The 288,358-nt window shown below is 38.9% G+C and overlaps 1 protein-coding gene across 1 annotated transcript; it reads right to left on the bottom strand.

Annotated features, from left to right (window-relative positions):
* Positions 1 to 162,576: 162,576 nt before the first annotated feature.
* On the bottom strand, positions 162,577 to 163,935 carry LOC145052572 (uncharacterized). Its single transcript, XM_079000407.1, has one exon. The coding sequence runs from the start codon at positions 163,891 to 163,893 to the stop codon at positions 162,628 to 162,630; it is 1,266 nt and encodes a 421-aa protein (XP_078856533.1). The 5' UTR covers positions 163,894 to 163,935; the 3' UTR covers positions 162,577 to 162,627.
* Between the last annotated feature and the right edge of the window lie 124,423 nt (positions 163,936 to 288,358).

The following is a 288,358-nucleotide window of genomic DNA, read 5'->3' as shown; positions in this document are numbered from 1 at the left end:
CCATCAGCTTTTTGAATTCAACTGTTAAGCTAGGATTCGTTGAGCCAAAGATGATATCATCGACATAGATTTGAACAATCATAAGGTGGTTACCTTCCTTCTTATGAAATAAGGTTGGGTCAACCGAACCTTGTTTGAATTTGGACAACTTTAAAAACTTGGTTAGCATTTCATACCAGGCCCTAGGTGCTTGTTTCAGTCCATAAACCGCTTTGTCTAGAATATAGGAGTGATTGGGGTATTTTTCATTGACGACTCCTGGAGGTTGCTCTACGTACACCGTTTCTTCAAGTTCTCTATTTATAAATGCGCACTTTACATCCATTTGGTAGACCTCAAAGTTCTTGTGTGCAACATAGGCAAGAAATATTCTAACAGATTCCAGCCTAGCTACAGGAGCAAAGGGTTCCTCATAATAGATTCCTTCCTCCTAGCAGTATCCTTTCACCACTAGACGAGCTTTGTTTCTTATCAGATTGCCTTCCTTGTCCATTTTATTTCTGAAGACCCATTTGAGACCAACAACCGAGGCATCTTTATGAGTTGGAATGAGGCGCCAAACCTTATTTCTTTCGAACTCATTAAGTTCGTCTTGCATAGCTTAAACCCAATCAGAGTGATCAAGAGCAGTGTTAACTGTCTTTGGTTCAACTTTTGAGACGAAAGAGTTAAACATAAAGAACTCTACTTTTGAGAATAGAGATGTTTTCTTTGCCTTCAGTTGAGATCGGGTCAGGACCTTTTCAGAGACATTACCCACAACCTGTGAAACAGGATGATCTCTAGTCCATTTGACAAGAGGAGGGTAATTTGGATCATATGATGGATCCAATTCAGCATTTACCATCTCTTCTAATTCAGATTGACTGTCATCGTCATAAAACATATCGGCATTCTCCCCCTCGACTAATGAGCTTTCAGGTGTATCTTGACTTTCCGGTGCTACAGGACTTTCGGGTGGTGTTGAGTTTTCGGGTGCTACAGTACCTTCGGGTGCAGTAGAGCTTTCGGGAGCTACAATACCTTCGGGTGCAGTAGAGCTTTCGGGAGCTACAGTACCTTCGGGTGCAGTAGAGCTTTCGGGAGTAGCTGGAGAAGAGTTCTCCCCATCAACTTGTGAGCTCGGTTGTTTTGAAGAAGATGGATTCTCCCCCTCAACTGAAGCACCGTGCTGAGGAGGTTCATTTGGAACTGATTTTCCTTCACCCATTCGTTTGGTGGCATCTTCAACGAGTTGCTTCAGATGGTCTACTTTGTTTTCTGCAGCATTGGCTTCTCAGAGAGTAGCCTTCTCTGGTTCATCGAATAACTCTACAAACTGCTCAAACAAATTTGCAATCAAGGCTGTGACTTGGCCTATTTGAGAGAAAATTTATCCAATTGTTTCTTTAGTGGCCTTCAGCTTTTTGACATAGCTGTCATCGAAAGTCACATAATACGTTTCTTAAATCTTCCTCGAACGCTTGTTTAAAACCCTGTATGCTTTTGAAGTGAGAGAGTATCCCAGAAAAATCCCTTGATCGGCTTTAACGTCGAACTTGTTACGATGTTCTTTGGAGTTGAAGATGAAGCATCATGAGCCGAATACATGGAAGAATTTGACGTTTGGCTTCCTGTTGTTGATGATCTCATAAGGAGTGAGAGTGAAACGCTTATTGAGATAGGACATGTTTTGGATAAAACATGTTGCAGCAATAGCATCAACAAAAAATATAAAGGTAGAGAAGAGAAATTTAGCATGGTTCGGGCCGCCTCATACAAAGATCGGTTTCGTCTTTCGACAATCCAGTTTTGTTGAGGGGTGTAGGGGCTGAGAAGTTGTGACTGGTTCCTTTTTCTACCAAAAAGTCTTCAAATTCTTTATTTTTGAACTCCCGCCCGTTGTCGCTTCTGATGTTGCGAACGACTTTCCTCAGTTGCACTTCAACCTGCTTGATAAACATCTTTAGCTTGAGAGTTGCCTCAGATTTGTGCTTCAGAAAAACACCCATGTAAACCGTGAAAAGTCATCGACAATAACAAGAATATACTTGCTACCGCCAATGCTTTCGATAGATGATGGACCACACAAGTCAATGTGAATTAACTCAAGTGGGTCAACAACTTTAGTGTTTATAATGGATGAGTGACTTTGACGACTCTGCTTCCCCATTTCACACGCAGCACACAAATGTTCTCGATCGAACTTGAGCAATGGAAGACCCCGAACATGACCTCCGGTGACAAGTTTGTTGATATCCTTGAAGTTGAGATGGGAGAGCCTTCGGTGCCACAACCAGCTTTCGTCAGAATGTGCTTTGGATAACAGACAGATAGCTGGATTCCCTTTGATATGTCTAAGATTAAGAGGAAACATTTCGCCTTTGCGCTCTGATTTGAGAATCACTCTTTTTGTTTTCTTCTCTATTATTTCCGAACCCTCATCGTCAAAAGAAACTTTAAGAATGGTACCTCCAACAAGATGAGATACACTGATGAGGTTGTGCTGTAGCCCTTCAACATATGCAAGCATTCTAATCGTGAAGCCTTCATTTGTTATCATACCATAACCCTTGATTGTGCCGTATGAGTTGTTCCCGAATTTGACATCCCCGCCGTTTGGAAGAGATCGATATTCCCTTAGCTCTTCCTCCCTTCCTGTCATGTGACGTGAGCAGCCACTGTCAATATACCATTCTTTGTCGAACTGCTCGTCACTGATAACCTGCAAAAATCAAGCAGATTTAGGAACCCAAAGTTTCTTGGGTCCATGTGAGCCTTTCACAGGAACAGGAATAGTAAGAGAAATGTCAACCAGATATGTTCTTTTTATTAAAGTCGTTTCATCTTTCTTCTTAATGGTGAAAACTTTAATTTTGTTAACATTTGTTACAGTCTGTTTGGATTCAGGTTTAGGCGTTTGGACCTTGGAATGCTTTTGATCATTCTTGACTGAGGAAACCTTCAATTTTCCTTTCAAATCTGTTGAAGGTTTTGGATTTTGAGTTTGAATAGAATTGGATTTAGAATGGGGTTGAGAAGAATTAGAAGAATTAGAACGAGAGAATTTAGACTGAGAAGTTTTCTTGACTTGAGGTTCTAAGTGACCTTTTTGTTTTTGGTCATTAGTGGGACAGAACCTTGAACTTTGGTCGCTTTTGCTCTCGGAATCTAAACTTGCATTCAGTCAAATCTTCGCAAGACGTGAAAGGCAAAGGAAAGATGGTTTCGTAGTCTAAAGTTCCTCTAAAAAGATCTAAATCGAACCTTAAGCAAGTTTAGAAAAAGGTTGTTAAACAGCAAATCTAGAATAATCAATAGAAACCATCCACCAAGGATGCTAACTTAAAAGATAGTAGGATTAGTGTTTTTAAAATCACAAAGAAAGACAAAACAACATTAATAAAGCGAACATATCGGGTTCATCCTTCTATTTATTTTCCTGTGAAAAACTCATGAGGGCCCAAACAACTTTGGGTTCCTAAATCTGCTTAACTTTTGCAGGTAATATGTGATGAGAAGTTTGACTTATAATGGTACATCGACAGTGGCTGCTCACGTCATATGACAGGAAGGAAGGAAGAGTTGCGAGAGTACATATAACTGAAAGACAGTGAAGAGTAAAGTATGGAAACAACTCACTTGGATAGATTAAAGGATATGGAATGATCACTAACAGAGAATTTTCTATTTGCAAAGTGGCATATGTAGAGGGATTGGAGCACAATCTGATATGTGTTTTGCAGTTAGTTGTTGGCACAAGATTGAATGTTTCGTTTGATGACGAAGGATCAGAAATCGATGAGAAAAAGACAAATTCAGTACTTCTGAAGTCAAAACGCAAATGCGAAATGTACCCATTGAACATGAATCATATTCGAGGGAAGCCTGCCATTTTCCTGCTGACAAAAGCACCTATAGATGATAGTTGGCTTTGGTATTGAAGACTTTTCCATCTTAACTTCAAAGATATCAACAAGCTTGTTCTTAGTGATCATGTGCGAGGGTTTCCTATGTTAAAATACGATAAGGACCATGTCTGTGCTGCATGCGAAAAAGGGAAGCAAAGCAGAAAGAGTCATCCAACTGTAGTGAATACGAAAGTCATTGAGTCACTCTAACTTTTCCACATCGACCTCTATGGTCCTTCTACAATTGAAAGTATTGGTGGTAATAAGTATATTCTTGTTATTGTAGATGATTTTCCTCGTTTCACTTGGGTGTACTTTCTTAAGAAGAAATTTTATGCCAGTCCAAAGTTAAAAGACTTCATAAAGTAGATTGAGTTACAATTTCGAAAGCTAGTTCACAACATTCATTACCCAAATGGGTTGGAGTTCAAAAACCAAGTGTTTGAAGAATTTCTAACTATGAAAGGAGTAAATCATAACTTTTTTGCTGCTTACTCCACAACTGAATGGGGTTGTTGAAAGGCGAAACCGCTCATTGTTTGAAGCTGCTAGAACCATGCTTTCTTTTGCGAATATGTCTCTCTATTTTGGGCCGATGTGATAGGGACTGCATGCTTCTCCCAAAACCATTCAATCCTCAACAAGTGTTTTTTCTGTCACTCTTTATGAAATCATAAACAAACGAAAACCTAAAGTAAAGTTTTTCCATGTGTCTAGTTCCAAGTGTTTCATTTTCAACTCTAAAAAAATGAACAAATTTGATGAGAATGATGACGAAGGTATCTTTTTGGAATATTCGCTGACCTCCAAAGCATAAAGGTTTCTCAACAAAAAGTCCAAACGGATTAAAGAAACCTACTATGTCACATTCAATGATAATTATTTAAATAGGATTCTGAAAGCTGATAGCCAAACCAAGGAGATCTTTCCACAAGCGAATGCAACAATAATTCCTCTCTCTACTCACTACGACGAATTTATGAGTCTTTTTGATGAACCAGAAAAAGCAATTTTGTCTGAGTCCAAGGCAGCTAACAACAAAGTCGATGAATTGAAGAAAATCATAGATGATGCTACAAAAGAAATGGAATAGGAGAATCCCACTCCGAAAGATCATGAAGGTCCATCGCAATCTTCAGATGCGAATGCTATAGTCTAGGGGGAAAGTTCAATTTCAATCTCCTCACATAAGACACATGTTGAGAGGGAGAATGAAACCCTTGATGTTAGCTTAGATCCACCTTTCCAAGGGGAGAAATCGAATCTAGAAGATGGCGATTATACATCTTTCGAGGGGGAGAATGGAAATGTGAATGATGATTTGGATGTGCAATCAGAATTTGAAGAAGTGAATGCGGAATTGGATCCACCATATGATCCAAACTACCCTTCATTACCCAAATGGACCAAAGACCATCTGAAATCTTAAGTCAATGGAGATTCTTCTTAAGATTTTCTTACAAGAGCTCATCAAAAGGCGAAGCAAACTACACTTTTCTCTAAAGTGGAATTTTTGATGTTCAATTCGTTTATCTCCAAAATTCAACCTAAAAACGTTCAAATTGCTCTTGATCACTCTGATTGGGTGCACGCTATGTAGGAAGAGCTCAATGAGTTCGAACGAATCAAGGTCTGGAGATTTATTCCCACTCCAAAGGATGCCTTCGTAATTGGTCTCAAATGGGTATTTCGCAACAAGTTAGACAAAGAAGGAAACATCATACGAAACAAGGCATGATTGGTTGTTAAGGGATACTGCCAGGAAGAAGACATCGACTATGAAGAAACCTTCGCACCAGCTGGAAGGTTGGAATTTGTTCGTATCTTCTTGGCTTACGCAACACATAAGAATTTTGAAGTATACTAGATCGATGTCAAATGTGCATTTTTAAATGGGGAACTTAAACAAATAATGTATGTGGAACAACCAATGGGGTTTATAAAAGAAAATTATCCTACAACCACTTCTACATTTTGTACAAAGCAGTCCATGGTCTGAACCAAGATCCAAGAGCCTGGTACAAAACTGTTACTCGTTTTTTGAAACAGGTTAAGTTTAAACAAGGTTCGGTCGACCAAACCTTCCTTCGCAAGAAATATGGTGACCACTAGATGATCGTCTAAATCTACGTTGATGAAATTATTTTCGATTCAACTAACCCATGCTTAACTGCTCAGTTCTGAAAATTGATGGAAACGAGGTTTGAGATGAGCTCCATGGGTCTGATTAACTTTTTCCTTGGCTTGGTCACTTTCGCATAGCAGAGGTACACTATTTTCTGTTGAACCACCTCATACTCTTCTCCATCACTTTCGCATTCACCAATGTAACCCTCGAGACTCTCATATATTAACTCTGAGGTTTATGGTTACACAATTTCTTTGTTTATGATCTTCAATTCGTTATCAAACGAATTGAGTGAAAGCTAAAATACAACACACTTATACTTTCGTGGTCTGTACCAAGAAATCTCCTTTTCTTTTGCGAGATCTTAATGAAATGTTCTAGACCTAAGACATTTCTACCCAATAGGTCTAGTTTTTTTTTTTTTGAGATTTTAATGTGAATGCATGTCACTTTAAATAATTCCAAAACTTACTTGTTCAATTGACTACACCGGTCAAACTAGTACTCCATTCGAACTTTCAGAATTATATCATGTTTCGTAGTTTCGTTGAAGATAGAACCACCCAATAAAACCTTTAAAATATGCCTTTCATTATTTCTTAATAAACAGGTGATCGTAATTCAACGGGGAACCACACAGACACTTCTTAGTCTCTCTTGACTTCGAAGGAATAGATATTTGCCCGGGATCCACTGTTTTGTGTCTTAAACAAGACATCACTAAAGTCCCACACATGTGTATTGGTTTAATTCTTTATCATTGACACACTTTTCCTCGAAGATCCTTGTGAATTTCAAAAGGTTGGTTCATGGCACTCACATTTATTTTCTGTTTTGCACTTCAAATCAAGTTTACTTAAAAGCGAAAGTTCGTATCTACATGCGACAGGTGGTACTTAATTTAACTGCGAAAGTGAGAAACAGAAGCGGCAATTCTAATGGATAAGATTTCAAATGGGCACGTGAAACTTGAAAGGACGCCTGGTTTTCGCTAGGCTGACACTTTTTTCTGACGTAACAGTTCTCACATCGCGTCTTTTTAGGAGATGTTTCAGAGGAGAAAACACAACCGTCACCATATTTTCTCTCTCTTGGTTAATGGTATAAAGGGTTTTCCGACGCTTCATCGTTCCTTACCATTATCAAAAGAATTCCAAACTCTCAAGGCAATTTTTCTCTTTAATGTTCATCATCTTCTTCAACAAGCATCCATGGCCGCATCATCAGAAATCCCTTTAGTTCAAGATGAATCTGCTTAGTCGTCGCCTCTTGTGATCAAGCCAAATCAAAACTTGATTCTTGATATCGATCCTCTCATGTATGATAGTCTCTTGCTACCCATTGTCGAGTGATTGAAATACTCACCTCTGGTTAAAGCTTTGACCACATCAGTGGTTGTTCTGCTGTCTTTCCTGTCAAAGGCTTACTCATCTGCTTGCTACATCAAGGAAGAACAAAGGATCACCTTAGAAGTTCACAACCAGAAAACCTCAATCACTAAGTCCCGATTTTGCTCCTTGCTAGGGCTTGCTCAGACTGACGATATGGTAGACCTTGATTCCATCTCAATCACCGCCATCATGGAGATGTTCTTCCAAATGCAGTACAAAGAAACCCTAACTACCATCTCAAAATTCAGGAAGCTCAATCTGCCAACGCAACGGAATGGGCTCTTCACTCTTTTGTTCAAGAGTTCTTCAGAGCGTGTGTTTGGCTCAGATTGTGCTAGTAAGTTATTTATGACCATTATGTATGGGATCTACACTAGAACCAACATCGATTTTGGGACTGTTTTTGGGTTGTGTTGGTTCAAAGTACGCATTCTACAACTTGACACAAGGAACTTTCTTGTGCTCACTTCTGGACAATAGTTCTTCAAAGGGCAATCGAGAATCTCCAGATACCGGAGATGCAAGACAACTTCATGTCTACCATCTCAATATTTCACACCACCAATATCATCATTGCTGACAACTCCACGTTCTCATATGTTGGTTTGATTCCTGATGCCATGTTTCGCGACGTTCTTGCAGCAAACAAAATTCTAGAGGCTTACAAAAAACTTCCAGTTTAATGCTTTCATCCTTTGACTCCTGAGATGCAATCAATAATTGATGAAGCTAATAAACCAAAGAAAGGAGGGTAGAAAGGACGTAAGAAAGGAGAAAAGAAACAAAGTGCTAAAAAGGGTCTGTCTGAACCAACTAAAACCCCTACGAAATGAAAGGCACAAGTTGGCTCAGCTACACCAGCTCTGACTCTAATAAAGAAGCAAAAGATAAAGAAGGAAACTCGTAGGCCTAGATATCCAACTCCAAGTGATAATAAAGGTTCGTAGTCTGACTCAGATGTTCGCGTTGAAGGGGATGTGCCAATCCAAAACGAAGACACTGCACCAACTTCACAACTTGAGGTTTTGCAACAAATTTTGATGAATCCTGAGGTAACTATTGAGATTCCTGTCTCAGTTCCTGTTTCTACTGATTTCATTGAGTATGTCTCCATTCCTTCTCCCACTGCCACTGTTTCCATACCCATCACTATTGCTCCATGCCCACCTGTCACTTGGGCGTTTCACAACCCCCACCCATTTTTGCCGATTCCACCTCCACACCAAAAACCTTTGTTGAGCCTTCTATTTCTGTGAACGCATCTGATGTTGGGGGGGGGGGCAGGAGCTTCAGGTTTTGTAAATGGTCATATCACAATGCCCATTTCCCATCTTCACCAAAAGGACCCAGATATGATATACGGTGATGATGAGGATGACTTCGCAGGATTCACCTACAATCCATTTAACATTGGGACTGAAAGTGATGACGAAGCTCCCGTTCCAAGAGGGCAACTCAAGGAAATACATGAAAAACTGGACTCACTGCTTCACGCTTCAAAGGCATTATCCACTAATAATTATTCTCAAGCACCGGTCAAAGCCTTTCTTGAGACCCTTACGAAAGATCACTTTGCCAACCTTGAAAAAATGAACAAGTTGATAGATGGTCATGCCACTGTTTACAACAACACGACTGAAACAGTAGAGAAACTAATTACTGATGCAAGGGTATTCATGGACAAGTTTGAAATCTCCTTTGACTTCAACACTGTGAAGGCTAGTGAAGTCATTTCTAGCATGGGCTACACCCTTAAACTTGAGAAGGCGAAACTACAACAGGTTCGCACTGGTCTTAAAACTGACCATGATCAGTTCAATTCATCCATCTACACGCAAATATCTAAGCTTCAAGATGATCTAGCTATGGAGAGAAAAATAATGGAAGCTCTTGATGTCAAGACCAAAAAGGTGAAAGTCTTGATAGTCAAACTTGAGAATGTTGAGAAACAAGCCAATGATTTGTTATCCGAAAAAGCAGCTATGAAAAGTTGTATCGCAGATGTTACTGGCATGTTTCGGATATCATTGAGACTCGAGACTCAATGATTACGATCACGGTGAAGAAACATCTTGCTGAGAAATTAAGGCTCGTCTTCTCCGTGCTTCATAGACTAGAAAGTGTTCCGGGATATAACTTTATTCCGAAACAAGGGGGAGAAGGTGTGTCACAATCCAAGAAGGAAGACCCCAAACCTTCAGCCAAGTACACCGTAAAAAGAGAATCTAAGCCTAAAGGCAAAGAAAAAAATTTCAGTGAAGAACCTATTATTGACAACAGTGAAGATGAAGAGCCTGATGAGAACGAGCTGAAAAGAAGAAAGGTACGTGAAGCTAAAATGGATGAGCATCAAATAATAATCCGTGAGGCTGAAGCGAAAGAGAAAGTGGAATGCGAAGCTCAGGTCACACTTGAAAGCCGAAAGCTTTTATTTCCAGAGTGGACTCTGAAGCAAATTCAGAATGAAGCTGTGGATTTGTTGAGTCAATATTATCTAGAACCAGTTGTGTTATTCGAGCTTCAGAATACACAGGATTCGCACCTGGACCTTCCAATAACTCTGAAAGCCTTCAAGTTTCGCTCTTTTGTAAAAGTAGCGAATGTCCCATCCACTAATAACGACGTTGATCATTTGGTCTTTTTGTTTTATCTGAAGCATATGAAGCCACAATACGAAAAATGGAGTGCTAACAAGATTACTACAGTGAAGGTCACAGGTCCAATCGAAACCGACAGCTTCCTAAATGCGAAGTTCAAGGTTGTGAGAGGTTCTGCTAGTTAGATTCACAAATTCACTTTCGCATACCTACCTTGCCTCAATCCCTATGATTGGATCATGTTTTACAATTTATTTCTAAGAGACGGACAGATGTACGACCCCGTTATTGCTCACCTCAAACTGATGATAGTTTCGTGTCTTTAAGAGGTAGCAAAATGGATGTGGAAATAGTTGATGCACTATGAAGAAAGCCCTCTATTCTCCGTAAAGAAGATCTATAAGGTTCTAAGAAGTTGAAACCTAGGAAGATATACAAAGAAGGATGGTATGTGGTATCTCAGGCGCGAGAACGAAACGATGCAGACTTTCATAAGGGCTGTTTCTTCCTCCTTGATAAACATTTGTACACTACCTCTTGCCTTGAGTATATTTTGGACATGGTGAACAAATACAAGGACAACAACAAGGGAGACAAAGAGTGCTTTTCGGATATGATTCAATGGTACATCCAGGTTGGCAAGGTTCTTCGGAGCGTCATTCCGAATGTTTTTGAAGTGCAGAAGCAAACCCAACCTTGATGGACTCTCACCTCAATTGACGCAAAGGGGGAGAATATTGGGTATTTGTGTTGCGTCGTTACGGTTATTTATTTATTCTATTTCGTAAATGGGATTGGGCTTGTCCACCCATCATTTATTTTTTGGTTTATAGCATATAAGGTGTTGGGTTTTGAGCATTCTAACACTCCTATGGTGTACATGAAACCCTATAAACCTTGGATCTATCTTTTCTCTATAATACATGCAAATAAGAACTTTCCAAGGCTTTAATCCTAACTAGCATATTATGAAGTTCTTATACTACAAAGTACTAGTTAGATGACATACCTTTTGATGTAGCTTGATGTCTTCAAGCTTTAAGAGCTTAGCCCCAATAGTGTGGAAGCCTCAAATGGAATCACAAATCACCAAAACACCTTGGAAGACTTTAGAGAATATGGATACTTGGTTCTCTCTAGTGAAATTGGCTAGCCCTTCTTAGTGTACCACACTAGTGCCAATTTCACCAACCAAGGACATCTTTATATAGTGTGGAGGATTAGGGTTAAACCCTAATACCCATGACCTTTCATTTCCTAGGATCCATGGGTTAAACACTCGATGGACTATCCATGGAAGCTTAGCCCAACCTAAATGAACTTGGCCCATTGCATATATATAAGAGTCCATATTTAATTAGTTCCTTTTGATCACTTAATTAATTATAAATTAATTCTTGATCAATACTAATTAAATAATATGATTGCATATTAATATATTAGAACTTATAATATATTAATATTAATCATAAACATACTATTCTCAAAAGATTATCCATATAAATTGTGTCGGTGAAGTGCAACCCAAATGGACCATGTCGGGTCGGGTCAAGTACATACCAAATATAGTTATGGACTTAGACATTAATCCAACATTCTCCCACTTGGATAAGTCTAAAACTATTATTGCGTATGACTTCAAACCTAACTGGCAATCGTAGCTCTTAAAGCCGCTGTCGAACTCTGATCTTGTCAACGAACTTGTCCATTAGATAAGGGATCATATATTCCTCCATTCTAGATATCATATGGACTGAGACATGGATTATAATCATTCTCTCTGTCCATTTGTTGTTTCCCGATTTCTGATTTATGACGACTGACTAATTGAACAAATCAAATCAGTCCTGGCCCGGCCGAGCACTTCCATTTGTCATCATCAAATCTGTGACAACCCGATATTTCAACTCTTTGTAATGACCTAAAAGGGTCAAGTATTGTAACCACTTTTGAGTAATAAAATTTACTTTCATAATAAAATGTACAAATAGTTCTATTTAAATTCCTTCTATGTTTAAATGTCTTTAAACCATGATCGTACGTAAAAAGAACGCCCAAATCCGACTTTATATATTGAAGTTATGATTTTTCCAAGTTCAGCTTAGCAACAGACAGCTAAAAACTCGAATCGGAGATCGAGCGACTTTTGGCCGGAATGACCTAAACGAGAATCGAAGGTCTCGACAATGGTATTTCAGCGGTAAAAAGTCTGGCAAGAACCGACGTCAGATAAAGAAGTTATGAATTTTTGAAGAAATTCCTTAAACACGATGAGTTATAAAATAAATAATAAAAATAATTTCGGAATTTGCCAACAGAGTCTAAACAAAAGTTGTAGAGCGTAGTCTCACCTACGCGTGGATGTAAAGACCATCGAAAACGGAGTTCGTATGAAGAAGATATGAATTTTTGAAGTTTATTAAATAAATTATATATTTATTTAAATCAAAATTCAAGCCTTATCCGAAGAGGAGTCAGCGTCCTCATCCGAGGTACGCGCTGCGTACCCCTGTACGCCATGCGTACCCGAGAGACTTGGCCTCTGATCGTCCACGTCGCCCTATCCGAGGCTTCCGACCCGTTCGACCGACCCGTCCGACCCGCTGTCCCATCCGACCCGCCGTCCCATCCGACCCGCCGCTCCATCCGATCCGTCCCATCCGAAGCCGAGGCAGTGAAGGCTTCGGTCATGCATGATGTACGCGTACGCGCTGCGTACGAGCGTACGCCCTGCGTACGAGGCTTCTCAGGCCCTCCTATAAATAGAATGCGAGGGCTTCCGAGAAAAATGCTCATTTCTCTCCTTTCTCTCACAATCTTGCCTCGTTTTCCGTGCCCGTTCAAACCCGAAGCTCTGGTCTTTTTGCTCAAGTCCCGAGGGTCGATTTTACTCCCGAGATTCCCGAGAATCCCGAGGAAAATCCGTTTCCCGAGACGAAACTCTGCCCGGTTTTCCATCTCGCTATCTCCAAACTTTCAAGTGAGTTCATACCCCTTAATTTACCTTTTAAATATTTTATAAATTCTTTTATATGCTTTCAAGGGGTGGATTACAAGTAAAACACACGAGTATTATCGTGTGTTACATAAAGAACTCTTTTATACGCTGTTATATATCCAAATCACATGCGATTTACAAACTTTTAAGGAACTTTCATATATATAACATATGTTAAAATAGCATTCTATCTTTTGAAATATAAATTTGTTGTAATGCATGTATAAACTAAACTTTTCGTAGATTATACTTGTCTATCTTAGACTCTACACCAAAAATCTATGCTTTCATAAACAAATGATTCCTTTTCTAGGTATTTCTAAACAAACGAGACACACTGTTAGAAAACTATAATAGGTATAGTTTTACGAACAAATTTCTAACTCTTATGTACTAGAAACATGAATTTCAAGAAGTCACTTTCGTATACAAAAACAAACGTAACATTTTAACAAGTAGATCTGTTTTTATACCACGGTTTTGTGAGACACTAACTTCATGTACGTTCGAGTACACATTTCAAGTCCTGTATTATATACCAGAATCCCTTGGAGGGGGAGCATGGTGTTTGTGTATAGATCTATACGGGCTTGACAACCCGCGCCCTGACTCTTAACTGAAGTCCACCGTTTGGGGTGACAAACGTCATAACATTCCAACGCCTGAAGAACATTGTGTATAGGCATTCCGAGTCAATAGTATGGTTATAAAACTCACATGGGGTATTAAAAATGCATTGATTTACTAAGTTTTTCAAACACATTGGTTATTTTACACTTACATACATTTTAGAAACAAACATTGGTCCTGAGTGAAGGCTACTTTTATACTAGTAGAAAATATAGGATTTTCTAAACACAAACAAACAAAGACAAAACATTTCATTTCATACAAACATTGTCACTTCAATACTTATGAAACTCACCGGCTTAAATGCTGATCTACTCTTTCAAAATTACTTGTATGTCCCAGGAAATCAGTAATTTCAGGTATTCATTACGCTTTTGATGAAGGGATGCTGCGGCGCCAGTTAAATCTCGTATTTTTGACATCATATTGTAATTGGTTTTGAACATGTAACTTTAGACAAATGTTAACTTTCAATTATATATATGATGGTTGTATTGCTTTCTTTACTATGTATTCATTTGTTACGTTACCACATGAAGTCATCCGCCCCCGAACGTTTCCGCCGTTCAGGTTTGGGGGTGTGACAAAATCATCGAGGGGCCCACAGATATCGCTTTTATCCTGAAGGTAAAAGGAATGGATAAACTTCGACTCATATGGCTTGTTCTACTACTTGTTAAATCATACACAAAGGCACGTTTTATAGCACTGAGTTACCAAATGCGTTTTCGTGCAATCAATGTACTATAAACTCATAGTAACAACTCATATCTCTAGGTTTGAAGAATATAAGATATTATCGTCTCATGATCACTCGTGATAAAATCCATGAAGTGATTCCAATGAGCGCGGGTTGAATCCAATACTCAGAACTTATGAGCACTCATGAATGTGGTATCCCTTTGTCCAACACCTTAGACCTTTACAAGCCAACCTATAACAGTCTTAATTCATATCTACTTCCAACATATGACCGACTGTGGATGGTTTGAATAAGTTAGTCATTCCGAAAGAATAACCCAGTTTATTCGGGAAGTCAAAACATGCAAAGTGAAACACAATAATAATTGAAATCAATATGGTATCAAAACCTATGAACATAAATAAAACACCTTTTATTTATCACCATATGATTACACATTATTCATTGTATACTGTTTCAGCTATCAACATTATTCTTGAATTTAAAACAATAGTTGTCCCATGCTCCAAGCATGTACACTATGTTTTCTAAACACTAGTCATGCCATACACCAAGTATGCATACTATGTTTGTCTATGATCTTTACTTTGTGAACTAGATCAATTGAACATAACTTCAATGATTCTCTTTTCACACTCCCAAATCCTTACTGCAAATACAAGAATTCCAAATTAATGTCATTTACTGAAATCTGTTAGATTCTAAACTTATATGCATTGATCCTCTTGTAATGATTATGAACAAAGTCAGAAAGACTTGACAACAATCATTACAGAGTATTCCAAAGGAAATCAGCTCCATGGAAACATCCTTCTTGCATTAAGTTTCCTAATCTTAAACAGATTGAAAATTCTAACTTTGAAACATTTCCAGATTCCATTTTGACTATCACTTCTGAACAAGAGTTGCCTCCTTACAGACTATGTCAATATGGTCCTTCCAGAATTATCACTATACTTCCAACTATCCTTGAGCACCCAATCTTTGGTAAACCTTAGATTGTCCTCGACAATTGTTTAATCCTTTTAGTCATATCCAGTTCTAAACCTTTTCCCTTCTTAATGCCCCAGGCATTTGGAAAATTTTAGAAAGGATGAATATAGCACATGTAATCGATCCTTCATCCGAAGCATATAGGACACGATTCATGATGTCTCACATAAAGACTAAACCATTCTTTCGCTATAATATTTCTATTTCAATTTGCCAAGTTCTCATAATTCAGATTATGAAAAGGGATGCCATAATCATAATAGAATTTTAGAACGCAAATAATGGACCCATATACAGAATTTCCTTATGTTGAGCCATTCCAACATGAAATTCATATATATATATATATATATATATATATATATATATATATATATATATATATATATATCCTTGACTAAATGATTAAAACCTCACGATCTAAGCTTATAGATTTGAGATGAAGTATAATATCCTCTCCTTTAAGTATAGCAAAACAACTCTTTCCCAATTGAAACTTTTGTTTTCTATAATTAACATTGCTAGCTTGCAATACTTATCATAATTATCATGCTCCCACTAACATGATGATTATTAGCATAACACTTATGCTCCCACTAGCTTTGACATGTACTCAGAAATCAGCTAGGCTTCTAGAAATCAATACTTCATTGACTTTCTTACCAAAGTTCATATTTCTGTTACTAGATTGTTTTGATAAGACTTTATCAAAATCATACACCTTCCCTTAGATAGCACACTTGTGTATCTAAACAATTATGAACAGGGATGCCGTAATCATAATGATTAGACCTTTTTGCCACTTCTCACAAGTCCAGGTTAGTGTGCCGATAAACCACACACGCTCCACTAACAACTTTGAGAATGCAAATATCACAATTGCTATCTAGCTAAAATCTACTTAGTGAAAGTGTTTCCTCTCCATCATTTTCATGAATCGGAGAGAAACCTTATGACACATAGATTTACTGGTGTATGTGTTCTTATCCATGTGAATTGTCAAAACCATAGTCACAAGACAGGGATAATGACAAATCTAAACTCATATGGATTGAACTCAATCTTAACTTCTTGCCACCTGGCAGCTCAAGGGTCTGCCATTGCTTCCAAGTTGTTGTGAAACACATTGAGAACTCTAAGAACTCATATGCAAAGCCAACTTTAACTGGAATGAGTACATAATATGTCAACACGATAGGTTATAAACCTCAAGTCGTGTGCTAGTGAAGAACTTCAGGTTCTATTCTTGATTAGTTCTTGAGACTTTCAAGACCTTTAAGACTCCCACTGTCCTCTTGACAAATAAGACTCCCTTGTCAAACATCCAAGAGATAGTGCAGATTCTAATCAAGATAAACACTTCACACAATTGGCCTTAGTTGGTCTTTGTTTTATCCAAAACATCACAACTTACCAATTTCAAATGTACAAGAGTAGAAAACTTTTACTCTGAAAAGTGTTTTAAACCTTCTTTGAGACATGTCACTCAAGTTACAATCTTGGAGTATGACTCTAAGACTTGTATTGGACGAAGTATGACTCATCTTCTTGATTTAACCCTTTCAACAATTCAAGTTCCACTTCTCAGTCATAAGAATACACTAAGATTTCCATAGAGAACAAACTTTGATATGGTTTCTTAATCATTAGATGATCACAAAAACTGATACTAAAGTACTCTCCCATCTTTTCAGATTTGAGAAACTTTTATCCTTCTGCCTAATTTGATTCTTCTTATTCGCTCTGTCATACATTGGAACCTTTTTCCAATATCTCATAGTTACCCTTAAGCTTGTAAGTATAATCATATTTACTGAGCTTTAGTGAACTATGACGAATAACCTTATCAATCTTTTGTGGTGGACTTAACTAGTGCACAAGACTATGTACTCGATCCCTTAGTCTGTTACTTGACTCACACATCCATGTGAACAAGTAATTAGTCTTAATTTTCCAATACTTGAAAGTTCTCATTCATCATGCTATACAACTTGCATGATTCCAAGTTCCGGTCCAATTGAAACTTGGGTGATGAGAATCTTTCCTTAGTTGGTAAATTTAGACATTACCACAAATGAAAGAATCAATCTCATATTTCCACTCTTGCTATTAATGGAATCATATAAGCAACAATTTATCCTCAAATGCCATTGCAAGGATATTTTAAAATAAATAAAATCAAAAATTTCTTTTATTTTAAAACTTTGTGGAAAAACTTATCCTTACAATCCATATGAAAACTTGTTGTTATCTATTCCTAAGCAATATCTCATAACTCCTAAGAAGTAGCTCAAGAATCCGATCTTCAAACTACGCGATAGAAATCCATCTATGCGATCAGATTCAACATATTCTTTCTTTAAGTTTCTTCACTTTTCTTTGATTCTTAAAACATCACCATGTGACCCAGTCACATCATGTATCTAGAATCTCAGAATAGAAACTTAGCAGAGTTAGATAGTGGACCTTACCTGAAGTAGAGTAAAACTTATTGACTTTAACATCCTTAGGTAAATTTGGCAGCTTCCCAACCAATGCCCCTTTCTTTGGCAATATAAACATATGGACCCTTTGATAATGGTACACGGGACTATCACAAACTTAGCTTTTTTCTTTACCATTTGGTCAACCGAGTTGACTATGGCCGATCCCTTTCCGTTGGGAAGAGAATGCTTTTCTAGATTTCCTGTGTCACTATTGTCAATGTCCATCAAGTTTTAAGGAAGTTGATCTTATCAAATAGATAAGATCATTAAGGGTCTTGTCATAGTCTACTTCATAGGTGTTCCAAAAGAACTCAGTATGTGACTTAGAAAGTAGTTGAACCACCAACTTTCTCAAGACTTTGACACCCAACTCTCCCGGCTTGTCAATATGTGACTACATCTCCAAGATGTGATCACACCTAGACCTTGCCTTGCCAATAGGGCTTGAGTGACCTTGAACTTGTGGGTTAAGGAGAATATTTGGAGGAGATGAAAGAAGTATGATTTCCATGGGACATCATCTTCATTTATGAAAGCTTGTTTCAAGAGAGTTGGGAAGATCATAGATGTCTAAACCAGACATCTTTTGGGAGATATTCAAGATAGTTGATCTTAAGTCCTTAATATGACACCCAATATGAAATATTAAGGCTAGGACCCAACAAACTATTTTATAACTTAGAAGAGGTATGCCGTAATCCAAGCTATAAAATATTTGAAGGTAGGTGAATGACGATTCACCAATTTCCACCAAGATAAACGAAATGTATTATTAGGTTTTAATTGGTTTTGAAACTCCTAGATCTTTGAGATTTATTGAACTGTTCAATGGCATGTTTCAATCTCGAGTGTGCCCTTCAGGTTTTGTGATTGGGATGCCGAGGATCACAAAACAAGGTGTGAAGTAACCATGCAAATTACTTGGTACCCTTAAGTGTTTACTGCTCAATCGATGTGCCGGTTAACCACACACGCTCCATCGATACTATGATAAACATTAAGTTACCCTTTGCCTACCTTGTTATATACGAGTTAGTGTGTCGGTTAACCACACACGCTCCACTAACCGACTTAAACAAAGGGCAAAGTGTAATTTCATGGATTAGCACCTTATTCACATTTTCCTAAGTAACTAAGATTGGGTATTATTAAGAGTTTAGTTACTTAGTATTTATCATTAATACTTTTAATGAAGGGAGAATTATAGTCCTGTCAAACCCTCGTTCGGCTAACGACCCTCCACCAGTCAAGCAAGCGGTGGGTGAGAGTGGACACCCATTAAGTTGCCATTTTATAGGGAACAACCTTATACCCACCTTATAGACCGGCTTCGTGAATGAGGCGTACTAGCGGTAAGACTGACTTTACTCTTATATATATATATATATATATATATATATATATATATATTATTAACTTATAATATTATAAAGTATAAGGGTTGAATTTTAACTCTTTAAAATTCTAACGGCTAACTTGGAATTAAAGTATTCATTAGAGAAAACTTTACAAATTCCAAAACTTGAGGGCAAGTTTTGAAACTATTCAAAACTAATTAATTCCATAACTTATGTGTTTAAAGTAGTTTTAATCCAAAAACTCTTCAAGTTCCATAACTTGAGGACAAGTTATGGAAGACTTTAAACTAATAAAAGAATTAACTTTTCTTTATTTTATAACTTATGGAATTAATTAAGGTTACACTTTATTTATTTATTTATTAATGAAGTGACTCTTGAACCTCCATAACTTAAGGACAAGACTCTTCATCTTTTTTAACCATTTCCAACTTTTATGAGTTTTATGAAACTTAAATGTGACTTTTCATATAACTTTAGGACAAGTTACAAAAACACATTTTAGAATCAACTCTTAGACTAATTTGGATTGAAAACAACTATTTCACTCAACTTTTCTATTAATCTAAGCAACTAATAAGAACAAGATAATTCAAATCAAACTTTTTTCATGTAATTAGTCTAAACCTTAAACTAATACAAAACATGAATATATTAACAATTATCTTTGAAATTGGATTAGCATGAACATTACCACTTCAAAAACAAGTTTATAAGTTCAAAAACATCTTAGGGTAATGTTCCTAGTCCAATTCCATCCAAAAAAGTCGAATTTATGCTGTCTGGGGGTCCAACTCGTCGAGTGCATGAACCAACTCGGCGAGTTGGATAGATTTGATCACTTTTTAGGCATGTACTCGCCGAGTCTCCTGATGGACTCGCCGAGTCTCCTGATGGACTCGCCGAGTCTGATGATTAGACAGCAACAATTTCGATTTTTTAAGCAATTTTGCAAGTATAACAAGAAAACAAGCCTAGGCTCTGATACCACTGTTGGGTTTTGAGCATTCTAACACTCCTATGGTGTACATGCAACCCTATAAACCTTGGATCTATCTTTTCTCTATAATACATGCAAATAAGAACTTTCCAAGGCTTTAATCCTAACTAGCATATTATGAAGTTCTTATACTACAAAGTACTAGTTAGATGACATACCTTTTGATGTAGCTTGATGTCTTCAAGCTTTAAGAGCTTAGCCCCAATAGTGTGGAAGCCTCAAATGGAATCACAAATCACCAAAACACCTTGGAAGACTTTAGAGAATATGGATACTTGGTTCTCTCTAGTGAAATTGGCTAGCCCTTCTTAGTGTACCATACTAGTGCCAATTTCACCAACCAAGGACACCTTTATATAGTGTGGAGGATTAGGGTTAAACCCTAATACCCATGACCTTTCATTTCCTAGGATCCATGGGTTAAACACTCCATGGACTATCCACGAAAGCTTAGCCCAACCTAAATGAACTTGGCCCATTCCATATATAGAAGAGTCCATATTTAATTAGTTCCTTTTGATCACTTAATTAATTATAAATTAATTCTTGATCAATACTAATTAAATAATATGATTCCATATTAATATATTAGAACTTATAATATATTAATATTAATCATAAACATACTATTCTCAAAAGATTGTCCATATAAATTGTGTTGATGAAGTGCAACCCAAATGGACCATGCCGGGTCGGGTCAAGTACGTACCAAATATAGTTATGGACTTAGACATTAATCCAACATAAGGTCCATGCATGCATCGTGTTTTGTAACATTGGAAATAATCTTGTAACCCTACATGCCTTAACAATAGCAATTCTTCATCGAGTTCTTCTAAGGTTGTGGCTTATAATCAATCAACATATTTTGATCTATTTACCTTGTTCTTATTCTTTACCTGTTTGAAAATATTCGATCTTACTAGGATTCAATCCTATTATTTTCGAAGCCTAAAATTCCATTTAATAGGTCTAAAAAGAAAGTTGAGAAGAATGTGGTCAAACAACAAATCCAAAATAATCAAAAGAAAATATCACAAAGGATAATAACCTAAAAGATAATAGGATCACTATTTTTCAAATTAAAAAGAAAAATAGCAGCACCTTGGTTAAAAGTTCTTATTTAGTTGCTGTTGCTATTACGTTTCATGCTTCTGTGAAAGCCTCACGTGGACCTAAACAACTTTGGGTTCCTAAATTTCTTTTATTTTTGTAGGTGATTCGTGATAAGCAGTTTGACTTGAATGGTATATCGACAGTGGCTGCTTGCGTCACATGACAAGATGAAATGAAGAACTGCGAGAGTTTAGGGCATTAAAAGATGGTGGAAGAGTATAATTTAGAAATAGTTCACTTGGAGAAATAAAAGGTTATGGAATGACCACAAATGCGGACTATACCATTCGCAAGGTTGCATACATGGAAGGCTTACAACACAATCTCATAAGTGTTTCGCAGTTGGTTGCTGGTACTAGATTGAAACTTTCGTTTGATGATGAAGGTTCTAAGATTATCTAAAAGCAGACCAAAACAGTGCTCCTAAAGTCAAAGCGCAAAGGAAAGATGTATCCACTCAATCTGAATCCCATCGAACGGAAACCTTCCATCTGTCTATTTACGAAAGCTTCTACATATGACAGCTGGTTATGGCACCGTAGACTTTTGCAACTTAATTTCAAAGACATCAATAAAAATTTTCTTGGTGATCATGTGCGAGGGCTTCCCCTCTTAAAGTTTGATAAAGAACATGTATGTGTAGCCTGTGAACTGAGGAAGCATAGCAAGAAGAGTCATCCAATAGTTGTGAATACGAAATTCATAAAACCACTTGAACTCTTGCATATATACCTTTATGTTACTTCTACAATTGAAAGCATTGGTGGTAACAAATATGTACTTGTAATTGTTGATAATTTTTCTAGATTTACCTGGGTGCATATTCTTAAGCAGAAATCTGAAGCCACTCCCAAGCTCAAGGATTTTATAAATCAGATAAAGATACAACTGCGAAAGCTGGTTCGTAACATTCGTAGTGACAACGGGTTAGAATTGAAAAACCAAGAATTTCAACAATTTCTTAATACAAAAGGAGTAACTCAGAACTTCTCGGGTCCTTACACTTCGCAACAAACGAGTTCGCTGAAAGATGAAACCGCTTGTTGTGCGAAGCTACGAGAACCATGTTATCATTTGTGAATCCACCTCTTTACTTCTAGGACGATTCTATAGGAACTGCCTGCTATACACAAAATCAATCAATCCTCAATATGAGATTATCTGTTACTCCCTATGAGATTATAAATAATCGAAAACCTAATGTCAAGTTCTTTCATGTGTTTTGTTCTAGGTGTTTTATATTCAATTCTAAGGCGCAAAGGAACAAATTTTATGTGAAGAGTGACGAAGGTATTTTCTTGGGGTATTCTCTGACTTCTAAGTCATATAGGGTTGTCAGCAAAAAGTCCAAAAAGATAGAAGAAACCTACTATTTCACATTCAATGACAATTATTTGATGAAGTATTAAAAGAATGACAGTCAATCAAAGGAGATTTTTCCAAGCTGAATCCAGAAAAGGCAATCTCCTCGGAATCCAAAGCAGCAGACAACAAGAAAGATAAATTGAAAATGATTATTATTGATGCTGCAAAAGATATGGAACAGGAGCACCCCACGCCGAAAGACTCTGAAATTTTGTCTCAATTAAAAGATACAAATGTTGCACTATAGGGGAGGGGGGTTGTACTTCAACCTCCTCATCTCATACACATGTTTAGGGAAGATTAAGATCCCTAAAATCAGCTTAGAACCACCATTACAGGGGCATAATCCGATTCCAAAAGAACAAATACATACATCATTTGAGGGGGAGAATGAAAATATGAATGATGATTCGGATGTGCAGTCATAGTTTGATGATATAAATATTGAACTGGATCCAACATATGATCCAAATTATCCTCTGTTGGCCCAATAGACCAAAGATCATCCAAAAACTCAAGTAATAGAATATTCATCTTTTGGAGTACTTATGAGAGCACAACAAAAGGCAATGCGAACTGCATTGTTATCTAAAGCGGAGCAAGCAATGCAGGAGGAGCTCAATGAATTTGAACGAAACAAGGTCTGGAGACTTATTCCCACTCCAAAAGATGCATATGTTATTGGTCTAAAATGGTTATTTCATAACAAGCTAGCCAAAGAGGGAAATGTGATTCTAAACAAGGTGCGATTAGTAGTTAAGGGATATTGACAGGAAGAAGGCATAGATTACGAAGAAATATCCGCACCAGTTGCATGACTGGTATTAGTTTGCATATTCTCGGCATAAGCAGCACACTAGAACTTTGAAGTATATCAGATGGATGTGAAGTGTGCCTTTCTAAATGGGGACTATAAGAAATAGTGTATGTGCAACAACCACCAGGTGTTGGGTCAAAATATGGTTTATACTTTACTTTTCTAGGTAAATGTATTTTCTGTAATATTTTATGAGTTTAAGGTCAGGTTTACGGTTAGTAGGTGTTTACGGCCGTGAACCCATTCACGGCCCATGTTCACCAAGCCCATGTTTCTCATGTATAAATATAGGTGTAAGGGGTGAGGAGTAGATTAATGAACATAAGAGAATAAAGGAGCTTATGTGTGTGTATTTGAAGGTGTTTTAGAGAGAGAAAAGGGAGTGTGTGTGTGTGTGTGTTAGTGTGTGTGGATCTTGTATTTGGATCTACATTCTAATCATTAATACATACAAAATTTATCATCTTCTTCTTCTCCTTCTCCTTCTCTTCTATTTGATCTGACATCATCCGTTTGATTGGGATTTCGCACCATCAAACGAACCTGATTGATGCACAAGCTTTTTGGGGCATACAATTGGTATAAGAGCTTGGATTGTGTCAGTCAATTTTGTCAGATATGGAGCTTATTTCATCTTACTTTTGAAGGATTTATGTGTTTTTTGATTGATCTCTGAAAATTAGGGGGGGTTTGTTCTTCATGTTTTTGATAAAATAAGTTTTTGATCGTGTATTGGAGCAAAAAGGGGTGAAAATGCTGTTTTTCACGTAATCTGTGACGAGTTTATGGCCCGGGGAGTTTCCGGCCGGAGTTTGTAGCCGACCAGAGTTTACGGCCGGCGGTTTGCGGCCAGCGGTTTATGTCTTGGAGGACGGCTCGACAACGCAGCTTTGTTTACAGCTTGCAACAACGTTCAACAAAAAATAGGAGGTCAAATTGAGGGTGTTGGGGTTCGAACCCGGGTCCTCAGGTTCTTCAACAAACGCGTCTTACCACTTGAGCCAAGCTCCTTGTTGGTTTAAACCTTCGAAATTTTTTCGAAATTTTGTCACTTTTAACCCCAAAATTAAATTTCTTTTATTTTTTAAATTCCTTTTGACTTTTTCAAGTTTGACTTTTTAAATTTGACTTTTAAGGTTGACTTTTGAGGTTTATAGTCAACTGGAATTTTTGAATTTGACTATTAATTTGGCTTCTAGTTGTCATTTTAATGGTTTTTGAGGTCTACGAGGGAATTAAAGACATGAAAGAGAGTCGTCAGGAGATGTTATGACAAAACTTCAACATGTTCAATTATATCCCTGGAGAAACCCTGGAATCTCAGTTGCAGCGATTTACCACACTCACTATTGAGATGAATATAGCTGGGATCTTCTTGACCAAATCTAAGATAAACAAAAAGCTATTGAATTCACTTCCGAAATCGTGGGATATGAACGTAGCTGTCATCAAGAAGACAAAGATATCAATCGTCTTTGTATTGCTGATGTAATTGAAGAACTTGACGCTTTGAAGTATGGAAAAACAATGAGTTGTGCAAACATCCCGGTCAATGAAGTTTCATGCTCTCAATCATGTGAAGCTATGATTAAACTTCTTCGTGAACAAATTGATTTATTAAAAAGAGAAGATGAGGACCTGACATATGAAGGATATCAACTCAGGAAAGGACAGAACCCCTAAAAGCTGAATTAGAAGCAAAAACCAAAGACTTTAGGAGGATTCAGGAAGACTACAATAACAAATGTGAATACTATGACTATATCAAGAAATAGAATGCTGAGTTAATTACTGAGCTTCATACATTAAAAAGCAAATATGAAACTACAAAATTTGATTTTAAAAAATATGATGTATAAGGCGAAGTTGTTGCGAACATGATAGACCATTGTTTGGAATTTAAAATAGTGACAACCAGAAATTTCCATTTGTACGAACCTTATCTATTCAATAGAAGCTAGTCCAGTTTCAGTGATTTTCATTAGGGTTTAAGTTTAAGGAGATATCAGGAGAGTGGATGCTCCTGGACTTGTGAAATTTGAACATTCCAAGTTTCATAACATTACAGTCCAATATCCTGAATAAAAATATTTTCTGCCAAAATATTCCAGGACTATAAATAGTTTTCTGAATTAAATTAATTCATTATTCACAATTCCAAATAGTGAAAAGCCACTTTCTCTCTGACGGATCTTCGGGTTTTCATCCCTGATTGTGAGTCTACTTTCCTAGATGTGTTTCATTACTTGTTATATGCTTTATAACATCAATTACATGTCTAAACAGCAAGATCCGGGAGTTTACCGCCCAAGAACGTTCTTGGGGAGTAAACTCCAAAATGGAGCTTTAAGGCTACCTAGTCCCATTTCCTTGATAGACAACTTGTTAAGGACTTAGTGTATGATCTTTAGAGACTAGAAAGCAATCAAGAAACACAAGTAATAGGAGTTTACGGCCAAGGACTTTTCTTGGGCCGTAAACCCCTTTTCAAGGGCTTTTAGTGCCCTAAACCACCCCTAAAGCTTAAGGACATTAACCCTCAAATGCTTGTGACTATTTTAGACATCAAAACACTTCAAAATCATTAAGTTATAGGAGTTTACGGCCAAGAATATCTCTTGGGCCGTAAACCCCTTTTCCTAGGGTAAAAATGCACCACAAACACCCCTAAGGCCTTAAGACAATTACCTTTGAACACCTAGGACTTGAATGGGGAGTAAAAGACATCAAGAACATCCCTTAAAGGGAGTTTACGGCCAAGGAACATTACTTGGGCCGTAAACTCCAAGTGAAGGCACAAATGTGTGCCTCTTGTCCCCTTTAGCCTTAGATAAAAACATGGAAGCTATCCTACATGTGCAAGGGCCTCAAATGAATTAAAAACCATCACCCCATAGGAGTTTATGGCCGTAAACTCTAGGGGACATGGACATTAGGCCGTAAACTCCCCTATGGAGCATTCTAGGGCCTTAAACTACTTCAAGGTTTATTCCAACAAAGCTAGGCTAATTCTAGGATCAAGATAACACCTTAAAACACCCAAAACCACCAAGTGAGGAGTTCACGGCCATAAACCCATGAGTTTACGGCCGTAAACTCCAAAGGGTGGGGTTTGTTGGGTGGTGAACTCTTATACAAGGTCATTTGATGCTTCAAACCCTTTTGCCTTGTCCCGTAGCAACATAGATGCAACCATTAGGACCTTTAACACTTATGAAAAGTGTTTACATGTTCCTAAGTGTCTTAACTTATTTGTTAAGTTATTATTTGGCTAATTAGTTTTATATATGCTTATTATATGATAACTAGGCTCGTGCGTGTAAACAAGTCTCCGTTTGCCACCTAGCACGGTATCCGACACTACAATTCAAACAGCTCACCACAGGTGAGTTCATACCCCTTTAATCAACCTTTGAAATGATTTTAAATGTTTTAAATACTTTATGGGGGGGGGGAATACAAGTCAAATACTTATAGTTATTGCTTCAATCACATGTGATTGCATTTAATCACATGTGATTAATAACTAGGAAACCAATGATTTTTACCACTGTTCAAACTGTTTAACAAACTGCTTTACTTTGAAATGTTTTACAAACTCTTTTACTATCCAAACTTATTTACAAACTGTGATTCAAACAAATGTTTCTTATACTTAAACTGTTTTATCAACTTATGCCTTCAAATTGTTTTATAGCTTGACATCAAGTCGATCTTCTCTTGAAATTATATATATGTTTCAAATGTCTTATGAAAACTTATTTATGCCTTTATATATATTCAATTGCATGCCCATATATGTATAGATGTATGAATAATGTTTAAAGGACTTAGGAAGGCCATCCGCGCTATTTCCTTTTCGCGCCTTGAGATGTGGTCTGGTGGGATTTCGGGTGACCATCCGAAGGTCGTTTCAATATTAGTTATATATCATATATACATATATAGACATAAAAGTACTTCCATATTCATACTTATCAGTACATCAATAGTTAGTTACCATCGGGGTAACACAGGAATATATGCAGCTATACTAGAAACATGTACATATACAACTATACTAGAAACATGAACATATACAACTATATTAGAAACAAGTACATATACAACTATACTAGAAACATGAACATATGCAGCTATACTAGAAACAAGTACATATACAGCTATACTAGAAACATGAACATATACAGCTATACTAGAAACAAGTACATATACAGCTATACTAGAAACAAGTACATATACAGCTACACTAGAAACATGAGCATATACAGCTATACTAGAAACATGAACATATACAACTATACTAGAACAAGAAACATTACATATACATGAATACATTAACAATTGTGATCCACTGTGTCGGAGCATGCCTTAAATGTCATGGCCCGAGTTGTAGCCAGAATTCTCTTGGAGGGAGAGCGTGAGTTTGCGTATAGATCTATACTGGATTGACCATCCTACACCTTGCTGCTAGCTACAGCCGGACTTGCAAGTCTGCGGGTGACAAACGTCATTTCTTTATTACGACCATTCATTATGTCGTTGTTACCAGTCGATAGCATGGTGCAATTTATCACATTATACCTTAATATAAATCCGGTTTAAGGTAGTTAGTACAAGAATAGTTCTTATTATACAAAACTACAGTACTACAATGATTTACCCATTACATATTTTAGTGATAATCTCACTTAAGCATTAATGTACAAACTATATTTTATTAAATGATAGTTATACTTGGGTAATTACACACTTTTACATCAAACGAGTATACAAGACAGTTGAGCCTTGGTAGAAGGTTACTTTTATAGAAAATATAGGAATTTCTGAGAGATTCAAACTTTTACAAACACTTTCAAACATTTACTTACATTTTCACAAACTTATACATTGAGACAGGTTCAAACGTTTTTGACAACAAACATTGACACTAAAATACTTATGAACTCACCAGCTTAATGCTGATAAACTCTTTCAAAATAACTTGTATTCTCAGGTCATCAGTAGACAGGTACCGATGCCAGCTTTTGAGAAGATGGAGTGCATTCAAGACTCATCTCATATTATTTTGTATTACATTATTTTGGTGTCTATAACTGTACAGAACAGACTTGTATTAAAATTATATATTTAATGCAATGGATGATGTTGTTTGCTTATTTACATTTATTGTGTTGTGATACTATACATGACGTCCTCCGCCCCAGAACGTTTCCGCCGTTCTTGGTTTTGGGGTGTGACAAAAATAACCAGCAAAAGGGTCTAGGGTATGATAGTGTTCTTCCACCTTTCAATCATGTGACATCCCCAAAATCACGGCCAGAAAAGACCTATTTTCATTTATGCTTTTAAAATAATTTCAGAGTAAATCCTTTTGATTTGAAAGTGTTGCGGAATTTGTTCCCAAAACAAAACATGATAAAATAATATTTATCAACGCATTTCATCAAGAGATGCATTATCATTATATAATTAAAACTCAGGATGTCATGTTCCGATACAGACCATAAAGCATAAACGATAACATTACAAGTCATTCAACAAATATATACATATACAGACTTGTAAATAAAACAACTCGATGATTCATCCATCTTATGCCCTTGCGCCACTTCCTGTAATACAAATAAAACTGAGTGGGTCAGGCTTGGGAGCCTGGTGAGCATATAGGGTTTTCAACCCACAATAAATAAATTATATTTAATTTCACCAACAATTCACTATCCCGATTACCCATTCCCGTTATCCTCACTTTACGTCCCTAAAACAACATCTATCTCAAGGGACCTAATCTACGATTTTCATCGGGACGGACATTACTGCTTATGGGTTTCCTCAACAATAAATATCCTAAAGGCAACCATGAGGGGGATAGAGTACACCGGTGAACACATCGTTCACAACACCTACAGGTTATGAACCTGCTAGCGTTCCACAAGACTGTCTAGAAGGAGTCTGCGGTCGTTATCCATACTCCGCTGAATAACTAGATCAACAACAACAACATCGAGGCCACTCATCTGTTTATTACACACAAACTATCTACCCATGTTCTACCCAACATATAAGTAGATAAAAATATGTATTTTTATACATAGTTTAAAACCTGTATAGCATTTTCAATCAATATATATTCCACATAACAGATGAGGCACACCCACATAACACATATTTCATAGAAAACAAATCAGATCTATGAGATTGAAGAGAGTGAATACACATTCACGCACATAACAACAAAATTAACACATAACACGTATTTCGTATAAAATACTTCATAATTATGCATTAGAAGAAAGTAACTACACACTCACACATATAAACCACAATATACTTAATACACTCGAACCATACTTGTATTATTATCGTGTTTATGAAAGGTAGTATACACTCACTTGATTAGAAGATGATCAGACAACACTACTGTTTGCAGAAGTAGTAACCCTCAGCAGATCTGGAAGATCTCTACAAAAATCGAACTTCTCGCAGGCAGAGCTTCGGCTTGGGAATTGCACTTCTCGGGATCTCAGGACTTGCTTCGGGGCTTGAGAATGATACCGGGGCTTCGGGGTACTTCTGGCATGCAAATCGATATAAAACGGGAGAGAGAAGAGAGAAAAGAGCAAAAGAAGTCGGCTGCCCTCGCATCCTCTTTATAGGAGGCTGGAGCCTCGGAGTATGTGGGGCGTACACCTATATGCGGGGTGTACTCGTCCGAAATCGTCATGGCGTTCTGCATCCGAAGAACTCGAGTGCGAAGTTCGTCATGCTTTGCTGTACGCGGGGCGTACTTCGGATATGCCCGCTGACTCCCCTTCGGATTTAATAATTAAATTTAATTATTAATTCTTTAATAAACTTTGAAAACTCATATCTCCTTCATACGAACTCCATTTTCGACGTTCATTATATCCACGCGTAGGTGAGACTACGCTCTACAACTTTCGTTTAGACTTCATCGGCTAATTTTGAATTTATTTTTATTATTTATTTTTAATAGGCCGGGACAGAAAAACTTCGTTATAAATTCATAACTTCTTCGTTTGACGTCCGTTCTCGCCTAACTTTTTATCGCTTCGATACCAACAACGAGATCTTCGATTCTCGTTTAGCTTGCTTCGGCTAAAAACCGCTCGATCTTAAATCGAGTATTTCGGGCTGCATACCGCTAAGTCGAAACTTCGATAAATCATAACTTCCTCATACGAAGTCAGATTTGGGCGTTCTATATATATTCGGAAACCTCGTTTCAACTACTACAACATTATCCAAGGATATTACGTTTATTTTACACTTAAATTTTGATGCTTATTATTATTCTTAATTAATGAAACCACATAATTAAGCAATTAAGCACAAACCACATAATACTCAGATAATACACTCTTATTATTTCAAAACGGGTTGCAAAGGTTAACCTAGACTATTACATTGCTAAAAATGGCAAGCCTGGAAACATAGGCGTTACAATTCTCTCCACCTTAGAATGATTCCATCCCCGGAATCACACATCAACAAACAAATGCATATAGCGACCCATCATGTCACTCTCCGTTTCCCAAGTGAGATTCGGCCCATTCGTGTGTTTCCATCGGACAAGCACTAACTCGACCATCTTGCATCGCAAATTCTTAGTCTTTCGGTCAACAATTGCCTCTGGTTCTTCAATCAACCTTTTGTTCTCATCGATTCTCAACTCCGAAAGTGGAATCATGTCGGGAACTTCCCCCATGAACTTCCTCAAATAAAACACATGAAAAGTGTTATGAATTCCATTCAGTTCTTCTGGTAGTTCGAGCTTGTAAGCTTGGTTCCCAATCCTCTGAAGAACTTTAAATGGTCCAATAAACCTTGGACTTAATTTTCCCCTTTTACCAAATCTTATAAGTCCCTTCCACGGCGAGACTTTAAGCAAAACTGAATCTCCAACTTCGAAAGTCATCGGTCTTCGCTTGTTGTCAGCATAATTCTTTTGACGATCATGAGCTGCTAACATTCTTTCCATAATTATTTTCAACTTTTCAGCAGTTTGATGAACCATCTCCGGTCCCATAAACTGCTTTTCCCCAGCCTCAAGCCAACAAGACAGCGTATGACACTTTTGTCCATACAAAGCTTGGTAAGGTGCCCTCTTAATGCTCGAGTGAAAACTATTATTATAGGAAAATTCTACCAATGGTAAATGTTCATCCCAATTACCTAGGAATTCCAAGGTACATGCTCTTAGCATATCTTCAAGTGTTTGTATCGTTCGTTCGCTCCGACCATCAGTCTGCGGATGGTAAGTTGTACTTAAACACAACTTGGTACCCAATTCCTCTTGTAGACTTTTCCAAAATCGTGAGGTGAAACGGCTATCACGATTCGACACAATCGTTAATGGAACACCGTGAAGCCTCACAATTTTCTTCACGTAGGAATTCGCAAGGTTTTCCATAGACCATTTCTCCTTGGCCGCTATGAAATGCGCACTCATAGTGAATCGATCAACGACCACCCAAATCATGTCGTGACCATTCTTTGTTCTGGGCAGTTTAGTGACAAAATCCATAGCAATGTCTTCCCACTTACCCATAGGCACAGGCAATGGTTCTAAACTCACGTACGGTTTCTGATGTTGTGTCTTTACTCTCGCGCAAGTCACACACTCAGCCACATACTTTGCAACATCAAGCTTCATCGTCGGCCACCAGTAGTAGGGTTTTAGGTCCCTATACATTTTAGTGCTACCAGGATGAATCGAGTAGATGGTCTTGTGAGCTTCTTCCATCAGAAGATCTCTGATTCCTCTGAACTTAGGTACCCAAATCCGACCTTGGAATACCTTCAGTCCATGACCGTTTGTATCAAACACCAACGTTTTTCCCAAACGTTCCTCCCTTCGGTCATTCTTCTCAGAAGCTTCCTCTTGAGCTTTCTTTATACTTTCCACAATTGTCGAGACAACTTCAATTCTCAACGCTCTTGGCCTTTTCCTTTCAAGATTGACCTTTCGACTGAGAGCATCAGCAACAACATTAGCTTTACCGGGGTGGTAAAGTATCTCACAGTCGTAGTCTTTAAGTAATTCTAGCCAACGTCGTTGCCTCATATTCAATTCCTTCTGATTAAAGAGATATTGGAGACTCTTATGATCAGTGAAAAGTTTGCACTTCGTGCCATAGAGGTAATGCCTCCATATTTTCAGAGCGAAAACTACCGCTGCCAACTCCAAATCATGAGTCGGGTAATTCTTTTCATGCTCTTTCAGCTGTCGAGATGCATATGCTATCACCTTTTCTCTTTGGGTCAGAACACAAGCCAATCCAACGCCAGACGCATCGCTATAGATAGCGAAGTCTTCAACTCCATCGGGTAGAGAATGTATCGGTGCCTTGCATACCTTCATCTTTAGCTTCTCGAATGCTTCTTTATGCTTATCACTCCAAGAATAAGTAGCTCCTTTATGGGTCAAAGCTGTTAATGGAGTAGGAATCGAAGAAAAGCATTGGATAAACCTTCGGTAATATTTGGCTAATCCTAAAAAGCTTCGGATCTCCGTGGGACTTTTCGGTTGTTCCCACTTCATCACAACTTCGATCTTCGCTGGATCAACCATTATCCCTTCTTAGTTGTCCACGTGACCCAAGAATTGGACTTCACGAATCCAAAAATCACATTTGGAGAACTTCACATACAACTTCTCCTTCTTCAAGACTTCTAACACTTCTCGTAAGTGTCTGCCATGCTCTTCATGGCTCTTTGAATAAATCAGAATGTTGTCAATGAACACTATCACAGATTTATCTAGGAACGGATTACAAACCCTATTCATCAAACCCATGAATGCTGTTGGAGCATTGGTTAGTCCAAACGGCATAACCAAAAACTCGTAGTGTCCATATCGTGTTCTGAATGCAGTCTTCTCTATGTCCTGCTCTCTTACTTTCAGCTGATGATATCCTGACCTTAGATCGATCTTCGAGAAATAGCTCGAACCTTGCAATTGATCAAACAGGTCATCAATCCTTGGAAACGGATATCTATTCTTTATTGTTGCCTTGTTCAGCTCTCTATAATCAATGCACATTCTCATACTTCCGTCTTTCTTCTTTACAAATAACACCGGAGCTCAAGGTGATGAACTAGGTCTAATGAAACCTTTGTCCAATAACTCCTGAAGTTGCACCATTAGCTCTTTCATCACCGTCGGTGCTAATCGATAAGGTGCTTTTGCAATTGGCGTTGTTCCTGGCAACAAGTCTATATGAAATTCCACTTGTCGATCAGGCGGTAATCCAGGAAGATCTTCGGGAAATACTTCCGGATAATCAAACACAGCTGGAATACTCTACATCACCTTCTTTTCCTTCTTAGCATCAATCACGAATGCTAAATATGATGTACATCCCTTGGTCAAACACTTTTTGGCTTTCATTAGGGAAATGATTCCAGAATTCACTTTGCGTTTGTCCCTATACACCATAAACGAATCTTTCCCAGGCGGGTTTACTTTAACTAATTTCTTCTTGCATAAAATTTCGGCGTCATTGGCGCTAAGCCAATCCATTCCCAACATGATGTCGAAACCATTTAGTTCGATAGGCAATAATTCCTCGAGAAACTTATTCCCATTAAGGTCAATTAAGATGTTTTTCATATGATGGCTAATAGGTACAAACTTGCCACTAGCAACTTCGACTAATAAGGCATTATCTAGTCTAACAACAGGAAAAGCTAGTTTTCTACCAAATTCATGCGATATAAAGGAGTAGTTGGCTCCAGAATCAAATAAAATTTGGGCAAGCAATGTGTTTACGAGAAAGGTACCTGAAGCGACATCAGCTTCATCTTTAGCAGCTTCCAGTGTCATCTGGAATGCTCTCGCCTTTGGCTTTGGCGGAATGTGGGGTCTAGCTGCCTCCTTCTTCTTCGGGCAGTCCCTTGACAGGTGTCCCTCCTCACCACAACCATAGCAAACTTTCTTAGAGAGGGTACACTCATTGGCATAGTGCCCTGGCTTTCCCCATTTGTAGCATGTGTTCGCTACCTCACATTTTCCATGATGCTTCTTCTTACATTTGTCGCACCATTTTGCTTCGCCTCCACTTCCCCTCGAATCAGACTTTGACAACTTGTTTTTCTTGTTGGAACCTGAAGTTCCATCGAACTTCCTCTTTTCACCAACATCTATCCTTTCCAGACCCTTTTCCTTCTGCTGGACCTCCATATTCTTAGCTGCACGAACAACCGTTTTCAGAGTAGTTGCCATTTTGACTGTCGGACGAAAGTCGGCAGGTAGTCCATTAGCAAACCTCTCAATCTTAGAGAGTTCCGTTGGCACTAGGTACGGAAATAACTTCATTTTCTCAGTGAATGCAGTAGCATAGTCATCTATGCTCATCCTCCCCTTCTTCAAGTTTTGGAACTCATTGCTCAGATCAATCAGATCTATCTCTGAACAATACTTCACCCTTAGTTGTTCCAAGAACTCCTCCCATGACATTTTCAGGGCTTCTCCTCGTGGCATAATGATGAGTTAATAAAAACTCGATGATCGATTAGATCTTCATAACAGGTAAGCGATGAACGTAAAAAACAGTTAAACAAAACACAAGTATGAATCAAAGCGTGTCGAATGATTAGATTACTTGATCCTCAGCAAAGTTCGACTAAGAACTTCCACTGTAGAGGATTCTAGGGTTACAAAATAAGAACGATGATCTTGCTGAACAATACTATTCTTAATCAATACTAATCATCTTGTTCTAAGATGCATGCAAACATCTATTTATACTAAACCCTAGAAAACTCACGGATGGACAGGCCCATACCAGAGATATACATTGGACAAGCTAACGAGCCCAATAGACGCAACACAAAATACGACCCAATAATCTTCCCCTTTGCGTCAATTTGGAGCGAGACTACTTCTTCTTCTTGCTTGGGCCAACAGCGGGAACCTTCTTTGTTGTATCAAACAGACGTCAGATAAGTGCAAGGATAGTCTGTCTGAACCGAATGTACCATTGAATCATATCATCAAAGTACTTTATATCATCCGCTGTGTTCTGCTTGCATCGATGGATGATCCCTAAAACATGTTCCAAACAAGCAGTGGTGTAGAGATGTTTATCAGCCAAAGCGAAAAGACATTTCTGTCCTTCGTTCCTGGTAAACATGACTGAGTTTCTCTTTGGGTCAATCTTCCCCATCTACGTCATGTTGAGATCACTGGCAGATCCAACAGGAGATATGGTAGGCTTCTTCTTGAATACGCTCGCTATCTCCTGATCCATCAAAGCAACTTCCATGACATAGCAAACAAGCATTCTCTTAAAATGGTCGATGATTGGACCATATTCTGCTTCGTTTGTAAGAAGAATGTTGTGCAAGATAATCCAGTCATGGGGATTAAGGTTGGGAAGATCTGCAAGTGAGATGGCATGTTCGGTCTTGGCAGATCCCCGTAGTACCTTGAACCGAACGTTGGTGAAGTTGCCTTCCCTGTACGGCTTCAGGACCCGAACATTGATGATTTTCTGAGCGCTCCAAGTTTGGTATTGGGGTTGAGATGCCCTCAGATAAAATTCAACTAAGTCCCGATCAACCTGTGGATGAGGATAAGGGAACTCTGCAATGTTGGAAAAGGCATGAAAAATAAACGCCTTTCGGGTCAGTGGCATGTCGAACTGAGAGTCGACAGTGTTAGAACAATCTAAAGAGATTACAGGTTCTAGCCACAAGATACTTGGTGTTTCGATGGCTTCTTTAATCAGCTTCTCAAGAGTCCATGGAGGAAAAAGAGTTTTCCTGCTCTCGAGAAGGTCGTGGGCTTCTTTCTGTCTTCTTTCGGCTTCTTCAACCTCTCTAGCCACACGAGCACTGATGTCAGCCTCTTTATCACCACCTTGTCGCTTCAGTAGGTCGGCTATTGTCTCCTTATCATCTTCATCGCTCTCCTTATCTATCTTTTTGCCCTTGTCTTTCACACTGGAACCGGAGGCTTGGCCTACTAGAGGTTCGGTTGTGTGTGTTGCTGTTCAAGTAGGAGGCAGTTAAGACATAGTTTCCTTTTCTCCCCCTTGTTTCAGAATGGACATGAAATCAAGGAGCCCCTCAATTTTGCTATAGAGAGGTCGGGAGCAAGCTTCTCTGTAAGGTCACACCTCACAGTATAATTGAGGATTGGATCATGTGCTTCAAGGATGTTTGAGATTGCTGAGTGGACATCCGAAACACACAATTTAACCACCTCTCTTTCAGATCGAAGAGACTCAATCTCCTGTTGAGAGTTGGAGAGTTGAATGCTCTTGACCTTCAGAGCGGTAGTCTTCCTTGCAAGAGCATCCATTAGAGAGTTCTTGGCAGCTAAGTCTTCTTGAAGCTTGGAGAGACGCTCTTCAATGGTTGTTCTGAAAGCTGAGTTGTCGTCAGAAATTGTTTGACGAAGTGAAGCAAATGACTTCAGCTCAGATGCGACTGATGTAGCTAGCTGGGTGACAATGGGTTCCAGCATTGTCGATGTAGCTTCAGCGGTTTCCTGTAATGACTTCAACAGGGAAGAAGCATCAGTGAATAGTTTATCGACTTATTCGGTCGCTGCCTCACATGCTTTGGTTGAGGCGTCGATGGCTGCAGTGGCGGAATTAATAAAAACTTGATGAGCTTTGGAAAAAGCGTCAACAATTTTCTGAACGACAGCTTCAGAGATGGAGGATTGAGATGTGGAAGATGAGGCGATGAGCGAATCCATTTTGTCATGTAGCTCCTTGAGATGCCTCTTTGTGACGGGAGCATCGTCATCATCATCACTCTGAACTTGAAATGGACTGTAGTAGACCTAATCAAAAGTCATATCCGCCCCACCAAGGAGTGGTTCTTCATCCTCTGATGCATGAGCATGAGAAGATGGTGGGGGTGAAGCTTGAGGCTCGGTAGTAGTAGTAGTAGGTTTGGGTTAGGTTGTCTGTTTGGTTGTTGGAGTGGGTTCGGGTGCTGAGGTGGATTCGGGTGCGTCAGTATGAACCCCCGTATCAGATACGTTGGTTCTCACTTCTGCAGTGGTGGTGGTGGTTGCTTCGGTAAATATGGGTGGTGGTACTGGGATGGAAGTGGATGGTATTTTGGTGCTGGAAGTTATGGGGGGAATATAAATGGGAATAGTAACTTGTGGAGAGGAGATAGGAGAAGTGGAAATAGGAATCTCTGGTGTAGGCGAACGTGGTGGAGTGTTACCACGAGGAGAGCCTTCAGAAGCAGAACTCTCTTCCTCGGATTCGCTTGAGGATGAAGCGATAATCAGTTTACGCCTCGGTTGGGTTTTTCTCCTCTTCTGCATTGGAGGGGACTGGGCGGCTCTGGTGGTTTTTCTCTTCCTGGGAGATGGGCCTTTTTCTCCCTTTGGAACCTGCTTCCCCTTATCAGCCTCGTGGATCAATATTAGCCACCACCTTTTATAACGACCAATCCTAAAAAAATGCCTTGAAATTAATGAAACTAGAATTTTGGAAAATCAAAAAGATTTTCGTGCTGACTGTGTAAAAGAAAAAGAAATAAAGCAACACTTTTGGAGGGATTATGTGATGTCAATAAAGACACGAAACAATGGATCCCGGGCACGAATCTCTTCCTTCAAAGTCAAGAGAGACCTTAAGGTGTTTGTGTGGTTTCCCGTTGAATAACGATCAGACACTTATTAAGAAGTGTTGAAAGGCTTCTTTTAATTAGGCTTATGAGGGTGGCTTTCGCTTCGATTCAGAATTCCTAATCTTGATATAAGACAGAAAGCGAACGAAGTACTTGTGAGACCAATGTAGTCTGTTGAACAAGTAGGTTGGAGATTATGTAAGTGGCAAGGTAAACTAATGTATGTGAAATCTCAAAAAAAAATTAAAACTGGATCCCTAGGAAAGAAATATTATTGGATGTAATAATTTCATAGGAATCTCTCAAAAAAATAGAGATTTCACGTTGTACCCTCATGGATAAGTCTGTCAATTCATTAGTGAAAGCTAGAGCAAATTAATTGTTCACCGTCAATTTTAGTATGTATTGAATTGTGGGTTTCACTTAGTACGTAGTGACACGAAGCTAAGATCATGAACACAGAAATTGTGCAACCATAAACCTCAGTGGTAATAGCTGAGAGTTTCAAGGGTTATGTTTGTGAAGCGAATGAGATGGAGAAAAGTAATGTAGGTGGTGTAAAGAAACCAAAGTACCTCTGCTATAAAAATAGGGACCAAGCAAACATCTCTTATCTCATGTGAGAAGAGAGTGAGCTAGCTCATGATTAGAATAATTATGAGAGCATAATTGGGAAGACAAGGTTTGTTTGTAACAAGTCAGTAAGGCTATTATTCAGAATCAGATGAGACTTTGGACACATACAGCAGCATGCTTCTAGGGACACTTCGCTTAGTGAAATGATTTACCCACAAAGAGACATAAAAAAAATAAGAGATAAAATAAAAAAAAAATTGGAATTTTTGAATTTACAAAAGAAATAGAAAAAAAAAATAAAAAGATAAAAAATATTTTGGAGTTTTTGATAAAAAAAAAAATAAGACATAAAAAAAATGAATACAAAAAAATGTTGGAGCCGAACCCGAGCGTTCGGTCTATTTCAGTTGAGAAAAAAAAATTTGGAACCAAACCCGAGCGTTCGGTCTATTTCGGGTGAGAAAAATTTTGGAACCGAACCCGAACGTTCGGTCTATTTCGGTTGCCAAAAAAAAATTAAGTTAGAAAAAGAAAAGAACTTTGCCAATAAGATAAATGAATTTGGATAAATAATACAAAAGATTTACAACCAAAGAAACTACCATTGAGTGATAAGCGAAGATCAGGTGATACAACCGAACCCGAGCGTTCGGTTCATTTCGGTACACCAGAACGAGACCTGAACCCGAGCGTTCGGTTCATTTCGGCATACATGAGACCTGAACCCGAACGTTCGGTCTATTTCGCTTCTTACTTTTGATCTTGAGAGGTAATTTTTGGTACTGACTCCGATTCCATCATTCCAAGCCCTTGTAGAATTTTGTTGAAAGAAGCTTCAGGAAGAGCTTTGGTGAAGATGTCAGCCAGTTGATCAGTGGTTCGAACAAAATGAATTTCGACGTTCCCATCTTCCACATGATCCTTAATGAAGTGATACCTCAGTGCTATGTTCTTAGTCTTGGAGTGTTGCACTGGGTTATGACAGATCCTAATTGCACTTTTAGAGTCGCAATACAGTGGGATTTTTTTTCATATTGAGTCCATAGTCCCTGAGCTGGCTTTGGATCCAAATCACTTGAGATGTACAGGAGGCGGTTGCGATGTATTCTGCTTCAACGGTAGACAGAGATACACAAGTCTGTTTCTTTGATTGCCAGCTGACCAACTTTCCGTCAAGGAATTGGCAGCCTCCAGTGGTGCTTTTCCTGTCTAGGCCACAACCTCCAAGGTCTGCATCTGAGTAGGCTTGAACGAAGAATCCTGAGTTGGATGGATACCATAATCCCAGAGAGGTAGTTTGTTTCAGATACCGGAGAATGTTCTTCACTGCATGCATATGAGGTTCACGAGGATTCGCCTAAAATCTAGCACAGTAACAAACAGAAAACATTATATCAGGCCTGCTAGCAGTAAGGTACATTAAAGAACCGATCATTTGGCGATATAGTGTAATATCAACTGTACGCTTATCCAAGGATGGAGTGAGCTTGATGCCGAACGCCAATGGGACTTTAAACTTTGAGTCTCCCATCATGCCGATTTTAGCAAGGAGAGTCTTGGTGTAGGCTTCCTGGTTAATAAAGATGCCTTCGGGTCCCTGTCTAATATTTAAACCAAGGAAAAAGTTAATCGGACCCATTGAGCTCATTTTAAATTTAGTCTCCATCAGATTTCTAAATTCAGTTGTTAATCTAGGATTCGTTGAGCCAAAGATGATATCATCAACATAGATTTGAACAATCATAAGGTGGTTACCTTCCTTCTTACGAAAGAAGGTTGGGTCAACCGAACCTTGTTTGAATTTGCACATCTTTAAAAACTTGGTTAGCGTTTCATACCAGGCCCTAGGTGCTTGTTTCAGTCCATAAACCGCTTTGTCCAGAATATAGCAGTGATTGGGTTATTTTTCATTGACGAATCCCGGAGGTTGCTCCACGTACACTGTTTCTTCAAGTTCTCCATTTAGAAATGTGCACTTTACATCCATTTGGTAGACCTCAAAGTTCTTGTGTGCAGCATAGACAAGAAATATTCTAACAGATTCCAGCCTAGCTATATGAGCAAAAGTTTCCTCATAATCGATTCCTTCCTCCTGGCAGTATCCTTTCACCACTAGACGAGCTTTGTTTCTTATCACATTGCCTTCATTGTCCATTTTATTTCTGAAGACCCATTTGAGACCAACAACCGAGGCATCTTTAGGAGTTGGAATGAGGCGCCAAACCTTATTTCTTTTGAACTCATTAAGTTCGTCATGCATAGCTTGAACCCAATCAGAGTGATCAAGAGCAGTGTTTACTGTCTTTGGTTCAACTTTTGAGACGAAAGAGTTAAACATACAGAACTCTACTTTTGAGAATAGAGATGTTTGCTTTGCGTTCAGTTGAGATCGGATCAGGACCTTTTCAGAGACATTACCCACAACCTGTGAAACAGGATGATCTCTAGTCCATTTGACAAGAGGAGGGTAATTTGGATCATAGGATGGATCCAATTCAGCATTTACCATCTCTTCTAATTCTGATTGACTGTCATCGTCATAAAACATATCGACATTCTCCCCCTCGACTGATGAGCTTGCAGGTGTATCTTGACTTTCCGGTGCTACAGGACTTTCGGGTGGTGTTGAGCTTTCGGGTGCTACAGTACCTTCGGGTGTAGTAGAGCTTTCGGGAGTAGCTGGAGAAGAGTTCTCCCCCTTAACTTGTGAGCTCGGCTGTTTTGAAGAGCACTGCTGTTTTGAAGAAGATGGATTCTCCGCCTCAACTAAAGCATCGTGCTGAGGAGGTTCATTGGGAACGGATTCTCCTTCACTCATTCGTTTGGTAGCGTCCTCGACGAGTTGCTTCAGATGGTCTACTTTGTTGTCTGTAGCATTGGCTTCAGAGAGAGTAGCCTTCTCTGGTTCATCGAATAACTCTACAAACTGCTCAAACAAATTTGCAATCGAGGCTGTGACTTGGCCTGTTTGAGAGAAAATTTCTCCAATTGTTTCTTCAGTGGCCTACTACTTTTTGACATAGCTGTCATCGAAAGTCACATAATACATTTCTTCAATCATCCTCGAACGCTTGTTTAAATCCCTGTATTCTTTTGAAGTGAGAGAGTATCCCAGAAAAATCCCTTCATCGGCTTTAATGTCGAACTTGTTACGATGTTCTTTGGTGTTGAAGATGAAGCATCGTGAGCCGAATACATGGAAGAATTTGATGTTTGGATTCCTATTGTTAATGATCTCATAAGGAGTGAGAGTGAAACGCTTATTGAGATAGGACCTGTTCTGCATAAAACATGCTGCAGCAATAGCATCAGCCCAAAAATATAAAGGTAGAGAAGCGAAACTTAGCATGGTTCGGGCCGCCTCACACAAAGATCGGTTTTGTCTTTCGACAATACCGTTTTGTTGAGGGGTGTAGGGGGCTGAGAAGTTGTGACTGGTTCCTTTTTCTGCCAAAAAGTCTTCAAATTCTTTATTTTTGAACTCCAGCCGGTTGTCGCTTCTGATGTTGCGAACGACTTTCCTCAGTTGCACTTCAACCTGCTTGATAAACATCTTTAGCTTGAGAGTTGCCTCAGATTTGTGCTTCAGAAAGAACACCCATGTAAATCGTGAAAAGTCATCGACAATAACAAGAATATACTTGCTACCGCCAATGCTTTCGAAAGATGATGTACCACACAAGTCAATGTGAATTAACTCAAGTGGATCAACAACTTTAGTGTTTATAATGGATGGGTGACTTTGACGATTCTGCTTCCCCATTTCACATGCAGTACACAAATGTTCTCGATCCGAACATGGGCAATGGAAGACCCCGAACATGACCTCCGGTGAGAAGTTTGTTGATATCCTTGAAGTTGAGATGGGAGAGCCTTCAGTGCCACAACCAGCTTTCGTCAGGATGTGCTTTGGATAACAGAAAGATAGTTGGTTCCCTTTGATAGGTCTGAGATTAAGAGCAAACATTTCGCCTTTGCCCACTGATTTGAGAATCACTCTTTTTGTTTTCTTCTCTATTATTTTCAAACCCTCATCGTCAAAAGAAACTTTAAGAATGGTACCTCCAACAAGCTGATATACACTGATGAGGTTGTGCTGAAGCCCTTCAACATACGCAACTTTTCTAATCGTGAAGTCTCCATTTGTTATCATCCCATAACCCTTGATTGTGTCGTATGAGTTGTTCCCGAATTTGATATTCCCGCCATTTGGAAGAGATCGAAATTCCCTCAGCTCTTCCTTCCTTCCTGTCATGTGACATGAGCAGCCACTATCAATATACCATTCTTCGTCGAACTGCTCGTCACTGATAACCTACAAAAATCAAGCAGATTTAGGAACCCAAAGTTTCTTGGGTCCACGTGAGCCTTTCACAGGAAAAGGAATAGTAAGAGAGATGTCAACTAGATATGTTCTTTTTATTAAAGTTGTTTCATCTTTCTTCTTAATGGTGAAAACTTTAATTTAGTTAGGATTTGTTACAGTCAGTTTGGATTCAGGTGTTGGCGTTTGTGCCTTGGACTGCTTTTGATCATTCTTGACTGAGGAAACCTTCGATTTTCCTTTCAAATCTGTTGAAGATTTTGGATTTTGAGTTCGAACAGAATAGGATTTAGAATGGGGTTGAGAAGAATTAGAGGAATTAGAACGAGAGAATTTAGACTGAGAAGTTTTCTTGACATGAGGTTCTAAGTGACCTTTTTGTTTTTGGTCATTAGTGGGACCGAACCTTGAACTTTGGTCGCTTTTGCTCTCGGAATTGAACCTATGCTTTCGGTAGCTAGTGTTCTCAGAACCGAACCTTTCCCTTCGGTTGTTATTCCTTTCAGAACCGAACCTGTTCTTTCGATTGTTATTATTTTTCAGAACCGAACCTGTCCTTTCGGTTGTTATTACTTTCTTGCGGCCTGACAGCACTTTTCTCTGACTTTGAATTTTTGTCATGATAAGAGAAATGGGCGTTTGAGATCGCCAAAACTGTTTTTGCTCTAAGAGATTCTTTTTGTATCTCAGATTCCATTGCCGCTTTTGATCCTTCACTTGCTTCGGCTGTCGATGGATGTTGGCTTTTTGCTTTTGCTTCCTGTCAGCCGGTTCACTTTTAACAGATGATGTTTCGCTTGAAGGAGTGACTTCTTCTACAGGAACTTCTTTTGTACCAGTAGTACTTGGCACATCGAAGTTGTCAGGCTTGTTTAGTGGCTTTGGCACATATATACCTTTGGTTTTCCAGGATGTCCGCTCTGACAGACCAACGGTTTCGTCAGCATTATCTATAGGAGTAGACCAGAAAAACTCGTCACAGCCATCTGCATTATCTTCGTTTACTATGGCGGTGATTTCGGCTGTCTGATGTTCGGTTACTCCTGTGACCTTATACACCTGATTTGGTGTTGTTCGTATCTTTTGGTAAACAACAGCCTTTTCTTCAAGAATCAGGGACTTATTTTGGGACAAACGAGCAAACTCCATAGAATTTTCAGAAATAATATTTTTGTGGTTTTCGGGTTCGCTCTTGACAAACTCAGAACAGTCGACTTCATCCTTTACAGAAATTACGCTCATATCATCATCCTCATTAAACTCAGATGCATTTTCAACATCAATTTTATTTTCTGAGCTCAAGTTGGCATTCAATGAGTCAAATTTTTGTATGGTTTCGGTCCTAAGTTTCAGTTTATCATTTTCGTCCAAAAGATTTTTCAGCATGTCCTTATGGTCTTTGGACTTTATAAAAGATTCGATTTTGTCCAGACGATACATATAAGTCGGATTAACATCATCAGAGGAAACCACACTTTCGCAATTATATGCTTCAACATCGATTTCATCCTCCTTAAACACAAGGAAGGGCAAAATCATGCGATGAATTTTCTGCCCTATTTCACAGTTCAAATGAAGTTGAGTGATGTTAGCATAAAGACGCTTAGCAATTAAACAAAAAACATTTCTCTATTTCAAAAGTTTTAAATTGTCTCTTTGCAAATAAATGTTTTCGTCCTTAGATTTAATCAGCTCCAACTCCTTCAACTCTATCCACATCCTCCGTTCCTCACTCTTGGATGACACCCTGCTTATTTGGTCAGTTAGGTTAGAATTGGTGACCCGTGTTTGAGTTAAGCTGCTATCTAGATTTGAGATTCTTGAATTTAAGCTTTTTAATTCTTTTTCATATGAATTTTGTGGGACTTTGAATGAAACAAAAATGGATTGTACCTTCTTGATCAATTCATCAAGCTCATTGATCTGCACACTGAGAGGTTTTGCTGTGAAACATAAGTCCTCTCGCTCCTTGGTGTCCTCATTCCCACCGTCTGTATATTATCCCCTCATTTGACATACATCCATCACCATCAAGCACTTCCCACTGCTTTCATCACCTCTAGCCACATACGCCTTTCCATGAGATGGTTTCCTGACTTCATCATCCTCTGAGTCGGTTGACCAAACCTGCACGCCACCGAACTCATCATCCGCTACCGAACCCTACACAATTAAAGCATTCATTGAAGGGTTAGTGGCATCTTTCTTTCTCTTGATCTCTTCCAGCTTTTTCATCAACACAGCTTCTTCATCTTTTTCTTCATCCTTTTCTGCCATTTTCTTTAGGACACAATCTTTGGCATAGTGGTTCTTTCCTCCACAGTAGTAGCAGTTCACACCAGAATCACCTTCAACTTTCGCCTCATTCTTTGGTTCTTCTGCCTTCGGTTCCTCCCTAACTTTTTCAGAACTATAGCTTCCCTGCCAATTTCGGTTCTTATTGTTAGGGAACCTTTTCTTAATGAACCTCTTTGGATTCGATACCATCATTGCTTAATCTTCAGAGGTAAGATCATAGTCTTCTAACTTGAGATCTTCTTCTACCACACTTTTGATTTTAGACAGGAGTGCCAAAGACCCCAAACCTGAAACCACATTTTTCTCTTGGAAGACAATCATTTCTTGAGATTTCAGAATCCCTACCAACTTTGCCAATGAACAAGATTTAAATGCTCATGAGCTTTAACAGTGGATACAACCGCTCTCCACTCGGATCCAAGGCCATTCAAAAAGGTTACTTTTTGTTCAATCAGCTTCCTTTCTACATCGTGTTTGATCATCTTGCTAAGAAGATGATTGAAGCGATCAAACGTCTGAGTAACAGTTTCATCAGCATTCTGCTTAAATTCACCAAACTCAGACAAAATCAAGGTCTGAATAGAATTCTCCAAATCTTCGTTAGTGGAATATAGCTCTCGCAGCCTATCCCAGACTTCTTTAGCTGTGCTGCATGAACTTACCAGCCAAAATGTATCTGATTGAAGAGCGAATCGAATCAGTCTCAATGATTTAATATTGCACTAAAACTTTTCCTTTTCGTCTTGAGCAACATCCTTTACGTCCTTTAACAGATCATTATACTCTTTCTGAGTTTTAATGATTTTTGACGTTCCCGAGTGATCAAACGGTCCATAAATGATTGCCTCCCAAATAAGGTATCCATTGTCTTCCGATCTGATGACATAATCTTCAAAGTGATGCGCCCAAACTTCGTAATCCTAGGTGTAAAGAATAGGAATCTTCGTCGTTGATCCAATGCTATTTGTGATGTTGATGGGATTAGATTGTGACTCGTCCATGCTTGATCGTTTAATCTGTTTGAAAGATCAGACTTGTAATATGTAATATTAGGGCAACACAAATAAATGTTGAGTTACGTCAATAATGGAATGACGACTCAATAAATATTAGTTAATGCGGAATAACCCTAATTGCAAAATCTTTCACAGAAAAGATGTGTATGAATTACACAACCTCCTGCTCTGATACCAATTGATGAGTTAATAAAAACTCGATGATCGATTAGATCTTCGTAACAAGTAAGCGATGAACGTAAAAAACAGTTAAACAAAACACAAGTATGAATCAAAACGTGTCGAATGATTAGATTACTCGATCCTCAGCAGAGCTCAACTAAGAACTTCCACTGTAGAGGATTCTAGGGTTACAAAATAAGAACGATGATCTTGCTGAACAAAACTATTCTTAATCAATACTAATCATCTCGTTCTAAGATGCATGCAAACATCTATATATACTAAACCCTACAAAACTCACGGATGGACAGGCCCATATCGGAGATATACATTGGACAAGCTAACGAGCCCAATAGACGCAAAACAAAATACGACACAACACATAGTATCTGCCAACAACTTCCACCAACTCAAGACTCCAGTCTTCAGTAGTCTAACTGCGAAAACAGTCTTCTGTTTGTTGCTACACTCGCAACTTTCAAATACCATCTCCATTTCGGAGATCCAATTCATTATCTCAACAGGCTTTGGGCTTCCAGAAAGACTTGGCGGCTTGGCGCCCAAGAAATTCTTGTACATTCTCCCATCCTTGTTGTTTCTCCTTTCCAGATCGTTCCTTCGTTCTCCTTGAGTCCCAACTTGACTCATAATGCGACTATTGTTCCCTTCCTCCGATTGCTCGGGAATCAATTCGGGTTCCTCAATAGGCATGATAGGTTCATCCCTATTATCATGCAACATCTGTCGCATCTCATCCCTTTGTTCGGCTAACATAGCCCGAATCATGGCTTGCACCCCAGCCATCGTTATTGGTTCTGGTGGTTCTGCTACAACATGTATTTGCTCAATCACTGGCGGTTGATTCCTGTTTTCATCCGCGTTTCCAACGCCACTCCTTGTTCTCAACATTTTTGATCTACACACCGAATAAGGTGAAATTAGATCCTCATTCATGATCCGGTCGGCAACAGACCGTAGATCTATTAACGTAGGCATACGCTTACAATCCTACACACATAAGGTTTCCAGATCCGGTCGGCAACAGACCGTAGATCCGAACAATTAATATCATATATGGAAACATATAACATTTAGCACATAAAGCATTTTAGGCAACTTTCCTAAAATAAACTAGTGCTCGTGTCTAAAATCCAACAGACACACACCTCACAATCTCTACGTAGCATCCTAAGTTTAAGTGTAGAAATCCTATAAATTCCTAGTTCTCTTAAACTAATGCTCTGATACCAACTGTGACATCCCCAAAATCACGGCTAGAAAAGACCGATTTTCATTTATGCTTTTAAAATAATTTCAGAGTAAATCCATTTGATTTGAAAGTGTTGTGGAATTTGTTCCCAAAACAAAACATGATAAAATAATATTTATCAAAGCATTTCATCAAGAGATGCATTTTCATTATATAATCAAAACTCGAGATGTCATGTTCCGATACAGACCATAAAGCATGAACGATAACATTACAAGTCATTCAACAAATATATACATATACAGACTTGTAAACAAAACAACTCGATGATTCATCCATCTTACGCCCTTGCGCCACTTCCTGTAATACAAATAAAACTGAGTGGGTCAAGCTTGGGAGCCTGGTGAGCATATAGGGTTTTCAACCCACAATAAATAAATTGTATTTAATTTCACCAACCAATCACTATCCCGATTACCCATTCCCGTTATCCTCACTTTACGTCCCTAAAACAACATCTATCTCAAGGGACCTAATCTAGGATTTTCATCGGGATGGACATTACTGCTAAGGGGTTTCCTCAACAATAGATATCCTAAAGGCAACCATAAGAGGGATAGAGTACACCGGTGAACACATCGTTCACAACACCTACAGGTTATGAACCTACTAGCGTTCCACAAGACTGTCTAGAAGGAGTCTGTGGTCGTTATCCATACTCCATTGAATAACTAGATCAACAACAACAACATCGACGCCTCTCATCTGTTTATTACACACCAACTATCTACCCATGTTCTGCCCAACATATTAGTAGATAAAAATATATATTTTTATACATAGTTTAAAACATGTATAGCATTTTCTTTCAATATATATTCCACATAACAGATGAGGCACACCCACATAACATGTATTTCATAGAAAACAAATCAGATCTATGAGACTGAAGAGAGTGAATATACATTCACGCACATAACAACAAAATTATACACATAACACGTATTTCGTATAAAATACTTCATAATTATGCGTTAGAAGAAAGTAACTACACACTCACACATATAAACAACAATATACTTAATACACTCAAACCATACTTGTATTATTATCGTGTTTATGAAAGGTAGTATACACTCACATGATCAGAAGATGATCAGATAGCACTACAGCTTGCAGAAGTAGTAATCCTCAGCAGATCTGGAAGATCTCTACAAAAATCCAACTTCTCACGGGCAGAGCTTCGGCTTGGGAATCGCGCATCTTGGGATCTCGGGACTTGCTTCGGGGCTTGAGAATGATACCTGGGCTTCGGGGTACTTCTGGCATGCAAATCGAGGTAAAAAGGGAGAGAGAAGAGAGAAAACAACAAAAGAACTCGGCTGCCCTTGCATCCTATTTATAGGAGGCTGGAGCCTGGGAGTATGCGGGGCGTACGCATATACGTGGGGCGTACTCGTCCGAAATCATCATGGCGTTCGTCATCCGAAGAACTCGAGTGCGAAGGTCGTCATGCTTCGCTGTACGCAGGGCGTACAGCAGTACGCTGGGCGTACTTCGGATATGTCTGGTGACTCCCCTTCGGATAATGCCGGATTTAATAATTAAATTTAATTATTAATTCTTTAATAAACTTCGAAAACTCATATCTCCTTCATACGAACTCCGTTTTCGACGTTCTTTATATCCACGCGTAGGTGAGACTACGCTCTACAACTTTTGTTTATACTTCGTCGGCCAATTTTGAATTTATTTTTATTATTTGTCTTTAATAGCCGGGACAGAAAAACTTAATTATAAATTCATAACTTCTTTGTTTGACGTCCGTTCTCGCCTAACTTTTTATCGCTTCGATACCAACAACGAGATCTTCCATTCTCGTTTAGTTTGCTTTGGCTAAAAACCGCTCGATCTTAAATTGAGTATTTTGGGCTGCATACCGCTAATTCGAAACTTCGATAAATCATAACTTCCTGATACGAAGTCAGATTTGGGCATTCTATATATATTCGGAAACCTCGTTTCAACTACTACAACATTATCCAAAGATATTAAGTTTATTTTACACATAAATTTTGACGCTTATTTTTATTGTTAATTAATCAAACCACATAATTAAGCAATTAAGCACAAAACACATAATACTCAAATAATACACTCTTATTATTTCAAAACGGGTTACAAAGGTTAACCTAGACTATTACATTGCTAAAAATGGAAAGCCCGGAAACACAGGTGCTACAAATCATAACTACACATCCATCCCTATGACATGGGAAGAAATTGATAAGGAGACACATCTTCATTATGGAAAGCCATCTAGATTTGTGTCAGGAGGTATTCAGGTTGAAGATTCTAATGTTTCTACTTTATGTGTAGGTAAAGTAGCTGAAGATGAGAACAAGGGGAAAACCATTGAACAAACCAACATCTCATTGAGCTCTGAATCTGTTACTTCAAACTCAATTGCTTCTGATCAACCTGCTGTTGAGAAATACAGGCCACCAATTCCAGTGAAACAGAGTGCCTGTTGTAATTATGCTTGTGGGAACACTAAGAGACAAGGCAAGGATACGCCACCAGGGGCTGGAAGAAACAACTTCCCAGTGAAGAAAAATACTTGTTTTCACTGTGGAACACCTGGACACATTGCATGAAATTGTCCTAATCGCGCATACGTTCCCAACTATGCATAAGGCTGGAAGAACGCGCCAAGTAGGAGATACTTCAAAAGAAACCCTTCAAGGTCACGTTTAGACAATGGTGACTGGAACGCACAGAAGGCCAAGAATGAAACCCACAAGGACAAGAATATGAATCCCAAGGGAAAGAAGGGAATGTCGGCCAAGAAGCCCAATCCAATAGATGCTCCAATGAAACAAAGACCGGTTAGGTCAAAGTCATCTCAATGGCCAACATCAAGATCAAAAGCAAGTACTGAGCAAGCCATCAAATCGAAAAAGAAATGGGTTAAACCCAACTACAAATGGGTTCCAAAGGCTCACTCTCCCAAATCTTCTAACGGTTCTAGTATTTCTACATCTTCTATTTATGATAAACATTATATGTCATGGGAGAGAGTACTTTGCAATGATGACAAAAGTCGACCCCATTTCAAAATGGATTAGGTTCCAAAGACCAACTGATCCTGCTCTGTATCAGAGCAGCTATGGAGGCATATCATCAGACTTCAGTTTGTTGGTAGTGGCTATTCCAGGCACATGATATGGAGGCATCTCTCAACTATACAACACTCATAACATTGTTTGAGAGTATGTGTCCTTGCACGAAGGGAAGAAAGGAAGTGATCACTCATGGGGTTAGTGCTTAATGACATGAAGAATTTTCGGATCTGTTCTGAGATTATGTGTGCTATTCTCAGACCTTCTGGACACAAATTCAATCGGTGACTTACGGTTTGAGTTTTCTTCTCTATACTCCTGAGTTTATCTTAATTTGATTCATTTTAAAGACAATCTTTTATAGTTTTTGTTTGTAAGTATTGTTTGGGAAGTGATATCAAGAAAGTGATAACGAGCAGTCTAAAACTAGTGTAACGGACTAAATCTGAATTGTCTAGACTCTGTGATCAATGTGCTGGTAGGCACGAAGGATTTAAAAGTGTGGATTTAGATAGGATTGTTTGGACTGACCATACGATGCTCGGGTAGATTGAGCAGTGAGATAAACATGGGAACCTACAGGATACACTACATTAATACACATCTAGAACTGTGGCTTAACTTTTCCTTGATGTATGGACTTATGTCCTTAATTCTGGTTCTGATAGGGCGATTGGGGGGGGGGGGGTTCTAATAAAGTAGGTCTATAGGAAATTATTTTCTTGCTTTCTATATGTCAGTCATATATTGCCTCCTCTGCGTGATCGGAAGATCCGACTTGAATTCAACATATGCAACTCTATTTCTAGGCACCTCCTTATCTATGAAATTGTTCGTATCTATGAGCCATATGTTGTCCCCTCTGCGTGATTGGAAGATCCGACCTGGGACACAACATATGCAACACCCTACTATCTCTATAACCTTCTATCTTAGTTAGCCATATGTTGTCCCCTCTGCGTGATTGAAAGAGATCCGACCTGGGACACAACATATGCATCTACCTCTAAATTTGTCTTCTTCCTCAATAATTGTTTACTCACCTAAAGTAAGGAGTTCTTTGGACGTTCTTGATAACCAGGGTATATCGGGAAGTGGGGAACACGTTCTAGTGCAACTAAAATTGAACCATTTAGAGGTTGTCTGTAGATCTCGTAGCTTAATTTAAGTGGACAACAGTACTCGTGGTCTTCGTCAGCTAAATGTTTTATTTAGAAAAGTTTGTCGATATCCTTCATGTTTAAGTGGACCACAACACTGACAATTGACCATATCTATTCATGAAAGTCATGGTACCGATAAACAAGTTCAGCCTGTCTCACAACTTTGATCCCAAATATTTTTCTTTTTGTTAAATTTGTTCATAGTTTTCCTCTATGCACAAATTTATTCGGAGAATTAAAAAAAAACATTTGAAAATTTAAACAAAAATAAAATAAAATAAAATAAAATAAAATCAGAAAACTCAAAATAAAAAAAATTGTGTTAAATTCTGTTTTATTTCTTGTTCAAGAAAATCAAAAATCCAAAAATATTTTTGTTTCTGTTTATTTTTTTTCAGAAAATATGAAAAACCCCAAAATATTGTGTGCTAAATCTTCTTCTAGTTTTGTTTTGTCTTGAAAAATGAATTAAGGTGAAGATGAAACTCATTGAGTTTGTGTCGACGATTTTTGAGCCAAGGTTTCATCCGTGATCATCGAAGAATTCTCATTCGAAGTTGCAAGAAATGAAGATTATTCTTTAGACATTCAATCTTTCAACCCCAGAAGCAAGGTGAAACTGAAATTGAAGATTATGTAATGGATTGCATTGAAGCCTCCTCAATCAGTGTGTTGCTATCATGAACCTGCTGAAGTGATCCAGACAATTTGTTCTCTCTGAAGATTCTCAAGCTGAACGCGCTATCTTTCAAGAATCAGTACATCAAGCATCCTCACCAAATGTGCGTTCAATGTCAAATTCTGAAGAAAAGCCCAACTGCTCAAGATGAGGTCATTCATTGAAGATTCATCAAGTTCATCTTGAAGTTGTGACGAATTTGAAGATTAATGTTGAAGCCAAGCTCTCGATGAAGATTGACAAGAAAAGTCAGCTACTTTTTAGGGGGAGCTTGTTGGGTCATTTAGAAAAGAAAATTATAAACCAAGGGAGAGATTGTTGGGTCAAAATATGGTTTATATATTACTTTTCTAGGCAAATGTATTTTTCTGTAATATTTTATGAGTTTAAGGTCAGGTTTACGGTCAGTGGATGTTTATGGCCGTAAACCCATTCACGACCCATGTTCACCAATCCCATGTTTCTCATGTATAAATATAGGTATAAGGGGTGAGGAGTAGATTGATTAATAGAAGAGAATAGAGGAGCTTATGTGTGTGTATTTGAAGGTGTTCTAAAGAGAGAAAAGAGAGTGTGTGTTAGTGTGTGTGAATCTTGTATTTGGATCTACATTCTAATCATCAATACATACAAGATTCATCATCATCTTCTTCTTCTTCTCTTCTATTTGATCAGACATCATCCGTTTGATTGGGATTTCACACCATCAAACGAATTTGATTAATAGACAGGCTTTTTAGGGACTTACACCTGGGTTCATAAACGAAAAATATTTGAACCATTTTTATATTCTGGACAAAGAAGTTTATGGTCTAAATCAAGCTCCAAGACCTTGTTACAAAACTCTAACTCTCTTATTAAAACATGCTAAATTTAAACAAGGGTTGGTCAACCCAACCTACTTTCAAAAGAAAGATGGTGAGCACTTGATGATCGTCCAAGTTTATGTTGATTACATCATCTTTCGATCAACTAACCCTAGCTTAACTACTAAGTTCCGAAAGTTGATGAACTAAGTTTGAAATGAGCTCCATGGGTCCGATTAAATTTTTCATTGGTTTGAATATAAGATAGATTCACAAAGGTATCTTTATTAATCAGGAGGCTTATACAAAGACTTTACTTGCTAATTTTCAAATGGTAGGATATTTGAAGGTAAAGGTTCCAATGGCATTCAGAACGAAACTAACACCATCTCTGGATAAACCAGCTGCTGATATGACACTCTATCGTCAAATGATAGGTTCATTGATGTTTCTAATAGCTAGTCGTCAAGACATCATGTTTTATGTTTGCTATTGTGTCAGGTTTCAAGTGAATCCTCGCGAACCCCACATGACTGCAATGAAGGATATCTTCTGGTATCTCAAATGAGCATCCTCGCTAGGAATATGGTACGCTTCAAGTTCAGGTTTCTTTTTTCAAGCATTTTCAAATGTTGATCTCGGAGGTTGCGATTTAGATCAAAAGAGTACAACAGGAGGTTGTGAATTTCTTTATGGAAAGCTCGTAAGTTGGCAATCTAAAAAGAAAACTTTTGTATCCCTATGAACTGTTAAAGCGGAGTACATAGCCGCTGCCTCTTGTACTTAACAAGTTATCTGGATTCAAAGTCAACTTCGTGACTATGGCATCAATATGAAGTGAATCCCTCCATATGGTGATTCTGAGAGCGTCATTAGCATTTTTCACAACCTAGTACAACATTCAAAGACCAAATACATTGTACTAAGGAATCACTCCAAGAAAGATCGTTTGGAAGATGGAATTGTCGAGATACCCTTTGTTAGATCCGCTGATCAGCTGGTCGACATCTTCAGAAAAGCCTTGCCTGAAAAAACCTGTAATCGCACCCTTCAAGGCATAGTAATGATACAGGTTGAATTTGTCCCAAAAATACCTTCACAGTCATAAGGTTTTAATAGACCTGCAAATTGGTGCGAATTCTCGCAGTGACTTGCAGTCGACTGTTCACATTGTGAATTGGTGCGAATGTTCATAATGTCTCGCGGTCTACTATTTATTTGTGTTTTGGGACTTCATAAATCGTTTGTACATTTTCTTTATTGCTATTTATTTATTTCTATTTTTATTTCTTTTTCAGAAAATCAAAAATCCAAAAATATTTTATTTCTTTCAGTTTATTTCTTTTTTAGAAAAACAAAAATACCAAAATATTTTATTTATTTCCATCACTTACTTCTTTTCGTAAAATAATAAAAAATACAAAATATATTAGATAATTGAGCAGGTTTGAAGGCACATTTCTTGGTGATCTCAATTATGAATGATGGGGAAGGTATAAATTTCCTAATCTACGCACTAGTTAAGTGTCTCTAGAAGCATGTTGCTGCATGTAGTTCGAAGCCTCAAAGACTCTATGTTGAACCCTTAATGATTGATAACACCAGTCGTTTCTTCCCAATCAGACTATTTATTCACATAAGTGGTGAGCTACTATACTCTTCTCATATTGACCTAAGATTTCACTTCTTGGTCGCTTTTGAATAGCAAAGGTACATTATTCTTTGGAACCACCTCCTACGACTTCTCCATCACTGAGGTTTATGGTTACAAAAAACTTTGTGTTTATGATCTTAAATTTGTTATCACCATGAATTGAGTGAAACCCAAAATCCAATACATATTTGAAAATTGGTTGTAAACAACACATATGTTCTATATTTTTCACAAAGGAGTTAATGAATGTCCACCTTCATGGTCAGTACCCTGAAATCTCTTTTTCTTTTTGTGCGATCTTAATGAAATGTTCTAGTCCTAAGAGGTTTCTTCCCAATAGATCCAATTTTTATTTTTTCTTGAGATTTCTATACTTATCCAAGTCACTTAAAATGATTCCAAATCATACTTGTTCTTATCTCTACACTATTCAGACAAGTACTTCATTCGAACATTCAGACTTATGTCAAGTTTTGTAGTTTTGTTGAAGATGAAGCCAACCTTTAAGCATAATGAAAATAAGCCTTTCATTGTTTCTCAACAAATAGATGGTTGTAATTCAACGGGAAACCACACAAACATTTTAGAGTCTCTCTTGACTCCGAAGGAAGCGATCATTTCCCGGGATCCATCTACTTCATGTCTTAATAGACATCACCAGAATCCCTCAGAATAATCTTGGTTTATTTCTTTATCTTCGGCACATTCTCGCACGGAGATCCTTGTGATTTTCCAAAGTATGGTTAGTGGTACTCATGATTGCTTTCAGTTTCGCAGAAGAATTGATGGCGATTAAATTGTGAAAGTTCGTATCTGAATTGGTTGTGAAAGGACGTAACTGAAACTGCATTTTAAAAGGATAACTTATGAAAATTTGAAACGGACGCTGATGTGACGCTGCCTAACACACGTCATAGCTGTCAATCATGCCTTTTTAGGTGTGTTTACAGTATACGATGCAACCAACCGCCAAATTTCTCTCTCTTACTATACAGTATAAAATGATTTTGACGGTTCAATATTCATTATCATTTTCAAAATAAATCAAAATCCTCCCCACGATTATTCTCTTACTGTTCATCATCTCCTTCATCAAGTATCCATGGTAGCTTCATCAGAAACCCCCTCTGTCGCAGAATAAATGGTGCAATCAACCATTATCAACATCAAGGCAAACGAAAATCTTATTCTAGACCTTGATCCTGCCAAATACGATGATTTTCTTCAACCTCTCGTCAAGTGCCTCCGGTATTCCCACTGGTCATCGCACTGACGAAATCTGAAATCGTTCCCTTGGTGCATCTGTCCAATGCCTATTCAACAACTGGTTACCAAAAAGGTGAGGAGATGATTACGTTCAAAATATATAACAAGAAAACCCACATCACCAAATCCCAGTTTTGTAGCCTGCTAGGGCTTCCTCAAGGTCGTGACCTAGTTGACCCTGAGACCGTCTCCAACTCTTCCATCTTGGAGTTGTTTTATAAAATGGGATACAGAGAAGTTTTGACTACTATATCACTGTTCAAGAAGCCAAATTTGACACCGATGTGGAATGGATTGTTTAGCCTTTTTTTCAAAAGCTTCTCTGAGAGGGTAACCGCTCCGATTGTGCAAGCATGCTCTTCATGAAGATTATGTATGGTATCTTTTTGGGAATCAATCTTGACTATGGCTCAGTGCTTTGGGCTTAATTGGTCCAAAGTACTCTTTCGATAACACGACACAGTGAGATATCCTATGCTTGTTTTTGGACTCTCGTTTTTCAATGGGCCATTGATCGGTACTAGATTCGTGTATGGCTGCTATTCATATATTCCACACCAAAAACATAATATTGGCTGATACTTCCAGATTTTCATTCATTGGCTCAATCCTTGAGGCGATGCTTTACAACAAACCTATAGCGAGTGAAGTTATGTGAACCTATCGCGGTCTACCAGCCTCTGGCCCTCACCCACTGACCGATGAAGTATGAAAGGTCCTTGAAGAGGCAGACAAACCAAAGAAGGGCGGAAAGAATACAAGCTACGAAAGATGGTCCATCTGAACAAGCCAAAATGCCAAAGCAGAAGGTAAAACGAGTGCCTCAAAGACCATGTACTCCCACGCTAGGTAACCATGAAGATTCGCAGTCCAACACTGTTTCGGAGATTCCAGTTCAAGAAGATGTTCACAATGAACATGATGATAATACTGCTACTTAACAACCACAGGTTTAGGAGGCTAGAACAACGAACCCGGAGGTAACTTTTCAAATGCTAACATCTTTTCCCTATTTTAGATGACTTTTTCCAAAGTTTTACTCGTCCTCAATCGCTTATTACCACTACCACACCCATTACCATCGCAACATGTCCTCCTATGGGTGTTTCACAACCCCAAGTTACTACTGCTTAATTCACCCCATTGTTTACCTATTCAACAACCACCAAAACCACTGCCACTACTGACCCTCCAGTTTCTATCAATGCATCTGATGCGGGGGCATGTGCTTTAGGTTTCACTTTTGGTCCTTCTATATCACCCATCTCACCTCTACACCAAGATGATCCAAATACTATTTACGGTGATTGTGAAGATGAATTTGGAGTTTTCACCTACATTTCGTTCAATATCCCAACAGAGAGTGATAATGAAGCTCCAATCACCATAGTTAAAGGAATTATCTAACATGTAGGATTCCTTGATTGAATCCACTAAAACATCCTCTAGTGGTGATTACTCTGAAGAAATTGTCAAGGCCTTCATTGAGACGCTAACGAAGGAACATTATGTGAAACTTGACAAGACCAATCAAGCTGTTGAGGCTTCAGCTTCAGTATGCAAGGAGACGAACAAAAAAGTCGATAAACTAATCACTGATGGTCATTCCTTTATGCGTACCTTTTATAAATTCTTTGAGAAAAATACTTCAAAGGCGAATGCAGTAATTTCCTGTCTTGGATCAACCCTTCGTACTGAGAAGGATGCTTTAGGAAAGGTTCGAACTGGCATCCAATCAGAAAACTCTGAGCTCAACTCCTCCATCTCTTCCAAAATAGACAAGCATCATGAAGACTTTGCTATGGAGAACAAGATTATGCACAAGCTCACAGTCAAGACAGAAAAAGTGAAGGTTCTGACTGTCAAGCTGGAATAGGTTGAGAAGCAGATAAATACACTATTATCCGAAAAGGCAGTTATGAGGAGTTGTGTTGCAGATGTGAATGCCTTACTCTCAGATATTATTGAGACTCATGACTCTTTAATCATGACAACTGTTAAGAAGCATCTGGCTGAAAAACTTAGGCCTATATTTACGATGCTCAACAGGATTAAAGGTGTTTCGGAGTCTGACACACTTCCGAAACAAGGGGAAGACCCTGTGAAGCAATCAAAGGAAGAAACTCCGAAACTAGCAGATACAACTGTGAAGCCAACTATTAAGCCAAAGTCAGAAAACGAACTGACGGATAATGTAGCATCGGGTTCGAATGGCAAAGAAAAGCTCATTGATGAAAGAATCATTGATGACAGTGAATAAGAAGAGTTTGATGAGAACGACCTGAAACGAAGGACGACTCGTGAAGTTCAGATCGATGAACACAACCAAATTTTGAGAGAAGCAGAAGAGAATGAAAAAGTTGAACGAGAAGCTCAAGTCACTTTGGAAAGTAGAAAGCTTTTATTTCTATTGTGGAATTTGGAGATATACATGATCAAGGCTATAGAAAGTCCAAGTGAACATTGGTTAGATCCTGTTGCATCTTTCGAGTTACAGAACACACAAGATTTTCAGCTTCATCTTCCAATAACACCGAAAGCCTTCACGTTTCGTAGCTTCGTCAAAGTTGCGAACGTTCCTCTGACTGACAGTGGTGCTGACCATTTTCTCTTCTCATTCTACTTAAGGAACATGGAGCCTCAATATGAAACCTAGAGTGCAGAAAAGATAATTGTTGTGAAGGGGGACATTGTTGGGTCTTAAGTGTTGCTTCATTGTAGGTTTATAGTTTAATCCATTTTGTATCCGGTGTGGGCATGTCCACCTGTTAATTACTATTATGGTTTTACTATTTAATGTGTATGCATGCACCATATCTAGTAGTCATCATTCTTCTAAAAGCTACACAACCTTTATAGTAGCAGTTCTTCATCAAGCCCTTCTAAGGCTGTGATTATGAATCATTTTACACATTTGATCTTAGTTATATGTTCTTAAATCTTTTAGCTATTTGAATATAATCGATCATTAAATATTTATTCTTAAGAAAGCTGATGAGGGTGAAGGTCTTGGGGCCATAAAGATGTTTAAATAGGGTGTAAACCCAAAATCTTAGGGTTTGAAACCCTCGCACGTACGCCTAGAGTACATGCTCTACACCTAATGTACTAAGCCCTGTGCATGTAAGCCTTGCATACGAAGCCAACACCCAACATACTAAGTCCCGACCCAAAATTATCAAAATGTCACTATGGTCCATTTTGCAATCCTTCTCAAGTACATGGGCCAAAAATGTATTACTTTTTCATACATAGGGTTAAAATTGAAATTACATCATCATCGGGGTGTTACAATTCTCCCCACTTGAGCTAGAACTCGTCCTCGAAGTTCGATGCTGCGAATAACATGGGGTGCTGAACCATGTCTGCCTCTGGCTCTGGCTCCCAGGTCCACTCAGAGCCATTCTGACATTGTCATTGAACCTTTACCAAAGGTATCTCCTTGTTGCATAGGACCTTCATTTTTCTCTCCACCACCACTACTAGCCTCTCAATATAAATAAGGCGCTCATCGACCTGAATATCATCCAAAGGAACCACTGCCTCATCATCCATCACGCACTTCCGCAACTTCAAGACAGGGAAAGTGCTATGGATCTGAATGAGCTCACCCAGTAATTCTAACCGGTAGGCTACCCTGCCCACCCTAGTAATCAAACAAAACAGACCAATATACCAGGGACCCAATTTCCCCCTCTTCCTGAAGAGTATTACACCCTTCAAGGGTGATACCTTCAGTAGTACCATATCGTCGACCTAAAACTATAACTTTGATCAACTCTAGTCAGCATAGCTCTACTTGATCTAATGGATGAGCTATGTAGTCGAGAGGACTACCTCAATGCTCACCATGACTTTATTACAAACCTCCGCCCAAAAAACTGGGTTACAACATTTCTGACCATATAAAAGCTCGAAGGGCGTTGCACCAATGGTAGGGTGATAAATGTTCTTGTAGGACAACTCTACAAGAGGTAGGTAGAAATCACAACTCCTACCAAAATATATGACACAAGCCTAAAACATATCCTCAAGTGTATGGATTGTCTTCTCAGTATGTCGATCGGTCTGCGGAAAATAAACAATGTTGAAATGTACCATCGTACCTAGCCCTCATGGAAGTTCTGCCAAAATCGTGAAGTGAATCGAAAATCTCGGTCTGATGAACTGCTTGCCAAATAGCTCCAAAGCTGAGAGGATAACTCATTCATCTCATGCGGTGCCAAACGGTATGACACCTTGGCAGTCGGAGCCACACCTAGCACTAGGCCAATCCTGAACTCAACTGCGTCTCAGGAGGCACATCGAGTACCACCTCCAGAAACACATCATCAAACTCGCTAACAACTGGTACATCTTAAAAAGATGCCTGCTCCATAACCTATGCATCAACCACATAGGCAAGATAACCCATACAACCATAGTGAATATATTGTCGAGCCCTGGCATCCGAGCAAAATCCTAACTAATCCTTGTACCCTCTCCATAGATTACCACTTCTCCCCCACTTAGGGTTCGAACTACCACTTGTTGACCCTCACAGTCAATCATAATACCAAGCCTACTCAACCAATCCATCCCTACTATCACGCATACATCCCTCATGGGGATAAGAATCATATCAATCAGATAAGGCACCCCAAAGATCTCCAAGTGACAACCCTGATACACTATTGATGTAAAAATCCCATGTCCATTTGCGATAGAAACCCGCAACAGACACTAAAACTCAACGCGGGTCATATCGAAATCCCTACTAAAAGACTGAGCTACAAAGGACCCACTCGCGCCTGAGTCGAATTCCACCAAAGCAAGAAATGAATTCACTAAGAATGTACCTATTAGAAACACAAACTAAAGCACACCAAAAAATAACTAAAAAAATGATAAATGGAAACATACGAGTAAGGACGTATGGTGCCGCCCTAGCCTCCTTTGCCATGAACTGAAAAACGCAACCTGGAGCCCTCGGGGGCTCCGCCCTACCGTGGTGACCATCGGTGATCCGCAAAGTAGTTGGTGCTAGAGCCTGTGTTGGTCCCCCAGTGAGCAAAGGAGAGTTGGGCTTCACATGGCCAACCTGATCACAGTGATAACAGATCCTAGTGGTCATTTTTTGAACCTACTAGCGACAATCATTGGAAAAATGCTGCTCCTTGCCACATTTGAGGCACCCAAAAGTAGATCGGCAAGGACCTTCATGAACCCTACCGCACTTACCACATGTGCAGCCCCTCTGACTCCCAAGTCTCACATCAGCGGCCTTGAACCGCTTCGTCGCAGGCTACGAATGCTCTGAAGCCTACCTCTGCGCCCTCGTCTAGAGCTATAACTCAATCGCCCACCTCCTGGCAGTCTCCTGTAACTCCATAAGTGTACCATACAGCTGAGGAGACATAAACTAGCAGAGGTTCGTCTTGAGCATGCTCATGTATCGGGCCATCTGAGTTTGCTCAGAAGCAACAAACTCAGGACTAAATATTGCTCTCTCAGTGAACATCTTGGTGATCTTTTTCACCAACTTAGTCCCTTACCTCAAGTCGAAGTACTCCTCGGCCAATCTCTCCCTCTCAACCAATGGAACATATCTCATGCGAAACATCTCAGAGAACTGCTCCATTGAGACATAACCCTTTGTTTCGGAGTGTAAGAACCAGCAACCAACCTCCACCAATCATTCACCCCCAACCAAAGAAGGTTTTGGTCGCACTTGACCTTCTGGTCAGCTGGTTAGTAGCAAGTAAAGAAACATCCATTGACATCGAAAAACCACCTCATAGCAATGGTCGGATCCTGAACCCCATCAACCATTGGGGGCTTCGTATTGTCGAAGTCTTAGCAATAGAAGGCTCGTTCTCCACGAACCCCAGCGGCCGCAATGCCTGTGGTAGCTGCAACAATAGTAGCCTCAGTAAGTGTCGTATAACAGTCATTAAATTACGTAATCATGGCGGTCTTGATAGACCCGAGCATTTCCGGTATCTACCTTTGGATAATAGTCAAAACCTCATAATAAATCAATGCCCTAATCTCATCCTAAGTCAACCCCGACCTATCCTAGCCACTTGCTCCAACTCTTGACTCAAACCTTCTTGTGACCAGCATACTGAAATATAAATCAGAAAATATTAAATGAGGCACATCTTCATACCATACGAGGTATTCTAAAAAACTACCATTGAATTTTTGACTTCCCTACTACGCATACATATCTTGTGCTTCCGGTAGTACCAGCCCATAATACATCCACACCTACTCGTAATTGTATCAGAAGACCATCACAACGATCCTAACAGCACTCACTAGAATATGTATACATCCAATTCTCATACCCTAGAGAAAGGCTAGACATTCCTCAACTGGCTTGTTGCTTACACATAACCCATTAATGAAACTTCCACCAACCATACAACACTCGTGTATGCTAATTATACATAACATTGTAAATTTAAAATACGAAGGCATTCCAAGGTACAAAATAAATTCAAGTTCTTGGGCTTGCCCGAAATGTTAGTACAGGTTCAAGATATAATATTGGTAAGTGAAAAATTTTACCCACAACGCTATCAATAATGAACTTTCATATGCTTTAACATGGTTTTAGTTCGAATTATATTAAAAAGAAGTATCATGAAAAAATTAGAGTCCCTCTGATTGTAGAAGACATAACGTGTAGTAATGAGATAGTTGATGTTATTGATGATGCGTTATAGAGACCGCAAATATAAAGCCTATTAATAATTTAAAAGTTTGCAAGGGTATGCAGATGTGGAGAGAGCAAGGGTGCAATCCTCCACGGGTATGGATACACGGTATTGGAATGCTACTGTTGACAATTTCTTAACAGAGAAACATCAAAAAAGTTCTAATGCATACACAAATGTCAAAATAAGCAAGTCATTAAGAATTGTGGAGGGACAAGCACCTACAATAGAGCTTGTTTCAAGAAAGTAAGTTACAATAATGTTTATTCAAGTATAATATATTTTCTTATGTTTATTCAAGTATAACATATTTTTTTATGTTAAACAAAATTTGAATAGACTTGAAGCATATCACCAAGCACATGCTAATAATTCAATAAGCAAGAAATTTGTTGATCGTTTAGTCACACAACAATATGTAAGTTTTTATTACTTAAAAGTGAAGTTGTGTAACACTACAAAATTCAAGGAAATTTAAAAATTTGAAAATCAACCATTAGTCAACATTGTTTACAAAGGTGTCATAGTTTCAGAAGAATTATTTAAAATCAGAGTTTTCCCAAGACCTAGTGAGATAAAACATGAAGCTATGCATGATCATACTTGTGCCTTCCCACGATCCTTAGAAATACTTGAAACAATAAACTAAAAATTGTAACCAAAATCTTAGTGACTTTCCCTAAAGTACCAACACATACATACATAAACAACATATACTAGGTCCACAGCTAAAAAGACTGGATTACCCTTAAGCCCATAGTATGAATTAGGCATGCCAATCGGGCCCTCAACTCATATCTGGATTGCTCCTAAGCCCACATTATGAGTCTGGCATGCCAATCGTGTCCTCAGCTCATATCTGGATTGCTCCAGGTTTGGTTGGCTACCATACAAAGCAGTACAACGTCAACCCAATAATACTACCTCGACATAATCATAACAGATAACATATACCAATAAACAACTAAACGTGCATTTTTTAACAGATCAGTATAGCATAGCAACATCCTATAACAGGACACATAATCTACTAGGCCGGCATTGGTGCCTTCAACCCCCAAGTATATTGAGTAAAACTCACCTCTCAGTGGAATGCAAGCCGAATAATTCCTTTTCCAAAAAATCGGCTCAACGATCACCTAACCAAAACCAAGGACCTAATCTCAATTAACAACTCAAAATAATAAAAATACCCTTGGTCAAAAACGTTTATAATCAGCAAAATCCACTGATTCAACCCAGTCGATTGAATTTAGGCCTCGTACGTAGGTCGTACTTCATATGTGTTCAGAGCATACTCTAGTCTGAGGCATCGGGGCTCAACCTGCATACGCGCATCATACCATTTGGTATGCCCGACATACATACAGTTTTCCTTCTTAACCACTTAAGAGCTTAATACTTCGACTTTTTACATCCAATTGCAGATCTAAGGCATAAATACAACTAAGAGTCATAAATTTTCCAACTTTATGACTTTTCATGCCCATTTAGTGCTTAATACAAACAATCCAAACTTCTTAACACCTAAAGACCTTCTAGATCATGCACGGGGAGGAACAAAGCATCAAGTTCTCATTTTTATGCCTTAAGACCCCTCATTGGTTTAAATGGACAACTTATTTGATCAAGAGCGTGGCAAGCTTCAGAATCACAAAGGTTGGGACCAAAAATGCCCTAAACGGATGAATATCTAGATCTACAAGAAAGGATGATCAAGCTTCCTCCAAGCTCCAATGTCCTTCTACAACTTTCTTCTTCTTCAAGAATACAATAAAAATAGACAAATTTGCTCAAAATTCACTCTTCTCACATAAGTTAGCTAAAGGCACGATTCTTAGGTGGCAACTGATGAGGGTGAAGGTCGTGGGGCAATAATGGTGTCCAAGTACGGTCTAAACACTAAATCTGAGGGTTTGAAACCCTCGCACGTACGCCCTGCGTATGCAGTCTATGCCTAATATACTAAGCCCTTCAAATGTATGCCTTGCATACGAAGCATACATCCAACATACTAAGTCCTGGCCCAAAATTACCAAAATGCCACTATCGTTGATTTTGCAATCCTTCTCATGCACATAGGCCAAATGCAATATTTCTTCATACTAGGGTTAAAAGTAGTTTTACATCATCATCGAGATGTTACAATTCTCCCCACTAGAACTATACTTCGTCCTCGAAGTCCGATGCTGCGAATAACTTAGGGTAATTCTCCCGCATCTCCGCCTCCGGCTCCCAGGTCTACTCAGAGCCTTTCCGATGCTGCCAGTAAACCTTTACCAAAGGTATCCTATTGTTGCATAGGACCTTCATCTTTCTCTCCACACCACCACTGATGTCTTAATGTAATTCAGGCACTCATCAACTTCAATATCATCCAATGGGACCACTGCCTCATCGTCCATCATGGACTTCTGCAACTGCGAGACATTGAAAGTGTTATGGATTTGACTGAGCTCACTTGGTAAATCGAACTGGTAGGTTACCCTGCCCACCGTGGAAATCACATAGAATAGACAAGTATATTAGGGACCCAATTTCCCCCTCTTCGTGAAGCGTATTACACCCTTACAGGGTGATACCTTTAGTAGTACCAAATCGCCGACCTAAAACTCTATCTTTGATTCACACTGGTCGGCATAACTCTTCTGGCAACTCTTAGATGTGTGCAATATCTACCTGATCTGAAGGATAAGCTCAATATTCTGGAGGACTACCTCAGTGCTCCCCATAACTTTGTGCCGAACAACTAGGGTACGACATTTTTGACCCTACAAAAGCTTGAAGGTCGGTGCACCAATGGTGGAGTGATAACTAGTGTTGTAGGAGAACTCTATGAGAGGCAGGTAGAAATCCCAACTCCCACCAAAATCTATGACACATGCCCGTAACATATCGTTAATTGTCTGTGTGGTCTTGTCACTCTGTCCATCGGTCTGCGGATGATAAGTAGTGCTGAAATGTAACCTAGTACCCAGTACCTCGTGGAACTTCTGCCAAATTGTGAAGTGAATCGAGCATCTCAATCTGATGAACTACTTACCTAATAGCTCTTGAATCTAAGAGGATAAGTGATATACCTTAGTTGGTGCCAAAAGGTACGACATCTTGGTAATCGGAGCCACACCTAGCACTAGGTCAATCCTGAACTCAACCTGCCTCCCGGGAGGCACACCAGGTAACTTCTCCGGAAACACATCATCAAACTCCCTAAAGACTGAAACATCTTAAAACGATGCCTGCTCCCCAACTTGTGTGTCAACCACATAGGAAAGATAACCCATACAACCATGGTAAATATATTGTCAAGACCTGGCATCCGAGAAAAACACTAACCAATCCTGGTACCCTCTCCATAGATGACCAGTTCCCCACCACTTGTTGTTCGAACTACCACTCGCTCACCCTCGCAGTCAATCATAACACCAAACCTACTCAGCCAATCCATCCTTACTATCACGTATACATTCTCCATGCGGATAGGAATCAAATCAATCAGATAAGGCACCCCAAAGATCTCCAAGACACAACCCTAATATACTCTGGATGTAGAAATCCCATACTCGTTTGTAATAAAAACTCATAATGGACACTAAAACTTGCCAAGGATCATATCTAAATCCATACTAAACGATTGAGCTACAAATGTCTGATTCCCGCCCGATTCGAATAACACAATATATGGAAAAGAATTCACTAATAATGTACCTATCAGAAACACAAACATAAGCATACCATAAAATAATTTATAAAATGATAAATGGAAACTTACCAGTAAGGACGTCTGACGCCGCCCTGACCTCTTCTGCCGTGATCTGAAAAGCATGACCTTGAACCCTCGGGGGCTCTGCCTTACCTGACGCCTATCAGTGATCCACAAAGTAGTTGCCTCTATAGCCTACATCGGTCCCCCCAGTGAGAAAAGGATAGGTGGCCTTCACATTGCCAATGTGCTCAATGTTATAACAGATCCTAGGATTAGGTGCTGGAACTTGCTCGTGACAGTCCTTGGTGTAATTCCCCTCCTTCCCACATTTGTGGCACCCAAAAGTAGATCTGGAAGGAACCTCATGAACCCTGACGTGCTTTCCACAAATGCAGCCCCTCTGACTCCCAGATTTCACATCAGTTGCCTTAAACTCCATCTTCGCTGGCTACAAGTGCATCAGAGCCTGCCTCCGCTCCCTCATCTATAGCTCTAGCTCAATCTCCCACCTCGTAGCGGCCTCATGTAACTCCTCAAGTGTACGAAAGTGCTGAGTAGACACAAACTAGCAGATGTACGTCTTAAGCATGTTAATGTACCGGGTCATCTGAGTTTTGTCAAAAGCAGCAAACTCAGGACAAAACAGTGCTCTCTCAGTAAACATTTGGTTGATCTTTTCCACAGACTTAGTCCCCTACCTCAAGTCTAAGTACTCCTCAGCCAATCTCTCCCTCTCAACCAATATAATATATCTTGTCCGAAACATCTCAGAGAACTGTTCCGATGAGATAGAAACTCTATGCTTTAGACTGTAAGAGCTAGCAACCAACCTCCACCAATCATTCGCCCAAACCTAAGAAGGTTCACGGCGCACTTGTCCTTCTGGTCAGCTAGGTAGGAGCAAGTAAAGAAACATCCATTTACATCACATAACCACCTTATAGCCATGTTCGGATCCTGATCCCCGTTGAACACCAGGGGATTTGTATTGTCGAATTCCTAGTAGTATAAGGCTCGGTCTCCATGAAACCAACCAGGAACATCCCAAAATTCAAGGCCAAAAATTTTGTTTTAATTAAGTTATTATATAAAACCATCAATATAAAAACATTCGTATTAATATCTCATGTCAATATCCAAGTGTCAAAAATCAAAACATATTATCATAAAACCATATCAGAGTGAAATCCCAAGGATCCCATGTGCAGAAAACATAGTGTGATGTGTTGCGATCCGGCCGACTCCTTTCCTTTGAAAACAAGTACCTGAAACCAAAACTGTAAACCATAAGCACAAAGTGTAGTGAGTTCCCCCCATCATACCACATACCACATAATCATATAATATACATATATTGTTAGTTATAGATGGGTGCCCGACCTACCCTTTCGGTCCTCTTAACCGGATACTGCCTAGCATATCTAGGTGCTGGCCTCCCCTTTGGTCCTATCGACTGGTGAGTGGGGACTATTTCACCCCTACTACTACCACATAATATCATATCACATATTTCATAATCTGTCTAGCATAGTTGGGTGCTAATCTACCCCTTCGACCCTATCAACCGATAACCGGGGACTATTTCACCCCCTACTACTACTATCACATAACATAATATCATGCTAGCACATAAACATAACAGGTAGTAGCAAACATAGACAATTATCGCAAAGACAATCATCTAACAACAACTCATACTGGTGGGTCGGCATTGTGGCCGTAGACCCACCGCTACTAAAAGGTAACTCACCTCGCACTGCTGAAGTCCCATTGACTCAACCCCACACTGCTGAAGTCCCGCAAACTCGACCCTAGCTGTTGGATGACAGATTTTCCGATCTGTTAATTTCAAAACATCACCCAATTAATAATTAGGTCCCAACAGATAACCAATAGTACATTCTTTGGATAATTACTACATTACCCCAAGCTTGGCTCATTCAAGCCCAAGGCCCAATCCATAGGTCCAAAAGTCAACTATGAGTCAAAGCCCATCGTATGGCCCAATTTTCTAAATTAGGCCAAAGCCTATACATGGTCTTATTCTAAGGCCCAACATTATATAATCATTAAGGCCCCACTATGGCCTATATAAGGCCCAATTTTCCAAATAGGGCCGAAACCCCTTACATGGGCCTTACCCTTGGCCCATTAAATTATCCAACATAATTGTTTGTTTTTGGATGGCCCATTATTATCTCAATCATCAAAGCCCGATAAAAGGCCAAACTATAAACCCAAGTGAGATTAGGTTTTCACATAACATGATGATTAGGGTTAAGTGTCCTACTTAACCCATTAAGGACTCAATCCACTAAGGACTTAATACATTATGTCCTATATTGCTTAGATTAGTCTTTGCCAATGACTATTATTTAATATTTCAAACTATTAAATAATTCTCGTGTGTGTGTCCCGATTAGTTCTCAGAATTAGAGTTTTATGCCCTTAAGGTTTTCCAAACCAAACACTAGCCCATTAGCGCATTGGTTGGACATTTAGGTCACTATGGGCCTTATTGGTCCCATTAGGGTATCGTTGGGTTAACTAGGGTCCATTAGACCCATTAGGGTTTCCTTAAGCCCATTAATCAAACGTTTGGGCTTTTATGTCCATTAAGCTTCTTCGGGCTTATTAGGATCTATGTCCCTTGTCCAAACACCACAAACAAGTCACCATACAATGAGGCACACCGCCACCCGACATAGTGGCCGGTGGCGGAAGGAGGTGGCAGCCACCACCCTAAGGTTGTGGTTTACAACTTCTTTCCATTATTCCATTTTTACAATTTACAATGAAATCATGAAATAACAAACACACATTATACTAAAATAAACACACATATACACACACACCGGCGGCACATGGCGGCAGCCACCATCTCACGGTGGCGGTTGTGGCCATTCCCGATTTTCCAGCCAAACAAAACACCCATACACACACTACTGATAGCAGCTTGTGAAAGACATCCATCCACCCACCTGGTGGCGTCCGGCGGTGGTGATAACATGAAATGGCGGACAGCAGCAGCAAACACCGGTGGTTTGCGATGATAGCCTCCACCTCACGGTGGTGGCGATGGTCTCTTGATTCCTGCCCACAAAATGTTCGCTGCTTCATTAATAGCTTCCATAATGACCCCTAAAGCTAACACTCATGCATTCAACCACCTATAAGGCGGCAACACATCGCTAGAATGTCACAGAAACAACGACCAATGGCGGCAGCGGCCCAAAACAGCGACTAAAGGGCTGCTGGCGACAGCAACCGGTGTATACGGTGCCGAATCATCGAGAGTAGCGAATGAGAAGAGAGGGAGAGGTGGCAGATGGGCTTACCATCGATTTTACGGTTACTCACGACCCTCGCAGCAGCAAAACCCCACTCGATCCTCGGTCTTGGCGGCCATCTCAATGAACACGTCGTTTCCGATAGCGGGGCTGCGACTGCGGCGATCCTTAGCGAGGCAGTAGCCGTTGAACTCGTTCCAAATGCTGCGGCGGCTGGGGAGGTGACGATCTAGGGTTACACTTCAGTAATACAACAGGAGGGAAGAAATATGTCGAGTTAATGTCCCGCTCCCATCAAACATAAGCCTTTATACAATTGACGAGTTTAGTCCCTCCCCATGAAAAACTTTTCAACCAAGCTCCGAAATTTACTGTTTAGACCCTCAGCCTTAAAATCCTTCCAAGTTAGGTACAAAAGTTACCAAACAGCCCCCAATATCTTATTTATGACATAGTCAACCCTTCCACCTGATTTCCTTTTAAATTAATTCCAAGTAATTACCACGGAGCCCCTGTCTTCATAAATATTTATAAAATGGTTCCCAAACACACACTATTAACCCCCGACTTATTGAAATGTGGCAATTAACTCCTCGAACCCAACACCCTGCATATATAATTATTTATTTTAGGCTACCATTCGTTCGTTAATTTATTTATTTAACTAATAAATAAATGGGTGTTACAACTCTCCCCCACATAAATTAGATTTCGTTACCTACCCAACCACTCTAATAACATGGTCACCATTTTGGGCACACCCTAGCCTTCCCAGGGTAGCCATGACCAATCCTCGTAAAGCCCTACAATCCACAGGCGAACTAATTCCTCGCAACAAGATCACATCTACTCATCCAAATTCAGCTGTTTCGAGATGGCATGGATCCCTTACAGACCACTCTTACTGAATCATAATGGTTGAATCTAGTCCACTAGTTTCTTTGCTGCCTACTCATCTCCTGATAACTCAGGGCTCCCACTAAAAAAACAGAATCACATATCCACTTATCCCTGTGATTCACTTATACTTAGCCAAAACTCAGATAATCTCGTTGCAAGTGACTTACCACTTCCCAATCAACCAGCTATTTCGTCCGTATTTGCAACCTGAAATGCTAATACTAACACTGCCCAAACGCTAAAACAGTCCGAACACTGAACTGCCTGAAGCAGTATGTTGCCACAAGGGTGCTTTCCAAAATCTAACGAGACCTGCCTGGTCTCAATTCATCCGTCCGTCATCTGAATTTACCGGGTCCCATCCCGGTCGCCGAGCTAAAAGGGCTCCCACTTGGTCGTCTCACACGACTTCTAAACAAAATCCTTCTTTGGAACTAGTTGCCACTAGTTATCATGCCACTGTGGTTCTAACAACCTCCTGACCCAATCGATCGGGTCCATGCGTCGAATCCTGTCATCATCAAATCCAAGGCTAAAAGTGATCACCATCTAACCGATGGTAGCCTTATACCACAAGCAATCTTATACAGCCCATTGCTTTCCTGATCCCATAACTGCAGTGACGTTCCAACTGTCGTATGGTTGGCTCAACCAGATCTAATCCGTTGGGTAATCCCAAAATCCAATCCATGGATTTCCATATCCTCACTGTTGCACCTAAACTGGTGGGTACTACTGTTCCTTTCACGTCCTAACAACACACTCATGCTATCTACCAACCTAGTGAATGCTACGACTACACCCGCAGACTTACAACACTCTATCGCTATCTGCCTGCTTGTGAATGCTACGTCTACACCCGCAGACTTACAACACTTTCCATACTACCTGATCACTAGTAAATGCTACGGCTACCCCCGTAGTCTTACAACACTTTCCAAACTATCTTACTGCTAGTGAATGCTATGGTTACCCCCGTAGTCTTACAACACTTTCCATACTGGGTCGAACATGCACTCAACCTAACACACAACTAAACTTGAGTACTAACCGGAACTCTAACGTGGTTCCCGAAACCTGCAGTAACATGACCCCATTGTATCAGTACCGCACTCATGCCCTTGATCAAAGCGTCACAGTAAATCACGAAATCATCTACACCCTCTGGCAGGGTGAGAATCGGTGCCTCGCACAACCGTTGTCTGAGAGTTTCAAAGGCTGCCTGCTGCTCAGGCCCCCAGCGAAAGGCCATCGACTTCTTAGCCAGTCGGGTCAAAGGAACCGTAATCTCGGAGAAGTCCCGTACAAATCTCTAGTAATAACCCTCTAAACCCAAGAAACTCCAAATCTCAGACGGAGACCTCGGAATCTTCCACTGCGTCACGACCTCTATATTGGTCGGATCGAGTAGAATACCATTTTGGTTGACAGGGTGCCTAAGAGATTGCACCCCGCGCAAACAGTACTCCCAGTTGGAGAACTTTATAAAATTCTCTCCCCCACTTAGATTCGACTATGTCTTCACATTACATGAGAATTGAAGGATTCCCAATCCTTCTCGCTTCCTAATATCCCACTGATGACATCTTGTGCCTGCCAATGCTAGCGCTTAATCGCCGATTAAACCTTGAGATCTCCCATCCTCAGAAATCTCGATGAGTACTCTTGAAATATGATCCAGTCTGACACCTCAATCCATCTAACATGTTGTCAATTGAAGACCTTAATCTTCACTCTAGCTGATGAATCCTTGTTCCCACTCCAAATCTTGCAATACCACTGAACTCTAACCGAACACAGCCCATGAGAAAATACAATTCTCTTGAGTCTCCGATGACCAACCACTTATGTGCCTAGCACCCGCAACTGACACTACCCTCTTCATCTTACTAGTGTTGTCCTAGCAACAGTAATGCCTTGAACTCCAAAGTTCATCCATAGACAATTACCGGCCATACCTGAACCAAGATAGAACCCCTGAACGTTGACTTCACTGGAGAACTATCACTCCAACCCTAACCGATTATCCTCTAAATAACACTCCAAAGAAGATCACGACAAAGATTCGGAATGATAACGGTACGCACGGAACCCACTCCGCATGATGTATCTCTCTGTGGGTTCATCAAGGACCTTTCGGCATGTAGGATGGCATATATGATCCTTGGTAACCCAAACACTAGCAGAAAACTGACCCGAGGTCTGTCTTTTCCAAACTCACTCACAATTCCAAAGCTGTACGTATTCCAAACATCCATCTAATATCATAGAAGATGACATACCAGCAACATCTGGAGGAATACTGACCCCCTTCTGCTGACATAACCAATCCTGCTACCCAGTAGCAGCCTAAACCCTTGGAGTGAAAAACTCCCTCATGTACTTTCTCGTACGCGCTACACTGACTTAGGCCATGCTAGTCTTTCACCCGATGATCAGAAGTCATGGGTCTGTTCCCGGGACTCTCTACTATATGCACCTGGCACGCACTTCTCTTTCCAGGGTGCTCCCAAATCGATCCCGCATCTGCAACTCTTGGAGATCATATCCTTCAGGGTCTGACACCCTGTCATGCTCACTAGCTTGCTTGCCAAAGGCTAAGCTGCAGCAACTGGAACATCCTCTATCCCTAAATTGGGTCAGTAACTCCTTCCCAAAGATTCTCAGATTCTCCAAGACTCTCACTCATTCGAGTATGGATGCTATGATTTCAGTAGTACGGGCCCAATACTACCTTCCACACATATCCATACTTTCCTCAGCAATCCTCCCGAATCCTCCAATTCACTTCCTCAAACTGGTACTCTCAAGTCTCAATCATCCTCACCACTAACCTACTAAAACATATCCTATGCTTCCATAGGTTCCCATACCCACCCAGTCCTCAACTGCTGAAAGATTCCCAGTAATGTCAACTAGCTACCTCATGAAGATAGCCACATGAAACAGAGATCAGATAATCTTTCGATTAAAAGACCCATCCCTAGAACGGTTGGACTCAGACAAGAGTTGCGCAATAGGGTCAAGTCTCTCACTCTGAGATTATCCGGCATGTGTCCCATGTGACCTAACATATTCACTTAATACCTAGCTCACATTACTAAGAGTTCCACAAAGCACAGAGCAAGCAACATTCAGACAATGGAAAATCTAACCATTATATTCCAATCAGATCATTCTATCATCTAATCAGGAATCTGTACATGCAATTCAAAGGCTCATACAATTAGGCATAACCTAAATAGGCTATCCTATTACTAGCTGATCAGTAGTAGCATGCAAGTTTACAAGCATATACAATAGGCATATAAGTGATGGGTTTTGAGCATTCTAACACTTCCTAAGTGTACATGCAACCCTAATAACCTTGAATCTATGTTTTCTCTATATACATGCAAATTTCTTTTTCAAGGTTATTTCCTAACTAGCATGGCATTGGGATTACATAAAGTATAAAAACTAGTAGAAATACATACCTTGTTGTTGCTTGGATTCCTTCAAGACTTTGTAAGCCTAGCACCCCAAATGTTGTGCCTCAAATGTTTCACACAACACTACGAACTTAGAATAACTTGAGAGAATGTCACTTAGCCTCAAAAACCGGTTATGCCCTCTTATAAATACCCTTGTGTTGATTTTGCATACTATAGGGTTTGTTTTATAGTGTGTCATAATTAGGAGTTACAAATGTAAACCCTAATTGTCATGACTCTTCATTTCTCATGACCCATGGGTTTGTAACTCCCATGGATTATCCATGGATCTTCATATGGTTATAACTAAACCCATAAACCATGGAACATTAATCCACCATAAAAGAATTGATGATTGTCATAATCAACCCTATATATTTAATTAGTCTCGCTTTCATCACCAAATTAATACTAGATTTATACATGATCAATACTAATTAAATAATACTATTATTAATATATTAGAACTTATAATATATTAATAATCACAAGTGTACTTTCTCTCATTTTGTCTAACCAGGTATTGCAATGCCATGCAACCCAAATGGACCATGCCGAGTCGGGTCAAGTACATACCAAATAAAGTTATGGACTTAGACACTATATCCAACAGTCTCCCACTTGGATAAGTCTAATAACTATATTTGCAAATATGACTTCAAAATCCGACTAGCAATGGTAGCTCTTTCAAAGTCTCTCGGAACTGAGATGATGATAATACGCCATTTAAGATAAGTGATCATATAATCCTCTATTCTAATGATATCAGTCGGACAAACACATGGAACATGGCCTTACTTATTGTCCAACATTTGTTTCTCGATCTCTGATTTGTTTCGACATAGAACTAAACTGAACACACTAATTAGGTTCTGACTGGGCCTGGTACATAGGTCAAAACCAAATCATCGAGGGGCCCAGATATCGCTTCTATTTCTAGAAGGAACATATAAACTTCAATTGATATGCTTGTACTAACTACTTGTTGAATTATTCACAAAGGCACGTTTTATAACATCGAGTTACCAATGCATTTTCGTACAATCAATGAATAACCAACTCATAGTCAACAACTCATATCTCTAGGTTTGAAGATTTATATGATATTACCGTCTCACGATCACTCGAGATGAATTCCATGAAGTGATGCAAGTGAGCGTGGGTTGAATCCAATACTCAACCATTATGAGTCTTCATGAATTTTGTAGCAACCATTGCATTTTCTAAGGCACTTTAGAAAAATCATACAAGCCAAATTCATGACAGTCTTGATTCATATCTACTTCCAACATATGACTGATTGTGGATGGTTTGAATAATATGATATATACCATAACATAATTATTCTAGAAGTTAAAACTTGCAAAGTGAAACACAAGAATAATACTAATCTTATATGGCCCCAACACTTTGAGTGTAAATAAAAGCACCTTTTATTTAGCACGATATTGATTACTTATTATTTATGTTTCAATTAGTCATCTTTATGCTTGAATTAAAACATTAGTTGTCGCATGCTCCAAGCATGTACACTATGTTTTTCCAAACAACAATTATGTCATACTCCAAGTATGCATACTATGTTTACATATGGTCCTCTCTTTGTGAAATAGATCAATTGACAATATTCCAATGATGCTCATTTCACAATTCCAATCCTTGTTTTAAATGCAAGAATACCAAACTCTTGCCATTTACGGTAATCTGTTAGATTCTAAGCTTATATGCAATGATCCCCTTGTAATGACTATGCACAGAAGTCACAAAGACTTGGCAACGGACATTACAAAGTATTCCAATGGAAAACAATTCCATGGAAATGAAGTCTCAAATTCAAAGTACATTCCTTTGAGCATCCTTCTCAACATTAAGTTCTTTAATCTTACACAGATTCAAAGAATAAATTCCACATATGGACACAATTCCATATTACTATTTTGACCATCACTTCTGAACAAGAGTTGCCTCTTTTCAAAATATGTCAATATGGTCCTTACTCTATACTTCTAATTGTCCATGAGCAGCCAATCTTTGGTAAACCTCAGATTGTCCTTGACAATTTTGCTTAATCATTTTAGTCATTTCCAGTTCTATTCCTTTTTCCATCTTAATGCCCTAGGCATTTCAAAAACTTAGAATGGATGAATATTATAGAACATGTAATCAAACCTATACCCAAATCATATGGGACATGATTTATGCTATAAAATTTTTTATTTTCCATGTTTTCAAATTTCGAACTATGAAGAGGGATGCTGTAATCATAATCGAATATTGAGAACGCAACATATATAGAATTACCTTATGTTGAACCATTCCAGCATAACATTCATATATATTCTTGCCTAAAGTGGATTAAATTCTCAATCTAAGCTTGTAGAATTGGAGTGAAGTATAAAATGCTCTACCTTAATTATAGCAAAACAACTTTTTCAAGGCGAATTGAAACTTTTGTTTTCTATAATTAATATTGCTGACTTGCAACACTTAACATAATAATTATGCTTCCACTAGCATGATGATTATTATCTTACTAGCATAACACTTTTGCTCCCACTAGCTTTGACATGTATTCAGAGATCAGCTGGACTTTTAGAAACCAACACTTTATTGACTTTTCTACCAAAGTTCAGATTTCTGATACGCAATATCTTTGATAACATTTATCAAAACCATACACCTTTCCTTAGATGGCTCACTTGTGTGTCTAAACAATTATGAAGAGGGATGTCGTAATCATAATGTTTAGACCTTTTGTCATTCTCACAATTGCTATCTACTTAGTGAAAGAGTTTCCTTACCATCAATTTCATGAATCGCAGAGAAACCTTATGAAACTTAGATTTTTATGGTGTATGTGTTCCTATCCATGTGAATTTGTCATAACCATAATCACAAGACAAGGTTAGTGAAAAATCCAAACTCATATGGACTGAACTTGTTCAATCTTAATTTCTTGCCACCTGGTAGCACAATGCCCACCATTGCTTCCGGGTTGTTATGCAAGCAATTGAGAACTCATAGCACTCACAAGCATAATAAACTTTTAACTAGAATAGATACAGAAATAAGAATATGTGAACATAATAGGTTACAAACCTCAAGTCGTGGGCTAGTGATTAACAAAACTCTTGATTAGTTCTTGAAACTATTTCAGAATCTTTTAGACTCCCACTGTCCTCTTGACATATAAGACTTCTCTTTGTCAAGAACCATTCGTTGACAATACAAATATTCAAGAGCTAGTGCGGATTCTTATAAAGTTAAACACTTCTCACTATTGGTCTTTGTTGGTCTTTGTTTTATCCAAAACATCACAACTTACCAATCTCAAATGTACAAGAATAGGAAACATCTTACTCTATATTTGACAAGTGTTATGAACTTTCTAAAGTCTATGTCACTCAAGTTACAATCTTGGAGTATAACTCCAGAATTTGTTTTTGGAACGAAGTATGAATTATCTTTTGATTTAACCATTTCAACAATTCACGATTCCTCTCGTCCGGCAACAAACACACTAAGGTGTCCTTAGAGGATCAATTGTGATATGGTTCCATAATCAATAAGATAATCATAAAACAAAATACACAAGTACTCTCCCATCTCTTCAGATTGGAGAAACTTTTATCTTTCTGCCTTATTTGATTCTTCTTATTCATTCTGCCATACACTGAAACTTTTCCAATGTTTCAGAATTACACTTAAACTCGTAAAAATAACCATATTTACTAAACTTTAGTAAATCATAACGAATAATCTTATCTACCTTTGTGGTGGACCTGACTAGTGTACAACTTAATTTACCCGATCCTGTACTCCTTCGCTTGACTCACATGCGAATGTGAACAAGGAATTAGTCTTAATTTACCAAAGATGAAAATTCTCATTAATCACACAATACAACTTGCATGATTCCAAGCTTCTATCCAATTGAAACTTGGGTGATGAGAATCTTTCCTAATTTGGTAAATTATGACACTACCACTAATGAAAGAATCAAATCCATTTACCCATATTGCTTATCAATGGAAACATATAAGCAACAACCTTTTTCACAAATGCCATTGTAAGGATACTTAAAATAAATAAAATCAAAACCATTTTTCTTTTATTTTAAAACTTTGCGGAAAACATATCCTTACAATCCATATGGAAAACTTGTGGTTATCTATTCCTAAGCAATATATCATAACTCTTAAGTAACAACTCAAAATTCTGGTCACCTAACCATGCGATCAAAATCCATCTTCACGATCAGAATCAACATATACTTCCTTTAAGTTTCTTCACTCTTCTTTGATTCTTAAAACATCAATATGTGACCCAGTCACATCATGCAATAAGAATCTCAGAATAGAAACTTAATAAAGTTAGATAATGGACTTTACCTAAAGCCGAGTCAAACATTTGAGGTTACTATCCTTATGGACTTTTAGGTAAATTTGGCAGCTTCGCAACCAATGCCCTTCCTTTGGCAACAGTACACAGACTTAGCCTTTCTCTTTACCATTTGGTCAACCAAGTTGACTATGGCCAATCCCTTTCAATTGGGAAGAGAAAGTTTTTTTGGACTTCCAATGTTACCATTGTCAATGTCCATGGAATTTGATCTTCCAATTAAATTTTGCTTTACCAATGCTCCAAATCATTGTTGATTCAGCATCGTCAAGCAAATAGGTAAGCTCATTAAGGGTCATGTCGTGATCTATCATCAAGGAGTGACTGAAGAACCAAGTCAACAACCAGCTACCTCGAGATTTCGACGCCCGACTCTCCCAGCTTGTCAATATTGGACTTAATCTCCAAGACCTAAGCACATATAGACTTTGTTTGCCAATAGGGATTGAGTGACTTAGAACTTACCAGGTCTTGAAACTTGTGGGATAGGGAGTTTTATTGGAGGAGGTGGAGGAAGTGAAGTATGATTTCCAATCCCACTAATGCACAACAAAGGGATTGATCTTTCACCGTGGCTGCCATTTGGGATATCATCTTCATTAGGAAGCTTGTACCTAAAGATTTGGGAATACCATAGCTGTCTAAACTAGACATCTCTAATGGGAGAAATTCAAGTTAGCTAATTTAAAGTCCTTAATATAACACCTAATATGAAATATTAAGTCTAGGATCCAACCACCTATTTATAACTAGAAGAGGGATGTCGTAATCCAAGTTACAAAATAGTTGAAGGTAGGTAAATGATGATTTACCAATTTCCACCATAAGAACAAAATTTTTTATTATTAGGTTTTATTGGTTTTGAAACTCCTAGATCTTTTGAGATACATTGAACTTTCAATGGCATGTTTGAATCTCGATTGTGCCCACTCAAGTTTGTGACTGGAATGCCGAGGATCACAAACAAGGTGTGAATAACTATACAAATTGACTTGGTACCCTTAACTTTATCACCTAATCGATTTGTCGGTTAGCAACACAGCTCCACCAATCTATAATAAGGTCAAGTTACCCCTTGCTACACTTACTAGTCCTTGTTAGTGTGCCGATTAACCACACACGCTCCACTAACGACTTGGTAAGGTACAAAGTGTAATTTTATGGGTTAGCACCAAATTCACATTTTCCTAAAGTAACTAAGATTGGTAATTGTTAAAGTATAGTTACTTTATAATTTCATTATAGTTGTAATGAGGATTAAGGTCCTATCCTACCTTTTTCGGCTAACGAACCTCCACCAGTCAAGGAAGCGGCGGGTGAGAGTGGACACCCATTAAACACCATTTTATAGGCAATAACCTTATACCCCCTTATAGACCGACTTCGTGAATGAGTACTACTAATGTTAAGATTGACTTATTCTTATACATATCTATATAATAAAAATTATAATAATAGTATAAGGGTGTATTTTAAACATTTAAAATACTTGGTGGTTTAATCTATTAATTAAACTATACTCTTAATTTAGTTACACTTAAACCATGTATTTATGGAATTATTAACTCTTTTAATTAAGCACTTTAATTAATTTAATGAAGTCCATAAAGTTTGAATTTTTAACCCTTTTTAAAAAAAAATAAGGTTTAATTTGGAATTAAAGTATTAAAGTGTAAGACTTTTCAATTTCCAAAACTTGAGGGAAAGATTTGAAACTATTCCAAGTCTCTTCAATTTGTAACTTTTGAGTTTTATTGGTTCATAAAAATGAAGACTCTTCTTTTTATGAAACCTCTTTAGTTCTTTAATCACAATTTAAAGAAGTGACTTTTGGTTATCCATAACTTGAGGACAAGTTATGGACACCATCATTGCCATTAAGATCATGAATTAAACACACATGGAGGTTACACATAATTCCTATGATCTTCTAAAACTCATAAGAACACAAATTCATGTCAAACAATTTCAAGAAATCATATAAACATATACAATACTTGAAAATTGATAAAAGTCATGTAAAATGGGTTAACATAATCATTATCATTTTGAAAAATAGATTTTACGAGTCCAAAACAGATTGAGATAATGATTTTAATCCATTTCGAGCAACAAATATTCATATCAACAACTCGAAGAATCATAAAACAAAAAACATGTAACACTTGAAACTTTGATAATAAACATTTATTTGGATGAGAATAAACATTAACATAACATAAAAATCCAGTTTTAAGAAAAAAAACACTTTGTTGTAATGATTCTAATCAAAACAAGCCAAAAACAAAAAAAAAAAAAAAATCACTGAACAGTCACCACCTTGTGGTAAAATTTACCACCTCGTGGCAAACTGGCAGATTCCAGAAAAACGATTTTTATTGCAAATTCCATCAAGTATCAAGAAAACAATCCTAGGCTCTGATACCACTGATGGGTTTTGAGCATTCTGACACTTCCTAAGTATACATGCAACCCTAATGACCTTGAATCTATGTTTTCTCTATATACATGCAAATTTCTTTTTCAAGGTTACTTCCTAACTATCATGGCTTGGGGATTACATAAAACATAAAAACTAGTAGAAATACATACCTTGTTGTTTCTTGGATTCCTTCAAGACTTTGTGAGCCTAGCACCCCAAATGTTGTGCCTCAAATATTTCACACAACACTACAAACTTGGAGTAACTTGAGAGAATGTCACTTAGCCTCAAAAACTGGTTATGACCTCTTATGAATACCCTTGTGCCGATTTTGCATGCTATAGGGTTTCTTTTGTAGTGTGTCATAATTAGGAGTTACAAATGTAAACCCTAATTGTCATGACTCTTCATTTCTCATGACCCATGGGTTTGTAACTCCCATGGACTATCCATGGAGCTCCATATGGTTATAACTAAACCCATAAACCATGGATAATTAATCCACCATAAAAGAATTGATGATTGTCATAATCAACCCTATATATTTAATTAGTCTCACTTTGATCACCAAATTAATACTAGATTAATACTTGATCAATACTAATAAAATAATACTATTATTAATATATTAGAACTTATAATATATTAATAATCACAAGTGTACTTTCTCTTATTTTGTCTATCCAAGTATTGCAATGCCATGCAACCCAAATGGACTATGTCGGTTCGGGTCAAGTACATACCAAATAAAGTTATGGACATAGACACTATATCCAACAATAAGGCATCCTCCTAGTTCCTTAGCACTAATCTAGCATGCAATTCTCATAACCATATCATAACATAACATGTATGGGTATCTTGGGGAAAACTTACTTGAGCTCGGCTGATTGCACGCATCACACACTTTGTTCTTTTCAAAGTTGTTTTCTCTTTCAAACACTTTTCAAACTTCTTTTCATAAAATGATTTTACTTTTGAAAATTTTCATACCAAGTCCTTAGCTTGATTTCAGACTCACCCGAGAGTGTGTACGAATCCCTCAAACCAAGGCTCTGATACCGACTTGGAACATCCCAAAATTCAAGGCCAAAAATTTCGTTTTAATTAAGTTATTATATAAACCATCAGTATAAAAACATTCATATTAATATCTTTTGTCAAAATCCAAGTTTCAATAATCAAAACATATTATCATAAGAACATATCAGAGTGAAATCCGAAAGATCTCATGCGCGGAAAACATAGTGTGATGCGCTGCGATCAGGCCGGCTCCTTTCCTTTGAAAACGAGTATCTGAAACCAAACTGTAAACCGTAAGCACAAAGCTTAGTGAGTTCCCCCATCATACCACATACCACACAATCATATAACATACATGTACTGTCATGCATATCTGGGTGCCCGACCTACCCCTTCGGTCCTCTTGACCGGATACTGCCTAGCATATCTAGGTGTTGGCCTCCCCTTCGATCCTGTCGACTGGTAAGTGGGGACTATTTCACCCCTACTACTACCACATAATATCATATCACATATATCATAATCTATCTAGCATAGTTGGGTACTAATCTACCCCTTCGGCCCTATCGACCGGTAACCATGGATTATTTCACCCCCTACTACCACTATCACATAACATCATATCATGCTAGCACATAAACATAACAGGTAGTAGCAAACACAGACAATTATCACAAAGACGATCATCTAACAACAACTCCTACTGGTGGGCCGACATTGTGGTCGTAGACCCACCGCTACTAGAAGGTAACTCACCTCGCACTGCTGAAGTCCCGTAGACTCAACCCCACACTGCTGAAGTCCCGCAGACTCGACCCCAACTGCTGGATGACAAATTTCCGATCTGTCAATATCAAAACGTCACCCAATTAATAATTGGGTCCCAACACATAACCAATGGTACATTCTTTGGATAATTACTACATTACCCCAAGCTTGGCTCATTCAAGCCCAAGGCCCAATCCATAGGCCCCAAAGTCAACTATGAGTCAAAGCCCATCATATGGCCCAATTTCCCAAATTGGGCCCAAGCCTATACGTGGTCTTATTCTAAGGCCCAACATTATATAATCATTAAGGCCCGACTATGGCCCATATATGGCCTAATTTTCTAAATTGGGCCTAAACCCCTTACATGGGCCATACCATAGGCCCGTTAAATTATCCAAGCCTAATTGTTTGTTTTTGGATGGCCCATTAATATCTTAATCATCAAAGCCTGATAAAAGGCCCAACTATAAACCCAAGTCCGATTAGGTTTTCACATAACATGATGATTAGGGTTAAGTGTCCTACTTAATCCATTAAGGACTTAATCCACTAAGGACTTAAGCCATTAAGTCCTATATTGCTTAGATTAGTCTTGGCCAATGATTATCATTTAATATTTCAAACTATTAAATAATTCTCGTTTGTGTGTCCCAATTAGTTCTCAGAATTAGGGTTTTATGCTCTTATGGTTTTCCAAACACAACACTAGCCCATTAGCCCATTGGTTGGGCTTTTAGGGCACTATAGGCCTTATTGGGCCCATTAGGGTCTCTTTGGGTTAACTAGGGTCTATTAGACCCATTAGGGTTTTCTTAAGCCCATTAATCAAATGTTTGGGCTTCTATGTCCATTAAGCTTCTTCGGGCCCATTAGGGTCTATGTCCCTTGTCCAAACACAAAAAACAAGTCACAATACAACGACGCACACCGCCACCCGACACGGGGGTCAGTGGCGGCAGGAGGCGGCAGCCACCACCCTAAGGTGGTGGTTTTCAACTTCTTTCCATTATTCCATTTTTACAATTTACAATGAACTCACGAAATAACAAACACACATTATACTAAAAGAAACACACACACACACACACACATCGACGACACATGCCGGCAGCCACCATCTCACGGTGACAGTGGTGGCCATTCCCGATTTTCCAGCCAAACAAAACAGGCATACATACACTATTGATAGCAGCTTGTGAAATAGATCCAGCCACCCACCTGGTGGCATACGGCGGTGGTGATAACGTGAAATGGCGGACAGCAGCAGCAAACACTGGTGGTTTGCAGTGACAGCTACCACCTCACGGTGATGGCGATGATCTCTTGATTCCTGCCCACAAAATGTACGCTGCTTCATTATTAGCTTTTAAAATGACCCATAAAGTGAACACTCATGCATTCAACCACCTATAAGGCAGCAACACATCGCCGGAATGTGACAAAAATGGCGACCAATGGCGGCAGTGGCCCGAAACGGTGACTAAAGAGCTGTTGGCGGCAGCAACCGGCATATACGGTGCCAAATCACCGAGAATAGTGAAGGAGAAGAGAGGGAGAGGCGGAAGATAGGCTTACCATCGATTTTACGGTGACTCACGACCATCATAGCAGCAAAACCCCACTCAATTGTCGGTCTTTGTAACACCCGTCAAAATTAGGTCAATAACAATCACATGTGATTATGCCAATCATGTAATGTGATTATGTTAACCTAGTAATGTGGTAAGAATGTTATACAATTCATGATAAAGTATGAAATTTCATACAAAATTTATGATACAACTCAAAGTATACATCAACATGATTCCAAAAATATAGACAACATCTAAATCTGACTTCGCATGAAGAAGTTATGATAGACCGAACACTATAAATCTCTATAATAAGAGGAATTTAAAATAGACTTAGAACTAGCTATTTAAGTCTAAAAGATAGTGTAGTTCTCGTAAATACCTACGTGTGCATATAAAGAACGTCAAAAACGGAGTTCGTACGCAAAAGTTATGGCATTCCGAAAATTTAGCTTTTCAAAACCCTAAACTAGCTAATTCACGACGTGAGTTTTATGACGCTCACGAAATTTTGTCATAATTCGGAATCTAGAAGCTGCGGGAGGATAAGATCCAATTGACGACGTGAGTTTTATGACACTCAATACGTGAGGAGTAATTATGTCATAAATCGGAATCTAGAAGTTGCGAGAGGATAAGATCCAAAATTCACGATGTGAGTTTTCTGACACTCACGACGTGAGGTGTTACATGGCCCCCTTTCGAAGCTAGGGACGCACATGGCAAATCTACAGAGTGAACCATGAGACTCACGACGTGAGTTTTATGACACTCACGACGTTACTGTCATAAAATCTTACTATAAATAGAGGTTTCGACCCATTCACTTCCTTACACCATTTCCTTTCTTCCTGTCTTACTTGCTGAAGCCCACTTGCATCCCGAGCCCCGGCAAACTCGCACGCTGACTGTTTCACTTAGATATCATAAAAATCACACTAAAAGGGTGAGTTTCATGGCCCCACTTTCTAAAATTTTCGGGGGAAAACGCATGCTAAATATTTTATATACCTTAATATTATGCCTATATGATAGTATATTAGTATTAACGTAGATAGTTATATTAACTAGGATATAGTTATTTTAAATATAATATTCTGAATATAAACAACTATTATCAACTTGTTAGCATGTTATTATATTAATGTAGATCTTGAGTTATACTTAGGATTCTATATATATTTTGTGTGCGATATAGTTCCGAAATTATATTCAAAAGTTTTATATGTTAAGTTATATAGTATGTTGCAATTAATAGTTTTATGTCAAGATAAAACTAGATATGTTATACGTTGTTATTATTTGTTTTATGTCAAGATAAAACTAGAAACATTATATGTTGTTATTATTGGTTTTATGTCATGATAAAACCTGGTTTTACTTCAAGTTATAGTTGTTATACTGCCTAAATGTTATGAAATTAGGAGTAATGTTTAAAAGCATATTCTAGTAACTTAGGCTTTTAGACATTAAAATGCTTTTGTTGTTAGAACTATAGAATGCCGTCAAAGTCTACCTGAGCTACTGTATTCATAATCTAAGATTGGGATCTTAGTCAAAGTCGTCCTACCTGTATTCGTTAATCTCGTGTGAGCGAGGAAGTCTTGTATAATTAGTATACGGGTTGACCACCCCACTTGTGACTGTTAGCTACAGTCAACCAAAAACATGTGATGAACTACCGCAAGGTGTGATCCTTGTACTACCACAAGGCGTAATTCTTGTACTACCGCAAGGTGTGATCCTTGTACTACCGCAAGGTTTAATCCTTGTACTACCGCAAGGTGTAATTCTTGTACTACCGCAAGGTGTGATCCTTGTACTACCGTAAGGTGTAATCCTTGTACTACCGCAATGTGTGATTCTTGTGATAATAATAGGATGTATATGACTATGTCATACAGTCACAACTACAGACTCATGTTAGCAACTTTTTAGAAACATTATACTTCATCGTTGTACAAGTATTAATGTTAAGTATAAGTTTCCCCTACTTATACCCTAGGTACTACTTGTATATTAAGTAGATAATTATACCTAGCACACATACTCGTATAGAATTGAAATAGATTTATACGTAGTGGTTTTACTCGTATAGAATTGAAATAAGATTTATACATAGCAACTCTCGTTTGTATAGAATTACAAACACTTATATTCATAGTATATGAGACTTATAGGTAAACTACACATTTGGTAAGTAAACTTTTATACCTAGGATATATATACTAAACGTTGGAGAGTCGAAATGATACTTTCAAAACTATACTTTTGAACTTGGAAAATGTATTATTTTTATATGGAGTCAAAACCTGTGGACTCACCAACTTTATGTTGACGTATTTTAAATTGCATGTGTTTTCAGGAAGTTGATAACTATGATACGAGAAATGATGTTACACTGCCCGGTGTTTCTGTTGACGGCCGGGGTGTGACAGATTGGTATCAGAGCTATTAACTATAGTGAATTAGTACTTTCTTAGGAAAGAACGACTATAGTTTAAGGCTTACTCTGTTAGGTTTAGGTATATCCCTTAACCTACAAATAAAAAGTATTAGTAATTACACTACTGAAGGACTACTTACAGGAGCGGTGACAAGGATAGACATGTCTATTTGGGTTGCTGGATTTCAGAACGGCTATATGCTAAAATGATCCTACGCTTTCGACTGGCTTGACTGGCCGGTGCCGTATCAGCTAGACCTGAAGAAACAAACAATAATTAATAATACTCGTAAATACAACAAACACAAAGATATAGAGTTATGTATGAACTCAGTCCCTCGATGAGAACACATGTATAAACCAAAAATATAGAAAACCCAAACCCTCAATAAGAATTCAACACAATGTTTTTGGTCAAACTACTTAGTCGAGTTTTATTGTACATGGGATGAACCTCAACTAAATGTAGACTGATCACCCACGTTTAATTATGGTTAGACCGATGCACAACTAAAATTGGATATGATGTTTGATAGACTAAAACACATGAAGATTCTAAAAGATTAAAGATAGATCTCAGATCAGGATACCATCAACTTGGAGTACGAGAAGACGATGTTCCGAAAACAACATTTAGGACTCGGTATGGTTAATCTAAGTTCCTATTTAAGCCTTTGGATTGAACAACAATCCAACAATGTTTAAGTACCTCATGAATAGTGTTTGCAAACCGTACATGGATAAATTTGTGATAGTAGTTATCGATGATATATTGATATATTCACAAACCAAGGAAGAACACGGTCAACACTTGCAAATAATCTTGGAACTACTAAGAAAAGAAAAATTGTATGCCAAATTCTCCGAATATGAATTTCGGATTAGAGAAGTACAAATTTTTAGAACATGTAGTTAGTAACAAAGGGATTCATGTCCAACCCTCCAAGATTGAAGCAATTAATTATTGGAAGCACCAAAGACGCCAATAGAAGTGCGACAATTATTAGGACTTTCTGTCTATTACTGTAAAGTCATAGAAAATTTCTCCAAAATAGCCAAGCCGCTTACAACACTAACGCAGAAGGATACGAAGTTCAACTGGGAAGACAAACAAGAAGCTGTCTTTCAGAAACTAAAGCAAATGATCTGTAGTGCACCAATCCTATCCTTTCCAGAGGGAACAAAAGATTTTGTTGTATACCGCGACATATCAAATCATGGATTGGGATGTGTGTTGATGCAAAGAGGAAAAGTTATCGCCAACGCATCATGAAAACTTATAGTGCATGAGAATAATTATACTACCCATGACCTTGAATTGGGAGCTGTAGTTTTTGCACTGGGAAGTTGGAGACACACAATTGGCCAGAGAACATATAGGTGATACCTTATGTTCTGAGCTAGAAATAATCCACGAGACAACTCAAAAGATCGTGCAAATTAAGATTAAAGGAAGCATGTGATCGTCAAAAGAGCTATGCTGACGTAAGACGTAAGCCTTTAGAATTCCAAGTTGGAGATAAAGTAATATTGAAGGTCTCTCCTTGGAAAACCGTGATTCAATTCGAGAAACGAGGCAAACTAAACCAGCGATATATAGGACCTTTGAAATTTTAGCAAGAATTGGTTCTATTGCATACCAACTCAAGTTACCTCAAGAGATAAATTTCGGGACAAAATTTCTTTAACGGGGGGAGAATGTAACACCCTTCAAAATTAGGTCAATAACAATCACATATGATTATGCCAATCATGTAATATGATTATGTTAACCTAGTAATGTGGTAATAATGTTATACAATTCATGATAAAGTATGAAATTTCATACATAATTTATGATACAACTCAAAGTATATATCCACACGATTCCAAAAATATAGAGAACATCTAAATCTGACTTCGCATGAAGAAGTTATGATAGACGGAACACTATAAATCTCTATAATAAAAGGAATTTAAAATAGACTTAGAACTAGCTACTTAAGTCTAAAAGATAGTTGTAGTGCTCTTAAATACCTACACGTGCATATAAAGAACGTCAAAAACGGAGTTCGTATGCAAAAGTTATGGCATTCCGAAAATTTAGCTTTTAAAAACCCTAAACTAGCTAATTCACGACGTGAGTTTTATGACGCTCACGACAGTCTGTCATAAATCGGAATCTAGAAGCTGCGAGAGGATAAGATCCAATTCACGACGTGAGTGTTATGACACTCACGACGTGAGGAGAAATTCTGTCATAAATCGGAATCTAGAAGCTGCGAGAGGATAAGATCCAAAATTCACGACGTGAGTTTTATGACACTCACGACGTGAGGCGTCACATGGCCACCTTTCGAAGCTAGGGACGCACATGGCAAGTCTACAGAGTGAATCATGAGACTCACGACGTGAGTGTCATAAAATCTTACTATAAATAGAGGCTTCGACTCATTCACTTGCTTACACCATTTCCTTTCTTCCCCTCTTACTTGCTGAAGCCCTCTTGCATCCCGAGCCCCCGCGAACTCGCACGCTGACTGTTTCGCTTAGATATCATAAAAATCACACTAAAAAGGTGAATTTCATGGCCCCACTTTCTAAAATTTTCGGGGGAAAACGCATGCTAAATATTGTATATACGTTAATATTATGTCTATATGATAGTATATTAGTATTAACGTAGATAGTTATATTAACCGAAATATAGTTATTTTAAATATAATATTCTGAATATAAACAACTATTCTCAACATGTTAGCATGTTATTATATTAATGTAGATCTTGAGTTATACTTAGGTTCTATATATATTTTATGTGCGATATAGTTCCGAAGATATATTCAGAAGTTTTATATGTTAAGTTATATAATATGTTGCAATTAATAGTTTTATGTCAAGATAAAACTAGATATGTTATATGTTGTTATTATTAGTTTTATGTCAAGATAAAACAAGATATGTTGTTATTGTTAGTTTTATGTCAAGATAAAACAAGAAACATTATATGTTGTTATTATTGGTTTTATGTCATGATAAAACCTGGTTTTACTTCAAGTTATAGTTGTTATACTGCCTAAATGTTATAAAATTAGGAGTAATGTTTAAAAGCATAGCCTAGTAACTTAGGCTTTTAGACATTAAAATGCTTTTGTTGTTAGAACTATAGAATGCCGTCAAAGTCTACCTGATCTACTGTATTCATCATCTAAGATTGGGGATCTTAGTGAAAGTCCTCTGACCTGTACTCGCTAATCTCGTGCGAGCGAGGAAGTCGTGTATAATTAGTATACGGGTTGACCACCCCACTTGTGACTGTTAGCTATAGTCAACCAAAAACAAGTGATGAACTACCCTTTTATTTGTTATTGTTCCGGCGTCGATGAAACATGCGGAAACTACCGCAAGGTGTGCTCCTTGTACTACCACAAGGTGTAATTCTTGTACTACCACAAGGTGTGATCCTTGTACTACCGCAAGGTGTAATCCTTGTACTACCGCAAGGTGTAATTCTTGTACTACCGTAAGGTGTGATCCTTGTACTACCGCAACGTGTAACCCTTGTACTACCACAATGTGTGATTCTTGTGATAATAATAGGATGTATATGACTATGTCATACAGTCACAACTACAGACTCATGGTAGCAACTTGTTAGAAACATTATACTTCGTCGCTGTACAAGGATTAATGTTAAGTATAAGTTTCCCCTACTTATACCCCAAGTACTACTTGTATATTAAGTAGATAATTATACCTAGTGCACATACTCATATAGAATTGAAATAGATTTATACGCAGTGGTTTTACTCGTATAGAATTGAAATAAGATTTATACGTAGCAACTCTCGTTTGTATGGAATTACAAACACTTATATCCATAGTATATGAGACTTATAGGTAAACTACTTATTTGGTAAGTAAACTTTTATACCTAGGATATATATACTAAACGTTGGAGCGTCGAAATGATACTTTCAAAACTATACTTTTGAACTTGGGAAATGTATTATTTTTATATGGAGTCAAAACCTGTGGACTCACCAACTTTATTTTGACGTATTTTAAATTGCATGTGATTTCAGGAAGTTGATAACTATGATACGAGAAATGACGTTACACTGCCCGGAAGTTGTACATATACGGTATATGTGCCCGGATAAAGGTCACAACCTCAGAAGAAATCAATGCCCTGGTCTCATCCTCAGTCAACCCCGACCTATCCTGGCCACTCGTTCTAGCTCCTGAGTCGAACCTCCTCATGACCACCATATAGAAATTCTAAAAGACAAAACCCTAGAGTTTGTGAATTCACTGCTACCCGTACGGGTTCTATGCTTCCGATAGTACAGGCCAATGCTACATTCCACACCTACTCGTATTTATATCAGAAGATCATCAAAACGACCCTAACAACACTCATTAGAGTACACATACATCCTATTCTCATCCCTTAGAGAGAGGCTAGACATTCGTAAACTTGTTGGTTGCTTACACATAACCCATCCATGAAACTTGCGCCAACGCTACAACACTCATGTATACAAATTATACATAACACTGGATTCTATAGACAGTCAAAAACTTGATTCTACCCTAAGCCCTTCATCAAAGAAGAATAGGAAATAAGGCTAAACCAAACATTCTTAGGCTATAGAATCTTAGTTATGTACAACTATGATGCATACGCTAAGCAACTACATTAATGTTCTCAATTCTATACATGAAAGAATCCTAGACTATCATGCATCAATTATCAGAAAATTCTACCATGTAATTCCGGAAGATGCCTAGCCTTCCACTAGGATTATGTTCTAACACAAACATAATTTCAAATAACAGTTCGGGTAACTTGGGGTATACTTTCTTACTCCGGCTAATCGCATACATCACATCCTTCCGCGCGTACTTCTAAAAAACAATTTTTTTCGTTAAAAACAACAAACTTTTAAAATTCACTAGCTTGAGTCAGTATTCACACGAATTTTCATCCAATTCTCAAAAACCAAGGCTTTGATACCAACTTCTAACACTTCAAAATTCAAGGAAATTTCAAATTTTGAAAATCAAGAATTAGTCAGTGTCTTTTATAAAAAGAGTCATTGTTTCAAAAGCATTATTTCAAATAAGATTTTTCCCAAGACTCAGTGACATAAAACAGGAAGTTGTGTACGATCACGCCTTTACCTTCTCACGATCATCAGAATTGCTTCAAATTATAAACTAAAAATTTTAAGTGAAAGCATAGTGCGTTTTTCCCCAAAGTACCAACACACACATACATATAACAACATATACTGGGTCTACATCTAAAAATATTGGATTACCCTTGAGCTCATAGTATGATTCTTGCATGCCACTCAGGACCTCAACTCATATTTGGATTGCTCCCAAGCCCACATTATGAGTCTAGCAAGCCAATCGGGACCTCATCTCATATCTAGATTGCTCCCAGGTTTGTTGGCTACCGTACAAAGAAGTACAAGCTCAACCCAATCATACTATGTCAACATTAGCATAACAGATAAATATATACTAGCAAACAGCTAACGCGTGCATGTCTTAACAGATCACTATAGCATAACAACATCTTATAAAATTATACATAATATGTTGGGCCAGCATTGGTGCCTTTGACCGCAAGTATAGTGAGGAAAACTCACCTCTCAGTCGGAATGCAAGCTAAATAATTAACTGTTCCGAAAAATCGACTCAACGACCAACTAACCAAAACTAAGGACCTAATCTCAATTAACAGGTCAAAATATGTTGCAACTAGCATCTTAGGGCCAGGATTTCCTATCCACATACAAGATAGTTCCTTGTGATACATCCATAATTGGGCCCTAGTTGGGCGGAAGTTGACTATTCAACACTGATTTGCGCCCTAAGAAACTTAGTGGGCCTTATTCGGCCGTGAACATCTTCTTATATCCTTATGGGCCGCAAATCACTATTAGAGCCCTTATTGGGCCAAATTCTCAAATAGGCCAATCATTAGGCCCAAAACACCGAATGGGCCCTTTTGCGCTGAAAACTCATCCAAATTCGCCTTCATGGACCGAAAACCCGTATTAGGCCTTCTTTGGCCGGAAATCCTTTATGGGCTATCGGTTCTTGGTTATACTTAAAAAAAAAGAGAAAAAGATGTCATTAATTTGAATTGTGACACCTCATAATTATCTATCATGAAAACATGAAAATTGCATCACATGCATATAGGTAATTTGGTGTTAACACCCAAGTAATAGCCTTCTTAATCTCTCTCATCCCTCCTCTATAAGATCAGTTGAGACCACCCATAACTCTCTCACTTCTCATTCTAATTCTGACTCATATCTTCCTTCCTCTCTAAACTTTCAAGAGCTCTCTCATTTTCCTCCATGAAACCGTGAGATTGAGTGTGTTTTCAAGAGGTTTTCATCAAGTTTCATCCTTTTGGTAAGATGATAAATACACTTAAGTTGTTACATTCCATTCTATGCTAAGATTATCCCTCATAATCACCTTATTTTCGTGATCATACTTCTAAAACACTCTAAGTTTCGAAAACTCTTCCCAAAGGAAAATTCAAGGCCAAAAGCATCCTTCCTCTTCATCTTCAAAATTGATCAAAACCGAAGGTGAGCTACATACCCCTTTTTTTCATGATTTTCCATGACTAGGGGGATACAAGTTTGGTTTTGTGTAAAATCTTTTTATTTATGCTTGCATGTGTGTATTTTCATGGTATGTTGTGTGATATGTTATGAAACTATGTTAAACACTCATAAACTCGAAATATCTTGCAAGTTTTGAAGATATTAGGAAACAAGTTACCTTATGTAACTTACTATGATGCTTGAAAAGATTAAACATGTTAAAAGTTACTAGAAACCAAAAGAAAGTATACAAAGGGGCCATACTTGACAATAAAGATAAAAAAAATGAGTTTTATTTGATATTTTCGGTTTTAATGGGCCTAATGTGTCATTTTTTATAAAATTGGGCATTTAATGTCATTCACGGTTTTATGGCCAAAAGTGCTATTTTTTATATAATGGACTTTATTTGACATTCACGGTTTTATTGGGACAAAAGTGTCATTTTTGATAAAAATGGGCTTTATTTGACATTCACAGTTTATTGGGTAAAAGTGTCATTTTTAATAAAAATGGGCTTTATTTGACATTCACAGTTTGATTGGGCTAAAAGTGTCATTTTTTATAAAGATGGGCTTTTATAGTGAATTTCGGTATTTTTGGGCTAAATGGTCATTTTTGGTAAAAATGGACCTTTTATGACATTTTCATTTACAATGGGCCAAAAATGATCTATTTAACAAAATTAGACCAAAAATGACTTTTTATATAAAATGAGCCAAAATTGGATCACATAGTAAAATGGGCCACCTATAACAATTTGGACCAAAAATTGGGCCTTATTGTCAATTTTATGTTTTTGGGCCTCTCATGAACTTATCATTAACAATCGACTATTCTGATAACATCGATGAAACAACGAACTATTCCGACACTCTCGATAAAAATGATTACATTTTTATTATTTATGAACTACAGTAAAAAAAATATACACTCGTAACATTATTTTAATGCTAAAATAAGAAACACACTATTCGTGTAAAAATTTCGTTAAGGCTCTTGTAAGACACATCTTGATCGTATCTACCTTAGTGTACACTGTAAATCTTGTAGTTATAACCAAAGTCTCCTGGAGGGAGAACGAGAATTTGTGTATAGATCTATACAGGGTTGACACCCCACACTTGAGTTACTCGCTACAGCTAAGACTGGCCGGTGTAGGGTGACAAATGTCTTCTCAGAAACCGACACCTAAAGAACGTCAAGACAGGCACTCCGTCATATTAGTATAGTTATAAGGACTCACATAGAGAATAACAAACACTATTATAAGTTTTATGCTGAATTTACATACCACTCAGTTTTGCAAAGTATAAACATTGTGTTGATTATTTGTACTATCCACCTCACTCCCGTCTTTGGGTTTAAGACCACAATTACACATGACACAGAAAATACAAGATTATCTAGGAATCACTCTCTATACATTTTTCAAACAAGATAAAACAAGGATACACATGCTATAATACAAGATTTGAAACAAAACCCACAAACTATTTTTGTAGAAAATATCGGATTTTCTAGAGAGTTCAAACCAATGTACAGTTTTCATCTAAACACGCTCATAAACTCACAAATATTTTATATGTTGACGCTTTTCAAAATAAATTGCATTTTCAGGAACTCATTAAGCTGGTTGGCACCTTTGGACTTTTGGGATATTGTTGTATTTTGTTTTCATCATACACTTGATATTTTTGGGATGTAATTTTATCAGCAAACACAATGATGTAAACTATGTATGTTGTTATATTCTATGCATGGTGATGATGATGTCTATGTTTCATTTATACACACTTGTTATGATATTACAAAATAAAGTCATTCGCCCTAGGACGTTTCTGCTGTTCCGGTTCAGGGGTGTGACAGATTGGTATCAGAGCGTTGTTTATAGTGAACTAGCATATCTAACCATATAAGATATGCAATTATAAATACAATGGGACTAAAACACTGAGAATAAAGATAAGAAACACTTCAAAGTTTTCGGAGGAGTTGGACATCGCAATTAAACCCAGACAGTTATGTAATCATATTGGGGATAAATATAGCCTTATCGACTATATTTATTCAAAATACAACCAACATGTGTTTCGGAGTGATTGGGTGGACAATTAACGAATCTAAAACATTTCAACCTAATACCCAAAGGATTGATGAACTGAACATAAACAAATAAAATGCTATAGGGGTATTTTAATAGTAAGAGAAACCTTTATTGTATTTTCTTATATTTCCTTTTCGTATTTATACTCTCGTGCAGACGCTGTGGTCGGCTACCACCATCGGTGAACCCTACTTCCCAAAGAGGAGGAGACAAAAGAAGAACCCATGGAGGACGCCAAAGAACTGGAAGAGGAACTTGCGGAACCAGGAGATCTTGATGAGGACGAACTCGACGAGAGTAATGCGGATGACTCGGGCGCGGAGTCCAAAGTCATCAAACCGCCCTACATGGCACGAGTGCCGGCATATAGGATGGGCCGCCACGGCCCGATGCCCCCATGGGAGTATGTCATTTGGAGATGGACCAGAGACCAAGGGGTACGAACACCCTTTGGCATGGACCAGGGAATGTTCGACGTTCGACATCGAGGGTCGGCCGACCGTGCCCTCCCTATTGTTGTCAGGAGGACACAATGCATTGGGGAGCAGGCCCAAACGACTGCCGCTCAGATGGAGGCAATGAGAGCTGTCGTGGAGCATGCCGAGAGACAGACTCGGGAGGTAGTGAAGGACTACCAGGAGAGGACGGTAGCGTTCAAGGCCCGACTACGTGCCACTGAGCGCCATTTGGCCAGGCTTCAGGATGTGTCCACCTCATCAACAGCACCACCGTAGAGCTCCTGTTGTGAGTAGGACCCATCCTACCCACCATATGCTCTTGATGTTATCTCTTTTTCCTTTTGTTTGTGTATGTAGGGTTAACCCCTCAATTAAGTAATTACACTACTCGATGGGGTTGTTATGCTGCTTGACTATTATCTCATGTACTGTAGGCCTTATAAAGGCCAAATTTTCATGTAACGTGTACCAAACTTTTATTAGTAATGAAAAAGTGTGTTTTATTTGTGATGTTGTTATTTGCTATGAGTTCTATTTTCATTATTTCTTGATACTGTATAATTTCACTTATAAGCACAACCGAACCACCGCAACCATTCGATAATAAAGGAATTTGGAACCAAAAACTATCATATACTCATCATCCTTTTGATCCATGAAAGAAGATGCCTTGAAAATATGTGTGCAGAAACAACAATACCGCTGCACCACCGCCACTACCACCACTATCACAACCAGTGATAAACATTGCAGCTTGTCAGGATGCAGTCTCGGCTATAGTCACTACATCGTTGGCTCACATCCACAATAGAAACAATGGAGTTGGAAATGCTCAAGGAACAGGAAGCTCCAATCATGTAATGAATCAAGTACCTACGAAAGCATGCACTTATAAAGATTTATCTAATGCAAAACCCCGAACATTCAACAGAACCAGTGGGGTGATAACTTTGAAGCACCGAATCATGAAGATCGAGTCAGTCTTCAAAATATGTGAATGCCCTGAAGAGAGTAAACTGAAGTTCACAACCTGTATGTTTCTCGATCGAGCGCTCTCATGGTGGAATGGCCATGTTGAGGCCTTTACACTTCCAGTTGCAAATGCCATGCCGTGGGAGGAAATCAAGGAGATGTTGTTAGCTGAATATTGTCCCCGTGGAGAAATACAGAAACTAGAACACGAGTTATGGAATCTTACTATGAAAAACTCAAATATTGAAGCCTATATCGCTAGGTTCAGCAAGCTAGCACTTCTGTGTCCGGGAATGATAACCTCGGAGGGAAAGAAAATCGAACTTTTCATTTGGTGGTTAACTCCTGCAATTCAAGGAAAAGTGATTGCAGCAAACCCGGAAACTTTCGATAGTTCAAAACGTCTAGCTCAAAAGCTTTTTGATCATGGAAACAAGAAATGCACCAAGACTACAGACACAGGAGCCAATAGGGAAGGAGGCAACAAGAAGAACACGAGAAATAAAAGGAAAGAGAGACAATCTTCGAATTATTCTAAGAAACACAAAACGATAACGGTTCACGCTGCTACTACTCCGATCATACAAACCCCAACTGTAACCACCACAACTGCACCAACACCCGCGAAACCCTATGCTGGTTCCCACCCGAAGTGTGACAAGTTTAGTGTCCATCATGTTGGGTCATGCAAGGACTTCCAATGCACAAAGTGCAGTAGAAAACATCACATTTCCTGATATTGCAAAGCACCACCGTGAAAAAACAACCCTCAACCCGACAATGTCGGGGCCATTCGCACATGTTACGGAAGTGGAGAGGCTGGCAATTTCAAGCGGAATTGTCCAAAAGCTAACAACCAGTGTGTCGGGGGATCCGACAGGGTACTAAAATCGGGGCAGGGTGAAGCAGTTCGAGATCTAGCTGTTGTCACTCGTAGGTTTCTCTTAAACAACACTTATGCATGCATTTTGTTCGATAGTAGGGCTGAACGGATTTCGTGAGTCACAAATTCAAACACCTACTAAATCAACAACACCAAAAGCTAAGAGAAGCGATCACGTTGGAGATGGGTAATGGGAAGACCGAAACAACCAAAGATATATACGTGGGACGCACGTTAACACTAAAAAACCACTCATTTTTTAATCGACTTAATGTCGGTTAATAATTGAAGTTTTCATGTGATAATTGGTATGGACTGGTTAAGCCCCCACCATGCAGATATTATGAGCCATGAAAAGGTCGTTCGCCTTCATCTATCCACCAAAGAAACTCTAATCATTTACGGCGATAAACCTGGTGTAAACCTTCGTCTTATCTCATGCATCAAGTGACAAAAGTGCTTGCACCAGAAAAATTATGCCTTTCTAGCCCATATGGTGGACAAACAGAAAGGGGAAAAGAACATTAACAATATTCCGGATGTGCACAACTTTCCAGACGTATTCCCGCAAGATCTCCCGGGGATACCTCCCGAGATTTAGGTTGAATTTTGAATTGACCTGATACCTGGAGCCACATCAATTGCCAAATCACCTTATAGGTTATCCCCTGCGGAAATGCAGGAGTTATCGAGACAACTAAGCGAACTCCTCGACAAAGGGTTTATAAGGCCAAGCTTCTCACCCTGGAGAGCTCCGGTCTTGTTTGTCACGAAGAAGGATGGATCTTTCGGAATGTGCATCGATTATCGGGAGTTAAGCAAGCTCACTATCAAGAACCGATACCCTCTCCCTCGGATTGATGATCTATTTGACCAGCTTCAAGGAGCCACTTACTTTTCCAAAATCGATCTACGTTCCGGATATCACCAACTACGGGTCCAAGAAGAAAATATCCCCAAAACTGCCTTCCGAACCCGCTACAGACATTTCGAGTTCATGGTAATGCCCTTGGGTCTAACAATTGCACCTGCAATATTTATGGACATCATAAACCGAGTTTGCCAACTATTCCTCGTCAACTTTGTAATCGTCTCCATCGATGACATACTCGTTTATTCACGAAGCAAGGAAGTGCACAGTCAATATCTAAGGCAGGTCTTGGAAGCTCTAAGGGCAGAGAAGTTGTACGAAAAATTCTCCAAATGCGAGTTCTGGATTCGCAGTGTGGATTTCTTGAGGCATGTAGTAAGTGAGTAAGGGATACATGTGGACCCTTCTATGATTAAGGCTATTGTGGGCTGGGCAACCCTAAAGACGCTAACGGAGATCAGACAATTCTTGGGCCTTGCTGGTTATTATAGAAGGTTCATTTAGAATTTCTCCAAAATTGCCAAGCCTCTCAAGACTCTCACCCAAAAATGCGTACCCTTCAACCGGGATGCAAAATAAGAAGTTGCTTTCCAAACTATGAAGCAGGCCCTCTGCAGTGCTCCGATCTTGACGCTTCCTGAAGAAATGGAAGATTTCGTAGTATATTGCGATGCTTCCAACCAAGGTTTCGGTTGTATGCTAATGTAGCGTGGAAAGGTGATTGCCTACGCGTCCAGGCAACTGAAAAACCACGAGGTGAATTATACTACCCATGATCTCAAGCTAGGAGTGGTGGTCTTTTCTTTAAAAATTTGGAGGCACTATCTATATGGAACAAAGTGAAAATTTTACACAAACCACAAAAGCCTCCAGCATATTCTAAATCAAAAGAATTTGAACATGAGGCATCGAAGATGGGTCGAGTTGCTTAACGACTAAGAATGTGAGATCAAGTATCATCTTGACAAATCTAATGTGGTGGCCGACACCTTAAGCAGAAAAGAATACTCAGGCCGTCGAGTAAAAACACTAACAATTACCATTCATTCCCACCTGACTTCACAAATCAAGGAAGCTTAACTAGAAGGCTTGAAGCCGAAGAACGCCACGAACGAAGCACTGCGTGGGATGGAAAAGAATATTGAAATCAAAGAAGATGGAGTTTACTATTTCATGAATCGAATCTGGATCCCAAAATTTGGAGGGTTGAGGGACGTAGTCATGAATGAAGCACACAAGACATGATACTCCATCCATCCGGGTTCCGATAAGATGTACCTGGATATCAAACAACATTATTGTTTGGCGAACATGAAGTCAGAGATTGCTACCTACGTGGGCAAGTGCCTGACTTGCGTAAAGCTTAAGGTAGAATATCATAAGCACTCGAGATTATTACAACAACAGTGATACCCGAGTGAAAATGGGAACGACTAACGATGGATTTTATAACCAAATTGCCTAAATTGGCTGACGGACTGGATGCCATTTGTGTGATTGTCGATCGGTTGACTAAATCCGCCCATTTCCTACCAATAAAAGAAACATACAAAAACGGAGAGATTAACTCGAATCTACATAAAGGAGGTGGTGAGACTTCATGGAGTGCCGATATCTATCATTTATGACTGAGATAGTAGATTCACCTCACGATTATGGCAGTCACTCTAGAAAGCAATGGGGATCCAAGTTGATAAGAGTACTGCCTACCACCCCCAGATCAACGGTCAAAGTGAGTGAACCATTCAAACACTGGAAGATATGCTACAAGCTTGTGTGAAATATTTGGCAACGCATGGGATACCCACTTGCCAATAATAGAATTTTCCTACAACAACAGCTACCACACAAGCATTAAAGTCGCTTCCTTTGAGTCCTTGTATGGTCGGAAATGCAGATCACCGTTGGGCTGAAAAGTGGGAGACACCCAATTGGCAAGAGGCCAAACACCTAACATCACTATCACCAGACCTGAGATCATCCGAGAAACGACTGAGAAGATCGTCCAAATCAGGTGACGACTCCAAGCATCTCGGGATAGACAGAAGAGCTACACAGACAAAAGAGGAAATCCACTAGAGTTCTAATTAGGGGATCGCGTGCTTTTAAAATTCTCTCCCTGGAAAGGGATGGTATGGTTTGGAAAGCGGGGAAAGCAAAATCCACGATACATCGGACCATTCGAGATTCTTGCCAGTATCGGTCTGGTGGCCTACAAGTTGCAGCTACCCTTGGAGCTCAGCAACATACACCTTGGATTTCCCATGTCAAACCTTAAAAAGTGTCTATTGGATGAAACCCTTGTTGTTCCACTCGATGCGATTCAGGTGAACAATAATCTTCTGTTCATTGAAGAACCGGTCGAAATCACTGATAGGGAAGTGAAGTGTAACATTCGGATTCCCAGGTACCTATGTTAAGAATTTATACTGAATATGTGAGAGGGACTCGGCGAGTAGGCGCTCAGACTCGCCGAGTGGGATCGCGCATCTACCAGACCCTTGAGAGAAACCCTAATAGTGTTTGAGCATTTATGAGAGAGAAGAAGCCATTATTTGACATTTAAGGGTTGGTTTTGCAAGAAGAAGTTGATTCCCGCTTAGAGGAGACCATGGAGGTTGCATATTTATGGATTTCAAGCAGAGGACATCATCTTTGAAGTAGCATATCGTCCCTCTTTCTGTTTTGTTAAAGAATCCATGGATCTAGGGCTTCCTATACCCTTTATTCGAATGATTTGTTGGGAATATGGTCCCTTATCATGTTTAGACTTCAGATCTGGACCCATAGTGGTCAAGAGAATGTTATCCATCTTGCTTTATGTTGAGTTATGGATGAAATGGACTTAGGATGTTGTATTTGGGGCTATTTCTTCAAGTGGAGTTATTTGGAAATTGCATGAGTATCAAGATCAAACCATTACGTGTTTATTGAGCTTGGGAAGGTCAGATCGATGGATAACAGGAAAATATCTGACCTCAGAAGGTCATTTGAGTTTGAACATGGCAGCAACTCGCCGACTCCATAAGTGGACTCGACGAGTCGAGTCGGGGTTCCCCCGCGATTCGTGACAGGTGTAACACGTCTAGTGGAATGATGACTCGATGAGTCAAGACAGGCTAAAAGGATTCAGAGAACCTGCATGGACTCGCCGAGTCGCCCATGTGTAGTCGACGAGTCGGGTCAAAGCTTGACCGTTGACTTTAGGGTTTTGGTCAAAACTAATTCAGGAGAATTCAGGGTAGGGTAGAATGGCCTTCTACTGAGTTTGTAGAGATGAGATCATGAGAGAATTCTGATCAGTATGTTATTTGTGATTATGTGACCGAAAGGTCTTGTATGCTATAATGTACCTGGAAGGGTACTTATGTATGACCGGAAGGTCTTGTATGCTATATGTGATTATGTGATATGTGTGACCGGGAGGTCTTATATTATATGAGATGTATGTGTTATATGCGGTTAAGTGATATGTATATGATATGTATGTTATGAATGGTAAGGACCGGAAGGTCAAGATGATATGGGCCAGAAGGTCAAGGGGTTATGGACCGGAAGGTCGATGCGAGTAGGACCGGAAGGTCTACCGGGATTCAACACGGAAGTCCCCTGAGACATATTGATTGGAACATCCTACAGAGTCATGGCCTGGAAAGGCATATGTGTAGTATGTGGTATTTTGGGGAACTCACTAAGCATTTATGCTTATAGTTGTTGTGTTATGTGTTTCAAGTAATAGCGAGGATCGCGGGAAGGCGCCGGCATGATCTGTACACAATCATACAGATTATGTTGAGATCCTGGGAATTGTTTTGTTATGATAACATTGGATACATTATGTTTTGATATTGTTTTTGATGATTAAATGTACGAGTTAATAATGAAAATTTATGTTGTTACAAGTTGGTATCAGAGCCATGGTTTGCGGGATTCAGGTGCATCTTCGGATGAATCTGAACTCAAACCGAGGATTTGAGGAAGTTTTTCATAAAATAAACAATTTTTCTAAGGGAGTAAAAGATTTTGAGAAAAGCAAAAGGAAGCAGTGTGTACGATCAGCCAGCGCCTGAACGGTGATTTCCCAAAATACCCTTACATTATGTGTTATGAGATATATTATGATATGATATGCATGCTAGAGTTGGCTAGGTATTCATCTTAGCACTAGAATGGCCTGATTTTGTGATGCCTTAGCATAGGAAGGAATTTTGTTGCTATGGGATGCTTGAGAGCGAGTAGGTAGCAGTGAGGAGGTGTTAAGAGGTCTACCAAAGGGTAGCCTATGCTAGTGAGATATAGATTACTTGTGATCTGGGATCCAAGGAGGAAGACTTAGGGTGAATACCGATGTGGTGTAGACGGTAGTATAGGACCCGTACTACTGAAGACACCAGAGTAGTGCGCACTCTAAGTAAGAATCCTTTGGGAACTAGGGAACAGGTAGGGTCCAGTTATCGAGTGCGAGCCTACTCGAGCGAGTCTCTGATATTATTAAGTTGTATTTCAGAGACATCATGGTTGGGACACGCCACAGACCTGAAGTGAGCGGTGTGAGTGACGAGGAGCTTCTTCAGATGATCCACGATGAGGTGGCAGCGGCGATCCGAGCCGAGATTCCGAAGATGTTTGGGTCTATGAAGACCACATTGATTGAGACTTTTGATGAGTGATATGCAGCGGTGACTGAGGCTGCGGCTGCTGCAGCTACTGCAGCTGTGGTTGCTGCCAGGCCTCAGGGAGGTGACTCATTGTTGTTTTGGGAGTTCAGCAACATGAAGCCAGCTGAGTTTTATGGGACACAGGATCCTATCACTGCGATGAGATGGATTGCTGATATTGAGGGATTCTTCTACACGTGTTCGTGTCCGGAGCATCTGAGGGTACGGTTCGTGGTGAACCAGCTTCGCTTGGGAACGAAGGACTGGTGGAAGTTCGTGACGGCAAGCTTCACTGTTGCAGAGATTTCAGAGGTGACCTGGGAGAGGTTCACCACCATATTTAGAGATGAGTATGTTCCCTCGGTGGAGAGGGAACGGTTGGTTCATGAGTTCTTGACCCTCAAACAGGGTACTGATTATGTTACTGTGGTTACAAAGAAGTTTCATGAGAGGGCGATGTTCTGCCCTGAGTAGGTGTCTTCTGAGCAGACACGTATGAGCCGGTATTTGGGCATTTTGAGGAGAGACATTCGGGAGTTCGTGTCGAACTCGACTTACTGTACATTTGATGAGCTCCAGGAAAATGCCCGGAAGAGGGAGATTGAGTTGGAGACTCAGGCCAAGGAGGAGGCTGAGTCTCAGAAGATGGATCGACGGCCGGCACAGTCTCAGCCGACAGCCAAGCGGGCCAGTTCCGCTGATACCAGATCTGGAGGCCAGAAGGGCCGCACTTGTAGGAAGTGCGACAAGGGACATGATGGGGTCTGTCGATCAGGTACTTGCTACAAATGTGGCAAAGAGGAGCATATCTCCAAGGATTGTCCCAAGGGATTTATGGTTTGCTTTCATTGCAACCAGACAGGCCATCGGAAGGTCGAGTGCCTGCAGTTACTTCAGGGATCAGCACAGGGATCTGCACTTGCTGCTAGAGTTACCGAGGTTCGGCCAGTGAAGGCCGAGGCAACGAAAGCTCGCGGGAGAGCTTTCCAGTTGACAGTGGAGGAGATCCGCGTAGCGCCCGATGTTGTGGATGGTATGTATTCTTTATTGATTCATGTTGAGTTGAGATATTGTTCTTATATGATGATATGCGTAGGTACTTTTCTTCTGAGTTATGTACCTGCCTTAGTGTTATTTGACTCGGGTGCGAGTCGATCGTTTGTGTCGATAGCGTTTAGTCGGCACATCGGCAGCTGACAAGAGGCTTTGAGTCGACCTCTACAAGTTTCCATAGCTGACGAGCGAGCGGTGTATGCTACGAAGGTGATATGACGATGTGTACTCGAGATCTTCGGTGTTGAGTTCCCGATAGATCTGGTCTCGATAGTAATGGGGGACATGTGTGTCATAGTGGGCATGGATTGGTTGAGCCGATTTGGGGCTGTGATAGACTACGAGTGGCAGTTGGTGACGATGCAAGTCCCTAGTGGGGGAGTACTTATGGTGTACGGCGAGGGTACTCGAGGTGGTTCGGCGTTCTGTTCGGCTGCCAGAGCAAGACAGAGTTTACAACAGGGCTGCAGTCGGTTCGTAGCCTATGTGATGGACACACGAGAGTCCGCTAGGAGGCCATGTTCGATTGAGGACGTTACGATAGTGCACGAGTTCCTGGATGTTTTTCCTGAGGAGTTTCCGGGTGTGCCTTTCGAGTGGCAGGTAGAGTTCCGCATTGATTTGGTCCCGGGGGCAACACCTATCGCCAAGGCGCCTTATCGTCTTCCACCGCCAGAGATGCAAGAGTTATCCTCGCAGCTTCAGGAGCTGCTGGGGAAGGGGTTTATTAGACCAAGTAGTTCCCCTTGGGGAGCGCCGATCCTTTTTGTCAAGAAAAAGGATGGTTCACATCGGATGTGCATTGATTACCGGGAGTTGAATACATCCCTTACCGATGATCGATAATTTGTTCGATCAGCTACATGGAGCGTCTTGGTTTTCCAAGATTGATCTGAGGTCGGGATATCATCAGATGAGGGTGCATGATGAGGATATCCAGAAGACGGCGTTCAGGACTCGTTATGGGCATTACAAGTTTGTGGTGATGCCTTTAGGGCTCACCAATGCATCGACGGTGTTCATGGATTTCATGAATAGGGTGTGCAGGTCGATGTTAGATCGTTCGATGATTGTGTTCATTGATGATATATTGGTGTATTCAAGATCCAGAGAGCAGCATGAGGACCATTTGAGGGAGATCCTCGGAGTTCTGAGATCGGACAGGCTTTATGCCAAATTCTCCAAGTGCGAGTTCTAGTTATGGGAGGTCCAGTTCTTGGGGCACCTCGTCAACTAGAATGGGATTTTGGTCGATCCGGCCAAGATTGAGGCAGTCATGAGGTGGGAGGTTCCGAGATCGCCCACCGAGATCAGGAGCTTTCTAGGATTGGCCGGCTTGTTGAATCATGGAAGTGACCCTCTTGAACTTAGCTACCGCAACCATTTCACTACCGCAACCGCATCAGCACCCGGAGTCAGCTACCACAGTCATTAGCTAGATTACTTTAATTATCTTTTATGTAATACACTCAATTATCCTGTATGCCTTACATGACTGCTTATAGAGTTGTAATCTAGTGTAGTTCTATGTCTCTATAAATAGAGACTTATTCTCCTATATTGAATATCTCTCCTGATCACTGATAACATCTGCATTTCATCTAAATACAAATTCTAAAGTTATCATTCTATCACTCTTCACTCTCCACTTCTTACTTAAACATAGCTGATTATAATCAATCTTTGGAGCAAGTCCTTGTGACTTATTCACTAAGTTTGATCTCACTTACTAACATTGGTTTGAATGCATTCCAAGTTATGAATCAACTTAAGTGTATTCTTGATATAACAATTGTTGTCATTTACATTACTTTAGTTACTGCACCTAACTCGCTAACTTCTAACTATTAATATTATTGTTGAGCTAACAGATCCTTCGAGATTAACTATTCCGCTATATACTTGTTCTAACCATTTTGTTCAAGTGTGTCTCAAAGTCTTTCCCTCAACAATTGGTATCAGAGCCATAGTGGTTGCTTTTTGAAAATCGAAACTATGATTTTTCAAAGAGCCCTCTATACCACTGAATCTCATCTCTAAACAAAAAATTCAAATGGCACAATCATTATCACTGAATGTTTCCAACAGTGTTGGTGGTTCCAATCGAGCCCCAATACTGGTTGCAAATGAGTATCATCACTGGTATCAAAGGATGGAAAGATATCTCAGACGACTTGGTAGAGATGTCTGGAGATCTATAGAAGAAGGACCCCACGTTCTAGTCCTACCCCTGTCCAAACTGATGAAGCCACAGCAAGGCTTGGAGGAGGTCAACCAGCTTTGAATCGTCCCATAAAAGAAGATCTAGAAAAGATGGAAAATGCTGCTACTGCCTTTTATGAAATCTCTTGTGGAGTTACTCATGACAACTTCGACATCATCATAAATTGCAAATCAGCAAAGGAAATTTGGGATGTTCTCAAAAACTTGTACGAAGGTTCAGAGCAGGCTCAAGACAAAAAGCTCACTACAACACTCAACGAATTCAATAACTTCAAAGCCCACTCCGGTGAAAGTTTGGAAGACTCATTTAAAACGTTCAACTTGATTGACACAAAACTGTCCAATGCGGGTAGCATCCGCAGCAATCATGAAACAAATCTGCAGTTTCTTAATGGCTTAGGAAGACACTGGACAATAGCCAAAATGATTGTACAAGGTGAAAGGAAGATTCACTCTTTATCTCTCTATAAGCTTTCTGGAGAATTGCAAGCCCAAGGGTCCACTTTACTCAAGGACTTTCAGACTTTAGAGGACCACTCGCATTAGTAGCCCAATCACCTCACATTCAAACCTATCCCACCTCGTATGACTCTCCACCGCAGTCATATGAAGCTGACTCAGAATATGACGATGAAGAAGAGTTTCACAATGCTATTGCTCTTATCAGTCAGAAATTCAATCGCTTACCACCTTCATTTCGAAAAAACCAACAATTCAATCGACCACCTTTCAACCGCAACTTTAAAAACAATCACTTCCGTTCCACCAAAAACCCTCTCCCTCCACCGCAGTCTCAACATACTCAGTCCAAAGAAGATAAGAGTGACGTCATCATATGTCACAAGTGCAACAACGAAAACCATTTTGCCAAAGATTGCAAGGCAAACATAGTGAAAGATAGAGCCTTCTATCTCCGAATGGCTCAAGAACTGGAAGATAAAGAAAAGGGAAAGGCCTACGTTGCTCAAGTGAAGAGGAATCATCAAGTGTGGTCATCAGGAGACGAAGATGAAGATGTTCATAGCAAAGGGAAAGGCAAGATCTGTATGGTACCAACTGCTGATGAAGACGGCTCAACCAATCTAAAGAAGAACCATTGCTATATGGCTAAAGATGGAACTCTCAGCATTGTGGAAAAGGTAAAACTCATGATTCAAACTTTAAATTACAACATGCATGATTGTCAACCTTTCATAGACACACTCAATGACACTTGTGTTGTTGTCCTTACAGACTACATAAAATCCCTAGATGAGAAGAACATCACTTCGCAGGAGATGTTCCATGTTAAAGGACGTTTGGACAATAAGATAATCAAAATGGCAATGTTAGAGAAGGATTTAATGCTAGAAAAAGATGCTAGAATGCTTAGTGAAACCCAATTAGAAATAGCCTTAAATAAGAGATATCTAGCACAGAATGAAATTGTACGTTTAAATCTGTTAATTGAAAAGTTGTTTAATGAAACTGAGGCCATTGAGAATCTTTTTAATAATGGGAATGTTGATAACACTTTTAACTGGGGTAGGTCCAATGGTTACCCAACCACAACAGACTCATCACCTCGGTTCACACCGAAACGTCCCTATGTCCCACCTGACCGCAAGTTCTTGTTTCCAGTCAATGACAAAACATTTCCTGAGGATATCCAAGCCCACTTTGGAAAACTTCATGATCTGAGTAATAATTGTGTTATAGAAGAAATTCTCCCTGAATCTTTTACTCATGTTAACAACACAGATTCTCAGACATCATCCGTAGTCAATGAAGAAATTGTTATTGAAAGTCCTGAAGTCTCTTTAGACTTCCCATACTTATAGTCTGACCACAGTGTTCCTGACCGCAGTCACGTACTACAATCTATTCCTTTGTCCGATATCAAATGTCCCATAGACGTGTCCACTAAGACTTAATCTGCGGTAGTTCAAAGCACTTCACCACTTATTAAAGTCAAAAGCTCTGTGATCATTGAGCCAATTAATCATGAATTACCAATTGAAAATTTTGAATTTGGTCAATGTTCTAAAAGTCCTGATGTCTCAAGTTTAGATGAATAGAGTCATTATTTTTCAAAATCCTCAAAAGATTCTAGGAAACCGCAATTAAATATCACTGACTGCGGTTCTCCTAAAACCAAAGCAAAAAGAGTATTTAAAGAAGAATTTTGCTCTCGTGGCAAGCAACAGGAAATTTGCTCAAAAGTTAAGAAATCTGTGAAATGTCCTAAGTCAAAAAGCCCTGACAAATTTAGTCTTTAAAATTATCATTTCAAGAAAACTGTTTCCAAGAAAACAAAAAGAAAGGAGTTCACTATTTCTGACAATACTAAAAAAATATCCAAATATGAGGATAAGTCTTTTCGATCAAATGGATTTCAAATCTATTTTATCCATGATCCAAAATGGAAAGGTATCTTACCCACTCCAACCTTTTTCAGTGTCAATTTCAAAATCTCAAAAGTGGAAAGGAATTTTGCCAACTCCAGCACTCAAAAGGTCATCTCAAATGTTTAAGAAATCACATAACAAAATCTCTAAACGTGCCTTCACACCTGCCAGACCTGCACAAAACACCTTTTCAAGACACACAAACAAAAGGGACAAATCTCACAATCCTCGGAATGGACCAAAACATACCTTTTCTCCAAAACCTCAGACCAGGTCAAATGTCAGTGAAAATGACAAAAAGTTCTCTTGTCAATGTCAATGTAAAAGAATTCAAAGAACTTCAAACACCCAGGATTCCAGGTTCAATTCTAATCTCTCCAAAAGTACTCGTAGTTACTGACAATCTCACAAAACTCCAAAGAACTTCAAACACCCAGGACTAGGCTTGAAAGTTGACATAAAACCTGTCCTTGCCACCTCGTATCATACATCGATTAACACATCGTATGTGACCCCGGGCTCCAAACTCGCTTGGGTGCCCAAACTAACCACTTAGTTTTTGTAGGCTTTCTGCAAGGAGGATCAAGAAGAAGAATGGTTGATCAAGAGTGCCTGCTCCTTGCACATGACCGGAAGGTTAGAGTACCTTTGGGATTTCAGGCCTATATACAATGGTGGAAATGTCAATTTTGGAAACAATGCAAATGGCATCATACGAGGCTACGGTGTACTCACCATGGGGAACTTTATGTAGAAAGCCTTAAACAAAATCTCATCAGTGTTGGCCAACTATGTAAAGCAGGACATCGAGTGGCGTTTGATGATCAATTTTGTTACATAATGACAAATGACATAAGCACTTGCTTAATAAAGTTACAATCCAAAAACACAATGTATCCTCTGGTATCTCTCTGATCATTAGTAAACCGCAACTGTGTTTTCTCTCTAAAGTTGTATCCGAAGTCAGCTGGCTATGGCACCGCAAGCTAGCTCATATCAACTTCAGATACATCAACAATCTGGTCGCTGGAGAACTAGTCCGCGGTCTCCCTATTCTTAAATTCAGTAACGATACTCTCTGTCCAGCTTTTGAATGTGAAAAACATGTTAAAGCAAGTCACCCTCTGATTGGATTCGTCTATTACAGAACCACTGGAATTATTGCACATTGACCTCTGCGTCCCTCAACTGTAGCCAGTCTCCACCACAAGAAATACATACTGGTTGTTGTTGATGACTTCACTTGCTTCACATGGGTCTTCTTCCTCATACTCAAATCCGAAACACCGAAGATTCTCATAAACTTCATCAAAGAAATAGAACTTCAGATCAAGCTTCCAGATAGATGCGTCCGCAGTGATAATGGAACCGAGTTCACTAATCATCTTCTCAACAGTTTCTTGCTGTCCAATGGTATTTCTCACAACTTCTCAGCACCCTACACACCGCAACAAAATGGTGTAGTAGAAAGAAGAAACCGCACATTAGTAGAAGCAGCCAGATCCATGCTTAACTTCGCCCACCTTCCTCTCTACTTCTGGGCTGAAGCTGTAGCAACCGCATGCTTTGTCCAAAACCAAAACATTGTGTACAAACGTCACAACAAAACACCATACGAGGGTCTTAACAACCGCAAGCTGAATGTTCGTTTCTTTCATATTTTTGGATGTAGATGCTTCGTGATCAACAATAGAGACCAGCTTAACAAGTTTGCACCTAAGTCTTATGAAGGCATTTTCCTTGGTTATTCCACTAACAAGGTTGCTTATCAAGTGGTTATCAGGCGTACAAGGCTGATCATTGAAAGCTTTGATGTGAAATTCGATGATTCTCACATTCGCGATGTCCTCCATCCACTGAAACCACCGCAATCATGGAATGTGACATTCCTGCCTCTTCTGGTTCTTTAAATCTAGTTGAAGTCAATTATGATGATCTCTTCGAACCTATTGAAACGGCAAAACTATCCAAAGTTCTTGTGTCTCCAGCAGCTTAACAACAACATGCTGATATTTCTGGACCATCTCCATCCGAAGTAGTATCTCTCAATACTTGCACCTCTCTGGTTGAGGAAGAATGCTCTACTGCAGATCTACCCGCAACCATTGAGGTTCCAGTACTTAATGATACTCAAATTCCTGCACGCAGACAATCATTACCATCAAACGTATCTTCGGATTCGTATGATGAACTCATCGAAAATATTGACACTAGAACCGATCCGAGAATTGTCACTCTCCCATCCGCAGTCCAGAGGGAACCCTCTCAAGTTCCAGATAGACTCCCTTTAATAATCCAGGGGGAACCTATCAAATAAAATGTCTCTCTCGCTCCAACATATCAAAATGACTCAGCAGGCTGTTCCCAAATCCAGGGGGAACTTCCTCCCCAATCCGAAGCAACCTCTGATATTGAAAATATTCCTTCAACCGCAGCTGCTGATCATCTGATGCCTCGTCTACATGTATGGACGAAGGATCACCCACCAGGCTAAATTAATGGCAACCCGTCCGTAGGTATCCAGACTCGATCTGCCAAAGATTTATCTGATCGTTGTCACTATACAGCATTTATGTCCGCGGTCGAACCTCGATCTATCAAAGAAGCTTTATTGGAAACAGATTGGATTTCTGCAATGCAAGAAGAACTGGAAGAATTTGAAAGAAACAAAGTGTGGCAACCTGTTCCCATTCCACAAGGTCATACTATTGTTGGTACAAGATGGGTTTTCAAGAACAAGCTAGATGAATCGGGTGCGGTTATCAGAAATAAGGCAAGGCTAGTTGCTAAAGGTTATAGTCAACTGGAAGGTGTTGACTACGATGAGACATACGCTCCGGTAGCTAGAATGGAAGCAATCTGAATCTTCTTAGCATATGTTTCTCACAAAAACATCAAAGTACACCAAATGGACGTTAAGAGTGATTTTCTCAATGGGGAATTAAAAGAAGAGGCTTATCTTTAACAACCTCCTAGATTTGAAAGTATCGAGTTCCTTGATCACTGCTACAAGCTTCAGAAAGCAGTCTACGATCTGAAGCAAGCCCCTAGAGCTTGGTATGAAACTTTTTCTAAGTTCTTAGTCTCTTCAGGCTACAAAAGAAGAGTGATTGACCCCACACTCTTTAGAAAAGCAAACAGGACTCACCTTATGCTTGGACAAATATATGTGGATGATATCATTTTCGGATCATCTGATCAAGGATTGGTGGATGAATTTGCTAAGATAATGAAAAACAAGTTTCAAATGAGCAAGAATAGAGAGATTAACTTCTTTCTAGGTCTTCAAGTCAAACAAATTCAGCAAGGGATATTAATTCATCAAGAGAAATACACCGCTGAACTTCTGAAGAAATACTCTATGGACAAATGCTCTTCGGTTAAGGTCCCTATGGCCTTCAGATATAAGATCTCTACTGGTCCCTCTGGTGAATTTGTGGATCACAAGACTTATAAAGGTATCACTGGCTCGCTAATGTATCTCACCGCAAGCAGACTTGGCATTGTCTTCGCAACTGGTGTGTGTGCAAGGTACCAGGATGACCCAAAAGTGTCACACATGAACGCAGCCAAAAAAATTCTTCGGTACCTAAAATGAAGCAAATCTCTTGGTCTATGGTACCCCGCAGGCAATGACTTCAGTCTTCAAGCATTTACTGATGTGGATCATGCCGGATGCAAACTTGATCGAAAAAGTACATCTGGTGGATGTCAATTTTTAGGAGGAAGACTTGTCAGCTGGTCCTCAAGAAAACAAAGTTATGTTTCTTTATCTATCGCAAAAGTAGAATACGTGACCGCAGCCAGCTGTTGATCCCAAGTCTTTGGATGAAGACACAACTGTTAGACTACAGATACAGGATGCTGCGGATACCAATTTACTATGACTCTGAAAGTGCCATAGCGATCTCTCATAATCCTATTCAGCACTCCAAGACGAAACATATTAAGCTACGGTATCACTTCATCAAAGATCATATTCTAAAAGGTAATATTGAACTCATCTTTGTTCCTACTCATGAGGAGATTGCTGATGTTTTTACAAAAGCACTTGACTCTTCAAAACTCAATGTGTTCCTACAAATGTTGGGAATGATGAATCTGGATCCTAAATTCTTCTTGAATTAACTCGTACCGCAGACCTTCCTGGTCCCCATTGCGGTCCTTACTGAAAATTATTTATAATAGATGGTTTTGGAACATCCCCCGTTCTACAGTCAATGTACCGCAACCATATATTATATGTATCTTTCATTGGTCGTTTTTGTTTGTGTTTACTAATTTTTGTACAAGTGCTTCTCTCAGCTTCTCATTGCAGTCTTTACCTTGGTCATCCACGATGACATTTCCAACCGCAATGAAGTTTTCATCTGCAATCGTCGTGATAATTTCTCAACTGTTTTACCAACATGTGAACCTTTGTGTGCTATTTAATGATCCTTCATTGAATAAAATAAAACATTCTCCTTAGAAACTGTCACTTTCTCTTTCTGAATAATCCTTTTATCAGACCTATTTTAGGAATGATGACAAAAAGAACTTATTTCCAGTAAACTCATCCTTAACTTGTCCTTTCCTCTCCCCAACACGTCCCATCGGTTACCTCTTCCTCTCCCATCACCACCACGATTACCTGACGTATAGACATGCGTCTGACTTTACATTAAATGCAAACCCTTTTTTGGAAATCTTCCAAAATCTTTTACAACCCGTTTTAATTATATGTGGCTGAGATTTAATCCAAAATTCATCGATTCCCCCCGAAAACCCCAATCGACGTTTTACCCTATTCTACCATTTACCTAGGGTTAAACATTTTTTTTCTTGCACCCCTTTTATAAACTCATCTCCTTCACTAAATTCGCTTTACGCTTTCTGAATACCGATCATTCCCTCTCAAAACCATCAAGAATTATGTGTTCTACTTCTTCTTCAAACACTTTCCAACTTCAACAATGGTGAAATCAGGAGTTTCAAAGAAGCAATCCAAGGCTTCTGGTTCGGTGAATCCAACAGGCTCAGACACTCCTTCAGTCACATCAAGCAATTTCAGGGCAGTGTTTGAAGATCATCCTTCATCCAATGCTCCCATCAAGCTCATGATCAAGTTCTCAAGAACCACCCTCTGTTTGGTCCGTTTGATGCATTTACAGACGTTGTTCCAGTTTCTACTCTCTTCAACAGCGCTTTTTCTTCTTATCGCCCACTGGAAAACCCTTAAGAAGTTCATCTCAATCTCATTAACGGTTCTTTGGTCATGTTGTCCAAAGAAATGTTCCTCACAGCCATTAACCTTCTGGTTCATCCATCCATCAAATTCTTCTCACCATTAATGGCTGACATCACATCCGCACTCTACAGATGGGGTATCAAAAACCAATTCGAGGAATTGGTGAGTTCAAAAAGAACCAGTTGCCTGTGGTTTGGCAGTTTGTGTGCCACTTTGTCATCCGCTGCTTATCCGGCAGAACCGAAGGCATTGAGAACATGGGACTCAAGCTCTTGGAATTGGTATGGAGCATCTTCACCGGACGCGACGTCAACTATCGGCAAATTCTTTGGGATGATTTCATTCAGTACATTCCCAAGGAGCACCCGATGGAAAACCCAACCGAGCTCACATTTGCAACATTTTGGTCTCTCTACATATCAGACCTACATGCTGACGCTGGGATAGATATAGGTAGTGACATAAACTTCTTCGTTACTAAGGATCTTAAAAGGTAACTCCCTTCTTCTGATCAAACTCTATTTGGACCGATCGGCAGGCTTCCCACTCATATCCTTTCTTCTCTTGGTCCTGAGACTGTTGATGTCTCAAACCACATTGAGGCTACGGAGGGTATTTCCCCATACCCTTCTACCCCATCTCTTCTATCCGCAGCCGTTAACCCTAAGGGTACCGGAGTCCCCTCTGCCACTACGTTATCCAACCTTGCTCAAAGAAGAAAGCAGTTAGCATCCAATAAGAAACAAAGAACACCTAAGAAGGATGCTCCCAAACAACCCGCACCCACCAAGAAACACAAAACCTAAACAACCATTGTATCTAGCAGTGATTTAGAAAAAGACAGGCAACCGATATCTGTCCTCAAGAAAAGAAAAACCACCACTACCTCTAGCTGTATGCGTGACCGGACCGATGGTGAAGACTCTCAAAAGCCTCCAATAGTCCTTGGGGTGGCCACAGACCCATTCATCACCACCATCATTTTTCAGTCAGACTCATAAAGTGAGTCTAATTCTGATTCTAATCATCGTGGAGACACCCCTCTGTTATCATCCCAAAGGGATGATACTGGTTCTCGCCCTAAGGTCTCCAGGGCTTCCCTACTGCATTTTTTTTCTCCAGAGGAGTTGCACTCCATCCTTATTTCTGTCACCCAAACACTACAAATACATTCCCATCCGCAGGGTAATTCTTCAGCCCATGCCAGAACTGAGTTGAGGCCAGACTTGACCACGGGTCAAGGAGACCAAGGACACTCAGGAAATCCTACTCTGCTTTCATCTTTTACAGGTGGTTTAGGCACGGTGAGCATTAATGTGCTAGGATCCGTGAACCCAAGGGACACCTTGGTGTGAAATCAAGGAATTGATGGTAGTAACTCTAGCGATTCTTGGAATCGTTATCAACCAACGACCGCAGCTGAAATCAAGAAGTATGAAGCCTTCCGAAGGGCTTTCCAAGCTTGAGAGGAGCAACAAATCAAGCAGCAGCAGCAGCAGAAAGAACAGGAGATCCAGTCCGTTGCTAGGTATTGGGTAAACACCATTAGTAATGCCCATACTGTAGCAACCATTCAAAAGATTCAACACTGGATGGATGAAATGGCAGAAACACTTCTCAAAGCACAAGATTTAGTTGAACCCGCAGGTCCCTCGAACGTTCCTCCTACTCCAACTTCCATCCCAGTCAATCCATCACAAGATGAAGAACCCGCAATCTCAATCAGCCCTGCTCCTACTTTTGGTCTGGATGATGACGACTTTCAGGAAGTGAACAGACCCTCTCCATCAGATGATGACTTCATGATGTTTGAGGAAGGTGAAGAATCAAGTGGTTCCCATCACTCCACCTTCAAACCCAAAAAAGAAGAAGAAGAAGAATGAGGTGACCAGAAAAGAATTGTTATCCCTTCAAGCCAAAGTCGATCAGATCTTGGTTGCGGTTAAGCCAACTCAACCGCAACCTGAAGACACTCCTGGACCTCAGTCTCTGATTGAAAAAATAGAGCGTCTAGAAACAAGGGAACGCATGACTACTGAATGCAGATCTCTTAAAGTATAGATGGGGATCCGGTCCCTTGACAATAACCACAAGGCTGACCATAAAGAATTCTTGGCTGCAGCAGAACCTCTCATCACAGAGGTGACCACAATCAAAACGGATCTCCAGGCCGCCATCGCGGATCAAGCTTCTCAGTCTCAGAAAGTGATAGATGAGACTCATAATTCTTATGAGTCCACTATCTTTATTCTTCAAACAACAATCAACAGACTGCAGAAATCTCTTTCCTCCAACTTCCATGACCCTGAGATCCTCCAACTTACCAAAGAAATCCACAAGTTGCTCTTTAGCTCCTCCACCCCAAACAATTCCCAATTGGCAGAACTCCTAAAAGCTCAATTCCACGAAGTTTTCGCCAAAGTGGATGGACTTCGGCAATGGCTTAAGGAAGCACCTGCGTTGCATTCCTCAAGAGGGGGAAGTGAAGAAGAGGAAGAAGTCCATCACTCTGATACTGCCTTTCATCAGAGTCCCCCCATCATCACTAACAAAATTCCCACACCACAATCATCTCAGCATATTCCCAAAAAGCCTGAAACTCCTCCTCACTTCAAAAATCTTGAGGAGAACATATCCTCAGCAAGCCCAACTGATTCCCCTACCACAGCCCAAAAAAAAAGAGACTGGAGGTCAGCTAAACTTGCTGAAAAATCTGGAGGCTAAGTGGTTTCGACACTGTCATATATGAAACTCTTATCAACTCTTGGGACAATCCTCACCGAAGGCTGCTAGATGAAGATTATATTTCCCACCTCACTTATGCAGAACCTCCTTCGGATGGCTATTGGGATGTTCCCATTTCACTCAATGCCAAATACTTCACAGTATATGAGAAGTTTGACCAAAGCCTTCCTGATGCCAAGAGACTGCCTATGGAGTTTGAAAGACTTGCACAATTCTTTACTAAACATTCCTCCCCCACAGAGCACATCTTGTCCAATGATAGGCCATCCGCAGTGGTGAACTACAAACCTCGGAGATTCATGAAAGCAGAATTCTTCCAATACACCCTCACCCGAAGGGGAGATTACTATGTCCGCACCCAAGCAGACTTTCCCCACATGAATCCGGAAAAAGTCTTTCTCATAGCCAAAGTATTTCAGAACAAGGCTGAGAAGCATCCAAAAATGAAGACTGCACTTGATCGAGTCAACAACTTCTTGAGAGAAGCTGTGTGCGACTTTGCCAAAATTGATGTGGACATCTATCCCGTCATCTCCAAGAAATTTGATCTACCACCTCTCGACCCCGCACCTATGCCCACCGAAGGCTTTGCTAATAGATCACTAGGTGCAACTAACTTCCCAGAGCATGGCATCATTTTCAAAAGGAAAATTGACAATGTCAAATTCTTTATTCCCATAAGTGCCATGAACCGCCTAACCAAGAAAAAGCTTGACATCTGCCGGACTGCAGTTGAAAGATCGAAGCATACTACCATAGAAGTCAAGTTTGAGATTACAAGAAGAATCACATGGCTGGAAAACATTAGGAAGTTCTAGTGGATTTTGATCAAGTTACTCAAACTTGATAGCTAAACCAAACTTAAAGAGGTCACTTAGGGGGAAATTGTTGAATCATGGAAGTGACCCTCTTGAACTTAGCTACCGCAACCGCATCAGCACACGGATTCAACTACCACAGTCATTAGCTAGATTACTTTATTTGTCTTTTATGTAATACACTCTATTATCCTGTATGCCATGCAAGAATGCTTATAGAGTTGTAATCTAGTGTAGTTCTATGTCTCTATAAATAGAGACTTATTCTCCTGTATCGAATATCTCTCTGGATCACTGATAACATATGCATTTCATCTGAATACAAATTCTAAAGTTATCATTCTATCACTCTTCACTCTCAACTTCTTACTTAACCGTATCTGATTTAATCACTCTTCGGAGAAAGTCCTTATGACTTATTCACTAAGTTTGTTCTCACTTACTAACATTGGTTTGAATGCATTGCAAGTTATGAATCAACATAAGTGTATTCTTGATATAACAATTGTTGTCATTTACATTACTTTACTTTCCGTATCTAACTCGCTAACTTCTAACTATTAATATTATTGTTGAGCTAACAGATCCTTCGAGATTAACTATTCCGCTATATACTTGTTCTAACCATTTTGTTCAAGTGTGTCTCAAAGTTTTTCTCTCAACACGGCTATTATCGGGGATTTATCAGGGATTTCTCCAAGATCGTCGTGCCACTCACCAGGTTGACCCGGAAGGGTGTTGCTTTTTCATGGGGTCCAGAGCAACAGACCTCGTTTGATACACTTTGCCAAAAATTATGCGAAGCCCTTGTATTAGCCCTCCCAAAAGGGATGGAGGATTTTGTGGTATATTGTGACGCATCGATATCAGGGTTGGGTGCGGTGGTTATGCAGAGGGGGCATGTGATAGTGTATGCATCAAGGCAGCTGAAGCCTCATGAGGCGAGATATCCCACCCACGATCTGGAGTTGGGGTAGTGGTGTTTGCCCTCAATAGTTGGCGTCATTATTTATATGGGGTTCGGTGTACCATATACACGGACCACAAGTTCCTAAAGTATTTGATGGATCAGCCCAATCTGAATGTGCATCAGAGGAGATAGTTGGACGTGGTAAATGATTTTGATTGTGAGATCATGTACCACTCGGGAAAAGCTATGGTTGTAGCTGATGCGCTGAGCCGAAGGGCGGAGAGTGCCCCGATTCGAGGCACTTGTATGAGATTGAGAATGATGACTCCATTGTTGGACACCATTCGGGAGGCCCGGGCTGAGGTCGTGAGGCCGGAGAACTGAAAGAGGGAGCGGTTGATTGGACAAGTATCAGGGTTTCTTACCGATAGTCGAGGACTGATGACCTTTCAAGGTCCGATTTGGGTGTCGTATGTAGGCGGGGCACGTACCATTCTAATGGAGGAGGCGCATAGATCGAGATTCTCGATCCATCCCAGGACCACAAAGATGTATTTTGACCTGAAGAAAGATTATTGGTGTCCTTGTATGAAGAGGGATGTCGCGTGGTTTGTCGAGAGTTGCTTGACCCAAGGTTAAGGCCGAGCACCAGCACCCGCATGGCAAGTTGTAGCAGCTTGAGGTTCCCCAGTGGAAGTGGGAACATATTGTCATGGACTTCATCATCAAATTGCCAAGAACCGCAAGGGGTGTCGATGCAATTTGGGTGATCGTCGACCGGCTGACAAAGAGCGCGCATTTTCTTACTATCAGTGAGAGATCTTATGCCGAGAGGTTGGCAGAGTTGTAAGTGAGGAAGGTGGTATCGCATCATGGAGTGCTGATCCCGATTGTGTTAGATTGAGATGTACTTTTCACTTTCAGGTTCTTGAAGAAGTTCCATGAGGAGTTGGGTACGAGATTGCATTTCAGTACCACCTACCACCCCCAGATGGACGGACAGAGTGAGCGGACGATTCAAACGCTCAAGGTCATGAACCGAGCATGTGTCTTGGACTTCGGAGGAAGTTGGGACACGTATATGCCGTTGGCTGAGTTTTCCTACAACAATAGCCACCATTTAAGTATTGGTATGCCTCCCTTCGACTTGTTGTATGGGAGGAGGTGTCGGAATCCCATTTGCTGGGGAGACGTAGGGCAGCGTGTGATGGGTAGACTGAGATAGTACTTCAGACGGAAGAGCAGATACAACGGGTTAGACAGAGGTTACTGATGGCTCAGAGTCGTCAGAAGAGTTATGCAGATCGGCGAGAGTCCGAGCTGGAGTTCCAGGTGGGGGACTTTGTACTCCTGAAAGTATCTCCTTGGAAAGGAGTGATCCGATTTAGGAAGAGGGGCAAGCTGGGGCCCAGTACATCGGTCCATTTATGGTGACAGAAAGGGTGGGCAAGGGAGCATATCGGTTAGAGCTACTTGCGGAATTGAGCCGGATTCATGATACCTTCCACGTGTCGCAGTTGAGAAAATGTATAGCCGACGAGTCGACGGTGGTACCGCTGGGGGATATTCAGGTGGATGCGAGCCCAAATTATGCGGAAAGGCCAGTCGCAATTCGGGAGCGGAAGATCAAAGTTCTGAGGAACAAGGAGGTGTCACTAGTTCAGGTCAAGTGTCAACATCGGAAGGTGTCCGAGCTGACCTGGGAGTCGGAGTTGGAGACACTGGAGCAGCATCCAGAGTTGTATGTCAAACAGGACTTTGAGGGCGAAGTCTGATTCTAGTGGAGGAGAATTGTAACATCTGGATTCCCAGGTACCCTATGTTATGAATTTATATTGAATATGTGAGAGGGACTCGGCGAGTAGGCGCTCAGACTCGCCGAGTGGGATCGCGCATCTTTTGGTCTGATTTAATGAAGGACTCGGCGACTTCATGAGCGGACTCGGTGAGTCTGTCATGTTAAAGGAAACCCTAATTTCTCGGGTTTGAGACCTATTTAAGGACCCTTATAGCCACTATTTGCGGCTACCATACCCTTAAGAGAAACCCTAATAGTGTTTGAGCATTTGTGAGAGAGAAGAAGCCATTATTTGACCTTTGTGGGTTGGTTTTGCAAGAAGAAGTTGATTCCAGCTTAGAGGAGACCAAGGAGGTTTCATATTTGTGGATTTCAAGCAGAGGGCATCATCTTTGAGGTAGCATATCAACCGTCTTTCAATTTTGTTAAAGAATCCATGGATCTAGGGTTTCCTATACCCTTTATTGGGATGATTTGCTGGGAATATGGTCCCTTATCATGTTTAGACTTCAGATCTGGACCCATAGTGGTCCTGAGAATGTTATCCATCTTGCTTTATGTTGAGTTATGGAAGAAATGGACTGAGGATGTTGTACTTGGGGCTATTTCCTCAAGTAGAGATATTTGGACATTACATGAGTATCAATATCGGACCTTTACATGTTTATTGATCTTGGGAAGTTCAGATCTATGGATTAGAGGAATAGATCTTACCTCAAAAGGTCATTTGAGTTTGAGCATGGTGGCAACTCGCTGAGTCCATAAGTGGACTAGACGAGTCGATTCGGGGTTGCCCCGCAATTCATGATAGGTGTAATCCGTCGAGTGGAATGATGACTCGACGAGTCAAGAGATGCTGAAAGGATTCAGAGAACCGGCATGGACTCGCCGAGTCGCCCATGTGCACTCGACAAGTCGGGTCAAAGCTTGACCATTGACTTTCATTGACTTTAGGGTTTTGGTCAAGACTAATTCAGGAGAGTTCAGGGTAGGGTAGAATGGCCTTCTACCCAGTTTGTAGAGATGAGATCATGACAGAATTCTGATTAGGATGTTATTTGAATAATAGGAGGAGGCTAAGTCGGGACGTTGAGCACGAGATTTTATCCGACTTCATTGAGGTGAGTCTTCTGTCTATATTGTACCTGGAAGGGTACTTATGTATGACCGGGAGGTATTGTATGTTATATGCTATTATATGATATGTGTGACCGGGAGGTCTTATATGATATGAGATGTATGTGCTATATGTGGTTAAGTGATATGTATATGATATGTATGTTATGAATGGTAAGAACCGGAAGGTGAAGATGATATAGGCGGAAGGTCAAGGGGTTATGGACTGGAAGGTTGATGCGAATAGGACCGGAAGGTGTACCAGGATTCGGGACGAAAGTCCCCTGAGACATATGGATCGGAAGATCCTACAGAGTCATGGCCTGGAAAGGCGTATGTGTAGTATGTGATATTTTGGGGAACTCACTAAGCATTTATGCTTAGAGTTGTTGTGTTAAGTGTTTCAGGTACTAGCGAGGATCGCGGGAAGGCGCTGACATGATCCGTACACACTTATAGAGATTATGTTGAGATTCTAGAAATTGTTTTGTTATGATAACATTGGATACATTATGTTCTGATATTGTTTTTGATGATTAAAAGTACGATTTAAAAATGAAAAATTGTTTTGAAAATTTACGTTGCTACATGAAGCGTATGAAGCAAAGCCGCATTCCTATTGTAAAAGTAAGATGGAGTGCAAAACACGGACCTGAGTTCACATGGGAACGCGAGGATCAAATGATGCAGAAATACCCTCACCTCTTTTCTAGCGCTTAAGGATATCTCACGAAAGAATTTCGGGAGGAAATTCCCTCTTACGGGGGGATGATGTCACAACTAGCATCTTAGGGCCAGGATTTCCTATCCATGTACAAAATAGTTCCTCGTGTAACTATATGATACTATGATAATTCAATACGATATCAGTTGATACATCCAAAACTTGAGTTGAGTGAAAACATACTCGTGAAACTCTAAACTTAAACCATTAAGCTCTATTCATCCAACTTTGGGTTTTGGCCTTGAGTTCTCAATTCAAACCTTTTAATGGACCAAAACTTTCTAACTAACACGAAAACGAAGCAATTAAAAAACGAATAACACGACACAACACGACAAAAATAACATAATATAACAATTCGTGTATTTAAATAATATTTAATCACACATAACACGACAAACACGAAAAACACGTCAAATAAATGCTAAATCGTGTCAATATCGTGTCGAATTTTGAACACGAACACAACATCTTTTTTTTACACTTGACACGAACACGACACAAACACGAATTCGAATTTCAGTTTCGAGCCAATTCGTTTCATGTCGTGTATTTTTGTCGTGTCGTGTCAACAATTGCCACCCCTAATTGGGCCCAAATGGGCCGATAACCACTCAACTTGGGTCTTTTAGGCTGAGAACCCACAATTTGGCCCTAGTTGGGCCGAAGTTGACTACTCAACACTGATTTGGGTCCTAAGACACTTAGTGGGCCGCCGTGAACATCTTTTTAGATCCTTATGGGTCGCAAATCACTATTGTAGCTCTTATTGGGCCAAATTCTCAAATGGGCCAACCATTAGGCCCAAAATCCCTAATGGGCTCTATTAGGCCGAAAACTCATCCAAATTAGCCTTCATGGACCGAAAACCTATATTGGGCCTTCTTGGGCCGAGAATCCTTTATGGGCTATTGGTTCTCGGTTATACATCAAAAAAAAGAGAAAAAAAGATGAAATAGCCTTCTAAATCTCTCTCCTCCCTCCTCTCTAAGATCGGCCGAGACCACGCATATCTCTCTCACTTCTCATTCCAACTCTCACTCACATCATCTTTCCTCTCTAAAGTTTCATGAGCTCTCTCATTTTCCTCCAAGAAACCATGAGATTATTTGTGTTTTCAAGCGGTTTTCATCAAGTTTCATCCTTTTGGGAATATTGTAACTATACTCAAGTTGTTACATTCCATTCTATGTTAAGATTATCCCTCATACTCACCTTATTTTTGTGATCATACTTCTAGAACCCTCTAAGTTTCGAAAACTCTTCCCAAAGGAGAATTCAAGGCTGAAAACATCCTTCCTCTTCATCCTCAAAACTGATCAAAACCCAAGGTGAGCTTCATACACCTTTTTTTCGTGATTTTGTATCACTAGGGGGAAACAAGGTTGGTTTTGTGTAAAATCTTTTTATTTATGCTTGCATGTGTGTATTTTCATGGTATGTTGTGTGATATGTTATGAAACTATGTTAAACACTCATAAACTCGAAATCTCTTGCAAGTTTTGAAGATATTAGGAAACAAGTTACTTTATGTAACTCACTATGACGCTTGGAATGATTAAACATGTTAAAAGTTACTACAAAACCAAAGAAAGTATACAGAGGGGCCATACTTGACAATAAAAATAAAAAAATGACTTTTATTTGATATTCTCGGTTTTAATGGGCCTAAAGTGTCATTTTTGATAAAAATGGGCTTTAAATGTTATTCACGATATTATGGGCCAAAAGTGTTATTTTTGATAAAAAAGAAATGGGCCTTATTTGACATTCACCGTTTTATTGGGCCAAAAGTGTCATTTTTGATTTTTATTTGACATTCAAGGTTTATTGGGCCAAAAGTGTCATTTTTTATAAGAATGGGCTTTATTTGACATTCACGGTTTTATTGGGCTAAAAGTGTCATTTTTCATAAAGATGGGCTTTAATTGTAAATTTTGGGCTAAATGGTCATTTTTGGTAAAAATGGACTTTTTATGACATTTTCATTTACAATGGGCCAAAAATGAACTATTTAACAAACTTTGGCCAAAAATAACTTTTTATATAAAATGGGCCAAAATTGGATCACTTACTAAAATGGGCCACTTATAACAATTTGGACCAAAAATTGGCCCTTATATGGCCCTTCTATCGATGAAACAACGAACTATTCTGACACTCTTGATAAAAATGATTACATTTTTATCATTTATGAGCTATAGTAAAAATATATACACTTGTTACATTATTTTAACACTAAAATAATGAAACACATTATTCGCATAAAAATTTCGTTAAGGCTCTTGTGAGACGCATCTTCAACATACCTACCTAAGTGTACATCATAAGTCCTGTAGTTATAACCAGAGTCTCCTAGAGGGAGGACGAGAATTTGTATATAGATCTATATAGGGTTGACACCCCACAGCTGAGCTGCTCGCTAAAGCTAGACAGACCAGTCGAGGGTGACAAATGTCTTCTCAGAATCCGATGCTTAAAGAACATCAAGACAGGCGCTCCATCATATTAGTATGGTTATAACGACTCACATAGAGAATAACAAAAACTATTATAAGTTTTACGCTGAATTTACATACCACTCAGTTTTGCAAAGTATAAACACTGTGTTAATTATTTGTACTATCCACCTCACTCCAGTCTTTGGGCAATTGCTCATGACACAGAAAATACAGGATTTTCTGGGAATCACTCTCTATACATTTATCAAACAAGATAGAACAAGGATACAAATGCTATAATACAAGATTTGAAATAAAACTCACAAACTATTTTTATAGAAACTATCGGTTTTTCTAGAGATTTTAAACCAATGTAAAGTTTTCATATAAACAAGCTTATGAACTCACCAACATTTTATATCTTGACGCTTTTCAAAATAACTTGTATTCTTAGGAACTCATTAAGCAGGTTGGCACCTTAGTACTTTTGGGATGTTGATGTATTTTGTTTTCATCATACACTTGATATTTTTGGGATGTAATTTTATCAACAAACACAATGATGTACACTATGTTTGTTGTTATATTTTATTCATGGTGATGATGATGTGGGGCGTACTTAGGATGTATGCGGAGCGTACTCGAGTCTGAGGCATCGGGGCTCAATCGGCGTACACGCAGTGTACCATTCAGTATGCCTAACAAACATACAGTTTTCCTTCTTAAGCACTTAAGAGCTTAATACTTTGACTTCTAACATCCAATTGTAGTTCTAAGACCTAAATACCACTAAAAGTCATAAAGTTTCTAACTGTATGACTTTTCATGCCCAATAAGTGATTAATACAAAGAATCCTAACATCTAAAAACCTTCTAGATCATGCATGGTGAGGAACTATGTTGGACAAGGTGTATAAGTTATGACTTATTAATATATTATAAGTTCTAATATATTAACATGAAATCATATTATTTAATTAGTCTTGATCTAAACTTAATTTAGTGATCAAATGTGTGACTAATTAAATATGGACTCTTGTATTTATTTAGTTTGGGATTAATGCTTATTTAGAATGGGCTAGGCTTGCATGGTAAGTCCATGGATAGTCCATGGAGCTTTAACCCATGGATCTCATGGAAATGAAAGGTCATGGGTATTAGGTTTTACATGGATGTAACACTAATCCATCACACTATATAAAGGAGTCATTGGCACTTGAAATTGACTTGTTTTTGTGTGAGAACAAGGGTGGGCCGATTTCTAGAAGTGTTCTATTATTCTCTCAATTTTCCAAGATTTGTGGTGATTTGTGATTTCAATTTGAGGCATCCACATTATTAGTGCTAGGCTCTCAAACTCCAAGCAATCAACCATTATCAAAAGGTATGTAACTCTACTATCTTTTTATGTTTCAAAGTTCCCTATTCCATGCTAGTTAGGTTAAGAACCTTGGAAAAGCAAATTTGCATCTATCATAGTACAACATAGATCCAAGGTTTCTTGGGTTGCATGCACACCTTAGGAGTGTTAGAATGCTCAAAACGCATCATTGGTATCAGAGCCTAGGCTTGTTTTCTTGATACTTGAATCCAACTTGTTGGAAAAATCAATAAAACTTCTTTTTGCAAGGTGAACTCGTCGAGTCCATGGGGGGACTTGACAAGTCCATGTGATAATTCATCCTACTCATCGAGTAAGTTCTTGCACTAGACGAGTAGGAGCCCCCGAATGGAGTTTTTCAAGTTTTGCTGCTGGAAATGGACTAGAAACATTACCCTAAACTGTTTTGGTCTTATAAAATTTGTTTTAGATGATGTAATGGTTATACTAATTCATTTTCAATAGCTATTATCAAAATTTCAAGTCTTATATGTATTTTTTATGATTCTTGAAATTGTTGATATGAATGTTCTTACACTTCTGAGTTTAGAAGATCATAGGAATTATTTGCAACTTGCTTGGTAGTTTAATTCTTGATCTTGATGTGTTTTAATGGAATCCATAAGTTTTCCTCAACTTATGGATTACCAAAAGTGTTTCTTTTAAAGTCCATTAATAAACACATAGGTTACATAAAATGAAAAGTCTCACATTTTAATAAACCATTAACTCATAAGTTATGAAAGACGGAAAGTTTTGAAAGTTACAAAACTTGCCCTCAAGTTTTGGAACTGTAGGGTCAATTAGGTGTTGCGTCTTGGGCTCGGTTCATAGTCCAATTTTGTATCCGGATTGGGCCTGTCCGTCCGTGATTTATTTATTAGGGTTTAGTATTTATAGATGCTTGCATGCATCTTTGTACGTAAGATTTTGGATTCGATAATTCGCAGCGAATATTTTTTATCGATTATAACCCTAAACAACCTCTACAGCGGAAGTTCGTTATCGAGCTCAGCTGAGGCGTGAATCTATTGAATCATTCAGCATATTTTGATTCATTCCTGTGTCTGATATTTCAGTTTTGCATTATTGTGATTAACCTGTTTAAGATCTAAACGATCAAAGAGTTTTTCAATTCATCAATTGGTATTAGAGCGGGAGACTGTGTAATTCATACACATCTTTTCTGTGAAAGAAGTGATTAGGGTTTATTCCGCATTCATTGATATTTATTGAGCCGTCACTCCATAATTAACGTATCTCATTAATTATCCATCTTGCCCTAATATTACGTATTACAAAGTCTGATCTTATAACATGTTAAACAATCAAGCATGGACGATTCTCAATCCAATCCCATCAACATCTCTAACAACATCGGATCAACAACCAAGATTGCAATCCTCTACACTCAAGACTATGAAGTGTGGATGCACCACTTTGAAGATTACGTTATTGGATCTGAAGATAATGGGTATCTGATATGTGAAGCTCTCAGATCTGGCCCTTTCACTCATTCAAGCACTTCAAGAATCATTAAAACTCAAAAGGAGTATAATGATCTGTTAAAAGATGTGAAAGACGTCGCTCAGCACGAAAAGGAGAAGTTCCAATGCAACATTAAGGCATTGAGACTAATTCAATTCGGTCTTCAATCTAACATGTTTCGATTAGTAAGTTCTTGTGGTACAGCAAAGGAAATTTGGGATCGGCTGCGAGAGCTGTACTCCACAGATGAAGATCTGGAGCACTCAATTCAGACCCTACTTCTCTTTGAATTTGGAGAGTTCAAGCAGAAGCCAGATGAGGTTGTTACACAAACATTTAATCGGTTCAATCATCTTCTCATCAAGATGATCAAACATGACATTGAAAGGAAGCTCATCGAACAAAAGGTGACTTTCTTGAATGGCCTAAGACCCGAATGGAGAGCAGTTGTGTCGACGGTTAAAGCGCATGAGCAGTTCAAATCGTATTCTTTGGCAAAACTTGTGGGGATTCTGAAATCCCAGGAAAAGATTGTGTTACAAGAGAAAAGCATGGTTTCAAACTTGGGGTCTTTGGCGCTTCTGTCCAAAGGTAAAAATGCAGCAGAAGAAGAAGAAGATTTGAATCTGGGAGACTACGATTTAACAGCTGAAGACTATGATATGATGGTGTCAAATCCCAGAAGGTTCATTAAGAAGAAGTTCCCTACCAACAAGAACCGAAATTGGCAGGGAAGCTACAGCTCTGAAAAGGTGAAAGAGGAGCCGAAGGTTGAAGAATCAAAGAAAGAAGTGATGGGTGAAGTTGACTCTGGTGTCAGTTGTTTTTACTGTGGTAGGAAAAATCACTACGCAAAATATTGCATGTTGAAGAAGATGGAAGAGAAAGATGAGGAAAAGGATGAGGAAGCAAGTCTCCTGAAAAGACTGGAGGAGATTAAGAGGAAGAAAGCTGCTATTAATCCCTCAATGAATGCTCTTGTTGTGCAGGATTCGGTAGATGATGATGAGTTTAGTAGCATACAGGTGTGGTCAACCAACTCAGAAGATGATGAAGTGAGAAAGCCTTCTCATGGAAAGGCTTATGTGGCGAAGAGTGGTGATGTTGGTGGAAGATGTCTGATGGTGACAGATGTATCCCAGATGAGAGGATACAACACTGATGGTGGAAATGAAGTGAATGAGGAGCGAGAGGACGTGTGCTTTACAACGAAGCCTCTCAGTGTGCAGATCAGTGAGCTAGATGAACTGATCAAGAAGGTACAATCCATTTTTGTTTTGTTTAAAATTCCACAAACATCATATGAAAAGGAATTAAATAACTTGAATTCAAGAATTTCAAATCTAGATAGTTGTTTAACTGAAACATGTGTCACAAATTCTAATCTAACTAACCAACTAAGCAGGGTATCATCCAAGAGTGAGGAGCAGAAGGAGTTGGAGCTGGTTAAAACTAGGCATGAAAATATCTATTTGCAAAGAGACAATTTTAAATTGTTAAAACAGAGGAATGTTTTTTGTTTAATTGCAAAAAGACATTATATTAACATTACTCAGCTGCATTTAGACTGTGAAACAGGCCAGAAGATACATCACATGATTTTGCCCTTCCTTGAGTTAAAGGAAGATGAAATCGATGCCGAAGCATACAACTGTGAAAGTGTTGTATCTTCAGATGATGTAAATCCCACTTATATGTATGGTCTGGACAAAATTGAATCTTTTATAAAGTCCAAAGACCATAAGGACATGCTTAAGAATCTTTTGGATGAAAATGATAAGTTGAAACTCAGGGTCGAAACTATACAAAACTTTGTCTCATTGAGTACCAAATTGAGTTCAGAAAATAAAATTGATGTTGAAAATGTATCTGAACTTAATGAGGACGATGACATGAGTGAAATCTCTTTAGAGGATGAGGTTGACTGTTCAGAGTTCATTAGGAGCGAACCTGAAAACCACAAAAATTTGATTTCTGAAAATTCCATGGAATTCGCTCGTCTGTCCAAAAATAAGTCCCCAATCCTTAAAGAAAAGGGCGTTGTATACCAAAAGGTTAGGACCACTCCCAATAAGGTTTATAAGGTCACAGGAGTAACCGAACATCAGATAGTCGAACTCACTGCCATAATGAATAAAGATAATGCAGATGGCTGTGATGAGTTTTTCCAGTCTGCACCGATAGACAACACAGATGAGACAGTTGGTTTGTCGGAGCGAACACCATGGAAGGCCAAAGGTAGATATGTGGCAGAACCACTTAATAAACCTACCAATTTTGACGTGCCCAGTTCCAGCGGCACAAAATAGGTTCCAGTGGAATATGTCTCCTCAACTAGCGAAACATCTTCCGTGAAAAGTGAACCTGTTGCTCAGAAGCCGAAACAGAACGCAAATATTCATAGACAACCGAAACAGGTGAAAAATCAAAAGCAGCAGAGAAATCTGAGATACAAGAAAAATCTCTCAAAGCGAAAGCAAATTTGGCGCTCCCAAAATCCTCACTATACTCACTTTCACAGAAACTCCAAGCCAAAAGGTGAAGAAAATAAGAGTAAAAGGAGCTTCGTTCCATCAGATCAAAAGAACCAGAAGAAGACTTTCGGGCCACAGAAAGAACAAAACCGAAAGGATAGGCTCGGTCCCGAAAGTAACAACAACCGAAAGGCTGGTTTTGGTCCACCAAACAACAACATACAAAGACCAGAGTTCAGCCCATCAAGCTTTTACAGTAAAAGACCAGCTTCGGTCCAGCAACTCACAGCAACCGGAAAAACAGTTTCGATCCATCATCAAACAGCAACTGAAGGTCCAGGTTCGGTCCCTCAAATGACCACGACCGAAAGGGTCATTTCGAACCTCAAGTCAGGAAAGATTCTCATTCTAATTTCTTTCCCTCTAATTCTTCTAGTTCTCGTTCTCCTTCTAAGCCTAATTCTCGTCCTACACCAAACTCACAACCGTCGAAGGATTTGAAAGGAAAAATGAATATTTCCTTAGAAAATGAAGACCGAAAGCAAGCTAAAGTCCAAACGCCCGAACTTGAATCCAAAAAACCTGCATCTAACTCCAATAAAATCAAAGTGTTTACCATTAAGAGGAAAGATGAAACAACCTTAATAAAACGAACATATCTTGTTGATGTTTCTCTTATTATTCCAGTTTCTGTAAAAGGCTCACGTGGACCCAATAAACTTTGGGTTCCTAAATCTGCTTAGTTTTTGCAGGTTATAAGTGACGAGCAGTTCGACAAAGAATGGTACATAGACAGTGGCTGCTCACGTCACATGACAGGAGGGAAGGAAGAGCTAAGGGAGTTTTGGTCACTTCAAAACGGTGTCAACGTCAAGTTTGGTAACAACTCTTATGGAACGATAAAGGGTTATGGGATGATAACCAATGGAGACTTTACAATCAGGAAAGCGGCGTATGTAGAGGGGTTGCAGCATAACCTCATCAGTGTGTCTCAACTGGTGGGAGGTACAGCTCTCAAAGTCTCATTCGATGACGAAGGTTCAGAGATAATAGAGAAAAAATCCAACAAAGTTATTCTCAAATCAGAACGAAAAGGTGAAATGTTCCCCCTGAATCTCTAACCAATCAAAGGCAATCCAGCAATATGTCTTTTCTCCAAAGCCCATTTAGACGAAAGTTGGTTGTGGCACCGAAGGCTCTCACATCTCAACTTCAAAGACATCAACAAGCTAGTCATAGGTGGTCATGTTCGGGGACTTCCACTGCTTAAGTTTGATCAAGAACACTTATGTGTTGCATGTGAAATGGGGAAACAAAGTCGCCAAAGTCACCCAATAATCATAAACACTAAAGTTGTTGAACCACTTGAGTTACTTCACATCGACTTATGTGGTCCATCATCAATCGAGAGCATTGGTGGTAACAAGTACATCCTTGTTATTTTTGATGAATTCTCACGATTTACTTGGGTATTCTTTCTAAAGCACAAATCTGAGGCGACTCCCAAACTGAAGATCTTTATCAAGCAAGTCGAAGTGCAACTGAGAAAAGTCATTCGAAACATCAGGAGCGACAATGGACTAGAATTCAAGAACAAAGAATTCGAAGATTTCTTAGCAGAAAAAGGCACCAGTCACAATTTCTCAGCCCCCTATACACCTCAACAGAACGGAATTGTCGAAAGGCGAAACTGATCCCTGTGTGAGGCAGCCCGAACCATGCTAAGTTTTTCTTCCCTTCCTCTATATTTCTGGGCTGACACCATTGTTGCAGCTTGTTTTACACAAAACAGATCATATCTCAACAAGCGTTTCTCTCTCACCCCTTATGAGATTATTAACAACAGGAAGCCGAATGTCAAGTTCTTTCACGTGTTCGGTTCAAGGTGCTTCATCTTCAAATCTAAAGAACATCGCAACAAGTTTGATGTCAAAGCTGATGAAGGCATCTTTCTAAGATATTCGCTTACTTTAAAGGCATACAAGGTTTTGAATAAGTGTTCTAAAATAATTGAAGAAACCTATTATGTGACATTCGATGACAATTACGTCAAGAAGTTGAAGTCTACTGAAGAAGCAATTGGAGAGATTTTCTCTCAAACAGGTCAAGTCACAGCCTCAATCGCTAATCTATTTGACCAGTTCATGGATCTATTTGATGAACCTGAGAAAGTTGCTCATTCTGAGGCCATGGCAACAGACAACAAGATTGATCACCTTAAGAAGATTGTTGAAGATGCAGCCAAACAAATTGGAGAAGAAGAACCAGTTCGAAAAGATCCTCCCCAGAGCGGTACTTCTGTCGAGGGGGAGAATCATTTTTTTTCAAATCAACAAGAGTCACATATCCAGGGGGAGAATCCAGTCTTTGATGGACCCGAAAGTCTGGGAGCACCCAAAAGCCCAGTTGCACCCGAAAGTCCGGTTGTACCCGAAAGTCCAGTGACAACCGAAAGTCCGGATCAGCCTGAAAGCCCAGTCGAAGAAAGATTTTTTGGTTCACATCCAAATGATTCATCATCTGTCGAGGGGGAGAATTCTGATATACTCTATGACGATGATGTTCAATCAGAGTTGGAAGAAATGGTAAATGTTGAATTGGATCCATCTTATGATCAAAATTACCCTCCTCTCACCAAATGGACCAGAGATCATCCTATATCTCAAATAGTGGGTGATACATCAGAAAAGGTTCTAACTCGATCACAACTGAAGGCGAAGCAAACTGCTCTATTCTCCAAAGTAGAATATTGCATGTTTAATTCTTTCATCTCCAAAATAGAGTCGAAGACCGTCAATGTTGCCCTTAATCATTCTAATTGGGTTCAGGCAATGCAAGACGAACTCAATGAGTTTGAAAGAAATAAGGTCTGGAGACTCATTCCAACAACAAAAGATGCCTCGGTTGTCGGTCTCAAATGGGTGTTTAGAATCAAAATGGACAAGGAGGGAAACATTATCCGGAATAAGGCTCGGCTAGTGGTGAAAGGATATTGCCAGGAAGAGGGAATCGATTACGAAGAAACATTCGCTCCGGTGGCAAGGCTGGAATCCGTTCGAATATTTCTTGGCTATGTTGAACACAAAAACTTTAAGGTCTACCAGATGGATGTGAAGTGTGCCTAACTGAATGGGGAACTTGAAGAAACCGTGTACGTGGAGCAACCTCTTGGTTTTGTAAATGAAAAGCATCCAGATCACTGCTACATCTTGGATAAGGCTGTTTATGGTCTGAAACAAGCACCTAGGGCATGGTACGAAACATTAACTAAGTTTTTAAAGATGTCTAAATTCAAACAAGGTTCGGTTGACCCAACCTTCTTTCGTAAAAAGGAAGGTAGCCACCTTATGATCGTTCAAATCTATGTTAATGATATCATCTTTGGCTCAACGAATCCTAGCCTAACAGTTGGATTCACAAAGTTGATGGAGACTAAATTTGAAATGAGCTCAATGGGTCCGATTAACTCTTTCCTTGGCTTAAATATTAGACAGGGACCCGAAGGCATCTTTTTCAACCAGGAAGCATATACGAAGATTCTCCTTGCCAAGTTCGGCATGATGGGAGACTCATAGGTCAAAGTCCCTATGGCGTTCGGCACCAAGCTCACACCATCTTTGGAAAAACCAGCAGTCGACATAACGCTTTATCGCCAAATGATTCGTTCTCTGATGTACCACACAGCTAGCAGGCCTGATATAATGTTTTCAGTGTGTTATTGTGCCAGGTTTCAAGCAAATCCTCGTGAACCTCACATGTTGGCAGTGAAGAATATATTCCGGTATTTGAAGCGAACCACCTCTCTCGGTCTCTGGTATCCCTCAAACTCAGGTTTCTTCATTTAAGCCTACTCAGATGCAGACCTAGGAGGATGTGGTCTAGACCAGAAAAGCACTACAGGAGGCTGTCAATTCCTCGACGGGAAGTTGGTGAACTGGCAATCTAAGAAACAAACATGTGTTTCTCTATCTATAGCCAAAGCAGAGTACATTGCAGCTGCCTCGTGCACATCTCAAGTGATTTGGATCCAAAGCCATCTACGGGATTATGGACTCAATATGAAAAAGATCTGACTATATTGCGACTCAGAAAGTGCAATTAGGATCTGTCATAACCCAGTGCAACATTCCAAGACGAAGCATATAGCACTGAGGTATCACTTTATTAAGGATCATGTGGAGGATGGAAATGTAGAGACTCACTTTGTTCGAACCAATGATCAACTGGCCGACATCTTCACCAAAGCCCTTCCTGAAGCAAGTTTCAATAAAATTCTACAAGGCCTAGGTATGATGGAACCGGAGTCAGTACGAAAAACACCTTCTCAAAACTAAACGTTGGAAGCGAAATGAACCGAACGCTCGGTCTATTTCGGGTTCGGTTCACACGGGAACCGAAATGAACCGAACGCTCGGTCTATTTCGGGTTCGGTCCCATTGCACTTATTTTCATTTATCTCAAAAAGGTGATATCTTTGGTTGTATACATTTGTACAATAGTTTTTCCAAAAATTCCAAAAATATATTAAGGAACCGAAATGAACCGAGCATTCGGTCTATTTCGGGTTCGGTTCCAAAAAAAAATTTCTGTTTGGTTTGTTTTGTTTTTCTCTTTACAAAAATATCAAAATTTCCAAAAATATTTTCTTTTTCTTTTTGTCTAGACTTCTATTTATATTAACAGTTTATGGAATATCGATGGGGCAGGTATCATTCTCACACTTTTTACTAGCTAAGTCTCCCTAGAAGCATGCTGTTGCATGTGGTCCAAAGCCTCAACTGATTTTGAATAAAGCCGTATCGACTCGGTATACACAAATCTTGTCTTCTCAATTAGGCTGCTACATTTATTCTAATCATGAGCTAACTTACTCTTTTCTCATATGAGTTAAGAGTTTTCTGCTTGGTCACTATTTTTATAGTAGAGGTACTTTGGTTTCCTTAAACCACCTCAAAAAAAATTCTCCATCATATTCGCTTCATACATGTAACCCTTGAGACTCTCAGAAATTACCACTGAGGTTTATGGTTACACAATCTCTGTGTTTGTGATCTTAGCTTCGTGTCACTACGTGCTAAGTGAAACCCATAATTCAATACCCACTATGCATTGACGGTGAACAATTAAATTTGCTCTAGCTTTCACTTATGAATTAACGAATCCACCCAAGTGGTTGTACCATGAAATCTCTATTTTCCTTTTGTGTGATTCTTATGAAATTGTTACATACCATAACATTTCTTCCCATAGAATCCAGTTTTAAATTTTCTTGAGATTTCACACCAAGCATTTCCAACAAAGTCATTAAAATATTGTCCAAACCTACTTGTTCAACAGACCACATTGGTCTCACAAGTACTTCATTCGGTTTCTATCTTATGTCAAGATCAAGAATTCTGAACTGAAGTGAAAGCCACTCTTATAAGCCTCATTAAAAGATGCCTTTCAACACTTCTTAACAAGTGTTTGATCGTAATTCAACGGGAAACCACACAAACACTTTAAAGTCTCTCTTGACTTTGAAGGAAGAGATTCCTGCTTGGGATCCACTGTTTCGTGTCTATATTGACATCACAATTTCCCACATATATCTTGCTATATTTCTTTATTTTTGACACTCTATGCACGAAAATCTTTTTGATTTTCCAAAAGTCTGGTTTGGTTCACTACAAGCTATTTTTATAGTTCTGGTCTTTAATGCTATATTCTCAACGGGATGTTGTGGTTTATCTATGTGTTTGCCTTTATTTAGTGAAGATAGCTCATTTTAAAGATAAGATGATGACTCAGCCGGGAGACTAAAGGTTTCAGGAATTCAAAAAGGCATTTGTTGGGAAGACGTGCAAAATGGAAACGTTTTTCTCTCTCATGCATAATCATAGGAGCTACTAACTGTCACGCGTCAATCAACTCAGGAACCAATTCGTTTTTCAAGAAGATTTGGGGGCGGATTTTTCTCTCACCTCTACACACGGTATAAAAGGTAAACCCTAAGTTCTTTTACCTCTTTACTGCACCCAATTTTCTGAGAGCAAACAAAGACGTTTTTCTACCACTGTTCATCTCCTTCCTCAAAGCACTCATCAATGGCGGATTCCTCCTCTGTTCATGAAACCTCCCATATTCTCCCAATCCGACCCCAGCAAAGCTTGGTCATTGATCTCACCCCATATTCGTACGATGCCTTCATGTACCCTATAGTGGAGTGTCTGAAACACTCTCCATTGGTTCTCGCACTGACCAAAGTCGAAATCATACCTATGGAGTGTTTATCCCAGATTTTTTCTACTGCCCACTATGACAAGTCTGTTGATCGACTTTTCTTCGACATTCTTGATACCAAAACCTCCATCTCAAAACAGCGATTCTGCTCGCTTCTAGGGTTTGAACCTGATGAGTCGAGGGTTAACCCTGAGTCGATTTCTGTGGGACAGTTGTTTTCCATGTTTTACAACATGGGTTACACCGAAATCCTGACCACCGTCACGAAGTTCAAGAAATCGTGTCTTCCTCCTCAGTGGAATGGCTTCTTCACGATACTCTTCAAGGGTCTATCAGAGAGGAGTGCAGGTTCTAATGGGGCTAGTCGTCTGTTCATGACGATTCTCTATGGGTTGTACAATGGCGTCAATCTCGATTATGGCTCACTTTTAAGGCAGCAGTTAGTCCAAAGCCTTGCCTCTACATCTCGCCATTCTGAAATTTCATATGCAAGGTTCTTGTAACAACGTAAATTTTCAAACAAATTTTTTTCATTTCAAAATAAAGTATTTTCATTCAAACAAGGCATAAACATTCCAAGTGTCATGTCAAAATACAAATCATATGAATCTCAAGATCACAAAACATCTATCAGTGTGTACAGATCACGCCGGCGCCTTCCCACGGTCCTCGCTAGTACCTGAAACACATACATAACAACTGTAAGCATAAATGCTTAGTGAGTTCCCCAAAATACAACTTACGCACATACGCCTTTCCAGGCCCTGACCTTCCGGTCCATGTGTATCAGGGGACTTCCGTCCCTGCTGGGTAAACCTTCCGGTCCTACCCGCGCCAACCTTACGGTCCACATTACACGCCTTCCGGCCCATAACATAATGCCTTCCGGCCCACATAAACATACATAGCACGCATAACAATTAACTTACCACATATAGCACATATATCACATATCATATCCAACCTTCCGGTCACACAGTCAAACCCTTCCGGGTACGGTATAGTGAGAAGACTCACCTCGTGAATATCGAAAGCTAGCAAATCCCGAAGTCACTCGTGCTTGATCCGCCGAGCTACAATCTCCCTATAACATCATACATCTCTTATTAACACTTTTATCTTCTAAGTTTGACTAACCCTAAGAAGTCAAACATAGGTCAACTCTGGTCAACGGTCAACGGTCAACTTGACCGGACTCGGCGAGTGCTAGGGCGACTCGGCGAGTCTACACGTTCTCACCAATTCTCTAAGATTCCCTTTCTACACGTCGAGTATCCCCCTTGACTCGACGAGTTCCTCCTGGAAGAATCGCGGGGCCACCCCGACTCAACTCGCCGAGTCTGAAGAACAACTCGGCGAGTCCCAGTTAATCTTCAAGCTACTCGCCGAGTCTGTTCATCGGACTCGGCGAGTCCATGCCATGCAACCGCTCAAACTGCTTTCTAAGGTCAGATCTGCTCCGGCAATTCATAGGTCTGGCCTTCCTAGACTGGTTCATCACGTAAAGTCCTTATTTCGGTGCTCATGATACACCCCATGACTCATAATTGACGTTTTAACCTAAGGCATAAGGATTCCAATCCAAAACCTCCATTGATTCCCGAAATGCTCAGGCATGGGACATTCTGGACTTCCAAGGGTCCCAATATAGGGTTCCAATCGCTTGGGGGACTAAGGAAACACTCAATCTAGCCACAAAAGGGTTCAATAAACCCTAAATCCATATACACATCAACATAGAAGAATGCAACTCGAAAATATTACCTGAATAACGTTGCTCTGTGTCCCTAATCCTCAGAATGTGGCTTCTCTTGTTGTTCCCTTAACCAAGCCTCCTCCTCCTTGCAAAATAACACTTCCAAGATCAATAATGGTCTTCTACCTTGCTCCAGATGCTCACAATCAAATTAGGGTTTCTGTCAAAGGACTAGGATGAACAATGACGGCCATAAGGCCCCTTATATATGTCCCGAACCTAGACGGTTAGGGTTTCGCTAAACAGCGCAGACTCGCCGAGTCCATATCCGGACTCGTCGAGTCCAGTCGCGAACCCGCGACCAGATCCGCGATCCTACTCGGCGAGTCTGAGCTCCAACTCGCCGAGTCCCCTCTTAAAACACCCAACAATCATAAATATAACGATACCTGGAATTCCGGGCTGTTACAGTTCTGGACGCTCGTCACCAAATGGGCTATGGACAAGTACCATGTCCCCATTGTGGCTACATCTCCACTCTCATCTATTGGCATCTTCCACACTACAAATATCATTATGGCAGATCCTTCCAAGTTTCAGTTTGTTGGCTCAATTCTTGAGTCGATGTGTGCGTGTGTATCAGGGGAGAGTCGCATCATCAAGACCTACAAGGAGATTCTTCCTTCGGATCCCAGAGAGCTCACTCCAGAGATGATTCAGTCTATCCATGACGCCGACAAGCCTGCTCCTAGAGGCAAGAAACCAGAAAAAGGGAAAGACAAGAAGGTGGTCAAAGGAGCGAAAGGCCCTTCTCCTAAGAAGCAAAAACCAACTAAGGTAGCCCAATCACCTCCACCAAAGAAGAGGAAAACCCAGCCCAGGCGAAAACTCATTCTTGCCTCTTCATCCAGTGAATTTGAGGATAAGAGTTTAGACATAGAGGAGTCGTTTCGTGGTGACACTCCTCCCTGTTCGCCTTCACCTGAGGTACTAGTTTCAACCAAACTTGTCTCTCCTCCCCCAAAAACTATCTCTATTTCCATTCCCCCCATAACCTTCACTACTCATATTCCACCCACTTCTATTCCTGTACCATCTCCTATTTTCTCAGACGCTACAACAACAACCACTGGAGTTCGAACCAACGTATCTGATACGGGGGCTCGTACTTCAGCACCCAAACCTACACCTGCAACCGAACATACTTCTACACCCGAACCTACTACCACAACTGAACCTCCACCTTCTCCTTCCTCTCCCAATTACTACGCAGATACCGAGACTTTTCTTGGAGGGGAAGACATTACCTTTGATTCTGTCTTCTACAGTCCCTACCAGGTTCAAAGTGATGATGACGATGATGCTCCTGCCACCAAAAAGCACATCAAGGAACTTCATGAGAAAATTGATAGTCTCATCGCTTCCTCCTCCTCCTCTCGATCCAATATCTCAGAGGCTGCCATTCAGGCGCTAGTTGATTCTTTCACCAAGGCACATGAAGCCTCTATCAACTCCGCCACTGCTGCTATAGAAGCCTCTACAAAGGCCTATGTTGCTACAACCGAAAAAGTCGAGAAACTATTTCACGATGCTAACAGTCTTTTACAATCTTTACAGGGGGCTATTAAATCCAATGCAGCGAAGGTCGATTCCATTGTTGAGAAGCTGGCTACTTCTTTTGCATCCGAACAGAAACTCTTTTCCAGTCTTCGTCAGACTCTTAAAGCTGACAATAAATCTTTTTAGGCAGCTGTTGAGGAGCGATTGACCAAGCTCCAAGAAGACCTTGCTTTGGAGAACTTTGTGATGGATGTGCTTGCTCGCAAAACCACTACTCTAAAGGTCAAGAGTTTTCAGCTTTCCCAATCAGAAAAGGAGGTTGCGTCTCTTCGATCTGAGCAAGCGGTCATTTCAACTTGTGTTTTGGATGTCCACGGAGCCCTCTCCAACATTATTGAAGCACACGACCCAATCCTGAACTACTTAGTGAGCCGAACTCTAGCCGAGAATCTTGCTCCTGCCCTTGACCTGCTCAGCAAAATTGAGGGGCTTCCTGAGTTTGTGGCCCATCCAAAACAAGGGGGAGAAGGAGTTTCAAAGGGGGAAAATCAATCTGAACCGCCTCCTACTTCTACATCAACTTCAGCTAAAGCAACTGAACCTCAAACAACTGGTCAGGCTTCAGGTTTGGATGCTCAAGATAAAGGGAAAAAGGTTCTTGGTGAAAGTGATGGTGATGATGACAAAGAGACCATTGCTGATCTCTGGAAGAAACAGGCCAGGGATAAGGATTCAGACATGAGTGCTCGGATTGCTAGAGAGGCAGAAGCAAACAAAAGGAAGATGAAGGAGGCTCATGATCTCCTAGAAAATCGAAAAATTATATTTCCTCCGTGGACTCTCGAGAAGCTTATCAAAGAAGCTATCGATACCCCCGGCATCCTCCTGGCTTGAACCAGTTATTTCCTTGGACAGGGTTAATTCTGTCGACTCTCAGTTCGACACGCCCTTGACCCGAAAGGCCTTCATATTTCATGCATTTTCCCACGTTGCTGATGTCCCTCATCCTCACCCGAAGATCGATAGGGAGCTTGTTGAATTCTATCTGAGGTCTGCTCAGCCTCAGTATCAGACGTGGAGTGCGTAGAAGATCATCAATGTTTGCGTCCTCAAACCCTTTCGGGAGGGCAACTTCACAAATGTCGGCTTCAAAGTGTTGAGGGGGTCAGCTAAAACCGAACATGTCATTTCACTCGCTGATCTTCCTAACCTGAATCCACATGATTGGATCATCCTGCATAACATCCTCCTCACTAATGAAGCTGAATATGGGCCGATCATATATCACTTCAAGAGGATGTTGGTTTGCTACATCATGGAGGTTGCCAAGATGGATCAGGAGATTGCAAGTGTCTTCAAGAAGAAGCCCACCATCTCCCCAGTTGGTTCTGCGAGTGATTTGAACAAAATGCAGATGGGGAGGATTGATCCAAAGCAAAACTCAGTCATGTTCACCAAAAATGAAGGCCAAACATGTCTGTTCGCCTTGGCTGACAAGCATCTATATACCACTTCGTGCTTGGAACATGTTCTGGGGATCATCAATCGGTGCAAGCAGAATTCTGAAGATGACAAGAAGTATTTCGATGATATGATTCAGTGGTACATTCGTTTCAGACAAACCATCCTTGCCATCATTCCTCGTCTGTTCGATACCATGAAGAAAGTTCCCGCAGCTGGACCCAACAAGCCTAAGTAGAGTCTCCCTCCAATTGACGCAAAGGGGGAGATTGTAGGGTCCATTAGGTGTTGCGTCTTGGGCTCAGTTCATAGTCCAATTTTGTATCCGGATTGGGCCTGTCCATCCGTGATTTATTTATTAGGGTTTAGTATTTATAGATGCTTGCATGCATCTTTGTACGTAAGATTTTGGAGTCGATAATTCACAGCGAATATCTTTTATCAATTGTAACCCTAAACAGCCTCTACAGCGGAAGTTCTTTATCGAGCTCTGCTGAGGCGTGAATCTATTGAATCATTCAGCATATTTTGATTCATTCCTATGTTTGATATTTCAGTTTTGCATTATTGTGATTAACCTGTTTAAGATCTAAACGATCAAAGAGTTTTTCAACTCATCAGGAACATGTAAAGTCTCACACACTTTGATAAAACTTTAGTTCCAACCCCTAGAATTTTAAAAGTTAAAATTCAACCCTAATACTTTATAATATTATAAGTTCAATAATATATATATATATATATATATATATATATATATATATATATATATATGTGTGTGTGTGTGTGTGTGTGTGTATAAGAACAAGTCATTTTACCATAAGTATGCCTCATTCACGAAGCTGGTCTATAAGGGGGGTATAAGGTTGTTGCCTATAGAATGGCAGCTTAATGGGTGTCCACTCTCACCCACCGCTTCCTTAAGTGGTGGAGGGTCGTTAGCCGCACGGGTAGGACAATAACTTTAAATCCTCATTAAAAGTATGATAATTATAAAGTATCTAAATGTTTTCATAAATTCTCAATCATAGTTACTTTAGGAAAATGTGAATAAGGTGCTAACCCATGAAATTACACTTTGCAAGGTAGGAAAAGGGTAGCTTAAGGTTTATCATAGATCGATGGAGCACGTGTGGTTAACCGGCACATCGGTTAGGTGATTAACATTAAGAGTACTAAGTAATTTGCATGGTTACTTCACACCTTGTTTTTTGATCCTCGACGTACCATTCACAAAACTTGAAGGGCACATTCGAGATTAAAAAATGACATTGAGAAGTTCAATGAATCTCAAAACGATCTAGGAGTTTCAAAAACCTATTAAATTATTTAGTTTTTATGGTGGAAATTCATGAATCGTCATTCACCTACCTTCAAGTATATTATTGCTTGGATTACGGCATCCCTCTTGTAAGTTATAAAATATTGTGTTGGGTCCTAGCCTTAATATTACACTTGGGTGTCTTATTAAGGACTATCTTTATATCTAATCTAAACTTGTCTTTCTTCTTTTTCAGATGTCTTCCAAAAATGCCGCTTCTGGCTCAAAACCTATCAGCTCCTTCTCTCAAGAACCTTTGTGGGAGAGTCATCTTCGATGGTTCCAACTTTATGGATTGGATCCGGAAGATCAGGATGGTCACTCGTTATGAAGACAAGGAATATGTCCTCGACAAGGAGCTTAAGGAAATTGATGAGTCGTATGCTACTCCTGAGGAGATCATTGACTTTAGGGCACATGAGAGAGAAGCTACCAATGTGGCATGTATCATGTTGGCCATAATGACATTCGAGCTCCAAAAGTCCTATAAGGACTTCTATCCTTTTGAGATGCACCAGGATTTGATGGAAAGATACCATCAGAGTGATCGTCAAGAGCGATATGAAATCATCTCCTCCATGATAACAACCCGAATGAAGGATGGTAAACCCATCACGGGCCACATGCAGAAAATGCAAAGGTATGTGGACCGGTTGCTAAAACTGAATGTGAACTTTCCCGAGGAGTTGGAAATTGGCATCATTTTGCACTCCTTACCTTCTTGTTATGATCAATTCGGAATTACATACCACAAGAACAAGGAGGAAGTTACACTCAGAAATCTTCAAGGACTCTTGAAGACCGTCGAAAGTGGTCTTAAGGGTAAATCGGTTGTTACCACTCCTACTCATACTGCGACTCCTATCTTGGAAATCGGGAGGTAAAGGGAAGAAGAGGAGGAGCCCTTCGAAGGGTACCAAGGGAAAGTACCTTGATGGCGCCTCTTCAAGTGGAACCAAGAACGGTTTTGTCACTCCTTCTACCAACCCTAAGGAGGCTGAATGCTTATATTGCCATGAAAAGTCGCACTAGAAGCGAAAATGCCCAAAGTACCTGCAAGATGTTAAGGATGGGAAAGTCCCTTGATGGCTCCTATTCAAGTGGAACCAAGAAAGGTTGTGTCACTGCTTCTTCCAACCCTAAGGAGGCTGAATGCTTCTATTGCCATGAAAAGTCGCACTGGAAGCGAAACTTCCCAAAGTACCTGCAAGATGTTAAGGATGGGAAAGTAAAACCTAACCATGCAGGTATTTACACTATATTGTCTAGTAACTCACCCCATTCTAATTCTTGGGTCCTTGATACTGGTTATGTTATTCGCATATGTTCTGATCTGCAGGGACTAAGAAGAAGTCCGAATGTGGAGTATGGGAAGATACACTTGATCATGGGGAATATGAGAGTTGCATGTGTCACCAAGATTGGAGTTTATTCTTTGTGGCTAAGTAGTGGGTTAGTGTTAGATTTGAATAAGTGTTGCTACTCATCTGAAATGGCGAGAAATATTATTCCTTTCATCGTTTGTACAAACAAGGTTTTACCTTTTCGTTTGATAATAAATGTGGTGGTGTTCTTTATTTTTAAACGTTACCTTGTGGTGGTGTGTATGAAACTGTGTCGGTTGTTGAAAACGTAGGAAATTATGTATTGTTTATTGATTCTTCCACTAGCTTGGATAAAGCATCATTATGGCATTGTCATCTTGGACACGTAAGCAAGAAATACATAGGCCAACTCCAAAAGGATGGAGTCTTGGAGTCATTTGACCTAAAGTCGGATGATAGTTGTGAATCTTGTTTGCTTGGGAAAATAACAGAATTACCCTTCACTCGTACTTGTGCTAGCAGTGAGTGTTTTTTGGACCTCATACATATTGATGTGTGTGGACCCTTCAGAACCACCACAAGAGATGCTAACCGCTTCTATGTGACTTTTACTGATGATTTTAGTATATATGGATATGTCTACTTAGTCAAGCATAAGTCAAAAACATTTGAAAAGTTCAAGGAGTTTAAACAGGAAGTGGAGAATCAGTTTGGCAGGAACATTAAGATGCTTCAATCCGATCGAGGTAGTGAGTATCTTAGTACAATGTTCCTTGACTATCTTAAGGAATGTGGGATTATCTCACAATTGACACCTCCCAGGACACCACAACTTAATTGTGTGGCTGAGAGCCGTAAATGAACCTTGTTGGATATGGTTCATTCCATGATGAGTCGAGCTCTGCTACCAATCTCATTTTGGGGGTATGCCTTAGAGACTACCGCCCATGTTCTTAATCTAGTCCCTACCAAAAAGGTTGCCAAAACACCTCACGAGATGTGGACTGGAAAAGTTCCCAATCTGGACCACATCATGATCTGGGGTAGCGAGGATTTCATGAGGCGCAAGACTCACAATAAGCTCGAACCTCGAAGTAAGAGGTGTATTTTCATTGGCTACCCACAAAAATCCCTTGGTTACCTCTTCTACAGACCCAGTGATAATGTGGTCTTTTTAGCAAGGAGAGGAGTCTTTCGCGAGAGAGAGTTCATGAACCAAGGAAACAGTGGGAGGCAAATTGACCTTGAAGAAATTCAAGAGTCAAGCGGTAAAGGAAACTCAAACCCTAGCAATCAACCTGAGGAGGAAACTCCTATTGATCCGATAGAAGAGTCTATACCTCTGACACGTTCCACGAGAGTTAGGAATGCACCTAAGCATTACTATGGTTTCCATATTACTGCAAAAGGTGATACACTTATCAGTGATAGCACACTGGTAAGTATGGATGAACCTAACAGCTACACGGAAGCCATGGCAGGCCCTGAGGCTGCTAAACGGAAAGAGGCTATGGATAGCGAGATACATTCCATGTATGACAATCAAGTTTGGAACAGGTTTGACAATGTACCAGGTCGGAAGATAGTCGGGTGCAAATGGATCTTCAAGAAGAAGTCCGACATGGATGGTAATGTACACACTTATAAGGCGCGACTGGTTGCAAAGGGCTTTTCTCAAACTTCGGGAGTTGATTATGATTAGACCTTTTCACTAGTAGAAAAGATTAAGTCTATTAGGGTTATGCTAGCCATTGCTGCATTTTATGACTATGAAATATGGCAAACGGATGTCAAAACCGCTTTCCATAATGGAAAGTTGGCTGAGGATGTTTACATGAGTCAGCCAGAGGCTTTTGTCAGCACAGAGTACCCTAATAGAGTGTGTAAGCTTGAGAAATCCATATATGGATTGAAACAAGCACCTCGTAAATGGAATCTTTGTTTTGATGAGAAAGTCAAAGAGTTTGGCTTTTCGAGGAGCGAAGATGATTCTTGTGTATATGTCAATGCTAGTGGGAGTATTGTTAGCTATTTGGTATTGTATGTGGATGACATACTGCTCATAGGAAATGACATCCCAACTCTACAGGAAGTGAACTCCTGGCTTGGGAAGTGTTTCGCTTTGAAGCACCTTGGAGAAGCTGCCTATGTCCTAGGGATAAGAATTTTGAGAGAAAGGAGTAAGAGACTAATTGGACTTAGTCAGATCACCTATGTGGATAAAGTGTTGAAAAGGTTCAACATGCACAACTCCAAGAAAGGTGAGTTACCAATCCAGAGTAACGCTAGACTGAGTAAGACTCAGAGCCCGAGTACAGAGGCTGAGATAGCAGAGAGGAGTCAAGTTCCATAAGCTTCTATTGTAGGCTCGATCATGTATGCTATGACTTGTACTCGTCCTGATGTGGCCTTTGCATTGAGCATGGTCAGCAGATATCAGGGGAACCCTGGCAAGGCTCACTAGACTGCGGTAAAGAACATTTTCAAGTACCTGCAGAGGACTGAGGATTGGGTCCTTACCCTCAGTGGGATTCATGACTTGAGAGTAGTAGGGTATAGTGATGGTAGCTTCCAGACTGATAGGGATAATTTCCGCTCTCATTTAGGCTAGGTCTTTACCTTAAATAGAGGAGCAGTTACTTGGAAAAGTTCCAAGGAAGATACAGTGGCTGATTCAACTTGCGAATCAGAGTATATAGCAGCAAGTGAGGTAGCAAAGGATGCGATATGGTTGAAGACCTTCATCAGAGACCTTGGAGTTGTCCTAGGTAGAAAGGAGCCTATGGAGATTTTCTGTGACAGCAATAGTGTGGTTGCCTTAGCCAAGGAACCGAGAGATCATGGCAGATCTAGACACATTAACAGAAAATATCACTTCATCAGACATCGAATAGAAGAAGGACTCCTCGTGGCAAAGAGGGTATCATCGGATGAGAACCCATCAGATCCCCTTACAAAGGGACTGAGTAGGGTCAAGCATCTTCAGCATGTGAGGTGCATAGGGCTAAAGGATGATATTAGTTTTGGAAATTAGATAGATTTGAAATTTGTAAAGTGTAATTGACATTTGATGATAAATAAAAGTTTTTGTGTATTTATAAGTAAAGTGTTGCTATCTTTTGTCAATCATTTACTATCATTTCAATTTCCATGTTCTGACTTCCACAATAATTATGTTATGGTATATCATATTATTAAAATTCTCCACAGTCGGTCATATATTGGAAGTAGATATGAATCAAGACTGTCATGAAGTTGGCTTGTAGATGTCCAAGGTACTGGACATAGCAAGAGTTGCTACAACACTCATGAGTGCTCATAAGTTCTGAGTATTGGATTCAACCCACGCTCACTTGTATCACTTCATGGAATTTATCTCGAGTGATCGTGAGATGGTAATATCATATAAGTCCTCAAACCTAGAGATATGAGTTATTGACTATGATTTGGTTATACATTGATTGTACGAAAATGCCTTAGTAACTCGATGTTATAAAACATGCCTTTGTGGATGACTCAACAAGTAGTAGAACAAGCATATGAGTCGAAGTTTATATCTTCCTTCTCGGATTGGAAGCGATATCTGGGCCCCTCGATGATTTTGTGTTTACCCATGTACTACGCCTAGTCAGAACTAAATTGATGTGTTCAATTAAGTTATGTGTCAAACAAACTGAAAATCGGGAAACAAACTGTTGGACAATAAGTAAGACATTGGTCGAGGTATTTGTACAGCTGATATCTAGAACAAAGGATTATATGATACATTATCTAAAATTGCACTTCATAGTTCAACAGAGTTTTAAGAGCTACAATTGCCAGCCGGTTCCTAAAGTCATAATTGCAACTATAGTCATTAGACTTATCCATGTGGGAGACTGTTGGATAAGATATCTAAGTCCATAACTATATTTGAGATGTACTTGCCCTGACCCGGCATGGTCCATTTGGGTTGCACTTCACCCGAACAATTTATATGGATAATCTTTTAAGAATAGTATAAGTTATGATTTATTAATATATTATAAGTTCTAATATATTAATATGAAATCATTTTATTTAATTAGTCTTGATCTAAAATTAATTTAGAATTAATTTAGTGATCAAAAGTGTGACTAATTAAATATGGACTCTTGTATTTATATATTGTGGGCTTAATGCTTATTTAGAATGGGCTAGGCTTGCATGGTAAGTCCAGAGATAGTCCATGGAGCTTTAACCCATGGATCTCATGGAAATGAAAGGTCATGGGTATTAGGGTTTACATGGTTGTAACCCTAATCCACCACACTATATAAAGGAGTCCTTGGCACTTGAAATTGACATGTTTTTTTGTGAGAACAAGGGTAGGCTGATTTCAAGAAGTGTTCTACTATTCTCTCAAGTTTCCAAGGTTTGTGGTGATTTGTGACTTCCATTTGAGGCATCCACATTATTGGTGCTAGGCTCTCAAACTCTAAGCAATCAACCACTATCAAAAGGTATGTAACTCTACTAGCTTTTTGTGTTTCAAAGCTCCCCATGACATGCTAGTCAGGTTAAGAACCTTGAACAATCAAATTTGCATGTATCTTAGTAAAACATAGATCCAAGGTTTCTAGGGTTGCATGTACACCTTAGGAATGTTAGAATGCTCAAAACCCATCAAACTAAGCATCAAGTTCTCATTTTTATGCCTCAAGACCTCTCATTGGGTCTGAAAGGACAACTTGTTTGATCAAGATCATGCTATGCTCATGAATCACAAAGGTTAGGACCAAAAATGCCCTAAATGGATGAATATCTAGATCTATAAGAAAGGATGAACAAGCTAAGAACTTTTTACCTCCTGGAAGTTGCTAGCTAGTATAGAATCCCAGAACCAAGCTCTAATGTCCTCTCTTCAAGAATACTAAAAAAAACCCACAAATGAGATCAAAGTGCTCTCTTCTCACTTAGGGTAGCTAGAGGGACGATTTTTTGGTGGAGGCTGATGAGGGTGAAGGTCTTGGGGCCATAAGAATGTTTCAATAGGATTCAAACCCTAAATCTTAGGGTTTGAAAGCCTCGCACGTACACCCTATGTACCCAGTGTATGCCCATCATACTAACCCCTTCACATGCATGCCTTGCGTACGAAGTGTACGCCCAACGTACTAAGTCCCGACCCATAATTACAAAAATGCCACTATGGGCCATTTTGCAATCTTTCTCATGCATAGGGGCCAAAATGCAATATTTCTTCAAACATAGGGTTACAGTTCAAATTACCTCATCATCGGGATTTTACAAGTACATTGTTGTTATTTGCATTAACATTTGAATTTATATTTAAAATCTTTGTAATATAGAATGCCTTAGTTCATGAAATTGCTCTACAAACATAACTCATAACCTCTTCTAGGTGTGATGCAAATTCGATTGATTAGATAGGTATTTTTAAGAAGGTGTTAGGTGCCCAAAAAGGACATGGGAGAAGCATCGGACTTAAACATCCTTGTGCAGCGACTACTAGTGATCCCTCTTAGTGGCAGTCACAGTTACAAGCACCACAACTAACACAACCAACTTAGGTACTTATTAAACTCCTAAGGAATTTTGTGGACTTTGGTAACTTGGCACTTGACAAATTTGATATATTGTTAGGGCATCCACAATCCATTGAACTCTATAGAGTTCATTGGATTGCCACATCATCCATTAAACATCTATACAAAACCACCCACAACCCATTAAGCACCTATTCAATCCTAATCATCACTTTATTCATTCTATTGAACCATTCAATGATCATTCAACTCCACCATTCAACACAATTCTATGTCATCACCCACAATCCGTTCAAATCATATTCAATCCGAGTCATCACACTATTCAACTCTTATATTACTTGCATTGTGGATGCTCTTAAGCGCTTCATGCATTTATTATGAAATTGGTACTTTGGAACTTTGTTATATTGTTACGAACTTGATGCATTTTAAAATGAATTTTGGTAGTGTTGTGCTTTACTTATTTTTTAAGCGCTTAAAGCATTTGTTAAATTGTTAATGACTTAATGGCTTTGTGACTTAATTCATTTGGTAATTTGATAGTTTGTTAGATGGTTAATGACTTAGTGTGTTTGTGACTTAATTGTTAAGTAATAATTTATTTTTTCTTAGTTTGTTATTTTAACTTATATATATATATATATATATATATATATATATATATATATATATATATATACATATATATATATATATGTAAGGTCAAACCTTGAAATATGATAATGTTTAAAACAGACTCAGCGTCAGCACATATCTCAATATCAGCACCAGCGTGTAACTGCTCAGTTTGTATTAGTTTAGTTTTGTAACAAATCTTGTAGTTATCGTGTTTCCTTAGTTATCTTGATTAATTAGCTAAGCGTATCCCTGAATTGTAGGGATTGTTTAGAATAGCAGTATATATTATATTGTACAGGTTTGTGAATAGTCACGCTTTTCACAAACCCTAATCTCTGCTTTGTGCACACGATAATCTCTTTGTGAGATTATCTTTCTTAGTGAAAGTTTTTCTTCGTGAATTGCTCTTGTTCTTATTTATCGTCATTGTTTGATATATTGATTGATCTAAAGGCCTCTTCAATTGGTATCAGAGCAGGTTTCTTTTATCAAACAAATGGCTTCATCTTCTTCTTCATCAAACTCATCAAATCATCCTTCTGCTAAAATTCCTCCTTTTGATGAAACGAACTTTGCTATGTGGAAAATAAAGGCTCTATATGCCTTAGAGTCTGTTGATGAAGACATGCTGGACATCGTTGAGAATGGTCCTTATGTTCCGATGTATCAGCCCCTTAAAAATAATGTTCCTGATGGTACTATGAAGAAAACTCCTAAAGAAAACTGGACGGCAGATGACAAGAGAAAACATGGTCTAGATGTTCGTGCTCGTGCAGTAATCAGCTACTCTCTGCCATACAACATCTTTGGGCTGGTTCAAAATTGCATCTCAGCAAAAGAGATGATGGATACTCTGACTGTATCTTTTGAAGGAACTGAAGAAGTCAAGGCTACTCAAATAAATGATCTTAACCGAAGGTATGAACATTTTTTTGCTAAGAAAGGTGAAACCTTGACTCAAACCTTTAACAGATTCAATACTTTTGTTAATGATCTTCGGAGACTAGATCAATTGAAGCATAGAACTGTTCTAGTGCAAAAATTTTTGGATTCTCTGGGTGCAAGTTGGGAGAATCATGTTGATGTGTTGAAAAACAGTCAGAAGATCAACTCTATGGACCTGCAAAGTCTCTATGGAAATCTTTGATACTATGAAGAATCCAAGCTTCAAAGAAAGGAACTGATGAAAGATTCTCAGCGTGAGTCTTCTGTAGCCTTGTTCTCCAACAAAAAGCTGGTGTCAGATTCAAACACTGATAGTAATTCAGACACTGATTCATCTAAAACTGACACTGATGATCTTGAAAAAGTTGTGGCTAGTGCAGCTTTGATTGTAAAGACCTTTGAAAAATCAGGTCGAAACTTCTCAAAGTTTCAAAAGAAGATGGGTGGAAAGTTCTCAAAAGGTTCAGGAGCTGATAAAAGGCATGGTGCTGATAAGAAAGAGAAGGCTCATTGCTTTAACTGTGGGAGCACTGATCATTTTGCAAAGGAATGTAAACAAAAGAAACAAGGCTCAGATGAATACTGGAAGCAGAAGTACAACAAGCTGATTGAGAAGCTGAAAGCTGAAAACTTGGAACATAAAGTGCTTGTAGCTGAAGAAGAAAAATGGAAAACTGATGAAGAGTCATCAGATGATGAAGTCAAATTTCTAATGGTCAAAATAGAGGACCCGGCTATTTCTGATAAAGACAAAAGTACTTTTGACACTGATATGTCTGATGCTGTTGAAAATTCCAGGAAGCACAACATTGACTCTTCTTCAATGTACCAGGTTAAAAACTTTGTTTCCTATTCAATGAATGAAAAAATCAAAATGTTTGAGTATTTGGGTGTCATTAATTCTAAGAAGAATCAAACCATAAGAAATTTGTAAAATCAAATTGATCTTCTTGAAACTGATATATCCATGAAAAATAGCATTATTGAGTCCACTCAGGAAAATCATAGAATTACTAGTTTGTCAAATTCATCTTTGTCTACTGAAATTGACAATGTTAAAAATCTTTTGATCAAAGAACAAACTGTGCTTCACACTTGGGCAAAATCTCATAAGAATGTTAATTATATTATTTCAGCTCAAATTCCACATTCTTGTGAGAAAATTCTTGGGGTTAATTTTGCAGAAGCTAAAAAAGTTTTTAAATCAAAAGAAAAGGACTCTGAGGTCTATTCCATGAATGAGATGAAAAACAATTTCAAAAATAAGTTTGTCAGTAACTCTTTTATTAATCAAAGTTTAATTGATGAATACTGTATTACTAATTCTGATGGTATTACTGAGTGTAATGTTGAAATTACCAGAATTGATCCTACCTCTTATCCTACACATCTTGTTAGACCAACCCCTCTAACTGAGAATATTATTGCTTTTCCTATATCAAATGGAGTGTTTCATGCTGTTCATGAACAACTCAAGCATTTCCCTGATTGCAATCCATCTGTGAATGAGTCAAAATCAGATACTGATAGTTCATCACCTAACACTGCTCAAACTCCTTCTGACACTGAATTCAGTCGTGACTCAATGATAAACAAAAGGACTCAAAGCTCTCTTGGTGAATCTTACATGTCAAAATGTGTTAAATCAAAAAATTTGCTCACCAAGAAGAACTTTGGTACTCGAGTTTGTTACAGATGTAGTGATTCCTCTCACAAGATCAGTGAATGTTCTTTTGATAAATCATCCTCAAGAGCTGAAAATATTAAAGTTAGAAATGAAAATTGGACCCTTAAGTCAAATTCTTTAAACTGTCTTCCTAAGGAGTGTTATAATCTATTGTCAAATAACTTTGTGAATGACCCATCTTCGAATGGGTCAGTGTGTTCTAACTAGTTTCTCAGCACTGCAGGGTCAGGAGCATCTTTGGTACTTAGATAGTGGTTGCTCAAGACATATGACAGGATCAAAGTCTCTTCTGGAAGATTATGTCAAGAAAACTGGTCATGCAGTTACTTATGGAGACAATGGAAAGGGGTTCACTAAGGGATATGGAAATATCAAGTGCAACAACGTGATTTTTCAAAACGTTTCATATGTAAAGGGTCTCAAACACAACCTTATTTCTATCAGTCAATTATGTGATGCTGACTATGAAGTTCACTTTACAAAGAAGGAAGGAAGAGTTGTTAACACTGACAAGAACATCGTACTTTCAGCAAGTAGAAAAGATGATATATATGTTCTTGACATGTTCTCAAGTGACAAGGCACTGATGCAATGCTTCTTTACAAAGTCTCAAACGAATCTTAGCTGGACTTGGCACAAAAGGTTTTCTCATCTGAACTTCAAGAATCTATCCAAGATATCCAATCAAGATCTAGTTAGAGGGCTCCCAAAATTCAGCGTTGTGAAAGACAAGATGTGCTCAGCTTGTGAACAAGGAAAACAAACCAAGTCCTCTTTCAAACCCAAGTCATGTTCCAGTATATCAGTCCCTCTTCATCTACTCCACATGGACTTGTTTGGACCTATTCTTGTTCGTTCACTAGGTGGAAATAAGTATACTCTAGTGGTCTTTGATGAGTTCACTCGATTTACATGGACAGTTTTCTTGAAGAAGAAAAGTCATGTTGCACAGGAAATTATCTCACTGATTCGTAAAAATGAGACACTGATAGGTCTTAAAGTTAAGCAACTAAGAAGTGATCATGGTACTGAGTTCCGAAACTCAACTCTTGAAGAATTTTGTGATCATAAAGAAATTGGACAAAACTTCTCAGCTCCTCGTACTCCTCAGCAAAATGGAGTTGCTGAACGAAGAAATAGAACACTGATTGAGGCAGGAAGGACCTTGATGATCCATGCTGGTCTTCCTATGTCATTTTGGGCTGAAGCTGTCAATACAACATGTTTTACTCAGAATCGATCTCTAATTCACAGGATTCACAAGAAGACACCATATGAAATGCTGAAAGATCGAAAGCCAGACATATCCTTTTTTCACGTGTTCGGATGTATTTTTTATATTCTAAATCAGCGTCACCCAAGATCCAAGTTTGAACCTAAGGCTGATAAAGGTATTTTTGTTGGGTACTCATCTATTTCAAAGGCTTTTCGTGTTTTTCATGTGAACAGGCAATGTGTCGAAGAATCCATTCATGTGAAGTTTGATGAGGAATCATACACTGATGAAAAAGTCACTCATTCTCCTTCTATTTTTCAAGAGCTTCTCTCTTGTCCATTCAATGAAGCACCTTATGCTGGAGATAAGACCGATTCCTCTGATTCTATCATTCCAGTTCCATGTTCCTTGAATCAAGATACTGCAGCCACATCAGCAGATAATTCATTAGGTGCTGATGAGACCCTTAAAGCTGAAGACTCTCCTGAAACTAACAATGTGTCAGTGTCAATCTCTCCGGAATCAGCATCAGTGATTGAACATCGAGATCATCCCGTTGATCGAATTATAGGGAATATACATGATGGTGTCCGAACCCGATCTAGTGTACTTAATAACTTTTGCATGTACGTTAACTTTGTTTCAATGATCTTACCTGACAAAGTTCACACAACTCTTCAAGATGCTAACTGGATCAAAGCCATGCAAGAAGAACTGAATGAGTTTGAAAGGCACAAAGTTTGGACTCTTGTCCCAAGACCATCCGGGAAGACTATCACTGGAACTCGCTGGGTCTATCGTAACAAGGTTGATAAAGATGGAATCATCACTCGCAACAAGGCAAGGCTTGTAGCTCAAGGGTTTACTCAAATTGAATCCATCGACTATGGGGAAACTTTTGCTCCAGTTGCTCGCATTGAAGCAATCAGACTGTTTCTCGCATACGCATCCTACATGAATTTCATTGTCTATCAGATGGATGTGAAAACAGCATTCCTTCATGGTGTGTTAGAAGAAGAAGTATTCCTAAATCAGCCCCCAGGTTTTGTGGACAAAGATCATCCTGATTACGTGTACCGGTTAGACAAAGCTGTTTATGGACTGAAGCAAGCTCCCAGGGCTTGGTATGAGACACTGACATCATATCTACTTGAAAATGGATATAGACGAGGAGCAATCGACAATACTCTCTTCATCAAAAACAAAGGCTCAGATATGGTTCTTGTTCAAATTTATGTCGATGACATCATTTTTGGCTCTCCAAATGAGACACTGAGCAAGGAATTTGCAGAGATCATGTCTCAAAGGTTCGAAATGAGCATGATGGGGAAGATGACTTTTTTCTTGGGTCTTTAAGTTTAGCAACAAAAGACAGGTATTTCCATTTGCCAAAGTAAATATATTTCTGACCTGCTTGTTAAGTATTCTCTCAGTGACTGCAAACCAGCCTCTACCCCAGTGTCTAAGACTTATAAGATACACGCTGATCCAACTGGAACTGATGTCAATCACTCTTTGTATCGAGGAATGATTGGATCTCTCTTATATCTCACAGCAAGTCGTCCTGATATCATGTTTGGAACCATTCTCTGTGCTAGATTCCAAGCTAATCCCAAAGAATCTCACCTCATGGCTGTCAAATGTATTTTTCGATACTTGAAAGGAACTCAAAACCTTGCATTGTGGTATCCTCGCGACTCTGCATTTGAACTTTATGGATACACTGACTCAGATTATGCAGGATGCAATTTAGACAAAAAGAGTACATCTGGTGGATGTCACTTCCTTGGCAATCGTCTCATCATCTGGTCTAGCAAGAAGCAAACATCAGTAGCCATCTCAACTGCAGAAGCTGAGTATGTTGCCGCTGGGAGACGTTGTGCTCAACTCTTATGGATTCAAAATCAGCTTCTCGACTATGGGATCAAGTTCTCAAAGACTCCCATATATTGTGACAACACCCGTGCCATTCAGATCACACAAAACCCTGTTCAGCACTCGAAGACAAAGCATATCGAAATCAGACATCACTTCATCAGAGATAATGTTGAAAAGGGAAAAGTTGTTCTTGAACATGTCAAGACTTCGGAGCAACTTGCTGATATCTTCACAAAGGCACTGGATTCTCAATCAACTGCTTACATTATCGGAGAACTGGGAATGATTTCCTTGTAATTAATTTTGCTGTTTAATTGTGCTAATGTTTGATATTGTCTTATAAGCTGATGTACATTGTGCTGATGATGACATACTGATGATATTTGCTGCTGAGCATTTTGGTTTGATTTCTTATCTTTATCTCTTCTTCAAGTCTTCTAAATAAAAGTTGAATGATTCACTGTATTAAACCATACACTGATAACAACTTGAAACTCCTTGCCGATGGTTAGATCAAAACACCAAGATCTATCACACGCAACTACCCCTTCTTACCAATCTTACACTGACTCTGTGATTCAGTGTGCCAAAACACACACTGATGAGAGCCTAAAAATCTTTGCCGATGGTTAGATCAAAACACCAAGATCTATCACACGCAACTACCTCTTCTTACCAATCTTACACTGACTCTGTGATTTGGTGTGCCAAAACACACGCTGATGAGAGTCTAAAAATCTTTGCCGATGGTTAGACCAAAACACCAAGGTTTGTCACATGCAATAATCCCTTCTTTACCCTCCTCTTATTCAGTGTCTAATGATTCAGTAAGATAAACCACTCACTGATAAAGTCACAACACTCTGTGCCGATGGTTAGATAATGTAACTAGTATCTATCACACGCACCAATCTACTTGCTAGCCCCGATTAAACAAACTGTACCTTGAATTGACGGAGAAATATTTTTCAGCATGTAACTTCTGTAACACTGATCTCAGCGCTTCCGCAAACACTGATTGACATTTCACCTTCAGTCAACGGCTCTTTTATCCAACAGCTATTTTCTGCTCTGACAGGTTGTTACGATGCGCCGTTATTCTTAATGAAGATAATCATCACCTTTTTAATGAAGATAACCATTACCTTTTTAAAACCCTTTTTATTCCATATTTAAACCTCTCTCTCCCTTGGTTTAACTTTTCCTTCCACAATTTTGAACTTTTCTCAAAACCCTAGAATTCTAAAATACTCTCCAATGACGGCATCTCTGTTCACATACTCCTCAACCTCTCGAAGGGTCGTTCCTGCCCCAAACTCTCCTCCACTTCCAATTCACATCAAGGCAATTAATGTCGTCTTCAACCCTGAAATTCCAGAGGTTCATCGAGGTCTTGGACTCGATGATTTTGTCAATTTCTTAGCTTCTTGCCGCCTACGATATGCAATCAGTGATGTCCCGTCCGAGTTCTTCCCTGAACAAGTATGTGAGTTCTACTATACTGCAACTGTTAATGAAGAAAATAATGCCATCACCGGAACCATTGGCCATGGAAGACACTCTATCTTCATCACCGCAGAACTTCTCAGTGCTGCTTTAAGGTTACCAATTTTCGAACCTTTCTCTGAACCTCCGACTATTGAAAGGTGTAAACGTATGTTTGATCAACTGGGTTATGATCACTCAAAGGCTGGTACTCGATCAGCTATTATTTTACGTCAGTGCATGAACCCAGGTTGGAAATTTTTCACTGGTGCTCTATGCAAGTGTGTGGGTCACAAGTCTCGCAGTGGTGATCAGTTGAGCAATTATGAGCAACAAGTCGTCTGCTCCCTTCTTCTCAACAAAAGACTGGATTATGGGGCTCTATTCTTTGATCAGCTTGTTCAGCTTCTTCGTGCAAATGTGCGCGCTGATCATGTTCCGTTTCCACACTGGATTGCCCTGGTGTTCGACAAATTCTTCGCTGCAGACTACTTTTCTCACTCTGGGAATCCAATCCAATGCCCTCTAATGTCCGTTCGTATTTATCAGGATGATCCTTTGGATACTGACATTGGAATCTCCGATAGGATGAGAGAATGGATTGCAAAGCCATACACTGTGCCTTCTCTCACCGCTGACACTGATGAAGGAGGTGCTGACGGTAATCATATGGATCATGCTGATCAAGAGGTTGAACATCATGATGGTGGTCATTTCTCCTCTCAACTTTCTCATCACATCATCTCGGATACTGACAAAGCTTCCTCAGCACCAAAGGATTCCATGAATCAGGGGAAGCAACCATCTCAAGGGGAGCATCCCTCATAGGAGGAGCATCCGTCACCAACAGCTCACCACTCTTCTCCAAGGATGCAACCTAGCTCTCCAGTTGCCCCAGTTACCTCAATTGTTCAAATTCCCGCTTCAGCATTTTCTGAACTGATGACACTGACTCGGAACATGAGTCAGCGTCTACTTCGTATTGAGGCTGATGTTCAACAAATAAAGGAGGTTCTCTTACTTACTCCTCCCTCTAGTCCCAAATCTGATGATGCTCAAAAAGGGGGAGATACTGATGATGATGTTGATGCTGATGATCATGCTGATGGTGAACCAAATAATCATGCTGATAGTGAACCAAATGAGAAAGACACAGAACCTGCTGACAACACTATCATTCAGCCTGAATCACCCAAGCCCATTCATGAGTCTGATTCTGCGGGGCATAATAGTCCAACTGCTACTGAAAAAGTATTTGAAGATAGTGAGCATGATGAAGATGATGAAGAGCATGATGAACCTGATGATGAATGCCAAATTCTTGATATGAACTTCATTGATCCTCTTATTCCAGTTCAGCAAGAAAGTTCAGATGACCTTGAAGAATCTCATCCGATATTAGCCAATCTTATTGCTGATCCCATCTTTCCGGTCCAAGGAGAGGATTCGGACGTTGCCAGTGAAGAATCTCATCCGCTGTCTCGAAAGCGTAAGGTAGCAGATACTGACTTGGATCATTCTCAAACTGATACTTCTCTGACTGTGAAGAAACCCAAGTCCATTGTCAGTATTTCAAACCTTGCCGCTGAATGGAACATGTCCCCTGATCAAGTCAAGCAAATTCTTGATGAAGCCAATCGATCTCAGCTTCTAAAGAACATTGCTCAAGCTGATGAATCTCTTATTCAACACAAACTTCAGGCCAAGGGATCTTTTGAAGCTCAGATGCAGAAGTTCCTGGAATTTCAGTCCAAGGCTCAGTCTTCTGAACCTCCTCCTGGCTCTAGTAAGCCTAAGACTGACAGTGTTCTTGACCGGATTGATCGAAAGAGATTTGAAGATGTTCTTAATCGGCGAATGTGTGGTGATAATATCATCAAGGTCAAAGCTTCCAAACCTCGAAACGAGAAAATCCTTACATTGTTGATCACTCGTCAAGGTCCTCAGCATTCATATACTGAAGTTGTCAAGAGGGATGAGCTGATCAGATATGGATATTCGGAATGGATGGAACTGCTCGATCTAGCATCCAAGCAAACCTCAGCTCACTCTTCGGAACTGACTTGTGCTCTTCTTCTGCTGATCAAGAAAGTTCAGCGTTTGGATCTTGTTCCTAAAGAACGACCTCAGCTTCAAGGCCAAAGGTTGTCTGTTCCTAGATCTCAAAGAACCAAGTTTCAAGTTGATGGTGAAGATGTATTGGTTCTAGACTTTGGTGCTGGTGAAGTTAACAATTCACTTCCTCTCAGTGTTCATCCGGTTCAGCATCAATTTATCTCAGCTCCTGAACATGGGATGTTCTATCTTGATAAAAACAAGAGGATGTGCTTTCAGCGAACTACTGAGATCCCAAAAGCTCCAACCACTCACCTTGTTGGCTTAAGGCAAATGTGCATGAGTCATCAAGATCTGTCCGGAGAATTTCACATTCTTATTGCCATGGAGCTGCTGAACAGAAGACAGGAGTTGCTGGATAGTCCTTACTGGCCAGTCAAAATTGAAGCTGAAGCTGAGTATGAAGAATTTCTTTCCAGAGGTGTCTTAATTTAGTTTGTTTTGAACATCATCATATTGGGGGAGATTGTAAGGTCAAACCTTGAAATATGATAATGTTTAAAACAGACTCAGCGTCAGCACATATCTCAGTATCAGCACCAGCGTGTAACTGCTCAGTTTGTATTAGTTTAGTTTTGTAACAAATCTTGTAGTTATCGTGTTTCCTTAGTTATCTTGATTAATTAGCTAAGCGTATCCCTGAATTGTAGGGATTGTCTAGAATAGCATTATATATTATCTTGTACAGGTTTGTGAATAGTCACGCTTTTCACAAACCCTAATCTCTGCTTTGTGCACACGATAATCTCTTTGTGAGATTATCTTTCTTAGTGAAAGTTTTTCTTCGTGAATTGCTCTTGTTCTTATTTATCGTCATTGTTTGATATATTGATTGATCTAAAGGCCTCTTCAATATATATATATATATATATATATATATATATATATATATATATATATATATATATATATATATATATACTTACTTACTTACTTACTTACTTACTTACTTAATTTGAAGGACGTGGATGTTAAATGTTTTTCTTCAAAACACGACGTTTGTAACGACAATTGGAAATATTATCCACTCGGTTAATAACCAAGTTAACATCAACAAAACCAATGCGAGCAACCACGACGATGGGGAAGACGAGTAGACCGTACGAAAAAATCGTACAACAGATTGATGTGGTCTGTTGATATAATATGTTTTATAATTTTTTTATGAGGTTCACTTAATGAAACGATTAAGAAGTTTGCCAAACAACCCCTTAAATATGTTAATACAATGTCATAATGTGTTTTAGACTGCTGAGTATGGGCAACGCCCACTGGGGCGTTTTTGCACGTTATAACGCACAAATACCGCCCCCTTCACCGTTTTTGGGCATTATACGTCGTCGTGTTGCATCCCGTTACCACCATAACCTTCATTTAACATCATTTCCTTCTTTTTCTCTAAAAACGTTGGTGTGGATGATGCCCACACCTACCAGCAGGCCCGGTGATGAAGGGGGGAAAGTTGTGCATGTGCACATGGCCCAAAATTTTTAGGGGCCCTTTTTTTTCTTGTATACTACGTTCAGAATCAGTCGGAGTCCACACCCAAAGCCATAAAAACGATCATTCAAGCGGTGATCGATGATCGACTACATACAAACTCATCAGGTCTGTGTGGCACAACCTCTTCGTACAACAACAATAACGTTGTCGAGACATGGAGGCTTCAAGTATGCTGAAAAGTTGATGCAGAGACCAGAGATGATCGGCGGCTAACTATGTCGAAGATATTTATTGCATCCATCATGCCCTAGAAATCAGGTTAGGGTTTGTAACTCTACAGGTTGTTTTATTCATCCTATTGATATATACATCTTGTATTCTGCTTTGTTGAAAGCAATGAAATCATGTTTACAAAGTGTAATTTTGTTTGTTTGAGAATTATATAGTTACAATTAACAATTTTGGTGTAGTTCTATTAACTAAGTAGTTTTCATTAAGAAGAGTTTGCTTTTGAACCAAAAAATATGTGATATATGTTGAACTTTTTATGTTAATTTCCTTTGTGCGTGTGATATAATTGAACACATCTATTTTGAGATAAAGATGATGAAATTTCTTTCTTTTGGAATTTTTTATCAGAGCTGCCCATTATGTCGAGATTGCACCAGTATGTGTGAGATCATATTATAAGTATAGATGTTTACTTCAATACAATGCTCAAGAGGAATCCGATCCATTAGTCTCACGTACTGTTTCCAACAAAGAAGCCACTAAAAAGGATAACCAAATCTGCAGAAAGTGGTGAAACTACTTTGAATAAAGCAATACTAAATAAGGTACTTTAAATCTTCATAATGCACATCAATGACGTTTGAAATTGTTTTCAAAAATAAAAAATGTAGATGACAATGGCATTTATGTTCTTGGTTTTTATGAAGTGGAAGATAAAGATGAATATGATGAAGGAAGTGATGGTGAGGATGAAAAAGACGAACCTGACCTAGATTTAGTTTGGAAAATGCTCGATGTTCAAGGGTAATTTCGGAAAAAGAACCAGGTTACACAATGGAAAAAATAGATAGTCTTTCAGCTTTAGCAGATGTAGCCTTAGAAGGAGGTATGCACATTACAGTTTTATATAATTTAATTCGTTACACGTTATGGCCTAAGGGCATTTTTTTTCGTCTCATCCTGGGCATTTGAATCCTCAGGACCGGCCCTACCGGCCAGCCTTACTGGGGGTGCATGGCTACATTAACTTTTTTAAAAGCAATTAAAAAATAAGACAGTTATTTTTGTTAATTGTTTTAATAATATGGCTATTTTGATTTTCTTTGATTCTAATGAGTGAAATGTATCAAATTTGTTTTGACTAAGAGAAATTTAATATCCTCCATTTTTTATTCCTATTTATGTTCCTACTCATTTAAATAATAACATGTCTCATATTAATATCTTAAAATATTATTAAATTTTATTAAATTAATATTAAATATTACACATGTCACTATTTAATTGGGTATGATGATATATAAGAATAAAACTAGAAGATATTTAATTTCTCTTTGACTAATAAAAAATAAAAATGTTAATGTACGACCCATTCCTATAGAATAAGATACGGGGACAAAAAAAAAAAAACTCCCTTGTATATATATTTGGTTTATTTAAACTTTATTTCTTTTTACAAACAGTCAAGAAAATATAAATCATCATGTATTAATGTATCAATTTGTAGATCCCACAGTGGGTCATGCTCACTACTGCCGTTATCTGCTCTGTTTGTCATGTTTAGTGTATATGATTCCCCATTGATCGTCGGGAAATACTCTGACGTCGATACATCCATTTCGAAATTCCATATGCTATCAATATCACCCCCGTACATCTCCACATCTTCGGAGGTGGAAGTGGTGGTCGGAGAATCAATTGTATTTTGGACTAATGTATCCCAAAACGAGTCATTGTCACAACTCTCCTCCGCAACTACGGAGGTCGTGGTGGCCATAGCGACCACCGGCTCTGCGTTGGAAAGCCAGTAACCATCGGTGAAAACTCCCCGACAAGCATGAATGGTGGTGGTGGACAAGGAGTCATCGAAACTACTCACATTATCGAGTTTGGAGGATGCTTCATTAGAATGTCCGGTGTAATCGCCGATAGAGATTGTTGGTGAAATCGGTGGCAATGGACTCATTTGGAAATTCCATAATGAGTCAAGGCTTACGGAGGTGGTTGGCGAATGCACAGTGCTTCCAGGTGACTCCCTATGGAAGCATCTATCGTTTCTCGCATCCTCCACGGCGGTGGCATTGGTGATAGCTGGCGGTTCTTCTAGGGTGCTTAACGGAGAAGAATCATCTTGTCCCACATTCCAACATGTGGTGGTGGTGGTTGTGGGCGGATCCACCACGGCTTTTTTCTTGCATTTTCCATAATCTGAATTCGACGAGCAAGAAGACGACACCGGGTTATAATCACCCTTGCGCAGTAACAGAGGGAAGTTGACTTTAGCTCTGGTGCCACGGAAGCTAAAAGCAGCTTTATCATAAGCCACAGCAGCTTCCTCCGGAGTGTTGTAAGTACCCAACCATAATCTCGCCTTTTTCTTCTCCGGATTCCTTATCTCCGCCGTGAACTTCCCCCATGGTCGCCGCCTTACGCCTCTGTAACGCGTCCATTCCACCACCTCGTCTTCTGCATTCTCCGCCGACTTTCTCTTTTTCTTCACATTCTTGTATTTCACTTGGTTATCTTCACCATCACCTGACTCCTCTTCCCCATTCTTTTTCAGAGACACCGGAGCATTTTCGCTACTAGAACCTGTCTGATCACAGCCAGGATTTGTCGCCGGGGAGTGCATCTTGGAAAAGTCGTCATGATCATCAAGGAGATGCTTCCGAATGATATCGATAGTGGAATAAGAAGGAATTGTATCCAAAGAAGACATGTTCCTTTGGTTTTGGGAGTGTTTTTTCAAGTACTGTAAGAATCTGGCTTGCATTTTGACGATGGAGGTTGACAGTTCTTATATATAATAAGAATGATATTTTTAATATTTTCCCTTTACGCATATTTTTCTCATTGTATTACACATGGTTGCAACGTACCAAACGTTGTGTAGTAATCGATGTATTAATAATTATAATAAAGGAATACGCCATTATTTTAAAATATATCTATAAGTAGAATATTTCGTTGTTTATTAAATACTGATAAAAAGATGCTAACTTTATACAACAAGATCAATCATATCAAAATTATAAAACTACTGTCGATTAGTAGAAAACAAATCTGAGTTTCAAATCTAATTTTTTATTTCTTGAAAACACAAAAAAATCAAAGTGGATCTACAGAAAATATAATAAAGAATAGAAATTTTAATTATAGTCATCAAAGATGAACCTCGTTGTACACACAAGGGTGTATAATAATACAACACCTGTTAAGTGGAGTATAAATACATGAATTGGGTTAATTGTTTAGTGCTAGTTGAAAACAGGGTTCACATGGTGGGCCTTCGTCAAACTAAGACACTCGTTCAGGCGCATGGATCGCCATCTTTACGGACGTAACTGTGAAATCTTCTGTAAACTTCATTTTGTTTTTTACAAATTTAAAATACATAAAATATTCAAAACAAGATCCAAAAAGATCTACTTAATTTGAACTTCACATTAGGATTGGCATTTTTGTTTGTGAAAATGTAGAAACTAGCACCCTCGGTGATACCCTACAAAATATAGGTAATCGTCACGTACCGATTGATGTTTCACAACCACGTTGGTCCATGTAATTCTCTTGATGAACGATTTCTCTTTGACATCCTGAATCACTAAAATAGTACTGCTCGGTCACTCCAAATAATGGTACTTTGGAAGAAGTTAAAAATGACCTTGTATACAAAGACGAAAGACGTGTACATACATAGATCATCATTTTCATAAAAAGTTTAGGTTCCATTTACATTATATGGGACGAATCAAGCTCACTTGGACCAGAGTAAGGTGCGGTGAACACACATCATTCCATATTTTCGTACATTTTTGGACCTTCCACAGTGAAAATAATCTCTCTCTCTCTCTCTCTCTCTCTCTCTCTCTCTCTCTCTCTCTCTCTCTCTCTCTCTCTCTCTCTCTCTCTCTCATTTCAATAAACTAGTTGTTAGAAGTAAGATCATCCACATTACATAGAACTTCGTAAAGTTCAATGAATTGATATATCATCGTTCTAAATTAAATATAACTTTATCAATGTATCTTTAAATTCATTTAACTATATATAGTTGGTGGAACTTCATATATATATTCATTAAAAGCCAATATAAAATCTTAAAATTTTAAAGATTCATCCATTGAATCACAGCTATGATTGTCATCTCATGCAACACTCTCATCAACTATATATATATATATATATATATATATATATATATATATATATATATTGTAGCACCTGATCTTTGGAGGCATTATTTGTATTTAAAAGTTTAATTTCAAAGAATCATACCCTACATTGGGCGCAAGATAGGCCCCCATGCTGAGCGTAGGAGGGAGTTCGGATGTGGGGGTTAACTGACCTACGCAAGGCGTAGGTTAGGTTAGGCACGACTTACGATCTCAGAACCAAAACCTTAATCTTTGTGGTGATGAGCCATATTTAAAGCCTCTAACCCATTGAGGGCCATTCCATTTTCAACCTCCATCCTCCCAAACGACCTCCTTGAAACCCTAATCATCATTTCTGAGTTTTGAGCTTTTAGAGTGCCTTGTGTTCACTTTTGTATGAAGAGGAGTATTGTGGAACCACTTGGGAGCTCAAATCAATGTAGATCCAGAATTTGCATCCACTCATTTAGCTCTAGAAGGTATAAAGTTTCTACCCTGACGATGTTTTATATTAGATCTACTTATTCTTGATTATTCTATGCTTTTGTCCACACAACCTTGGTTGACAGGAGTATGAGCTACTTAAGACCATTTAAGTGTCATTTCCAGACGTTCTTAGGGTATTTAAGTCATAAAAATAAGAGCTTGGTCGTTCTCATCCACCTATACCTGAGTCCTTGAGCAATAGACGATTTTATGGACCTAGGTTTTTTTTATGCTCCTTGTGGCCATGCAAAGGGACAAAGTTAGAGACTTCATCCATTAAGACGTCCATTTGATGTAGATCTAAAAGTATAGTGAGTTGATCTCCTATTTTAACGACTTAATGATTGAGAAAAGTGATTAGGGAGCTACGAGAGGGGGGGAGTTATCTGCCTTATGTTGTGCGTGGCTCTGTTTTTGCCTGCTTTACTGCCTTGAGATCTACATTGGACGTAGAGTTGCATGATATGCTGATTGTACGTCGTCTGGGGCTGATCGTTGACTTTTGATGATTGAAAGTTGAATTTGACCAAGTTTCTGAAACAACCGAAAAATTCCAACCAATTTAAACTTTTCAAAAACAACCCGATTTCATTAAATTATTACAAAAAAGTTTTCAATACAATTTATTTAGAGTATTCCCAGAATCACATCACAACATAAACATGATGAGCGGTACGATCACGCATTCGCCTTGCCACGGTCTCCTGAAGAACCTGAAAAACATTAAACGACAACTGTAAGCCCGAAAGCTTAGTGAGATATCCCCAAAATACCAACCACATATACCATACACGCATAACATGTCATATCATATCCGATCACAGAACAGCCATGCACTTCGGGTCTACTGTGTGAGTGGTCCGCCGCACCTGCCAACAGTCCACCTGGTCCACCCTCCGAGTCTAGCCATATACATCGAGTCTGCAGTGTGATTGGTCCGCCCGTACCGGTCCTTCAATCCACCTGGTCCACTCTCTGAGTCTATAGTATGACTGGTTCGCCCGCACCGGGCCTTCAGTCGGCCTGGTCCACTCTTCGAGCCTCGGCACGTCTGGTCCGCCCTCTTGGGGCCTACAGCCTATCTGGACCGCTCGCTGGGCCTTCGGGACAACCGGCCCGCCCTGGGTATCTTGGCCTACAGCACAAAGCAGGACCTGCCTCAACCCAACTCCAGTCCAAATAACCATGTGCACATAAACATACAATCATATAACAATTCACAGTCAATAAGTCGATCAAACAGATCACATAACATATCATCATCCTAACCAGGATACCAACCTAAATGGTCACTAGCATAGCATCACCTTACATATCAGGATACCGACCTCAACCAGGTCTCTATCATATACCATCCTAGCTACCAGGATGCAAACATATCAAAGCAATAACATAACAACAAATACTCGGATCTCAATCCGATAAAGGGCCGGCCTTAGTGCCTTAGACCCTATTGATATAGTGAGGATAACTCACCTCGCACTGCCGAAACTCTAAACTGAAGAAGCAGATTCCCGAATCACCGACTCACCGAAACTCCCGAACTCAAATAGGCTCTAAAGGATGATGTCTTTCCAGATCTATAAGCTCCAGTCGTTCCTCTCCTCCTTTGACAACTTCTCCCTTCTTCCTTTATGCTCCCCTTTGCTAATCCAAGCATTCCAAGACCAAACACACCCAACCAAGGAGGTGGGACGGCTATCTTAGGGTTTCTGAGGTTAGGAGAGTGATTATGGAGGCTAAGGAGGAAGCCTTTATGTTCTTTATATAGTCGTTGCCTTAAAATTAGGGTTTGGGGATTCTGAGAGTACGCTGGGCGTACTCACCCAAACACCCGCGTTTCTTCCTCCACTACGTTGGGCGTACGTCCAGCTTACGTTGGGTGTACCCAACATGATCCCTTTTTCATGCATGGTCTTCCCTTTTCCACTTTTCCCATAAAAGGACCCACATTACCCTTTTTCTTAAATCTCAGGGACTCATACATAAATACTTTTAGGACGGGGCGTTACAGTTTCACCTCAGGTTAAACTTGGAATTTTTGGCCTGTAATTGAGGATTGGACATTGTTTGATGTATAGGCGACTTGTAGAGCTGGTTACCAGATCGGGACCATTATTGTTATCTTCAAGACTGAGAGGTGAGTTTCTCAATATATTCATGGGTCCAAGGCACCAATGTAGGCCCACTAGATTGTGTTAGGTATCCTTGGGTATAGGATGCTATAGTAGTCTATTAGATTGGTAAATTTGTACCATTGTTTGCACTTGTTGGTCTTTCATTTCCTATTTACATATGTTGACATAGTATGGTTGGGTTGAGGCGGTATAGATTTATGTTGTAGGCCAACAAACCTAGGGCAATCCAGTCGGTAGACTATGGGCCAGGGGAAATCTAGTTGGGAGACTTTGGGCCAGGGGAAATCTAGTTGGGAGACATCGAGCTCAGGGGAAATCCAGATTATATTATAGGCCCGGTGTGCATGTATTGTACATGTATTGTCGTGTGTGGTATTTTGGGGAAACTCACTAAGATTTGGCTTATAGTTGTTGATTTCATGTTTTCAGGTACTTCTGATGATCGGGGGAAGGTGAAGGCTTAATTGTACACATCCTCCTATTATTTATGTCTTTAGAGATCGAACTGATACTTTGATTTTTTGGGATATGATTTGAAAACAGTGACTGTTTAATTATGGTTTATTGTGCAAATGCTTTTATAAAAATGAAAAATTTTATCTTGGTTTTCGGGATGTTACAAGTTGGTATTAGAACCCTGGTTTGAGAGAATTGGATAAACACTCGTGTGATTCCAGGCTCAAAATTCTCTCAAACTATGGAACTGCAAAATATTTTTCATAATAAAATTTAAAACAGTCAAAAGAGAGGACGTGATGTGTATAATCAGTCGGAGCCCAAGGAAAATTATTCCCCAAGACACCTACACTTTTTTGTGTATTGATGATAATGATAGAATTACATGGTAGTTAGTAGGCTAGAGATCTTCAGGAATTGCATAATAGAATTGTCTGATTTATAATGCCTGATAGCCTTAGAGAACTTCTTGATATGTTATATGGAGCTGACATTGTTATTATGTTTTTTCGTGTGTGCATCATAGTTCTACATAACTAAGATTTTCTAGCCTAATAATGTATGAGTTAGCCTTATTTCTTGTTCCTTGTTTCTCTGTGGGCTTGGGGTAGAATCAATTATTCAACTGTCTATTGAATCCAGTGTTACGTATGATTAGCTTATACAATACAGTTGAAGGGGTAGTGGAAGTTTCATGAGTGATTATGGTTGTTAAAAGGCCAGTATCAGGAATAATTAGCCACTCTCAGAAGAGTGAATATAGGATGTATGTGTATCGTAGTTGCTTCGGCTTCGTGGTTGGGAGGTCCGTGATGGTCCTTTGAGACAAATACTGGTAGGTGTGAAAGGTAGTATACACCCGTACTACTAGAAGCATAGGAACCATATGCATATCAAAGAAGTCACGAAATCCGAGGATTTAATGATTCATAGTGATGTGTAGTATGAATTATGACATTTCTGATGTATTACTGGAGGTTTGGGATCAGGAGTTGACGGCTCGGAGAGACCATTATTAAATGATGATGAGATTCGTGAGTTGACCACCACTCAGGTGATCATAACAGTTAGTGAGGTGGTCCTGAATATGTTTAGGTATGTCAAGACCGCCATGATCGAGTTGTTTGATGAGAGTTATGTTGTTGTCATTGAGATTGTTACTTCCATAGCCACTACAATTGTTGTCGTGGGACTCTAGGGGAGAGGGATGGTTCTGTACCGAGACATCAGCAACACAAAGCCCCTAGAGTTTGATGGGGTCAAGGACGTGATAACTACCATGAGGTGGATATATGACGTGCAGAAGGTCAACTTCACCTTGAAGCATCTTTGTTTGGGGTATATTATTGGTTAAAGCTGGTGATCGATGCTTATTCTCCTACGGAGAAGGTCCCAATGACTTAGGAGCAGTTTACAGATTTTTCACGTGTTGAGTATATTCCACTAGTAGAGAGGGAGAGGTTAGCCCAGGAGTATCTATTGCTGAAATAGATGACAGAGTTAGTAACAAAGATCACTAAGATGTTTACAGAGATAGGCCTTCCTAACCCCAAGTATGCTGCTTCGGAGCATGTTTAGATGTCCTGCTACTTAGGCATGCTCAAGACAGAGATTCGTGAGTTTTTGTCGACCCAACAGTATAGTTCCCTCTCAGAGCTTTATTCATTTGCTTGGAGGAGAGAGATTGAGATTGAGACCCAAGATAGATACAAGAGGTAGAACCAAGTTCATACACAACCATCAGCGAAACGGTTCAAGCCCGCTGATTCACACTATGGTGATTGAAGGAGCAGCACTTGTGGCAAGTGCAGAAAGATGCATGATATCACATGTTAGTCACGGACAGGATGTCATAACTATTGCAAGGAGTGTCATTATGGGTGTGATTATCACCAACAGGCTCCTCCGTTGAGCACAAGGATTTGTTACCTCTATGAACAGTTTGGTCATGTAAACACCAGTTGTTCATTACTTGCACCGAGGCCAGTACAGGAACCGGCTCCGACCACTTTTCGGAATATAGATAGGCGCCAAGGGAGGGTCAAGGCCCGAAGGCTAGAGTTCGTGAATTTCGGCTCACAATAGAGGATGCCAGGGTGGCGCCTGATGTCGTTACTTGTATGTCATCAATTATTATTCTGTCAAGTTATTTCCTATATGCTTATGTTTGTATTCCTAATAGGTACCTTCCTATAGAATTCATTTCCTTCTTTTGTGCTTTTTGACTCACATGGGAGTCGGTATTTTTTATCACAGACCTTCAGTAGGGATTTCGATATGAACCATGGGGAGTTGGAGTGTCCATTGCAAGTTTCCATCGCAACGAACACAAGGTTTCTGCTTCAATTCTTTTTTGTTGCTGTATATTAGAGATTTTTAGGGTCCCATACTCGATTCACTTGATTCCTATCCATATGGGGGATGTGTGAGTGATCGTGGGATAGACTGGTTGAACAGCTTTAGATCTGTGAATGATTGTGAGAGGTAGCTAATGGTGGTTTGAACCCCAAGTGAGGGAGAGCTAACCATTTATAGGGAGGGTAACAAGGTTGGTTCTGCTTTTTGTTCAGCTTCTATGGCTCGACAGTATATCCAACATGGATGTTTGGGTTATCTCGTATATGTGGTTGACTCTCAGGTTGAAGGAAGAGTTTTAGGTTCATATGTGCTAGTGGTCAGAGAGTTTCTAGATGTTTTCCTAGAGGATTTACCCGGTGTACCTCATGTGAGGCAGGTGGACTTCTAGATCGATCGAATCCCCAATGCATCCCCGATAGCTAAGTATCGCCTTACACCACCAGAGAAGCAGGAGTTGTCCTCTTAGCTTCAGGATCTGTTGAGTTCACCCTGGGGAGCATCGATTATGCTTATAAAGAAAAGGATGGGTCTCACCGTATGTGCATATATTATCGATAGTTGAACAAGTTGATGGTGAAGAATCATTGCCCACGTCATATGATTGATGATCTTTTCGATCAGTTGCACGAGGCATCTTTGTTCTCCAAGATTGATCTAAGGTCGGGATACCATCAGATGAGGGTTAAGGAGGAAGACATCGAAAAGATAGTGTTCCGAACTCATTACGTTCGCTATGAGTTCATAGTGATGCCGTTTGGGCTCACCACCTGTGATATTTATGGATTTGATATATCGGGTATGTAGACTGATGCTTGACTCATTGGTCAATGTCTTTATTGATGACATTATGGTCTACTTCAAGACGAGCGAGTAACATGAGGAGCGTCTTCGGGAGTTACTTGGGGTACTAAGGAAGCAGAGGATTTATGCCAAGCTCTCCAAGTATAGTTCCGGTTTTGAGAGATTCAGTTCTTTGGACACCTTATCAGTCAGAGTGGGATTCTGGTTGATCCAACCAAGATTAAGGCACTTATGTAGTGGGAGGTCCTGAACTCTTCATTTGAGATTAGAAGATTTCTGGGGATGGCAGGTTACTATCGGATATTTATCCAGGATTTCTCCAAGATTTTTTTCTTCTAACTCGCTTGATGAAGAAGGGTATGGATTTATGTTAAGGGCCTTAGTAGCAGACTGTATTTGAGACTCTGAGGTGGCAGTTATATGAGGCCCCGGTATTGACACTTCCTGAGGGTGTTGAGGATTTTTTGCTATTTTATGATGCGTCGATCACATGTTTAGGGGCAGTACTCATGCATCAGGTAAGTTCATTCCATATGCATACATGCATTTGAAGCCTCATAAGGTTAGATACCCAAAACATGATTTGGAGTTTGGGGGCAGTAGTGTTTTCCCTCAAGATTTAGAGACATTATCTTTATATGGTCCGTTGTACCATTTATATAGATCACAAGAACTTGAGATATCTTACGGATCAGCCGAATATGAATATGAGGCAATGTAGGTGGCTTAACGTGGTCAAGGATTATGAGTGCGAGATTTTTTATCATACAAGGAAGGTCAATCTGGTTGCCGACGCTTTAAGCCGCAAGGCGGCTAGTGCTCTTGTTCAAGGAATCTATTTGAGGATGATCATCGATTCACAACTCCTAAATTTGATAAAGGAGGCTCAGGACGAAGGTGACAGGAGAGAAAATTGGAAGATTTAGAGGATCAAGGGCAAGACCCATAGATTTTCCACCAATATTCATGGGCTTATAACCCACTGCGGGCGGGTTCAGGTCCTATTTTCTGGTGGCATCTGATAGAAAATGATGGAGAAGTCACATAAGTCCAAATTATGGATCGAACTTGGAAACATAAAGATGTATCGAGACTTGAGACTTAGTTATTGGTGGCGATGCATGAAGCAAGAGATACTATCATATGTAGAGAGATTCTTGACTTGTCGGATGGCCAAGCCAAAGCACCAGAGGTCACATGGAATGTTGCATCCAATAGAGGTTTCCACGTGGAAATGGGAGCATATCACCATGAATTTCATCATCAAGCTGCCAAGGACGACCAAGGGATTTGATTTCATATGGGTTATTATTGATCACCTCACCAAGAGTTCTCATTCTCTTGCCATTCAGGAGAGCTCTACGGCCGAGAAATTGGCAGATGTGGGTTTGCATCTTATTTGACCAAGATGTGCACTTCACTTATCGGTTTTGGCAGAAATTTCTCAAGGACTTGGTGTCACAACTATCACTTTTGGGTCAACCAAAGTCAACAAGCCAACCAAATCAACATGAGTAGTATTAGGGTTTTAGGATAAATACTATGTTTCCTAATGTTCCTAATATACAACTTACAAGGATTAATACAAAGTACCTCTGTTTTATCAAATTATCAAATAAGAACCCTAATTAGTGTTGGTAACATAATAGCTCGATACTTCAGCTACATATTATTTGGAAATAAATAATATATGTAACACAAAGTTGTAGAGTTCATAAACCTAAGACTATGGAAAATTCATAGCAAAGGCTACAAACACAATTTTTTGGTGAATTCGTCACCAAATATGACATATTCTATACCCGTCTAAATACCAAAAGTTAACGAAACAAACTTGGAAATTTAACATAACTATTCATATAACGTAGTGTTATTTAATAGCAATGTTAGTTATAATAATTTGAATTTTTATAATTTAAATTAAGTATTTTATACATCCTTTAAACCCTATTTTCTTTATAAAAACCACACCATTTTATAAAAAATCAAGGATTTATAAAAGGTTTGACGTTTGTATTTTCATAAAAATGGCTACTAATTAGGAATTATTCTTGTCTTAATTAGCCAACTACTAACCCTAAAAGTAGATCTCCTTTAATTAAATTCATTTCCCCCATTACCACCTCTCATAACTCACTCTACCTACCCCACCACCCACCCTCCTCTCCGCCATATAAGTTACGGCCCCTTCACCCTCTCACTTCATCATCTTCAACCTCTTTCTTCTTCCATAATTCTCTAAAGAAATCTTAAATTTCCTTAAGGAAAATCCTCCATAAGTTAGTGATTCAATTTTTTGTAAATACTTCCTTCATCTTTTAGTGATTCAACACACTTCTATACTAATTTCAATAAATTTACACACAATATCATGTGTTACTATTCATAGGATCTTCAAATCTTCAAAAGTGTTCTTGACTTGAAACTTCCATCTACAACCTTTTGTTCATCAAGAAAACACACATAAGGTGAGTTCATACCCCTCTATTTTTGAGATTTCTACGTTTCAGGGGGAGAATACAAGTAAAACACAAGTAAACTTGTGTTAATGTACAAGTTGTTATGCATGTTTTCTTACTTCTTGTGTAAAAGTGCTAAATACACGAAACGATGTTATTATCAAGCTTTATGAACTTTTATATGCAAAAGTGTGTTTAAAATACAAAACTATGAGAAACAAATATAAACATGTTAGATGTTCTCATGAAAAACTCATAAACTCAAAACCAAAAAACTAGGGTTTTTATGAACACAATATGGATTATCTACCAAAATGGTTATAACCAAGTTATTACACCATTTTTGTGAGATCTAAACCAAAATATGCTATTTTGGTTACATGTCTTGAAACTAGTCAAAAATACCAAGATGTCAGTTTTACAAAAAAATAAAAACTCCAAAAATCAATCATTTTATGAAAACATGGGTTTTCCAGCAAAAATGGTCATAACTAGGTTATGGCACCATTTTTGCGTGTCTTGACCGAAAATATGTTTTTTAAATGACATAAAGTTAACTTGTATGAAAAATCACAAAAAGGTAAATATAAGTTTTACGTAACTATATGTTCACTATTTGTCGTTTGTGACGTTAAAAGTCAAAATATAGAAAAATGGACATTTTCATACTAAAGGCTCACTTCTTTGTGCTAGATGTAAGATACTTGTTATTTATGATATATATATATATATATATATATATATATATATATATATATATATATATATATATATATATATATATATATATATACTAACCCCTATATAACACTTCATGTATTGACAGTTATATGAGGCCCCGGTACTGACACTTCTTGAGGGTGTTGGGGATTTTGTGGTATTTTATGATGCGTCAATCACATGTTTAGGGGCAGTACTCATGCATCAGGTAGGGTAGTAGTGTTTGCCCTCAAGATTTAGAGACACTATCTTTATATGGTCCGTTCTACCATTAACATAGATCACAAGAGCTTGAGATATCTTACGCATCAGCCGAATATGAATATGAGGCAGCGCATGTTGCTTCACGTGGTCAAGCATTATAACTGCAAGATTTACAAGGAAGGCCAATGTGGTTGCCGACGCTTTAAGCCACAAGGCGGTTAGTGCTCTCGTTTAAGGAATCTATTTGAGGATGATCATCGATTCACAACTCCTGAATTTGATAAAGGCGGCTAAGGCTGAAGGTAATAGGAGAGAAAATTGGAAGAATGAGAGGATCAGAGGAAAGATCGATAGATTTTCCACCAATATTCATGGGCTTATGACCCACTACGGGTGGGTTCGGGTCCTATTTTTTGGTGGGGTTTGACAGACAATGATGGAGAAGTCACATAAGTCTAATTTCTCGAACGAAATTGGAAACATAAAGATGTATCGAGACTTGAGACTTAGTTACTGGTGGCGATGCATGAAGCAAAAGATAGCATGGTATATAGATAGATTCTTGACTTTTCAGATGATCAAGCCAGAGCACTACTCCAAATCTAAAGTCTCAATCACTTGGTAAGTTCAACACACTCAAAGTCTCAAGGAAAGATGGAAAAAGCCCTAAAACTCCATGAACTCGAGTTCTAATCACAATAATGAGCTTTCCGTCGTTCTGGTTTGGGGGTGTGACATATAGTTATGGACTTACACACCTTATCCAACACTTTATCGGTTTAATGGTATGTGGCAGAGGGGGAAATTAAGAAGTGACGTATCATGACATGTGGCAGATGATATCAGGGAGCTAGAGGTCACATGGAAAGTTGCATCCCTTAGAGGTTTCCACGTGGAAATGGGAGCATATCACCATCGATTTCATCATCAAGCTGTCGAGGACGACCAAGGGATTTGATGTCATATGAGTTATTATTGATCACCTCACCAAGAGTTATCATTCTCCTACCATTCGGGAGAACTCTTCGGCCAAGAAATTTTCAGATGTGTATGTGCACGAGATCAATGCTCGCTATGGTGTACCGGTTTCCATCTTATCCGACGAAGATGTGCGCTCCACTTATCGGTTTTGGCAGAAATTTCTTGAGGAGTTGGTGTGACAACTGCCAATTTTGGGTCAACCAAAGTCAACAAGTCAACCAAGTCAACACGACTAGTATTAGGGATTTAAGATAAATATTATGTTTTCTAATGTTCCTAATATACAACTTACAAGGATTAATACAAAGTACCTCTCTTTTATCAAATTATCAAATAAAAACCCTAATTAGGGCTGGTAACATAATAACTCGATAATTCAGCTACATATTATTTAGGAATAATTAATATATGAAACAAAAAGTAGTAAAGTTCATAAACCTAACACTACAATAAAAATTCATAGCAAAGGCTACAAACACAACTTTTTGGGGAATTCCTCACCAAACACGACAAATTCTATACCCGTCTAAACACCAAAACTTAACGAAACAAACTTGGAAATTTAACCTAACTATTCATATAACATAGTGTTATTTAACAGAAATGTTTGTTATAATAATTTGAACTTTTATAATTCAATTTAGACATTTTATACATCCTTTAAACCCTATTTTCTTTATAAAAACCCCACCATTTTATAAAAATTCAAGGATTTGTAAAAGGTTTGACTTTTGTATTTTTTAAAAATGGCTAGTAATTAGGAAGTATTCTTGTCTTAATTAGCCAACTACTAATCCTAAAAGTAGATCTCCTTTAATTAAATCCATGTTCCCCCATTACCACCTCTCATAACTCACTCTACCTTCCCCACCACCCACCTTCATCTCCGCCTTAAAAGTTACGACCCATTCACCCTCTCACTTCATCATCTTCAACCTCTTTCTTCTTCCATAATTCTCACAAGAATTCATAAATTTCTTCAAGGAAAATCCTCCATCATTTAGTTCATGGATTTTTGGTAAGTACTTCCTTCATCTTTTAGTGATTATACACACTTCTATACTAGTTTCAATCCATTTACACACAATATCATGTGTTACTATTCATAGAATCTTCAAATCTTCAAAAGTGTTCTTGACTTGAAACTTCCATCTACAACCTTTCGTTCATAAAGAAAACACAAATAAGGTGAGTTCATAACCCCTCCATTTTCGAGATTTCTAAGTTTTAGGGGGAGAATACAAGTAAAACACAAGTAAATTTGTGTTAATGTACAAGTGGTTTTGCATGTTTTCTTACTTCTTGTGTGAAAGTGCTAAATACATGAAATGATGTTATTATCAAACTTTTTTATGAAAGAGCCAAAGCTCAGCAAACTTTATTAAAAAGAAAGAATAAAAGAATACAACCCAGCCAAACAAAAATCAAAGCACATAACCAATAGTTCTCCAACCTATCCATAACCAACTACCTAACCATTTTTTAACCAAAAAATAATCCCCAATGCTACCCCACATAACCATAATAACCCTAAGACTAGTCCACGGACTTATTTGATGTGGGAAAAAAGGTAACTTCAACCCCTTGCAGCACCATACCCACCAAATACTATTAAAACCAATGCAAGGGGCAAGGCCCTTAAAAAAACCCACAGTCTAGTAGACTAATCTTAAGAACCAACCCATCAACCCACAAATTGTTAACAAACTACCAAATAAACCAAAATTAAAATAAACACCACTAAACAACCAAATAACCCTATGAATTAAGAAAATGCAAAAGTTATTGATCCAAAATCTTCTTCTGTCCTTCTAGTCTTCAGACCACATCCATTCACTTCTCATCCTACCCATCTGAATAATTAGCCATCTGCTTCCTTTAATGATCACCATATGCTTGACGTTGACCCAACAACTAATCTGCCAGCCAACAGCCCTCCTAAAATTCTCCAAGTTGTCCAAACAGATCAGCCTATGCTTAGCTATAGACCTGTACATCAAATAAATCCAAAACAGACAAACCAACTAACAAACCAAAAACAGAACACATAAAGTTTCAGGCTAGACACGGCATCAATCACGTGTCTAGGGAACCCTGTTTGAATAATCTCACTAATGATCATATCCATACAGTAATTCCCTGCGGTACAAATCACTATATTAGAAAGCAAGCTTCCAAATAAGCAACAAAATCCGTCAATTCCTTTGGATATCTAACTGCCATCCATATTAATCCTCCAAAAACCAGTCCAAAAATGCATGGAACCTTTGGATATATAACTGCCATCCATATTAACAAGCTTTATGAACTTTTATATGCAAAATTTTGTTTAAAATACAAAACTATGAAAAACAAGTATAAACATGCTAGATGTTCACATGAAAAACCCATAAATTCAAAACCACAAAAACTAGGGTTTTTATAAACACAATATGGATAATCTACCAAAATGGTTATTACCAAGTTATTACTCCATTTTTGTGAGATCTAAACCAAAATATGTTATTTTGTTTACATGTCTTAAAAATACCAAGATGTTAGTTTTACAAAAAATGAAAACTCCAAAAATCCATCATTTTATGAAAACATGGGTTTTCTAGCAAAAATGGTCATAACTCGGTTACGGCTCTATTTCCTCACTGTACTTACGGGTCGAAGTCACCAAGGTCGGCCATTGGGTTGATATCCTGATATTCACTGATATGCTGAGTATGGACTAGATATGCATGATTATAATGCTAGCTGCTAATGTGCTATACTGGTAGGACTGTAGAATTACCTATGATTCTGTCTACATGATTATTTGTATATGTTTGTTATCCGTCGATATATTGTGTTAGGTTGACGTTGTACTGCTTCGTGATGTAGCAAAAAAAACCCTGGAACATTCCAGATATGAGTTGACGACCGGGTGGTATGCCAAACTCATATTGAGGGCTCAGGTGCATTCCAGATACAAGTTGAGGAGTCAATGGTATGCCAGACTTGTACTGAGGACTTGAAGGTATTAGATCATTCCAGATATGAGCTGAGGGACGGGTAAGGCATGCCAGACACATACTGAGGGCCCAATAGCATTCTAGATATGAGCTGAGGACCGGTTGGTATGTCAGACTCGTACAAAGGACTGAACATTTGTATGCCACTCCGATGATGGATTGGATTAGGGAGCAAGCCAGCCATAAGTTGTGGGCCCGAGGGAAATCCATGCTTATGTTATGCACTTAGGAGCAAGCCAGATATGACTTGTGGGCCCAGTAGGTAAGCCAACCTCATACAGTGGGCTCATGGGTAATCCAGTCTTTCAGTTATGGACCCAATCCATGTTGTTAATTGTATATGTTATATGTTTGCGTGTTGGTACTTTGGGGGAATTCACTAAGCTTCGTGCATACAGTTTTGGTTTATGGTTTATGGTACTTCAGTGGACCGTGACAAGGCAAAGGCGTGACCATACACATCCTTGGTTTTCAACTGATTTGATCTTGGGAGACTCTGATTTTAAAGAATGTTTTGAAAACAATGGTTTTGTAACACTTCTATTAGTAAAAGGGTTGTTTTGAAAAGTTTTAAATTTATTGATTTTTTGGGAAGTTACAAGTTTAAACAAGGGAGAATTGTAACATCCCGATGTCAAGGTAATTTCAATTTCAACCCTATGTTTGAATAATATCGTAATTTAGCCCTTAGGTTTGAAAGGATTGCAAAATGGCCCATTGTGGCAATATGGTAATTATGTCCAAGGGTAGTACGCTGAGCGTACGTTGTGTAAGCTAAGTGTACTAGGGCGCGCCCTAGTAAGCTGGGCATACACCTCATACCCTAGGCGTACGTGAAGTAAGTGCAAACCCTAATTTTTAGGGTTTGATCCATATATAAACACCATTATAGCCTCATATCTCATTACTTTATCAGCCTCCCTTTGAGAAATCGACCCCATGAAAACCCTAAGTGAGAAGAGTGCTTTTGAGCCTATTAGTGTACTTTGGAAGTATTCTTGAAGAAGAAGAAGAAGGTGGTGAGAAGAGCTTGGAGCTTGGAAGCATCTTGGATCTGAGGTTAACTTCTTGTTAGCAACCTCCACGAGGTATAAAGTTCACAATTTATAACTCTATCTTGTATATCTAACAATTTCTTCCTTTAAGACATTTTTGGTCCCAAAAATGGTGATTCTTGAGCATCGCATGCTCTTGACCAATAAGTTGTCCTTTTAGACCTTAGGAGGGGTCTTAAGTCATAAAAATGTGTTCTTGATGGTTAGTTTTGCTCCATGCTTGCTATAGAAGGTCTTAAAGCATTAAGATGTTGAGATTTGTATATTAAGCACTTAATGGGCATGCACAGTCATAAAGTTGGAAACTTTATGAATCTTGAGGGTATTTTGGCTTCGGATCTAACTTTGGATGTGAAGATTTGGAGTATTTAGATCTTAATGGGGAAAAGGATGAACTAGCACGTACGCTAGGCGTACCGAGTGGTACGCTGCACGTACACGGTCAGTGTCCCGTAATCTGGTCAACCACCGAGTACGCCCCACATACAAAAGAGTACGACCAGTATACTTAGCTGGATTGGCTCGGATGTGTTAACTCGACTAGGTTTTGACTTGATTTCTAACTGTTGACCAAGTTTGACCAAGGGTATTTTGGGGAAAATGTTGACCAAGTTTGACCAAGGGTATTTTGGGGAAAATATTATTACTGGATGATGTTTTGACATTTTAGGATTGAGTTGAGCCAGTATTTGGGAGTAGAGTATTGATCAACTTTTCGTCAGTCTATGAGGTGAGTTTTCCTTACTGTACTTGTAGGTCGAAGCCACCAAGGCCGTCCCAATTGGATTGTTATCCTGTTATACCTTGACTGATGATATGATGAGTATGAGGTAGATCTATATGATTATATGATAGTTGTTGACATGTGTAGATTGGTAGTCCTGTAGGACAACTTGTGATTCTGTCTACATGATTATTTGTATGTTGAATATGTTTGTTATATGTTATATGGCGACATATTGTGTTGGGTTGAGAGTTTTCTGCTATGTGTGTGAGTCAATAGACCGGGGGTATTCCAGTTCGATGACTAACTGGACCCGAGGGTAGTCCAATCCGATGACTGAGTGGGCCCGTTGTATATTGGTATTCCAGTCTGATGTCTGTGTGGACCTCTTGTATATTGGTATTCCATTCTGATGACTAATTAGGCTAGGGGTAATTCATCCCGATGGTTGAGGACCCGTGGGTATTCCAGTCTGATGACTGATTAGACCCAACATGCTTCTTAGTATATGATATGTGTATTGTGTGGTGGTACTTTGGGGGAACTCACTAAGCGTTGGCTTACAGTTTTAGTTTTGTTTCAGGTACTCTAGAGGATCGTGGCAAGGCGAAGGCGTGACCGTATACAACCTGGATGTTATGTTGTTGATCTTGGGAGGCTCTATTTTTGAATAATGTTTGAAAAAAATGGTTATGTAAACATTTCTTTTTATTAAATGGGTTGTTTAGAAAAGTTTAAATATGTAGTGATTTTTGAGGTGTTACAAATCGGTGTTTATTTATCGTTTATTGTGGATATTGTTGGGTTTTAAGCAATCTAACACTTCCTAAGTGTGCATGCAACCCTAATAAACCTTGGATCTATGTTTGTCTAAATACATGCAAAATAATAATTTTTCCAAGGTTCATAACCTATCTAACATGGCACGGGGTACTTTTAAACATAAAAGAATTAGATGATATTACATACCTTTTGATGATGAGTTCAATTCCTAAGGAGTTTGAGGGCCAAGCACCAATAGTGTGAATGCCTCAAATGGAATCACAAATCATCACAAACTCTTGGAAAACTTTGAGAGAGTGTATACACACTATAATTTCGGCCACACACAAACACACATACTCTAGTAACACTAGTCACACACTAGTGGCCATTTCATGCAACATAAGCATGCTTATATAGTGTACATGATTAGGGTGAAACCCTAATAACCCATGTCTTTTCCTTTCCAAGGATCCATGGGTTAAAGTCTCCATGGATCATCCATGGACTTCCATATAAGCCTAGCCCATTAACAAATGAGTGTTAGCCCACACTATATAAAACCAATAGCCCACAATTTAATTAGTCTTCCTTTTAATCTCTAAATTAGTTCATAGTTAATTTAAGACTAAGACTAATTAAATAACATGACTTCATATTAATATATTATAACTTATAATATATTAATAAACATATGTGTATAACTCTCATATAATTATCCATAAATAGTTTGGATGAAATGCAACCCAAATGGACCATGTCGGGTCGGGTCAAGTATGTACCAAATAAGTTATGGACTTAGACACCTTATCCAACAGACTCCCACTTGGATAAGTCTAATAACTATATTTGCGTATGTTACTTCAGGAACCAACCAGCAATCGTAGCTCTCGAAAACTCTATTGAACTATGAAGCGCCATTTTAGATAAGTGATCATATAATCCTCTGTTCTCATGATATCAGCCGGACAAATACATGGAACAACGTCGTACTTATTGTCCAACAATTTGTTTCCCGATTTTCGATTTGTTTGACAAAGAACTTAATCGAACACATCAATTTTAGTTCTGACCGGCCGGTACATAGGTCACAACAAAATCATCGAGGGGCCCAGATATCGCTTCTATTTCTAGAAGGAACAGATAAACTTCGGCTCATATGCTTGTTCTACTACTTGTTGAATTGTACACAAAGGCACGTTTTATAACATCAAGTTACTGATGCGTTTACGTGCAATCAATGCACAACCAACTCATAGGTAACAACTCATATCTCTAGGTTTGAAGATTTATATGATATTACCGTCTCACGATCACTCGAGATAAATTCCATGAAGTGATACAAGTGAGCGTGGGTTTATTCCTATACTCATAACTTATGAGAACTCATGAATGTTGTAGCAACCATTGCTATGACTAAACCCATTTAGCCATCTACAAACTCGATTCATGACAGTCTTGATTCATACCTACTTCCAACATATGAACGACTGTGGACTGTTTAAATAACTTAGTCATTCGGAAAGAATAACCTCGCTATTTTGGAAGTCAAAACATGCAAAGTGAAACACAATAATAATCGAATCCAATATGGTCTCAGAATCCTTTTGAATATAAATAGAACCACCTTTTATTTATCACCATATTGATTACACATTATTCATTGTATAATGTTTCAAACAATCAACTTAAGACTTGAATAAAAAACAACAGTCGTTCCATGCTCCTAGCATGTACACTTTGTTTTTCTAAACAATAGTTATGCCATACTCCAAGTAGGCACACTATGTTTGTCTATGATCCTTACATTGTGATGTAGATCAATTGAACATGATTCCAATGATACTCATTTCACAATCCCAAATCCTTATTGTAAATGTGAGAATCCCCGATTCCTATCATTTACTAAAAACTATTAGATTTTAAACTTTTATGCAATCTTCCTAATGATTATGCACAAAGTCACCAAAACCTTGTCACCAGTCATTACAGAGTATTCCAAAGAAGGTCAACTTCTATGGAACGGAAGTCTTATATTCAAAGTACATTGCTTTGAACATCTTTCTTGCATTAAGGTTTTCTAATCTTACATAGATTGAATAACTTCCACCTATGGAGACATTTCCATAGTCCCATTTTGACTATCACTTCCGAACAAGAGTTACTTCTTTTCGGAATATGTCAATATGGTCCTTTCCAACAACTTACATCATACTTCCAATTGTCCCCGAGCAACCAATCTTTGGCGAACCTCATATTTGTCCTCGACAATTGCTTAATCACTTTAGTCATATGCAGTTCTAGACTTTTCCCTTCTCAATGCCTTAAGCATTTGGAAAATTTAGAAAAGATGAATATTATAGCACATGCAATCGATCCTATATCCAAAGCATATGGGACACGATTCATGATGTTTGACATAAAGACATGATACTAGACCAGTCTTTTGCTACAATATATTTTTTTTATTTGCCATGTTTTCAAAATTTAACTATGAAGAGGGATGCCGTAATCATAATTGAATTTTGAGAACGCAATATATATAGAATTTCCTTAAGTCGAACCATTCAGACATAAAATTCATATATATGTCCTTGACTAAAGATGATTAAAATCTCAATCTAAGCTTCTAGAATTGAAATGAAGTATAATTTCCTCTGCCTTAATTATAGCAAAACGACTTTTTCAATCCCTGCAACTTCACGAATTGAAACTTTTGTTTTCTATAATTAACATTGCTAACTTGCAACACTAAACGTAATAATCATGCTCCCACTAACATGATGATTATCATCATAACACTTATGCTCCCACTAGCTCTGACATATTTCCAGAAATTTGTTGGACTTCTGAAATTTAGATTTATACACCCTTTCTTAGATAGCTCACATGTGTGTCTAAACAATTTTTAGAACTATGAAAAGGGATGCCGTAATCATAGTCTCAACTGCTTAGGCATTTGCCATTTCTCACAAGTCCATGTTAGTGTGCCCGTTAACCACACGCGCTCCACTAACGGCTTTTGAAAATGCAAATAACACAATTGATATCTACGTAAAATCTACTTAGTGAAAGCGTTTCCTCACCATCATTTTCATGAATCGGAGAGAAACCTTATGACACTTAGATTTTATAGTGTATGAGTTCCTATCCATGTGAATTTGTCAATACCATAATCACAAGATAAGGTTAGTGACAAATTCAGCCTTACATGGATTAAACTTGTTCAATCTTAGTTTCTTGTCACCTTGGTAGCACAAGGCCCACCAATGCTTCCAAGTTGAACTCTGATAACTTACATGCAAATTCAACTTATTTGAAGTAGGTATAGAAATAAGAATTATGTCAACACGATAGGTTGCAAACCTTAAGTCGTGTGCTAGTGATAAATTACAGGTTTTACTCTTGATTAAATCTTGAAACTCTTTCAGGATATTTAAGGCTCCCACTGTCCCCTTGACATATAAGTTTCCCCAGTCAAGAACCATTCCTTGACAAAACAAATATTCAAGTGACAATGCGGATTCTTATCAAGACTAACACTTCACATAATTGGTCTTAGTTGGTCTTTGTCTCATCCAAGACATCACAACTTACCAATCTCAAATGTACAAGAGTAGAAAACATTTTACTCTTACATTTGACTAGTGTTAATAAATCCTCCTTTATGTCACTCAAAGTTACAATCTTGGAGTATGACTCTAAGAATTGTTTTGGAACGAAGTATGACTCATCTTCTTGATTTTAACCAATCCAACAATTCATGACCTCTCTTCTTAGCCATAACAATGCACTAAGACGTCCTTAGAGTATGAATTTGTGATATGGTTTCATAATCATTAAGATGATCATGAAATACGATGCTAAAGTACTCTCCCATCCTTTCAGATTTGAGAAACTTTTATCTTTCTGCCTAATTTGATTCTTCTCATTTGTTTTGTCATACATTGTAACCTTTCCTATGTTATAGAATTATACTTAACCTCATAAGTATAATCATATTTACTAATCTTTAGTAAATCATGACAAATCAATATTTGTGGTGGACCTTGACCAGAGCACACCCAGTGTACCTAATTCCTTAGTCCTTCAATTGACTCACATATACATGTGATCAAAGAATTAGTCCTAATTTTCAAAGATGAAAATTCTCATTCGTCATACAATACAACTTGTATGATTCCAAGTTTCTATCCAATTGAAACTTGGGTGATGAAAAACATTCTTCATTTGGTAAATTCAAACACTACCACAAATGAAAGAATAAAATCCACTTTCCAATATTGCTATTACTGGAAACATATAAGCAACAATTTTCCACAGATGCCATTGTAAGGATATATTTTTTTTAAAATAAATAAAATTAAAACTCTTTTTTCTTTTATTTTAAAACTTTGCGGAAAAACTTATCCTTACAATCCACATGAAAACCTTTTTGTTATCTATTCATAAGCAATATATTATAACTCTTAAGCAACAGCTCAAAATTCTAATTGCCGAACCATGCGATCGAAACCCACCTTCGCAATCAGAATCAACATATACTTACTTTAAGCTTCCTATCTTTTCTTTGATTCTTAAAAACATCAGCATGTGACCCATTCACATTATGTAATAAGAATCTCCAAATAGGAACTTAATAGATTTAGATAGTGGACTTTACCCGAAGTAGAGTCAAACCTCTTGACTTGATCAACCTTATGACCTTTCAGGTGAATAGGGCAGCTTCGCAACCAATGCCTCTTCCTTTGGCAACAAAACACATGGACCCTTTGGTAATGGCACATGAGACTATCTCAGACATAGCCTTTCTCTTTACCATTTGGTCAACCGAGTTGACTATGGCCGATCCCTTTCCATTGGGAAGAGAAATCTTTTTCTAGATATCCAATGCTACCATTGTCAATGTCCATTTAAGACTTGGGAAGTTGTTCTTTTAATCAAATTTGCTTTATTGGTGTTCCAAATCATTGATGATTCCACAACACCAAGCAAATAGATAACATCATTAAGGGTCATGTCATAGTCCGTCTCATAGTAGTCCCAAAGAGACTCACTATGTTACTAAGAAAGTGATTGAACATCCAACTTTCACGAGACTTTGACACCCAACTTACCCGGCTTGTCAATATGTGAATTTATCTCCAAAATGTGAGTACACATAGACTATGCTTGCCAATAGGGATTGAGTGACTTTAAACTTTTCAAGAACTTGTGGGTGATGGAGAATAATTGGAGGAGGTGGAGGAAGTGAAGCATGATGTTGAGGGACACCATCTTCAAGAGATTTGGGAAGATCATAGTTGTCTGAATTAGACATCTATAATGGGAGAAAATCAAGTTAGTTGATTCAAAATCCTTAATATAACACCCAATATGAAATATTAAGGCTAGGACCCAACACAATATTTTATAATTTGGAAGAGGGATGCCGTAATCCAAGCTATAAAATATTTGAAGGTAGGCGAATGACGATTCACCAATTTCCACCATGAAAAACGAAATAATTTATTAGGTTTTAATTGGATTTGAAATTGCTAGATCTTTTGAGATTCATTGAACTTTTCAATGACATGTTTCAATCTCGAGTGTGCCCTCTCAAATTTTGTGACTGGGATGCCGAGGATCACAAAACAAGGTGTGAATAACCATACCAATTCACTTGGTACCCTTAATATTATCACCTAATCAATGTGCCGGTTAACCACACACGCTCCATTGATCTATGACAAACATTAAGTCACCCTTCGTGATCCTTACTAGTCCAAGTTAGTGTGCCGGTTAACCACACACGCCTCACCAACGACTTGGTAAGGTACAAAGTGTGAATTCCATGGGCTAGCACCAAATTCACATTTTTCCTAAAGTAACTAAGATTGGGAATTAAATAAAAAAATATTTAGTTACTTTATAATAATCATTATACTTTTAATAAGAATTTAAAGTCATTGTCCTACCCGTTCGGCTAACGACCCTCCACCGATCAAGCAAGCGGTGGGTCAGAGTGGACACTCATTAAGTCGCCATTTTATAGGCAACAACCTTATACCCACCTTATAGACCGGCTTCGTGAATGAGGCCTACTAACGGTAAAACGACTTATTCTTATACATATATATAATAATTAACCATTAATGTTATAAATAGTATAAGGGTTTAATTTCAACTATTAAAACTCTAAGGGTTGGAATTAAAGTTTATTAAAGTGTGTGAAACTTTAAAAATTCCAAAACTTGAGGGCAAGTTTTGTAACTATCCAAAACTTTTCATTTCATAACTTATAAATTAAAGGTTCATAAAAATGAAAACTCTTCATTTTCATGTAACTTATGTGTTTAAATGTGTGTGTGTTAAAGAAAAGTGACCTTTGGATATCCATAACTTGAGGACAAATTATGGACTCCATTAAAACACATAAATGATCAAGAATTAATTCTAAACAATTCAGCAAATAATTCCTATCATCTTCTAAATTCATAAGAACATGAACATGATCATCAAAATTTCAAGAATTATATGAACACATAAAATCATGGAATTTTGATATATGCTATTGTAAATTGATTAGAACAACCATTACACCAACTAAAACAAGTTTTAAAACACCAAAACAGTTTAGGGTAATGTTTCTAGTCCATTTCCAGCAGCAAAAGTCGAAATTCTGCATTCTGATCAATCTACTCGCCGAGTGCACGAACCTACTCGACGAGTAGGATGAATTTTGCCTTGTACTCGGCGAGTCCCCCCATGGACTCGGCGAGTCCATCAGCCAGACAGCAACAATTTCAACTTTTTTCACTATTTTGCATCAAGTATCAAACAAGCAAGCCTAGGCTCTGATACCACTGTTGGGTTTTGAGCAATCTAACACTTCCTAAGTGTGCATGCAAACCTAATAAACCTTGGATCTATGTTTGTCTAAATACATGCAAAATAATAATTTTTCCAAGGTTCATAACCTATCTAACATGGCACGGGGTACTTTTAAACATAAAAGAATTAGATGAGATTACATACCTTTTGATGATGAGTTCAATTCCTAAGGAGTTTGAGGGCCAAGCACCAATAGTGTGAATGCCTCAAATGGAATCACAAATCACCACAAACTCTTGGAAAACTTTGAGAGAGTGTATACACACTATAATTTCGGCCACACACAAACACACATACTCTAGTAACACTAGTCACACACTAGTGGCCATTTCATGCAACATAAGCATGCTTATATAGTGTACATGATTAAGGTGAAACCCTAATAACCCATGTCTTTTCCTTTCCAAGGATCCATGGGTTAAAATCTCCATGGATCATCCATGGTCTTCCATATAAGCCTAGCCCATTAACAAATGAGTGTTAGCCCACACTATATAAAACCAATAGCCCACAATTTAATTAGTCTTCCTTTTAATCTCTAAATTAATTCATAATTAATTTAAGACTAAGACTAATTAAATAACATGACTTCATATTAATATATTATAACTTATAATATATTAATAAACATATGTGTATAACTCTCATAAAATTATCCATAAATAGTTTGGATGAAATGCAACCCAAATGGACCATGCCGGGTCGGGTCAAGTATGTACCAAATAAGTTATGGACTTAGACACCTTATCCAACAGATATGTTTTTATAAAAATGAAATTTTTTATCATGGTTTTGGGGTTGTTATATATATATATATATATATATATATATATATATATATATATATATATATATATATATATATATATATATACTATTAAGAATGAGCATTTAATACCACATCATGATCCCGTACAGACACTCTTCCTGAACCAATACGGAATTTAAACATATGGAATGGTACTTGATACAATAAAAATAATGGAATTTGGGATTCGCTACCATTGGTACCGGTGCTAAGATGAAAACTGATATCATTCCCTATGAAGATACCAATGATGTTAGTTTAGTACGGTACTCGACATCATTCATGGTTCCCAGGTCAGTACCGGTTTCGTCTGATGTTCACCCCTACCTACTATAAATATCAACTAAACTAACATTTCTTATCACAAATCAATCCTTCTTTTGTTAAATTTATGTCTTTCCATCCATATTCCATTTTCAATTACTTCAAATGATTCTCGAAACAATGTCATCCCAAACGTTTGATCGAAAGCAATCACATATTACTAGTTAGAACACACTAATTAAAAACATTTTCGGTTTCAAGGCTTCACCACCAACATACTACCCACAACGTAATAATCCTACTTTTTAACTGCCCAATTTCATTATTTGGGGATGCATTCGTTTATCACACACAAGGATCACAAATTAATTTTCAATTTACCAACCAAACTAAATGCCCGAAACCCAACCCCGCACAAATCCAAACCCGAAGCATGCCGACCAAAAAGAAAAACCAAAAGAGCTTTCCTATCAACCATGGACAACATTCAAAGAAATCGCATTAGCTCGTTCGTGGGATAACATTTTGAAAGACATGACAATCAATAATGTTCAATCTAGAACCCTTTTTGGGATTGCATTGAGAGCATTGTCACAACAAAATGGGAAGAATATCATGGATAACAACTTATATAATCAATGTCGAAGTGGTTAAAGTGACGAAAACATTTTTACTACAATGCTCCAATGTGAACGGATGAAAAATAAAGGGAAAGCTATCAAATATATGAAGTTTTGTGAGCTGTTACAAAATGCCTAAAATGACATACAATGCTCGTTCTAATTCGCAGTTCGAAAAGAACGAAAACATTTGACTCCAACAATCCAAGATTGTCGGATGCACGTTGTGACATAGACGATGATGATGACGAGCTTGAAATATAAGAATGTACTCGCCCAATATGTATAAAAGAAAGCTTCATCGTCTAGTTTATCTGTATCCTAATTATGTGAACAATCAGAGAATATAACGAATAAACTTGTCTTACTTTATACGTGTAAACGTTTGAAGTAGGAAAAATAAATTTTGCATAGCAAGGAAAAAGCATGCTACAAAACGCAACGATTAAGAATTTAGAATTGTTTATGAATAGCATCGATCATCTCTCTGGGAACATCCTTCAAACGGCTTAAGCATTAAAAGAAAAAATTATAAAAAAGTTTTTTTTAGGCTTGGTTTTTTATTATTATGCTTTTAGTGTTATTTTATAATTTATAATTTTATTAGTTTAATTTAAATTAAAAATCAATTTCTACTGATATTATAATTTTTTATAAATAATTTCTTTTTAATATGTATCTTTTTTTTATATATGTATCAGAAAACAAAATTAAAAGGTGAGATGATTTTTTTTAAATAAGAAAAATGAAGTGAACGTTGATATAAAATAAAAAAGAAATTAAGAAAAAGATATGAGAAAGTGAGATGCATCTGATAACTTTATGGCTCCAATGTGGATCAACAATTCCCAAGTTTGAGAATTTTTTTCACTCCAATGTTATATTAGACCCCTTATTCTTTTAAAATTTTAAGTACTTTTTCTTATATTTAGTTCAAAGTGCCGTATTCGTTAATTAACTTATGATTTTCCTACTTCCCGCGAGGCCACGTGCTTCAATTATTTTAATTACATACAACTAATTCGTATTAATCTGTCTTAAAGAAAATCGTACGAAATCTATTAAGTTTTACGAGATCTCCCAAAATCATTTTATAATTTTTTATGATATAAAATCTAAAATAGCACGATTATTTGTTAGAGGATTGACCTATTAATTAATTTATTTTTTGAAAAATCAGTTAAAAAGTTTCATTTCTAATACCGATTTAAGGTTTTAAATAAAAAAAAATTTCAACAAATTTTATAAGGTAATAATATCTTTTACAAGGTTGGGTATGAAGGCACAATAAATTTATAAGCAATTAATTTATAACCCGTAAGAACCACGTTCATAAAACTAATTAAATTTTCATATTAAAAAATCAAAATAATAAATTATTACTTAAGAGATATTCTTTAGTTATATAAAATTATAATCGTTGATTTAAATAAATACCGGAAGTTATATCACCCTATAATATGTATTAATTTTATTTTATTTTTTAATCTAATATTATTAATTTAATATAATTAAAATAAAAAAATAAAATTTAAAATTTAAAATGAATAATCAATTATTAATTTAATGTAATTAGAGTGAAAAATTTAAAATTTAAAATGGATAATTAATAGGTTGACAAATGTCATCATAGGTGATATATAATATTAATGAGGTATTATAATATTATGACACTTGTCAATAACAGAATAAACATATTCATTTATTAGAATAGAAATATTGTTAAATAAATAAATTATTTTAAAAATTATAAAATAATTTGAAGATTGCTTATGTTATTTGGATTGATTAGTTGGCCGTGAGGTAATACAAAAAAGCTTAACAAAAAAACTTTATTATTGTGAATGTTATTACTGTAGTCGATGGATATACGTTTTTTTAGTTTGGTGAGGTTGAAAAAGAAAAATGACTTATATAGGTAACGATATTTCAAAATCGTTCAAAAAAATCTCATTCAAGTTTGGTGTGTTCAAAAAACACCATCCAAGTAAAGAATTTGTAAAAAAAAACATCAACGAAGTATATTCTTTGTTCAAATTTGACCTTGTGGTAACCTGCAATTACCGATAAAAAATAAGTAAAGAAAAAAAAACAAGAGCAAATGACTCAAAGGGGTAACTATGTTTCAAAATCGTTCAAAAAACACCATTCATGTTTGGTATCTTCAAAAAACACCATCCAAGTAAACTTTTTGTATAAAAAATACCAACAAACTATATGTTTTGTTCAAATATTACCCGTCTGTAACTGGCTCTTATAAGTTAAATGATGACTTGACTTAACTATTATGACATGACATAATAATTATTGACAAAACAATAAATGATATATTCCTCATTTAAAAATCGATTTGGGGTTTCTTCATAAACGAATGACTTTTTCTTCTCCTGGTTGCTCTTCTTCTTCTAAAGTGATGATCTCAAACTCAAGTCTAAAACCCTAATTCTTTACTTAATTAAAAAAAAAGGCTCCTTTACCCCTGCCTCCATGATCCTATCTCCCCCCTAAGGACCAAATCCATAAAAAGCCCAAAAAGTCATCGAAGTCCAACTACAAGGCCTATAAGGCCCAATATGGCCCAAGAACCCCCAACATGGCATTAAGCCCAAAAAATGACCTGTTACAATCAGGTGGGCCCGCGACCTAACTTAAACAAGTCCATGCATACACCCAACATATGTTGAATCCTCTGTGATCCAGATTTTGAGCCTGTACGCCCGGCGTCTCCTAGCCTATGCCCAACGTACTCGGCTAGGGTTAAGAACCGCCAATCTTCCGAAGGCCATAACTTCTTAATTCTAAGTCCGAGTTCGTCATTCTTTATATCCACGGGAAGGAAATGAGAAGCTCTACACTTATATCAACTCTCTCTTTCCTTATAACTTTTCTAACATAAACCTAAACTTCAAAAAGTCTCAAAATGATACTTACTGATATGCTCTTGGGCTCCAACACAAACCGAACACTTGATCCCCACAACCTACATTATTCATCACCAAAAGGGGATTACAGACACCACGACTTGTTACGAATGAATATAAATTCGAATACATCGTACACAAGTATTGGAACCATATCCCAAGAAACATGCAAAAGAAATGGTACGAAACAATAAAATAACAAGGAAAGGACAAGAGACGTGCTTGTCTCCAGACCAGATATTAAATGAAGGACCGGTTAAGACTATAAACTCTTCTAACAACAAGTAGCCTATAAATACCACAAGGACATGATATCCGAGGCAGAGTAAGGTAAGGAAAAAAAATAGCATGCATAGAATTAAGGTAACACTAAGAATCGCAATCTAATTTAGGCATTAGAGAGCTACGCTGGGGTCCAAATTAGATTGTGATTTCGTTTTTGAAGGCCATAATCGTCGGTTGGACCCCAGAATGATGAAATCTAATTTAACATTAAAGTAACACTAAGAATCGCAACCTGAAGGCCATAACCCTTGGTATGGCTATATGATGCCTAAATTAGCTCCCGTGGATATAAAGAATGACGAAATCGAACTTAGAATGAAGAAAATTATGGCCTTCGGAAGATTGGTGGTTCTTGGCCCTAGCCGAGTATGTTGGGTGTACGCTAGGAGTAGGTCGGGCGTATTGGCTCGACATCCGGATCGTAGAGGCTTCAGTATATGTTGGGTGTATGCATGGATTTGTTTAAGTTAGGCCTTGGGCCCACCTGAATGTAGCAGGTCATTTTTTGGGCTTAATGCCATGTTGGGGGTTCTTGGGCCATATTGGGCCTTATAGGCATTGTAGTTGGGCTTGGATGCTTTTTTGGGCTTTTTATGGATTTGGGCCTTAGGGGGAGGGAGGCCCATTGAGGCAGGGGTAAAGGAGCCTTTTTGCCTTAAGTCAAGAATTAGGGTTTTGGACTTGAGTTCGATATCATCACTTTAGAAGAAGTAGAGCAATCATGGGAGAAGAATAAGTTATTCGTTCAAGAAGAAAACCTAAATCGATTTTTAAAGGAGGAATATATCATTTATTGTTTTGTCAATAATTATTATGTCATATCATAATAGTTAAGCCAAGTTATCATTTAACCTATAAGAGCCAGTTACCGGTGCGTAATATTTGAACAAAAAATATAGTTTGTTGGTGTTTTTTGTTCAAAAGGTTTACTTGGATGGTGTTTTTTGAACATACTAAAATTAGAAGGTGCTTTTTGAATGAATTTGAAACATAGTTACCCCTTTGAGTCATTTCATCTTGTTTTTTTTCCTTTACTTATTTTTTATCGGTAATTGTCGATTACCAAAAGGTCAAATTTGAACAAAGAATGTACTTCGTTGGTGTTTTTTGTACAAATTCTTTACTTGGATGGTGTTTTTTGGACACACCAAACTTGAATGATATATTTTGAACGATTTTAAAACATAGTTACCCATATAAGTCATTTTCCTGGCTGAAAACAATGTTGTGAGATAATCAATAACATGGCTTGAAGTGGGTCATATACTCGTTGTTCCTAGGTTGGAAATGAATGAGTCCACATTTTCCGATCTTTCTAACATAGTTTGACACATAACAATCACATTAGCTTTTTCTTTTTTAACTCATTTTCGTATTTTGCATTCTATAACACACTCATCTATTCCATATCTTCGATCTCAATCAATATTTCTATTTTTTATATAAACAAACTATATATATATATATATATATATATATATATATATATATATATATATATTGATGAGTTGAAAACTCTTTTAAGATCATTTAGATTGTTAACAAATAAATTAGAAAGTGAATAAAAGTCTAAACACACAATGAATCAAACAACTGCTAAATGATTAAAATTGCAACATCTCAGAAGACCTCGATGAAGAACTACAACTGTAGAGGTGTTCTAAGGTTACAGTACAATTAAATGAATAATAATTATCAAGCGTACAGAAGACGATGCATTCAAACATCATAAATACTAAACCCTAATGACAAAAGCACGACTGGACAGGCCATTAGTTTTTTGACGTTTTTGGTCATTTTCTTGGAATCTATTGTTGATTCTTCAACAGCAATTGGTGCCTTCTGGCAAGAGGAGGAGGAAGCTTCAATGGCTTTGGCAGCGTTGGAAATAGAGGGGTCATGCTCCTTGAAAAAAGTTGCCAACATAGCCTTGATAGCAGCTTTTGAGTAAGTCTCGCTTGGAGTGGAAGAAGAAGAAGAAAGCAACTTGTCAAGCCTTTCGTTATCATCCTTTAAATGTCGTTTCGTTACAGGAGCATCATCATCATCATCGCTATGAACTCTGTAGAGGCTATAATAGAAGAAAAAAATTCCATGTCTGCTGCGCCGAGAACGGTGTTAGATTTGTGTGAATGGGGTGGAGATAGAGGTTTAAAGGTAATCGAGGTTTAGGTGCCCGAAGTAGGTGCCCCCATATTAGATACGTTGACACGAACGTGAGGTTCGGTTGTAGTAGTAGTGGTGGTGGTAATTTCGGTGAATAAGGAGGTTGGTATTGGTATAGAATTTTCAATCGGAGAAGAGATTGGAGGAGGACATGGAGCAATTTTGATAGGAACAGAGCGAGTAGGAGAGGAAGGAGGTGAGTTTTGGTTAACCTGATGAGTCGGTGTAGGTGGAGGCGAAGTTCCTCAGAGCGAACTCTCATCTTGAGAATGTTCACTATCGCTTGACTCTTGTTCGGGTTGTTGGTCAGAGGGAACATATTCTGAATCACTTGAAGACTGAGCCTTTGGCTTGTGCACCTTCTTCTTGATTCTTCGCTTCTTAGGAGCGAAAGTAGCTTCTTGTTCAGACTTTCGCTTTTTAGGTGTAGGAGCTTTAGATGATGGTCCTTCCTTCTCTCTTTTTCGTTGATTAGCCTTCTTCCCTCGTTTCGTTGGTTTATCAGCAGCATCCATCGATCTTTTCATTTCAGGGGTTAGCTGCCTCGGTCCCATAGGAGGAAGCTTCTTGTATTCACTAATGAGCTTGCTTTCCCTAGAAACACAGTTGTACATAGTCTTAGGAATTGAACCGATGAACACAAATTTGGTTGGATCGGTGAAATAATCTTTGTCGTGTGAAAAGTGGCAATAGATGACATCAAAGAGTCTGCCATTGTTGGAATGTGGAATTTCTCCATTGCCCATTGAGTAACGAGGGTCCAAAACCTGCCACATGAGATTTAAGAATAGCGAGAACCTGAGTTTAGCCTTTATACCAATTGATTACATACCCCAAGGCCTAATCGTAGTGTCCAACTAATCTTAATACTTTTTATTTTGTTTCTGTTACGACACTGAACGAGTGAGTATGATTGTACTTATACTTTTATAAAAATATTATAATACCTTAAAGTATACTTGTATGTAAACATTACGTCAAAGAGTTTTAGTCCCATTGTATATATAGTTTGTATATCTTACATGGTTTGATATACTTACTTCACCATAAACAATGCTCTGATACCAATCGGTCACACCCCCAAACCGGAACGGCGGGAAGGTTCGGGGGTGGATGACTTCATATATAGTATCATAACAATTGAATAGTAGTAATAAAATCAAACACAACCATCATTGATATAATTTAAAAGGTTACATTATTGATAGTGTTACATGTTAAAACAAGTTTGTTTTTTTCAAAAAAACATAAGGTTGACCGGGAGTCCCACAGTTAAAACAAGTTTGCTTTTTCAGAAAAATAAGGTTGTGACTTGGTCCTTGTCCAAATGAAATTTGTTTCAAAGACCTTCCACAGGCAAAAGCACATTTATTAGACTGTTTAACAAATTTTTCGTGGCTTGAATTTTTCAAAAGTGGGATTATCATGATCATAAGTTTTTGAAGCATTTTCAACAGAACTAGAATTATATTTGTTCTGCTCGAACCCATCTTGCACAATTACTTTATCTGCACATGAAGTAGAAGCATTAGAATCATTCACATTAATACTCTCAGTTTGGTCGGATTATCCAGTCTTGATTGAGGCAATTATAGGAGGCTGGCCATATTGTGCAAGAGTCTCTATCTCTTTGGTTTCAAGGGCATAAGTATAGTTATCATTGAAAAGAGGTGGAAAGTTATGATACCCTAGACCCATACCCTGTTTGTCTTTCCACTTTAATTGTTTTTCTATCATATACTCAAATTTCTAACTTGACACATCAAAATTTTAAAAGTAAATTCGACATCCTTAAATTTAGCCTTTAATGCATCAAGTTCGACAGTTAATTTGGCAATATCCCCTCTTTTGTCATAACGATGATGAACACATTTGGTGCTATATTCCTCCCTAATCCTAATTAAATCTTTATTTTGAGCATCTAGTTTTCTTTAAGAGGCTTGTTGACTTTCTTAATTTTATAAATTTCATTTTTAAGGTCAAAAACCTCTCTAACTAATAACTCATTATGCTCATGATATTTTTTTATTTTATCTTCACAGGACTGAGAGCATGGGTTTTGACTGAGAACTCCGATGCTGAGACCGAGATCGAAGATGTGTCCGAGGAGCTAGCCGAGAACTCTCAAAACCTAACCGAAGATGGTTAGCTTACCGCGGAGAACTCTCAAACCCTAACCGAAGATGGTTAGCTTGCCACCGAGAACTCTCAAACCCTAACCAAAGTCGCCTAAAAAACACGAAATTTGCAATCTATCAAAACCAATCTCGATCAAAAACTCTAATGTAGTGAAGAACACGAAGAACAACAACAAAAATTTCGTGAACAGGAACTTAAAATACCAAGAAAAATTCCAATAATCATTTAAAGACCTACCAATTCGATTGACACAAAACCTTGCTTTGATACCAATTATAAAACCCAATATATATAATATCAATCAAGATCTCTAGAATTGGTGCGGAATCCCAATCCAATGATTAACCCAAAAATAGTTATTATGAATTAAGAACACAGTTATCAATCTTCAATGACACTATATTGATAATAGTCTAGCATAAAAGATTATGAATTTTGCTCTCGGTTCTCTCTTTTTCTCTAAAACTCGATCTTAGCTCCATAGAATGACCAACCTATTTCACGGCTTAAATAACAATATAAACATATATATATATATATATATATATATATATATATATATATATATATATATATATATATACCTAGACGTAATTATAAAGGCCCAACCAAAAACACAACCGAAATCCTCATAAAGCCCACCGAAATCACAGGGTGATTTTGGTCCAAACACCACCGAGAACATGGTGTTTTCGGTCCTAGACCGAGAGTTCTAAAATTCATCAAAAGTAATGTATAAACCATAAATTATGTCCCAACAAGGATTTTGGGATACTCTGATATTGTTTTGATAATAACTTACAATTTATGTGGTGACTTGAATTTATGAGTAATATTTTGAGCATTAAAATGGAAAATTTGTCTTGAAATTTGAGGCGTTACAATTTTGTATTAGAGCCACGGTTTGAGGGCTCGGGAACACCCTCGGGTATGTCTGGAATCAAACTAAGGAATTGATAACTTTTCAAAAAGAATGATTTTTCATCACACGATTTTCCAAGGAGATTAACAGTTTTGAAATCAGATCCAAAGCAGTGCGTACAATCAACCAGAGCCCGAGCGGTGATTTCCCAAAATACCATTACTTGATTATGTATTGTTATTATAAGCTGATAGAACTGCATGCTAGTTTAGGGCTAGAGATCTGCTCAGAATTGCATGCTAGTGTGCCTTCTTAGGAGAGATGCCTTTATGCCTGTTATGTGAGCTGGTAGTGTTGCATATGTATGATTAGAGATCTCCGAGGAGTTGAGAGGTAGGATTTCCTAAGTTTAGTGATGCCTTTTATGATGTGGATGGAGCAATTGGAGTTGTATGATAGAGTGGTTTTATGAGCTGGTGGAGGTTGCTCGATGCCTGAATGCTACTTGCTTTGTGCTTCGTGGAACTCATGAGTGATGCGAGTTAGCTAGAATCGCTAATTGACATTGCAAGGAGTTCTTCAGCAGCTGATGGCAGAGAAGTGTAGGAACCTAGGAGAGCCTAGGGAGTAATTTCAGTCCGATAAGTGCGATGTTTAGAGGTGAGTATTCGCTGGGGAGCGAGCATGTGGAATGGGATTAGTCGATCGGGAATGTTGAGCTGCTACTTAGGAAATCTGGAATGATCCTTGTGGAATGTATGGGTAGGTGTGGAAGGTAGTATTGGGCCCGTAATATTGAAATAAGAGGACCCATACTAGAAACAAGGAGAATAACAGAGGTTCTAAGAAGAAGGTTGAGGGGAGATAACATGATTCGGGTCCATGATTTGTAGCAGAGTGTGTTTCCATCTTTACCGGTTATTCGATTGTGGTTGTTCAGACTGAGAGTGGATATAGTAAATTGTGGGGCTAGAGGGCCATGTCGGTCGAGCTTAAATGGAGTATACCTTGCGAGGAAAAATTGCGTTTAGATCTCGAGGGATTTGCCTGGTGAGGTGCTAGTTGGAGTCGCAAGACTCAAAAAGGAAGTGGAGATGATGCCTTGTGGAGGATTGCAATCCGAATTGAGTTATCGGCCAATGGATTGTGATGGTAGTTTCTATGATATTATTTCCGCTTTCAGTTTTGGAAGGAAGTGTGAGTGAGCTTCTGACTTCAGAGATTAGAGGAATACCCCGTAGGGTTCCAGATAGTCGTGGCATTAGCACCAACGGGTTTTTGTGGTATGAATGCCTTGAGTTATTCTTATGCCGGGAAGGAGTCATCAGTGGGGACTGTGACAGAAGAGGAAAAGGATGTGCCTCAATTGATTATGGTAAGGCGTATTCTAGCAACAGTTCCAGGTAACCAGGGGGAGTATCTCGGGACGACGACGTTCATTGTCTATGTTGGGAGTCGACTGTGAGAGTGAGGTCTCCTGTTCCTATGTCGACTCTTGAAATGGGGTGTTGGTTGATGATTCAGAGAATGAAGTGTGCGATGCTCCATTATTTCCATATAAAGACTCAGTGCTATTTTAGGATTGTCGAATCATTTTCCTGTGCAACCGAATGAGGTTATGGGTGACTGGAGGCAGTCACATTGGGAGGTTTTTGAGGTTTCTATCGGCGAATCGGAATACATGGAGTTCCTTGGTCCTTATTTGTGACAACCCGAAACTTTTTCCTTTATTGTTAATCAAATGCCGTTAATAAAATGTGAATTTTTTTGAGTCTCGTCAAATTCCTTCGGTTTGAAAATTCATTTAGTTATATAATTGAACTTTATATACGAATAGGAACAAAAAACCGCGTGAAACTCGAATTTTTCTCGAAAAAAACAACATGTTCTCGATCTAACTGGAGTTCAGGACCGTAAACCCGTTTACGGTCGTAAAATCGTTTGCGGTCAATGCCAGGTGGACCCCACAACCGACCACGGAAACCCCCTATAAATATGTGTCCCTACCCTTCATTTAGGTTTTTCTGGCCGAAAACTCTCTCCTTCTCTCTGTAGACTCTTGACCATAAACACCAAAAACGCCATTTTTCTTCCGGAAATAATCGAATATCATCATTGGGAGTCATTTCAGAGCATTTGGAACACATTTTCATCAAAATCCAACATCATTGTTCTTGCGTTTATGGTCGTACACGCCTCAAATCTTCAAAGGCCGTAAACTTGGTTACGACTGTAAACCCATTGAATCTTCAAAGGCCGTAAACCCCAGTTCACGGCCGGAAACTCTCCACGGCCGTAAACCCAAATTCATAGTCGTAAACCCTTCCTGAGTGGTGCATTAGACAGAAAACCCTATTTCCTCGATTCAATCAAGTGTCGGTAACATTCCTTAACCGAGCAGAAGTGTTTTTCTAACACTTTATGTAACAAAATCGCTAATTTAGATACATAAATGTATTTATTTGATATTTGGATTCCGTTATGTGCCACGTACAACCACTCGAGGATCTTTGTTTCCAGTCGACGTTTTCTCACATCAACAGTAAGTTCATACCCCTACACTTTTATTATTTTTAATGTTTTTAGAGGGGAATACAAGCCAAACACGAATGATTTTTGTGAACTTATACAAAAGAATTTCAACAAGTTTAAAACTTATGCAATTTAAACAACCAAAAGATTTCCATGTTTTATAAAATATTTAAATATTTTATCCCTTTTGTAACATGTTGAGCATAAGGGACATTTTCAATGTACATCCATAATTGCATAGTTTTCAGAACAATACACGAACCAAGTACACAACATACATGCAAACTGTAATAGGTATAGTTTGGGGTTTTCAATACATAGTTTTACAAATTTAGAGTTTTACATTGCTAAACATATAAACTATGACATATTTAGTTTATGAGAGACAATACTTGTAAGTCCCTGATCTGCTTGTGTATCAATCAGATTCGTTTGATGGTGTGGAATCCCAATCAAACGGATGATGCCAGATCTAATAGAAGAGAAGGAGAAGAAGAATAATATGAATCTTCAATGTATTGATGAATGGAATGATACTCCTTACACAAGATTCACACACACTCTCTTCTTCTCTCTTGTTTCTCTCTCTAAAACACCTTGGTTTACACACACTTAAGCTCCTGATTCCGTACACTCATATGCACTCCGCTCACTATATATATGAGACCTGGGCCGTGAACAGGTTTACATCTATAAACCTGTTCACGGCCGTAAACATAGCCATAAACTCATAAAACATTACAAAAAAAATACAATTTCTTAGAAAAGCAAAGTATAAACCATAATTTTGACCCAACAATCTCCCCCTTGGTTTATAGCTTTCTTTTCTAATTGACCCAACAAGCTCCTCCCTAAAAAGTAGCTGGCTTTTCTTGTCAATCTTCATTGGGAGCTTGACTTCATCGTTTATCTTTGCTTTCCTCACAACTTCACGATGAACATTATAAATCTTCAATAAATGACTTCATCTTGAGCACTTGGCCTTTTCTTTAGAATTTGGCATTGAACGCACATTGGGTGAGGAGGCTTGATGTACTGATTCTTGAAAGATAGCGCTTTCAGCTTGAGAATCTTCAGAGTGAACAAATCTTCTGGATCACTTCCCCAGGTTCATAGATAGTAGCAAATTGATTGAGGAGGCTTCAATGCAATCTATCACATAATCTTCAAGTTAACTTCACCTTGCTTTTGGGGTTGAAGGATTGAATGTTTAAAGAATAATCTTCATTTCTTGTTCCTTCGAATAAGAATTCTTCGATGATCACGGACGAAGCCTTAGCTCAGAAATTCTCGATACAGACTCCATGAGTTTCATCTACATCTGAATTCACTTTTCAAGACAAAACGAAACTAAAAGAAAGTTTAACACACAAAACAGAAACACAAATATTTTTGGATTTTTGATTTTTCTGAACAAGAAATAAAATAGAAACAAAAATATATTTGGATTTTTAATTTTCTAATTTTCTAATTTTTTTGATTTTTGATTTTTTTTTTAAATTCTCCACCTAAATTTGTGCATAGTGGAAAACTATGAACAAATTTAACAAAAACAAAAAATATTTGGGATCAAAGTTGTCAAAATCCAATATTGTTTATTAGCACATGCCTGCATGTCTAGATCTAGTTAATCATCGGTATTATGGTCCACTTAGACACAAAGAATGTTGACAATTTGGAAAGATTATAAGTGACAAGTCATTGTGATATATATTCCTAAATGGACATTTAGCTGACGATGACCAAGGATATTGTTGTCCACTTAAATTAAGCAGCAATATCTACAGACAACATATTAAACGGTTCAATTTTAGATGTACTAGAACATGTTTCCCGCTTCCCGATATACCTCAATAATCAAGAACTTCCAAAGAACTCCTTACTTTAGGTGAGTATTCAATCATTAAGAAAGAATTCAGATATAGAAGTGCATATGTTGTATCCTAGGTCGGATATCTTCCAATCACATAGAGGGAACAACACATGACTAACATAGATAGGGGGTTAGAGAGATAGAATGTTGCATATGTTGTGTCCCAGGTCAGATCTTCCGATCACGCAGAGGGGACAACATATGACTCATAGATAGAAAGAATTTCATAGATAAGGACGTGCGTAGAATTAGAGTTGCATATGTTGCAATTCAGGTCAGATTTCTTCCAATCACGTAGAGGAAGCAACATATGACTGATAGATAGAAAGCAAGAAAATAATTTCCTACAGACCTACTTTATCAAAACCCCCCAGTCGCCCTATTAGAACCAGAATTAAGGACATAAGTACGTACATCAAGGAAATGTTGAGCCACAGTTATAGATAATTAACTTTTAGTGTATCTCGTAGGTTCCCATGCTTATCTCACTGCTCAATCTACCCGAGCGTCATATTGTTAGTCCAAATGAAACTATCTAAGTCTATATTGTCTAGTCCTTTCATGGTCAATCAATGTCTAGTCCTTTTGAATCCTTTATGCCTACCAACACATTGAATAAAAAGTCTAGACAATTCGGCGTTAGTGCATTACATGTATCATAAATTTCCCTTTAGCACTATACTTCATATCACTTTCCAAACAATACCTACTAACGAAAAGCTATAAGAAAATTAAAGAAAATTGTCTTTGAAATAAATCAATGTAAGATAAACTCGAGAGTATCGAGAAGAAAACTCAAACCGTAAGTAATCGATTGAATTTGCATCCAGAATGTCTGAGAACAACACGCATAATCTCAGAACTGATCCAAAAATTCTTCATGTCATTAAGCACTGACCCCATGAGTGATCCCTTCATTTCTTCCCTTCTTGCAAAGGCCACATACTCTTAAACAAAGTTCTGAATGTTGTACAGTTGAAAGATGTCACATATCATGTGCCCTGAACAACCACTATCAACAAACCGAAGTTTGATGATATGCGTCCATAGTTGCTCCAACACAGAGCAAGATTAGTTGGTCTTAGGAACCCAGTCCATTTTAAAACTGTGTTGACCTTTTTCATTCTTTCAAGGTACTCTCTCCCATGACATATCCTGCTTATCAAAAACAAAATATGTAGAAATATTAGAATCATTAGAAGATTTGGGAGATTGAACCTTCGGTACCCATCTGTAGCCGGGTTTGATCCATTTCTTGTTCGATCCGATGGGTGCCACGACACTTGTTTCAGAACTTGAAGCCGATCTTCGAGATGACTTTGAACTAACCGGTCTTGATTTCACTGAAGCATCTCTTAGCTTGGACTTCTTGGCAGACTTTCCCTTCTTGTCCTTGGGATTTTGATTTTTTGCCTTTTGCGCGTTCGAATCGCCATTGTCTGAACGTGACCTTGAGGAGTTTCTTTTGAAGTATCTCCCTCTTGGCGCGTTCTTCCTGCCTTACACGTAGTATGGAACATATGCACGATTTGTATAGTTTCGGGCAATGTGTCCAGGTGTTCCGCTGTGAAAACATGTCTTTTTCTTCACTGGGAAGTTGTTTCTTCCTGCCCCTGGTTGCGTGTCGTTGCCTTGTTTCTGGTTATTCCCACTTGCACACTTGCAGCTAGCAGTCTGCGTTGCTTGTTTTGGTGGCCTGTATTTCTCAACAACAGATTTGTTTGGGGTAACAGAATTAGAAGCAACAGATTTAGAGTTCAAGGAGTCATTGGTTTGTTCAGTAGTATTCTCCTTGTTCTCATCTTCTGTTACTTTACCCGCACAGGAAGTAGAAACATCAGTATTCTTCACCTCAACACCCTCAGTTGGCCTTGATTGTTCAGTCTTAACTGAAGCTGGAGCAGGGGTTTGGCCATACTGAGCAGGCACTTCTTCCTCATTGGTCTCAAGGGATTGGTTATAGTTGTGATTAAAAGGAGGTGGCACACTGTGATACCCTAAACCCTTGGTTTGAATATCTTTAAAACTCAATTGTTTTTCAACTAAAGACTCGACTGTCTTACTTAACACGGTATAATTTTGGAATCTAACATCTGATTTTCCACACTTAATTTTCAAAAGTTACAACAAGTTTGATTTTAATGTGATCATAGTTTACACACTTTTTGCCGTAATCTTCTTGCAATTTCCTGAAGTCCTTAGTTTTGGCCTCTAATTTTTCTTTTAATGGTCTTTGTTCTTTCCTAATAGTATACCTCTCATATTTTTAGATACTCATTTTCTCTTTTAATCAACTTGATTTGATCACGCAAAAACTTGATAGTTTTAATACAAGATTGAGAACAAGAGACTTCATTGACTGGGATGTTTGAGGAACTCATTGTTTACCAAAAATGTCCTTTTACTAAACACAAAAAAGTCAACCTTAAAAAACAAGCTTGAAAAAGTCAAAACCAAAAAACTAAATTTGAAATTTTGAAAGTTAAACGATAAAGTCAAAGTTTAAAGTCAAAGGTTAAACTTGAAAAGTCAAAGTCAAAATTTTAAGTAAAAAGTCAATTTAGAAATTTAAAAATTAAAAGCTAAAATTTTGGAAGAAAATAGAATTTAAAATTAAAAGAAATTTGAATTTTGGGCTAAAAGTGTCAATTTTTCGAAATTAGGAACGACATAGGAACGCCTTATGAGGCAAATTCCGAAGGATTGGAACAAAGGAATTGCTAGTCCAATTGGTAAGGCGGAGGGGAAAGGAAGCGGGTGATCTGGGTTCGATTCTTGACAACTGCAAAATCGCTACCCCTTTTTTTAATGAACACAATGCGAACATCGGACCCTATGCGATGCTGACCACGATTCCGAGGCAAGGACCGTAAACCCCGACTGTACACGTGCGATGCTAGCCGTGAACTTCGAACCGAACACGTGTCTTCAGACCGTAAACTCACGAGACCTCGGACCGTAAACTCCGACAACAAACTCCAACTGTAAACTTCGGGGCCGTAAACTCCGACCGTAAACCCTGCTTCAGATGCGAAGAAAAACGACGTTTTTAACACTTTTTGCTCCAAAACTCGTTGTAGAACTCGTTTTTATCAAAAACGCAAAGAACAAACCCCCTAATTTTTAGAGATCTATCGAAAAACGCAAAAAATCCTTCAAAAATAAGATCAAATAAGCTCCAAATTTAACAAAATTGATTGATACAATCCAAGCTCTGATACCACTTGTAACTCCCTGATCTGCTTGTGTATCAATCAGATCTGTTTGATGGTGTGGAATCCCAATCAAATGGATGATGCCAGATCTAATAAAAGAGAAGGAGAAGAAGAATAATATGAATCTTCAATGTATTGATGAATGGAATGATACTCCTTACACAAGTTTCACACACACTCTCTTCTTCTCACTTGTTTCTCTATGTAAAACACCTTGGATTACACACACTTAAGCTCCTGATTCCGTACACTTATATGCAGTCGCTCACTATATATATGAGACATGGGTCGTGAACAGGTTTACGGCCGTAAACCTATTCATGGCCGTAAACATAGCCGTAAACTCATAAAACATTATAGAAAAATACAATTGCTTAGAAAAGCAAAGTATAAACCATAATTTTGACCCAACTGATACCGAGGATCACAAACAAGATGTGAATAACCATGCAGATTAACTCGGTACTATTAATTTTATCACCCAATTGATGTGCCGGTTAACCACACAAGCTCCACCGCTCTATGATAAACCTTAAGCCACCCTTTGCCACCCTTGTTAAGTCCAACTTAGTGTGCCGGTTAACCACACACACTCAACTAACGACTTTAGCAAGGTGCAAAGTGTAATTTCATGGGTTAGCATCAATTTCGTATTTTTCTAAAGTAACTAAGATTTGGAATTTCTAAAAGGTTTAGTTACTTTATATTTATCATTATACTTTTAATGAGAATTATAGTCTTTCTCCTACCTGTTCGGCTAACGACCCTCCATCAGTCAAGGAAGTGGTGGGTGAGAGTGAACACCAATTAAGCTGCCATTTTATAAGCAACAACCGTATACACCCATTATAGACCAGTTTCGTGAATGAGGCCTGCTAATGGTAAGACTGACTTGATCTTATACACACACACACACACACATATATATATATATATATATATATATATATATATATACATATATATATATATATATATATATATATATATATATATATATATATATAAACTTATAATACTATAAAGTATAAGGGTTGGATTTTAAACTTTTTAAAATTCTAGGGATTGGAATTCAAGTATTAATGTGTGTGAGACCTTACAAATTCCAAAACTTGAGGGCATGTTTCGAAACTATTCAAAACCTTTCAACTTCATAAGATATGAGTTTAATGGTTCTTGAAAAATGAGACTCTTCATTTTTATAACCTATGACTTTTAATGATCCATTTAAAAGAAAAGTTTTGGAATTCCATAGCATGAGGACAAGTTATGGAGTCCATTAAAATCATCAAGACGAACAATTCAACTAACAAGAATGTTCAATTTCTAGATTAAACTCATATGATTAAGGTAACTCAAATCAAACAAATTACATGTAAATTAGATTAATCATATAAACTAAAACAAATTATGAAATTTTGACAATCACCTTTCAATTGGAAAAACAAGAACATTACCCTCTTGAAAAATAGGTTTCTAGGTTCAAAAACAGTTTAGGGTAATGATCCTCATCCAATAGTAAACAAAAACCTGAAATTCTGCACACAGGTGCATGACCACGTCGTGGTAAAGACTGCCACATCGTGGTGAGCAGTCAGATGCAAAAATGGAAAATTTTCTAGTTTGGAAAAACATGTAGCATCATGTATAATTGAAAACAAGCCTAGGCTCTGATACCACTGAAGGGTTTTGAGCATTCTAACACTCTTATGGTGTGCATGCAACCCTAGAAAACTTGCATCGATGTTTTCTCTATTATACATGCAAACTTTCCTTTTCCAAGGTTTCATCTTAACTAGCATGTGATTGGGGTACATTTCATATAAAAAAAGAGTAGGATGACATACGTTTTCTTGTGGTTGATTGCTTGGAGCTTTAAGAGCCTAACACCAATAATGTGAATGCCTCAAATAGAATCACAAATCACCAAAACAACTTGGAAGACCTTGAGAGAATATGATGCACTCTTAAAATTGGCCCATCCTTGTTATCTCACACCCTAGTGCCATTTCATGTGCCAAAGACCTCTTTATATAGTATGGTGGATTGGGGTTACATCCATGTAAACCCTAATACCCATGACCTTTCATTTTCATAGGATCCAAGGGTTAAAAGCTCCAAATTGATCAATACTAATTAAATAATATGATTTCATATTAATATATTATAACTTATAATATATTAATAAATTATAAATATACTATTCTCAAAAGACTATCAATACAAATTGTTCCAGTGAAATGCAACTCAAATGGATCATGCCGGGTCGGGTCAAGTACATACCAAATATAGTTATGGACTTAGACACCTTATCCAAAAGATTCATCTACGAGATCGGAGACTGGAGAGGAAGTGAGCAGCCAGGCACCTACTTAGAAGATTTCAGCCCCGTTGATACCCGATCCTTTGCAACAGTCGACACCTCATCCGCTCTTTTATGGACTACGCCTCAGGAGGAAAACAAGAAATAGTGCACCAATACCGAGAGAAGTGTTGGGGTTCGAGCGTCTAGATCCTATGCCATCCCCTCCCAAACCAAGGAACGAGCGTCTCGAGCCCAGCGACCCTCGAACCCCAATCATAAGGATGCGTTATATTAGCGCACTCAGGATGACTTATCAGGAGCGACACAACCTGGAACCCATGGTCAGAGACCTGCATGACACCCATAATAGCATTTCTTATCATCATCACAACATTACTGACATGTCAGAGGTGGTGGATACGATGTGTAATTATGCATACGCTGCCAGGAGGATGAAAATTAGAGTTATGATCACCAGTGCTATCGCAGGAGGGCTAGCATTGATTCTGGCAACGACACTTGTCTTCGTGATTGTGTTTTGGGGTTAATTATAATTATCATGGTTTAAGTTTTATGATTTTTGGTTTATGAATCATGATGTATTGAATTTGATTAATGGATTTTGGAATAATGATTGAAGTGCCTTTTGTAGCTTGTAGTGTCAAGTAATACGCTTTGTTAAATCTTTTATTTTCGAACTGCAAATGGAATTTACCTTATTAGTTTTCAATCACCATGATATTTTACCCTACCATTGTTGCTAATGAGCCAAAAAATGTTTTGATGATTTGAAATTTTTCTTAAAATTATATTCTTTATAAAACATCCTTAATTTTGTTTGTGTATTATAGAACCATGGCCCAAAGAAGAAATATCTGCTCACGCACAACACAGCCTGAGAATGCCACTACCTATATTGCTCAATTGGCTTCACAACAACTAATGGCTGCTATCCCTAACATTTTGGCTCAAGTCATTGCGGGAGTCAACACAAGTCAGACAAACCGTGGAGGCCCTACACCTATTGAGAACACTGATGGAAGTGGGGTTCGGAATGAGGAAAAAAAGGGATACACCTATATGTACTTCATGTCATGTAAACCCAAGGAGTTTCATGGAACAGAGGGTGATGTGGGATTACTGAAATTGATAGAAGGAATAGAGGTTGTAATCCACATCAGCAAATGCTCAAATGACTGCAAGGTTCCCTATGTTGCTTGCCTTCTCCAATACATAGCCTTAACATGGTTGAATGCACAAGTCCAAAACCATGGAAGGGATGTAACAAACCAATTAAATTAGGAGCAATTCAAAGAGTTACTCAAGAAGGAATATTTTCATAAGGATGAGATCCAAAAAATGGAATCTAACTGTTGGAACCATGCCATGGTAGGAGCCGATGGGGAAGGCCACACTGTGCGTTTCTACAAACTAGCTGAACTAGTGCCACTGTAACGACCCAATTTTCACGTCCAAAACATTTGTAACAAAATATCAACCGATCATATAAAAACATGTCTCGAGTCTGAAAACCAAATCATAAAACATAATAATGTCAGAGTACAATTCCCAGAATAACTCATAGTGCGGAAAAAAATGTGTGTGTATGATGTGCCGCTACCGCGTCGGCTCTTTCCCCTTCGCCGAAGAGGTACCTGAAACCAAAACTATAAACTGTAAGAACGAAGCTTAGTGAGTTCCCCCATCGTACCACATACCATACAATCACCTAACATACATACTGCCGGGCAATTCTGGGGTGCCTGGCCGACCTACCCGGTACGGCCATTCTGGGGTGCCGACCTACCTGTATGGCCATTCTGGGGTGCTGACCTACCCGTGTCAAGCCATTCTGGGGTGCTGACCTGCCCATCGGTCTTAACAACCGACCCTCGGGGACTATTCCACCCCTACTGCTACTATCACATATATCATAATATTATCAGACATATACGGGGTGTCCGAACTACCCTTCGGTCCTAACAACCGAACTTGGGGACTATTCCCTTCCTACTACCACTATCACATATAACATATCATGCCAGCATATAAACATGTCATCACATACTGTCAGACATATCTGGGGTGTCTGACCTGCCCTTCGATCCTAACAACCGAACTCTACTAATATCACATATAACATATCATGCCAACATATAACATATCAGGTAGTAGCACACCTAGATGATATCACAAAGACATTCATCTAACATACAACTCCTGCTGGTGGGCCGACATTGTGGCCGTAGACCCACTGCTACTGGAAGGCAACTCACCTCGTAGTAGCTGTTGAACTGTGTGGGAATCCTCTAACTACTGTCGCTGCTACTCTGGAAATCCTCCGACTATAATTCCCACAAAAAAATTAGTCATACACTGCTAACGGTTCTTAGGGTAAAATGACCATTTTACCCCTAACCAAGTCAAAGTCAAAGTCAACTTCTAGTTGACTTGACTCGCCGAGTTGGCTCGCCAACTGGCCGAGTCCCTATCCCTTTACTCGTCCTCATCCATGACCCCACTCGTCGAGTTGGGCCGTCAACTCAACGAGTTCTTCTCTCATATGAACATCACATGAAAACTCATCCGACTCGCCGAGTTGATGAACAACTCGTCGAGTTCACCTTCATCTGATGAACAAGTTCTGTCCTCGACTCGCCAAGTTGATGAACAACTCGTCGAGTTCATCTTCATCTTTAAGAAGATTGCCTTGGACTCGCCGAGTCTGCTCATGCACTCGCGGAGTCCCATGAATTTCCAAAACAATGGCTTAGTCTAGAACGTTGGGTCACTCCCCAGGACTCCCTAAAACCTTTCCACACTCAACTGGGTCTTTTTGACCGTCACTGAATGGGACAGAAACCTTGGACTCGCCGAGTCGGTCACATCCCTTCACTAAAACTTCGATTTCTGATGTACAACCCTTGATCAAAAGATAGATCTATGCTTCTACAATCGATCTGGCATGTAAAGTTACAACCTTTACGTGCTTGCATGGGACATTGATCTCAAAAGGTCCTAAAACAAGCTCTTACAATGCATGGGGCCTTCTTTGAGTGCAAAAGCCACTCCTTTCTGCCTTGTAACCCCTCTAAGGAACCAAATCCGAAACATCAACCCCAAACCATGCTTGCAATCATGGTTGGTGACCAAAATGGCTTAGAAAAAGCCCTAAAACTCCACAAAATGGGATCTATCAAAAGAGCAAACAAGGTATAGACTTTATACCTTATGTAGACTGAAAATGATGCTCAAAGTCAGATCCCTCTAGCCTCCTCTTGATCCTTCAAGCTTTTCCTTCCTTGGATAACAAAAGCACCAAAATCACCCCAAAAGCCTTAGATTGCTTCAATAATGGCTAGGGTTTGCTATGGGGGTCTTTTGGGAGAAAATGGGATGAAGGAGGCCGAGTTAAGGTGTTTAAATAGGGTGAAAACCCTCGGATTAGGGTTTTTGTCCAGACAGGGCCTAGTCGCCGAGTACGGGACCCGACTCATCGAGTCCACAACTTAAACTCAGCGCCTCATCCCGCTTCTACTCGGCGAGTTGGTCCTTAAACTCCCCGATTCCAAGGCCAAAATGCAAAATATTTAAAAGAAGGGAATACGTACCGAGAACCAGGTGCTACAAATCTCCCCCACTTATTTTAGACTTGTCCTCGAAGTCTGCTGCTCGATCCTGAAAAAGTTCGGGGTAATGCTCCAACATCTCGCTCACCAGCTCCCAAGTCCATTCCGGCCCCTTCTGGTGCTGCCATTGCACTTTCACGAGTTCCACTCTCTTTCTCCTCAGATCCTTCGACTTCCGGTCGAGAATTGCCACCAATCGCTCAATGTAGTTCATGCTGTCATCAACCTGAATGTCCTCCAAGGTTACCACTAGTGAGGAGTCCACCAGGCACTTTCGCAGCTAAGAAACATGGAAAGTGTTGTGTATCTGACTGAGTTCAGCTGGCAGATCCAGCCTACATGCCACTTTGCCCACCCGGGCTACAACCCTGAACAGTCCAATGTACGTGGGGCCCAACTTACCCTGCTTCCTGAATCAGATAACACCTTTCCATGGCGACACCTTCAGGAGACCCATATCCCCGACCTGGAATTCCAGGTCTGATCGATGCTTATCGGCATAGCTTTTCTGCCGACTCTGAGCAGTCTGAAGCTTGCTCCGGACCTGATTAATCTTCTCTGTCGTCTTGAGTACTACCTCAGTGCTCCCCATCACCCTCTAGCTAACCTCGCCCCAACATATAGGGGTCTTGCACTTCCTCCCATATAGCATCTCGAAGGGAGGACGGTCAATGCTCGCATGATAACTATTGTTATAGGAGAACTCTGCGAATGGAAGGTAGGTATCCCAGCTACCTCCAAAGTCTAACACGCAAGCTCGCAGCATATCCTCCAGGGTCTGGATGGTCCGCTCGCTCTGACCATCCGTCTGCGGGTCAAAGGCGGTGCTGAAATGTAGACGAGTACCCAGCTCGTCATGACACTTCTTCCAAAACCTGGAAGTGAACCGCACATCCCTGTATGAAATGACCGATACTGGCACCCCGTGTCGCGCCACTACCTCCCAGATATAGATATCGGCCAACCTTTTGGTCGAAAATACTCTCCTGAATCAGGATAAAATGGGTGCTCTTGGTCAATCGATCGACGATGACCCAAATCGAATCCACTCCTCGTGCGGTCCTGCGAAGCTTTGTGATAAAATCCATTGTAATATCTTCCCATTTCCACAGCGGAATATTCAACGGCTGCATCTTGCCGTGTGGCCTCTGGTGCTCGGGCTTGACCTTCCTGCAGGTCAAGCACTGCTCCACATACCATGCTACATCCCGCTTCATGCAGGGCCACCAATAGTCCAGACGAAGATCCCTATACATCTTCGTCGCCCCAGGATGAATGGAGAATCGAGATTTGTGTGCCTCCTCCATCAGAAACTAGCGTTCACCCCTGAGGTACGGTACCAACACCCTACGGTGTAGTATCAGTAATCCTTAGCTGTCATAGTCAAAGGAAGAAACCTGCCCCACAATCCGTTCGCTCTTTCGATGTTCATCCTTCATGGCCTCCTGCTGGGCCTCCCGAATCCGCTCCAACAGCAGAGCCACCACTTTCATCCACATGCAGATATCCCTGATCGGCGTTGTCTTGTGGCTAAGCGCGTCGGCCACCACATTGGGCTTCCCCAGGTAATAAAGGATCTCACAGTCGTAATCCTTTACCACGTCCATCCACCGACGTTGCCTCATGTTTAGATTCGGCTGATCCATGAGGTACCTCAAACTCTTATGGTCTGTGTAGATGGTACAGTGAACCCCAAAGAGGTAATGACGCAAAATCTTGAGGGCGAACATAATAGCCCCCAACTCCAAATCATGCGTCGGGTAGTTCGCCTCGTGAGGCTTTAGCTGCCTCGGCGTGTAGGTGATGACATGCCCTCTCTACATCAATATTGTTCCCAACCCTGAGATGGACGCATCGCAGTACACAACAAAATCCTCCATGCCCTCTGGCTGGGCTAAGATTGGCGCCTCACACAATCTCTAATTCAGTGTCTCGAACGCGGCCTGTTGCTCAGGCCCCCTTCGAAAGACCACATCCTTCCTTGTTATCCTGGTCAGGGGTCCGACTATCTTGGAGAAAACTTGGATGAATCTCCGATAGTAGCCGGCTAATCCTAGGAAACTCCGAATCTCAAATGGAGACTTCGGAACCTCCCATCTCATCACGGTCTCCACCTTGGCCGGGTCCACTGAAATCCTGTTCTGGTTGACGAGATGCCCAAGGAACTGCACCTCGCGCAACCAGAACTCACACTTGGAGAACTTAGCATACAAGTTCTCCCTCCTCAAGGTCCAGCACCTCCCGCAGGTGCTCCTCGTGCTCCTCCTGCGTCTTGGAATAAACCAAGATATCACCAATAAACACTATCACTGACCGGTCTAACATTGGTCTACACACGCGGTTCATGAGGTCCATGAATGCGGCAGGAGCATTGGTGAGACCGAAGGGCATCACCACAAATTCGTAGTGGCCATAGCGCATCCGAAACGCAGTCTTCTGTACATCCTCCTCTCTGACCCTCATCTGATGATATCCTGAACGTAAATCAATCTTGGAGAACCAAGATGCTCCCGGCAGCTAGTCAAAGAGGTCATCAATCCTCGGGAGTGGGTAACGGTTCTTTACCGTTACCTTGTTCAACTCCCGATAATCTATACACATCCGATGCGACCTGTCCTTCTTCCTCACAAACAGAATCGGGGCTCCCCAGGGAGAACTACTCGGTCTAATGAATCCCTTGTCTAATAGCTCCTGCAGCTGTGTAGACAACTCCTGCATCTCAGGAGGAGCCAACCGATACGGTGCCTTGGCCATCGGAGCTGCACCAGGGACTAGGTCGATCCTGAACTCCACCTGCCTCTCCGGAGGTATCCCTGGCAATTCCTCGGGGAATACATCCGTAAACTCTTGCACCACGAGCACATCATCCATTTCCGCTCTAACTGTCTCCCGGGTGTCCATGACATAAGCGACATATCATGCGCAACCATGCTGAAGGTAACGCCTAGCCCTCGCTGCTGAACATACCGCTAATCCTTGCTGTGGCCTCTCGCCCTAAACTACCAACTCTCCCCCACTTGGGGTCCTGATTCGAACTAGCTGCTGAGCACAATCTATCACTGCCCCATTGGAGCTCAACCAATCCATGCCTATAATCACTTGTTCCCTCTCAACGGAATAGGAACCAGGTCTACCAGATAATGCTCCTCGAATATTCTCAGCACATAGTCTCGGAATACCATCGATGCTCGCATCGATTGGTCATCTGCAATCTCTACCTCTAAAGGGCAATCCAACATGCCCGAAGACTCAGGGAACTTCTTGCCAAGCACAAGAGAGACAAATGATCGAGTAGCACCCGAATCAAACAATATTTGAACTGGGATACCGTTCACATGGAACGATCCTAAACAGAGCACATACATAACATATCAAAATCACAGTGGCATATGATAACAACATAAATAAGAAGTCATACCCATCACCACATTGGGTGCAGCGCGTGCCTCCTCGGTAGTCAACTGGAATGCCCGACTCCTCACCATTGGAGCCTTTGCCTTGCCCTGTCGGCCATTAGTGATCCGCAGGGTCGCTGGAGGTAGCACCTTCACTAGCGCTGATGCTGCTATCAACCGGGGGCAATTGGCCTTCTTGTGGCCCCTCTGGTTGCAATGGAAACATAGCAACTCAGACGTCTAAATAACCGATGCAGGGGCAGTACAATCCCTGCTGAAGTACCCCGCCTTGCCGCACTTGTAGCAGCCCGACGATCCCAATCTACACGCCCCCTCATCTGGCCTGCCGCATTTCCTGCAGCGGCCCGGTCCTGACTGGCTTTTCGTCCTACCATCTGATCCATTGGGCTTCTTCCCCGAAGCCGCAGTTGTCTGACCCTCCTCAGTCTTCCTCTTTCGGACATGCTCCAGATCAATCTCCCTCTCCCTAGCCCTAGCAATCATGGAGTCTAGGGTAGGGCAAGCGGAAAAACTAACATGCTCCCGAATGTCAGCTCGCAGCATGTCATGATAGCGGGTCCTCCTCATATCCTCATATCCCACATACTGGGGAACCAACTTCCCTCTCCTGGAACTTGGCAGTGATCTCCGCCACAGTCTCCATAGTCTGCCTCATGTCCAAAAACTCTCTGGCCAGCTGCTGAACCTCTACTGTTGGCGCAAACTCCGCCCTGAATCTGGTCACAAAGTGCGGCCGGGTCATACCCTCCACAGCCGAGGCTCCCAATGAGTCACCAACAGACTCCCACCAGTCTCTATCTCTGTCTCTCAAACACCCTGCTGCATATCTCACCTTTGACCCCTCGGGGCAAAATCTGGTCAATTGTGCGGACTCAATGTCTGCAATCCATCGTCTGGCAGCAATGGGATCCTACGCCCCATGGAAATCCGGCACACCACTGCCCCTGAAGTCCTTAAAGGACAGTGTAGGGGATCCTAACTGGCCAGACGCCACATCTCTCCTAAACGCCCTGAGGCGATCCTCCATCAACTCAACTGTCACACCCCAAAACCGAGAATAGCGGAAACGTTCTGGAGCAGACGACGTCATGTAAATTATCACAACACAGTATAACAGTAAATAAGTAAACAACATCATCCATTGCATTAAATATATAGTTTTAATACAAGCGTGTTCTAAACAGTTATAGACACCAAAAATGTAATTCAAAATAATAAGATGAGTCTTGAATGCGCTCCATCTTCTCAATAGCTGGCCTCGGTACCTGTCTATTGATGACCTGAGAATACAAGTTATTTTGAAAGAGTTTATCAGCATTAAGCAGGTGAGTTCATAAGTATTTTAGTGTCGGTGTTTGTATCAAAACGTTTGAACGTGGTTTAAAGTATGAGTTTGTAAACATTGGTGATAAAAGTATGTGAATGTTTGTAAAAGTTTGAATCTCTTAGAAAAACCTATATTTTCTATTAAAAGTAGCCTTCTACCAAGGCGTAACTATTTTGTATGCTCGTTTATTGTAAAAGTGTGTAATTTTCCCAAGTGTAACTATCATCGACAAAATATAGTTTGTACATTAATGTTTACGTGAAATATGATGGGTTTTAGCTATAAGAACTTTCCAATGTGCGCATGCAAAACCCTAATGCTAGGATCTAGACTTTCTAATTAAACATGCTTTGAATCAAAGACTTCTAATAACTAATTAGGTATAAAAAACAATACAAAATCAGATCTAGAAGTTTACCTTTGAATCCCTTGTTCGATCCTATTGTCTTGGAGCTCTAGAGTCACAATTGTCACTCCTCTAATGGCTTACAAACACCAAATAACAAAGAAGATGATTTGAGAGAGAGGCTAGGAGGAAATCGGCCAGGGGTTCTCAACTTTAGATGAGATATCGATTTCCCTTGGCCATGGGGTCTATTTATATTTGTAGACTCCTTAAGGGTTTCACCTTAAACGCTAGTTGGATAATCTTTCCTTAAAGCAATCCAAATCCTTTCCTTAGATAAGCATTGGACGATTTGAGGCTATCCCTAGCCCTAGAATCCGTCCATCCTTCATCCAATAAGGATTTACAGTCTAAAGTGTAACTATCAAACAATTGACAGTTTATACCCTCTTATTTAATTAATCTCTTTAAGTCACCAAATTAATTCTAATTAATTCTATGACTTATATTAATTAAACAACAATATTATTATTCCTTATATTATTCTCATAATATATTAATAATATTTATTCTCTCATAATAAATCATCCTATCAAGTTGCTATGGTGAAGGCAACCCAAAAGGACCATGCACAATCGGGTCAAATACTTGCCTAATATAGTTGCAGCCTTAGACACTATTCCAACAGTCTCCCACTTGGATAAATCTAGTAACTATATGCACAAGTACAATTCGATTTGCAATCGTAGCTCTCAAAGACGCTGTCAAACTCTGATCTAATCAATCTTGTCCTTTAGATAAGGGATCGTACAGTCCTCTGTTAGATATCATGCTGACAATTCTATGGAAGGATTAGTCAAGCATTAAGGTTTCTCAATCTCTGATTTATTTGACATAGAACTTAATCGAACACATCAATTCAGTTCTGACCGGGCCCGGCACATAAGTCAAATCAAATCATCGAGCGGCCGAGATATCGCTTTTACCCTCTTAGGATAAAAGTTACAGATAAACTTCGACTTATATGCATTTACTTATTCATTAACCAACTATACACAACAATGCGTTTTATAACACCGAGTTACTGATGCGTTTTCGCATTATCAATGTACAATCAATTAACAAATAACAAACCATATATCTAGGTTTTAAGACTATATGATATTATCGTCTTGCGATCACCCATTTTATATCACATTCCATAAGGTGATTCCAGCAAACGCGGGTTTGTTCCAATGCTCAAAACTAGTTCATAAGCACTCATGAACGTCGCAGCAATCTTTTGCTATGTCTAATACCATTTAGACAATCTACACACCGATTCATGACAATCTTCATTCATATCTACTTCCAACATATGAACGATTGTGGACAATTTGAATAATTCGATTATTCTTAATAAACTCAATTATTCTGGAAGTCAAAACATGCAAAGTGAAACAATAGTTAAACAATTAACATAAGACAACAACATTACTCATAAATAAAACTCCTTTATTTAATCATCAAATGTTAATTACATTTATCTATTACACGTTTCTAATACTATCTAATCTATGCTAATATCATCCTTCAGCCCAATACTCCTAGCATTCTGCAAGTGCTTAACCCTACTTAGTCCCTTCGTAAGCGGATCTGCTGGGTTATCTTCTGATGATATCCTCTTCACTACGAGTTGTCCTTCTTCTACACGATGTCTAATAAAATGATATTTTCTGTTGATATGTCTAGATCTACCATGATCCCTCGGTTCCTTGGTCAAGGCAACTGCTCCTTCATTATCACAGAAAATCTCCATGGGCTCCTTTATGGCAGGTATAACTCCAAGATCACCGATGAAGTTCTTCAGCCATATTGCCTCCTTCGACGCTTCGCTCGCTGCAATGTACTCTGATTCGCACGTTGAATCAACTACAGTTTCTTGGTTGGAACTTTTCCAAGTCACTGCTCCTCCATTCAGGGTAAAGACCTAGCCCGACTGTGAACGGTAGTTTTCCCTGACGGTCTGAAAGCTGGCGTCACTTTACCCTCGCACCTTCAAGTCATCACTCCCTCCGAGGACTAAGAACCATTCCTTCGTCCTCCAAAGGTACTTAAGGATATTCTTCACCGCAATCCAATGGGCTCTGCCAGGGTTCCCTTGATATCTACTAACCATGCTTAATGCAAAGGCTACATCAGGGCGAGTACAAGTCATAACATACATGATTGAGCCAACTGCGGGAGCGTATGGTACTCGGCTCATTTCTGCTATTTCAGCTTCGGTACTCGGACATTGAGTCTTACTCAACTTGGCATTGCTTTGTATCGGTAATTCTCCCTTCTTCGAGTTTTCCATACTAAAACATTTTAGTACCTTCTCTAAGTAAGTGTTCTGACTAAGTCCGATTAGTCTCTTACTTCTTTCTCTCACTATCCTTATTCCCAAAATGTAAGAAGCCTCTCTGAGGTCCTTCATAGCGAAGCACTTCCCGAGCCAGGACTTAACTTCCTGCAGAGTCGGGATGTCGTTTCCTATGAGTAATATTTCATCGACATATAGAACGAGGAAGCTTACTATACTCTCACTGTCTTTGACATATACACACGATTCATCTTCGCTTCGTACAAATCCAAACTTTTTGACTTTCTCATCGAAGCAAAGATTCCATCTGCGAGACGCTTGCTTAAGTCCATAAATGGACTTCTCAAGCTTACACACTCTATTTGAATGCTTCGGATCCACAAACCCCTCTGGCTGAGCCATGTAAACATCCTCAGCCAACTTTCCGTTAAGGAAGGCGGTCTTGACATCCATTTGCCAAATCTCATAATCATGAAATGCGGCAATAGCAAGCATCACTCTAATAGATTTTATCTTCGCAACTGGTGAGAAGGTCTCATCATAGTCAACTCCGGGAGTTTGAGTAAAGCTCTTAGCGACCAATCGCGCTTTATATGTGTGTACGTTTCCATCCACGTTGGTCTTCTTCTTGAAGATCCATTTGCACCCAACGGTCTTACGTCCGGGCACATTATCAACCAAATTCCAAACTTGGTTATCATACATGGATTGGATCTCGCTATGCATTGCCTCTTTCCATCTCGTAGACTCCGGGCCTGCAATGGCTTCCTTATAGCTATTAGGTTCATCAAGATTTATTAGTGTACCATCACTAATATACGTGTCCCCTTCGGTAGTAATATGAAAACCATAAAACTGGACTCGTCAATCGGTTCAACCGGAGTTTCCTCCTTGGGTTAAGTGCCAGCGGTAGAGGTTCCTTCATTTATCGACTCTTGAATCTGTTCAAGCTCGATTTGCCTCCCACTGTCTCCTTGGCTTATGAGTTCTTGCTCTCGGAAAACTCCTCTCCTCGCAATGAAGACAACATTGTCCTTCGGTCTATAGAAGAGATATCCAAAGGATTTTTGCGGGTAGCCGATGAAAATACATCGCTCACTACGAGGTTCGAGCTTGTCGTAAGTATCTCGTCTTACAAAAGTCTCGCAACCCCAAACCTTGATATGTGCTAACGAGGGAGCTTTCCCTGTCCACATCTCGTGAGGTGTTTTGGCAACCTTCTTAGTAGGGACTCGGTTAAGGATATGGGTGGCAGTCTCTAAGGCATACACCCAAAAAGAGATAGGTAGTGAAGCACGACTCATCATAGAGCGAACCATATCCAATAAGGTTTGATTACACCTTTCTGCCACACCATTCAATTGTGGTGTCCTAGGTGGCGTCAATTGTGAAACTATTCCACACTCCTTGAGATAATCGTGGAATTCAAGACTTAGGTACTCTCATCCTCGATCGGATCGAAGCATCTTGATTCTCCTACCCAATTGATTCTCCACTTCATTCTTGAACTCTTTGAACTTCGTGGTTGATCTAAACGGTCCACATACATCAGTATGTATTAGGTCCAATAGATCCTAACCCCTTTCGCAAGAGCCAGCGAAAGGTGACTTAGTCATATTTCCAAGCCAACAAGATTCGCATGTGTCATCTTCCCTAAGGTCGAATGACTCCAACACTCCATCCTTTTGGAGCTGGGCTATGCGTTTCTTGTTGACATGTCCAAGACGACAATGCCACAAGGATGCTTTATCCATACTATCTGAAAAATCCATGTTCAAAACATCATTTCCTAAGTTATCAACAATCATAACAGTTTCATATATTCCATTACATGGTGTAGCTTCAAAATAAAAGACACCATTTAGATAAGCTAAAATATAACCATTCTCATTATTAAAAGAAAATCTAAAACCTTGTCTAAACAAACCATGAAATGAAATGATGTTTCTAGCCATTTTTGGCGAATAGCAACAATTGTTCAAATCTAAACTTAAACCATTCCTATGCACTAAAGAATACACTCCAATCTTGGTCACAGGTGATGATCTTCTTTTCCCCATGATTAGATTTATTCTTCCAGCCTCTACATCCGTATTTCTTCTTAGTCCCTGCACATTAGAACAAATGTGGTAACCACAACCGGTATCAAGAACCCAAGAAATAGCATGAGATGAATCGTTAGATTTAATTGTGTATATACCTGCGAAAGATGGCTTGATCTTTCCTTCCTTGATGGCTTGCAGGTACTCTGGGCAGCTTCTCTTCCAATGTCCTATCTTGTGGCAGTGGTGGCACTCTGCCTCCTTTGGGTTAGGGAAGGGTTTAGCAGGATCAACTTTGGTCCCACTTGAAGAGGCACCATCTCGGGCTTTAACCTTACGATAGTTCTTAGACGAGGCCTTCCTCTTCTTTCCCTTCCCTTGTCCAATAGCCAAGACTGGAGCAGCAGGTGGATTGGGAGTTGGTGCAACAAACTTGTCCTTGAAGTTGCTCTCAGCGACCCCCAAGAGACCTTGGAGTTTGCTTAGGGTGACCTCCTCCTTGTTCATGTGGTAGGTCATCCTAAATTGATTGTAGCTCGGAGGCAAAGAGTGAAGCACCATGTCGATCGCCAAGTCTTCCCCAAAGTCAACATTCAACTTGCGAAGGCGGTCGACATACCTTTGCATCTTTTGCAGGTGCACGGTAAGAGACTCTCCATGACCCATCTTAGCGGAAATCATGTTAGTGAAAATCTCATAACGCTCTTGTCTCGTGTTCTGGTGGTATCTCTCCAATAAGTCTTGATGCATCTCGTACGGGTACATGTCCTCATAGGACTTTTGGAATTCAGAGTTCATAGTGGCTATCATGATGCAATGTACCTTCGTTGCATCTCGCTCATGAGTTTCAAAAGCGGTCATTTCAGCCGGAGTTGCGATTTCAGGGTTGATTTTCTCAAGCTTCTCATCGAGGACATACTCCTTATCCTCATAGCGAGCAATAGTGCGAATGTATCTTATCCATTCGCTAAAGTTCGTCCCATCGAAAGTGACCTTTTGACAAAGGCTCATCAATGTGAAAGAACTAGCAGCAGCATTGTTTGCGTTCGACATCTACAAATAGAAAGGATAAAGATAGATTAGAATATGAATCCCTAATTATCACCCAATAAGAAAAATTAGGGCTAGGATCCAACAACAATATTTACATATTAGAAAAGGGATGCCGTAATCCAAAATGCAAATAATATGAAGGTAAGTGAATGACGATTCACTAATTCTCCACCATAAAACATAACTATAAGTCCTAAATGTATTGAGAATTCCTAGGTTTGGATGAGATTCATTGAAACTATTCAATGGCATGTTTAAATCTCGATATGCCCCTCTCGTTTGTGACTGGGATACCGAGGATCATAAAAAGGTGTGAATTACCATGCAAATTCACATGGTGCCTTCATTGTAACGATCACCTATTCGATGTGCCGGTAAACCACACATGCTCCATCGAGCTATGATAAACAATGAATCACCCTTTGCCACCTTTGCTTAGAACCAATTAGTGTGCCGGTAAACCACACATGCTCCACTAACTTCTTAGCAAGGGTGCAAAGTGTAATTTCATGGGATTGCATAGGCCGCAACCTTATACCCACCTTATAGATCGGCTTCGTGAATGAGGCCTACTAACAGTAAGACTAGCATTTTAGTTATACATACATATATATTAATCTTGTAATATTATATTAGTATAGGGATGTAGTTTAAATTTTTAAAAATCTAGGGTTTGAAATTTAAATTATCTAAATTAAAACTTTTAATCACAAAACATAAATTTTAAAACTTGAGGACAAGTTTTAAACATATAAAACATGGAGGATCAAAAAACAAATAATTTTAATTAATAATTAATTCCATGATTATCCATATTTGACTTATTTAATGATTTCTTGCAAGATAATTACCAAATTAATCAAAATAATTAATTAATTATCATATAAGGAAATTAAATATTTTATTAGTTGATAAATATATTTAATTAGATCAAGATTATAGTCATATATATCAAAAAATCGGATTAGGGTTGATCTAATATGATTAAGGTAAGTTTCCATAAGATAATTATCAAAAAATCCCGAATCTGGCCCTTCTTGACGCTCGGACTCGTCGAGTTCCCAACTGGACTCGTCGAGTTCATTCAGAAACACAAAATCGAATTTTGCAAACAAGTTTCAAACAAACAAGCAACAATTTAATAGAAACCAAGCTAGGCTCTGATACCACTGATGGGTTTTAGCCATAAGAACTTTCCTATGTGCGCATGCAAAACCCTAATGCTTGGATCTAGGCTTTCTAATTAAACATGCTTTGAATCCAAGACTTCTAATAACTAATTAGGTATAAAAACAATACAAAATCAGATCTAGAAGTTTACCTTTGAATCTCTTGTTTGATCTTGTTGTCTTGGAGCTCTAGAGTCACAATTGTCACTCCTCTAATGGCTTACAAACACCAAATAGCAAAGAAGATGATTTGAGAGAGAGGCTAGGAGGAAATCGGCCAGGGGTTTTCTACTTTAGATGAGATACCGATTCCCTTGGCCATGGGGTCTATTTATACTTGTAGACTCCTTAAGGGTTTCACCTTAAACCCTAGTTGGATAATCTTTCCTTAAAGCAATCCAAATCCTTTCCTTAGATAAGCATTGGACGATTTGAGGCTATCCCTAGCCCTAGAATCCGTCCATCCTTCATCCAATAAGGATTTACAGTCTAAAATGTAACTATCAAACAATTGACAGTTTATACCCTCTTATTTAATTAATCTCTTTAAGTCACCAAATTAATTCTAATTAATTCTATAACTTATATTAATCAAACAACAATATTATTATTCCTTATATTATTCTGATAATATATTGATAATATTTATTCTCTCATAATAAATCATCCTATCAAGTTGCTATGGTGAAGGCAACCCAAAAGGACCATGCACAATCGGGCCAAATACTTGCCTAATATAGTTGCAGCCTTATACACTATTCCAACAAAATGATCACTAAATATATGTAAAGGGTAAATTAATGTAGTACTGTAGTGTTGTATTATAGGAACTACTGCTGTACTAACTACCTTAAACCGGATTTATATTAAGGTATTATGTGATTAATTGTACCATACAATCGACTATGTAACACGACATTGTAGGTCATAAAAAGGTATGACGTTTGGTACCCGCGGACCTGCAGGTCCGGCTGTAGCTAGCAGCAAGGTGTAGGATAGTCAATCCAGTATACATCTATATGCAAACTCATGCTCTCTCTGCAAGAGACCCTGGCTACAACTCGGGCCATGACATTGAAGGCATGCTCCGATACAGTGGATCACAATTATGTTAACGTATTCATGTATATGTGATGTATTGTTACTCGTTCTAGTATCGTTGTATATGTTCTCTTTCTAGTATAGTTGTAAATGTTCTCTTTCTAGTATAGTTGTATATCTTCTTCTTCTAGTATAGTTGTATATGTTCTCATAGTAATGTAATGTATATGTTCTCATAGTAATGTACTGTATATGTTCTCATAGTAATGTAATGTATATGTTCTCATAGTAATAAGTACTGACTCGTGAATGAACTGACTCATTGAATATCTCATTGTTCTAGCAATAGTATTAGTATTATCCTGTGCTACCCCTATGGTAACTTACTAATGATGTAACTGGTACGTAAGAATATGGAATAACTTTTATGACTATATATGTACACATGATATATAACTAATATTTAAGCAACCTTCAGACGGATACCCGATATCCCACCAGACCACATCTCAAGCGCGAAAAGGAAATAGGGCGGGCGGCCTTCCTATGCCTTTTAAACATTTCTTATATACTATACATATATGGGCATGCAATTTATAATAATTATAACAGAGTTTAAGTAAAAGTATTTGATAAGTAAAAGAGTTTGTAAAACAGTTTGAAGTAAAACAGTTTGATAAACAGTTTGAACAGTAAGAAAATCATTGGTTTTGTAGTTATTAATCACATGTGATTGATGTAATAACCATAAGTATTCAACTTGTATTCCCCCCCATAAAAGCATTTAAAACATTTAAAATTATTTCAAAGGTTAATTAAAGGGGTATGAACTCACTTGCAGTGAGTGGATTGGATTGAAGTGTCGGATACGGTGCTAGGTGACAAAATGAGACTTGTACAAACGCACGAGACTAGTTATCATATAATGAACATATATAACTAATTATCCAATTTATAACTAATAAATTAAGTTGGGACACTCTAGAATGTGAGAACACTTTGTTTCAAGTGTTAAAGATCACAAGGGTTGCATCCAAGTGTTTGTAGGGCAAAGCTAGAGTGTTTGGAGTTCAAGGGTAATTTCCTTTGGAGTTTATGGTTTTAATGACCATTACCCAAGGAGTTTATGGCAATAAACCCAATGGTTTACAGTCGTAAACTCTACACCTTATAACCATGTGTTGTTTTGAGGTTTTACAAGTCTTTTGAAGCATTTCTACTTGGTAGTTTGGCCTTTGGAAGGGACTAGGGCAACAAAAACACTCCTTGGAGGAGTTTACGGCCTCATGGTCATTTCCCTTTGGGTTTACTACCGTAAACCCTTATGGAAAAGGGTATTGCCATGTTTTCAAGTCCTTAACACAACAAGGTAATTGTCTAGGTTAGTTTTTAGGCCTAAGGAAGGAAAAGGACCCAAATAAACACACTTTAGCGTGTTTACGGTTTTGGGAGCTCCCCAAATCGTAAAAAATTAATAATGTTGGACTTTGGTGTTTTTCAAGGCTTAAACACATCAAGGGAAGGTTTAAACATATCAAGGAAGGCTTAAACATCAAACTAGGGCTTAGATAAAGGACTTAGGCACACTTTGGTGCCTTTCTTGGTGTTTACGGCCCAAGAACATTCTTGGACCGTGAACACCTTATTCCTTGTGTTCTTGACATATTTACTTGATGCTAACATGTAATACTATCTTAATAAGACTCAAGGATGGAAGTACTTACTCTAAGGAAGCTTGAATTGAGCTAAAAGTCCAAGAACACTTACTGTGTGTTCTTGGTGTTCTTGGTGTTTTTGGAAATCTAAACAAAATACAAAAATGAATGGATGAATAGATGAACAAACACTAGATTAAGTGTTATATCAAATTCAAATGGCTAGAACACTTACAAGTTTGAAAATCTTGAATTAATTCTAGGATGATACTTGAGAGGATATTTTGGAGTTTACTCTTTTGGTAAATGGGTAGTAAACACAAATGACTAGTTTTTGGGGAGTAAACTCATGCTTATGCATGAGTTCATGGTTTTTGGGTGATTTTTCGACCCAAACTTAAATGTTTGGACGTGAACTTCTAAGACACGAAGTGTTTGCGGTTTTTAAAATTCAAAACCCGAGACGACACTTTCTTTCACCCGTTTGTTTAAAAATAATATTAAAATAATCAAACTAACTTTAAATTTGTTAAAAATAAGAAATAATGACATTAACTTATAATAAGAAGTGGTTGACTTTTAGGGTTTGACCGAATGAAAATTTTGGGTTGTCACATCAACTATCCCTTCCTTGATCGACCCGAAGATGATGGGGGTCGACTCAAGGATGCCTCTGGTGATCTCTTACGCGATGAACTCACGTAGCCTCTCATCTACTGGCTCGGAACCTGATCACGAACCTGATCCCTCTCCTGAACTGCCAACTACTGGCCTCTGCCGTAGTACCACCATTCTACAAGACATAATACCAACCGTTAGTGATACCGATACCTATAGAGGGATCACATTCACTACAAGTTCCCTGGTCTTGTCTCAGCCTTCCTTAATTCGCGTACGGATCCTCTGCTTTCAGTAGTACGGGCTCATACTACCTTCCACATCTATCCATACCTTCCTCAAGGTCTGCCTTGACTCCACCCATACCGGTCCTCAGCTGCTGAAGGCCTCCTTGTAACGCCAATTAGCCATTACTGAATACCATCACATATGATGAGGCTCAGATAATCCTTCGAGTAACAGACTCGTCCCTACAACGGTTAGACTCAGACAAGAGATGCACAATAGGGCCAAATCCAGCACTCTGAGATTATTCAACCCTGATCACATGTGACGTGAAGTATTCACCTAATGGCTAACTCCCATCACTCAGAGTCCCTCAAAGCACAAAGCAAGCGACATTCGCATGCAAGAAAACTACTCAAGCAAATCTATTCTCATAATGAAAAGCTACACTAGCATACACTGCTAAGCTCTTACTATCAGGCATAACCTAAACAGGTTATCCTACTGTTGTCTACTCAATACTAGCATGCAATTCACATAAGATGAAGCACATAGAGCAGGCACATAAGGCATCATTCCTAGATCCTTAGTCCTATTCTAGCATGTTGTTCTACTGAATCTGATAAACATAGTATAACATTGTATGGGTACTTTGGGGAATACTTACTTGAGCTCGGCCGGTTGCACACATCACACACTTGTTCTTTCTCAAAACTCTCATGTACTATTCTTTAGGAAACCATTTCCTTATAAAATCTTTTAATCCCTTGATTTGAGTCCAGACACCCCTGAAGGTGTGTCCGAATCCCTCAAATCAGGGTTTTGATACCAACTTGTAACGACCCAATTTTCACGTCCAAAATTTTCATTTTTGATTAAGTGATTTGCAAAACATTTGTAACAAAGTATCAACCGATCATATAAAAACATGTCTCGAGTCTGAAAACCAAATCGTAAAACATAATAATTTCAGAGTACAATTCCCAGAATAACTCATAGTACGGAAAACAATGTGTATGTATGATGTGCCGCTACCGCGCCAGCTCCTCCCCCTTCGCTGAAGAGGTACCTGAAACGAAAACTATAAACTATATGCACGAAGCTTAGTGAGTTCCCCCATCGTACCACATACCATATAATCACACAACATACATACTGTCGGGCAATTATGGGGTGCCCGACCTACCCGGTATGACCATTCTGGCGTGCCGACCTACCCGTACAGACATTCTGAGGTGCCGACCTACCCATGCGGCCAATCTGGGGTGCTGTCCTACCCATGTCAAGCCATTCTGGGGTGCTGACCTGCCCGTCGGTCCTAACAACCGACCGTCGGGGACTATTCCACCCCCTACTGCTACTATCACATATATCATAACATTAACATATTATTAGACATATCTGGGGTGTCCGAACTACCCTTCGGTCCTAACAACCGAACTTGGGGACTATTCCCTTCCTACTACCACTATCACATATAACATATCATGCTAGCATATAAACATATCATTACATACTGTCAGACATATCTGGGGTGTCTGACCTGCCCTTCGATCCTAACAACCGAACTCTACTAATATCACATATAACATATCATGCCAGCATATAACATATCAGGTAGTAGCAGATGTAGATGATATCACAAAGACATTCATCTAACATACAATTCCTACTGGTGGGCCGACATTGTGGCCGTAGACCCACTGCTACTGGAAGGCAACTCACCTAGTAGTAGCTGCTGAACTGTGCGGGAATCCTCTAACTGCTGTCGCTGCTGCTCCGGAAATCCTGCGGCTATAATTCCCACAAAACACTTAGTCATACACTGCTAACTGTTCTTAGGGTAAAATGACCATTTTACCCCTGACCAAGTCAAAGTCAAAGTCAACTTCCAGTTGACCTGACTCGCCGAGTTGGCTCGCCAACTGGCCGAGTCCCTATCCCTTTACTCGTCCTCATCCATGATCCCACTCGTCGAGTTGGGCCGTCAACACGATGAGTTCTTCTCTCATATGAACATCACATGAAAACTCATCCGACTCGCCGAGTTGATGAACAACTCGTTGAGTTCACCTTCATCTGATGAACAAGTTCTGTCCTCGACTCGCCAAGTTGATGAACAACTCGTCAAGTTCATCTTCATCCTTAAGAAGATTGCCTTGGACTCGCCGAGTCTGCTCATGCACTCGCCGAGTCCCATGAATTTCCAGAACAATGGCTTTGTCCAGAACGTTGGGTCACTCCCCGGGACTCCCTAATACCTTTCCACACTCAACTGGGTCTTTTTGACCCTCACTGAATGGGACAGAAACCTTGGACTCGCCGAGTCGGTCACATCCATTCCCTAAAACTTCGATTTCTGATGTACAACCCTTGATCAAAAGATAGATCTATGCTTCTACAATCGATCTGGCATGTAAAGTTACAACCTTTACGTGCTTGCATGGGACTTTGATCTCAAAAGGTCGTAAAACAAGCTCTTACAATGCATGGGGCCTTCTTTGAGTGCAAAAGCCACTCCTTTCTGCCTTGTAACCCCTCTAAGGAACCAGATCCGAAACATCAACCCCAAACCATGCTTGCAATCATGGTTGGTGACCAAAATGGCTTAGAAAAATCCCTAAAACTCCACAAAATGGGATCTATCAAAAGAGCAAACAAGGTATAGACTTTATACCTTCTGTAGACTGCAAATGATGCTCAAAGTTGGATCCCTCTAGCCTCCTCTTGATTCTTCAAGCTTTTCCTTCCTTCCTTGGATCACAAGAGCACCAAAATCACTACAAAAGCCTTAGATTGCTTCAATAACGGCTAGGGTTTGCTATAGGGGTCTTCTGGGAGCAAATAGTACGAAGGAGGCCAAGTTAAGGTGTTTAAATAGGGTGCAAACCCTTGGATTAGGGATTTTGTCCAGACAGGGCCTACTCACCGAGTCTGGGACCTGACTCGTCGAGTCCACAACTTAAACTCCGTGTCTCATCCCGCTTCTACTCGACGATTTGGTCCTTCAACTCGCCGAGTCCAAGGCCCAAATGCAAAATATTTAAAAGAAGGGAATACATACCGAGAACCAGGTGCTACAACCACACATGGTCACCCCTGAGAGCAAGAGGATTGACCGATACAAATGGGGTTTATCATTAGAAATCTGAGGCATGGTTACTTCATTAAATCCTACCACAATCCATAGTGCAATAGACCTAGCGCACCACCTTACGAATGATAAAGTGAGGGTTGGGATATTGGTCATAAGCAACATAAGAAACAAAGAAAATTGGAGAACCATTCGGGAAGGAAGAAGAATGATAACTTAGACAAGAACGAGAAAAGGGAAAGGAACTTTGGGGTTAAAACAAAGGAACTTGTGTAATACCGAGGGCCTAAACATAAGTGTGAAAGATGCAACTATCATCATGAGGGTGCTTTCCCCGTCTGCCACAAGTGCAATCAAGTAGGAAATTTACAAAATGTTGTAGGATAGACAAAGATCGCAAGGATGGTAAAAAGTCAAGCTATAAATGTGGGAGCATGGACAACTTTAGGAATGCCTGCCTGAATCTAAATAAGGGCACCAACAACAACAATACCAGGAACCAGGCGGCCCATATAAAACATGGAAATCCAAGAGGCTAGGCTCATGGGCGAGCATTTATGGTCAAGGTGGAAGAGGCCCACCAGGTTCCAGAGGTGGTGACATGTACATTCCTCCTAAACAAACACTACGCCTCAATATTATTCGAATCTAGCGTAGATACAAGTTTTTTGTTACATGAATTTAGACCCCTAATCGACTTGAACTCAAAGATATTGGAACATGCCTATGTAGTTGAAGTTGCTAATGGTCATGAAATGAAGGCTTGGGATATAGTTCCTAATTGTACCTTGAAGTTAGCTGATAAACTTTTTAGTATTGACCTTATCCCCATTGAACTGGGACGCTTTGATGTAATGGTTGGAATGGACTGGCTATCCAACAATCAAGCATACCTAGGATGCTTTGAGAAGGTTGTCAAAATACCCCTCTAAAACAATGAAACCCTCGTAGTGTACGGAGAGAAACCATGCAAAAAACTTGAAGATAGTCTCGTGCATGAAGAGTCGGAAATATATGAGGAAAAAACACCATGCATTCTTGGATCATGTAGTGGAGAGGAATCCGGAAGAAAAACATATTCAGGACGTCTCGATAGTGCAGAATACCCCAGAGTATTTCTAGAAGAATTGCTCGGACTTCCCCCAACAAGACAAGTCGAATTCCGAATTGACCTAATTCTTGGAGCGGCACCTATAACTAAAGCACCCTACTGCTTGGCACCCTCTAAAATGCAAGAATTTTCGGGCCAACTACAAGAATGTTTGGAAAAATGATTCATTCGTCCAACTTCCTCGCTGTAGGGCACACCAGTCTTATCTGTGAAAAAAAAGGATTGATCGATGCGAATGTACATCGATTGTAGAGAACTAAACAAATTGACTATCAAAAATAGATACCCCCTTCCTCGAATAGATGATTTTTTTGATCAACTCCAAGGTGCCTCGTACTTTTCAAAGATTGATCTATGATCGAGATACCACCAATTAAGAGTATGCGATGAAGTTGTTCCTAAAATTGCCTTCAGGACTCGTTACAAACACTATGAATTCTTAGTTATGCCTTTTGGGCTAACTAACGCACCAACTTCCTTCATGGATCTTAGGAATAGGATTTGTAGGTCGTACCTTGACAAGTTTGTGATCGTGTTCATTAACGACATACTAGTCTATTCCCCAAACAAAGAAGAGCATGAACGACAAATTAGGCTAGTGTTAGAACTGTTGAGAGTACATAAATTATTTTTGAAATTCTCTAAGTGTGTTTTTTGGATCAGGGGAAGTACGATTCCTTGGTCATGTGGTGGGAGAAAAAGGAATACATGTGGATCCCACCAAAGTTGAAGCAATTAAGAATTGAGAAGCCCCAAGATCCCCAAGGGAAATTCGACAAATTCTATGATTGGCAGGTTATTATAGGCGCTTTATTGAGAACTTCTCAAAAATTGCCCAACCATTTACTATTCTGACCCAAAAGGATAGAAATATGTATGGGGAGAACCACAGGAAGATGCCTTCCAATTGATGAAACATAAGTTGCGTAATGCGCCAGTTTTAGCTTTGCCAGATGGTGTGGAAAACTTCACGGTGTATTTGTTGGATTAGTGTCTAAGTCCACAACTATAATTGGTATGTACCTGACCCGATTGGCATGGTCCATTTGGGTTGCATGCAAGGTTCTAAAAGGCATGAGGCGTGGCGTGGCGGCAAGGCCAAGCCTCAAGCTTAACGAGTTATGGCGAGCCATGGCATTTTTCAAGGCGTGATGTAAGACGACGATTTTGTATTAATTTACAATTATATTACCGCATAAATATAAATTTATATCAAATATACCTAGTTTTTAGAAGTGTTATATCAACAACTAATTACAGAAAGTTAATAAAAAACACAATACTTGTATGTCTGATTAGAAAAGGTATAAAAAGCGCAAAAAATGTGTCTCAAACGAAAAAACGCACGCCATAACACGCCATAACATGCCATGGAACGTCATATCACGGCTTGCCATGCGCCACGCCTAACAGCAACGTTATGAAGCTTTTCGTAACGGTGACGTCGCGCCTCACGCCATGGCGCGCCTTTTAGAACACTGGTTGCATGGCATCATGCATTTGGATAGACTAAAATGAGACAAATAACACTTAAGGTTTGGCAACTTATTATAAGTTATAATATAATAATAAGATTATTTAATTAGTATTGACCAAGAACTAATTTGGAATTAATTAAGTGATCAAAAGGAGACTAATTAAATATATGGGTTTATTGTGTAAATCATCCATACTTGTCTAGTGGGTTAATGCTCCATGAATTATCAAGTTGGGCTAAAACCCATAGGATGCTCCGTGGATGCTCCATGGTGTTTTTGTACCCATGGATCATGGAAATGAAAGGCTATGACAATTAGGGTTTACATGGTGTTACCCTAATTGTGACACACTATATAAGCATCTTATTCTTCCTAAAATTGGCAACCATGAGAACACTATGTGTGTAAGGTGAGGGCTAGCCGATTTCACGAAGTGTTTCATTTCTCTCTAAGTTATTCCAAGTGCATTTGATGTTGTATGAACCATTTGGGGTGTCACACTTGAGGCACTAGGCTCTTAAGCTCCCTGGAATCAAGCTACATCAAAAGGTATGTCTTTTGACTTGCTTTGTTACATATGAATCAAGTTTTGTATGCTAGTTTGGATAATACCTTGGAATATTCATATATGCATGTATAATAGAGAAAACATAGATCCAAGGTATTTAGGGTTGCATGTACACTTAGGAGTGTTAGAATGCTCAAAACCCTACAGTGGTATCGGAGCCTAGGCTTGTTTTCTTGTTATACATGCAAAATTGGCTGAAAATCGAAGTTTTTATGCTGTTTGGACAACAGACTTGTCGAGTCCATGAAGGGACTCGACGAGTCCAAGGAAAAACTCGTACAACTCGCCGAGTTGGTTCATTCACTCGATGATTTGGACCCCCAGATAGCATATATACAATTGTTTTGGCTGGAATTAGACTAGGAACATTACCCTAAGCTGTTTTTCAACTTATAAACCTGTTTTTGATGTGGTAATGTTGATGCTAATCCAATTTCAAAGATAATTGTCAACAGATTCATGTTTTGTATTAGTTTAATGGTTAGGCTAATTACATGAAAAAGTTTGATTGAATTATCTTGTTCTTATGAGTTGCTTAGATTAATAGGAAAGTTATGTGAAATTGTTGTTTTCAATCCAAAATAATCTAAGAGTTGATTCTAAAATGTGTTTTTGTAACTTGTCCTCAAGTTATATGAAAAGTCACATTTATGATTCATAAAACTCATAAATATTTCCATAGGTTATGAATAAAGAAAAGTCATATTCTTTTATTAGTTTAAAGTCTTCCATAAACTGTCCTCAAGTTATGGAACTTGAAGAGTTTTTGTACTAAAACTACTTTAAACACATAAGTTATGGAAATTGAATAGTTTTGAATAGTTTCAAAACTTGCCCTCAAGTTTTGGAATTTGTAATGTTTTCCCCTATGAATACTTTAATTCCAAGTTAAGCCCTTATAATTTTAAAATTTAAAGTTCAACCCTTATACTTTATAGTATTATTAGTTAATTATATATATATATATATATATATATATATATATATATATATATATATATATATATATATATATATATATATATATATATATATATATATATGTAAAAGAGCAAGTCAGCCTTACCATTAGTAGGCCTCATTCACGAAACCGGTCAATAAGGGGGGGGGGTATAAGGTTACTGCCTATAAAATGGTAATTTAATGGGTGTCCAGTCTCACCCACCGCTTCCTTGACTGGTGGAGGGTCGTTATCCAAACGGGTAGGACAGGGACTAGAATTCTCCTTTCATTAAAAGTATTAATGATAAATAGTAAGTAACTTAACTTTTATAAATTCCCAATCTTAGTTACTTAGGAAAATGTGAATTTGGTGCTAACCCTTGAAATTACACTTTGCACTTTGTTAAAGTCAGTTAGCGGAGCGCGTGTGGTTAACCGGCACACTAGCTTGATTTAACAAGGTAGGTAAAGGCTAACTTAATATTTATCATAGTATCGATGGAGCACGTGTGGTTAACCGACACATCGATTGAGGGGTAAATATTAAGGGTACCAAGTATATTTGCATGGTTATTCACACATTGTTTTGTGATCCTCGGTATCCCAGTCAAAAAACCTGAAGGGCACACTCGAGATTGAAACATGTCGTTGAACATTTCAATGAATCTTAAAAGATCTACGAGTTTCAAATCCAATTAAAACCTAATAAATTATTTCGTTTTTCATGGTGGAAATTCGTGAATCGTCATTCGCCTACCTTCAAATATTCTATAGCTTGGATTACGACATCCCTCTTCCAAGCTATAAAATATTGTGTTGGGTCCTAGCCTTAATATGTCATATTGGGTGTAATATTAAGGACTTTAATTTAACTATCTTGAATATCTCCCAAAAGATGTCTAGTTCTGACATCTATGATCTTCCCAAATCTCTTGGAACTTTACTTCTTCCACCTCCTCCAATTATTCTCCTAACCCACAAGTTCAAGGTCACTTAAGCCCTATTGGCAAGCAAGGTGTATGTGTGATCGCATCATGGAGATGAAGTCACATATTGACAAGCCGGAAGAGTTGGGTATCAAAGTCTTAATAAAGTTGGATGTTTAATCACTTTCTAATTCACATAGTGAGTTCTTTATGGACTACTATGTAAAAGACTTTGACATGACCCTTGATGATCTTATCTATTTGCTTTGTGCTGCTGAATCAACAATGATTTGGAGCACTGGTAGAGAAAATTTTATTAGAAGGTCAACTTCCCAAACTTCCATGGACTTTGAAAATGGTAACATTAGATATCTAGAAAAGGCTTTCTCTTCCCAATGAAAAGGGATTGGCCATAGTCAACTCAGTTGACCAAATGGTAAAGAGAAAGGCAAGTCTGAGATAGTCCAATGCACCATTCCCAAAGAGTCCATATGTTTCTCTTGCCAAAGGAAGGGGCTTTGATTGCGAAGCTGCCTATTTACCTGAAAGATCATAAGGTAAAGTCCACTATCTAACTATGCTAAGTTTCTATTCTGAGACTCTTATTACATGATGTGACTAGGTAACATGTTGATGTTTTAAGAATCAAATAAAAGTGAAGAAACTTAAAGGAAGTATATGTTGATTCTGATCACGAAGATGAATATCGATCGCATGGTTCGGTGATCAGAATTTTGAGTTGTTGCTTAGGAGTTATGATATATTGCTCAGGAATAGATAACAACAAGTTTTTCATATGCTTGTGCACTGTAAGGATAAGTTTTTCCGCAAAATTTTAAAATAAAACGAAAATTTTGATTTCATTTATTCTAAGTATCCTTACGATGGCATTTGTGAAAAATTGTTGCTTATATGATTCCAATGATAGCAGGATTGGAAAATGAATTTTTTTTCTTTCATTTGTGGTAATGTCTAATTTACCAAGTAAGGAAAGATTCTCATCACCCAAGTTTCAGTTGGATAGAAACTTGGAAATCATGTAAGTTGTATATTATGATGTATGAGAATTTTCATCTTTGGAAAAATCAAGATTAAATCCTTGTTCACATGTATATGTGAGTCAAGTGAAGGACTAAGGGACCGTGTACAAATTCTGGTGCACCGGTCAAGTCCACCACAAAAGATCGATAAGACTATTCTTCACGATTTACTAAAGTTTAGTAAATATGGTTATACTTACAAGTTTAAATATAATTATGAAACATTGGAAAAGTTTCGATGTATGGCAGAACGAATGAGAAGAATCAAATTTGGCAGAATGATAAAAGTTTCTCAAATCTGAAAAGATGGGAGAGTACTTTAGTATCAGGTTTTGTGATCATCTTAATGATTTAGAAATCATATCACAATTAGTCCTCTAAAGAAAGCTTAGCGCATTCCTATGGATAAGAAGAGGAATCAAGAATCGCTGAAATGGTTAAATCATGAAAATGAGTCATGCTTCGTTCCAAAACAAGTCTTAGAGTCATACTCCAAGACTTTAAGCTGGGTGACATATCTTAAAGAAAGGTTTCTAAAACTTATCAAATGTAAGAGTAAAAGTGTCCTACTTTTGTACATTTTAAATTGGTAAGTTGTGATGTTTTGGATAAAACAAAGACCAACTAAGGCCAATTGTGTGAAGTGTTTGTCTTGATAAAGAATCCACACTATCTCTTGAATATTTGGCAAGATAGTCTTATATGTCAAGAGGACAGCGGGAGTCTTAAAGATCCTGAAAGAATATCAAGATCTAATCAAGAATAAAAACCTGTAGTTTGACCGTAGCAGACGACATGAGGTTTAAAACCTATCGGGTTGACATATTTCTATTGTTGTGCCTATTCCAGTTAAAGTTGGCTTTGCATATGAGTTCTGAGAGTTCTCAATTGGTTGCATAACAACTTGGAAGCAGCGACAGGCCTTTTTGCTGCCAGGGGGCAAGAAATTAAGATTGAGTTCAGCCCATTTGTCATTATCCTTGTCTTGTGATTATGGTTTTGACAAATTCACATGGATAAGAACACATGCACCATAAAATTTAAGTGCCATAAGGTTTCTCTCCAATTCATGAAAATGACGGTGAGGAAACGCTTTCACTAAGTAGATTTTAGGTAGATAGCAAGTGTGATATTTGCATTCTCAATGTCGTTAGTGGAACATGTGTGGTTAACCGACACACTCACATGGACTTGTGCGGAATGGAAAAGGTCTAAACAATTGAGACTATGATTACGACATCCCTTTTCACAATTCTCAAAATTGTTTAGACACACATGTGACTTGTCTAAGCAAAGGTGTGTAATTTTGATAAAGTTTTATCAAAGCATCTCGTATCAAAAATTTTAACTTTGGTAAGAAAGTCAATAAAGTATTAATTTCTAGAAGTTCAGTTGATTTCTGAGTACATGTCAATGCTAGTGGGAGCATAAGTGCTATGCTAATAATCATCGTTTTAGTGGGAACATGATAATTAAGATAAGTATTCGACGTTAGCAATGTTAATTATAGAAAACAAAGTTTCAATTCTTGAAGTTGCAGGGGTTGGAAAAGTTGTTTTGCTATAATTAAGGGAGAGGAAATTATACCTCAATTCAATTCTAAAAGATTAGATTGGGGTTTTAATCATCTTTAATCAAGGATATATATATATATATATATATATATATATATATATATATATATATATATATATATATATATATATATATATGAATTTTATGTTGGAATGACTCAACATAAGGAAATTCTATATATGGGTACAATATTTGCGTTCTAAAATTCGATTATGATTATGACATCACTTTTCATAATCTGAATTATGAGAACTTGGAAAATAGAAATAGAAATATTATAGCAAAAAGACTGGTCTAGAATCATGTCTTTATGTGAGACATCATGAATCGTGTCCCATATGCTTCGGATATAGGATCGATTACATGTGCTATAATATTCATCATTTCTAAATTTTTCCAAATGCCTAGAGCATTAAGAGGGAAAAGTACTAGAACTAGATATGTCTAATCTGATTAAGGAATTGTTGAGGACAATCTAAGGTTTAACAAAGATTGGTTGTTCAAGGATAATTGGAAGTATGGTGTAAATTTTGGAGAGGACCTTACTGACTTATTCTGAAAAGAGGTAACTCTTGTTCAGAAGTGATAGTCAAAATAAGAATATGGAAATATTCCCATAGGTGGTAGTTGTTCATTAAATCTGTCTAAGATTAGGAAACTGAATGCAAGAAGGATGTTCAAAGCGATGTACTTTGAATTTGAGACTTCGGTTCCATGGAATGGTCTAATGGGTTTTGAGCATTCTAACACCACTAAGTGTAGATGCAACCCTAGAAAACCTTAGATCTATGTTTGTCTAAAATACATGCAAAATATGATTTCCAAGGCTCATAATCCTATCTAGCATACATGGGGAACTTTTAATCTAAAAGATGGCTAGAATTACATACATTGTAATTGATTTGATTCCTTGAAAACCTTGAGAGCCTAGCACCCCAATTGTGATGCCTCAAATGCTTTACATAACACCAAATGCTTTGGAATAACTTTAGAGTATGTATGATACTTGTATAAATCGGCTTGCCCTCTCTTGTTCTTAGTATCACCGATTTTGGTGAGTATCATGTTCCTTATATAGTATGTCACATCTAGGGTTACACCATGTAAACCCTAATGTGACATGACTCTTCATCTCCATGACCCATGGGTTTATAACTCCCATGGAGCATCCATTGATCATCCTATGGGTTTAACCCAACTTGATAATCCATGGAGCCTTTTAGCCCACTATACATGTTATGGATAATTTACATAATCAACCCATATATTTAATTAGTCATCTTTTGATCACTTAATTAATTCCAAATTAATTCTTGATCAATACTAATTAAATAATACCATTAATATATTAGAACTTATAATATACTAATAAACCACAGGTGTTATTTTTCTCATTTAGTCTATCTAAATGCATGACGCCATGCAACCCAAATGGACCATGTCGGGTCGGGTCAAGTGCATACCAAATATAGTTATGGACTTAGACACATTATCCAACAGTCTCCTACTTGGATAAGTCTAATAAATATATCTGTAAGTATGACTTCAGGAACCGATCAGCAATCGTAGCTCTTTCAAGGTCTCTCGGAACTGAGAAGATGATGATGCGCCATTTAAGATAAGTTATCATATAATCCTCTGTTCTAGATATCAGCCGGACAAATACATGGAATAATGTCTTACTTATTGTCCAACAGTTTGTTTCCTGATTTCCGATTTGTTTGACATAGAACTAAATTGAACACATCAATTCAGTTCTGACCGGGCCCGGTATATAGGTTAAAACAAAATCATCGAGGGGCCCAGATATCGCTTCTAATCCAAGAAGGAACATATAAACTTAGACTCATATGCTTATTCTACTACTTGTTGAATCACACATACAAGTACGTTTTATAACATCGAGTTACCAATGTGGTTTCGTAAGATCAATGCATAACCAACTCATAGGCAACAAGTCATATCTCTAGGTTTGAAGACTTATATGATATTACCGTCTCACGATCACTCAAGATAAATTCCATGAAGTGATACCAGTGTGCGTGGTTTGAGTCCAATGCTCAGATCTTATGAGCACTCATGAGTGTTGTAGCCAAGTCCAACAACTTAGACCTCTACAACCATCTCATGACAGTCTTGATTCATACCTACTTCCAACATATGACTGACTGTTGAGATTTGAATAATATGATATACCAAACATAATTATTCTTGAAGTCAAAAGATGCAAAATAAATATAGTAAACGATTGACAAGAGATAACAACACTTTACTCATAAATAAACACAACTTTTATTCATCATCAAATGTCAATTACACTTTACAAATTTCAAAATTATCTAACTACTAAAACTTATATCATCATTCAGCCCTATGCTCCGAGCATGCTAGAGATGCTTAACCCGATTCAGTCCCTTCGTGAAGGGATCTCCTGGGTTCTCATCCGATGATACCCTCATTGCCACGAGGAGTCCTTCTTCTATTCGATGTCTGATGAAACGGTATTTTATGTCCATGTGTCTGGATCTCTCGTGATCGCTTGGTTCCTTGGCTAAGGCAACTGCACTTTCACTATCACAGAAAATTTCCATTGGCTCCATTATAGATGGTACAACTCCAAGGTCTCCAATGAAGTTATACAGCCATATCGCCTCCTTTGCTGCCTCGTTTGCTGCTATATACTCTAATTCGCAAGTTGAATCAGCCATTGTCTCTTGCTTGGAACTCTTCCAAGTAATTGCACCTCCGTTTAAGGTAAAGACCCAACCTGACTAAGAGCGGAAATTATCCTTATCTGTCTGAAAGTTATCATCACTATACCCTACAACTCTCAAGTCATCACTCCCACCGAGGGTAAGGACCCAATCCTTAGTTCTCCGCAGGTACTTGAGAATATTCTTTACCGTAGTCCAGTGAGCCTTTCCAAGTCCCCCATGATATCTGCTGACCATGCTCAAGGCAAAGGTCACATCAGGACGGCCGCAGGTCATAGCATACATGATCGAGTCTATTGCGGAAGCATAAGGTACTCGACTCATTTCTGCTATCTCAGCCTCAGTACTCGGGCTCTAAGTTTTACTCAGCCTATCATTACTCTTCATGGGTAGCTCACCTTTGTTGGAGTCCTGCGTGCTGAACCTCTTCAGCAGCTTATCCAAGTAGGTACTCTGACTAAGTCCAATTAGTCTTTTACTCCGATCTCTCAGAATCCTTATCCCCAGAATATAGGAAGCTTCTCCTAGGTCTTTCATAGAGAAACACTTCCCAAGCCAGGACTTCATTTCCTGCAAGGTTGGGATGTCATTTCCTATTCGAAGTATGTCATCCACATACAGTACCAAAAAGCTAACTATACTCCCACTAGCCTTGACATAGACACAAGATTCATCTTCAATCCTCGAAAAGCCAAACTCTTTGACTTTCTCATCTGAGCAAAGATTCCATCTGTGAGGTGCTTTTTTCAATCCATAAATGGATTTCTTGAGCTTACACACTCTATTAGGGTACTTTGTACTGACAAAACCCTCTGGCTGACACATGTAAACATCTTCAGCCAAACTTCCATCAAGGAAGGCGGTTTTGACATCCATTTGCCATATTTCATAATCATGAAATGCAGTGATGGCTAACAGAACCCTAATGGACTTAATATTTGCTACTGGTGAAAAGGTCTCATCATAATCAACTCCCGGAGTTGGAGAAAAGCCCTTTGCAACCAGTCGCGCCTTATATGTGTGTACATTACTATCCATGTCGGTCTTCTTCTTGAAGATCCATTTGCACCCAACTGTCTTACGACCTGGTACATTGTCAACCAAGTTCCAAACTTGATTATCATACATGGACTGTATCTCGCTGTCCATTGCCTCTTTCCATTTGGCAGACTTGGGGCCTGCCATGGCTTCCGCGTAACTATTAGGTTCATCCAGACTTACCAATGTCTCATCACTGATAAGTGTCTCACCTTCCGCAGTAATATGGAAACCATAATAATGCTCAGGTGTATTCCTAACCCTTGTGGAACGCCTCAGAGTTACAGACTTGTCAATTAGCTCAACAGGAGTTTCCTCCTTAGGTTGAGTGCTAGGGTTTGAAGTTCCTTCACCACTTGACGCTTCAATTTCTTCAAGGTTAATTTTCCTCCCACTGTTTCCTTGGCTTATGAACTCTCTCTCTCTCTCTCTCAAGACACCCCTCCTTGCTACAAAGACCACATTGTCACTAGGTCTGTAGAGGAGGTAACCAAAGGATTTATGTGGGTAGCCGATGAAAATACACATCTCACTTCGAGGTTCGAGCTTATCAGGAGTCTCGTGCCTCACCAAATCCTCGCAACCCCAAATCTTGATGTGGTTTAGTTTGGGAACTTTACCAGTCCTCATGTCATGAGGAATTTTGGCAACTTTCTTTGTAGGGACCAGATTAAGGATATGGGCGACAGTCTCTAAGGCATTCCCCCAAAATGAGATTTGCAGCGAAGCTCGACTCATCATGAAATGAACCATATCCAACAAGGTTCAATTGCACCTCTCAGCCACACCATTAAGTTGTGGTGTCCTGGGCGGTGTCAATTGTGAGACCACATTCCTTAAGATAGTCTAGGAACTCTGTACTAAGATACTCACCTCTATGATCGGATCGAAGTATCTTCATGTTCTTGCCCAATTGATTCTTGACTTCATGTTTAAACTCTTTAAACCTTTCAAAAGTCTCTGACTTATGCTTTATTAAATAGACAGATCCATATATGCTATAATCATCAGTAAAAGTCAGATAACAACAATTAGCATCCCTTGTGGCAGATTTGAAGGGTCCACACACATCCGTGTGTACCAGATACAACAAACCTTCACCCCTAGCACAAGAATCAATAAAGGATGACTTTGTCATTTTTCCATGTAAGCATGATTCACAACTATCATCTGACTTTAGTTAAAATGACCCCAATACTCCATCCTTTTGGAATTAGCCTATGCGTTTCTTGCTCACATGTCCAAGACGACAATGTCATATTGGTGCTTTATCCAAGTTATTATTACTCTAAGAATCAATACACAACACATTATTTCCTAGATTATCTACAACAAATACAGCTTCATACACACCATCACAAGGTAATGCTTTAAAATAAAGAACATTATTAAAGAAAGCATTTATTCCACCAATTTCATTATCAAAAGAAAAGGTAAACCCTTGTTTGTACAAGGCATGAAAGGAAATAATATTTCTTGCCAGTTCTGGCGAATAACAACATTTATTCAAATCTAAAGTAAACCCACTACTTAGAAACAAAGAATAAACTCCAATCTTGGTTACAGGTGAAGCTTTCCTATTCCCCATGATCAAGTTTATATCTCCATGCTCTATATTCTCACTTCTTCTTAGTCCCTTCAAATAAGAAAATATATGAATACCACAACCTGTATCAAGGACCCAAGAGTTAGAATAGGGTGAGTTATTAGATAGAATAATGTAAATACCTGCATGGTTGGGTTTAACTTTCCCATCCTTCACATCTTGCTGGTACTTTGGGCAGTTCCGCTTCCAATGCGACTTTTTATGGAAATAAAAGCATTCAGCCTCTGTTGGGTCAGAAGAAGGCGTAACAAAACCTTTCTTGGTTCCACTTGAAGTAGAGCCATCAAGGGTCCTAGCCTTGGTACCCTTTGAAGAGCTCTTCCTCTTCTTCCCTCTACCTTTCCCGATTGCCAAGACAGGGGCGGAGTTTGGAGTAGGAGTAGGAGTGTTAACAACCGACTTAACTTTAAGACTTGTTTCTACGGTCTTTAGGAGTCCTTGAAGTTTGTTTAGTGTGACTTCGTCCTTATTCATGTGGTATGTCATGCGGAATTGATCATAACACGAGGGTAAGGAGTGCAAAATGATATCTATTGCAAGCTCCTCAGGGAAGTTCACATTAAGCTTCAGCAAACGATCCACATACGTTTGCATTTTCTGCATGTGGCTCGTGACGGAGTCTCCATCCTTCATCTTGGTTGTTATCATGTAGGAGATTATTTCATACCGCTCTTGACGAGCACTCTGATGGTCTCTTTTCATCATATCTTGGTGCATCTCAAAAGGGTAGTAGTCCTCATAGGACTTCTGGAGTTCGGCTGTCATGGTGGCCATGATGATGCATGCCACTTTGGTGGCATCTCTTTCATGAGTCCGAAAGTCAGTGATCTCTTGGGGGGGTAGTAGTGGACTCATCGATCTCCTTTAGCTCCTTGTCGAGGACATATTGCTTGTCCTCGTAACGAGTCACCATCCTGATGTTCCATGTCAAATCCATAAAGTTGGAACCATCAAAGATGACCCTCCCACATAGGTTCATGAGGGAGAAGGAGCCAGTAGGGTTTGGGCCAGAAGCAGTGTTGTTGGAAGACATCTGAAAAGAAGAGAACAATTATAGTTTAGATATAAAGATTGTCCTTAACAAAAAACCCAAATGTAATATTAAGGCTAGGATCCAATCACAATATATCATAACTTAGAAGAGGTATGTCGTAATCTAAGCTATAACATACTTGAAAGGTAGGTGAATGACGATTCACCAATTTCCACCAGAAAAACGAAATTTAAATTATTAGGTTTTAATTGGTTCTTAGAAGTTCCTAGATTCTTTTGAGATTCAACGAACTTTTCAAAGGCATGTTTCAATATCGAGTGTGCCCTCCAAGTTTTGTGACTGGCATACCGAGGATCACAAAACGAGGTGTGAAGTAACCATGCAAATCACTTGGTACCCTTAATGTTTATCACTCAATCGATGTGCCGGTTAACCACACTCGCTCCACCGATACTATGATAAACCTTAAGTCACCCTTTACCTACCTTGTTATGTCCATCTTAGTGTGTCGGTTAACCACACACGCTCCACTAACGACTTAAACAAAGTGTAAAGTGTAATTTCATGGATTAGCACCTTATTGACATTTTCCTGAAGTAACTAAGATTAGGAACTTAATAAAACATTTAGTTACTCTATAATATTCATCATACTTTTAATGAGAATTTATAAGTCCTTGTCCTACCCGTTCGGCTAACGACCCTCCACCGATCAAGGAAGCGGTGGGTGAGAGTAGACACCCATTAAGCTGCCATTTTATAGGTAGCAACCTTATACCCCCTTATAGACCGGCTTCGTGAATGAGGCCTACTAATGGTAAGACGACTTGCTCTTAGACATACATATATATATATATATATATATATATATATATATATATATATATATATATATATTATTATTATTATTAACTTATAATATTATAATGTATAAGGGTTGATTTTTAACTTTTAAAAATCTAGGGGTTGAAACTAAAGTTTATTAAGTGACTTTACATGTTCCAAAACTTTAGGGAAAGTTTTGTAACTTTACAAAACCTTTCAAATTCATAACTTATGAGTTGTTAAAATGAAGACTCTTCATTTTATAACTTATGTGTTATTTTAATGTTTTTTTAACACAAAGAGACTTTTGGTTATCCATAACTTGAGGACAAGTTATGGACTCCATTAAAACACATAAAGATCATGAATTAAGCATTTAAACGAGTAATTCCTATGATCTATCAAAACCTCATAAGAACATGAATATTCATATCAAAGTTTCAAGAACATATGAACACATAAAATCATGAAAAGTTAATATTAGCCATTGTAAATGGATTAGAACAACCATTACACCATCTAAAACAAGTTTTACAACACCAAAACAGTTTAGGGTAATGTTTCTAGTCCATTTCCAGCAGCGAAAATCGAAATTCTGCACCCTGCCTGGCCAACTCGTCGAGTGCACAAACTGACTCGCCAAGTTGGTTACATTTTCACTTGGACTCGTCGAGTCCTCCCCATGGATTCGTCGAGTCCCCTGTACAGACAGCTCAAAATCGTTTTTTTTCACTATTTTTCATCACGTATTTAACAAACAAGCCTAGGCTCTGATACCACTGATGGGTTTTGAGCATTCTAACACCTCTAAGTGTACATGCAATCCTAGTGTAAGTCCCTAATCTGCTTGTGTGTCAATCATATCCGTTTGATGGTGCGGAATCCCAATCAAACGGATGATGCCAGATCAAATAGAAGAGAAGGAGAAGAAGAAGATGATGTATCTTGTATGTATTGATATGAATGAAGATCCGGATACAAGATTCACACACACTAACACACACTCACTTTTCTCTCTCTAGAACACCTTCAAATGCACACACTTAAGTTCCTTGGTGTTCATCCTCTTTTTGTCACACACCTCACCCCTATATATATATATATCTCTATATATATATATATATATATATATATATATATATATATACACACAAGGGTCTAGGGTATGATAGTGTTCCTCCACCTTTCAATCATAACTACACATCCATCCCTATGACACAGGACAAAATTGACAGGGAGGCACATCTTCGATTTGGCAAACGAGCTGGATTTATGTCAGGAGGAGTTATTAATGTTGAAGATACTAATGTTGCTACTTCATGTGCAGGTAAAGTAGCAGAAGATGAGAACAAGGAGAACACTACTGAACAATCCAATGACTCCTTGAACTCATAATCTGTTGCTTCGAATTCTGTTACTCCTAACAAACGTGTCGTTGAGAAATACAGGCCTCCAATTACAGCACAACAGAGTACATCTGGGAACAATAAGAAACAAGGCAAAGCTACGCCACCAGGGGCAGGAAGAAACAATTTCCCAGTGAAGAAAAAGACATGTTTTCACTGCGGAACACCTGGAAACATTTCTAGAAATTGTCCAAATCGTGCATACATTCCCTACTGCGCACAAGGATGGCAAAACGCACCAAGTGGGAGATACTTCAAAAGAAATCCTTCCAGTTCACGTTTAGACAATGGTGACTGGAACGCGCAGAAGGCCAAGAATCAAACCCACAAGGCCAAGCATCCAACTCCCAAGAACAAGAAGGGAATGTTGGCCCAGAATTCTAGTTCAAGAGATGCTCCTGTGAAACCAAGACCGGTTAGGTCAAAGTCATCTAGGTAGATGGCTTCAAGTTCCAAAGCAAGTGCCGAGGCGCCCATCGGATCGAAAAAGAAATGGGTTAAACCCATCTACCAATGGGTTCCAAAGGCCCACTCTCCCAAATCTCCTAATGCTTCTAATATTTCTATATCTTCTGTTTGTGATAAGAAGGATATGTCATTGGAGACGGTACTATGCAAGGATGAAAAAGGTCGACCTAGTTTCAAAATGGATTGGGTTCCAAAGACCAACTGATCCCGCTCTGTGTCGGAGCAGCCATGGAGGTATATCATCAGACTTCAGTTTGTTGGTAGTGGCTGTTCCTGACACTTGATAGGGGACATCTCTCAACTGTACAACATTCGGACATTTGTTTAGGAGTATGTGCCCTTTGCGGGAAAAGAAGAAAGGAAGAGATCACAAACGGGGTTAGTGCTTAATGTCATGAAGAATTTTCGGATCTGTTCTGAGTTTACGCGTGCTGTTCTCAGATCTTCTACATGCAAATTCAATCAGTGACTTACGGTTTGAGTTTTCTTCTCTATACTCCTGAATTTTTTCTTAAGCTGATTCGCTTTAAAGACAAATTTTTGTTTTAGGATAGTTTAAATTTGCGCATCTACTTTCGTTTCTCTCCTATGCACAAATTTAGGGAGAGAAATAAAAACAAAACAAAAATTAGAATATTTAAAAAAGCAATAATAATAATAAAAAATAAAATATGTTGGTTATGATATGTGCTTGAGGGGGATGTTTTGGGAAGTGATATGATAATGTGAATCTCATGTAAAGGAGCGTCATTCCAATCTATTCAATACATTGAATATTCATCAAGTTCATCTTGAAGTCGTGATGAATTTGAAGATTAAAGCTGAAGCCAAAGCTCCCCATGAAGATTATCAAGAAAGCCAACTACTTTTTAGGGGGAGCTTGTTGGGTCATTTAAGAAAAGAAAAGAAATCTATAAACCAAGGGGAAGATTGTTGGGTTATTATGGTTTATACTTTGCTTTTCTAGGAAATTGTATTTTTATGTAATATCTTATGTGTTTACGGTCAGTTTACGGCCAGGGAGGTGTTTACGGCCGTAAACAGGTTGACGCCCGTAAACCCTGTTTACGACCCATGTTTACCCGACCCATATTCTCATGTATAAATATATATATATATATATATATATATATATATATATATATATATATATATATATATATAGGGGAGAGGGTGTCAGGAAAAGGAGGATGAACACCAAGGAACTTAAGTGTGTGCATTTGAAGGTGTTCTAGAGAGAGAAAAGAGAGTGTGTGTTAGTGTGTGTGAATCTTTGTATCCGGATCTTCATTCTAATCATATCATACATATATTCATATTATTCTTCTGCTCCTTCTCTTCTATTTGATCCGACATCATCCGTTTGATTGGGATTCCGCACCATCAAACGGATCTGATCAGGTTGCCTGTTATCACTTGATAATATCACTTCCCAAAACATCTCCCTCAAGCACATTTCATAACCAACATATTTTTTTATTTTCTGATTTTCTACTGTTTTTGGGTTTTTTTTTAAATTTTTTTTTAATTTTTGTTTTGTTTTTATTTGTGTGCTAAGTTTTCTTTTAGTTTTTTTTTGTCTTGAAAAGTGATTTCAGGTATAGATAAGGCTCATGGAGTTTGTGTTGAAGATTTCTAAGCCAAAGCCTCGTCTGTGAGCATCGAAGAATTCACATTCGAAGGAGCAAGAAATGAAGATTATTCTTTCAACACTCAATCCTTCAACCCCAGAAGCAACGTGAAGCTGCAATTGAAGATTAGGTGACGGATTGCATTGAAGCCTCCTCAATCAGTCTGTTGCTATCTTTGTACCTGCTGAAGTGATCCAGAAGATTTGTTCTCTCTAAATATTCTCAAGCTGAAAGCACTATCTTTCAAGAGTCAGTGCGTCAAGCCTCCTCACCCAACATGCGTTCAATGCCAAATTCTGAAGAAAATCCCAACGGCTCAAGATGAAGTCATTCATTGAAGATTCATCAAGTTCATCTTCAAGTCGTGAAGAATTTGAAGATTAATGCTGAAGCCAAGTTCCCAATGAAGATTATCAAGAAAGTCAGCTACTTTTAAGGGGGAGCTTGTTGGGTCATTTAAGAAAAGAAAAGAAAGCTATAAACCAAGGGGGAGATTGTTGGGTCAATATTATGGTTTATACTTTGCTTTTCTTGGAAATTGTATTTTTATGTAATATTGTATATGTGTCTACGGTTAGGAAATGAGTTTACGACCGTAAACAGAGTTTACGACCGTAAACATGTTTACAGCCGTAAACCCTGTTTACGGCCGATGTTTACCCGGCCCATATTCTCATGTGTGTGTGTGTATATATATATATATATATATATATATATATATATATATATATATATATATAGGGGTGAGGGTGTGAGGAAAAGGAGAATGAACACAAAGGAGCTTAAGTGTGTGCATTTGAAAGTGTTCTAGAGAGAGAGAAAAGAGAGTGTGTGTTAGTGTGTGTGAATCTTGTATCCGGATCTTCATTCATATCAATACATATAAGATTCATTATCATCATCTTCTTCTTCTCTTCTATTTGATCTGACATCATCCGTTTGATTGGGATTGCGCACCATCAAACGGATTTGATTGATACACAGGCAATTTTCGGACCTTATACATAGAAAACCTTGGATCTATGTTTGTCTAAAGTACATGAAAAATAGGATTTCCAAGGCTCATAATCCTATCTAGCATACATTGGGAGCTTTTAATCTAAAAGATGGCTAGAATTACATACCTTGTAGTTGGTTTGATTCCTTGAAAACCTTGAGAGCCTAGCACCCCAAGTGTGATGCCTCAACTGCTTCACACAGTACCAAATGCTTTGGAATAACTTTAGAGTATGTATAACACTTGTATAAATCGGCTTGCCCTCTCTTGTTCTTAGTGTCGCCGATTTTGGTGAGTATCATGTTCCTTATATAGTGTGTCACATCTAGGGTTACACCATGTAAACCCTAATGTGACATGACTCTTCATCTCCATGACCCATGGGGTCATAACTCCCATGGAGCATCCTATGGATTTAACCCAACTTGATAATCCATGGAGCCTTTTAGCCCACTATACAAGTCATGGATGATTTACATAATCAACCCATATATTTAATTAGTCATATTTTGATCACTTAATTAATTCCAAATTAATTCTTGATCAATACTAATTAAATAATACTATTAATATATTAGAACTTATAATATATTAATAAACCACAAGTGTTATTTCTGTCATTTAGTCTATCCAAATGCATGATGCCATGCAACCCAAATGGAGCATGTCGGGTCGGGTCAAGTGCATACCAAATATAGTTATGGACTTAGACACCTTATCCAACATGATCTACATTGGAATACTCTATAATGTCTGTTGACATGTCTTTATGACTTTATGCATAATCATTATAGAGGATTGGTGCATATAAGTTTAGAATTTAACATATTTAGGTAAATGGCAGGAATTTGGAATTCTTGCATTTGCGGTAAGGATTTGGGATTGTGAAATGAGAATCATTGGAATTATGTTCAGTCGATCTATTTCATAAAGCAAAGATCATGGACAAACTTAGTATGCATACTTGGTGTATGGCATAACTAATCTTTAGACAAACATAGTGTGCATACTTGGTGATGGCATGACTAGTGTTTAGAAAACAAATGCACATGCTTGGAGCATGGGACAACTAGCGTTTTAATTCAAGTATTAAGTTGATAAATTTGAAACATTATAATATGTAATCAATATGGTGATAAATAAAAGGTGTTTTTATTTATATTCATAAGGTCTGAGACCATATTGGATTCAATTATTCTTATGTTTCACTTTGCATGTTTTGATTTCCAGAATAACTAGGTCGTTCTTCCTGAATGACTAAGTTATTCAAATTATCCACATTCGTTCATATGTTGGAAGTAGATATGAATCAAGACTATCATGGGTTGGCTTGTAGAGGTCTAAGACGTTGGACAAAGTAGTGATACAACACTAATGAGTGCTCATAAGTTATGAGTATTGGATTCAACCCACGCTCATTGGAATCATTTCATGGATTTTATCATGAGTGATCATGAGACGATAATATCTTATACACTTCAAACCTAGAGATATGAGTTGTTACTATGAGTTGGTTATACATTGATTGGATGAAAATGCATTTGGTAACTCGGTGTTATAAAAGATGCCTCTGTTTATGATTCAACAAGTAGTAGAACAAGCCATATGAGTCAAAGTTTATCCATTCCTTTTACCCTTAAAGGGATAAAAGCGATATTTGTGGGCCCCTCGATGATTTATTAATGACACCCCGAAGTGCTTGGCCAAGCCAGGACTAATGTGATTTGTTCAATTAGCCAGTCGTCATAAATCGGAAATCGGGAAACAACAAATGGACAGAGAAAATGATTACAATCCATGTCTTAGTCCATATGATATCTAGAATGGAGGGATATATGAATCTTTATCTAATGGACGCATCATTGATTTGTTTAGAGTTTGACGGCAGCAGCTTTTAAGAGCTACGATTGCTAGTCAGGTTTTGAAGTCATACGCATTAATAGTTTTAGACTTATCCAAGTGGGAGACTGTTGGATTAGTGTCTAAGTCCACAACTATAATTTGTATGGACTTTACCCGATTGGAATGGTCCATTTGGGTTGCATGACATCATGCATTTGGATAGACTAAAATGAGAGAAATAACACTTAAGGTTTGGTAATATATTATAAGTTCTAATATATTAATAATATTATTTAATTACTATTGATCAAGAATTAATTTGGAATTGATTGATTGATCAAAAGGAGACTATTTAAATATATGGGTTGATTGTGTAAATCATCCATACTTGTATAGTGGGCTAATGCTCCATGGATTATCAAGTTGGGCTAAAACCCATAGGATGCTCCATGTTATTTTTGTACCCATGGATCATGGAAATGAAAGGCCATGACAATTAGGGTTTACATTGTGTAATCCTAATTGTGACACATTATATAAGCATCTTATTCTTCCCAAAATTGGCGACCATGCGAACACTATGTGTGTAAGGTGAGCGCTAGCCGATTTCATGAAGTGTCTCATTTCTCTCTAAGTTATTCCAAGTGCATTTGATGTTGTGTGAACCATTTGGGGTGTCACACTTGAGGCACTAGGCTCTTAAGCTCCATGGAATCAAGCTACATCAAAATGTATGTCTTTTGACTTGCTTTGTTACATATGAATCAAGTTTTGTATGCTAGTTTGGATAATACCTTGGAATATGCATGTATGCATGTATAATAGAGAAAACATAGATCCAAGGTATTTAGGGTTGCATGTACACTTAGGAGTTTTAGAATGCTCAAAACCCTACAGTATTGTGATGTGTCACACCAAGGTCTGGGTTGCGTACTGATGTAGAAAGACAAGGTTATTGCATATTTGACAAGGCAATTGAAGGTTCATGAGAAAAACTACACAACCCATGACCTAGAATTAGGAGCGGTGGTATTCGACCATAAGATCTGGAGACATTACTTGTACGAAACGAAGTGCACTATTTATACTGATCACAAAATCCTATAACACATCTTCAATCAGATGATGCTTAACATGACACAGGGGCGGTGGATGGAATTACCCAACGACTATGATTGTGAAATTAAATACCATCCAGGAAAGGCCAATGTTGTAGCCGATGCACTGAGTATGAAGGAAAAGGTCAAACCGTCACGAGCACACACCTTCAGAGCCCTTATTCAGACTAGTTTAAGACCGAGATCCTTGCTGCTCAAGGAGAAGCATTAAAAATTGGAACTTGAAACGCGAAACATTGCACGGCCTAGAACAACGATTTCAAACACGTTCACACTGGAGTGAAGTACTTCAAAAATAGAGTATGGGTACCAAAGATCGACGAATTACGTAAGGTAATTTTAAAGGAAGCCCATAATTCCCGACACTCGATCCACCCTGGAGCCGACAAAATGTACTTGGACATAAAGGAATACTATTGGTGGCTTGGAATGAAGAAATATATTGCCTTGTATATTGGGAAATGTTTAACTTGTTCCAAAGTGAAGGCCGAATATCAAAAGCCCTCCGGTTTGCTTCGGCAACCAGAAATACCTCAATGGAAATGGGAGAAAATATCCATGGGTTTTGTTACCAAGTTGCCAAGGACCACGAAGGGACACGATTCTATTTTGGTGGTAGTGGAAAGACTGACGAAATCCGCACACTTTCTTCCCATTTGAGAAGATTACCGAATGGAAAGGCTTGCTCGAATTTACACAGACGAGATCGTAGTACGCCAAGGAGTACCTATTTCCATCATTTAAGATAGAGATATATGTTTTGCATCTCGATTTTGGCAGTCACTTCAAAAAGCCTTGGGGACACGTTTAGACTTAAGTACCGCCTATCATCCCAGACAGATGATCAGAGCGAATGAACCATTCAAACGTTAGAAGATATGCTCCAGGCGTGCGTGATTGACTTTCGAGGAAGTTGAGATAACCATTTTCCGTTAGTCGATTTCTCCTTTAATAATAGCTACCATACCAGCATTCAGTGTGCCCCCTATGAGGCCTTGTACGTGCGTAAATGTCGTTCCCCACTATGTTGGTTGGAAATTGGTAATACACGGTTAACGAGGCTGGATCTAATTCAAGAGACCACTGAAAAAAGATCTCGATAATAGGCGATAAACTAAAAGCTGCTCGCGATCGCCGTAAGAGTTATGCTGACAAGCATAGGAAACCCTTGGAATTTCAAAAGGGAGATAGAGTACTCTTAAAAGTATCCCAATGGAAGGGAGTCGTGCACTTTGGTAAACAAGGAAACCTGAGTCCCCATTATCTAGGACCTTTGGAGATTATCAAAAGGGTCCGTCCAGTGGCATATAAGCTCAAGCAACCAGATGAACTGAGTGATATACACGACACATTCCATGTGTCAAACCTCAAAAAGTGTTTGGCGGAGGCATCCATACACGTACCTCTTGGGGATCTCCAAATTGACGATTGACTAAAGTTTGTGGAGGAACCCATACATATCCTCGATCGAGAGGTTAAGCAACTTAAACGAAGCAAAATACCGATCATGAAATTTAGTTGGCATTTTAAGCATGGGCTCGAGTTTACGTGGGAACAGGAGGATTTCATGAAGAGAAAATATCCTCAACTATTCGCTATGTATTAACCGGTGCTAGCGCCAGTTGAATTTCGGGACGAAATTCCGACAACTGGGGGAGACTGTGACATCCGCCAAAACTCAGGTCAGTACTCATCTAGAATCTCGTCATTTCCTTGTGTGCACTTAACTTCGCTCTATAGTACAAGTTGAACTACGTGCGCGACTTAATAGATCCCTCGGAACATTTAGTGTACCTTAGCTTGTATTGAATGATCACATTGATATGTGAATGAACCAACTGAGTGGTAAAGTGCCAAAGTTGAACCTTAAGTCTAAACACAAAACTATGTTCGTAGACCACAACCCTAAGATTTCCATATTGGAACAATCTAATGCTTAACAAGGTTAAGTATTCTAATATAATATGAACAAAATTAAATCATAATATGAACCAACTATTAAGTTGATGCCAAATTCAAATAATTCATAATTCCAAATGTCAACCAAAAGTAAAATCCAAGGATTTCAAAATCCTACAACCACATATTATGAACCCTTGTTATAATTGTTGAAATATGAGAGATTGATTTTTATAAAAATTAAACCATAGGTTATCATTTTTCTAAATTAATTCAAGAAATATAAGTGTACAACTTATTTCCAAATGTAAATATTTCAATAAAACCCAATAAATAAAACCCTAGGAAATTATGATAATATATGAGTTTTTATAAAATTTAAAGCCTACATTTATAAAAGTTCAAGGGGGGCTTTTATTATTTTATCAAATATCAAGAAAAATACCCACTCTCTCTTAAAAATTCGGCCATTAGGCCTTTCCCTCTTCCCTATGCCTTAAAACCCATTATTACTACTCATATTGATTATTTCTGCACTCTAACTCTCTCCCACTCTTTAAGAAACCTTTCCTATCCCTAAACCCTCTCCTACACCTCAGAAAATCCTCCATTCTCTACACAAATTTCGGATTTTTGAAGGTCTTGAAATTTTCTTGCTTCACTCAAGATCGGAACCAAGGTAAACAACACAACCCTTTCTCATAGTTTTACGATTTTACTTCCTCTTCTTCATAGTTCTTGTTTACTTTTCAGATTCTATGCCTTTATATGGCTAGAAATCCTTGATTTTCCTCTTGGTGTTTGTAGATTCTTACCATAACACCTAACATGTGTTTGAGATGGTGAAAATTTGGGATCAAAACCATGCTAAGAGTGAAAAGATGCACATAGGTTCATATCATTTCAAAACTCGAGTTTTACACCTTCTTCTTCATTTCTTTTGTGTTCTTACATAAAAAAATCATTTAAACCATTTATAGTACATATTGGATGCTTATTCAGTCCATGAATGTGCTAGCAATCAGATTTATGGTGCAATCCTAGTGTAAGATTCGGTGGTTCCAATAAGTTCTCTATCACATGAATGAAACACCCACTTTAGGGCCTTGGAATAACCCTAAAATTAAGACTTGGATGCATGAACCTAAAAGTTTCTTGATCTTCTGTAAACTCTAGTTTATTTTTATTTATCTTCGACCATAAAACAAGTATGCATGTTGTCTTTGTGAAATTGCTCCTAAGAGGGCACTCAAAGCAACCAAGGATGACATGCATTCTGTCATAATATTTTGTTCAAATTTGAACAGGCACAACTCACTCAATATTAAACCAAATCAATATTTTCTTTTTTTGAGGGCTATTTCCTTGAGTTAGATTTCAAATCCAATTCGTCTTACTATAAAACATTGAAAATCTGATTTTTGAGAATTTTTAAAAATAGTTGTGCAAACAGAACTTTTTCTGTGATCATTAGGTTTGCTTTACATGATCAAGGGTCTTAAACCCCACCTTAAAGCTGGGGAAAAATATTTTTGAAACTTAACATATTCAACGAATAGTATCTAAATTTCTTGTATTAAAACCCTACATAATTTTTTACATAAATTCATGAACTTTCAGCTGCATCTAGAACTCATGCACTATTGTAACACCTAAAAATTTAAGCCAATTTAAAACTTTTTTAAACAACCCAAAAAACATTAATTATTACAAAACTTGCTTTCAAAATGTTTAATATCAGAGTATTCCAAAAACATAAACATAAATATGTGGAGTTGTACGATCACGCCTTAGCTTTGCCGTGATCCCCTGATGTACCTAAAACAATAAACTGAAACTGTAAGACCGAGGCTTAATGAGTTCCCCGAAAATACCGCTATACTGCACATAATACATAAACTGTAAGATCGAGGCTTAATGAGTTCCCCTGGGCCCACAGTGTGAGTCTGGAATGCCTACCGGGCCCTCATGTCACACCCCCGAACCAGACGGCGGAAACGTCTGAGGGCTCGTGTGACTCAAATTGAATATTATCACAATGAATATACATGAAATATAACATAAACTTCACCATGCATTACTACATAACAACTGACATTGTTCACATCAAGTACATTGCTTAAACATTACATATCCATAGCATAAATTGTTTGAAAGTTTTCAAAAGCATAACACCCTAACATACTTGGTATTACTCCTCGGCTTACCTGTTACCTGAGAATACAAGTTATTTTGAAAAACGTCAACATATCGAATGTTGGTGAATTCATAAACAGGGTTGTTTTGAAAATGTTTTGTATAGTTTATAAAACACAAAAAATCCGATATTTTCTAAAGATAAATTTATTTATACCAAAGTGTGAAGATTCATAGTTTTGTACGTGAGTGATTTCAAAGCGTGTATAAATGGGAAGTTTTGCATGATAGTTATTGAAAAGTACAACTGAATGGTGTTGATCTCCTCGAAAAACCCGATGTTTTCCGATAACATAATATAATATAATTGTTTTGAGTTGTTATACCATCACAACAAATGATTATGCTTTTCCTTGATTACTCTGATAGTATTGGATTTATTTAAGTGAGTCGTTATCACCATGCATGAAAATGACTCATTCGTTTGCCTTGGCATTATAACGAACGCCGGAATTGATCTTAAGATTTTGTCACCCTAGACTGGCCGAGTCTAACTATAGCGAACAGTTGAGGTGTGGGGGATCACCTCCGTATAGATCTATACACAAACTCTCACTCTCCCTCCAGGAAACTTTGATTATAACTACAGACTACAAATGACCCATAAAGGTGTCGCCCGTTATTACTCACTGAATCCAAATTGAATTTGATTACCATTGATTAACGACTTGTATTTGTTTACTGAATTGAAGGTAAGCCTAACAAATGAGGAGAAGAGGATTACAAGGTCGTGCTAATTCTGTGTATTATATAAGGTTGTTGGGTATATGAAGGACACGTTGGCCCATTTCGCATTTGATTTATTTGGACCTTTCTACAAATGCTAATGCGCCACTGAGGCCCAATAGCACGTGAAAGCCATTAAGGGTCCCTTTAGCATCTAATTGGGTCATAGGAGGCCCAATAAGCATTTATTATTATTGTTGGGCCCAAATGTAACACCGTAAATTTCAAAAAAAAAATTGCATTTTATAAAAACATAATTCATTTATTATTCATAAAAACATCATTGTTTGAAACTCAAATTCATAGCGTATAACAATCCCAAGATCTCATAGCATAAAAATCATGTGTGTACTGATCAGGCCTGCGCCTTCCCGCGATCCTCACTAGTACCTGAAACAAATAACACTAAACACTGTAAGTACAAAGCTTAGTGAGTTCCCCAAAATACCATATATATATATATATATATATATATATATATATATATATATATATATATATATATATATATATATAACACATATTAGCCACTCGAGGCTATAACTCTGTGGGTCCGTGCACCCAACTCTATGAACCCTCAGGCTCTATCTCTGTGAACCTTCCGGTTCTAACTCTGTAGCATGCACAACATAAATCACATAGAATAATGCAGTGCAACACATAACACATATATAACATACAACACCATATCACATAACTCTAATTACCTACTCAAGGTAAAGTATAGTGAGAAGACTCACCTCGCGTATCTCGGTAACTCGTATATCCCAGAAATCACTAGTGCTCGATCTCCCGAGCTATCGTCCTCCTATAACACAAGTATATCTCTAATTAACACTATCCCAACTATGGTTGACTAATTCTACCAAGTCAACACCGGTCAACTCTGGTCAATGGTCAACGGTCAACCCAACTCGCCGAGTCTGGCGTGGACTCGTCGAGTCCCTATGGGGACCCGATTCCTCTGAATCCCTTCCGACTCACCGAGTCACTCACCCAACTTGGTTACTCAACCCCTGGTTCGAAAACACGGAACAACTCGCTCCAACTCGTCAAGTCTGCCTATGGACTCGACGAGTGCATTCCATGCACAACCCCAAACGACCTTCTGAGGTCAGATCTGTTCCTCTAACTCATAGATCCAGTCTTTCCATGCTTATTTATCACGTAAAGTTTATGTCTTGGCGTTCATATCACACTTATTGACTCATAAATGGTGTTTTAACCTCAAATACAATGATCCCAAACCAAAACCTCCATAGACTCATATAAAGCTTGGACAAAGAGGCACTCTGGACCTCCATGGGTCTAGATCCAGAACCTAACTCGCTAAGGGACCATGAGAGCACTAGATCTAGTCACAAAAAGGGCTCAATAAGCCCTAAATCAACATGAACATCACCACAACAGAAAAATGGTTCGAAAATAGTACCTCAAACGTGATGTTCTGGACCTCAGATCTTCAGGAAGTTAACCCTCTTGCTTCCTCTTGGCTATAGCTTCCTTTTCCTTGCTAGACAACACCTCCAAGGTCGATAATGGCTCATTCTCTCACTCCAAACGCTCAAGCTCACTAGGGTTTCGCTCTGGGGGCTGGTGAGCACAAATGACGTCCATAAGGCCCTATAAATAGGTCCCAAACCCGAGAAATTAGGGTTTCATTAAATAGCACGGACTCGCCGAGTCCACCAATGCGACTCGTCAAGTCCGGTCATTAATCCGGGTGAGAAATCGCGTCTCTACTCGGCGAGTCTACGCACCAACTCGCCGAGTTCTTCCACAAAACTTGAAATAAAATGAATAAATATAATACCTGAAATTATAGATGTTACACCAAACGTCATGTTAATGGGTCACAAAGGCCCAATATGCATGATTATACACTTTCAAGCCCAAAGATTTGAATATTTACTTGTTTTAGGTATTGTATAATTGTCAGAAAGTTTGATTGCACGATTGTTAAATTTGTAACGGCACAAGGTTGGTTGGTTGTTTATAACGATATTTGGAAATATATGTATATTCATCATTCTATTTTCATTAGTCGTAATTTGGTATTTTTGTCCCAAATATCTTATTAATAAAATAATTGACTCAAAATATTGGTTTGACCTTTTCATCACTTCTTTAATAAAAATGACAATTTTCGTCCTTTATTTAAAAAAAGACACTTTAGGCCCTTAAACCATTTTCATGACATTTTCGACCCATAGACTTGTTTAAGTAATATTTTTAGCTCAAAATTTACTCTTTGCTAGTTTCAGCCCCTTTAGTAAAGAGTTTTCCAGTTAAAGTCCAAACTTTTCGCAACTTTTACAATTTTGGCCCAAATTTCGAAATTCTTACATTTTTTATCCTTTTTGGAAGAAAAAAAATCATTTTTAACCCCTGTAACAGTTTTGTTTACCCTTTTTACCCCCTGTTTTGGGAAATTTACCATTTCAATCCTTTGAAAACCATATTTTCGCAATTTTTGGGCCTATGGGCCGAAAAGCCCAAAAATTGGTCCGTTAAGCCACAAATTAAATTTCTAGTCCTTTAACAAGTATAATATTCATAAAAACACTTATTTTTACTGTTTTGATTCTTTTGGTCCTTAAGAAAAACATGAATGACAACTTTTAACCCAACTTTTCTTTATTCGACAAATATAATCCAAAAATGAGTTTTATGTTGCAATATGTTTATTATTGCCTTAGAGGGTAATTTTTCTTGACTTGTTTAGTGTAATATATCTTAGATCATGTTTATATTCCTCCTTGAGCCATAGATCTCGAGATTTCTTTCATTTTTGTTACATATTTACCACATAAACACATGAAATCACTCATAACATACACATACACTTAGATCTACACATTTTACTTGTATTCTCCCCCATAAAACTTGTGATAACCGAAAAAAGAGGGGTATGAACTCACCTTTTCTTGTTGTTTTCGATTTGAAGAAGAAAGGGAAGAGTTTGATGCTATTTTTCGGCCCGAGCAAGCTTTCTTGGGTTGATTTCGAACTTAAGAAGCTTCTAAGGAGTAGATCTTGAAAATTGTGTCAGTTAGGAAGAAGTTTTGATGAAATAAAGAGACTAGGTTATGGATCTAAACAATAACTAACCAATGATGTTGATTATTGTGGAATAACCTTCTTGAAAAGCCCTAACTCTCGAAAATTTTACAAGAGAAGTGAAGAAGTTGTTGTAAGTTCTTGAGAGAAGCTTAAGTGAATTGTGTGTGTGTGTGTGTTTTCCCATTGGCCGAGAGATAAGAAGAAGAGAGAGAGGTGAAAGGATGGATGCATAGAACTATGTGAGATTTTGTGACAACCCGTAATTTATTCTGTCACTATAAACCGTCATGTTAATAAAACCGTTCGTATTTAAAATTTTCCGTTAGCTTTTGGTTTAAATTAATTAAAGTGTGACTTTTATTATGACCTCATGAGTGTCCAAACCCATTGAAAACGCGTAAAAATACCCTCGTTATTTATTTGGACAAATTTTATTTACGACTAAGTCGTAATTACGGCAAATTAATCGGGTAAAATTTTAAACCCTGTTTAACGTCGGTATCAGGTAGCTTTCCACCGGGCCACAAACTCAAACCATATATAAAGTTGAGAAGACTTCATTTGAACTTTTCCACCACCTCACAACTTTCTCTCTCTCTACTCTCTCTCTCTAAAAACTCGAGTTTGATCCGAAATCACCTCCTCAAGCTTCCAAAATCGTATGTAATCTACCCTACCTTGTTGCTTAACTTGTCTAGCTTAAAAATCTATGTTTAAATCACCCAAAACACTCAAGAACAAGTTTTTACGGTTTGGGAACATCTCCCAAAACCGTAAACTCCCTTAAAGGGGTTTTGAAGCCCCAAAACCCTTCCAAGTCCCTTCTAGTGCTTAGATATGGCTTAAGGACTTGCATGTACAAGATTTGAACACCAAAATCACATGATTTGGGTAGTAAACACATCTTCAAGGACCATAAACACCTTTTAAAGTGTTAAATTTCCCCTTAAACACCTCCAAAAGCTTCCATGAGTGCCTAGAACCCTATATCCCTTCATGAGATGCACCAAAACATATAAAAATGTGTCACACTTGAGTTTACGGTTTGGGAAGGTCTCCCAAAACCTTAAACACCTTTAATGGGGTTTTTAAGTGCCCTTAACACCTTATATGACTTAGATTTGGATCTAGGACCTTGTATGCTTAACCTACAACCACCAAAGCATAAGATTCATGGACAAACATGAGTTTACTGCCGTAAAATCATGTGTTTATGGTAGTAAACTCCCCAAGTGCCATTCAAGAACGGTAAACTCCTTTTCCAAGGTCAATTAAAGTCCTGATCACTTCCTAAGCCATGGAATCAACCCTAGAACCTTCTTTGTGCATTGTAAGACCTTTAAACATCCAAAAGCACACCACCCATGAGTTTACGACTGTAAACTCATGGGGATATGGTCTTTGGACCATAAACTCCCCTAAGGGCTTAGTCTTGAAGAGTAAACTCCTTATCTAAGCCCTACACATCCTTAGATGCTACTCGGATCCCTCCTAACACTTGAAATGAAGTGTTTTCGTGCCTCAGAGTGTATATTCTTATCTAATTAGTAGTTAAAGGTCTAATTAGATACATTTATGTATCTCTTCATATTAATAGGAACCTCACGTGCTCTCAAGCCCCGAACTGACACTTAGCATCCAATCGACACATTTCTCGTCTGGTGAGTTCATACCCCTAAACCTTCTTCCTTGTTTTCAATGATTTCAAGGGGGGGGGGGGAATACAAGAAAAAGTACAAGAATATCTTGTACTTAAACTTATTATTTCATTTTAATTGTTTCATATTTCATATGCTTTTAACACTGGAATCTGTATTAACCAACTGTTTAACTTGCAGAGTTAGTTTTCGAAATGTTTGTGAAACCCATTATAAAATGTTGTATTTTATCGTCACAAATGAGTTTTTCACATCATCACTGTTAAAAGCATTAGCCTAGTACTTTTGAATTTGTCCTCGGTAACACTCCACATAAATGCGTGAGTGGAGGACCGCCTTTTTTTAATAGGGTTTTCCACATTATTACTTGTAATTTTGTTATTCTTAAAAATTACAGACACGTCCTCTGAAACACTCCACAGAGATACGTGAGTGGAGGACCGCCCCTGTAACCAGAATCTCCTGGAGGGAGAACGTGACTTGAGTGTATAGATCTATACGGGGCTGACTACCCTACACCTAACTGCTAGCTACAGTCAGACCGAAAGGTCCAAGGGTGACAAAAGTCATAAAATGATATTGGACTTCTTATCGCCATATCTAGTCTATCACATGGTTATGGAACTCGCAATTTAGATAACAAAGATTTACTTGTTAGTAATAATGAGCCTAGTAACTAGTTTACTTCCTACTAATTAGTTTTATATATGTGTTAAAACTAATGCACTTTACAAGGATAACCAGGTTTTCAGAATAATTCTCTTAACATTGCAAGTATGGTAGATACTTGTACACTTCATTCCGGATCGATAACCAACTACCAACTTTTAGGAAAATAAGGGTTTTTCCTGGGATAACTTATATGTTCTTAACCAAACTGGGTAACATTGGATAACTAGACTTTTCTTATAAGAAAATATGGGATTTTCTTGGATAACAACTTTTTCAGAAAACCAAAGAAAACTTGTTCATTTTCAGAAAACGAACTACTTATGAGCTCACCAGCTTTATGCTGATTTTCAAACTGCTTGTATTCTCAGGTCCGCATTAGACAGGTACCACATGATCTTTTGGTGAAGACATACCGTTTAGAAGTCACGTCTTAACTTTTGGTCATTTTGGGATGTATATATAAACATGTATAAGAAAATTTTCAAACAAATGTAAATACTTCTATGTAATGTAATCGTTGTGTTTAATACGCTTACTATGTACATTGGTTGTGATACTACATGACGTCCTCCGCCCCGGAACGTTTCCGCCATCGGTTTCGGTGTGTGACAGATTTACATGGAAATCCCATAGGTAATAAGGAGGCGGCTAATCCTCCTTAATACCCTAATTTCTCTTTTTTTCTTTCACTAGTTTGGGCCTTTGTGTTCTTGAGTCCATATTATGGGCCGATTTTGATGATTTTCAGCCCATTTGGTCTTTGGAGATGGTTCACGGCCCAATATTCATCAATGTATGAGTTTTATGGCCCATTAGGGCTAATTAGATTTTTTATGTCCCAATAAAGCCCATTAGAGATAAAATAGTCCATTCTAGGCGTATGAGGCCCAAAACATTAAGTGTCATGCAGATGGGTCCAATTAGGGCCCATTTAAGAGTTCTAAGCCCAAAATAGTCAAATTGGAAGCTTATCGGTCCACTAGGCCCAATAAGAAAATCCTAGTCCAAAATGGACTTAAACCGGGATATTTAGGGTTTCCAACTTTTGTTGACTATTTGAATGTTTGTATAGGGTATTTGATGGAATTTTATTGTCATTGAACAAACACAATACATGTTTTCAAGTTTTAGCTACAGTGACATTCTTTGTTAAGTGTTTACAACGCATCAGAATTCCTAGTTGTGACACCTCAGCTCACATGTGGATTGCCACTGAGCCCTCAGTACGAGTCTGGAATGCCTACCGCGACCTCAACTCGTATCTGGAATACTCCCGAGTCCTCAGTATGAGTCTAGAATGCCTACCGGGCCCTCAGCTCATCACTGGAATACTCTAGGGTTTGTTGGCTACCACACGGAGCAGTACAACCTCAACCCATCCCACATAACATGTCGACATGTAACAGATAAATGCACATAAAGGAAATCAATCAGTATCATAGGTAGTCCTACCAACCTACCAAACTAGAATAACAAATAGCATACATTACTAACTCAAACTCAACATATCAGTAACTACTAAGATATCAAATTCAGTGGGCCGGCCTTGGTGCCTTTTACCCCTTAGTATAGTGAGGATAACTCACCTCGCAAGTAGTGCTGAGATATTGCAAATCTCTGATTGCTATCTCACCGAGAATCCCGAACTGTCACATAATAATAATAAATGTGAGGTTAATACCTAACATTACTCCCCTAACTAAGCGTCCTCATAACCCATTAAGTCCATCCCCTTTTTGTTAGGCCAAGGTCCCACACCAAGTCCTTCACTTGAAAGTCCATACACATAAGTCCACTATTGGCCCAATTTACTAAATTGGGCCCAACTTCCCTATTGGGCCTAACCCCCATGATCCACTACCACTAACCGGCCCAAAACATCTTATTTACTAAGTCCAGCAATCGCCTAAAGCTTACTAGCCCAAAAAGTAGCCCAAACCCAAAGCCTAAATAACCAAAAGTCCATAGAAGGCATATGTTGGGCGTACCCCAAGGCTACGCAGGGCATACACGAGCCTCGCGTTGACTGGAAAATGGGGTCATTGACTCAGTACGCTGGGCGTACAAAACCTTGTGCTGGGCGTACGAGGGGTTTCACCAAAACCCTAATAGGTGCTTAATGGATTAAGCACTTAAGCCCAACCTCTAGATCCAACGACAAAATATGCCTAAGACTCATAAAGTCTCGAACTTTACCACTTTGGACGTCCATAAAGTTGTAAATGCTTGGTTTTAATCCATTAAGACCTTATTTCTCTTTGCATGGGACACCTACAGCTAATGGGACCTTGTTTTTATCACTCAAGATCCCTTTAAGAGCCTGGAAGGACAACTCTTTTAGTCCAATTTATGGCTTTTGGGACAAGAAAAGCTTCAAATAAAGCAAAATGATGAAATCTAAGCATATATGCATAAAGTTTGGAACTTTATACCTTTTGGAGCTTCTTGAATAGAAGCTAACTTCAGATCTACAAGCTTGATCCCCCCTTCTCCAACACCTTGATGCAATGCCTTGCTCTTGAAGCACTCAAAATACACCAAAGTAAGCTTGAACACACAAAGGAAGAACTAGAGTTTGGGGACAAAGAATGAAGGCAGTAGAGGCTGAGGACAATCAGAGGAAATGATCTATAAGGGTGTCTATATAGCCCCCATACCCTAAATATTAGGGTTTCCTCCTGGCATGAGTACACCCAGCGTACATGAGTGTGTGCCCAACGTATTAGGGCGCGCATAGTACGCGCATCATACCCTTATGTACGCTCAACGTACTCCTTCTTACAGTTTGCAACTTTAATACTTATACTTCTCATGGCCCAACTCAACCAACTCCAGGGACTACAAATGGCACCTAATAAAAGAGGAGGGATTTGAAATGTACCTGTGAATTTCGGGATGTTACAACTATATTGTGCAACATTGCTTAACTCGTTGCGGTTCAATACCCCTATTTTACTTCTAAATATATTTTGAACAAATTGCTTTATGAAATTTGATATATACAAGTGATGATCTGTAAAACCCCAAGGGCTAGAACTAGTTTCTTATTTTCTATAAAAATAGTGAATTAATGGCTATAAATTCAAAATAATCATTTTCATATGAGATAAAAATCGGAAAAATTGTAGTATTAAAGTATTCACAGAATACGAAAGCCATGTTAATTTTCAAACGATTTGGACACTATTTGATATTTTATCCATATTTTTCATTAAATTGCAGCATGAATTTACAAATTTGGGTTATTGGACTTAAAAACCCTAACTAATATTTTTCTCAATCTTGGGAACATTATGAGAACCTGTAAAAATTAAATTAAGAATTTTAGAAACTGTTTACCATTTATTTTGAATTTTATCTATTAATTGGGATTTAATATACAAATAAATATCAAATTACCTTCAAAAATGTCTACAAAATTTCCGGACACCAATGCCCTTTGTTAGAACCAGAAAACCAATTTTTGGAATTTATTTGCATGCCTTTGTGAAATTTTGAACACAATGCATTATGAATTAATGTTATCGATAATGAATCATACACACTTTGGGCACTTTTACGACACCACTAGTTGGATAGGTAGTTTCTAAAAAATATCTTAGTGAATTATATCTCACTAGAAACTATTTTTTATGTAGGAAGGTATTAGGAATCACACTCGTCAACATCGACCCGCGAAGCCCGAGCCACAAACTTTCCATTGTAAGTATTCACATCTCCCCATATTTTTGGTTTTTAAATGTTTTGGTGTGGAAAGCATGCTACAATTTCTATGAACATTACTTGATGAACTTGTGTTAAGAACTATTTGATATGAACTTTGTTGTATGAACCTTGTATTATGAACTTGTACTATGAATTTGGTGTTATGAACTTGTATGATAAGTCCACGGAGAACTGATACAACCTATTAACTCGTATTCGAGTCGATGGTCTTATGGATAGCGCTATTTGGGATCGACAGCCCATACTCGCCCAGAACCGTGAGTGCATATTTCCATTAACGAACATCATGGGGACCATGGACATGATGGAATGGGGCAAGAATGGTTGTTAGGCTTGTTTTTGAACGGAATGCAATGGCATTCATCATTTTCGAAACTAGAACTTTTATTGAACAAACTACATTTTCTTGTTGAAATAATGTACTATTATAAACATGTGAACTCACCAACTATTTTATAGTTAACCTTCATTTTTGCATGCTTTTCAGGGAACAGTAAGTGAATCAATAAGACACCAGCATGATTTTAGTTCTTGCTTTTGTTATGTATTAAACTATGTATTGTGAAAATTTAATGTATTTGTTTTGTATGCGATGTAAGCTTAAAACGCTTAATGTTTAAGTTTGGTACGCCTATTTGCCTTTTGTGATGAGACCATAGACTGTCACTCTTCGTGTTTCCGCTTTATGTGGAATTATGAGATTTTTTTATGAATCTTAGAACAGGGGACACGTCATAACAAGGACAATCTGGATGCATTATTTTTTTCACAGAGGTAAAGATGGAAAAATGGGTCGGGTCTTTAGCTGGTACCTAATGGTTCATGTTTGGGTTAAATATGTGGGTTGGTGGTTGATGCCGTTTATCTAGCCACGTGCATTCATCACCTAAGATGTCGACCAGTGACTTGTCGACCACTGCCTCTCTGGACCAATAACCACATACATGGTGTATTCCACTACCACCTTGTCATTCAAGGTTTGTCTTCCCTCCATTATCTCTCCAATGTTACCCTCTTCTCTCTTTCCCTGCTCGTTCCATTTCATTCTCACAACTCACACCTCATCTCCTCATGAGTCTTAGTCTTTTCCTCCTTTATCTCTCTAGAAAGCGATTCAACTGAGTTCGATATACTCTTCCAACTTTTTTTTTCATAAAGTAGGGTTCTTAATAAATTTGAGTTCATTTTTGCAGAACTGGTTAATACGCCCCTGATGATGCTCTGTGTTTATCTCAATCCAACTCATCGGACCTCTAATGGTATGTAATATTATTCCCTACACAATTTATTTTTGGGATTGATTAAGGTGTATATGATTTCTTAAGATTCCAACTACTGTCAGTGGTTTGATTTAGTACGGAGTGAAATGAAAGTAACTTTCAATATAAAACCTGTAATAGCTTATCCCTTCTCCTGTTACCCCCATTTATCGCTACCTTCTTTCTTATATTAATTTCTACAAACTTCAGTCTGTCAGTCTTCAGTCGTTACATGATTAATCTTCCTTTCGTCTCGCTTTTTGGATATTTTTATAAAACCATGTTTCTGTTTCTAATAGACACGGGCGCTACAAAAGGCTTTGGATTGTAAGTTATTTTAATTTACTTTCTATTCTCTCATAATATGAAATGATGATGATCAGTTTCTCTATTAAATAATCAATTGTTGTTGCAGATTAATTAATTCTGAAATATATGAGGTATGTTGGCTTCTTGAACTCTACTTTGGTAAGTTTTATTTTAGAAGGTAAATAGAAAAAGAATGATTTTTCCATAATTTTTATAGGATGTTTTGCTTCATGAATTATGGAACTGATTTCTTAGTGTTCATGTTGTGCTATTTTCTATTAGTAATGAGATTGTGCTTTGTCCACTCATGTGATTTCATTATTTTTAGTGAAAAAATTAGGAATTTTACTTGGTATAATACAAAGTGAATAAGTTTTTTCACTTGTGTTCTATTACCAGCAGGGCGTTATATCAATTGTTTATGACTCGGATCTATAGTTCAACATCATATAGCTTATGAGAGTTCACTGGTTTATAGGTAAGTATAGAAGGCACAACATAAAATTATTTTCAGGTTGTTTGTTAAACAATGAAAAATAATCTTACTAGATTTATCAAATTGTAATGCACAATTAAAAAGTAGGATTCTAAAATAAATAAAAGCCAAGATAAATAATTTCTTCAAAGGGTAAATATATCTAAAATATCTTTCGCTAGAAAGTTTTGTGTAAAAAACCAATACAAGAATAATGAGACTATGTGACAACCCAGAATTTCAATCTTGTACAATTAATCAATTCAATCAATATTCAACTTGTTTCATCGATTTCTAGTGCTATTCAAGGGGTCATGTAAGTGTTCTAAGCTTGTATATATAACCAAGGTTGAGTTTAGGAATGAGTCGGAGTGTTGAATAGTGAAAAATTGGGCCATACACACCTCTTGGAGGAGTGTACGACCGTACACACGGGTGTGCGGCCGCACACCCACTCCCTTGGCAGCACACTCACTTTTAGGCAGCACCTTTACCCCTATATAAAAGGTAGCCCCCTTCCTTTCATTCCTTTAACACCTTGGCAGCACACAACATCATTTCCTCTCAAGTTTCTCCAAGTTTGAACCTTCCAAAGCTTCAAAAAAACGTGAGTAATCCATACCTTAGCTTGTTATACTTGAAGAACCTCTTGATCTAGGCCTTGAATCATGAAAGTCCCGTCATGTTCTTCATCTCGTTCAAGGAGTGCAACAACACACTCGTGTGTGCGGTAGCACACCCCTGTGTGCGACAGCACACCTTTGTGTGCGGCAACACACTCATGTGTGTGGCAGCACAGTCATTTGTGCGACCATACACACACACCATAGGACCACAAACCCATTTCTAAGACCCTAAACTTGTACTACAACCAAGTATGGGCCTAGGGCACTTCATGGATGCAAGTATGGACCTAGAAAACACCTTTAAAGTGGCCATACACCTCACTCATGCAATCCTTTGAGGTCCTAACACTTAGTGCAAGGAGTCCCAAATTCTTAGAATGGTTCTTCGTCACATCTAGTGGTGAAATACCATCATTTGACTCCTTTATGTTTCATTACTTGTTGATTAGGATCAAATCGTGTTCAAGGCTTCACTTGAACATCCCGCATCCCGTATCGATCCTTCATTCAAATCACCCGAGGTGAGTTCATACCCCTACATTTTTCTGTATTTTTAATGTTTTCAGAGGGGGGGGGGGGGGGAATACAAGCTATAAAATAAATGTTTTCAAAACTTATGCAAACTTCATACTTTAACCCTTTTGAACTGTGTTGAGCATAAGGGTCGTTTTTCACTAATATTTCATAGTTTTCCGGATTCGCTACTCACTACGTTATACATGCAAACTATAATCGGTATAGTTTGGGATTTTTTCTAAACATAAAAAGTATAGAAACTTTCACTACTAAATGTATGCACTAAGACAGAAGTAGTTTACAGTTTGCATCACTACTTTATCAGGTTTTCATGACTGTAATTATCACTATGAACGATATACATTCGGATTTTCACTACGGTAGAACGCTACTACACTACATGTAAACTAGATTGTACGATACTATGAGGCGCTACTTCATTATTGTACCCTTAGGTGTACAGGGATAAATCATATCATGGTATAACCAGGGTCTCCTGGAGGGAGAGCGTGAGATTTGTGAATAGATCTATCCGGGACTGACAATCCCACACCCGAACTGCTAGCTACAGTTGGGCAAGCATGCCCAGAGTGACAAATGTCATTTAACTCGACGCCTGAAGAATGTTGGAAAGGTCTCTAGTCATATCAAGTATGGTTATACGATTCACATTATGTATAAATCACCTTTAGGTTACGATCTGACACTCTTCAACAGTTTTACTTATACTAAATAGAACTAAACCACGCTACGTTTACTGGCCAAAGCCATCGTTTTCAAACAGAACCAATTTTGCAATGACTTCACATACAAAATACTTATACTTCATGATTAGCTTTATCTAGTCACATGAGGTAGTATTTTTGCATATCACTACAGTTTTCAGTAACGAACATTCATGGTTTTATACGGAATCGATAACGCTAGATTTTCACTAAAGAAAATATCGGATTTTCTTGCAAACATACATATATTCATGGTTTACTACAGAACTAATAACACTACATTTTCATTAAAGAAAATATCAGGTTTTCTTAAAACTATACAAACATTTCTGCTAGCTCATCAACAAGTTTCATTACAACCTACTACTTATGAACTCACCAACTTTATGCTGATATTTTTAAACTACGTGTATTCTCAGGAAATCAGTAGACAGGTACCTGTTGGGTTTTTGAGGAGTTGGAGCATTAAGAGTTTAATTTTTGTATTCTATATATATATATATATATATATATATATATATATATATATATATATATATATTCTATTTGATGAAATCCAAACAAGTTTCAGACAATTTACAAATTGATGTAAACATTTTTATTTAAGTATTCAATGTAATGGTTGCGTTGCTATGATTGCTATTATACATTGGTTGTGATGCTATACATGACGTCCTCCACCCCAAAACGTTTCCGCCATTCTGTTTTTGGGGTGTGAAAGATTGGTATCAGAGCCTTTGTTTATAGCGAACTGTCATATCGAACCTTACATGGTATACAACTATAAGCACTAAAGGGGCCTAAGTGCTCTACACTAAAAATATACTTTCAAAAATAAAAGTATTTTTATAACAGTATACGAGCATGAATACCTAACAGAATTCGTGTCATTAGTGGAACAACACAAAAAGTATTTGGATGTTGGGACACTACAGTCAAACCTGGGCAGTTATGTAATCATGTTTCGGGTGAATATAGCCTGATTAACTATATTTAGTCAAAACATGACCAACATGTGCTTAGGAGTGACGGTGGTGTTACAGCAGGCCTAAAACTTACCAAAAATGTTCACTAGAAAATACTATAGGAGTATTTCGCTAGAGCCAAATTCAGTGAGGAGATTCATTCTTAGTGTTGCTGCCTATCTATTTTGTAGCGATAACTTAGTTACATTAGTAAACTTTCTGTGCTTATCGCGGGGTAGAACACTATTATTATCAGGATGAGATATATATATTATTTTTATATATCTTGAGGACTTACCATCCTCTTCTTCCTGATTGTTTCTAGAGAAAGATGCCTCCTCGACCAAGACCCATTAGAAGAAACGACAACACTCCGCCACCACCACCACCCCCACAGTTCGACGCCATCATGTTTCAGGCAGCAGTTACAGCCACCGTGACTGCAGCACTGGCACAAGTGAACTCTGGTGGGGCTGGAGGTGGAACCGACCCACAAAGACAAGACGGAAGTCAGCGACAACAAAAGGAATGTTCCTACAAGGACTTCATGACCACGAAACCCAAGTCATTCGACGGAAACGGAGGAGTCATCGCTTTGACTCGATGGTTCGAGAAGATTGAATCCATCTTCGAAATTTGCGCCTGTTCCGAAACCAACAAGGTGAAGTTCGCCGCCTGTACCTTTACTAACAGAGCATTGACCTGGTGGAATGGTCAAGTCAAAACCCTAACCCTGCCAGTAGCTAATGCCATGGGTTGGGAAAGACTGAAGGAACTCATGCTGGCTGAATACTGCCCGAGGGGCGAGGTGCAAAAGTTGGAGCACGAACTTTGGAACTTGAAGATGAAGGGTTCTGACATTGCTGCTTACACTGCTAGATTTTGTGATCTGACACTTCTTTGTCTGGGAATGGTCACCCCGGAAAGCAAGAAAATAGAGAGGTACATCTGGGGGCTGACACAACCCACCAAGGGAAATGTCTTGGCTGCTAGACCGACTACATTTGAGAGCGCCAAGGATCTGGCAAAAATTCTGATCCATAATGGGGTTGATATAGACGAAGTGGCAACTGTTTATGAGCCACAGAAGGAAAGTGGTGGGAAGAAGAAGAAATCATGGAACAAACGCAAGGGTCAATCTTCGTAGGAGCCCTCCAAGAAACAACAAACAGTGGCAGTTCATGTTGTTACTGCTCCTACTGCTGCCCCAACTACTGTTCCAACCACCCAAACTCCTACTGGTGTTTATGCTGGGAAATTACCTTTATGCAGCAAGTGTAACTTCCATCATCACGGACCCTGCCGTGAGTTTAGTTGCAACAACTGTGGGAAGAAGGGCACACAGCTCGATACTGCAAGGTGCCAGCCCAACCTACCAACCAGACTGCGGGAGCAGGTGCTGGTCAAGCTTGTTATGGATGTGGAGAGGTTGGGCATTTCAGGAGAAATTTCCCCAAGGCAACAACTGGTGGCAATACAGGGAGAGTTTTGGAAATGGGCCAGAATGAAGCGGTCGCTGATGCTACCGTTGTTACGAGTACGTTCCTCCTTGACAACTCTCATGCATGCATTCTTTTCGATTCTGGTGCGGAAATGAGTTTTGTTAGTCATGCATTCAAAAATCTAATCAAATGTAAATCCCAACCTTTAACCGAAGCGTTCACCATCGAGATGGCTAACAGAGAGAAAGAGAGCACGAACAACATATTTCTAGGATGTACTCCTACCTTAGGCGATCATTCCTTCCCTATCGATCTTATGCCTTTATCTATCAAGTGTTTCGATGTCATTATCAGTATGGATTGGTTGATCCCCAATCATGTTGATATCCTTTATTTCGAAAAAGCCCTCATGATTTATGGTGACAAACTCAGTTCGAACCTTCGTATCATCTAGTGCATCAAAGCTCAGAAGTACCTACGAAAGGAATGTTATGCGTTTCTAGCTCATGTTGTTGATGGGACGTAAAAAGTTAAAGACCTCGAGAGCATCCCCAAAGTCTGCAACTTTCCTAATGTCTTCCCTGAAGATCTCCCAGGAATTCCTCCCGAACGTCAAGTCGAGTTTCATATCGACATAATCCCCGGAGCCACTCCTGTAGCTAAGTCCCCATACCATTTAGCGCCAGCGGAGATGTAAGAATTATCCAGCCAGCTCAATGACTTGATCAACAAAGGATTCATAAGGCCGAGTTCCTCACCCTGGGGAGCTCCGATCTTATTCATGAAAAAGAAAGATGGATCCTTTTGGATGTGCATTGACTACCGAGAGCTGAATAAGCTGACCATCAAGAACCGATATCCCTTGCCCAGAATCAACGATCTCTTTGACCAACTTCAGGGAGCTAGTTATTTCTCAAAGATAGATCTAAGATCAGGGTACCATCAGTTGCGAGTCCACGAGAATGATGTGCCTAAGACAGCATTCCGAACTCGCTATGGACACTACGAATTTTTAGTAATGCCCTTTGGTCTGACCAATGCACCGGCAGTATTCATGGACCTCATGAATCGAGTGTGCCGCCCTTTCGTAGACAATTTCGTGATCGTGTTCATCGATGACATACTTGTCTATTCGCGGACTGAGAGTGATCATAAACACCACTTGAGACAGGTGTTGGGAACATTAAGGGCGGAAAAGCTATACGTGAAGTTTTCGAAGTGCGAGTTTTCGATCAGGAAGGTAAATTTCCTTAGGCACATGGTTAGCAAGAAAGGTATTCACGTAGACCCTTCCAAGATCAAAGCGATAGAGAATTGTTCTGCACCTAAAACACCCATAGAAATCCGGTAATTCTTGGGCCTCGCGGGCTATTATCGCAGGTTTATCCAGAATTTCTCCAGAATCGCTAAGCCCCTAACTACCCTGACACAGAAAGGTTTAATCTTTAGTTGGGGAGTCAAGCAAGACAATGCATTTCAAACATTGAAGCAGGCCCTGTGTATCGCACCTATCTTGTCCCTGCCAGAAGGGACGGAAGACTTCATGGTCTATTGTGATGCATCCAATCATGGCCTAGGTTGTGTGCTCATGCAACGAGGAAAGGTCATCGCCTATGCCTCGAGGCAATGGAAGACACACGAGGTCAATTACACAACTCACGATCTAGAGTTGGGAGCAGTTGTCTTTGCATTGAAAATCTTGAGACATTATCTCTATGGAACCAAGTGCACTATCTTCATCGACCATAAGAGCTTGCAACACATCCTTGATCAGAAAGAGTTAAACATGAGACAGTGACAATGGGTAGAGCTACTCAGTGACTATGAGTGCGAAATTCGCTACCATCCCGACAAGGCCAATGTGGTAGCAGATGCCCTCAGCAAAAAAGGAATACTCTGAGCAAAAGGTGAAGGCATTGACAATGACCGTTCATTCCCATCTATCCGCACAAATCAGGGAGGCTCAGCAGGAAGCCTTGAAACCAAAGAAAGTGATGGATGAAGCATTGAGGGAATAGACAAGAACTTAGAGATTAAGGGAGACGGAGTGTACTATTTCATGAACCGGATCTGGACCCCAAAGTTCGGTGGGTATAGAGAGGTTGTCATGAATGAGGCTCACAAGACAAAATACTTCATTCACTCTGGTTCAGATAACATGTATCTAGATCTCAAACACCTCTATTGGTGGCCAAACATGAAAGCGGAGATTGCAACCTTTGTGGGCAAGTGCTTGACTTGCGCCAAGGTGAAGGTGGAATATCAGAAGCCCTCAGGTTTACTTCAGCAGCCAGAAAGACCTGAGTTGAAGTGGGAAATGATAGCAATGGATTTTATCACCAAGTTACCTAGATCCCCGAGTGGGCACGACGCCATCTGGGTGATTGTCGATCGGTTGACTAAATCCGCCCACTTCCTGCCAATCAAAGAAAACTTCAAGATGGAGAGACATACATGGATCTACATGCAAGATATAGTTCGCCTTCATGGGGTACCTCGATCCATTATCTCTAACCGAGATAGCAGGTTCACCGTATGGTTCTGGCAATCGCTTCAGAAGGCACTTGGGACTAAGTTGGATATGAGCACTGCTTATCATCCTCAGACCGATGGACAAAGTGAGAGAACAATTCAGACATTGCAAGATATGTTGAGAGCCTGCATCATTGACTTCGGCGCGTCGTGGGACATCCATCTTCCTTTGGTCGAATTTTCCTACAACAACATGTACCATACCAGCATCAAGGTTGCGCCATTTGAAGCCCTCTACGGCCGCAAGTGCAGATCCCCTCTGTGCTAGGCTGATGTAGGTGAGATGCAGTTAGTCAAGGGTCAAGTCCCTGACAGTACTCACACGGGTCCTGAAATCATCCGAGAGACAACAGAAAAGATCGTACAAATTAGAGAGCGACTGAAAGCATCTAGGGATAGAAAAAAGAGCTACGCCGATAAGAGAAGAAAACCCTTGGAATTTCCAGGTCGGTACCCGCTTCCTTCTGAAGGTCTCGCCCTGGAAAGTGTGACAGCCCAAAATTTCCATTCTGAACAAACCATTTGAAGCCAATAGGAGTAGAACAGTTACAGTGAAAACTCAGATTTCGAGTATAAGTTTGGCAGTTTTCAGGATATTACACTTAAGGAGATATTAGGAGAGTGGATGCACTAGGGTTTTGTGCAACACTGTTATTCCAATACTCTAGGATATTAGAGTTCATTTCGAGAATAGAAATATTTTCTGCCAAAAATCCCAGGACTATATATAGAAAACTGAACCAAATTGGTTCATTAGTTGAATTCCAATTAGAGAAAAGCCAAAATTCTCTCTCACGGATCATCGGGTTTTTATCCCAAATTGTGAGTACTTCGATCTAGTTATTTTATATAGCTTAGATTGTGTTTAGAAACGCCAATTACATAGCAAATCTGCAAGATTCGGGAGTTTACCGCCCAAGAACGTTCTTGGGGAGTAAACTCCAAAAAGTGGCTTAAATGCTACCTAGTCCTTTCCCTGTGAATTGTAACTACCTTAGACTTGTATGCTAGTGTGTATACAACTAGAAAACATCGAAATTGGATTAATAACCCAAGATTTGGGAGTTTACCGCCCAAGAACACTTGGGGAGTAAACTCCATTTTAAGGTCCTAAAGGGTTCCAATGACCCTCAAAGCTTTAGAACTCGAACTAGAAGCCTTCATTTCATGTTTAGGACACCAAAATCATTTCAAAACAATGAGGAAAGTGAGTTCACGGCCAAGGAACTTCTTGGGCCGTGAACTCCATGTTAAGTGCCCAAAATGCCCTAAATGCCTTCATTTAGCCAAGAGACTAGCCTAGCACATTACCTCGATGTGTCTAATACCCAAAACACTCAAAATACCAACACCTAGGGGTGTTCACGGCCGCAAACACATGGCCATTTGGTACATGGGCCGAAGACTCTAGTTAGGGGTGCTTTGATGCCACAAACACTACCTAAGGCTTAGACTTGATTTTAGACATGTACCCTAAAGTGTTTAAATCCTAGAAAACATAAGAAATCACAAGTATTGAGGAGTTTACGGCCAGGAGTAGTTCTTGGGCCGTAAACACCTATAAAGGGGTCAAATGACACCCTAACTCCTTCCTTATGCCTAGAACCCAACATAGATCATTACCTAGAGATGTTTGAGACTTGAAAACACCATAAAAACCCTCCCAAGGGAGTTTACAGCTGTAAACTCCAAGGGAATATGGTCTCTGGGCCGTAAACTCCCCAAAGGAGTTAATATGGCACCCAAACACTTGTTAGCCTTGAAACAATTCACCACATGAGTTGTATAATTGGTAGACACCATTTAGGGACTTGGTTGAGAATTTACGGCCAGGAGCTTACTCCCCTGGGCTGTAAACTCCAAAGAACATGGTCATTAGACCTTAAACTCCCATTTGAGGTATTGCACTCTTTTGTTGCAACCCATTAGCCACCTAGCACTTGACCAAAAGTGTTTTCCTCGCATTTAAATGTTTATACTTGTATAATTACTGTTTTTAATCACTAATTATTTATATACATATGTCTTCATATGTAATTAGGATCATTGTGTGTGTCTAAAGTCTTCACTTCACACCAAGCACTTGCCCGATCCTTCCTTACGATAACAGTCCGTTCAATTCCAGTCACTTACTGCAGGTGAGTTCATACCCCTTAACTAATGTTTTAAACTATTTTTAAATGTTTTATTGGGGGGGATACAAGTAGAATCATGCTACTTATTATATCAATCACATGTGATTAATAAGTAGAATTATGCTAGTTATTACATCAATCACATGCGATTAATATACAACATTCAAATGATTTGGCTACTCATTAACCGTTTTACTAAACAGTTTCCTTCAAATGATCTTTATAAACATTTTATATGTTTTAAACTCCTTATTACACTGTATATTTTACTCTGTATATCACATTTCAAACTTATTTACAATTGTGTTTCAAACAAATGTTTCTTTATACTAAACTATTTTATCAAACCCATGCCTTCAAATTGTTTTATAGGTTGACATCAAGTCGATCTTTTCTTAACATAATAATTATGTTTCAAATGTTTTACAAAACTTATTTATGCTTTTATATTATAAATTGCATGCCTCTATATGTATAGTTATATAAGAAATGTTTAAAAGACTTAGGAAGGCTATCCACCCTATTTCCTTTTTGCTCTTGAGATGTGGTCTGGTGGGATATCGGGTACTCGCCCGAAGGTCGTTTAAATATTAGTTATATATCATGTGTACATATATAGTCATAAAAGGGTACTTCCAGTTCATCCCATGCCCTTGGGTAGCAAGGGTATACATCCATGTCCATACGTACCAGTTAGATTACTAGTAAACTACCATATGGGTAGTTTAGGAAGATACTAGAACAATTACTAGAACGCGATATCACACAATGAGTCAGTTCATTCATGAGTCAATACTTTCTAGAACATTACAGTACATTACTATACTTGCTAGATAGAGAGAACACACATTACAGCTAGCACACGTAGAACATTTTCGTACATTACACTTACATTAATACATTAATAAAATTGTGATCCGCTGTATGGGATCATGCCTTAATTGTCATGACCCGGGTTGTAGCCAGAGTCTCTTGAAGGGAGAGCGTGAGTTTGCGTATAGATCTATACTGGATTGACTATCCTACACCTTGTTGCTAGCTACAGTAGGACCGGCAGGTCTGCGGGTGCCAAACGTCATACCTAATTTTCGACTATACGTTGTCGTTGTTACCAGTCTATAGTATGGTGCAATTTATCACATGATGCCTTAATATAAATCCGGTTTAAGGTAATTAGTACAGCAGTAGTTCTTATAGCGCTACGATTTAGTACTACATTAATTTTCCCTGTACACGTATTTATTGATCTTTTCACTTAAACTATAAATGTAAAAACTATATTTTGATAATGATAGTTACACTTGGGAAAATTACACACTTTTACAAGACACGAACATATAGAACAGTTAAGTCTTGGTAGAAGACTACATTGAGAACAGTTAGGTCTTGGTATAAGACACCCTTATATAATAGTAGGAATCATAGGGATTTCTAGAGTTTTTCAAACGTTTATAGTTGTTTTACAAACATTTTCATACTTACAGTTCATATACATTTTCAATACTTACAATTCATCTACTTACAAATTCTTACATACAAATTAAGACACTAAATACTTATGATCTCACCAGCTTCAAAGCTGATACTCGCTTTCAAAATTACTTGTATCCTCAGGTCATCATAGACAGGTACCGATGCAAGGAGAAAGGAAGATGGAGCTTGTTCAAGACTCATCTTTCATTTTGATTTATGCTTTAGTGTTTATCAAAATTTGATAGAACATACTTGTATAATAATTCTATTATTAATGAAATGGATGATGTTGTTGCTTGTTTACTACTTTTCATTGTTGTGATACTGTACATGACGTCCTCCGCCCCAGAACGTTTCCGCCATTCTTGGTTTTGGGGTGTGACAAATTGGTATCAGAGCATTGTTTATAGTGAAATAAGTATATCAACCCATAAAAGATATACTAACTATAAATACATAAGGGATTAAAAATACTCTGACCAAGAGTTTATACTTTAAATAATAAAATATTTAAGTAAGTATACGTTTTGCATTCATACTAAAATCAGTGTCACTAGGACAGTACAAAAGAATTACGATTGTTGGGCAACACAAGTGGGCTTAGAGACATATGGTCAAAACTGGGAAGATATAGCCTGATCACCTATATTATCCGAGGGTTGACTAGCATGTGCCTAAGTTTAATTGTGTGGTTGCGACAATGCTAAAATCTTACCAACCCTACCACAATGTGAACAATAGAAAATAACATTAAGATTTAAAATACTATAGGAGTATTTGGTGTTACTATAAGTACGTTATACTTGAGAACTAAAACGGGATCTTCATTACTAAGTTGACAGTTGGTAAGTAGATACACTGAGGCTATATGTAATTAGGATGTTATAGACTTAGAATCTGTGGAAATTTCGCCTTACCCCTATTCTGTGTGAATTTGGAATTAAGGTCACTTATTCGAAGGTCTATCCTGTTTAGATTACACATAGCTGGTATGCACTTCACAAACAGCGATGTAACTAATGAAGGTTTTCTAAATAATTATCTAGATAGTTTGTCTAATAATTATTCTCTTACCCTAAATTCTCGCATAGAAAACATAGCTGAACTCCATCCCCTCGGCAACCAGTATCTTCCGAACGAAGTCATAGTTGGTTGGTTTGGAGAAGAACCAGAGAATGATCATCCTATCCCCTTGAATGATCACCATGATGAAGACCTTTCGTATGATGCTAACTCCGAACCAGAGGTTGAGAACCTACCCCGAGCAACTCCCTTTCCAATTCCTAACCCTCGTCCGACTTTTCATGGCCCGACCCAGAGTGAGTGGAATGCTTGGAAACATGGAGCCAAGGACAAGATCAGTCTATGCCATTTGATGGCGACCAAAGTTTTTACGACTTGAGCAACGGGGGCTCAGCAGATAGAGTCTTGCCAATCTTGGCCCGCAGAGTGACCCGAAATGAGATTCAAGGCAGGACAACCCTACATCAGATCACCGAAGTTGTCGCCGATGTGAGAATGCATTCCCTCCGCACCATTCGTCTAGAAGATGCTCACGAGAGATCAGAGAGAAACCATGAGACCCTGCTTCAAGTACTAGCTGAATCACGAGCCGAAGTCATGGAGCTCCGAGTACGCCTTAGGGTGTACGGAAGACACCTACTTGACATGGAACGTCAATTGGCTGAACTAAGAGTTCAGCAGAGGGATGACCGTCGCCAGTAGTAGACGCTTTACTTTATTTCTTCTCTAAAAGGAATCGTTTTTCTGTCTATGCCCGATGTGGCATTTTCTATGAAATTATCTTGTACCGTAAGTACTTTAGTTAGGTCTTTAAGCTGTCAAAGACTATCTTCTCTGGATATGATGTAAGACCTACACGAGGTCATTTTCCCGAATCTATACATTGTGAATATCGAAGATATTGACAGCCGGCTAACTTTTGTGTCATTCTTCATTCGAGTACTCTTATCATACTTTCATTGGGGTCTATTTGAAACATGCTTTAGTCAAGTCATTGGACTATAGTAATTTAGCTCCGGAGACATTTCCAAGTCTTTTTCAGTGGTTGGATCTCGTTATTTACCAACCCACGATACCTCGGCTTGAATGACAAATGTCTTGAGACCATTCTACGAACTTACTTCTACTCATTACTAGGATTGCATCATAGGGATGTAGGTCAAACCTTTGCAATCATACTTCCATTCCGTACTAGTACTGCATCATAGGGGTGTAGGTCAAACTTTCGAGAACATACGCTTACTCTTTTCTTGAGCAATCGAAGTACATCTAGGGTCAACCAGAATCGCTCACAAAATCCTTATCATTCGTGCTAACAGAATCATGTCGTCATCAGGAAACAATCAGCTGAGCAACGAAACCCCCATCCTCCATATCGACACCGCTACATTACAAGCTGCAGTAGTAGCTGCTGTGACAACTTTCCTTACACACATCAACTCAGGCAACACAAACAGGACTGAAAAAGGAGTCGAGAGTTTAGATGGTAGTACCAAACCGGGAAACCAATGAATAGTAACATTCACTGGCTCGCAAAGTCGAAAGACAGAGAACAAGAAATGAAAGCGTCAAGCCCAGAAAGAACGCAAGAAATCCCAAAGGCTGGCTATGCAACAGCAACAAGTGGAAACCCCTGCCATCCAGTACCGAGCAGGCCATACGAGGGAAAACTCCCGAAGTGTGATAAGTGTAGTTTCCATCATTATGGGGCTTGCCATGAGATGCAATGTTGCAATTGCCTAAACATAGGGCACCATGCTCGTGGCTGTGGAGCACCGGCACGACCCATCACTCAATTCCCTTTCATCGGGACTAACCCTACACACGAGAGTAGTTATAACGCCGAACGCTTTAGGAAGCAATTTTCAAAGTGGAGTAAAGAGGAAGGCACTCGTGTCCACATAACATTGGCTAAACACCGCAATCCCGTCACCAAAGCTAGTACTAGCCAGTCATGCCACCAATGCGGTGAGATAGGGCACATCAAGAAGGATTGCCCTATAGCAAAGAACTCTGGCGCAGATGGGAAAACTCTCAAGATCACAGCTGCAGGAGAGCCTACTCCGGAACCACGTTAATGTAATTTAGGCTTTTCGTTGTATCAGACTTATAAACTATCCGAAACTAGTGCAACTAGAGTTTTACCCTTTTCCGAGATCTTGTATGTATAGGGATTCTCGTGCTGCGTATACTTGTCTTTTGTAGTATATCTTATTCGCAGCAATAGTCTTGTGGTAAATCTAAAGTATTGTAACTCTGTTGATGGTTACACGGTTGTGTTTTGTTTGTAAAACGTATTATGTTCAAATCTAATGTCTTTAAGTTTCAGTATGATTCCGACATTATCATACGACTCGATTCAATTTGTTCTTCACGAAAACAGCTTCATACGTACATCTCTTTCTTCTAGATCACTTTTCCAGCGAAGCCGTCATCTCAGAACACCGAAGTACTCATGCTAGGAGTACCTCTTAGTTTTTCCAAAGAAACCCCCGAAGTACCACTCGTGTAGTACGTCAAGTTTAATCCAAAGATTCATGCGATTGATCTATCACTGAGGAAGGTATACATAAGAGTGATATATAATCAAGCTTCTATAGGTTTAGAATTGATGATTCCACTTTAACTTCTTTTTCCCCGATGGGATGTGAGTTTAAAGAAGAATCAGTTATTCGACTACCTTTTCAATCTTAATTATATACGACTCGTATACCCGAAGTTGTGATTGTGAAACCATGTATGAATTCTAATATGAACTTCAGGACGGAGAACTGCTTAAGGCTACGAGTAATCACATCATCATGTGAACAAACTTAGAACCCAGTACGACTCCCGTAAACAGATCGCTCTGTAGTTTAAACACCTACGGAGATACAAGAACAATCCGGACAACTTAACGAACTACACAGCAATGGAATAAGAAGACTAGGCTTCTCACCCTAGAGAACCCCGGTCATATTCTCCCGGAGATCGACGGATTGCATCGTATGTGCCTCAGATATCGAGGACTCCGTCAAGATTTTCATAGAAATCGTTATCTCTGTCTCGCATAGATGAAATGGTTGAGCAAAGGCAAGGAAAGAATTACTTTCAGGAATGGACCTGAGATCCGAATATGACTAGTTCGAGTGTTAGGGAAAGATGTCTGGAAGACTATCTCCTGAACTCGATGCGGACACTTCGAGTCCATAGTGATACCTTTCAGATAGGACCAATACGCCCATAGCTTTCATGAGCTAAACGAGTAGGGTACGTCTTTCTTACTTGGATCAGTTCGTCATTTCTCCACGTAATGACTTACTTATCTACCCTCGTAGTAAGAAGAAAACCCATGGAAACATTTCCTACAGAGGAACTTTAGCGAAGTTCTCTAGGCACGAGTTTGAAATTGAAGAGTCAAATTTCTATGACACACTGTTGTAATGTGGGAAATTTTGAGTACTCTTACAATTTGTCAAAGCCGTTGAACATTTGTCGACACCAGAGACGCCGACAGTCTTTCGCCAAATTCTAGGTCTTACCGACCTACCGTCATAATTCATTCAGAACTCCTCACGAATTACAAAAACCCGTACGACTCTGGCCCAGCAAGGGGTGGCCTTTGACTGGGAAGTTAAGCAAGAAAAGGAACCTTTGGAATTCCAAGCGAGTGACCAACTTCTTTAGGAGAACTCACTCTAGGAATGGCTTAGTACGCTTCGTGTCGTGTGGAAAGCTAAATCCAATATAGTTAGGATCTCCGAGATTCTTATCAGAATTGGTCATGTGCCTCGCACAAACTAGACCTACTCCACGAACTCAGTAGCGTACATCCTACCCTTCGCCTCTTGATCGTGAAACCATACCTTACCATTAGGACTCTTGTAAGTCCACTCGTCGAAATCCTCTCCTTCGTATTAGAACCGTAGTGACCCTCGACCGAGAGGTCAAGCGGACGAAGGAGCGCCATCGCCCGATAGTGAAGGTTCGTTGGGATTCCAACCGAGAAGCCGGTTTCACTTAGGAGCACTAGAACCAATCGATAAGGAATTTTCCTCCTCACGACTCGATCATTCGTACCTACTTCCTTGCCTAAATTCTAATTTCGGGACGAAATTCCCTTCAACAGGGGGATGATGTGACAACCCGAAATTTCCATTCTGAACAAACCATTTGAAGCCAATAGGAGTAGAACAGTTACAGTGAAAACTCAAATTTCGAGTATAAGTTTGGCAGTTTTCAGGATATTACACTTAAGGAGATATTAGGAGAGTGGATGCACTAGGGTTTTGTGCAACACTATTATTCCAATACTCTAGGATATTAGAGTTCATTTCGAGAATAGAAATATTTTCTGCCAAAAATCCCAGGACTATATATAGAAAACTGAACCAAATTGGTTCATTAGTTGAATTCCAATTAGAGAAAAGCCAAAATTCTCTCTCACGGATCTTCGGGTTTTTATCCCAAATTGTGAGTACTTCGATGAGTTATTTTATATATCTTAGATTGTGTTTAGAAACGCCAATTACATAGCAAATCTGCAAGATTCGGGAGTTTACCGCCCAAGAACGTTCTTGGGGAGTAAACTCAAAAAAGTGGCTTAAATGCTACCTAGTCCTTTCCCCGTGAATTGTAACTACCTTAGACTTGTATGCTAGTGTGTACACGACAAGAAAACATCGAAATCGGATTAATAACCCAAGATTTGGGAGTTTACCGCCCAAGAACACTTGGGGAGTAAACTCCATCTTAAGGTCCTAAAGGGTTCCAATGACCCTCAAAGCTTTAGAACTCGAACTAGAAGCCTTTATTTCATGTTTAGGACACCAAAATCATTTCAAAACAATGAGGAAAGTGAGTTCACGGCCAAGGAACTTCTTGGGCCGTAAACTCCATGTTAAGTGCCCAAAATGCACTAAATGCCTTCATTTAGCCAAGAGACTAGCCTAGCACATTACCTTGACGTATCTAATACCCAAAACACTCAAAATACCAACACCTAGGGGTGTTCACGGCCGCAAAAACATGGCCATTTGGTACATGGGCCAAAGACTCTAGTTAGGGGTGTTTTGATGCCACAAACACTACCTAAGGCTTAGACTTGATTTTAGACATGTACCCTAAAGTGTTTAAAGCCTAGAAAACATAAGAAATCACAAGTATTGAGGAGTTTACGGCCAAGAGTAGTTCTTGGGCCGCAAACACCTATAAAGGGGTCAAATGACACCCTAACTCCTTCCTTATGCCTAGAACCCAACATAGATCATTACCTAGAGATGTTTGAGACTTGAAAACACCATAAAAACCCTCCCAAGGGAGTTTACAGCCGTAAACTCCAATGGAATATGGCCTCTGGGCCGTAAACTCCCCAAAGGAGTTAATATGGCACCCAAACACTTGTTAGCCTTGAAACAATTCATCACATGAGTTGTATAATTGGTAGACACCATTTAGGGACTTGGTTGAGAGTTTACGGCCAGGAGCTTACTCCCCTGGGCCGTAAACTCCAAAGAACATGGTCATTAGACCTTAAACTCCCATTTGAGGTATTGCACTCCTTTGTTGCAACCCATTAGCCACCTAGCACTTGACCAAAAGTGTTTTCCTCGTGTTTAAATGTTTATACTTGTATAATTACTGTTTTTAATCACTAATTATTTATATACATATGTCTTCATATTTAATTAGGATCATTGTGTGTGTCTAAAGTCTTCACTTGACACCGAGCACTTGCCCGATCCTTCCTTACGATAACAGTCCGTTCAATTCCAGTCACTTACTGTAGGTGAGTTCATACCCCTTAACTAATGTTTTAAACTATTTTTAAATGTTTTATGGGGGGATACAAGTAGAATCATGCTACTTATTATATCAATCACATGTGATTAATAAGTAGAATTATGCTAGTTATTACATCAATCACATGTAATTAATATACAGCATTCAAATGATTTGGCTACTCATTAGCCGTTTTACCAAACAGTTTCCTTCAAATGATTTTTATAAACATTTTATATGTTTTAAACTCCTTATTACACTGTATATTTTACTCTGTATATCACATTTCAAACTTATTTACAATTGTGTTTCAAACAAATGTTTCTTTATACTAAACTGTTTTATCAAACCCATGCCTTCAAATTGTTTTATAGGTTGACATCAAGTCGATCTTTTCTTAACATAATAATTATGTTTCAAATGTTTTACAAAACTTTTATGCTTTTATATTATAAATTGCATGCCTCTATATGTATAGTTATATAAGAAATGTTTAAAACACTTAGGAAGGCTATCCACCCTATTTCCTTTTTGCGCTTGAGATGTGGTCTGGTGGGATATCGGGTACTCGCCCGAAGGTCGTTTAAATATTAGTTATATATCATGTGTACATATATAGTCATAAAAGGGTCCTTCCAGTTCATCCCATGCCCTTGGGTAGCAAGGGTATACATCCATGTCCATACGTACCAGTTAGATTACTAGTAAACTACCATATGGGTAGTTTAGGAAGGTACTAGAACAATTACAAGAACGCGATATCATACAATGAGTCAGTTCATTGATGAGTCAATACTTTCTAGAACATTACAGTACATTACTATACTTGCTAGATAGAGAGAACACACATTACAGCTAGCACACGTAGAACATTTCCGTACATTACACTTACATTAATACGTTAATAAAATTGTGATCCGCTGTGTGGGATCATGCCTTAATTGTCATGACCCGAGTTGTAGCCAGATTCTCTTGAAGGGAGAGCGTGAGTTTGCGTATAGATCTATACTGGATTGAATATCCTACACCTTGCTGCTAGCTACAGCAGGACCGGCAGGTCTGCGGGTGCCAAACGTAATACCTAATTTTCGACTATGCGTTGTCGTTGTTACCAGTCTATACTATGGTGCAATTTATCACATGATGCCCTAATATAAATTCGGTTTAAGGTAATTAGTACAGCAGTAGTTCTTATAGCGCTACGATTTAGTACTACTTTAATTTTCCCTGTACACATATTTAGTGATCTTTTCACTAAAACTATAAATGTAAAAACTATATTTTGATAATGATAGTTACACTTGGGAAAATTACACACTTTTACAAGAAACGAACATATAGAACAGTTAAGTCTTGGTAGAAGACTACATTGAGAACAGTTAGGTCTTGGTATAAGACACCCTTATATAATAGTAGGAATCATAGGGATTTCTAGAGTTTTTCAAACGTTTATAGTTGTTTTACAAACATTTTCATACTTATAGTTCATATACATTTTCAATACTTACAATTCATCTACTTACAAATTCTTACATACAAATTAAGACACTAAATACTTATGATCTCACCAGCTTCAAAGCTGATACTCGCTTTCAAAATTACTTGTATCCTCAGGTCAGCATAGACAGGTACCGATGCAAGGAGAAAGGAAGATGGAGTTTGTTCAAGACTCATCTTTCATTTTGATTTATGCTTTAGTGTTTATCAAAATTTAATAGAACATACTTGTATAATAATTCTATTATTAATGAAATGGATGATGTTGTTGCTTGTTTACTACTCTTCATTGTTGTGATACTGTACATGACGTCCTCCGCCCCAGAACGTTTCCGCTGTTCTTGGTTTTGGGGTGTGACAGAAAGGCTTGATAACTTTCGAAAAACGTGGAAAGCTAAACCCAAGGTACGTTGGACCATTCGAGATACTTGCTAGGATCGGTCCCGTAGCATACAAACTCTAGTTACCTCGAGAGCTCAACAACATCCATCCTGTCTTCCACGTGTCGAACCTAAAGAATAGTCTGTCCGATGAGACACTTGTGATTCCTCTCGACGAGATCAAATTAGATGAGGGGCTACACTTCGTGGAAGAACCTGTCGAAATCATTGATCGAGAAGTCAAGCATACAAAACAGAGTCTCATCCCGATAGTGAAGGTCCGTTGGCATGCCAAGCGGGGTCCTGAATTCACTTGGGAGCTTAAGGATTCAATGAAGCAGAAGTACCCCCCCCCCCCTCCCCCCCATCTCTTTCCAAGTTCATGATTGTACTTTATCCTTGAATTTCAGCACGAAATTCCCTCTAACGAGGGGATGATGTGACAACCCGGAATTTCAATCTTGTACAATTAATCAATTTAATCAATATTCAACTTGTTTCATTGATTTCTAGTGCTATTAAAGGGGACATTTAAGTGTTCTAAGCTTGTATATATAACCAAGGTTGAGTTTAGGAATGAGTTGGAGTTGTTGAATAGTGAAAATTGGGCCATACACACCTCTTGGAGGAGTGTACGACCGTACACACGGGTGTGCGGCCGCACACCCACTCCCTTGGCAGCACACTCACTCCGTCATTGTAACCCGTTCCGTCAATAAAATTCATC

The sequence above is a fragment of the Lactuca serriola genome, chromosome 5 (assembly GCF_051521515.1).
Source record: "Lactuca serriola cultivar US96UC23 chromosome 5, Lser_US96UC23_V15, whole genome shotgun sequence".
NCBI classification, from domain to species: domain Eukaryota; kingdom Viridiplantae; phylum Streptophyta; class Magnoliopsida; order Asterales; family Asteraceae; genus Lactuca; species Lactuca serriola.
Note: the sequence above shows the minus strand (reverse complement) of the source record. Positions and strands in the feature narration are given on the sequence as shown.

What these genes read in the sequence shown, in the direction of transcription:
- LOC145052572 (XM_079000407.1), bottom strand. Translation starts at nt 163,893, where the DNA reads ATGTCTTCTTTGGATACAATTCCTTCTTATTCCACTATCGATATCATT.